This window comes from Tachyglossus aculeatus, chromosome 4, assembly GCF_015852505.1.
Source record: "Tachyglossus aculeatus isolate mTacAcu1 chromosome 4, mTacAcu1.pri, whole genome shotgun sequence".
In the NCBI taxonomy this organism is placed as follows: domain Eukaryota; kingdom Metazoa; phylum Chordata; class Mammalia; order Monotremata; family Tachyglossidae; genus Tachyglossus; species Tachyglossus aculeatus.
Genome location: NC_052069.1, coordinates 49,585,354 through 49,873,711, shown reverse-complemented (window position 1 = coordinate 49,873,711; position 288,358 = coordinate 49,585,354). Strand labels below are relative to the sequence as shown.

Below are 288,358 nucleotides of genomic sequence, written 5' to 3'. Positions count from 1 at the left end.
GCAGACACGCTCTGGGCATGTTACTCCCCTCCTCAAAAATCTCCAGTGGCTACCAAACAACCTACGCATCAGGCAAAAACTCCTCACTCTCGGCTTCAAGGCTGTCCATCCCCTCGCCCCCTCCTACCTCACCTCCCTCCTCTCCTTCTCCAGCCCAGCCCGCACCCTCCGCTCCTCTGCCACTAACCTCCTCACCGTGCCTCGCTCTTGCCTGTTCCACCGTCGACACCCTGCCCACGTCCTCCCCCTGGCCTGGAATGCCCTCCCTCTGCACATCCACCAAGCTAGCTCTCTTCCTCCCTTCAAAGCCCTATTGAGAGCTCACCTCCTCCAGGAGGCCTTCCCAGACTGAGCCCCCTCCTTCCTCTCCCCCCCCTCCTCCCCCTCCTCATCCCCCCCGCCTTACCTCCTTCCCCTCCCCACAGCACCTGTATATATGTTTGTACAGATTTATTGCTCTATTTTACTTGTACATATTTACTATTCTATTTTATTCTGTTAATATGTTTTGTTTTGTTGTCTGTCTCCCCCTTCTAGACTGTGAGCCTGCTGTTGGGTAGGGACAGTCTCTATATGTTGCCAACTTGTACTTCCCAAGCGCTTAGTACAGTGCTCTGCACACAGTAAGCGCTCAATAAATATGATTGAATGAATGAATGAATGAATGAAGTCACTTCACTTTTCTGCACCTCAGCTGTAAGAAGGGGATGGAGACTGTGAGCCCCACGTGGGACAGGGACTGGGTCCAACTCGATTTGCTTGTATCCACCCCAGTGCCTGGCACATAGTAAGCACTTAACAAATATCATTATTATTATTATTATTATACCTATCCTGAGGAGACACCCCAAGGGGTAGTCACCAGGTAGAATACTTTGTGGTTTCAGCCCCATCTTCCAGACACCCATCTTCTTCCAGACTGAAAGCTTATGGTGGGCAGGGAATGTATCAGTTTATTGTAATATTGGACTCTCCCAAGGGCTTAGTTCAGTGCTCTGCACACAGTAAATACTCATTAAATATGTTCGACTGACTGATTGACAGACATACAGGGCCCATGTTGGGTTGGGTAGGGACCGTCTCTATATGTTGCCAGCTTGTACTTCCCAAGCGCTTAGTACAGTGCTCTGCACACAGTAAGTGCTCAATAAATACGACTGAATGAATGAATGAATGAATTTGCTCCCTGATAGCTACAAAATGATAACAAGGCTAATAATAATGTTAAATTAAGCAGTGTAATAACTGCTGAGGTAGATACAAGCTAATCAGGCTGGCCCACATGGGGCTCACAGTCTAAGCAGGAGGGAGAACAGATATTGAATCATCACTGGTGCTCCTTCCCTGGTTCTGAGTATTCTTTTTTTTTTAAAAAAAAAGAGAAATGATATTTATTGAGCACTTACTATGTACAGAACTAAGTACTTGCGAGAGAACAGTGTAACAGAGTTTATAGACATGATCCCTACCCTCATGGAGCTCTCAATCTAGAATTTAGAGATTCAGTTACAGTCTGAATCGTCTTCCCAGGAGATTTAGGCTGGTCCTCCTCTCCAGACTGACAGCCTTTCAGATGCTAAAGGAAGCTCCATATTTAGGGACATCGAGCTGGGTTTTTAAGGTCTCTTTAAAAACACCACCGCTACCTAGTTCTCCATTGTGCCTTAAGACAAAGAGCTGAGTGTTTTCAGGACAAACTCACATTCTCCCAGGTCTGGGCCGCCTTTCTAAGCGAGTCCCCACAAAACGACAGATGCAGCATCTGACACCTGTCATTGATTGCCTGATTTATCCGGTGAGAGGCAGTTATTGACTCTTATCTGGTCGGCCATCTGTAACAGACCACAATTGGCTTTAGTTAAATATTGCCTCAACCAAGTCAATTCAGAGCACAGATTGTTTGATTTGTGAATCGCCCCTTTGAAATTATGATTTAAAAAGTATTCCCATCTTCTGAAAACAAAAGGAGCACACAGCAGATGAATGTACTTTCCAAGCATTTAGTACAGTGTTCTGCACACAGTAAGCACTCAATAAATACATTTGAATGAATGAAATGGATCCCATGGCCTAGAGGGCTGGGTTGTAACTGAAAGTTAGTGGTCTGAATTTTAAAGAATCATAAATTCCATAGATCAGGTAGGAATAAAGAAATTGACCCAGTTAAGGAAAGATATTTTTCTGCCCTCTAGATCGTAAACTCCTCGTCAGTAAGAACCGCGTCTACTGGCTCTATTGGATTGCATTTTCCCAAGTGCTTAGCACTGTGTTCTTCACACAGTAAGCTCTCAGTAAATAGCATTGAGAGATTGATTGATTGAAACCGCAGTCCTTTACTAATGGATGGCCTGGCCCACGGAAGCAATATGTGCCTGGGGAGATTTAATACCAAAGCAAAGAGATAAAACGGAACCTGTTCCCAAAGGTGGAATATTTCAGCAAGATGATCAGAATAATGAAGCAGTAGGGTAAACTGAGGTATTATCTTGGACAGGCCAGTACAGATTTGCCCTACTTCTTCATTATTCTTATCACCTTGCTGAAATATTCCACCTTTGGGAACAGGTCCCCTTTTATCTCTTTGCCTTGGTATTGAATCTCCCTGGGAACATATTGCTTCAGTAGGGCAGGCCTTCCATAAGTAAAGGGCTAAAGTGTCAATCAATCAATCTCTCAATGCTATTTACTGAGAGCTTACCGTGTGAAGAGCACAGTACTAAACATTAATTCACTCATTCATTCAATCGTGTTTATTGAGCGCTTACTGTGTGCAGAGCACTGTACTAAGAGCTTGGGAAGTACAAATCGGCAACAGATAGAGATGGTCCCTACCCCACAACGGGCTTGCAGTCTAGAAGGGGGAGACAGACAACAAAACAAGTAGACAGGCGTCAATACCATCAAAATAGATAAATAGGGATATATACAGATCATTAATAAAGTAAATAGAGTAATAAATATGTACAAATATACACAAGTGCTGTGGGGAGGGGAGGGGAAGTGAGTAGGGCACTTTGGAGTCTGAAAACCAATAAAGTTGGTAGACACAGATTCTTTCTAGAATAAAGTATTTTATCTGTCAAGGACTGGACTTCAGCTTTTTTTTTCCCACCTCACTGAAAAATCTCATTTTCCTGTACTTTAGTCTAGTGAAAATCTTTATTTATAAGCCTCCCTGGCTCTCCCATAAAGGTACAGGAAAGGGAAGGTAGGAACTGTGTCTACTGTTTTCACTGATACTGTCCTCTCTTGGTTCTTTTCCTATCTCTCTGGCTGCTCCTTCTTAGTTTCTTTGGCAGGCGCCTGCTCTGCCTCCCATCCTCTGACAGTGGGGGTCCCTCAAGGTTCAGTTTTGAGACCCCTCATATTCTCCATCTACAACTAATATCTTGGGGAACTTGAGAAGCAGCAGGGCACAGTGGATAGAGCATGGGCCCCGGAGTCAGAAGGTCATGAGTTCTAATCCCAGCTCTGCCACAAGTCTTCTGTGTGACCTTGGGAGAGTCACTTAACTTCTCTTTTACAGTTACCTCATTTGTAAAATGGGGATTAAGACTGTGAGCTGAGCCCCACGTGGGACAACCTGATCACCTTGTATCCTCCCCAGTGCTTAGAACGGTGCTTTGCACATAGTAAGCACTTAACAAATGCCATCATCATCATTATTATTATTATTTCACTTCTCTGCACCTCAGTTACCTCATCTGGAAAATGGGGACGGAGACTGTGAACCCTATGTGGGACAGGGACTGTGTCCAACCTGATATGCTTGTACCCACTCCAGCTCTTAGAACAGTGCCTGGCATATAGTAAGTGCTTAACAGATGCCATTGTTGTTATTATTATTATTATTTGCTCCCACAACTGCAACTACCATCTTTATGCAGATGATTCCCAAATCTGCCTCTATACCGTAAGCTACTTGAGGGCAGGGAAGGTGGTCACCAAATCTGTTGTACTCTCCCAAGTACTTAGTAAAGTGCTCTGCAAATAGTAAGAGCTCAATAAGTATCACTGACTGATCGATTGATTGACTCGTTGATCTTATCTTTTCAGCCCTAACCTCTCTCCATCTCTGCAGTCTCGTATATTTCCTTCTGCCTTCAGGACCTCTGTGCCTGGATGCCCTGCAGGCACCTCAAACAAAACTTGTCCAAAACAGAACTCTTCACCTTTCCAACCAAACCCTGTCCTCCTCCTGTCTTTCCCATTATTATAGTCAACGTCACTGTCCTCCCTGTCTCACACGCCCCTAACATTGGCATTAACCTTGACTTGTCTCCCTCACTAAACCCACACATTCAATCTGTCACCAAATCCTGTCAGTTCTACCTTCACGAAATCACTAAAATCTGCCCTTTCCTCCCCAGCCCAGCGCTTCTCCTATCCCGCCTTGAATACTGCATCAGCCTCCTTGCTGACCCCCCTGCCTCCTGTCCCTTCCCATACTTAACTCTACTGCCTGAAACATTTTCTGAAAAACATTCAGCCCACGTTTCCCCATTCTTCAGGAATCTCTAATGGTTTCCCACCCACCACCGAATCAAACAGAAACTCCTTTCCATTGGCTTAAAGCACTCCATCACCTGGCCCTCTCCTATCTTACCTCACTGATTTCCTACTATAATCCAGCACACTCATTTCACTCCTCTAGCGTCAACCTATTTGTTCTGATGACTTTGACACCTGTCTACATGGTTTGTTTTGTTGTCTGTCTCCCCCTTCTAGACTGTGAACCCATTGTTGGGTAGGGACTGTCTTTATACGTTGCCAGCTTGTACTTCCCAAGTGCTTAGTACAGTGTTCTGCACACAGTAAGCGCTCAATAAATACGATTGAATGAATGAATAAACCTACTCTCTATAGCTCAATCTCATCTATCTTGCTGCAGTTTCTTTGTTCACATCCCATCTCCCACTTCATATGTGACAGAATACCACTCTCCCCTCCTTCAAAGGCTTATTAAAACCCCATCTCCTCCAAGAGGCCTTCCTGTCTTCCTTCTCTGCCCCTGCTAATTTTTTTAATGGTATTTGTTTCCCATTTTACAGATGAGGTAACTGAAGCGCAGAGAAGTGAATTGACTTGCCTAATAGAGTCACACAGACAAATGACGGAGCTGTGATTAGAACCCAGGTCATTCTGATTCCCACGCTTGTTCTCTATCCACTGGGCTATGCTGGTTCTCCTACTTTCCCTTTCCCTTACACATCATGCCTGCACACGACTTTTTACCTTTTATTCAACCCACCTTCACCCCCATAGCACTTGTGTATGTATCTGTCTGTCTTCCCCTTTTGACTGTAAGTTCCTTGTGGGCAGGGAATATATCTACCAACTCTATTGTATTTTACTCTCCCAAGCACTTAGTTCAGTGCTGGTCACACTGTAAGCAGTCTGTAAATATCATTGATTGAATTACTGATTGATACTAATCACTGTTATACTTGCTTTTAGCCCCTTGCTCATTCATTCATTCATTCATTCATTCATTCAACCGTATTTATTGAGCGCTCATACCCTCCCTCTCCTCTGAAACTCCCTCTTCCATAAATAATCCATCAGACCACCACTCTCCCTATCTTATCTCCTCCAGGAAGTCTTCCCTGACTAATCTCACCTCTCCCCACCTTAGTCTCTCCCTCTTCAGTGTTGCCTTTGTACAAGGTTCCATATACCCTATAAGCACCCTGATACTCCCTTCACCCTGACAGCACTATGTGCAATTCTTTATTCTCTCTTTCTTTTTTTAATGGTATTTGTTAAGTGCTTACTTTATGCCAGGCACTGTACTAAGCGTGGGGGTAGATACAAGGTAATCAGGTTGGACACAGTCCCTTTCTTACACTGGATTCAGTCTTTAATCCCCATTTTACAGTTGAAGTAACTGCGGTTCCAAGAAGTGATGTGACTTGCCCAAGGTCACACAGCAGACCTAGTACTTTGATACTCAATAAAAGCTAACAAATAGCATCATCAATGACTGAAGTGTACTGATCTAAGAAATTGAACTGGAAACCAATATTGCTAGTACCAGTACAATATTAAATATTGTTACAGAAGTGATAACTGAGTATTAACTTCTCCAACCTCTTTGGATCAGAAAATCTCTTTTATTGCCTTTGCTCTCACTAACTCTCACTAAACTCACTAACAGCAACAAGATTTGAAGACAGACCAACAATACTTCCAGCTGGTAAAATAATAGTGATGATGGTATTTGTTAAGCGCTTACTATGTGCCAAGCACTGTTCTGAGCGCTGGTAAAAGAGCAAGTGATGCCAACCTCTCACTGACCCTTGCTGACTGAAGACATGGTTTAATAATCATAATAATCTTTGGATTTCTGCAGTGCTTACTGTGTGCCAAGCACTGTATTAAACACTGGGGTAGATACAAGGTAATCAGGTCAGACAGGGTCCCTGTCCCACATGGGGCTCACAATGTAAGTAAGAGGGGTGAAGAGTCAGCTGTGTGACTTTGGGCAAGTCACTTAACTTCTCTGTGCCTCAGTTACCTCACCTGTAAAATAGGAATTAAGACTGTGAGCCCCCGTGGGACAACCTGATTACCTTGTAACCTTCCCAGCACTTAGAACAGTGCTTTGCACATAGTAAGCACTTAATAAATGCCATTATTATTATTATTATTTGTTCCACATTTTACAGATGAGGAAAATGAGGCACAGAAAAGTTGCCACTTGCCCCAAGGTCACACAGCATTGAAATGGAGAATCTGGAACTAAAACCCAAATTCCCTGACCCCAAAGACCCAAGTTCTTTCCATTAGGCCATTAAAGTTCCCATGAACTTTAAGAATCTGGGCCTCATACCCTAAACCCATTGGCCACCCAAACTTTTCCAGCTCCAAATCCACGCCCGGATTCTGGCTTGATCTATGGGAATGGGGAAAAGGTCAGTAAGGGAGAACTGGGAGCTAGCAAGGGGGTAAAGATGAGGATGAGGAAGAGGAAGCTTGCGGGAAAGACTAAAGTAAAAGTATCCTAATCCCAGAAACTATGCTAAAACCAAGCAATTTCTTCTTGTCCCACCCCAGGCAGGGTAAAAATTCCACCTACCTCATCGACCTAGCACAGGATAGAATTCTCCGAGAACCTCTCTGCAGATAAACAATCAATTGTCCTACCCCTGAATTCAATCCTCGCTGGAATGGTTGCCAAAAGCAACTTCCTGGCGAGGACTAATCCTATCGCTTCGTGATCTGCTCAGCTCTGCTCACCTCACTTTCCTTCCTTCCTTCCTCATGATAGCAATCCCCGCAACCCGATGCAGTGCGTTCCTATTTTGGGGGCCGATAAGGTCATCCCTCTGCAGTGTCTCTGGGAAGGGTTGTTTCTGCAACATCCGCGCTTGCCCTGCCACCCCCTCGCGTCTGCTTTTGGTGAATCGAATCCACATGTTTGGACGCGTCTGCCGTATGACGGCTTGTCTCTTCAAATGTGGCAGTTGCCCAGTTGGAGGGAGACCGGGGAGAGCCCGGCTCAGCTGAGGCTCCCGCTGGATTCAGAACGACACTTAATTAGAAAGAAATATCACAGAGGAAGCTTCCCAAAGAAGCTAAACTCCGAATAAATCCCATAAACTGGAGGAACTTCATCAAGCGCTACCTAAAGGTTTCATAAAGGGAGAGGCACCTAGACCATAACTGAGGAATGGCTCTCTCAGGTTTTCCGCCCTGCCTGGAAACCGAGGCCTAAAAGTTCCAAGTGGGTTTAGAAAACCCCATTCGCGCTAAAGACTGGGCCAATTAAACTGTATGGTCACAGCCACTTGTCTGCTATGTGACCCTGGGTGAGTCACTTCACTTCTCTGTGCCTCAGTTGTCTGTAAAATGAGAATTAAGACTGTGAGCCCCAAATGGGACAGGGACTACATCCAACCTGATTACCTTGTATCTACCCCAGTGCTTAGAACAGTGCTTGACACATAGTAAGCACTTAACAAATACCATTATTATTAGTAGCTGTGGGGGTAGTAGGCTTATTTTGCTCCATTTAGTTTGATAAGGCTAACGAGTGTTTATAATTGGGTTTGTTTTTGTTGTTTGGGGTGTTTTTTTGTTGGTGTCGGGGGGAAGCGTGGGACAAGGTGTTTGCTGGATCGGTAAACTATTTCAAAGGTAAAGAGTGACTGCATTTCCTAAACTTGGATTTTCCTCCTGACAGATGCACTCTATTATCATATTGTCTGCCCCAGCCCTGGCATAGTGAAACAGGGTCTGAGCATGATCACTCCCTGGCAGGAAAATGGAATTTGGTTCTTCACTTCTTGAGTTGAGTGCAGTTGAGTGCAGTTGAGTGCACCAGGGACTGCTCAACTAAGAAAGAAAACAACTGAACGCTGTAATGGGGAAAATATTCACAAGATTAGAAAGTGTTGACCCAGGTATAATCCCTTAGAAAATAACATTCAGGAATACTTTGTCTCCAGCTTCACCCCGCTTTAATGCGCAGGAATTATAAAAGAAGAAAGATAGTCCCAAATAACATTCTGTCCTCATTACCTTCCCGGGAGAAACAGGGTGGCCTAGTGGAAAGAGCAGGAGCCTAGTGTCAGAGGACCTGGGTTCTAATCGCAGCTCCATCACTTGGCTGCTGTGTGACCTTGGGCAAGTCACTTTACTTCTCTGTGCCTCAGTTGCCTCATCTGTAAAATGGGGATAGAGACTGAGCCCCTTATGGGACAGGGACTGCATCCAACCTGATTTGCTTGTATCCACCCCAGGGCTTAGTACAGTGCCTGGCACATAGTAAGGGCTTAACAAATACCGTTATTGTTATTATTGTTATTAATAATAATAATAATCCCAGCTCCAGAACTTGCCTGTGCTGTGGCCTTGGGCAAATCACTTAACTTCTCTATGCCTCAGGTTCCTCATCTGAAAAATGGGGATTCAATGCCTGTTATTATTATTAATAATAATAATAATAATGGTATTTGTTAAGTGCTTACTGTGTGACAGGCACTGTACTAAGCACTGGGGTAGTTACAAGGTAATTGGATTGAAGACAGTTTCTGTTCTGCATTGGGCTCACAATCTTAATTCTCATTTTTAGAGGAGGTAACTGAGTCACAGAGAGGTAAAGTGGCTTGCCCAAGGTCACCTAGCAGACTCATGGTGGAGCCAGAATTAGAACCTAGGTCCAGCGTGGCTCAGTGGAAAGAGCCCGGGCTTTGGAGTCAGAGATCATGGGTTCAAATCCCGGCTCCGACAGTTGTCAGCTGTGGGACTTTGGGCAAGTCACCTCACTTCTCTGGGCCTCAGTTCCCTCATCTGTAAAATGAGGATTAAGACTGTGAGCCCGATTAAGACTGTGAGCCCCCCGTGGGACAACCTGCTCACCTTGTAACCTCCCCAGCGCTTAGAACAGTGCTTTGCACATAGTAAGTGCTTAATAAATGCCATTATTATTATTATTATTATTATTGTTCTGACTCTCGGGCCCATGCTCTATCCAACAGACTATGCTGCTTCCCTATTCTTCTTCTCCCTTAGACTGTGAACCCCGTGTTGGACAGGGACTGTATCTGGCCTGATTATCATGCATTTGTCCCAGCACTTAATTCAGTGCTTAGAACCTAGAAAGCACTTAGTTAACAAATACCACAATTATTATTATTATTATACTAACCTTACAATTTTGGGAAACACGCCAGCCTTACAAAAAAGTTTGAGACAAAAAATGGTGATATCATCCAGGCCTAAACCCTCTTTAAGTCATTATTTCATTAAAAATGCATCCCAAATGTATTTACTACGTTCTCCTATTCATCACCTCAACTTGCGGTAACAGGAAATGACATCTACTATAACTTTGTGAGTTAGTGGTCTCAGATTATTAAGTTGGGTGGTCTCTTTGCCTAAGTAATCAATCAATAGTATTTAGTGAGCACCTTATTCATTCATTCATTCAGTCATTCAATCGTATATATTGAGCGCTTACTGTGTGCATAGTACTGTACTAAGCGCTTGGGAAGTACAATTCGACAACATAATACCTTATCGGCACTATGTATTTGGGAGAGTAATAATAATAATAATAATAATAATGGCATTTGTTAAGCGCTTACTGACCAATCAATTGTATTTATTAAGCAACTAGGTGGTTCAGAGAGCAGTAATTACAACAACAACAACAATAATAATAGTAATAATCACAGTATTAAGCTCTTGCTATGTGCAAAGCATGGTATTAAATACTGGGTAATAGCAATAATAATTTTGGCGTTTAAGTGCTTACTATGTGCAAAGCACTGTTCTAAGCACTGGGGAGGATACAAGGTGATCAGGTTGTCCCATGTGGCTCTCACAATCTTAATCCCCATTTTACAGATGAGGTAATTGAGGCCCAGAGAAGTGAAGTGACTTGCCCAAAGTCACACAGCTGACAAGTGGGTGGAGTAGGGATTTGAACCCATGACCTCTGACTCCTAAGCCCGTGCTCTTTCCACTGACCCGATGCAAATTAATCAGGTCCCATATGGGGCTCACAGTTTGAGTGGGAAGGAGAATAGGTATTGAATCCCCATTTTACAGGTGAGGGAATGAGGCCCAGAGAAGTCAAGTGACTTGTCCAAGGTCACTTAGCGGGTAAGTGATGGAGCTTGGGTCATACGAAGGCTGTATGTTTCCTTTTCCTTCCCTTCCCCACAGCTCCTTCCCTTCCCCACAGCACCTGTATATATGTATATATGTTTGTACATATTTGTTACTCTATTTATTTATTTTACCTGTACATATCTATTCTATTTATTTTATTTTGTTAGTATGTTTGGTTTTGTTCTCTGTCTCCCCCTTTTAGACTGTGAGCCCACTGTTGGGTAGGAACTGTCTCTATATGTTGCCAACTTGTACTTCCCAAGCGCTTAGTACAGTGCTCTACACAAAGTAAACGCTCAATAAATATGATTGATTGATTGATTGATTTTGCTTGGACTCAACACCTCCTTCCAGTCCCAGATCCATGCTCTTTACAGTAGGCCATGATGTGATGATGATATTTGTCTGTTAAGCCCCAAGCACTGAACTAAAATCAAGGGTAGATACAAGAGTGTAATAGAGTTAGTAGAAAAGATTCTTGCCCTCAGTAACTTACATTCTAATGGGGGGACAAGGCAGTAGAATAAATTACAGATAGAGAGAAATAATATAAAGAAGTCTCCCAATACATATGTAAGTGCTATTAGGGGGTTGTGAAAACTTTGGTGCGTAGGGGTTATGGAGTGAGAAGCAGCGTGGCTCAGTGGAAAGAGCCCGGGCTTTGTAGTCAGAGGTCATGGGTTCAAACCCCAGCTCCGCCAATTGTCAGCTGTGTGACTTTGGGCAAGTCACTTAACTTCTCTGTGCCTCAGTTACCTCAGCTGTAAAACAGGGATTAAGACTGTGAGCCCCCCGTGGGACAACCTGATCACCTTGTAACCTCCCCAGAGCTTAGAACAGTGCTTTGCACATAGTAAGTGCTTAATAAATGCCATTATTATTATTATTAGGGGAAAGAGCACGGACTTGGGAATCAGAGGACATGGGTTCTAATGCTGCCTCTGCCATTTGTCTGCTGTGTGACCTTGGGCAAATCACTTACCTTCTCTGGGCCTCAGTTACCTCATCTGTAAGATGGGGATTAAGAGTGTGAGCACCACGTGGAACAACCTGATTACCTTGTACCTACCTCAGCACCGAGAACAGTGTTTGGCACACAGTAAGTGCTTAACAAATACCATTATTATTATTATTGTTGTTATGGGAGATATAAAGTGGGGAGAAGAGAAATCAAAAGGGCTCTGAAGATGGGGAGAGTTGTGATCTGTCACAAGTAGGAAGCAGCGTGGCTCAGTGGAAAGGGCCCGGGCTTTGGAGTCAGAGGTCAAGGGTTCAAATCCCAGCTGCGCCACTTGTCAGCTGTGTGACTTTGGGCCAGTCACTTAACTTCTCTGGGCCTCAGTTCCCTCATCTGTAAAATGGGGATGAAGACTGTGAGCCCCCCGTGGGACAACCTGATCACCTTGTAACCTCCCCAGCAGTTAGAACAGTGCTTTGCACATAGTAAGCGCTTAATAAATGCCATCATTATTAAGTAGAGGACATAGGAGTTCCAGGTGGGAGGGAGAGTGTGAGCAGGAGTTTGTTGGCAGGAGAGTTGAAACTGAGGTGCAGTGAGTAGGTCTTCTTGAGAGCACTAAAAAGTGGAGCTGGAGAAGAGAGTAGATAAGTAGGAGGCAGGGAGTGCCTTAAAGCTGTGGAAACCAACTCTTAACCAGCCTTACTCCATCTTGTTTTCAGTCTCACTTTGCATTAATCTACCTTGTTTTCCACCCTTCCCCCGTCATCAATTTCAGCCACACCCTTAAGAAAACTGGAGGCATACTTTATTGGATTCTGTCCACTTATAATAATGGCATTTATTAAGCGCTTACTATGTGCAAAGCACTGTTCTAAGCACTGGGGAGGTTACAAGGTGATCTGGTTGTCCCACGGGGGGCTCACAGTCAATCCCCATTTTACAGATGGGGGAACTGAGGCACAGAGAAGTTAAGTGACTTGCCCAAAGTCGCACAGCTGACAGTTGGCAGAGCCGGGATTTGAACCCATGATCTCTGACTCCAAAGCCCGGGCTCTTTCCACTGAGCCTCGCTGCTTCCACTTGTAGGGTAACAAACTCTGTCCTCACCCATACAGAACTGTATTTAATATTGCAATAAAAACCCTTTTTACTATGCTGCTGCGACTTGATTTTTTTTGGACGCGACAAAGCCAGTGGTCGAGAATTGCTGCTTGATGCAAAGAGGAATGGAGAGACATGTGCAGCCGAGTGAAGCATGGACTGGGGAGGGGAGAGGCTGGAGGCAGGGAGGTCAGTGAGGAGGTTGATGGGGGTGAAGCTCCTCTCTAGACTATAAACTCCTTCTGGGCAGGGAATGTGTTTACCAACACTGCTATACTGTACTCTCCCAAGTCCTTAGTACAGTGCTCTGCACGCATACAATTGATTGATTGATTGATTGATTTTTGTTGGTGAAACAGGCGAGATGGGGGCACAGTGAGAAGGTTACCACTGGAGGAGTGATGTGAGCCGGCTGGGTTGTATGTAGTAAGCGAGTAGCGAAGTGAGGTAGGAGGGGGCAAGGTGGTGGACTGCTTTAAAATCAATGGTGAGGAGTTTTTGTTTGATGTAAAGATAGATGGGCAACCACAGGAATTTTTTGAGGAGGCGGTTGACATGTCCTGAACGTTTTTGTCGAAAATGAGCGGGCTGGGTTGTATGTAGTAAGCGAGTAGCGAAGTGAGGTAGGAGGGGGTGAGGTAGTGGACTGCTTTAAAGTCAATGGTGAGGAGTTTTTGTTTGATGTAAAGATAGATGGGCAACCACAGGAATTTTTTGAGGAGGCGGTTGACATGTCCTGAACGTTTTTGTCGAAAAATTATCCAGGCACTAGAGCGAAGTATGGACTGGAGTGGGGAGAGGCAGGAGGCTAGGAGTTAGGCAAGGAGACTGATGCAGTAATCCAAGTGGGATATGATGATGATGGTATTTGTTAAGCGCTTACTATGTGCAAAGCACTGTTCTAAGCTCTGGGGAGACCATAAGGTGATCAGGTTGTCTCACAGGGGGCTCACATAGGATGAGAGATTAACGTGGTAGCAGTTTGGATGGAGAGGAATTGGTCATTTCACAATTATTATTATTAAGTAGGAAGGGGAATGAGGGAACTGAGGCACAGTGAAGTGAAGTGACTTGCCCTAGGTTATCATCATCATCGTCATCATCAATCGTATTTATTGAGCGCTTACTGTGTGCAGAGCACTGTACTAAGCGCTTGGGAAGTACAAGTTGGCAACATATAGAGACAGTCCCTACCCAGCAGTGGGCTCACAGTCTAAAAGGGGGAGACTGAGAACAAAACCGAACATACTAACAAAATAAAATAAATAGAATAGATATGTACAAGTAAAATAAATAAATGAATAAATAGAGTAATAAATCTGTACAAACATATATACATATAGAGAGGTGCTGTGGGGAAGGGAAGGAGGTAAGATGGGGGGGATGGAGAGGGGGACGAGGGGAAGAGGAAGGAAGGGGCTATAGCAGACAAGTGGGAGGGCCAGGATTAGGTCCCGGTTCCTTTGACTCAGGTCCATGCTCTTTCTTTTAGTGTAATGATGCTGATTACACTAATGTCATGAGTGTCTAGTAAGGAATTTTTTCTAGTTTCAGCACTGGTTAAAAAACCCTTTGCTCCCTTGAGCATTGTGAAATTCTGTTGGGTTAATTGAGCTCTGATGTCCATTTCTATAAGATAGTTAAATTAAATACTGTATCATGTAATGTAGCACGCAGGGCTTTTTCCATCAGCCTTTTAAAATAATGTCTTACTTTCTCGGTAATGACATTAATAAAAATTTCTAATCCAAAACTTCTACCATCTCCTTCTCACCTTGCTTATGCTGCCTCAGAACAATATGCCTTGAGGTTACTATCTTATATCCCTACTGCGGCTTTATTTCAGTTCTAGGTGTTACATAAAATATGGCTTTGAAGTGTAATCCTGTGAGATGAAAGGTCTGGCATTAATGCAGAACAGTATTTTATTACAGATCATTAACTGGGTTTTCCTGGTTTTGCTTCGTAAATATCGGTGAGTTAAACCAAGTAAGAATGTTTGGAATTGTCCCAATTTACTATAGAAAATAAAACCCCCTAAAGAGGAGCCTACACTCTCATTTAGATATGGATTTTGTGGCTATGAAAGATTTTGGAGTAACTTTCCCATCCACTCTCACCAAGTAAGGCAATGCGGCCAGAGCAGGAAGTTTTGGGGGCTGACCTTGACCTTTGGGGGGCTGTCTCCCCCTTTTAGACTGTGAGCCCACTGTTGGGTAGGGACTGTCTCTATATGTTGCCAACTTGTACTTCCCAAGCACTTAGTACAGTGTTTTGCACACAGTAAGCGCTCAATAAATACGATTGATTGATTGACCTTGGAAGAGGCGGCTTGGGGTGGGGAGGTCTGAACCTGAGCCTCATTCCACCCCTGGCCTAGTGACTAGAGCCCAGATATGAGAGTCAGAAGGACCTGGGTTCTAATCCCAGCTCTGCCGTAATAATAATAATAATAATGATAATAATAATAATAATGGCGTTTATTAAGCGCTTACTATGTGCAAAGCACTGTTCTCATGTCTGCTGGGTGACCTTGGACAAGTCATTTCACTTCTCTGGGCCTCACTGACCTCATCTGTCACATGGGGATTAAGATTGTGAGCCCCAAGTGGGACAGGGATTGGGTCCAACCCATTCACCTTGAATCTACCCCGGTGCTTAGTACAGGGCCTGGCACATAATAAGTGTTCAACAAATACCATGATTATTATTTTTAGCTGAAATTTCTTTATATTGATGTCTGCCCCACCCCCCGTTTCTAATCATCATAATCATCATCATTATGGCATTTGTTACATTCTTACTATGTTCATTCATTCATTCATTCAATCGTATTTATTGAGGGTTACTGTGTGCAGAGCACTGTACTAAGCGCTTGGGAAGTACAAGTCGGCAACATATAGAGATGGTCCCTACCCAACAAAGGGCTCACAGTCTAGAAGGGGGAGACAGACAACAAAACAAAACATGTAGACAGGTGTCAAAATCGCCAGAACAAATAGAATTAAAGCTATATGCACATAATTAACAAAATAAATAGAATAGTAGGGAGCACTTATGTATATAGCTGTCATTTTATTTTCTTACACTGATGTCTGTTTATTCATAGACGTGAGCCTGTTGTGGGCAGGGATTGACTCTACTTGTTGCTGAACTGAACTTTCCAAGTGCTTAGTACAGTGCTCTGCACACAATAATCATTCAATAAATATGATTGAATGGATGAATGAATAAAGAATGAATTGTGGTTGGATTTGAAAAAACTGATTATATATTAACTTAGCTTTGGCCAAGTTGTTACTTCTATTTAACATGTATTATTTAGACTGTGAGCTCCTTGTGGGCAGGGAATGTGTCTCTTTATTGTTGTATTGTACTCTCCCAAGCGCTTAGTACAGTGCTTTGCACACAGCAAGTAATCAATAAATTTGACAGAATGAATGGATAAATGACTGAAGAAAAGCTATTAAAAAATACTTTTGGTTGGTATGACAAAAGGGAAATATTTTAAAAGGCACACACAAGGTACTAGTAGTCATTTTCAAAGTAATAATAATAATAATAATAAAGAGTATTAATAATAGTATAAGTAATAGCTTACATCAAAAACTCTATTAAGAAAAGCTGACCTCAGTATCAATCAACTAGTCCAATTAATTGAGAGTTGTGCAGAGCATTGTACTATGCACTTGGGAGAGTACAGAATAACTGTACTAAGCACTTAGGAGACAATTCATTCATTCAATCGTATTTATTGAGCACTCACTATGTGCAGAGCACTGTACTAAGCACTTGAAAAGTACAATTCAGCAACAAATATAATATAAACAATATAAACAAAATAATGGAGTTGGTAGCCCACAGGGTGATTACATTCTAGAGGGATTTTCCCTTCTGCATCATCTATGCATTTGGATCTGTGACCTTTGGGTATTTGATATTCGCCCCACAGCACTTATGTACCTAGCTATAAATCATATATTATAAATTACTTATATTAATGTCTGTCTCCTCTTTAAACTGTACTCTTATTATTATTATTATTATGGCATTTATTAAATGTTTACTATGTGCAAAGCACTGTTCTAAGCACTGGGGAGGTTACAAGGTGATCAGGTTGTCCCATGAGGGGCTCACAGTCTTAATCCCCATTTTACAGATGAGGGTACTGAGGCACAGAGAAGTTAAGTGACTTGCCCGAAGTCACACAGCTGACAATTGGCAGGGCTGGGATTTGAACCCATGACCTCTGACTCCAAAGCCCGGGCTCTTTCCACTGAGCCACGCTGCTTCTCCTTGTTGTGGGCAGGGATAGAGACCACCAAATCTGTTGTTAGTGTACTCTCCCAACCGCTTAGTATGGCGCACTACACACGGAGAGCGCTCAATAAATAGCACTGATGTTGATGTTGGATTAAGGGGAAAGATGAAAATTATTTTCAGGATTTACCATTATCTATAGGTGCTCAGATAAACTAAAAAAAGACTAAGTTTGAAAAAAACTATACTATATTTTCAAGAAATTGCCAAAATGAGTAAAGAAATTCCTTGGAGGTTTGTTCCGATAAATTTTTGGTAGGACACTAGCAAATTTTTGCCCTTGATCTCAGCTGTTACTCCCCTTATGCATCTGTCGTGAATGGAATCTTTTGCATTCAAAATAATGCCTTCCTACTGAGGCTGAAGTTCCATCCTGGGAGTTTCCCGTTGAAAGGATTCTAAGCACTTAACAAAAGCAGCTTTCTTGCATATTGTTTAGAAGAGAGCCTTAAGTGGGGGTCAGTTGCTTTTTAATCAACGTGATCCAGGCGATTTTCAAGGCAGAGTTGGAAAAAGAAATGGAAAAGCAGCGTAATGGCCAATTCCTAAAACCCACAAAAAAGAATGGAAAAATTCTTTCCTAATATGCAGACCGCATTCCTGCTCTAAATAATAAGTAGCTCGGTTTTCACAAGCATTACTCCTAGCCCTGCTTTCACCCTGTGTGACTAAATGCTCATTTGTCAATGCCTTCATTCCAAAAGGTAAACAAATTTGCTTTTGGGAACAGGTGCAAGGAGCAGTTTCATTTGATCTGTGAACAGTCACCATAGTGCAGACTTTTCTTCCTTTTAACTAATGCCCAACACCCCATCCTAGCATTCCAAAGCCACCGCTAGCACTTGGGAATTTATTTTCATACTTATCCTCATCACTTCTGTGCACACGCGCATGTGTGCACACACAAACACACATTCATTGAACCTGTATTCTGCTTCCTGCTTAGCGCAGAGACTTGCACTCAATAGCACTCAATAAATAACATGACTATTACTACTACTATTAATGATAATAATTATGGTACTTGTTAAGAGCTCACTATGTTCCAGGCACTGTACTAAGCGCTGGGGTGGATACAAGCAAATTGGGTTGGACACAGACCATGTTCCATATGGGAATCACAGTCTCGACCCCCATTTTCCAGTTGAGGTAACTGAGGCCCAGAGAAGTGAAGTGACTTGCCCAAGGTCACACAGCAGACAAGTGGTGGAGCAGGGATTAGAACCCGTGACCTTCTGACTCCTAAACCTGTGCTCTATCTGCTACGCTGTGCTGCTTCTCTTCCTCCTTCTCCTCCTGAATTAGTCTCCTAGCAAAGGAGTTCCTAGAAGCGGCAAGGAGTTCCACCTGAATAAAGATATTTCCAACGAAGGTCAGAATAAACAAAAATATATGAAACCTAAGCTACATTGAGAGACGCAGCGTGGCTCAGTGGAAAGAGCACGGGCTTTGGAGTCAGAAGTCATGGGTTCTAATCCCGGCTCCGCCAATTGTCAGCAGTGTGACTTTAGGCAAGTCACTTGACTTCTCTGGTCCTCAGTTCCCTCATCTGTAAAATGGGAATTAAGACTGTGAGCCCCCCCATGGGACAACCTGATCACCTTGTAACCTCCCCAGTGCTTAGAACAGTGCTTTGCACATAGTAAACACTTAATAAATGCCATTATTATTATTATTATTATTACATTGGCCCTTCACTCTTGTCCTAAATGAAATGGCATTAGTTTTTGTAAGCAGAACAAGTAGATGAATATGACTTCAAAATGACTACAAAACTTGATTGTTTTGTCTCTTCTGAAACTGCCTTTTCGATAGCTATCTGACAAATGAGATAGAGAAGCAGTGTGGCTCAGTGGAAAGAGCCCGGGCTTGGGAGTCAGAGGTCATGGGTTCTAATCCCAGCTCCGCCGCTTATCAGCTGTGTGACTTTGGGCAGGTCACTTCACTTCTCTGGGCCTCAGTTACCTCATCTGTAAAATGGGGGATTAAGATTGTGAGCCCCACGTGGGACAACCTGATCACCTTGTATCCTTTCCAGCACTTAGAACAGTGCTTTGCACATAGTAAACACTTAACAAATGCCATTATTATTATTAAATGAAAATAAGAAGCAGTGTTGCCTAGTGGAAAGTGCACGGGTCTGAGAGCCAGAGGACCTGGGTTCTAATCCCGACTCTGCCACATGTCTGCTGGGTGACCTTGGGCAAGTCACTTAACTTCCCCGAGCCTCAGTTACCTCATCTGTAAAATGGGGATTAAGACTGTAAACCCCAAGTGGGACAATTTGATCACCATGTATCCCCCCAGCGCTTAGAACAGTGCTCTGCACATAGTAAGTGCTTAACAAATGCCATAAAAAAAAATCCTCATTCTGCTACATACCTGCTGTGTGACCTTGGGCAAATCACTTAGCTTTTCTGTGCCTCAGTTCTCTCATTCTCCATTGTTTCACCATTCTAGTCACTGGGGCTCTGCTATTCCATTCAACTGCAATTCTAGAGTCAGATTAGGATTTAAATCAGATTAGGATTTAAATCAGATTAGGATTTAACTAGAGTAGGACAAGAGAATATCAAAAGGAAGTCAGCATGCGATTTATTGATTATAGTAAGGCCTTTGACTGCATGGATCATGAGAAGCTGTGGAGCACATCAAGGAAAATGGGCATGCCAAACAGAAGATAGAGAAACTGATTGGTTTCCCATGAGCAAGGGTATAAAACAATCACCTTATCTTTTCATCCTTTATGTCAAATATGTAACGAGAGAAGCTGGATTGGATGAAGTTGAATGGGGAGTAGAGACTGGAGGAAGAAATATAAACAACCCTTGTTATACTGATGGTCCTGCCCTACAAACAGAAAGTGAAGAAGATTTTGAAGGGTATATTATTAAAAGTTAAGGAGCAGAGCCAAAAGATGGGCCTGCATTTGAATGTCAAAAAACAAAGCTCATGACCATTTGGAAGTTTCAACACATTTATAGTGGATGGAGACAAGATTGAAATAGTTGACAATTTTTCTCTCCTGGGATCGATAATCAATAATAAAGGAACTAATAGTTAAAAATATGCTGAAGATTAATGTTAGGAAGATTGGCTATGAAGAGCCTGGAAAAAATCATGAAATGTGCTGATGTAACGATTACCACAGAGATACAAATTGTCAATTCTATGGCGTTTCCAGTGACAATGTGTGACTCCGAAAGCTGGACAATGACGACACCAGATAGAAAGAACATCGATTCTCTTGAAATGTGGTGGTGGAGAAGGCTTTTGCGAATACCATGGACTGTCCAAAAAGCAAACAAATGGGTTTTGGAGCAGATTAAGCCTTTGTGGTCTTTGGAAAACCAAATCACTTGACTTATATTAACTTATTTTGGATACATCATCAGGAGGACTAATTCTCTGGAGAAGACACTAATCCTAGGAAAAGTCCAGGGAAAACTTGGAAGAGGCAGGCCAGCAGCTAGATGGATAGAAACCATAACAGTGGTAACCCTTACCAAAGTTAGGAATTATGGCAGAAGACAGGACGTTCTGGAGAAAATATATCCATAAAGTCACCATGAATCGAAAATGACGGCATTTGATAATAATAATAAGGGTAGCAGGAATCAATTAATCAGTGGCATTTATTGAGTGTTTACTGTGTACAGGAAACCAAACAGAATCCCTGTCGTAATAATTGGCAAGAAGAGTAAAAGAGGTCACCACAAGAAAGATCACCCAAGTACGGAGAGCAGGAATGTCCATAGAGAGTAGCAAATCAGGAGGCAAATGGAAAATCAAGAAGCTCTAAAAAGAATTTGAAGACCGCCTTGCATTGGTTGCCAAAGCTAATAATGAAGATTCTGGAAAAATATTAAAGTCCACAAACCAGCCAGGAATCAGAGAGGATACTGGAAGGTTGTGGAGTAAAGGAGCCCTCCAAGGGAAAAAGAAGGTTAGTGAGAGATTTTGGGGGTTTGGAGCAGCAGGCCGGAATTGGAGTTCCAACTTCAATACAATCACTCATCCTATCCCTCCTAGATTACTGCATCACCCTCCTTGCTGACCTCCTGACTTTCTGCCTCTCCCCAGTCCAGTCCATACTTCACTCCGCTGCCCGGCTCATCTTTCTAAAGAAACATTCAGGATGTGTCACCCCGCTCCTCTAAAATCACCAGTGGTTGCCTATTCTCCTCCCTATCAAACAAAAACTCCTCACCGTTGGCTTTAAAACACTCCATCACCTTGCCCCCTCCTACCTCACCTCACTTCTCTCCTTCTACAATCCAGCCAGCACACTTCACTCCTCTGCCGCTAACCTTCTCACTGTGCCTCCATCTCGCCTGCCTCACTGCCGACCTCTGGTCCACATCCTCAATCCCCTCCCTCCTCAAATTCACCAGACAATTACTCTCCCCAACTTCAAAGCCTCCTCTGTAAAATGAGGTTTGAGATTGTGAGCTGTCCCTGGGACAGGGACTGATTTGCTTGTATCCACCCCAGCGCTTAGTACAGTGCTGGGCACACAGTAAGCACTCAACAAATGCCACAATAATTATTATTAACAAATACCACAATTATTATCATTATTATTAGAAAGTTCGTAGAGAACTCAGAGGTGACGTCATCGTGGTACCTCTGGTGAGTTCAACAACTGTACCGGTAGTCTGGCTCCTTTCAATAAAAGCTTCCCAAGGGTGGTTCTGGGAAAAAAATCCATGGAATGATCTCACTTTGACACCTGGAAAATTAGTAGGATCACTAAATTGGTAGTTTTCAAGAAAGGGTGCATCTAACCAACTATCCTCTTTTTCTTTTTGCTCACCAGCAATACAAGGTTTTCCTCTGACTGGATATTTCACGACTGAAAACTTTAAACTGATTCATGTAGAAATTTTCTTGTGCAAGTGCCATTCAGATTTTCTCATTTTTTTTTAACCTAATATGATTTGTTGGCTTATCAGACGAGTAGCTGAAACAGTGTGGCCTAATGAGAAACAGTGTGGCCTAGTGGAAACAGTATGGGCCTAGGAGTCCGAGGATATAGGTTCTAATCCCGGCTCTTCCACATGTCTGCTGTGTGACCTTGGGCAAGTCATTTCACTTCTCTGAGCCTCAGTTACCTCATCTGTAAAGTGGGGATAAAGACGGTGAGCCCCATTTCTAGACTGTGAGCCCACTGTTGGGTAGGGACCGTCTCTATATGTTGCCAACTTGTACTTCCCAAGCACTTAGTACAGTGCTCTGCACACAGTAAGCGCTCAATAAATACGATTGATTGAATGAATGAATGAATGTGGGACTGGGACTATGTCCAACCAGATTACCTTGTATCTACCCCAGAGTTTAGAACAGTGCTTAGTACATGGTAATCACTTAACACATGCCACAATTATTATTATTATTAATAATTAAAACATGAACACAGGGAACAAATACTTAAGGACTGAATAATTGATTTTCAACTTTTGTTGGTCCAAAAATCTCACTGGGTGCTTTAAGAACCACACTAAGGATCTCCTTTTACCAAAGAACTTCACTTTCTTTGGCTGGAAAAATACCTAATTCTTGAGGTTCTCAAAACCACCATTTCAAACATCTCTCAGGGAAATTTTCAATACCAAATGGTAACCATGCACTGACCAGCTATCAAACAGATGATCTAATCTCGGAATGGTGCTTCAACTTCTAGACTGTGAGCCCGTTGTTGGGTAGGGACCGTCTTTATATGTTGCTGATTTGTACTTTCCAAGCCCTGAGTACAGTGCTCTGCACGCGGTAAGGGCTCAATAAATATGATTGAATGAAAGAATGAATGAACTGTAGTGATTTCAAAACATTGTTATCAATAGCAAACCTTTTTGGAAAGCTGACCAGAAGCGTAGAATCCTGTTAGACTGGTCTCTGCCCTCAAAAGAGCCTAGAGTCCAGTGGCTAGATAAAAATAGGCAAGCAAAAATGCAATATAAGTCAGTAAACAGAGAATCAGTTTGAACAGAATAATATCCCACAAGGGAGAAGGTTTTGGCATAGCATGAATCTGGGAGTCCGAAGGTCATGTGTTCTAATCCCAGCTCTGCCACTTGTCTTCTGTGTGACCTCGGGCAAGTCACTTCACGTCTCCGTGCCTCAGTTACCTCAACTGTAAAATGGGGATTGAGACTGCGAGCCACACGTGGGACAGGGACTGTGTCCAGCCCAATTTGCTTATATCCACCCCAGCGCTTAGTATAGTGCCTGTCCCATAGTAAGTAACAAATAATTATTGTCATTATTATTATAAATTCAATTTAAGTTAACTGAGGGTGCTAATGAAACCTGAACTTATTCCTAAAAATAAAACAAAAAAACCTCAAACATTAGTGGCTGATGCATTTTAACTTTTAAAAGACTGGCTTTTGAAACCCGAAAGCACTCGTCTCCGAAGACAACTGCTTATCAGTCAGTTTTATTTATTGAGCATCTACTGAACTAATGTAGTAGTAGTAGTAGTAGAAGTAGAAGGTGAAATATCAGTGTTCACTGAGCTTTCACTTGGTGTAGTTTACTATACTACTCACTTGAAAAATGCAGAATAAAGAAGGGACACATTCTCTGCCTACAGGAAGCTTATACTCTGACAGGGAGTTGGGGTAGGGGAACAAACAAAATGATTTTATGTGTACAGAGTATTCATTCATTCAATCGTATTTATTGAGCACCTACAGAGCACTGTACTAAGCACTTGGAAAGTACAGTACAGCAGTAAAGAGAGACAATCGCTGCAGATGGAGGTTCAGTGAGAAGGTTAGCACCAGAGGAGCAGAGTGTGAGGGCTGGGATGGAGAAGGAGAGAAGGGAGGTGAGGTAGGAGGGGGCGAGGTGATGGACAGCCTTGAAGCCGAGAGTGAGGAGTTTTTGTTTGATGCGTAGGTTGACAGGCAACCACTGGAGATTTTTGAGGAGCGGGGTGACATGCCCTGAATGTTTCTGTAGAAAGATAATCCGGGCAGCGGAGTGAAGTATGGACTGAAGTGGGGAGAGGCAGGAGGTTGGGAGATCAGAAAGGAAGCTGATGCAGTAACCTAGGCGGGATAAATGAGTGATTGTACTAACTTGTTTTGTTTTGTTGTCAGTCTCCCCGCTTCTCGACTGCGAGCCTGTTATTGGGTAGGAATTGTCTCTGTTGCCTAATTGGACTTTCCAAGAGCTTAGTACAGTGCTCTGCACACAGTAAGCGCTCAATAAATACGATTGAATGAATGAATAACGTGGTAGTGGTTTGGATGGAGACGGAAGGGTGGATCTGAGAGGGTACAATAGAATGAGAAGACAATCCCTATCTTCAGAGAATTTACAGTCTAGCAGGGGAGTCATTGTTCAGAACTTATTATTATTTCAGTGCCTTTCTTCTAGATGTATCTTCTAGATAGATGGGGTGTGACATAGTTCTCTGGGGCAGGACTACACCAAAGTGTGGGAAGCATTCTAAAATTCAGAAAAACTCACCCATCCACTCTCCCACTAACCAGCTAGCCCAACCAATTTCCTTCTCATCCTCCAATTTTTTCCCAGCTATAACCCATTCATTTTCTCTCACCCAAACTGTCTTTTACTGACAACTGCTCTCTCAAATCCTTCCATTCCCTCCTGTTCCTTGCTCTTTCTGTGGCCTCGTCCTCTCGCACTTTCTCTCAACCTTCTCCTCTCTTCCCTTTCATTTTCTCTTTTGTCCATGTGTCTAATTTTACTGGGAATTTCCCGTTGCCTTGTAACCGACTTTGTTTTTGTTGCTTTTGCCCCTCGTGAACTTTGATTTTATTTTTTCCTTTCCTTTTCCGCATTTCTCTCTCCTGCCCTTTGGTCTCCCTCTCATTTCCCCCTTTCCTAACCATTTTTTTAATCACCTCTTTCCTCTCTGTCTTTTAAAAATGTTATTTCTGTGGAACTCTTCCCTTCTTCACATCCCCCACCAAAAAACATACTTCAGCGGCAAGGTAGTTCCTATGCCCTAAACATGAGCTAGCAATAATGCTGAGGGCATTTGTTAAGCGCTTACTATGTGCCAGGCACTGTACTAGACACTGGGGTGGATACAAGCAAATCAAGTTGGACACAGTCTTTAGATAAGCAGCGTTGCTTAGTGGAAAGAGCATGGGCTTTGGAGTCAGTGGTCATGGGTTCAAATCCTGGCTCCACCAATTGTCAGCTGTGTGACTTTGGGCAAGTGACTTCACTTCTCTGTGCCTCAGTTACCTCATCTGTAAAATGGGGATTGACTGTGAGCCCTCAGTGGGACAACCTGATCACTCTGTAGCCTCCCCAGTGCTTAGAACAGTGCTTTGCACATAGTAAGTGCTTAACAAATGCCATCATTATTATTATTATTGTTATTATTACTGAGATTGTGAGCCCCATGTGGGACAGGGATTGTATCCAACCCCATTTGCTTGTATCCACCCCAGCACTTAATTCAGTGCCTGGCACAAAGTAAGCACTTAGCAAATACCATTATTATTATTATTATTATTACAATACAACAATAAACAGTGACATTCCCTGCCCACAGTATAGGGGTGGGGGGGCAGGGTCACACAGCAGACAAGTGGCAGAGCTGGGATTAGAACCCATGACCTTCAGACCTCCAGGCCTGTGCTCTATTTACTACACCATGCTGCTTCTCAATACCACCAACGTGTCAGAAACCAGCACCCAGAACATCAATCTTCTAGAAAACAAAGAAATCTTCAAGGCCCTCTCTGACAACTTCACTGCAGCCTTATTAGAACGATGCAACTGTCCGGCTACAAGTACCAACATGAACTATAAATCGGTGCTTCCCAAGACACTATTTACCAGGCAACCGTAAAAACTGTGGGAAGGCCACAGGACATCATCCGAGACAGGTCTGATGAACGTGAGTCAGAGATTAAAACACTACTTTCAACGAAGCAAGAAATGCCTTGTCAACATGTAGCAGCTCCTCGTTTTATGAGGAAAGGGAAGCCTACAAAAAATTGGGACAGGAAATGCAGGTCAAGCTAAGAAACCCCCCGACCAAGGGTGGCCTGTCAAAGCTGGAGAGATCCAGGGATCTTCTAAGTGCCACCGACTAAAAACTTTGATTTCTCACTAAAGAAAAGATGTGGCCCTATATATACCACTTAAGAATACCAATGGTATCATCCTCATCACAGACAAAGAGGGAATTTTGCCCATGTGGCAAAAAGACTACAATAATACTCCAGATGAGCTTCCTGCCACTGACAAGGAGGCCTGTTGAGGAAGAGAAAACTGCTCAAAATGTGAAGGCATTTAAATTAGACTAATTTATTTCTTAGATTCTGAGTCTCCTGAGGGACAGGCACCATGTCTAATTCCAACCTGTGTATTCTCTCCCACAGTGCTCCATGCACAGTAAGCATTTAATAAATACTATTATTATCACTACTATTTCTAATGAGAAGCAATTTTCACAGACGTCATTTTTAGGTAGTTTAGAAAGGGTTACATTTTACTGAGATATCCTTAATAATGGTATGGCAATTTAGGTTTACAGGGGCTAAATTAAAGAAACCTAACTTTTTATCTACCAATGTTTTAAAATCTTAGTTCAATTCATTATTCAAAATCACTATTTTGAAAACAGCAAGACGGTGGAAGGTGACTACTTGATTACTCCATCAGCGTCCTTGCTGATCTCCCAGCCTCCTCCCTCTCCCTAATCCAGTCCATACTTCACTCTGCTGCCTGACTCATTTTTCTAGAAAAACGTTCAGGCCTTGTTTTCCCACTCCTCAAAAAACTCCAATAACTGCCCATCCACCTCCTCATCAAAGAAAAACTCCTCACCACTGGCTTTAAAGCAGTCAGTCATGTTGCCCCCTCCTACCTCACCTCGCTACTCTCCTACTATAACCCAGCCAGCACACTTTTCTCCTCTAATGCTAAGCTTTTCACTTTATCTCTACCTCGCTGTTGACATCTGACCCACCTCCTACCTCTGGCCTGGAATGCCTTCCCTCCCGGTATCCAAAAGACAATTACTCTCTCTCCACCTTCAAATCCTTACTGAAGGCACATCTCCTCCAAGAGGCCTTCCCTGACTCAGCCCTTCTTTCCTCTTCTTCCTTTCCCTTCTGTATCAGCCTGACATGCTCACTTCATTCACCCCCCCAACCCAACAGCACTTATGTACATATCTGTGATTTATTTCTTTATAGTAATGTCTGTCTCCCCCTCTAGACTGTAAACTCATTGATGGCAGGGAATGTATCTGTTTATTGTTGCATCGTACTCTCCCAAGTTTTTAGGACTCAGTAAGGGCTCAATAAATTCGATTTAATGAATGAATGAGTCACCACAAAGAGCCCTGTTTGGCTCTCTGATGGCCCAGACTGATTTGGGAAGAGAGCTGGGATGAGGAGGAGAAGCAAGCTCTGCTTCTCTGCCTGTCTCCATCCCCTTTCTCCTGCTTCACCCCACTCTGCTCCCAGCCATTGCAGAGGTATGTATCCTGGTAGCTGGGGAATTTCCCCCACTCCACTTCTGTCCCCTGGAAGAAATAATAGTTGATGCCTTTTTTCCCCTACCCACCCAGTGTGGTTAAAAACTTCCTTCTCCCTCTCCTTTCCCCCATTATGGCTAAACTCCCACTGCCCCCTGCTTCACTCTACCCGGTAAAAATTTCCCCATCCTCTTCCCACTCTGCTGTGGCCAAAACACTCATTCTCTCTTTCTCTCTCCTAGAATGGCACAATTACCTTCATCCTCCTCTTCCACCCTCTCCCAAATGACAAAAGTTCCCCCCTCACTCACCCTGGATAATAATAATTGTGTGCCAGGCACTGTACTAAGCGCTGGGGTAGATGCACAATTCGCATAGGGCTCACAGACTTAATCCTTATTTTATAGATGAGGTAAAGTGATTTATTTATTCATTCAATCATATTTATTGAGCGCTTACTGTGTGCAGAGCACTGTACTAAGCACTTGGGAAGTACAAGTTGGCAACATATAGAGACGGTCCCTACCCAACAACGGGCTCACAGTCTAGAAAGGGGAGACAGACAACAAAACAAAACATGTGGACAGGTGACAAGTTGTCAGAACAAATAGAATTAAAGCTAAATAATAATAATGATGGCATTTATTAAGTGCTTACTATGTGCAAAGCACTGTTCTAAGTGCTGGGAAGGTTACAAGGTGATGAGGTTTTCCCACGGGGGGGCTCACAGTCTTCATCCCCATTTTACAGGTGAGATAAGTAAGGCACAGAGAAGTTAAGTGACTTGCCCAAAGTCACACAGCTGACAATTGGCAGAGCCAGGGTTTGAACCCATGACCTCTGACTCCAAAGCCCGGGCTCTTTTCACTGAGCCATGCTGCTTCTCTGAATGCTCATCATTAACAAAATAAATAGAATAGTAAATATGTACAAGTAAAATAAATAGAGTAATAAATCTGTACAAACATATTTACAGGTGCTGTGGGGAGGGGAAGAGGTAGGGCGGGGGGATGGGGAGGAGGAGAGGAAAAAGGGGGTTCAGTCTGGGAAGGCCTCTTGGAGGAGGTGAGCTTTCAGTAGGGCTTTGAAGGGAGGAAGAGGGCTAGCTTGGCGGATGTGTGGAGGGAGGGCATTCCAGGCCAGGGGGAGGACGTGGGCCGGGGGTCGATGGTGGGACAGGTGAGAACGAGGCCCAGTGAGGAGGTTAGCGGCGGCAGAGGAGCGGAGGGTGCGGGCTGGGCTGGAGTGTATGTTGCCAATTTGTACTTCCCAAGTGCTTAGTACAGTGCTCTGCACACAGTAAGTGCTCAATAAATACGATTGATGATGAGAAGGAAAGAAGGGAGGTGAGGTAGGAGGGGGCGAGGGGATGGACAGCCTTGAAGCAGAGAGTGAGGAGTTTTTGCTTGATGCATAGGTTGACAGGCAGCCACTGGAGATATACGGAGAAGCAAAGTGATTTGCCCAAGATCACACTGCTGACAAGTAGTAGAGCTGGGATTGGAACCCAGGTCCTTCTGACTCCCAGGTTTGGGCTCCCTGGGTTGAACTAGTGAGGGCAGGGCACATCCTGGCTCCAGGCGGAGAGTCTGGTGGCAGTTTGCTAAGGGCAGGGGCCCTGAACCCAGAGGCAAGCTTTCACCTCAGCTCCAGAGCTCAACAATAATAATAATAAGGATGGCATTTGTTAAGCGCTTACTATGTGTAAGGCACTGTGCTAAGTGCTGGGGAGGATACAAGGTGATCAGGTTGTCCTATGTGGGGCTCACCATCTTCATCCCCATTTTACAGATGAGGGAACTGAGGACCAGAGAAGTTAAGTGACTTGCCCAAAGTCACACAGCAGACAACTGGCAGAGTTGGGATTCGAACCCATGACCTCTGACTCCCAAGCCCAGGCTCTTTCCACTACACCATGCTGCTTCCAAAGCAAGAAGACCCACCCGCCCCCCACCATAATCATTCATTCATTCATTCAATCGTATTTATTGAGCGCTTACTGTGTGCAGAGCACTGTACTAAGCGCTTGGGAAGTACAAGTTGGCAGCATATAGAGACGGTCCCTACCCAACAACAGGCTCCCAGAGCCTGGGGTAATGTGAAAAGACCTTCCCTTCCACCCTACCCCCGAGAACCCTTGTGAAACTGATAATAATAATAATAATAATAATAATAATAATAATGGCATTTATTAAGTGCTTACCATGTGCAAAGCACTGTTCTAAGTACTGGGGGGGATACAAGGTGATAAAAATACCAGCCTAAAGTGGGGATATATGCAAGTTTATAATATAGCTCTATGTTACTGTCATGCCAAATTTGACCTTCTTTAATTACATGCTTATGCATTCTTCAAGTAAATGACCAAGTTTATTAGGGGTTATTATTTGAAAGCTCTTTACCAGCTGTTCTCCTCCACTTTGTTCAGAACAAGAGGAATTGAACTTGTACTGCTGAAGGAGGCCTGTAAGTACTGTGATTCAAATAACTTTATGGCAGTTTTAAAGGTGTTTCCAAGAGGAAACAAAGTGTTCTCGTCCCTTGAAGATCTTCAAGACACCATAGAGCCCCTTTCATGACCTGATTTGCTTGTATCTACGCTTGCACTTAGTGTCTGGCACATAGTAAACACCTAACAAATACCACAATCATTATTATTATTATTATTATTCCTTCTTTCCAAACAATTAATCAATCAATCATTCAGCTATTGAGTCCTTAGTGGGCTCAGAGCATTATACTAAGGGCTTGGGAGAGTATAATAGAAGTAGAGGATGTGCTTTTTACTCTCAAGGAGTTTACAGTCTAATCTGGGAGAGAGACACAAATACACATTTAGGCATAAGTGCTTAAATAGTAGTATATATATACATATATATAAATATAAATCTTATTTATCGAACACCTCCTGCTTAAGAGTTGTAAGCTCATTGTGGGCAGGGGTCCGTAATATTGTTATATTATACTCTCCCAAGCACTAAGTACAGTGCTCTGCACACAATAAAGGCTCATTAAATGTGACTGACTGAAAATACGATTGAATGATCATAGAGATCTGAACTAGGTGCTTGGGAGACTATAATATAAGAGATAGATATGGACAAAAGTTTTATGGGGATTTATGTAAGTGCTAAGTGGTGAAGAGTGTGGAGATGATAGTTGGAAGGAGGTGACCGAGGGAGATAAACATACATCCATGAAAGTATTCTGGAGAAGGTGGGAGTTCAGAAGGCTTTGAAGGTGGAGGAGCTGCGGTCTGCGGATTTGAAGAGGAAGGGATTTTCAGGCAAGAAAAAGGGTGTTAAAGAAGTGGTCAGATGTGGGAGAACAGGGCACCATATGAAGGTGAGGTTAGGAGGAATGGAGAACACGAGCTGGGGTGAAGTTGGAGAAGAGAGTGGATAGTGCTTAGTGCTTTGCATTCATTCATTCATTCATTCAGTTGTATTTATTGAACGCTGACTGTGTGCAGAGCACTGTACTAAGTGCTTGGGAAGTACAAGTTGGCAACATATAGAGACGGTCCCTACCCAACAACGGGCTAACAGTCTAGAAGGGGGAGACAGACAACAAAACAAAACGTGGACAGGTGTCAAGTGGTCAGAACAAATAGAAATAAAGCTAGATGCACATCATTAACAAAATAGAATAGAATAGTAAATTTGCACACAGTAAGCACTCAATACATAGGATTGAATGAATGAATGAGGCAGAGAGGTTACAAGTGCCTTGAAAACAATGGTCAGGAGTTTTTGTTTGATGTGGAAAGGAATGGGTGACTACCGAAGGTTTTCAAGGAGGGAAGAGTGGACTAGTTGACTGATACGTGCTGAATGACATTTTAGAAAACTGATCCAAGGACTCAAGTGAATTATGGCTTGGAGATGGGTGAGGCTGGAGGCAGGGAGACCAATGAGGAAGCCGATATATGCTGGAATCGAACAGTGATATAATGAGCAACTGGACCAGGTGAGTAGCCACTTGGATGGAAGGATCCAGGAATTATTCTGGAGGTGAAACCATTGGGATTTAGCAATAGACCAAACGTGAGAATTGAAAGAAAGTGCAGAGTCACAGAGGATGCCGAGGTTGTGATCTACAGACACGGAGACGGGCACTGTCAACTGTGATAGGAAAGCTAATCGGAGGACAGCATTTGGGAAGGAAGATGAGCTCCATTTTAATCATACGAAGTAAGATACTATCTGGGCATCCACGTGGAGCAGTTATGCAGAAAAGTGGTTATGTCGTAAATTTGTAAATCAGTAGACGGGGTTGAAGAAAAATATTCTGAATCTATAAATCATAAATAATAATAATAATGATGGCATTTGTTCATTCATTCATTCAATCGGATTTATTGAGCGCTTACTGTGTGCAGAGCACTGGACTAAGAGCTTGGGAAGTACAAGCTGGCAACATATAGAGACGGTCCCTACCCAACAATGGGCTTACAGTCTAGAAGGGGGAGACAGACAACAAAACAAAACATATTAACAAAATAAAATAAATAGAATAGTAAGTATGCACAAGTAAAATAGAGTAATAAATCTGTACAAACATATATACAGGTGCTGTGGGGAGGGGAAGGAGGTAGGGCAGGGGGGAGGGGGAGGGGGAGAGGGAGAGGAAGGAGGGGGCTCAGTCTGGGAAAGCCTCCTGGAGGAGGTGAGCTCTCAGTAGGGCTTTGAAGCGAAGCAGATGTGGGGAGGGAGGGCATTCCAGGCCAGGGGGAGGACGTGGGCTGGGGATCAATGGCAGGAGTGAGGAGGTTAGCGGCAGAGGAGCAGAGGGTGCGGGCTGGGCTGGAGAAGGAGAGAAGGGAGGTGAGGTAGGAGGGGGCGAGGGGATGGACAGCCTTGAAGCCGAGAGTGAGGAGTTTTTGCCTGATACGTAGGTTGATTGGTAGCCACTGGAGATTTTTGAGGAGGGGAGTAACATGCCCAGAGCGTTTCTGCACTGAGACGATCCAGGCAGTGGCGTGAAGTACAGATTGAAATGGGAAGAGACAGGAGGATGGGAGATCGGAGAGGAGGCTGATGCAGTAATCCAGTTGGGATAGGATGAGAGATTGAACGAGCAGGGTAGTGGTTTGGATGGAGAGGAAAGGGCTAATCACATCCACCAAGCTAGCTCTCTTCCTCCCTTCAAAGCCCTACTGAGAGCTCATCTCCTCCAAGAGGCCTTCCCAGACTGAGCCCCCTTTCTCCTCTCCTCCTCCGCACCTCCCCCTCCCTACCTCCTCCTCCTCCTCCCCACAGCACCTGTATATATGTATGTACAGATTTATTACTCTATTTTACTTGTACATATTTACTATTCTATTTATTTTGTTAATGATGTGCATCTAGCTTTATTTCTATTTGTTCTGACGACTTGACACCTGTCCACAAGCCTGAAGGGAGGGAGAGAGAGCAGGGGCAGAGATGTAGATTTGGGTGTCATCAGTTTAGGGATGATAGTTGAAGCTGTGGGAGTGAATGAGTTCACCAAGGGAGTGAGTGTAGATGGAGAACAGAAGGGGACCAAGAACTAACCCTTGAGAAACACCTACAGCAAGGGGGAGGAGGAGCCCGCAAAGGAGACTGAGAATAAATGGCCAGAGAGATAAGAGGAGAACCAGGAGAGGACGGCGTCTGTGAAGCCAAGGTTGGATAGCATGTTGAGCAGAAGGGGGTAGTCCACAGTGTCGAAGGCAGCTGATAGGTCGAGGAGCATTAGGATAGAGTAGGAGCCATTGGATTTGGCAAGCGGGAGGTCACTGGTGACCTTTGAGAGGGCAGTTTCCATGGAATGTAGGGGACGGAAGCCAGATTGGAGGGGATCGAGGAGAGATTGGCATTGAGGAATTCGAGGCAGCGGGTGTAGATGACTTGTTCAAGGAGTTTGGAAAGGAATGGTAGGAGGGAGATAGGGTGATAACTAGAAGGGGAGGTGGGGTCAAGAGAGGGTTTTTTTAGGATTCATTCAATTGTATTTATTGATAATAAATCATGTTTATTTAGGATGGGGGAGATGTGGGCATGTTTGAAGGCAGAGGGGAAGGAACCAGTGGAGAGTGAGCAGTTGAAGATGGAAGTTAAGGAGGGGAGGAGGGACAGGGCGAGAGATTTCATAAGATGAGAGGAAATGGGGTCAGAAGCACAGGTGGCCAGAGTAGCACTCAAGAGGAGGGAGGAGATCTCATCTGAGGATACTGTTGGGAAAGATGGGAGAGTAGCAGAGAGGGTTGATAGCAGGTGGGTTGGAGAAGGGGGAGGAGTGACTTTGGGGAGCTCAGACCTGATGGAGTTAATTTTACTAATGAAGTAGGAGGCCACATCGTTGGGGGTGAGGGAAGGAGGAGGGGGAGGAACAGGGGGCCTGAGAAGGAAGTTAAATGTACGGAAGAGCTGACGGGAATGATGGGCATGGGTGTTAATAAGGGAGGAGAAATAGTTTTGTCTGGCAGAGGAGAGGGCAGAGTTAAGGCAGGAAAGGATAAACTTGAAGTGAACGAGGTTGGCTTGGTATTCAGACTTTCTCCAGCAGAGTTCAGCAGCTCGAGCATAAGAGCAAAGGAGGCAGACAGTGGCAGTGATCCAGGGCTGTGGGTTAAGCACTTGTTAAGCGCTTACTATGTGCAAAGCACTGTTCTAAGCGCTGAGGGGATACAAGGCGATCAGGTTGTCCCACGTGGGGCTCACAGTTTTACTCCCTACTTTACAGATGAGAGAACTGAGGCAAAGAGAAGTTAAGTGACTTACCCAAAGTCACACAGCTGACAAGTGGCTGAGCTGGGATTAGAACCCATGACCTCTGGCTCACAAGCCCGGGCTCTTTCCACTGAGCCATGCTGCTTAAAATTGAGTTATTTTATTCAGAGTGAGAAGGAAAAAAAAACTCATAGTCTAGTGTCTAATCAGTGTATTTCTATTCTAGCCATCTAAGTGGGAAGAGCTTGGCGTCTGGGAGTCACAGCAGGATCTGGGCTCTAAACCTGGATCTGCCACTTGCCTTGGGCAGGTCACTTCACTTCTCTGTACCTCAGTTTCTTCAGTTGTAAAATTGGGATTAAATACCTGTTCTTCCTCCTAATTAGACTGTCAACCCCATGTAGGACAGGGACCCTGTCTGACCTGATGATGGGACCTACCCCAGCATTTAGAACAGTGTTTAGCACATGCTAAGTGCTTAAGACAAACCAATAATAATAATAATAGTAAAAACCCCTTTGGGGATTGGGCAGCCAGTTTTAATCAAAACAGAATGGAGTGAATAAGGAATATTATGAAAATGTATTTATCAAAGACTGAGATAATGGAAGCAAGTCTGTTGAGCAGGTCTTCTGTCAGGCTGAACAATGAGACTGCTGAGGCACACGTGGCTATGGGAAACCAATGGAATAGCAAAGATATTATCTTGACTAATAAGAAGGTGAGGGAAATTTTCCAACAATCGAGACAGTGGGAACCAAGTCATCAAAAGGGGGAATAAATACCTCGAAGTGACAGAACAGAGAACAAAGCACGGTGAATTTAGAAAGCCCTGGTTGCCTGCCTGTGGGACTGAGAGAGAACATTGAGGTCCAGCTACACTGAGAGTCATCAGGTTCACGGGGTCAAATGAGAAATACTAGGTTAGAGAGTTTGATGTGCTTTATTATGAAGGCTTGTTTTGTTTTTATGCATTAATGTTTTTATGGGGAGTTGAGGGGAGTAGGTTGATTGCAATAAAACATTCAGAGGTGTGTGCTTTGTCATCAATATATTCAAAGACAGACTTTTTTGTTGTTGTTCTCAATGGTACGTGTTAAGCGCTGTTCTAAGTGCTTGGGTAGATGCAAGCTAATCAGGTTGGACACAGTCCCTGTCCCACACTGGGCTCACAGTCTCAGTAGGAGAGAGAATAGGTTTTTCGTCCTACTTTTACAGTTGAGGAAACTGAGACACAGAGAAGCTAAGTACCTGGCCCAGTGTCACACAATAAGCAATTGGCACCGTGGGTCCTCTAACACCCAGGCCCATGCTCTTTTCTCTAGGCCACGCTGCTTCCTTTCCCTCAGTGGACAGCTTGTGGATGGCAACAGTCCTCTTCTGAGATATCCACAGAGAAAATAATTGAGACCATCTTGCAAACTCAGTGGTACTTATTATTACATTTACTTGGTTACAATCGTTGTTTCTGCCTCATTCTGGCAGGAATGATGCAATTTAGGGTTTGTTCTCTTTCTGTAAGATGGATCCTTAGATTGCCATTGTCTACTCTTGCAGAACAAGAATTACTGCATTAATTGGTAGCTGGAAAACCAAATATGCTTGTGAGCATGTGAGTCAGAATTTTAACATTTCCCCTCTCTGTGCTGGATGAACTGTTTGGGGCTTCTGGATTTGGTTAAGTTGGAGGAGTGGGAAGAGTGGATACAATAGAAGAAATAGAATTCTGGCAGAAATACGGTCAGATGAGTCCATTGCCAGCAGAAAGGGATCATTAAACAATCAACTACTTATAATAATAATAATCATGGTGTTTGCTAAGTGCTTACTGTGTGCCAGGCACTGTACTAGGTGCTGAGTAATTATGGTATTTAAGTGCTCACTATGTGCCAAGCACTGACCTAAGTGCTGAATAATTATGGTATTGGTTAAGTGCTTATTATGTGCCAGGCACTGGGATGGATACAAACAAATCGGGTTGGAAAACAGTCCCTTTAGGGCTCACAGTCTTAATCCACATTTTACAGATGAGGTAACTGAGGCCCAGAGAAGTGAATAGGCTTGCCCAAGGCCACACGGCAGACATGTGGCGGAGCTGGGATTAGAACCCATAACGACTCCTCTGCCGCCCGCCTTCTATCTCTCCTTGACGCTGCCAACCTCTTCCTCCACCCCACCTCACCCACTCACCAACTTGGTCATACCCTCGACCTCATCATCTCCTACCGCTGCACTGTGTCCACCCTCACCAACTCTGTGATCCCTCTCTCTGATCATAATCTTCTCACCTGCCTCCTCACTCACACACCTTTCCCCCGTAAATCCGTATTACTCCCTCACAGAGATCTCCGCTCTCTGGACCCCACCCATCTTTCGGAGCGCCTCACACCCCACCTCGCCGCCCTCTCCTCTCTACCCAGTCTTGATGATCAGATTACTGCTCTCAACTCTACCCTTTCTACTCAGCTAGACTCGCTCGCTCCCCTTTCCCTTCGCCGCTCTCGCACCACTAACCCACAGCCCTGGATCACTGCCACTGTCCGCCTCCTTCGCTCTTATGCTCGAGCTGCCGAACGCTGCTGGCGAAAGTCTAAACACCATGCCAACCTCGTTCACTTCAAGTTTATCCTTTCCTGCCTTAACTCAGCCCTCTCTTCTGCCAGACAAAACTATTTCTCCTCCCTTATTGACACCCATGCCCATCACCCCCGCCAGCTCTTCCGTACATTCAACTCCCTTCTCAGGCCCCCGGTTCCTCCCCCTCCTCCTTCCCTCACCCCCAACGATCTGGCCTCCTACTTCATTAACAAAATTAAATCCATCAGGTCCGACCTCCCCAAAGTCTCTTCCCCCCTTTCTCCAACCCCCCGGCTCTCAACATTCTCTGCTACTCTCCCATCCTTCCCAGTGGTATCCTCAGAGGAACTCTCCTCCCTCCTCTCAAGTGCTACTCCGGCCACCTGTGCTTCTGACCCCATTCCCTCTCATCTTATGAAATCTCTCGCTCCATCCCTTCTCCCCTCCTTAACTTCCATCTTCAACCGCTCACTCTCCACTGGTTCCTTCCCCTCTGCCTTCAAACATGCCCATGTCTCTCCCATCCTAAAAAAACCCTCTCTTGACCCCACCTCACCTTCTAGTTATCGTCCCATATCCCTCCTACCATTCCTTTCCAAACTCCTTGAACGAGTTGTCTACACGCGCTGCCTAGAATTCCTCAACAACAACTCTCTCCTCGACCCCCTCCAGTCTGGCTTCCGTCCCCTTCATTCCACGGAAACTGCGCTCTCAAAGGTCACCAATGACCTCCTGCTTGCCAAATCCAACGGCTCATACTCTGTCCTAATCCTCCTCGACCTCTCAGCTGCCTTTGACACTGTGGACCACCCCCTTCTCCTCAACACGTTATCTGACCTTGGCTTCACAGACTCCGTCCTCTCCTGGTTCTCCTCTTATCTCTCCGGTCGTTCTTTCTCAGTCTCTTTTGCAGGCTCCTCCTCCCCCTCCCATCCTCTTACTGTGGGAGTTCCCCAAGGTTCAGTGCTTGGTCCCCTTCTGTTCTCAATCTACACTCACTCCCTTGGTGACCTCATTCGCTCCCACGGCTTCAACTATCACCTCTACGCTGATGACACCCAGATCTACATCTCTGCCCCTGCTCTCTCCCCCTCCCTCCAGGCTCGCATCTCCTCCTGCCTTCAGGACATCTCCATCTGGATGTCCGCCCGCCACCTAAAGCTCAACATGTCGAAGACTGAGCTCCTTGTCTTCCCTCCCAAACCTTGTCCTCTCCCTGACTTTCCCATCTCTGTTGACGGCACTACCATCCTTCCCGTCTCACAAGCCCGCAACCTTGGTGTCATCCTCGACTCCGCTCTCTCATTCACCCCTCACATCCAAGCCGTCACCAAAACCTGCCGGTCTCAGCTCCGCAACATTGCCAAGATCCGCCCTTTCCTCTCCATCCAAACCGCTACCCTGCTAATTCAAGCTCTCATCCTATCCCGTCTGGACTACTGCACTAGCCTTCTCTCTGATCTCCCATCCTCGTGTCTCTCTCCACTTCAATCCATACTTCATGCTGCTGCCCGGATTATCTTTGTCCAGAAACGCTCTGGACATATCACTCCCCTCCTCAAAAACCTCCAATGGCTACCGATCAATCTGCGCATCAGGCAGAAACTCCTCACCCTGGGCTTCAAGGCTCTCCATCACCTCGCCCCCTCCTACCTCACCTCCCTTCTCTCCTTCTACTGCCCAGCCCGCACCCTCCGCTCCTCCACCACTAATCTCCTCACTGTACCTCGCTCTCGCCTGTCCCGCCATCGACCCCCCGGCCCACGTCATCCCCCGGGCCTGGAATGCCCTCCCTCTGCCCATCCGCCAAGCTAGCTCTCTTCCTCCCTTCAAGGCCCTGCTGAGAGCTCACCTCCTCCAGGAGGCCTTCCCAGATTGAGCCCCTTCTTTCCTCTCCCCCTCGTCCCCCTCTCCATCCCCCCGCCTTACCGCCTTCCCCTCCCCACAGCACCTGTATATATGTATATATGGTTGTACATATTTATTACTCTGTTTATTTATTTATTTATTTATTTTACTTGTACATTTCTATCCTACTTATTTTATTTTGTTGGTATGTTTGGTTCTGTTCTCTGTCTCCCCCTTTTAGACTGTGAGCCCACTATCGGGTAGGGACTGTCTCTATGTGATGCCAATTTGTACTTCCCAAGCGCTTAGTACAGTGCTCTGCACATAGTAAGCGCTCAATAAATACGATTGATTGATTGATTGACCTTCTGACCCTCAGGCTCATGCTCTATCCACTGTGCTGTGCTGCTATTTCTCACACTAATTTTGGGGAATTCACTAAGGAAGCTGTTATTAGCCTGTTGTTGGGTAGGGACCATCTCCATATGTTGCTGATTTGTACTTCCCAAGTGCTTAGTACAGTGCTTTGCACACAGTAAGCTCTCAATAAATACGATTGAAAGCCAACTGAATTCATGATGGGCAGGAAGCATCAAGTTCCAAAAAGATCCATCAATCAGTTAATCAAGAAATCAATAAGAAGTACAAGCAGCTACAACGTGTAGTGGACTGTACTTTATAAGCATCCAGGAGAGCACAACAGATGATTCCTACTTACAAAGGGGCTTACAACATAGTTTCGTAAATTTTAGGATGAATTCTGCTTTTGATAGAACACAGTTTACCTGTAATGTTTATTGCTTTCCAAAAAAACTTGTAGATTTGAATATTAAGATTTATTTGTATTTGTTTCAAAGTAGAAATTGTGGTTTAGCAGCAAATAAAAATTTTGCCAGAGGATTTTTCCTATTTCCTGAAAAATATTGCATTCATCTTTATTTCTTCTAGACTGTGAGCCCACTGTTGGGTAGGGACCGTCTCTATGTGTTGCCAACTTGTACTTCCCAAGCGCTTAGTACGGTGCTCGGCACACAGTAAGCACTCAATAAATACGATTGATTGATTGATTGATAGTCGGGGTTGGGCGGTGGTGGGGGAATAGACATTTAAATAAATTGCAGGTAGGAGAAAGTAGTATAGTAATATAGCTCAGGCACTTGGATTTGCTCCCTTTATTCACCCCTTTATTCACTTATGTACATATCCATAATTTATTTCTATCAATGTCCGACTCCCCCTCTAGATTGCCAGCTCGTTGTGGGCAGGGAAAGTATCTACTGACTCTGATGTATTGTATCTCCCAAGCAATTAATACAGTACTCTGCACAGAGTAAGCGCTCAATAAATGTGATCGACTGATGGATATGCAAGCAGATAGAGCACGGGACTGGGAGTCAGAAGGTCATGGGTTCTAATTCCGGCTCCACCACCTGTCTGTTGTGTGACCTTGGGCAAGTCACTTCACTTCTCTGGGCCTCAGGTACCTCATCTGTCAAATGGAGATCAAGACTCTGAGCCCCATGTGGGACAGGGATTGTGTCCAACCCGATTTGCCTGTGTCCACCCCAGCACATAGTACAGTGCCTGGCACATAGTAAGCACTTAACAAATACTATTATTATTATTATTATTACCTAGCAGTCAGGGCTCTTCTTGGATGGTACTGAAGGGCTGGAATTGCTGTTGGAGGATATCAGGTGGGGAGGTTAGAAATTAATTGTGAAAGACTTCCTACAGGAGATCACTCAATCAATCAAAGGTATTTATTGAGTGCTTACAATGTGCAGAGTACAGTACTTGTACTTCCCAAGCACTTAGTACAATGCTCTGCACACAGTAAGCGCTCAATAAATACAATTGATTGATTGATTGATTGATTGATTACTAAGTGCTTGGGAGAATACAATACAAGAGAATTAGCTTTCATTCATTGAATCATACTTATTGAGCACTTACTATCTGCAAAGTACTGTAACAATAATAATAATGATGGTATTTGTTAAATGCTTACTATATGCCAAGTATTGTTCTAAGTGCTGGGGGCGATACAGGGTAATCAGGTTGTCCCACATGGGGCTCACAGCCTTCATCCCCATTTTACAGTTGAGGTAACTGAGGCACAGAGAAGTGAAGTGACTTGCCCAAAGTCACACAGCTGACAAGCGGTGGAGCTGGGATTAGAACCCATGACCTCTGACTCCCAAGCTCTGTGCTCTTTCTATTGAGCCACAGTGCTTCTCTGTACTAAACGCTTGGGAGAGTACCATATAACAATAAACAGACATCATCCCTGTCTGAAACGAGCTTACAGCTGAGGGGGAGACAGACAATAATATAAACTGCAGATGTGTTTAGCAGACATGTTTCCTGCCCACAAGGTGTTTACAGTCCAGAGATGTAATTTCCAGATGGCTTTGAAGATGGGAGAGTGGTGGTCTGGCAGATGGGAATGGGGAGGGAGTTCTAGGAGCCCCGTTTGGGCCAGGGACTGTGTCCATCTACCCCAAGTGCTTAGAACGGTACTTTCTACCAAGTAGGTTCTTAACAAATACCATCAGAATAATAAGAGGCAGAGGGCAGAGTGCGAACAAGAGGTCACCAGAGATCTCTTTCCTGCTAAATCCAACAGCCTCTACTCCATCCTTATCTTCCTCGACCTCTCATTCATTCATTTAATCGTATTTATTGAGCGCTTACTGTGTGCAGAGCACTGTACTAAGCGCTTGGGAAGTACAAGTTGGCAACATATAGAGATGGTCCCTACCCAACAACAGGCTCACAGTCTAGAGGGGGGAGACAGACAATGAAACAAAACATGTGGACAGGTGTCAAGTCGTCAGAATAAATAGAAGTAAAGCTAGATGCACATCATTAACAAAATACATAGAATAGTAAATACGTACAAGTAAAATAAATAGAGTAATAAATCTGTACAAACATATATACAGGTGCTGTGGGGAGGGGAAGGAGGTAGGGTGGGGGATGGGGAGGGGGAGAGGAAAGAGGGGGCTCAGTCTGGGAAGGCCTCCTGGAGGAGGTGAGCTCTCAGTAGGGCTTTGAAGGGAGGAAGAGAGCTAGCTTGGCGGATGTGGGGAGGGAGGGCATTCCAGGCCGGGGGAGGACGTGGGCCGGGGGTGGACGGCGGGACAGGCGAGAACGAGGCCCAGTGAGGAGGTTAGCAGCAGAGGAGCGGAGGGTGCTGGCTGGGCTGAAGAAGGAAAGGAAGGAGGTGAGGTAGGAGGGGGCGAGGTGATGGAGAGCCTTGAAGCAGAGTGAGGAGTTTTTGCCTGATGCGTAGGTTGACTGGTAGTCACTGGAGATTTTTGAGGACCTCTCAATCGCCTTCGTCACTGTCAACCATGCCCTTCTCCTGGAAACGTTATCCAACCTCAGCTTCACTGACTCTATCCTCTCCTGGTTCTCCTCTTATCTCTCTGGCCGCTCATTCTCAGTCTCTTTCGCGGGCTCCTCCTCTGTCTCTACCCCCTCACTGTGAGGCATCCCTTGAGGTTCAGTTCTGGGTCTCCTTCCATTCTCCATCTACACCCACTCCCTTAGAGAACTCATTCGCTCCCGTGACTTCAACTACGACCTCTGTGCAGATGATTCCCAAATCTCCATCTCCAGCCCTGATCTCTCTCCCTTTCTGCAGTCTCACATTTCTTCCTGCCTTCAAGATTTCTCTACTTGGATGTCCTGTCGTCACCTCAAACTTAATATGTCCAAAACAGAACACCTTATCTTCCCAACCAAATCCTGTCCTCCCCTGACTTTCCCATCACTGTAGATGGTACCACCATCCTTCTTGACTCACAAGCCCATAACCTCAGTATTATCCTTGACTCCTCTTTCTCATTCAACCCACATCTTCAATCTATAACTAAATCCCGTTGGTTCAACCTTCATATTGCTAAAATCCGTCCTTTCCTCTCCATCCAAACTGCTGCCACGTTTATCCAGGCACTTAATTTATTTATTGATCTTAATGTCTGTCTCCCCCTCTAGACTGTAAATTTGTTGTGGGCAGGGAATGTGTCTGTTATATTGTTGTGCCGTACTCTCCCAGGCGCTTAGCATGGCATCCTACACACAGTAAGTGCTCAAGAAATACCAGATTGATTGATTAAGGTCAGTGTTGGAGGTGACGAGAAAGAGATTTCTAAAATCTCCATTTCCCCAGGTTTCTATCTTCTCTAACCACAGTTTGAGGTAGTATTAGTTGTAACTTTTTATCAAGTGCTTATGGTGTGTAGAGCACTGAAATAAATGCTGGAGAAAAATACATGGGTGAAAGTTAGACATGGGTCCTGTTGGCCATGGGGTTCACAATCTAAGAGCAAGGGATTCTGGCTCTGCTACTTGTCTGCTGGGTGACCTTGGGCATGCCCGCTTCTACCTCACCTCGCTACTCTCCTACTACAGCCCAGCCAACACACTTTGCACTTAATAATAATAATGATGGTATTTATTAAGCACTTACTATGTGCAAAGCACCGTTTTAAGCGCTGGGAAGGCTAGAAGGTGATCAGGTTGTCCCATGGGGGGCTCACAGTCAATCCCCATTTTACAGAGGAGGTAACTGAGGCTCAGAGAAGTTAAGTGACTGGTCCAAAGTTACACGGCTGACAATTGGCAGAGCCGGGATTTGAACCCATGACATCTGACTCCAAAATCCGTGCTCTTTCCACTGAGCTCGCTGCTTCTCTAACTTATCCTATTCCATCTTGATTATGGTATCAACCTCCTTGTTGACCTCGCTGCCTCCTGTCTCTCCCCACGGCAGTCCATACTTCACTCTGATGCCCAGATCATTTTTCTACAAAAGCGTTCAGTCCACGTTTCCCCACTCCTTGAGAACCTCCAGTGGCTGCCCTTCTGCCTCCACATCAAACATCTGCTTTAGGCACTCAACCGCTTTGCCCATCCCAGACTGAGCCCCCTTTTTTCCTCTCCCCCTCCCCATCCCCCCTCCCTACCTCCTTCCCCTCCCCACAGCACCTGTATATATGTTTGTACAGATTTATCACTCTATTTTACTTGTACATATTTACTATTCTACTTATTTTGTTAATGATGTGCATCTAGCTTTAATTCTGTTTGTTCTGCCGACTTGACACCTGTCCACATGTTTTATTTTGTTGCCTGTCTCCCCCTTCTAGACTGTGAGCCCACTGTTGGGTAGGGACCGTCTCTCTATGTTGCCAACTTGTACTTCCCAAGTGCTTAGTACAGTGCTCTGCACACAGTAAGCACTCAATAAATACGACTGAATTACAATCTGGGCCACACACTGTGCTCCTCTGATGCCAAACGATTCACTGTACCTCAATCTTTTCTATCTCGACCTCTCGCCCACATCCTGCCTCTGGCCTGGAGCAGACAATTGCTCTCCTCACCTTCAAAACCTTATGGATGGCACATCTCCAAGAGGCCTTGCCTGATTAAAGCCTCCTTTTCCTCTTCTACCACTCTCTTCTGCGTCACCCTGACTTGCTCCCTTTATTCATCAGCGCTTAGAACAGTGCTTTGCACATAGTAAGCACTTAAAAATGCCAATATTATTATTGTTATATACCCCACCCCCAGCCCCACAGCCCTTACATACATATCTATCATTTATTTTTTTATATTAATATCTGTCTTCACCTCTCTAGCTCATCAGGGACAGGGAATGTGTCTGTTTATTGTTGTATTGCACTCTCCCAAGCGCTTAGTACATTGCTGTGCATACAGTAAGTGCTAAATGAATACGACTGAATGAATAAATGAATTCCACCGCTTCTCCTCTCTGTAATTTATTTTAACGTCTGTCCCCACAATCCCTAGACTGTAAGCTCCTTGTGGGCAGGGAGCAGGAACTCCATTGTATTGTACTCTCCCAAGCGCTCAGTACAGTGCTCTGCACATCATAAGCACACAATAAATACCACCATAGATTGATTGATATTTTTATTCTGGGCCGGAGATGGGGAGTTGGGGGGAAGGCATTTGTATGGGTGGGGTGGAGGGGATGGCGGTCTCTCTCCCAGGCAGAAGAATAGGGCAGGGGAGATCGAAGAGTTGGAGTCTTCACAGTCTAAATACCCAGAGGAGGATGCATCTTGGTTGGAAGGATTTTAAAATAAATCTGAGGAGTGGGGGGAAAGGGTTTGGAAGTACATAGCGGGGCTTACAAATCTAATGACATCAGGAATTAGGAAAAGAAAGGCCTATCTGAGGGCAACCTAGGCTGGCATCACATCTAGAGGATGTGAGGTAAGGACAGCAGTTACTACTATTTATTCATTCATTCAATCGTGTTTATTGAGCGCTTACTGTATGCAGAGCACTGTACTAAGCGCTTGGGAAGTACAAGTCGGCAACATATAGAGACTGTCCCTACCCAACAGCGGGCTCACCGTCTAGAAGGGGGAGACAGACAACAAAACAAAACATATTAACAAAATAAAAGAAATAGAATAAATATGTACAAATAAAATATAGAGTAATAAATACGTACAAACGTATATACATATATACAGGTGCTGTGGGGAGGGGAAGGAAGTAAGGCGGGGGGGATGGGGAGGGGGAGGAGGGGGCACGGTCTACTACTGCTGGCACGGTCCATCCATTTTTTTTTCAGTGGTTTTTGTTAAGCGCTTACAGTGTGCCGGGCCCTGTACCAAGCACTGGGGTGGATTTGAGCTAATCAGGTTAGACACAGTCCATGTCCCACATGGGACTCACAGTCATTCATTCATTCAATCGTATTTATTGAGCACTTACTGTGCGGCACACTGTACTAAGCGACTGGGAGAGTTCGACAATAATTAACGGACACAGTCCCCTCCCACAATGAGTTTACAGTCTTGATCCCTATCTTAAGAGAAGCAGCGTAGCTCAGTGGAAAGAGCACGGCTTGGGAGTCAGAGGTTATGGGTTCTAATCCCGGCTCCTCCGCTTGTCAGCTGTGTGACTTTGGGCAAGTCGCTTAACTTCTCTGTGCCTCAGTTACCTCATCTGTAAAATGGGGATTAAGACTGTGAGCCCCATGTGGGACAACCTGATCACCTTGTATCCCCCAGTGCTTAGAATAGTGCTTTGCACGTAGTAAGTGCTTAACAAATACCACCATTATTAATTGGTATTATTATTATTATTACAGATGAGGTAAATGAGGCCCACCTTTCCTGGTCTCCCACTCCCTTCTGCGTCTCCCGAACTTGCTCCCTTTGCTCTTCCCCTCCTCCCAGTCCCAAAGCACTTATGTACAGGTCTGTCATTTTGTTTATCCCTTTGCTCTTCCCCACTCCCAGCCCCAAAGTACTTACGTACATATCTGTAACTGTACTTACTTGTATTGATGTCTGTCTCCCCAACTTTAATAATAATGATAATAATAATGGCATTTATTAAGTGCTTACTATGCGCAAAGCACTGTTCTAAGCACAGGGGAGGTTACAAGGTGATCAAGCTGTCCCACAGGGGGCTCACAGTCTTAATCCCCCATTTTACAGATGAGGTAACTGAGGCCCAGAGAAGTTAATAATAATAATAATAATGATGATGGTATTTGTTAAGCGCTTTCTATGTGCAAAGCACTGTTCTAAGCGCAGGGGAGGTTACAAGGTGATCAAGTTGTCCCACAGGGGGCTCACAGTCTTAATCCCCCATTTTACAGATGAGGTAACTGAGGCTCAGAGAAGTGAAGTGACTTGCCCAAAGTCACCCAGCTGACAATCGGCAGAGCCGGGATTTAGAACCCATGACCTCTGACTCCAAAGCCCGGGCTCTTTCCACTAAGCCACGCTGCTTCTCCAGACTCTAGACTGTGAGCTCTATGTAGGCAGGTAATGTCACTGTTTATTGTTGTAATGTACTTTCCCAAGTGCTTACTACAGCGTTCTGCATACAGTAAGTGCTCAATATGATTGAATGAATGAATGAATGAATGAATGAAGTGACTTTCCCAAGGTCACACAGAAGACAAGCGGCCGATGACCCAGTAATGGTGGTATGCTCAACTGCCCCTCATTACTTCTGGGGAAGGAGAGTGGTGGTCCTTGGCCTTTTGGGGCTTCCCCAAGGCCTAGTGGCAAGACCTCGGGTTTGGGAGTCAGAGGATGCGGGTTCTAATCCCAGCTCCACCACTTGTGTGCTCTGTGACCTTGAGCAAGCCACTCAACTTCTCCATGCCTCAGTTGCCTCATCTGTAAAATGGGGATGAAGACTGTGAGCCCCACGAGGGACAATCTGATCACCTTGTGCTTTGCACATAGTAAGTGCTTAACAAATGCCGTCATTATTATTATTGGGGTATTTGTTTAGCGCTTACTATGTGTCAGGCACTGTACTAGGCACTGGGGTGGATACAGGCAAATCATTCTATCATTCGTTCAATTGTATTTATTCATTCATTCGCTCATATTTATTGAGTGCTTATGGTGTGCAGAGCACTGTACTAAGCGCTTGGGAAGTAAAAGTTGGCAACATCTAGAGATGGTCCCTACCCAACAATGGGCTCACATTCATTCATTCATTCATTCAATAGTATTTATTGAGCGCTTACTGTGTGCAGAGCACTGTACTAAGCGCTTGGGAAGTCCAAGTTGACAACATCTAGAGACGGTCCCTACCCAACAGTGGGCTCACAGTCTAGAAGGGGGAGACAGAGAACAAAACAGAACATATTAACAAAATAAAATAAATAGAATAAATATGTGCAAATAAAATAAATAGAGTAATAAATACGTACAAACATATATACATACATACAGGTGCTGTGGGGAGGGGAGGGAGGTAAGGCAGGGGGATGGGGAGGGGGAAGAGGGGAAGAGGAAAGAGGGGGCTCAGTCTGGGAAGGCCTCCTGGAGGAGGTGAGCTCTCAGTAGGGCTTTGAAGGGCTCTCAGTCTAGAAGGGGGAGACAGACAAGAGACAACAAAACAAAACATGTGGATACGTGTCAAGTCATCAGAATAAATAGAAGTAAAGCTAGATGCACATCATTAACAAAATCGAGTTGGACACAGTCCCTGTCCCACGACGGGCTCACAGTCTCCATCCCCATTTTACAGATGAGGGAATTGAGGCCCAGAGAAGCGAAGCGACTTGCCCAAAGCCACACAGCTGACAAGTGGCGGAGGTGTGATTAGACCCCGTGACCTTCTTAATTATTATTATTATGGTATCTGTTAAGCGCTTCCTATATGCCAAGCGCTGTTTCAAGTGCTGGGGTAGCTACAAGGTAATGAGGCTCACAGTCTTAACCCCCATTTTACAGATGAAGTAACTGAGTCATAGGGAAGTTAAGTGACTTGCCCAAGGTCACACAGCAGCCAAGTGGCAGAGGCGGGATTAGAACCCATATCCTCAGACTCTCAAGCCTGGGCTCTTGTCACTAGTCCACGCTGCTCCCGGGCCAGTGATCATTCATTCATTCATTCATTCAGTTGTATTTATGGAGCGCTTACTGTGTGCAGAGCATTGTACTAAGTGCTTGGCACTGTAGGAATAGCCCAGGGTTGGGTCAGCAGCGCCTTGGGGGTGCCTGGGCCCCGGTGGCTTTTTCTGCAGGGAAGTCTGCTGGTTGCCCGGCATTCCAGCCTTAACAAACACCATAATAATTAATATAATAATTAAGAAGATCAAGGGTTCTAATCCTTCCTCCGCCACTTTGCTGTGTGGCCTTGGGCAAATCAATTCACTTCTAGGCAGCGTGCCTCAGTGGAAAGAGCACGGGCTTTGGAGTCAGGGGTCATGGGTTCAAATCTCGACTCCGCCACTTGTCAGCTGTGTGACTTTGGGCAAGTCACTTCACTTCTCCGGGCCTCAGTTAGCTCATCTGTAAAATGGGGATGAAGACTGTGAGCCCCCCGTGGGACAACCTGATCACCTCGTAACCTCCCCAGCGCTTAGAACAGTGCAATGCACATAGTAAGCGCTTAATAAATGCCATCATCATCATCGTCACTTCTCTGGGCCTCGGTTCCCTCATCCGTAAAATGGGAATGAAGACTGTGAGCCCCCTCCCATGGGACAACCTGATCACCTTTTATTCCACCCCCACCAGCGTTTAGAACAGTGCTTCCCACATAGTAAGCGCTTAACAAATGCCATCATTATTATTCTAACACCTTGTAATCTCCCCATTGCTTAGAACAGTGCTTTGCACACAGTAAGCACTTAACAAATGGTATTATTTGTATAGGCCTTCCCAGACTGAGCCCCCTCCTTCCTCTCTCCCTCCTCCCCCTCTCCATCCCCCCCGCCTTACCTCCTTCCCCTCCCCACAGCACCTGTATATATGTATATATGTTTGTACGTATTTATTACTCTATTTATTCTATTTATTTTATTTTGTTGATATGTTTTGTTCTCTGTTTCCCCCTTCTAGACTGTGAGCCCGCTGTTGGGTAGGGACCGTCTCTAGATGTTGCCAACTTGGACTTCCCAAGCGCTTAGTACGGTGCTCTGCGCACAGTGAGCGCTCAATAAATACGATTGAATGACTGAATGACTGAATGACTGACTGACTGAATGAATGAATGATGGACCTCCTCAGCCAATGGGCGCAGGGCGCGGGAGAGACCGGGCCGCGGGGGGCGGGGCCTAGTGTTGATTGATGGGCCTCCTCAGCCAATGGGCGCAGGGAGAGGGCGGGGCCTCATGGGGGGCGGGGCTTTGGTTTGATTGATGGGCCGCCTCAGCCAATGGGCGCAGGGCGATGGAGGGGCGGGGCCGTGGGTTGATTGATGGTCCTCCTCAGCCAATGGGCGCAGGGAGAGGGCGAGGCCGGGCCGCGGGCCAGCGAGGGGCGGGGCCTCGTGTTGATCGATGGGCCTCGCCCGCCAATGGGCGCAGGGCGCGGGCGTGTGGGAGCGCGGCGATTGGCGGGTCCGGGCGGCGGGTCCGGGGGAGCCGGGGGAGCCGGGGGGGCCTGGGGTCCGGGGGCCACCGCCCTAAGCAGTCCGCGCTCCGACGGGCCGGGGAGCGGGTCGGGGAGCGGGAGCGGGAGCAGGCGAGGCGAGACCCGCGCGCGCCGCCGCCGCCGCCGCCTCCACCTCCACCTCACACCGCCCCCTCACACCGGCCCGCACACCGCCTTCGGGGAGCGTCGGGGCTCCGGGCTTCCCGGGCTTCCCTTCCCGGGTTTCCCTTCCCTTCCCTTCCCTTCCCGGGCGGGCGGGCGTCCGGCCGTCCGGCCGGCATGACCCACTTCAACAAGGGCCCGTCCTACGGGCTGTCGGCCGAGGTGAAGAACAAGGTAGGGCCGGGGGCCGCCGGGGACGGGGGGGAGGGTTGGGGCCCTGCTTCCCGCCAGAGGGGCGGGGGAACACCACACACACACACACACACACACACACACCCACACACACACGTGGACGACGACCACCTCGTCACCTCCTCCTCCTCCTCCCCTCTTCATTCTCCTCTTCTCCTTGTCCTTGTCCCCCCTTCTCCTCCTCCTCCTCTCCTCCTTCTCCCCCCTTCTCCTCCTCCTCTTCTCCTGCTCCTCGTCCTCCCCTTCTTCCTCCTCCTCCTCCCTTCCTCCTCCTCCTCCTCCTCCCCCCTCCTCCTCTTCCTCCTCCCCCCTTCCTCCTCCTCCTCCTCCCCTTCTTCCTCCTCCTCTCCTCCTCCCCTTCCCTTCTTCTCCTCCTCCCCTTCTTCCTTCTCTCCTCCTCCCCTTCTTCCTCCCCTCCTCCTCCTCTTCTTCTCCTCCTCCCCTTCTTCCTCCTCCCCCTCCCCTTCCCCTTCTTCCTCCTCCTCCTCCCCCTCCCCTTCTTCCTCCTCCTTTCCTCCTCCTCCTCCCCTTCTTCCTCCTCCTTTCCTCCTCCTCCTCCCCTTCTCCTCCCCTTCTTCCTCGTCTCCTCCTCCTCCTCCTCCCCTTCTCCTCCTCCTCACTTTCTTCCTCCCCCTTCTTCCTCCTCTTTTCCTTCTCCTCCTCTTCTCCTCCTCCTCCCCTTCTCCTTCTCCTCCCCTTCTTCCTCCTCTCCCCTTCTCCTTCTCCTCCCCTTCTCCTCCCCTTCTTCCTCCTCTCCTCTTCTCCTCCTCCTCTCCTTCCTCCTCTTCCTCCCCTTTTCCTTCTCCTTCTCCTCCTCCCCCCCCCTCCCCCTCCCCCTTCTCCTCCCCCGCCCCCGGCCCCATTGTTCCCCGAGGGAGCAGAGCCCTGCCCGCAGCGCCCCGGGAAGACAACGGTCCGCGGGCGTCCCGGCCCGCCTATTTACTGAGCGCCTCCTGGGGCGGGGGGGGGTGAGCGGTGGGGGTCCCAGCCCTGCACTGGGCGGTCGGCACAGCCCACCGTTCATTCGGTCGCCTTGACGGACGGCTGACCGCCCGCAAAGCCCCGGACTGCTGCGGTTGGGAGAGCCCCCTCCAACACCAAACGGACACATTCCCTGCCCACGGGGAGCTCACAGTCCGGACGGCGGGGGGGGGGGGGCGGGGGCGGCGATAGACGTCGATACGAATAAATAAAACGATAGACATAAGGGCCGCGGGGCAGGAAGGGGGGGCGAGAGCAAAGGGAGCGAGAGCGGAAGAGTGGGGCTTATCAGGGAAGGCCTCTTGAAGGAGGTGAGCCTTCAATATTCATTCGTTCAATCGCATTTATTGAGCGCTTACCGGGTGCAGAACACTGTACTAAGCGCTTGGGAAGTACAGGTTGGCTACATCTAGAGACGGTCCCTACCCAGCGACGGGCTCACAGTCGTATCTATTGAGCCCTGAATGTAATAATAATAATGGTGATGGTATTTGTTAAGCGCTTACTATGTGTCAGGCACTGTACTAAACGCTGGGGTTTTAGGAGAATCCCGCCGGTGCCCCCTTTTTTTGCGTGGCTTTTCGAAGAAGCTCAATGGCTTCGAAGCCCGCGTCCCGCCCTTCCCCGTGGGGACAGATAGACGGCTTTTCGGCCGCGCTTTCCTTGTGCAGAGTGCTGTACTGAACGCCTGGGAGAGTCCAGACCAGTCCCTTGGAGTCACTGGGCCCGTGTCCTGGCCACGGCGAGCTTGCGGCCTAGAGGAGGAAAAGCCTCCCTGTTGTCTGCGGGAAAAGTTCTGCGGCCTGGCTGGAAAACTGAGCCCCCTCCTCCATCCCACATCAGCTGGGGCGTCCACAAAGTGTCCACCCAGAGTGGCGGGGATGGGATCACCGCCCAATCCCCTCCCGCCATCTCCCCCGTGTCGGTCCTGGCCAGCGGGGTGAGGGCCTGCCCTATTATTGGGTCCTTTCAGGCCTTTAGTCCTTCCTTCATTCCTTCCTTCATTCAATTGTATTGATTGAGCGCTTACTGTGTGCAGAGCACTGTACTAAGCGCTTGGAAAGTACAAGTCCGGCCACAGATAGAGACAATCCCCACCCAACAGTGGGCTCACAGTCTGGAAGGGGGGAAACACAACAAGTAGACAGGCAGCAATAGCATCAAAATAGGTAAGTTGAATTACGGCTATAGACACGTCATTAATAAAATACATAGAATAATAAATATGTACAAACATAAAGGCGGGTAGAGCAGAGGGAGGGAGTTGGGGTGATGGGGAGGAGGAGCAGAGGAAAAGAGGGGCTCAGTCTGGGAAGAGCTCTCAGGGCTTAAAAATATGGAATGTTTCACAAATTTACGTGTCACCTACCTTCCTGAGCCCTTATTTTGTGCGCAGCACTGTAATAATGATAATAATGAGGGTATTAAGCGCTTTTACTAATGTGCCAAGCACCGTTCTAAGCGTTGGGGTAGATACAAGGTAATCAGGTTGCCTCACGTGGGGCTCACAGTCTTCATCCCCATTTTACAGTTGGGGTAACTGAGACAAAGAGAAGATAAATGGCGGAGGCAGAATTAGAACCCACAACCTCTGACTCCCAAGCCTGGGCTCTTGTTACTAAGCCACGCTGTGTCTCTACTAAGCGCTTGGGACAGTATCATGTAACGATGCAGCAGGCACGCCCCCAGCCCACAAAACCAGCCCACAGCCTGGGGGGGCCGGGGGGAGATGAGACAGACATTAATAGAAATAAATTACAGATACAGGCGTAAGTCATTCATTCATTCCATCATTTATTGAGCGCTTACTGTATGCAGACCACTGTACTAAGCGTTTGGAAAGTACAATTAGGCAACAAATAGAGACAGTCCCTACCCAACAACGGGCTCACAGTCTAGAAGGGAAGTCATTGAAGTCTCCCAAGCGCTTAGTACAGTGCTCTGCACATAGTAAGCTCTCGACAAATACTGTGTGCAGCCCCACTTTTTCCTCTTCTCCCACTCCCTGCTGCATCACCCTGACTTGCTCCCTTTGCTCTCCCCCCCCCAGCCCAACACCACTTATGTACATATCAATAATTTTATTTATTTTTACTGTCTGTTTATTTGTATTGATGTCTGTCCTCCCCACCCCCCATGCCACCTATCTATAATTTTATTTATTTTTACTGATGTCCGTCGTCCCCCACCCCAGACCGTGAGCTCGCTGTGGGCAGGTATTGTCTCTCTTTGTTGATGTCTGTCGCTCCCCACCCCAGACCGTGAGCTCGTTGTGGGCAGGGATTGTCTCTCTTTGTTGCTGTACTGTACTTTCCAAGCGCCCTAGCACAGAGCTCTGCACACAGTGAGCGCTCAGTAAATACGTGGAATGAATGAATGCACAACAATACAGCAGACACATCCCCAGCCCACGACGAGCTGACAGTCTGGAGAGGGACCGGGAGGACAGGACGGATATTAATAGAAATAAATTACAGATACGGACCTAAGTTATCGTAGTCTCCCAAGCGCTTTGTACAGTGCTCTGCGCACAGTAAGTATGGCCGACGACTTTCTTGCTGTCTGATTTGCATCCCCCAGCTTGTGCTGGGAGAAGTTGGCTGGGGTCTGGGAAAAAGATGAGGCGGCGGCCCCCTCCTCTTCCCACTCCCCCTTCTTCCCGAGCCCCCTCCTTCCCTGACATTCCAAGCGGATGACATCAGGGGCTTCTGGGGGGGAGGGGAGGGATGGATGGAGGGAGGGATGGAGAAGAGGGATGGAGGGAGAGGAGGGGGCGGCGAGGACCAGCCAATCAGCCTGCTGGGCGCCGGGCACAGAATGCTCATTGTCTCCTTTTTGGCCTTCCCAGCCCAAAGACTCCACAAAGAAGGGCCGCTCCGCGCCGATCCGCCTCAGTTTCCATTAACCTCCCGGGAACCCAAGCATTTCAGGATCACCCCACCCAATTCGTCTCTCTCCGCTCCACTCGTTCATCCACCGGGGCTGAATCGTACTTTCCAAGCGCCTAACCCCCGGAGCGCTCACCAGATACGATCGATTGAAGGAATTCACTCATTCAGTCGTATTTATTGAGCGCTCACTGTGCGGAGCGCTGCCCGGATGCTTCAGCGATGTTACTCGTTGCTCCTGTGGTAGATTGGGACCGAATCTTAAAAACGCGTGGCATCGTTCGGGCTGGATCTGATCGGGTGGCGTCGGAGGAGTAATGCTATTGTCAGAGCCTTGGTCTCCGGCCACGGTTACAGGATTCTTAGTGTCGGGTAATACTCCTTGGAGCTAAAAAGATGAGTAAAGTGTTTAGATGTAAAAAGCTTTGAGGACCTTTTTCTTACCTTACGTGTGGAGAACAGAAATCCTGGCTTCCTTTTTGGGCTTCTCCGCACATGAGAAACCTCGAGGCTGAGTTCGGCAGCCACCTTTTTGATGCCTAGATATATTTTGAAGGAGCGAACCCCATAATTTTTTAGAATATGTCCACTCAAGGGCTTTGGTAATCATCATCATCATCAATCGTATTTATTGAGCGCTTACTATGTGCAGAGCACTGTACTAAGCGCTTGGGAAGTACAAATTGGCAACAGACAGTCCCTACCTGACAGTGGGCTCACAGTCTATAATACTGTCCTATCACTCTGTAATGGCTACTGCTTAGGAAATGCTTCAAAGGATATGTTTGGAAATGATTCTCAAAGTGCACTGTTACCTTTTAGCTAATTTCTGCTTTTGAATTTAGAGTAAAATTTTGCAATCTGCTTTCCGTTCCTTCTGTTCTATATCCCCCCCCCCCCCCCCCACTTTTCTTTTGGCTCATTTTTCTCTATTGGTCAGTTAGGCTTAGCTTCTGAGAGAACATATGCTGTGTGACAATGTAGAAAAATGGCTCAAGAAACTTTGATTCAAAACTTGGGTGTTTCCATCCGGATAGCTTTTGAAGATCTAGCTCAGCTTTCAGAAGACCTCTGTGACTTTGCCATGGTTTAAAAGCTAAAAAAAAAGCCCAAAATTTCATCCATTCCCAGCTAAATGACTTTAATTGCTTTGTAGAGATAATCGGCAACACACACATTTTATTTTTCCACATTCAGAAGTTACACTATCTGCCAAGTTGTCTTACCTAAATTGTAGCAGATATTTTCCGATCCCAGGGGATGGTGGCTCTCTTTGGATGACCAAGGGAAAACCTTCCTGGTTTTTTACCCAGTAAATGAGGTACTGATTTTGGCAGTCTTTTCTTGGCTCTTAACGTCTCACATCCAGTTCTGTAAAATGGAGAAGAAACTGCCAAAAATGTTTCTCATTTTGAAAAAGAAAAAAAAACACTAAGTGACACTTGTAGCGTAGTAGCCTAAAACAATATTTTTGACCTTCCAAAACCACGGGGCCAAGAGTGACACCCTAGAATGCTCCTTTTGGCTTACTCAGTCCCATCACAAGTCTGCATCTGTCTCACCTTTCAATTTTTCAAGCGGGGCAACTAGGAGAAGGGATGCCACAACCATATTTGGTAATTATTACTGTTCTGTAAAATCCTTTCGTCTAAAGAAATCCACAAGATTGTCAGCTCCTTGAAGGTGGGGGTCATATATACTCCAAACCCCTAATGCAATTCTCTGCATACAGAAGGGGTTCAGTAAAGCCTATTGGTTGACTCTCTAAATCTGATTTAGCAAAGACAAAGTCTTCTAAATTAGCCTGTTGACTGTACACTCCACCCTTTTAAGCCTTGATTTAAAACCCTCTTGGTTAGCCCATGCGTAGCCCTCATGGACTCAGTGGAAAGAGCAGGGGCTTGGGAGTCAGAGGTCATGGGTTCTAAGCCCAGCTCCGCCATATGTCAGCTGTGTGACTTTGGGTAAGTCACTTAACTTCTCTGTGCCGCAATTACCTCATCTGTAAAAATGGGAATTAAGACTGTGAGCCCCATGTGGGACAACCTGCTTACCTTGTATCCCCACCCCTCCCCAGTGCTTAGAACGGTGCTTGGCACATAATCCCATTATTATTATTCTGCCTTCTGTGATTCTTTGCTTTGCCATCAGACTTGGTTATTTATATCAGAGGGAGCAGTTTTTTTAATGAAGTAATGGGTTTGTTGGTTTTTCCCCAGTGGATTCCAGTTCAGAACATTTTAGGGTGATGATAAGGGCACAGCTATGTGCTTCCTAAAGAGAATAATAGCGTTTCATGAGAAGAATCTGGTTGTCTTCAGCCTAACCTGGAGTCCCAGCTCTATCTTGGCGAGCGGCAACAGAGCAGACTTGGTCCCAGGACTCCCATGTGCTGACATTAAATGAAGGCTCACATTTTTCTTTCCCTTCTGATTCAGTAACTGAACACGGTATTGCATCCGGGTAACTCGGTACCGGTACTGCTCTACTTCAGTGTAAAGTTAACTCTTTACATTTCACTCTTTGTACTTCTGGTAGCCCTTGAAAATGTAAAAATATCAAATGTGAAAATGAGCATAAACTAATTCCATTTTTTTTCAGTATCATTCGTATTTACTGAGCGCTTACCGTGTGCAGAGCACTGTACTAAATGCCTGGGTGAGGACAATAAAACAGAGTTGGGTAGACACATTCCCTGCCCACAGTGAGCTTGCAGTCTAGAGCCTGTTTAATAATAATAATAATGATGGTATTTGTTAAGCGCTTACTGTGTGCAAAGTACTGTTCTAAGGGCTGGGCAGGACACAAGGTGATCAGGCTGTCCCACAGGCTCACAGTCTACAGATGAGGTAACCGAGGCACAGAGAAGTTAAGTGACTTGCCCAAAGTCACACAGCTGACAAGCGGAAGAGCTGGGATTAGGACCCATGACCTCTGACTCCCAAGCCTGGGCTCTTTCCACTGAGCCACACTGCTTCTGTTTAGAAGGCTTATATTAACTCTGAGGCTTGTGACCACCTCGGATTCAGATTGGGGTGGTCGAGAGGGCTGATGGTAGTTTCTGCAGCCCCGTGAATAGCAGATGTGGGTAGAATAACTCTGTAGCCACGTGAAGTTAGATGGCACGTTCCTCCAGCTTCGGATGCCATTGTGGACCACTGACTCATTTGGGTTCATATGGACCAAAGTGTGGATGGCTCAAGGCTCCTGGAACAACCTAAGAATGTCCGCCGATTGTGGAACTGCTATTTGAAGTAGATAGAGGCAACTGGATGGACTTTGTGAAATATATGTACGCTAGCCAAAAGTCAGTCTGGAATAGGATTTAAAAAGTTCTGAAAAGGATTGCCAGGAAATCTTGATGGATTCATGGTCAAATGACTCCTAGATCAGGTGGTTCAAGCGAACACTTTTATTTTGGCTTGAGAGAAGACTTCCTGAAAGAGGAATCCTATTTTATGTAGCTCGGATCAGGTAATAATGCATATGAATGGGGGTGGGAGATGGTGACACCCAGAATAATTGACAGATGGAAGGTAGAAGAGGATGGAAATAATAATAATGATGGCATTTAAGTGCCATAAGTTGATGGCTATATGCCATCTATAAGCGCTGGGGTAGATACAAGGCACTCAAGTTGTCCCGCGTGGGGCTCACAGTCTTCATCCCCATTTTCCAGATGAGGGAACTGAATCACAGAGAAGTTAAGTGGCTTGCCCAAGGTCACATAGAGAAGTGGTGGAGGTGGGATTAGAACCCATGTCCTTTGACTCCCAAGCCCGGGCTATTTCCACTAAGCCACGCTGTTGGATATGGAGATGAGTAAATGCTTGGGTGGTGTAGCATGAAAGTCATTCTGTTCAGAAGTGGTTGCATGTGTAAGCAGAGGGGGGATATGACTTGGAGAGAAGAAAGATCAGTTGGGGAAGCCTCCTTGTTGAGGTGGAACTTCAGAAGGGCTTTGAAGATGGGGAAAACTGTGGTCTGGCAGGGTTGAAGATGAGAAGAGAGCTCCAGGAAGGAAGAAGGGCGTGAGCCAGGGGCTGGGAGTGGGAGAATCTGGAATAAGGGAAGGGGCCGGGGCTGGATCTTGGGAATGTGAGCTGGCATGTAGTGGAAGAGAAGAGTACAAGAGTAAGAAGGTGAGAACTGATCAGGCTGCCTTAAATAATAATAATAATAATGATAATGGCATTTATTAAGCGCTTACTATGTGCAAAGCACTTTTCTAAGCACTGGGGAGGTTACAAGGTGATCAGGTTGTCCCATGTGGGGCTCACAGTCTTAACCACCATTTTACAGATGAGGTAACTGAGGCACAGAGAAGTTGTGACTTGCCCAAAGTCACACAGCTGATAATTGGCGGAGCCGGGATTTGAACCCATGATCTCTGACTCCAGAGCCCGGGCTCTTTCCAGTGAGCCACGCTACTTCTCACGGCAAGCTGCTTCTCACAAGCCAGTGGCCAGTCGTTTCTGCTTGGTGTTAAGAGGAAAGTAATCATTAGAGAAGCAGCGTGGCTCAGTGGAAAGAGCCCGGGCTTTGGAGTCAGAGGTCATGGGTTCCAATCTCAGCTCTGCCAATTGTCAGCTGTGTGACTTTGGGCAAGTCACTTCACTTCTCTGTGCCTGCTACCTCATCTGTAAAATGGGGATTAAGACTGTGAGCCCCCCGTGGAACAACCTGATCACCTTGTAACCTCCCCAGCACTTAGATCAGTGCTTTGCACTTAGTAAGTGCTGAATAAATGCCATCATTATTATTATTATTTAAAGTTTTTGAGGAGTGGAGAGATGTGTGCAGAACAAGGTTTTTAGAAAGATGATTCAGGCCAGCAGACAGAAGTGTATGCTGGAGAGGGTGGAGGCCGGGAGACCACTGAGGAGGTCGCTACAGTAATTAAGTCAATCAGTCAGTGGTGTTTATTGACCACTCAATGTGCTCAGAGCACTGTACTAAGCACTTGGGAGAGTACAGTATAATAGAGTTGGTAGACATGGTCCCTGCCCACAAGGAGCTGACAGTCTAGAGATGAAGAGCATCTGGATCATGGGGGTGGTTTTTTAGATGGAGAGGACGGGCAGCTGTGCTATTTATAGGAGCTAATGCTGTATGGGAATGTTTTGTTTTTATTCCTTTTCCAGCAGTTTGTGCATTTGCATTGTAGATTTAAAGAGCGGCTACTTTCCAGTGTCCTGCTATGTCGAGTCTCTTTGTGGGTAACCCCATACTTCTTGTTTCTCCTCTCCGCCCTTTTATTGCCCCCCCCCCCTTTGATGTTTCGTGCTCAGCACACAGTAAGCGCTCAACAAATACCGTCATCATCATTAGTAATTCTATCAGTGTGGAAAGTGAAAGAGGGAAGTGAAACCTTAATAAATCAATCCATTTCACTGCTTGCTAGAATTCTGGTGAAGGATTTAGTGACGAACTCGTTTGAAAGTAGTATATTTGGTACCGAGTTGAATGGTATTTAGTCAATGATTGCCCTTGGCTGAGCTCTGGGGTAGATTCAAGAAAATCAGGTCAGACAGGCCCTTTCATATATAAAGTATCCATTAGCACAGCTAATGAGATGTAGTGTGGCCTAGTGGATAGAGCCTGCGCCTGGGAGTCAGCAGGACCTGAGTTCTAGTCCTGACTAGTCCTGACTCTGCCACTAGTCTGCTGTGTGACCTTGGGCAAGTTACTTCACTTCTGTGCCTCAGTTCCCTCATTTGTATAATGCTAAGCGCTTAGTACAGTGCTCTGCACACAGTAAGCGCTCAATAAATACCACTGATTGATTGATCAAGACTGAGCCCCATGCGAGACTTGGATCGGGTCCAATCTGATTAGCTTGTATCTACCCCGGCATTTACGACAGTGCCTGGTACATAGAATGTATGTAACAAAGACCATTAAAACAAAAAAAAACACAAATCCAGAATCAGGTGTTCATGAATGATTTTTATGTCCCCTCCCTTCTGTTATTAGCTATTGACATATTGGCAAAGAACCATATAGTCTTAGTTGTGATTAGGCGTAGCTCAGTGGAAAGAGCTCGGGCTTGGGAGTCAAAGGTCATGGGTTCTAATCCCGGCTCCGCCACTTAGCTGTGTGACCTTGGGTAAGTCACTTCACTTCTCTGTGCCTCAGTGACCTCATCTGTAAAATGGGAATTAAGACTGTGAGCCCCACGTGGGACAACCTGATTACCTTGCATCTCCTCCCCCAGTGCTTAAAACAGTGCTTGGCACATAGTAAGCGCCTAACAAATGCCATCATTATTATTAGGGTAAGAGAGGTGTACCTATAGGGTGACCGAACTTCCCAAGCAAGCGAACATCCTTCTTCCTCCCCCAACTCTTGACTTCCTTGCCTAAGTGCTGTCTGATTTTGTTGTTGTTGTTGTAGGGATAATATTTTTACTCGTGATAGGAAATGATGTGTCTAATTGTGGAGGAACAGGAAAATAGTCTTTGAATCTCATGGTCATTTTGGGCTTCCAAGGTAGGCTATCAGTCCTGGCGTTTGCAGTATCCTGTTGGCTATAGAATTCATTCCTCATGTTTGGAAGTCTTTAAAGCTTTTTAAGTTTAAGATTAATATGTAGTCCATTTATGTTTTTAGTAGTGACTGCTTTTTCCAGTGTTAAAGTTAATAATGTTCAGCCCAACTCAAGTGTTGATTACATAGGTTTGCATCTGTATTCTTGTTCATGAAAAATCTCTGAAGAAGATGCCAGCGACTCTCCTCAAACCCGCTTAGATTCTAGACCTTGTTTCTACCTGAAAATTCTTCCTTTGAGGAACTTCATTTGTTTCCTCAATTTCATTCTTTTAAATTGGAAGAACCATGAAGAAACAATGTTCAGAAAGATTTTTAAATGGGACAGTCTTGGACTTTTATTCAGTTTTAGGGAGTCGGAGAATTTCTAATGATATTGATAATTGATAACACCTTTTCTGAGGTGATCAGGCCTTCACCCGTATTACCAGTGAGATGAGTTATATTATTTGGTAAGCAAAGAACTAGATGGCCAGAGCTCCTGAGGCATCCGGTTAGATGTGTAGTAACTATTCTTAATTAACCCTTCCTGTGAATGCACTCTTCTAATTAATGTATTATCAACTAATACTTAGTGTACTGATACACATTGGTGTTGATTATATGTCTGTTTCCCTTGTTAACCTCTACCCTGAAGGAGATTAGGCTGCATATTCTCCCAAGAGTCCAAAGTAGTGCTATCCCTTTGTAAGTACTCAATAAATATTTGTGGTCTGATTATTTTAATGGGGGAAAAAATCGAAACGAAACACAAATACTCTAGATGTACTTTGCTCTGCACACAGTAAGCGCTCAATAAATACGATTGAATGAATGAATGAATGAATCTACTGACATTTCGAGGATCCCCAACTGTATTTTTAAAATAGATGAGGAGTCTTGGCTTTATTGGAATCATTACTCACATAAAAATCGCTCCACGTTATGGTGAATATCTGAAAGCCACCCCATTTGCCCCCTCTTCTTCCTTCAAGAGAAGTGCAATCTGGTCGTATATTCCCCACATTTTTTTCTCCCGATTTGAATGGGGTTGGCAAGCTTGGGTCATAAAAGAAAAGGACTGATAACAAGATATTTGAATGCATTGGTTTGGGTACAACTAGACTAACTGACTCCCCAGCTAACGCCAAGCTTAAGCAGTAGTTGGGTAGTGTTAATAAGAGGAAGAGCTAATACGAAGTAATTAGAACTTTTCGAACGTTTCTAAAGTCTTTTTGATAGTTGTGCCTTTTGGGCCTTTCTCATTCTGCATCCCAGTTGTAAATCTGTCTCAGGAACCGGGGTCAATCAATTGTTGATATTTGAGTGCACAGCACTCTTTTTGTTACATTCTCTCCCGTCCATGAGAAGTCTACTGTTGGGGCAGACCCACAGAATGGTTTGCAAATTGTGGGGGCAAGAGGAGGAACGTGGATAAAATAGGAAGTAAAGCAAACAGGACTGAATTCAATGTCAAGAATGAATCTGAGTCAGGTGAGAGATGTGTGCCGAGTGGTATTCCTTCAGGGAAGTGGTCCAGCTAGCATAGGGAGGAAGGTGGAGAGGCATGTCAACTGCACATCTTAGCTGCAGTACATTCGTTTGTGCCATAGGAGCTTGGACGCTTTTCTTGGCATTCCAAAATCCTCTCAGAACATCAGGGAGCTCTTCAAGTACTCCACTGGGCTGTGAACCATTGATTGAAAGAAAAAAGAAATCACTGTGCTAGGACGTAAAGTTTGCTGTAGGCCGGGAACATGCCTACCAACTCTGTTATGTTTTACTCTCCCAAGCACTTCGTACAGTGCTCTGCACACAGTAGGTGCTCAATAAATGCAATTGATTGATAGGTCAATGATGGAATTTGATTATGCCATCTAAAAAATGTGGTGGTGGGTTTTGCGTGTGTGTGTGTGTGAGTCTTCCCCCTTGCCCTTTGGGGAAGAGCTAAAATAATCTTGGTGACAAAAACACACCTCCACCAGGCTAAGGCCATGACTCCATTTGGTTCTTTCTGTCTCAACAGCAACTGACATTTTTCCTGAAAGTAATTCAGTCTGAGTTAAATTGGCTGTATGCGCAGTTTACCTACTTGGTGTAGTTTAACCTTCTGGAAGATGCAGAGCCAGTAGAGAGAGCACTGTGGGAAGGGATCCTAAGCCCTTCCCAGATCTGAGCCTACCAGAATGTCACAACACATCTTAATTCAGATGCTATCACCATCACATATAAGAATTTCATTTGGAATGTTCTATAGGTGTACAAATACAGCAGTCTTCCTCTAGTGCCTCCAGATGCTTTCTTAGTGTCTATGATTAATAATGGAATTTTTGCCAACTGCTGTTGATACAGACAATAAGGGAATGAATTGAAACAGCATGATGGGATGGATACAGTGTGGGCCTGAGAGTCAGAAGGTCATGGGCTTTAATCCCAGCTCCACCGCTTGTCTGCTGTGGGACTTGGGCTAGCCACTTCATTTTTCTGTGCCTCAGTTACCTCATCTGTGAAATGGGGATTAAGACTTTGAGCCCCATGTGAGACAGGGATTGTGTCCAGCCCAATTTGCTTGTATCCACCCCAGTGCTTGGTACAGCGCCTGGCACAAAGTAAGCGCTTAACTCATGCCATAATTATTATTAATTATTAAGGCATTCTAACCCAAACTTTTTGTTGCTTCCAAGCACTTTTGTAGAGTTAATGGTATTTATTGAGCGCTTATTGTGTGCAGAGCACTGTACAAAGTGCTGGGAAGGTACAGTACAAGAGGGTGGGTAGACACGTTCCCTGCTCACAACAAGCTCACAGTCTAAAGGGGGAGACTGACAGTGATAGAAATAATTTGCATTTTATTTAAGAGGTGCTACATTATGAAACATAATGTGTACTCTGTGCACTTGGTGGGAACTCAAAATTGGATATTTACTTCAATCACGAATGTTTATCAATCACCTACTGGGTATGGAGCGTTCTACTAAGTACTGGGAGATTGCCATAAATTTAGTTGACATGATCTGTACCTTCAAAGTGCTTATAATCTAGTGGAGGAAATGGGTGGGAAAATATTGCTAAAACGTATGTGAGTTAGGGTTAAGTAATAGGGTGTGTAAAGAATTTACAAAGGTGCTTCACGGGGTGGGACTAAAATGCTTAGTTGGTGTAGAATTGTTGTAGAGACAATGGGGGGAAAGAAGCAGGATAAATTAATTGGGGTGAGGCATTCTGGAGGAGGTGAGATATTTTCAAAGGACTTTTGAAAACTGGGAGAGCTGTGGTTTGTGGCACTGGGATGGGAGGGCATGGATGAGATAACGGTGGGCAGGGAACGGGTCTATCAAGTCTGTTATTATTATCATAGCTTCCCAAGCGCTTAGTATAGTGCTCTGCACACGGTAAGCACTCAGTAAATATGATTGAGTGGAGAGATGACAAGGCCTGTGAGGAGGTGGCTTGAGAGGAACTAAACGTGAGTTGGAGGGTAGTGGGATAAGTAGGAAAGAGAACACTGAAGGTTTTGAAGTCAGTGGTGGTGAGTTTCTGCTTAAGGTGGAGAGGAACAAGTAACCATTTGAGATTTTTGAGGAATGGGAAGGTATCTGCAAAATAGCATTCTTGATTGCTGAGTGAAGTCTGGGCTGGAGTCGGGGTGGTAGGGGGGAACCAGTGAAGAACCTCATTACTCAAGTTATTTTCAACATGAGTTTCAGTAGTAAAAATTCTGGGCGTACAGGCAGCAGTACGCTGGAATACTAAGTACCCAAGAGAGTACTATTGGTGTAAAATTCATTCAATCACATTTATTGAGCGCTTACTGTGTGCACAGCACTGTACTAAGCATTTGGGAAAGTACAATACAACAATAAACAGTGGCATTCCCTGCCCACAACGAGCTCACACACAGATTCTGTCTTCTAGGACCTTAGGGGAGGGGAAGATCAGGTGAACACAGAAGTATTTAAAAATCGTGGGAGCAGGGAGGAAGAAACGGTGGGTACAGCTGGCATTAGTCAGAAAATGAAACGATGCATACATGTGATGGAAAAGTAATATTTCCTAGTACACGAGTGCAGCGGCCACAGACTCCCGGTAGTCTGTCAGTGACCTGCCCCCAAATCGTTCCCCTGTACATCGACTGGATTTGCAGAGTGTTGGCGGTGAATCAATCAGATGTGAAACTCGTACTAGGAAGATCATTTTGTGGGGGATTTTAGGGAGAAATTGTGTGTATCCTTTCATTCATTCAGCCGTATTTATTGAGGGCTTACTGTGTGCAGAGCGTTGTACTAAACGCTTGGGAAGTACAAGTCGGCAACATATAGAGACGGTCCCTACCCAACAGTCTAGAAGGGGGAGACAGACAACAAAACATGTAGATAGGTGTCAAAATCGTCAGAACAAATAGAATTAAAGCTATATGCTGCACGTCATTAACAAAATAAATAGAATAGTAAATAAGTACAAGTAAAATAGAGTAATAAATCGGTACAAATATATATGCAAGTGCTGTGGGGAGGGGAAGGAGGTAGGGCGGGGGGGATGGGGAGGAGGAGAGGAAAAAGGGGACTCAGTCATGTTAGAAGTAGCATGGCCTAGTAGATAGAGCCAGGACCTGGGTTCTAATCCCGGCTCTGCCACTTGTCTGCTCTGTGACCTTGGACTAGGCACTTTTTTTTTTAATGGCATTTATTAAGCGATTACTATGTGCAAAGCACTGTTCTAAGCACTGGGGAGGTTACAAGGTGATCAGGTTGTCCCACGGGGGGCTCACAGTCTTAATCCCCATTTTAGAGATGAGGGAACTGAGGCCCAGAGAAGTTAAGTGACTTGCCCAAAGTCACACAGCTGACAAGTGGTGGAGGCGGGACTTGAACCCCTGACCTCTGACTCCAAAGCCCATGCTCTTTTCCACTGAGCCACGCTGCTTCTAGAGCCACGCTGCTTCTTCACTTCATTTCTCGGGGTCTTGGTTACCTCATCTGTGAAACCGGGATTAAGACCATGAGCCCCATGTGGGACAGGGACTGTGTCCAACCTGATTAGCTTGTCTCTACTTCAGTACTTAATACAGTGGCTGCCACATAGTAAGTACTTAACAAATAACATAAAAAGTAGAAATAATGTCAGATTTCACATGACAGAGTGGCTGAAAAAGCATTCATTTCCCACAATATATATAAGTGAAGATTGTGGGGCACACTGTTTTGAAGCTCTCCTCTAAAAGAGCAGTGGCTTTGTAAATAGGGCCGTTTAGGTACTGTGGATGTGGGCAAAGGTGCTCTGCATTTATTCAGGCAGTTATTTAGTGCTTACTGTGTGCAGAGCACTGTAGTAAGCGCTTGGGAGAGTACCTTGTCAGGAATTGAGGGCTCAGTGTTGGGCTGTGTACTCCGAGGGATTTTAGTTCAGGAGGATTGGTGGGGAGGCATAATATAATCCCTTTCTGCCACTGGTGATGGATTATATGCCGAGCACCGTCATTCTAGCCCTTCTCCTTGTGGGTAGGCGAGAGAGAAATGCCAGTTGTCTAGAAACAGGAAATCTGAGACCTTCAGCAGCAGACGTTGTTCTGTCAACTGCCATTTTAGAAGCCATTTTGAGGGAGTTAGCCACAGTTAGCCCTGAAGAGGTTGGACTTTTGCTTCTTGGATTATTTAACCAAACTAGGAGGATAGTGTGACCGGGCATGGAAATCGACACAGATGTTCTCTGTGCTTGAAGTTTGCATTAGCTGTTTTGGGAGTGAATAAAGGAAAAAGGCAAGGGAAAAATGGGGTTCATCATAAGTGGACCTTGGCCCTTCCTTACTTTCCTCTGTTCCTAGTCAATACCCATTCTCCCATCTCCCCCAAAACAAATTCACAAGGCTTTCTAAAGGGATTACTTCTGTCACCACGTTAGAAAAATTATCCCAAACACTTTCCACTCCTGAAGTCACCAACAGAAATGCCTCCTTTCTCTCTCTCCCTCCCCGCAGCCAGTTATGGATGATCATGAAAGACCTATGGAGCTATTTGCAAATTTGCCCTTCATGGCAAAAATTCAAAAATGGGCGGCACCATCCACAACTTCCCTCAACAGTAGAGCTAGGCAGTTCCTCCTCCTCCTTTTCCTCACCTTCCTCTTGGCCCCATCTCCACCCCCAAGTAATAAACTAAATCCTTAAAATGAGGAATGAATAAGATGGGAAATGCTTTAAATTCACCCTGCTTGTTTTTTCAACACTAGCATTCACTCTTTTCATTTGCTCTTGCATTATCATTTTTCCCCTTTTAAAGATGAGTAAGGTGTTTTTGTCCTGAAAGAAGCTTGCTTAAAGTAGCCCAGTGCCAACGTTTTTGCACGCAGGCGGCAAAGATTGCCAAAGAATAGAATTTCTTTAGCTTATACTTTATAAGGTAACAACTTTTATTGAGTCTTCCAAGAAACTCTTCCCTGAAAAGTTATTATGCTGGGCTAGACGTAATCAATTTAGTAAAACTCACTTTACCTCACTCAAGTTATGCTTTCAGTTCCTTGGAAATTCTTTTTTTTTTTCCCCCAAAGTCGAACCTGGAGGATTTAGGTATCGTAGAGCAATGAATATACTCTTGAAGATGTAAATGGAAGGTAATGTGGATGTAAGTTGGTTACAGAAGCAGTCCAAATTACTCTGAAAAGATTATCTAGTCCAACTCAGGAATGCACAAAAGCCACTTGAACCGCTTGAACAGAATATATAGTTGATCTCTAAGGATCACTAGGGGATCAGTCGAGTATTCTAACTATGAAATAGTATCTGTCTTCTGTACCTTTGGCATTTCTCTTGTTTCCTGTGCTGTAGGAATGGGAATGTAACTATGCAAAAATTCACCTCATTCCTTTTAGACATAATAATTTTATGTAGCCATCTCAGGCCCAGACTCTTGATGGACTGATCTGCTGGTTGGATGGGGCCATTCCTAGCCTCTAAAATCTAAGTTCCTTGAGGGTGGAGAATGCGTCTGTTTATTGTATTGTACTCTTCCAAGCGCTTAGTGCAGTGATCTGCACTCAATTCGATTGAATGAACGGGTTCAATCAGTGGTGTTTATTGAGCGCTTACTATATGCAGGGCACTGTACTAAGCACTTGGAAAAGTACGCCATAATAGAGTTGGAAGACGCGTCCCCTGCCCACACTGAATTTACAGTCTAGAACGAGCTTCCAGCACAACAAACCCTGTGGAGAAAATCAGTTCATTCAATCGTATTTATTGAGCGATTATTGCGTGCAAAGCACTGTACTAAGCACTTGGAAGAGTACAATATAATCACAAACAGGCACATTCCTGCCCACAACGAGCTCACAGTCTAGAGGGGGAGAAAGTCATTCTGACTTCAGAAATGACTGTTATCTGCAACTGATATCTTAAAGGTACCATCAGAGCCCGTACTCGCTCTCCCGCCCCTGCCCCCCAGCTCTGTGCCCAAAACCGATTCCCAAAAAATGTGCACAAAATAACTGAGCAGAGTGACTCTTCAGACGGAAGTCTTTCCTACTTGGAAGTGCAGGAGGTAATATAAATCTCTGAAGGGTTGTTATTCCTGATAAGGCGGTAGTCAGGGGTCTCTACTTGCCTTATCGTCTGGGTCTGGATGTCCTCCCCGACAGAGGAGCAGATGGCTTTCTTGACCCATGGATTGGCTGTGTCTCATCTTCAGTTTATTCTCTCTTCTAGATCTCGCCAGGAGTGAGGGCATTTTTATTTTAATTTAAGCACGTACTATGTGCCAGGTGCTGTAGTATGCACTGGGGTAGATTAGGTTAATTAGGTTAGTCCCTGTCCCAAATAGGACTCCCAGCAGACAAGTGGCTGACGTGGTATTAGAACCCAGGTCCTTCTCACTTCCAAGCCCATTCTCCATCCACTAGGCTATCCTGCTTCTCAAGAACATCCAGAACTTCAAGAACTTCCCCACTTCACACCCTTAGAGCCTACTAGAAGTGTCCAGATCCTAGATCAGTAAAGACAATTGTTTGGCTACTGCCATCCTCTTCTGTGTGCTCCAGTTCTGGAAAGCAGGGTGGCGTGGGAAAAATCTTGATGGGGAATGCTTTATTGGAGAAGCAAGTTTGCAAGGAAATGTTCATTTTCCATTGGACTAACCGATCAATTCTAACCTTAGCCCTGGATATGGGCAGCTTGGGTAGAGCATGGGCCTGGGAATTAGAAGGACCTGGTTTCAAATCCCAGCTCCGCCACTTGTCTGCTCTGTGACTTGGGGCGAGTTGCTTAACTTCTCTGTGCCTCAGTTCCCTCAATCTGTAAAAACGGGGATTAAGACCGGAAACTCCATGTTGTCCAACCTGATTAGGTGGTTATCTAGGTGGTTATCTAGTAATGATAGTGTCTGTTAAGCACTTACTAGGTGTCAAACACTGCTTTAAGCGTGGGGGTAGATACAAACTAACCAGGTTGGACAAAGTCCATGTCCCACATGGAGCTCACAGCCTTAACCCCCATTTTACAGATGAGGTAACTGAGACCCAGAGAAGTCAAGTCACAGGCTTGCCCAGATTCACGCAACAGACAAGTGGCAGAGCTGGGATTAGAACCCAGGTCCTTCTGAAAGTCTGTGCTTTATCCACCTAGTCATGCTGCTTCTACCCCAGCACTTAGTACAGTGCACGAGCACTTACCAATTACCATTTAAAACAAAAAGCACATTAAATTAATGTCTAAACAGAAAACCTATTGATGTGCCTCTACAGGGATTAGGTTATTTTCTAGAAACACTCTGGAGCCTGTTTGGGTTATGTAGACCAACCTGTCCTTGAGAGTGCTCATTAATTCCCAAATTCACTTGGCAGAATTTGTAAAGCTTTTGCTTTACCGCATTTTGGTATATCTGTAGAGTACTGATTATTTTTCTAAACTTTTTAACATTTCGTAAATACCCTGAGAAGTTACTTGGATTACAGTGTAATGTCAGGGAACTTGTCCAAGGTTATGCAACAAAGGTGTACATAGGGCACAGCTGACGTTTGCTCTGGTGGAAAAAGAAAATAAAAGAAACCTCACCTGTGCAGTCCTTAGGAGTATAAACAGAGTGAGAGAACTGCAGAGTGAGAGAACTTCATCTGATAAAATTGTGACTGAGATCGGCTGAAGGTAGCGTGTGCCCATCCGTTAGAGGGGAAGGACACCAACTGCAGCCCTTAGCGGAGGGTAGCATATTAATGGTGTCATACTCCCCAGTCTCCCCCTCTGCCCCCTGAGAATTCCCGGCTCTCTTCTTCCCGGGAAGAAGAAGGAGATGCTCTGCGTTAGTTTGATTCTTGGTTGTGGTCATTCTGAGCCTCCCTCCGTGGCTGCGCCCAGGACACCTTTAATCAATCAGTCGTATTTAACCGCTTATCCTGGGCCCTTTCCAATCCCACGTGCAGGCGGGAAGTTTTGGCAACGTGATGGGTGTTCCCCCGATCAGTCGCCTGCCACGGATTTATACTCAACAGTGTTGGGACCCTCCATTCTGTCCATAACCTACTCTGCCTAATAATAGGAATAATAATGATAATTATGGTGTTAAGCGCTCACTTTGTGCCAAGCACTGTCCTAATCTCTGGGGTCCTTACAAGGTAATCAGGTTGGACACGGGCGCTGTCCCACATGGGGCTCAGTCTAAATCCCCATTTTACAGAGGAGGGAACTGAGGCCCAGAGAAGTGAAGTGACCTGCCCCAGGTCACACAGCAGACAAGTGGAGGAGCCAAGATTAGAACCCAGGTCCTTCTGACTCTCAGGCCTCTGCTCAATCCACTAGGCCACGGTAAATGACTGTTACATATCCTCAGATCATGAGGACTGGGGGGACAGGGCTGGGTGAATTCCTTGATGTTACACTGTAATCCAAGTAACTTCTCAGGGTATTTACGAAATGTTAAAAAGTTTGGAAAAATAATCAGTACTATATAGATATACCAAAATAAGGTAAAGCAACTTAATAGGTGCTGGGGTGGGGCTCTAGAAATTTCTCTGTCTTTACATTGCCCTCTCCCATGAATGGCTCCTCCTGCCCTCTCACTTTTGTGTGCCAGATTTTTATTCGCTCCCATGTAGATTTTGATCAGAAGTTTAAACTTTATTCCTACCCCAAAAATCAACTAAAACAATGGCGACTTGTACTTCCCAAGTGCTTAGTACAGCGCTCTGCACAGAGTAAGCGTTCAATAAATACGATTGAATGAATGAATAAGCGCTCAATAAATACGATTGAATGAATGAAGGAATGAATCCAAACCGGAAGTCCACTTCTCAGCCGGGCAGCCGGTGGGATGGGTGTAAAATGTGTCATTTGCTGGTAATTTCAGGGTCAGTGCCAATGTGCTTAGTACAGTGCTGTGCACACAGTAAGTGCTCAGTAAATATGAATGAATGAATGAATGAAAGGGACCATCATCACCATCACCATTAGTATGAGCACCTGCAGTGCACTAAGGATTTGAAAGCACGCAAAATATGAAATAGTCTTGGCCTCTGAGCTTACCGTCTAGCTGACGGTGGGGATAATATATAGTGGAAACAAAGGGACATAGTTGCAACTGGCAACAGCAAAAGAAAGCAGAATTAATCCAACAGTCATATTTATTGAGCACTTACTGTGTGCAGGGCACTGTACTAAGCACTTGGGAGAGTACAAACTACAGTATAACAGATCCATTCTCCCCATCTAGACTGTAAGCTTGTTATGGGTAGAGACAGTTGTTGTACTCTTCCAAGCACTTAGTACAGTGCTCTCTACATGGTAAGCACTCAATAAATATGCTTCTTGATTCCCTGTCCACAATGAGGATGCAGTCTAGAGGAAATGGAGTAAACTAATACACATGGGTTTAGGGTAGCTCATGGGATGAAATTAGCAGGGAGGTGGAAATCAATCAGGGAATGCCTCTTGGAGGAGTTTTTAGGAGAGCTTTGAAAACGAGGAGGGATGTGGTTTGGAGAATTGGGGTGTAGTGGGAAAGAAGAGCGGAATAGGAAAAAGGAGAGCGGTGGAGAGTCTTAAAGCCAAGGGTCGTGTTTTTGATTTGGGGGTTCATCTATCTCAGTGAAAAGCTGTGGAGCAAAGAGCCACCTGTCCTTGTTGTTGACTTTCTGGGGAATGCAGGACCACGGTCTCTGTTGGCAGTGGTGTTTATTTACAACTCACTTTTATACACAGTCATCCCTCAGCCATGCTGTCTTTGGCCTGGGCTAGATCCTCGACTTCCACAACTAGGCTCCAGACCTCCAGTTTCTCCTAGTAGCAACAGCAGCGGAAGAGAGCAGGCCTTGGAAACAACCAGTGATATTTATTGAGCTCTTACTGCATGCAGAACACTGTACTGAGCTTGGGAGAGTGCAGTACAACAGAGGTGGTAGAAGCATCCCCTGCCCTTAAGGCGCTTACAGTCTAGAGGAGACAGACATTAATATAAATAAATTATAGATAAGTACATAAAGGCCGAAGGTGGGGCGAATATCAAGGGCTTAAAGGACTTAAGCACGCTGGTGATGTCAAGGGGAGAGGGAATAGAGGGAAAGAGGGCTTAAGTGGGGAAGGCCTCTTGGAAGAGATGTGACCTTCAATAAGGCTTTGAAGGTTAGATGTTACCAACTTGTACTTCCCAAGCGCTTAGTACAGTGCTCTGCACACAGTAAGCGCTCAATAAATGCGATTGATTGATTGATTGAGTGGAGGAGGAGGTCCAGGCCAGAGGGAGAACGTGGGAAACGGGTTGCTGATGAGTTAGACAGGATTAAGACCCAATGAGCAAGCCAGCACTAGAGGAGCAGAATGTGTGGGCTGGGTTGTAGTGAGAGATCAGCCAGGTCAGATAAGGGTGGGATGAGCCGATTGAGTGCTTTAAATGCAGCGGTATGGAGTTTTGGGGTTTTTTGGATGCGGAGGTAGATGGGTGAGAGAGAGAGAGAGAGGGAGTGAGAGCATGCACGCACGTGTAAGCACACATTTGTGCCTGGTCTTTCCTAACCTCGTTCTGCTCAGTGAATGCCCGTTGGACCTGGCGGGCTAGCTGCGGGCTCTCCGAGCCTGCAGGGCTCTTTTGGGATTTTTTCCCCCCCCTTACTTTCTCCCAGCAGATGAGCTGGCCTCTTAATGCAGGAAAGTAGTTGTTACCAATTGAGCATTAATCTTTTTCTTATGGGGTTTAAGGGTCAGGTCCCGTGCTAAGCACTGGGGTAGATTTCTAGACTGTGAGCCCGTTGTTGGGTAGGGACCGTCTCTATATGTTGTCGACTTGTACTTCCCAAGCGCTTAGTCCAGTGCTCTGCACACAGTAAGTGCTCAATAAAAATGATTGAATGAATGAATACAAGCTAATCAGGTTGGACACAGTCCCTGTCCCATGTGGAGTTTCCAGTCTTAATTCCCATTTTACAAATGAGGTAACTGAGGCCCAGAAAAGTGAAGTGACTTGCCCCAGGTCATACAGACGACAAGTAGCGGTACTGGGATTAGAATCCAGGGCCTTCTGACATCCACCCGGGCTCTAGCCACAAGACCACACTGCTACTTAATTATTCCAAAAAAGTTGCTTCAAAGATGAAAACAATGTAAGGGCAACTAAAGTCTGTGATGAATCACAATGCTTTTTTTCCCTTATTGTCTCATTCCCTGCTTTGTATTTTAAGTGGAACTTGAAAGACTGAAGCTAAAGAAATGTCATTTTAATACTTACACCTATCTATACAGCATGTGCCTGCCTCCTTTTAAGGAAAAAATCCTGATTGCTAGCTAGTCCCTATGGAACTAAACAGGAAAGACATCCAAAATAATAATGGGCTTGAGGCCAGGACACGGACGGCACTCTGAATCGGATTTTTTCTAGGTGAGATCATATGAAAAATCTTTTCTGTCATTCTGTTCTTTTAGTTTAGGTCCTTACGCAAGTACTGTAGTTCATTCTAAACCCTGGACACCGTTGGTGTCAGAATGAATCTCTCCTAGAGGAAAAATGGTTTTTGAGCAAATTAAGCACTTGGCGGTAAACACAAACGTGGCCTTGATAAGGCCTGTCATTTTAGTAGATAGGACATGGGCCTGGGAATTGGAGGACCTGGGTTCTAATCCCAGCTGTCACTTCTCTGCTTTGTGATCTTGGGCAAGCCACTTAATTTCTCTGTGCCTGTTACCTCATCTGTAAAACGGGGATTAAAACCATAAGCTCCATGTGGGACATGGACTGTGTCCAACCTTGTAGCTACCCTAGTGTTTAATACAGTGCCTGGCACACAGTGAGTGTTTAAGGAATTCCATTTAAAAATATGAAATTGTCCGAGGTTAGGAACAGTGAGTTAAAAATCCTCCCTCGAGCTGTCTTGGGTTGGAACCAACTGCTGATCCTTCTTCCAAATGATGAGTTGGATGTTCCAGTTTAGCTTGATTTTTATGCCAGGATAATTGAGTGAGATTATTCACCTAATTCCTTGGGTGACTGGGCCCAAAAGGTGGTTTTTAGCTCCCTGGGATTCTCCTTCAGTGTGCTGTCACTGTCCATCCTTTCTTGACATCTCAGAATATTGGAAAATACATTTTGTATAACCAAGGCATCTACTCCCATGGTTTTTTTTTTTTTTAATGACCATGACAGCATAATTTATCTTCTTTCCCGATGCCTCGTAACCATAGAGAACTCTATCCTTCTCTCCTCCCCCATCCTCTATCCGCTGGCCTTTGTCACTGTGATTTTTTTCAGGAAACTGAGGGTGGACAGGCTGTGGAGCTGGAGGTTGCTGTCTCCTTTCCTGTATTCGTTTATTTATTCAATCATATTAAGCACTTACCATGTGCAAAGCACTGTACAAAGGGCTTGGGCGAGTACAATATAACAACAGACTAGACTGTAAGCCCGTTGTGGGCAGGGATCATGGCTACCAACTCTGTTGTATTGTACTCTTACAAGCTTAGTACAGTGCTCGCCACATATTAAGTGCTTACTATATATGATTGTTTTTTTCCGATTCTCTTTCTCCTTCTCCACATGCTTCTGGCTGAGCCACAATGTCGAGGGAAGATGAATTGGGTGCAGCTCAGCTGGGCAAGAAATGGTTCAGAATTAGTTCTAAGTGCTTTGAGGACAGGATCTTTTCATTTCACTCAAAAGCAAGGAGGATGCTATAAGTGTGAAATGGGATTTTCAATCTCTGGGCAACCCAATTAGGAACTACTTACTGCTTAAGACATTTGACAGTCTTCTCTCCTACCTCACCCGGCCCCATCATCATCATCAATCGTATTTATTGAGCGCTTACTATGTGCAGAGCACTGTACTAAGCGCTTGGGAAGTACAAATTGGCAACATATAGAGACAGTCCGTACCCAACAGTGGGCTCACAGTGATTTCTGAAATGGAGAGCCATGTGGCCTTTTAAACCAGATAGCTTCCATAGCCATTAAAATTGGACTGGCTAGATAGAACCCTACCCAAAATTTGCTTCAAGGCAGGGGGACAACACTTTGGAGCATACAAGTGAAGGACTACTTTACTGCAGCTGTTTTCTCTTTTAGAAGGAGGGAATGGGAATAAGAATGAGTCCCTTTCCAGGACTGTTCCGAAGCATTTGTCTTAGACCAGTGGTGCCCAAAAAGATCTTCCTGAGAAGGTGGGGTCTATATGGAGGTCAGAGGAGCAGCCATCCCCCTGCTCCATGCTCGCTATCTAGTTTCTAGAAGGGGTTAGATTCACTCCTCACCAAGGTTTGCTGTTGTAAACCGTTCTCTGGGCAAGTCTCCCATGGCTGTGGTTCAAGAATCATGGCCAAGTCTGGTGGATTCAACTCCTTGCCTCCCCGAGGGGCTAGGTCCTCCCGTTTCCTGCGATAGTGTACTTTCATCTAACACCTGATATGACCCAGTGTGGCTTCCCACCATAACCTGGTCGCCAGGTTCCACCACCCAGGATTTGATTTTCTTTTCTTGATGGTTTAGGCCACGCTTTGCCCTCTTTCCTGCCTAAAGGTCTTGTGGGACCACCACGACAACATCGTTGTCTTACTGCCTTGCCATGAGACCATACTGCCTCCCACCCTTCTACTACTCTAGGTTTTTCCACAATGTTTTGAAATAGTAATAGTATTAAGATTTATTTATTCGGTGCTTACTGTGGGCAGATCCTGGGACTCTAAGTATTGGGAAAGAAAACAGAGGTGGGGATTAGACGGGGTTCCCGGCCCTCAAGGGGCTCACAGTCCTCTAGACTGTAAACTCATTGTGGGCAGGGAATTTGTTTACTGTTGTCATCCTCTCCCAAGCGCTTAGTAAAGTACTCAGCACACAGTAAGCGCTCAATAAATATGATTGACTGACTAAAAATATAATAATAATGGTATTAAGTGCTTACTATGTGCCAAGCACTGTTCTAAGCTCAGGGGTAGATACAGTAATAATAACGCTGGCATTTAAGCGCTTACTATGTGTAAAGCACTGTTCTAAGCGCTGGGGAGGTTACAAGGTGATCAGGTTGTCCCACGGGGGGCTCACAGTCTTAATCCCCATTTTACAGATGAGGGAACTGAGGCACAGAGAAGTGAAGTGACGTGCCCGAAGTCACACAGCTGACAAGTGGTGGAGTCGGGATTATTTTGTTAGTATGTTTGGTTTTGTTCTCTGTCTCCCCCTTTTAGACTGTGAGCCCACTGTTGGGTAGGGACTGTCTCTGTATGTTGCCAACTTGTACTTCCCAAGCGCTTAGTACAGTGCTCTGCACACAGCAAGCGCTCAATAAATACGATTGATGATTAGATCCCATGCTCTCTGACTCCCAAGCCTGTGCTTTTTCCAGTAAGCCATGCTGCTTCCCAATATGAGGGAAATATGGTAAAAAAAAAAAATTTGAAGGGGCAGAGACTATCCACAGAGACAAAAAGAGATGAAACCATAGAACAGTACAACATCCCGATAGGTAAAGTCCAGCTAGCTGAAATAAAAGGAGATCCCTAAGGGAATGTGGCTAGGAGGAGCCGAAGTGGCTCAGCACCAAGGAAAATCCTTATTTTCCACAGTGTGCCGAGGCATTGTGGAGGCTGGGCTTTTCTCTGTCCTGCCAGGTGGTGAGGGGCAGGGGTGGATTGGAGGTCTCTGATGTGGAGGAGAGACCCCACCGACAACGTGGATCCCCCCGAGAAAGCGGCCTGGCCGTCTGCTTTCGGGGGGAGGGAGGACAGCAAACCTCTCAGGCCGACAACCTGTTGGCGAAAACTTTTCCATTTCAAATGAAGGGAAAGACACTCTACTCCGGTTTCCTATCTCTTCTGAAGGCTTTTTGAAGCCAGAAGTTGTTCGGAATCAATAGTTTAAAGTGTACTTTGAGCTTTGAAAGTAGCTGAAACAATACGGCGGGAAAAGAATATGCACATTAACCATTCACAAAGAGTCTTTTGGTAAGGGATGATGTCAGTTTGAGAATAAACTGGAGAAAGGTTGCGTGAAATTTCTTAAGGAGTCTACCTGGTGTTCTGTCATTTGTGATTTCCTGGGAAGCAGCATGGTCTAGTGGCTAGAGCCCCGGCCCGGGACTCAGAACGGCCTGGGTTCCAATACTGGCTCCGCGACTTGTCTGCTGTGTGACCTTGGGTCAGTCACTTCACTTCTTTAGGCCTCAGTTCCCTCATGTGGAAAATGGGCATGAAGACTGTGAGCCCCATGTGAGACATGGACTGTGTCTAATCTGACGACCTTGTATCTACTCTTGTGCTTAGTACAGTGCCTGGCACCTAGTAAGCAATTAACAAATACTATGTAAAAGAAAAAAAAAACTATTCAAACTTAGAATTTCTAGAATATCTGACATTTTCTGTATCCCCAATCACTTCTTTTAAAATGACCGTATTTGTCCACCTAATGTCCCCCGAAAGAGAAGGCAAGTGATGTGCCCAAGGTCATAGCAGTTTAGTGACAACGCCTGCTTCTGTTTGCACTGGATTTTACGATGAACCTTTGCCATTTTTTTCCAGTAAATTTCCCCCTCAATCATCCGACTCATTTCTGTGATAGGATGGGCCCCTTCTCTTGTAAGACTTTCCAGCCTTAGCTTGTGGGGACACACGAGTAGTTAATGTCTGCCCTTGGACCCCACAGGAATATCTTTGCCTGCTGCATTCAACTGTTTTTCTGCACTAAGTCAAAATAAATATCTGCCCCAACATTACTTGAGGGAAAGAAATACTGGTTATAGCACTCAGATTTTTAAGGTTAAGGCACCTGGTTGTTTTCACAAAGCCTTCCCAGCATGGCATTCTGCACAGTTTTTGTCCAAAAGAGCTCCTAATCCAAGATGGGAAGGAGCATGGCCTAATGGCAAGAGCACGGGCTTGAGAGTCAGAGGTCATGGGTTCTAATCCCGGCCCCGCCACATGTCTGCTGTGTGACCTTGGGCAAGTCACTTCACTTCTCTGTGCCTGTTACCTCATCTGGAAAATGGGGATTGAGGCTGTGAGCCCCACGTGGGACAACCTGATTACATTGTATTTACCCCAGCGCTTAGAACAGTGCCTGGTACATAGTAAGCATTTAAGAAATACCATTATTATTATTATTATTATTGTTATGTGCATACAAAAGGATGAAAGAGGCAGACTGCATTTGGCTGTAAGGCTTAAATAGGCACTATCCTCTTTTTGCAGAGCAGCAGAAATGATCGATTGTCAGAGTGGTTTTTTAATCATTCATCTAAGTGCTGCTTTGTAGCGGATCTTATGAGAGCAGTAGCAGTGGTATTTATGGAAGGCCTAGCAAGTACCAAGCATTGTATTAAGCACTTAAATTCTGTTACAAAACCTCATTGCTAACAAATGGCATATTTTGGAAGCTGTCCAGTTCTCAGCTTCTTGTTCGGAGAGCTGTAAGTTTAAATGTAAAGTAGGGACCCTCTCTATATGTTGCCAACATGTACTTCCCAAGCACTTAGTACAGTGCTCTGCACACAGTAAGCGCTCAATAAATACGATTGAATGAATGAATGTAAAAAAAAGTGTCATGTGGAAATTGCAATGTCCTATTGATGAAGGCTTCAGGGAAGAGAAGCTAAACAAAAGCAGCCACAATTGCAGCTTGGTGGCTTCTTGGTTTGAGGTAAAAGAATATACCTACAATTTTTTCTTTTTGAAGTCTTCAGTAAAGCTTGAATTTAAGCATGAGAGCTGATGGCCTACTCTGATTTTCACCCAGAACTACGGTTCTGAGCCATGCAGATCAAGTGGGTCCTTGCAGATTGTTTTAAGTCCTATAGAGGAAATTCATTTCTTCTATCTGTAGTTTATTTTAATAATGTCTCTTTTCCCCCTGTAAACCCCTGGTCGGCAGGGATTACATTGACCAACTCTGTTATATTGTACTTTCCCAAGCACTCAGTAAAGCGTTTGGCACACAGCAGGCACTCAACTACCATTGATCTCCTCCCAGAACTTCAAATGTTATTGCTACATGGATGATTCCCAAATGAACTTCTCCAGCCCAGGCCTCGCTCATTCCGTCCAGTCTCACATTTCCACTACCCTAACTTCGATATCCTGCCAACACTTCAAATTTACCGTGTTCCAGTCTCACATTTCCACTATCCTAACTTCGATATCCTGCCAACACTTCAAATTTACCATGTTCGAAACAAAATTCCTCGCCTTCCCCACCGAAAGCCCGTCCTCCCCTCGATTTTCTCATCAAGATGGACAGCACCCCCATCCCCACCCCGTTTCACAAGCCCACGGTCTCAGCGTTCTCCTTGGCCGATCTCTCATTCAACCCACATATTTACTCTCATCAACTTCAGTCGGTCATCTTCGTAGCACCTCTAGAATCCGCCCCTTCCTTTCCACCCAAAGGCTACTACACTCATCCAAGCTCCAAGCTCTTATATCCCACTTACTGCATCAGCCTTCTCACTGACCTCCATGCCACCTATCTCTCCTCTCTCCAGTCCATACCTCACTCTGCTGCCTGGATCGGTTTTCTTACAAGGAAAAAAAAAAGTTCGGTCCATGCCTATCTACTCTTCAAAAACCTCCAATGGCTGCCCATCCATCTCCACCTTAAAAAAAAAAACTCCTCACCATCAGCTTCCCCTCTAGACTGTAAACTCATTGTGGGCAGAAAATGTCATTGTTTATCGTTGTATTTTCCCAAGTGCCCAGTACATTGCTCTGCACACAGTAAGTGCTCAATAAATACAATTGAATGAATGGATGAATGACAGGCACTCAATTGACTTCCCGCTGCAGCATGGCATAAGGGAAAGAATAAGAGCCTGAGAGTCAGAGGACCTGGGTTCTAATCCCTCCTCCTCCACTGCTGTGACCTTGGGCAAGTCACTTAACTTCTCTGTGCCTTAGTTTCCTCATCTCTCTGATTGGAATTCAGTACCTGTTCTTCCTCCCCTTTGACTGTGAGCCCCATATGGACCTCATAATCTGACCTGATTATATTGTAGGTAACCCCATACATAGTAAACACTTCACAAATACCACAGTTATTTTTATTACTCAATTTAATAAATTTTTCTACTACACCCCAGTCTGCAAATTTTGCTCCTCTAAAGCCAGCCAGCCTACTCACTGTATTTGGATCTCACCCATCTAACCGCTGACCCCTTGTTCACATCCTGCCTCTGGCCTGGAACTCCCACCCCCTTCATTTCTGACAGAGACCATCACCCTCCTCACCTTCAAAGCCATCCTAAAATCACTTTCCAAGAGGTTAATTAGGCTCCCATTCTATTTGCCCTCCCTTCGCCATCACTTATGCATGTGGTTCCATACCCCTTAAGCGCTTATTTGCCCCATGACACTTACATATCCAGGTACTCTCCCATTTCCCCTATTTGTACTTTATTTTAATGTACGTCTCCTCCCTCTAGACTATAAGATCCTTGTGGGCAGGGAACATGTCTATCAACATAACTATCAACTATAGCTATGATTCTGTTTGTTCTGACAATTTTGACACCTCTCTACATGTTTTGTTTTGTTGTCTGTCTCCCCCGTCTAGACTGTGAGCCTGTTGTTGCGTAGGTACCGTCTCTATACGTTGCCGACTTGTACTTCCCAAGCGCAGTAAGCGCTCAATAAATACAATTGAATGAATGAATCAATCAACAATTCTCTCCCAAGTGCTTAGTATAGTGTTTTACGCACAGCAAGTACTCAGTAAATACCATCAATTGATGGTTCTAGGTGCTAATCACATCCACCAAGCTAGCTCTCTTCCTCCCTTCAAAGCCCTACTGAGAGCTCATCTCCTCCAAGAGGCCTCCCCAGACTGAGCCCCCTTTTCCCTCTCCTCCTCCGCATCTCCCCCGCCCTACCTCCTCCTCCTCCCCACAGCACCTGTATATATGTATGTACAGATCTATTACTCTATTTTACTTGTACATATGTACTATTCTATTTATTTTGTTAATGATGTGCATTCAGCTTTAATTCTATTTATTCTGACGACTGGCCACCCGTCCACATGTTCTGTTTTGTTGTCTGTCTCCCCCTTCTAGACTGTGAACCTGTTGTTGGGTAGGGAGCGTCTGTGTATGTCTCCAACTTGGACTTCCCAAGCGCTTAGTACAGTGCTCTGCACACAGTAAGCGCCCAATAAATATGATTGAATGAATGAATGAATGAATGGACACCTATTTGTTCCATCCAAGGCAACCTGCGGATTGCTTGGAGCTTCCAGGTCCAGTCACGCTTCAAACCTGACAAAAACGTTTCTGCGAAAGAACACTTTGTAGCTCCGGTCTATCTATTCATCTTCATCATCAGCAGTCTTATTTATTTTGGTCACCGGCTTGTCTGCCCCCGGCTGGATACTTACACGGTGGCACTGGATAAGTGCCCGGATACCCGGCTTCCTGCTGCCAAATTCCCCATCTGGAAGTGGTGCCATGGAGGGCTTGGCTCTGGAACAAGAGGTCGGGGCGTGGGGGTTGGTCTCTCCCACAAAAGATTCCGTGGAATGTCATTATGTGAAGCTCCGTAACCCAGGAAGGTATACAAGTCTTATTCTCCCCCTTCTAGACTGTGAGCCCGCTGTTGGGTAGGGACCGTCTCCATATGTTGCCAACTTGTACTTCCCAAGCGCTTAGTACAGTGCTCTGCACACAGTAAGCGCTCAATAAATACGATTGAATGAATGAATACAATGTAATGTGTCTGCCATTCTAAGCTCGTGGTGGGCAGGGAAACGTGTCTGTTATATTGTACGCTCCCAGGCGTTTAGTGTAGTATTCAGCACACAGTAAGCGCTCCACAAGTACCATTGACTGACCGATTTCTGGGGCTCTTAATTTTCCCGGGTGCCGTCATCCTCCTGTTAGGTGAAGCCATTTGATCCAGCGTCATCAGTCGACCGGCCCAATCATTAAGTGCTATCTGAGTGCTTTCCGTTTGCAAAGCACTCTTCTAAGCGTTTGGGAGGGTACATTGCCACAGAGTTGGTAGACACTTTTCCTGCCCACAAGAATCTTATAGTCTAGAGGGGGAGGCAGCTATGAAAGTAGATTACGGCTATGTATATAAGGGCTTGTGAGCCCACTGTTGGGTAGGGACTGTCTCTATATGGTGCCAACTTGTACTTCCCAAGCGCTTAGTACAGTGCTCTGCACACAGTAAGCGCTCAATAAATACGATTGATTGATTGAAGGTGAGGTGAATCTCAGTGCTTAAAGGGTATCGATCCAAGTGATGGGTATGGCTTCTGGCCTGGAGCCAGTGCATTTCAGGAGGAAAACCTCTCTTTAGATCAACTTGATAGCATTGATTTCTCCCACCTCCCCCACCATGCAGAAACCATTTTGAGAATCACTACCCCGTGCTGCCGACTTGTACTTCCCAAGCGCTTAGTACGGTGCTCTGCACATAGGAAGCGTTCAATAAATATGATTGAATGAATGATGCACACAGTGAGCGTTCAATAAATACGATCGAAAGGATGAATGAAGAGTATTAAAAAGAACCTTTTGGGTCTTTTAGCTGCTGATGTCCTCTTAAAGCGTGAGCCACTGACTTGCGTGCTTCTGAAACAGTTCCATCCCCAGTTGCAGTGTTTCTTATAATCTCAGTAATTCCTAATGCTTTGGAACAGTGAGTCATTCTTCGGCGCATGTTTTCATTAAGCGATTTGGATTGAACACTGCCGAAAAATTAGGGAACATTTTTCCCACAAAGCAAGTCAGTCCTGGGTCTGACGGGATCCGTGTTGGGGCAGGATTGCGTGTCTGTGAGGCATTAGTCAAGGTACAAGTACTCGAATACCATTTTCAAACAACTACCATGCTAATTGCAGGGCTGACTATACTGTTTCCTCATTTTAGGCGGAGTAATAGAACTGTAAATTTTGAACAGTTTGGTCTAATCTGAGCAAACAGGCTTGATGTCAAAACATAGCTGGCAGAGTCTTATCAACGACTGAACAGTAACAGTGTGCCACTTGCTTTCTAATGAAAATTTGGTAGTGCTTGGGGGTAAAGCCTGTGTTCCATTAAGGGCTGGAAAACTAGGTTTTCATTTAGAATGCTGGAAGCAAAAAGAGTATTTTACACATTGTGCAATGTCTGCAGAAGGGAGGGCTTCCCAAAGAATATTTTTTGACTGTACTTCAAAATTTAAAAAAAAAAAGCCAGTTTTCAGCTGAGAGCTCAGCTAAAAATATAATAATGGCATTTATTAAGCGCTTACTATGTGCAAAGCACTGTTCTAAGCACTGGGAGGCTACAAGGTGATCAGGTTGTCCCACGGGGGGCTCACAATCTTAATCCCCATTTTACAGATGAGGGAACGGAGGCACAGAGAAGTGAAGTGACTTGCCCCACGTCACACAGCTGACAAGTGGCGGAGCCGGGATTTGAACCCATGACCTCTGACTCCAAAGCCCGTACACTTTCCACTGAGCCACGCTGCTTCTCAATAACACATTTACTGTTCCTGAATTCTGCTGTCCTGTTTTAGGAAGACAAGCATACCAATTCTGTTTCTGTGTGTCAGGTTTACGTGAACTGAACCCACTGCATCTAACCGCGGAGTGCTGGGGAAAATTCATGCAAAAGGGACCCCTTTTCAGAATAGGCAATTTGGACTCGTTTTGTGTAACATTTCAATCCTAATTTAATTTGTGTTGTTTTGAGTTTGGATTAGCGATCGAGTTCCTCTTCAAGCCCTGCTGGCTCCTCGGTCTCTTTCCTATCTAAATAATTCCTTTTTGGGAGCTGACTCAGATTCCGAAAAATAAAACTTTGATGATTTATAATCAGAAAATGTGTTGCATTAGATGAGCAACCATGTAGTTTGCAGTATTGTCAAGTGGAAAGCACAGGAGGCCTAGGAGGGAGCTTTGGCGGGTCTGTAACCCTGGACAAGTCACTTAACGCTTAGTACAGTGCTCTGCACACAGTAAGCGCTCAATAAATACGATTGAATGAATGAGTATGGACCCCATTATATAGATGAGAAAACTGAGGTCCATACCCATTCATTCAATCGTATTTATTGAGCTTTGGCGGGTCTGTGACCCTGGACAAGTTGGGGGAGAACATTAAGACTGTGAGCCCACTGTTGGGTAGGGACCATCTCTATATGTTGCCAACTTGTACTTCCCAAGTGCTTAGTACAGTGCTCTGCACACAGTAAGCGCTCAATAAATACGATTGATTGAATGAATGAATGAACATTAAGGGATAGTTGAGGGAAAAAAGATCATGAATAATAAGTGCTTAAGTAACAAAGTAAATCAGTCAGTACAAAATTCTCCAGATCACTGTGAATATGTGTTAAGGAGGCTTTGAGAAGCTATGCCCTGGAAGAAAATTAGCATACTAATAAAAATGCAGGGCAAATCCTTCTCCTCATCCTCCCTCTCCTTCTCAAGCATGAAAATCGTGACACTTACGCTGAAGCAAAGAACCTCACCTTAAATCTAGGGCACTGTCTGTGTTGCAGATCGCCTCAAAGTATGATCACCAGGCAGAAGAAGACCTTCGCAACTGGATAGAAGAGGTTACAGGCTTGAGCATTGGGACAAACTTCCAGTTGGGATTAAAAGATGGCATAATCCTCTGCGAGTAAGTATCCTCCCTAAAGTGTCCTTTGTCGTTGGTCTAGACTATTTTCATTTTCCCTCCTTATCAGCTGTCTCTTCTCCCGCCACTTACCCTTGCTCCTGTCCCACTGTCCCACCACCCCCCAGCTCCCATGCTCCGTTCCTCTGGAGTCAGCTGGCATTGTCAGCTTGGCTTAGCGGGAAGAGCACAGACTTGGGAGTCAGAGGTCGTGGGTTCTGACCCCAGCCCTGCCACTTGTCTGCTGGGTGACCTTGGGCAAGTCACTTCGCTTCTCTGGGCCCCAGTTACCTCATCTGCAAAATGGGGATTAAGACTATGAGCCCCACGTGGGACAACCTGATTACCTTGCAGCTCCCCCAGTCCCCTTTCAGACTGTGAGCCCACTGTTGGGTAGGGACCGTCTCTATATGTTGCCAGCTTGTACTTCCCAAGCGCTTAGTACAGTGCTCTGCACACAGTAAGTGCTCAATAAATACGATTGATTGATTGATTACAACAGTGCTTGGCACATAGTGAACGCTTAGCAAATACCATCATCATTATTATTATTATTATACTGATTCATGCCTTTCTCAACACCACCTCTTTTTTTGCCCCTTCTGCGTGGAACTCCTTTCACCGTCACATTGTGCAGACAACTGTTTGCCCAATCTTCAAAGTCCTCCCAAAATCACATTTCTTCCAGGAGGCCTTAAGCGCTTAGTACTGTGCTCTGCACAGAGTAAGCGCTCAATAAATAAGATTGATTGATTCCCTAACTACTTCAGACTTCTAGACTGTAAGTTTCCCCCTCTAGACCGTAAGCTTGTTGTAGGCAGGGAATGTGTCTGTTATAATAATAATAATATTATTATTATTATTGTGGCATTTAAGCGCTTACTATGTGCCAGGCAGTGTACTGAGTGCTGGGGTAGATACAAACAAATCGGGTTGGACACATCCCCTGTCCCACATGGGGCTCACATTCTTAATCCCCATTTTACAGATGAGGTCACTGAGGCCCAGAGAAGTGAAGGGACTTGCCCAAGGCCACACAGCACACAAGTGGCAGAGCTGGGATTAGAACCCATGACCTCACTCCCAGGCCCGTGCCCTGTCCACTATGCCATACTGCTTCCCCATATTGATATATTGTTATATTGTATTATATTGTAATATTGTATTCTCCCAAGTGCTTAATATTCACTCACTCATTGTCGCATTTGAGCACTTACTGTGTGCAGAGCACTGTAATAAACGCTTGAGAGAGTACAATACATTAATAAAAAGACACATTAGTATAGTGCTCGGCGCACAGTAAGCGCTCAATAAATACAATTAACTGACTGAGAGGGATTATGTCTTCCTACTCTGTTCTGTTGATATATTGTACTCGCCCAAGCTCTTCGTACAGTGCTCTGCACACATTAAGTGCTCAATAAATATGATTGCTGTCTTCTCCCTCTGCATCAACATTTCCCTGTCACATAAATACGTGGACGCATGTGCCTGTAATTTATTTTAGGGTCTCTCTCCAATAGATTGTAAACTCCTGGGCAGTGATCATGTCTTTTTGCCCTGTTGCTCTCTCGCAAACGTTTAAACAATGCTCTGCACAGAGTAAGCACTCAGTAAATACTATCGATTATATTTTTAAACTGTAATAGTCACTTGGCATTGACTTTTTTTTTTTTTTTGGTCCCCTTTGGTTGACTGTTGTCTGGCAGTTCCCGACTCCACCCAAAGACCCTGCATATCAGCTGCAGTCCATCAATCTGTTGTACTTATTGAGCACTTACTGTGTGCAGAGCACTGTACTAAGCGCCTGCACAGTATAATAGTAGGTAGACATGTTCCCTGCCCACAGTGAGCTTACAGTCTTTTGTCGGGAAGGGGGGACGGGAACCCCCTTCCTTCCTCTTCCCCTCCCCAACCCCCCCCATGCCTTACCTCCTTCCCCTCCCCACAGCACCTATATATACGTATATATGTTTGTACGGATTTGTTACTCTATTTATTTTACTTGTACATATTTATTCTGTTTCTTTTCTTTTGTTAATATGTTTTGTTTGGTTGTCTGTCTCCCCCTTCTAGACTGTGAGCCCGCTGTTGGGTAGGGACCAGCTATGTTATGTTGCTAACTTGTCCTTCCCAAGCGTTTAATACAGTGCTCTGCACACAGTAAGCGCTCACTAAATACGATTGAATGAATGAATGATTTCAGACATCAATATAAATAAATGTTACACACATGTACATAAGTGCTTTGGGTTTGACTGACCAGCCTCCCCCCTCTGCTTCCTCTTCACGAAAATCTGGACAACCTAAGAGAAGCAGTATGGCCTAGTGGCTACGGAGTCCCTTCTAATCCCCGCTCTACTACCTACCTGCCGTGTGACCTTGGGCCCATCACTTTCACTTCTGTGCCTCGATTTCCTCATCGCTAAAGTGGGAGTTAAATGCCAGTTCTCCCTTCTCCTTAGACGGTGAACCCAATGTGGGACAGAGACCGCGTCCGACCCGATTATCTGGTTTCTGTCCTGGTACTTAGCACAGTGCTTGGTACAGAGTGAGTACTTAATAAACACTGTTATACACCGTGGGATAAACTTTCTAGTGCTTAAAGTACAGTGGGTGTCGACTGCAGATGGTATTCCTGGATTCACCGTAATTGCAGGGTTTTTTTTTTTTTTCTAACCACTGGCCTGGACGCAGCTTGGGTCTTCTGCAGGTCTGTTGAATTCTTTCTTGTATTTATTGATGAGCTTAATTTAAAAATATCTGCCTCACCATTTGCACAGGACTTTGAATTGGATTTTTAGCTAATGTACTTAAAAGTACCATAGAAATGAGTTGTATTTGGGTATTTCCCATGTTCTTTTTTCAGACTTATAAACAAACTTCAGCCTGGTTCAGTGAAGAAAGTGAATGAGTCATCCTTAAATTGGCCTCAGGTAAAAAACAAAAAACAAACAGAAAAACAGTTGTGTGTGTCTCCTGGGACAGCTTTACACTTTTGGGTTTATCTTCTGCATAACCTTAGGGAAATGTTTAAGTTTCATATTACTTGGTTCAATATTTGTGCTGCGGTTTTAAAAGAAATGTAATTAGGGTACAAGTCTCTTAAAATCTGGTTTAGGAGAACTACTTGTTTAGAGTACCATATAGCAATTAATATTCTCAAGGATGATTTCAAGTTACTTGGTTGGATTTATGGTTTTAGAACAGCAAAAAGTACTTTGAATATTTTGGTTTAAATGACCAAATCACTTACTTTCTGGCTTTCTTTAATGTGGACCCAAGACAGTGTTCTGAAGTCTGTCTTTTTTTATGAGAAAGTTTTTTTGGTGTTTCTCCCCCACCCCCTGCTAAAGCTCTCTTCACCTCTCCCCGCCACCCCCTAAATGCTCCTTTGCTCAGACAAAAATAAACTTGTACTTCCCAAGCGCTTAGTACAGTGCTCTGCACACAGTAAGTGCTCAATAAATATGATTGATGATGAAAATCTGCACTAGCAATGGAGGAAAGCTTTGTACAGAACCTGTCTCAGCCTTTTATCCCCGCTCCAACACCATGTTTAGCTAATACTGAGTCAAGAAATCTTATTACATAGCCTTCCCGGAAATCCTCAGCTAGGCTTAATCTATATAGTAAAGCCTCTAGTATTTGACATTTTACTCACCCAGATATTTTAAGCATTAATTTGGCTCTTTCTTTTTTAGTTGGAGAACATTGGAAATTTTATTAAGGCTATTCAGGCCTATGGCATGAAGCCACATGACATTTTTGAAGCAAATGATCTCTTTGAAAATGGAAACATGACCCAAGTTCAGACTTCTCTGGTGGCTTTGGCAGGTTTGGTATGTACATCTCTAACAGCTAAAATCAAATGAAGTACGTTGGGGGGGAAAGTCGGTTGAGGTTGGCTCTCTGAATTTAATAAAGTTGAAGCATTAAGGGAAAAACAGAAACATTCATTTTCCATTCGAGGGAAAATCTTTCTCTTTTAGACTGATGTACAGTGTAACTTCTTTAATCAAGCAAAGCTTATTTAATTAATGTTTTGTATTTGAGGTAATTTGGGCCCAAAGCATAGTGCTTTTGCCAGCCTTTCTACACGCCAAGTGACTTTTAAATGTTTGAATACTCTTTTTGTTTAGGCGAAAACAAAAGGGTTCCACACAACAATTGACATTGGTGTCAAATATGCAGAAAAACAAGCCAGGCGCTTTGATGAAGGAAAACTAAAAGCTGGACAAAGTGTAATTGGCCTGCAGGTAAATTGCATGTGTTCTCAGAAAGCTTGCCAAATGAGCTATTAATTCAAATGGGTAACAGTATTGTTTACATTTCCTTAAGACTTATGTCTTGGTTTGGCAGTTTAGTTACTTTGGTTAGACTGAAATGTATTCGTAAGCAAACTTCTGTAGCATCTGGAACGAAAGTACAGCCGTTCGAATAGTGACCGCTAGCATTATTGTATGAACCGCCTTTTCTGTCAGGCAAGGGATGCTGATATTTGAAAATCCGATCCAAAGAATTGAAGTGGTGAAGCACTGCCTAAAGTGTTGCATTTTTTTTTTTCCCGGAGGAAGGAAACCCAATCAGCCCTCAATTACACCTACCCTTAATTTATGGAATGCCTTAAATTAATTAGCATTGTAACCTAGTGGAAAGAGCGGGGTTTGGAAGTCAGGAGACCTGGGTTCTAATTCCAGCTCTGCCACTTGCCTGCTGGCGGGTCACTACATTGTAAAACTTTATCTGTAACACAGGGATTAAATAACTCTTTTTTCCCCCCTCCTCCTAATTAGACTGTGAGCCCCATGTGGGACAGAGACTGTGTCTCGCCTGGGTGTTTAACCCAGTTCTTAGTACAGAACTTGGCCCATAGTAAGTGCTTAACAGATACCATCATTATGATATGGACTTGTCTCAGACACCCACTGTTGGCTTTAATTAATGAACTTCAATCACCTTAGCCAAGGATTTCCCCAAGGAAAAGTACTTTTGAAGTCCCGACACCGGAAACGAGGTCAGAAGGTTGAATCGGCAACTGGTCCTTTGCTTAAACATCCGATTTGTGGGTTTCTACTGGCTGTAAACCTGCAGTGGATCATAAATGTTATTGTTCTCCGTGGCCATACGGCCAGAGAAAGGCTCAGAATTTGGCTACCTTCAGTTTAAATTACAAAGTAATGCCACAAAACAGGCTATAGTTCTTCCTGTAGGTAGAAATAGAGCTTGCTAATGTTGCTGATAGATCTAAATCTTTCTGGATTCTTTTAGTAACTCCTTATATCCTCTCTCAGATCATTTTGGGCACAAACTGAGTGAATCAGAGAGGGCCTGAAGGCTGGCTGGGGGTTGGAATCGTAATGTAAAAGTAGAAGTGAAATGCAGTACCCACTTTCCTACGCAATCTTGGCTCTTTACAATCGTTGAGGACATTTTGTTTTTGAAAACTTCCTTAAGATGGGAACCAACAAGTGTGCAAGCCAGGCGGGAATGACTGCCTATGGAACTCGGAGGCATCTTTATGATCCCAAAATGCAAACCGACAAGCCTTTTGACCAGACAACAATTAGCCTGCAGATGGGTACCAATAAAGGAGCCAGTCAGGTAAGTAACTCTCTCATTTGGGTAATACTGCAATAAAAAACAGACCTGCAATAATAGCCCTATAACGGCTAGAAGGCCTGACTGCTGCAGTCTGCTATTTGGAATTAAGACTGTTCCCCTCAAAAATTGACTAGACAGACAAACAATGGTCGTGCGCGATATAGGAGTATCTGAAGGGTCCAAAAATGAATTCTAGAATCGGGGCTATCCACAGTCCTTTCCTGGGAACATAAAGCAAGTTTTCCCAAGAAGAGAAAAGGCATGGGTTTTCCAACAGTAATGTCACCCCATACCTGGATGAAGAGTAGATCTTCTGTAGGAACAGTCGAAATGCTGGTGACCTAGCATGTCTGAAAAAAAAAAAACCCAAGCAGCGTGGCTCAGTGGAAAGAGTCAGAGGTCATGGGTTCTAATCCCGCTCCGCCACATGTCTGCTGTGTGACCTTAGGCAAGTCACGTAACTTCTCTGAGCCTCAGTTACCTCGTCTGTAAAAGGGGGATGAAGACTGTGAGCCCCACGTGGGACAACCTGATCACCTTGTACCCCCCCCAGCGCTTAGAACAGAACATAGTAAGCGCTTAACAAATGCCATCACTATTATTAATTACTTTAACAGATATCGTTAATGCGACTTGCCAGCAAATCCGGTTGGCGTTACTTCAGCAGTCCTCTTATTGCCGTGCTCTTTTACTAGGCCGGGATGTCAGCACCAGGTACCAGAAGAGACATCTACGATCAGAAGCTAACATTACAGCCAGTGGATAACTCAACGATTTCACTACAGATGGGCACCAACAAAGTGGCTTCCCAGAAAGGAATGAGCGTGTACGGGCTCGGACGACAAGTGTATGACCCCAAGTATTGCGCTGCCCCGACAGAACCCGTAATTCATAACGGAAGCCAAGGTACGGGAACTAACGGATCGGAAATCAGCGACAGCGATTACCAGGCGGAATATCCGGATGAATATCACGGCGAGTACCAAGACGATTATCCAAGAGATTACCAATATAGCGACCAAGGCATCGATTATTAGAGTCACGCAGCAGTCTCAGTATTAGGTCATTGTGTTGTTCGATGAAAAACCAAGCTAGCCTTGTGTAATTTTTCTTGTCTTCCTAAAACACTATTATGCTGTATCGTACCTAAAAAAAATATTGCCTTACAACATTCCTTTCTCCTTTCTCTGCCTCTTCCCTAAATAGTTGCCTTTTAGTGCTGTAACATATTCTACAGCATAAACAATAATTTGCGTATGAAGTAAAAAGGAATACTGTGAAAGGGGAGTACTCTTGTACAAGAAGTTCTTTTTATTAAAGACCTATGCATTTTTACAATCTTCCTAAACTGGTATTTACGGACCCATATTGAAGCTTTTTTTTTTTACAGTTTAGCATCTGGGTTCTACATGGAAGACGACGGACTTTCATGCTTTTTGTTCAATGTGGCCTTTGCCGACTAAATCGAAAGTGCAGCATTTTAGAGATTTTTAAATATCATTGTTTCTTCAGTATTGTTTGCTAATTTTAAAATAAAGTCATATGATCCATGTGCTTAAACGTGTTTCATTCCATTACCTGAACTGAGTAGAAGTAGTCCTTCTAAAGGGAGCTTGTACGAAACAGAGCCTGCCGCAGTCTTAGGGATGGACGGTGCATTTTACTCTTCCTGTTTGTGCCAATGTATCGATGTAGAGGTGCTTTGTTTTCTTCTTTCAACTGTATTTATTGCTGCATTTCTCAGCATAAACTGATCCCATTGTATTTTTGATAATAAACTTTTTTGAACACTGCATATGAACCCCAGGCTGGCTCTTATTTTTTTTTTAGCTCCCACAACCACCAGAATAGGTGACCTTTAAGTTCTGGCCTTTCGGTTCTGCTACGTTAGGAAATAGTCTCCGCTACTGCTGAATAGACTTTTGTGTAAATTCGGCATAACTCTTTACATTCACTTTGTTAGCAATTTTTAGAGTTCTTTTTCTTTTTTTTTTAAACGGTATTTAAGCATTTACCATGTGCCAAGCACTGGGATAGATCGGGTTGGGCAAATCCCTGTCCCACATGGGGGGGGTCACAGGTGAAGTGAGAAAGTTATGCTGAAAATATGCGTATTATTGGAAGTAAGTTCTGTCACTTCTTCATAGATCACTTGAGTTTTTCCAAAACCTTAGCTATGGTGGGGTGTTGTATGTGGGACTGCCAGTCTAACTCCCTGAAAATATTTTGAGCTGATGGGACTTTTTTTTTTCCTCTTGCTTCCATTGAGTTCTATCTCAATAAAGGGGAAGTATCCCAGAACAGTGGCAATCTTCCTCCTCCTCCTCCTCTCATGGGGACTTAAGGTGAAAGACTTGGATACTAGAGACACCAGCCAGAAATCCAACTCTTCATTGCTCTGAGTCTTTTCCCTCAAAGTCTTGCTGCCTCAGCAGCAGATGAGGTTAAAAGCCCACAACAAACCCATCCTAACAGCAGGCAATTAGCGCTGTGTCTTGATGGAAGGAGTCTTTGGAAAGAAATGCCTCTTAGGGAGAGGGAAAACAAAGCTTTTATCAACTACTTCCTGTAACAACTTAGAACACGGATTCATAAAACTTGCATGGCACTTTCCTCCCAAGGAATCTAAGCTGTGGTTTAGGAAGGGATAAGACCTCTTTCTTCCCAGCTGGAAATCCTAAAACCGTCCACTCCACCTTGCCTGGAAACACGCCCCATTTTATTGAAAGGGATGCCACTCCAAAACTTGGAGCTCCACTCTGGGAATTTGCTGCTTCCTGGAAGCACTACCTCAAGGAATGACACAGGCATCTGACAGGGATAAGGCTTAAGACAGTGGGAGGGGATACCGGGGAGGTGAAAGAGGCCTGTAACTAAAATGAACACAAGCTTATTGTTCTAGCTAAGAGTTTTTGTTCATATTAAAGTCTGTCTCCCCTTAATAATAATAATGATGGTATTTGTTAGCGCTTATTATGTGCAGAGCACTGTACTAAGCGCTGGGGAGGTTACAAGGTGATCAGGTTGTCCCACAGGGGGCTCGCAATTTTAATCCCCATTTTACAGATGAGGTAACAGGCACAGAGAAGTTAAGTGGCTTGCCCAAAGTCACACAGCTGACAATTGGCAGAGCTGGGATTTGAACCCATGACCTCTGACTCCAAAGCCCGTGCTCTTTCCACTGAGCGACGCTGCGTCTCCATAAGCTCTAGACCATAAGCTTGTTATGGGCAGGGAAGTTGTCTGTTTATTCTGCTGATTTCTCCCAAGTGCTTAGTACAGTGTTCTGCATATAGTAAGCACTCAATAAATGATTATGTTAGTCCTACCTTTAAAGTAGTTTTCTTTCTCAAACTTCAACTCTGAACCCAGAAGAAAAAATGGCCTCTGCAGCTTACCTCTCTCTTTCTTGCCTCTCCCCGCTCCAGCTCTGAGAATGGGCGGGTTGCTGCCGAAAGAGGAGGCCGGGCTGGGAAATCGCAGTTGCCACCTGGAAGTCAGTCAATCGTATTTATTATTATTAATAATAATAACGATGGCCTTTGTTAAGTGCTTACTATGTGCCAAGCACTGTTCTAAGCGCTGGGAGGGATACAAGGTGATCAGGTTGTCCCACATGGGGCTCACAGTCTTAATCCCCATTTTACCGATGAGGGAACTGAGGCTCAGAGAAGTTAAGTGACTTGCCCAAGGCCACACAGCAGACATGGCGGAGCCGGAATTAGAACCCATGACCTCTGACTCCCAAGCCTGGGCTCTTTCCACTGAGCCATGCTGCTTCTCTTATTGAGCACTTACTTACTGTGTGCAGGTTGCTGTACTAAGCACTTGGGAGAATATAATACAACAATATAACAGACACGTTCGCTGCCCACAAGAAGCTTGTAGTCTAGAGGGGGGAGACATCAATACAAATAAATAAATGACAGATCCATACATAAGTTTTGTGGGGATGGGAGGGGGGATGAATAAAGGGAGCAAGTCAGGGCGATGCTGAAGGGAGTGGGAGAAGAAGAAAGGAGGGCTTAGGGAAGGCCTCTTGAAGGAGATGTGCCTTCAATAAGGCTTTGAAGTGGGGGAGAGTAATTTTTTCAGATTTTTAGGAGGGAGGGTGTTTCAGGCCAGAGGCAGGATGTCGGTGACAAGACAGATGAGAAAGAGGTACAGCGTGAAGGCTGACAGAGGAGCAAAGCGTGGGAAGAAGAGTCAAAGAGGATACACGAAATGAAAGCACTTTGAAGCAAATTGTCCTTGGCAAATGACTAAATTTGAAGGGGGCACTGTTCCAATTCCTCTACCTTTTGGTTTCCTTCCTCTCCGTCACACCGTCCCGCTCTTTATCCGATCCTTTGTCAACGACAGACCTAAAGCTGCTAGTTCTAGAACATGCTCTTATTCTTCAACAATGGAAACAGTTTGGATTCTCCGGCGTTTAAAACAATGACTACTCTCCAGCTCCGGCCTAAAACTTATTAGCTTGATTCATTCAATCGTATTTATTGAGCGCTTACTGTGTGCAGAGCACTGTACTAAGCGCTTAATCCAGTGAACCCTCCTGCAACACAACGGGGAAGACGGAGCTTAAGCCTTGGCCCCTAAACCCACCCTGGCAACCACTTTCAGCACGGAGCCAATCTGGTATCACCCCATCCCCGCCCCATCACCCAAAACCCAGGGAACGGGTAGCATAGATACTGACTTTCCCTCCCCTCCCCAGGTTTCTGCTTAAAAATTTGACCGGAATCTGGGTAATAGGAGACTATGTTGTAGTGTGACAAATATGTTCTTGAAGAACCTTATGTTTTGGGGAAAACATGTTTGGGGAATAAAGGGAGCAAGTCAGGGCGACGCTGAAGGGAGTGGGAGAAGAGGAAAGGAGGGCTTGGAAGACCTCTTGAAGGAGATGTGCCTTCAATAAGGCTTTGAAGTGGGGGAGAGTAATTTTCTCAGATTTTAGGAGGGAGGGTGTTTCAGGCCAGCGGCAGGATGTCGGTGACGAGACAGATGAGAAGGAGGTACAGCGTGAAGGCTGACAGAGGAGCAAAGCGTGGGAAGAAGAGTCAAAGAGGATACACGAAATGAAAGCACTTTGAAGCAAAGTGTCCATGGCAAATGACTAAATTTGAAGGGGGCACTGTTCCAATTCCTTTACCTTTTGGTTTCCTTCCTCTCCGTCACATCGTCCCGCACTTTATCCGATCCTTTGTCAACAACAGACCTAAAGCTGCTTATTTTAGAATATGCTCTTATTCTTCAACAATGGAAACAGTTTGGATTCTCCGGCATTTAAAACAATGACTACTCTCCAGCTCCGGCCTAAAACTTATTAGCTTGATTCATTCAATCGTATTTATTGAGCGCTTACTGTGTGCAGAGCACTGTACTAAGCGCTTAATCCAGTGAACCCTCCTGCAACACAACGGGGAAGACGGAGCTTAAGCCTTGGGCCCTAAACCCACCCTGGCAACCACTTTCAGCACGGAGCCAATCTGGTATCACCCCATCCCCGCCCCATCACCCAAAACCCAGGGAACGGGTAGCATAGATACTGACTCTCCCTCCCCTCCCCAGGTTTCTGCTTAAAAAACTGACCGGAATCTGGGTAACAGAAGACTATGTTGTAATGTGACCAATATGTTCTTGAAGAACCTTCTGTTTTGGGGAAATCGTGTCACAGTACTATCACCTCTGTGGGATTTAATGGGTTGGGAGGATAATTGGATCAAAGCTACCACCTTCCTATACTCATGGCTACCATTTTGAGAGCATTTTTTACCGCTCATTGTTTTACCGTATTAAAATGGGACGCTACAAAAACACAATTATACGGTAGAGTAAAGCAGAGGCTCGGAAATTTAGCAGCATCGTACCGAGACCAGCACATCCGCACACTCACAGCTGTTCCTCCTAATGCCGCAACGATTTGAACCAACATTTGGAATATGCAATGCCCATAACTTCCCCACTGGGGATGTTGCCAATGTTGCCAATTTGTACTTCCCAAGCGCTTAGTACAGTGCTCTGTACACAGTAAGCGCTCAATAAATACGATTGATGATGATGATGGGGAAAGAATATTTCTTAGGTATAACATTCTCTCCAAATCGTTTTGGGAAAACGTAAGCTAGAAGAGAGCCAAGGGGAATTGGCTGATCCTTTCCTAGCCTACCTCAATGATAACGATAACAACAATAATAATAATGATGGCATTTGTTAAGCGCTTACTATGTGCAGAGCACTGTTCTAAGCGCTGGGGGGATACAAGGTGATAAAGTTGTCCCACATGGGGCTCACAGTCTTAATCCCCATTTTACAGATGAGGTGGCTGAGGCTCAGAGAAGTGAAGTGACTTGCCCAAGGTCACACAGCAGACATGTGGTGGAGTCGGGATTTGAACCCATGACCTCTGACTCCAAAGCCCGGGCTCTTTCCACTGAGCCACGCTGCTTCTCATAAAAATGCTTCTCTTCTAATAATAACCACTGTGGTGTCTGTTAAGCACTTACTATGTGCCGGCCGCTGCAATAATAATAATGACGGTATTTGTTAAGAGCTTACATTGTGCCAAGCACTGTTCTAAGCACTGGGGTAGATATAAGGTAATAAGGGTGTCCCACGTGGGGCTCACGATCTTAATCCCCATTTTGCAGATGAGGTAACTGAGGCCCAGAGAACTTTAGTGACCTGCCCAAAGTCACACAGCTGACAAGTGGCAGAGCCGGGATTAGAACCCATGATCTCTGACTCCCAACCCCGGGAGTGGCTTTCCGCTAAGCCATGCTGCTTCTCTGCACTGTACTAAGTGTCGGTGTACATACAAGGTAATGGGGTTGGACACAGTCCTTATCCCATAATGGGCTCACAGTCTTAATCCCCATTTTACAGCTGCGGTGTCGAGAAGTTAAATGACTTGCCTGAGGTCACAGAGCAGACAAGTGGCGGCGTCGGGATTAGAACCCAGGCCCTGACTTCCAAGCCCATACTCTATCCACTAAGCCAAGACAATGCGGAATGTGAAATCCTAAAATGAAATTTCAGAGAGTTGGCAGTTTTATAGTAACGGAGTGTAACGTACTACGAGCCCCACTGTGGGGTCTGGTGGCTGGCGACCACTAGCCGGTATGACCACTTGAGCGTCACACCTTGGCCTCAATCCTATTCATTCACTCATTCAATTGTATTTACTGAGCGCTTACTGTGTGCAGAGCACTGTACTAAGCACTTGGGAAGTACAAGTCGGCAACATATAGAGACGGTCCCTACCCAAAACGGGCTCACGGTCTAGAAGGGGGAGACAGACAACAAAACAAAACATATGGATAGGTGAAAGCTTCCTCAAGGTTCTACTCTACCTCCCATAGTAATAGTAATAATGGCATTTATTAAGCACTTACTATGTGCAAAGCACTTTTCCAAGTGCTGGGGAAGTTACAAGGTGATCAGGTTGTCCCACGGGGTTAATCCCCATTTTACAGATGAGGTAACTGAGGCCCAGAGACGTTAAGTGACTCGCCCAAAGTCACACAGCTGACAATTGGTGGAGCCGGGATTTGAACCCATGACCTCTGACTCCAAAGCCCGGGCTCTTTCCACTGAGCCACGCTGCTTCTCTTCTCATAGGCACGCTGCTTCTCGTAGGCAAACAAGCGCTTAGTACAGTGCTCTGCACACAGTACGCGCTCAATAAATATGACTGAATGAAGAGAAGCAGCATAACCTAGTAAAAGGAGCACAGCTCAGAGAGTCAGAGGACCTGGGTTCTAATCCTGTATCTCCCGTCTGTTCTGTGACCTCAGGCAAGTTACTTAACTTTTCTGTTCCACAGGTACCTCATCTGTAAAATGGGGATTAAGACTGTGACCCCTTCGTGGGGCATACAACCTGATTAGCTTGTACCTATTCCAGTGCGTAGTACAGTGCTTAGCACATAGTAGGCACTTAACAAATACTATAAAACAAAAACACATCTGATTATAACTTTCACGGTCTCTAAGTTTCTTCCGCGGGTTCCTCCTCTTCCTCCCATCCCCTAACTGTGGGGATCCCTCAAGGTTCAGTTCATTTATTTTACTTGTACATATCTATTCTATTTATTTTATTTTGTTAGTATGTTTGGTTTTGTTCTCTGTCTCCCCCTTTTAGACTGTGAGCCCACTGTTGGGTAGGGACTGTATATGTTGCCAACTTGTACTTTCCAAGCGCTTAGTACAGTGCTCTGCACACAGTAAGCGCTCAATAAATACGATTGATTGATTGATTGATTGGGTCCCCTTCTATTCTCCACACTCATTCCCTTGGAGAACTCATTCGCTCCCACGGCTTCAACTACCATCTCTCTGTGGATGATTACCAAAACTACATCTCCAGCCCTGATCTCTCTCCCTCTCTGCAGACTCCCATTTCCTCCTGTCTTCAAGACATCTCTACATGGAGGTGCTCCTGTCCCCTCAAATTTAACATTTCCAAAATGGAACTTATCTTCCCACTCAAACCCTGTCCTTCCCGTGACTTTCCCATCACTGTAGACAGCACCACCATCCTTCCTGTCTCACAGGCCTCTAACCATCGCATTAACCTTGACTCCTTTCTCTGTCAACCTACATATTCAGTCCACCACTAAATCCTGTCCATTCCATCTTCACAACAGCGGCAAACTCTGCCCTTTCCTCTCCATCCAAACTGCTACCTCATTAATCCATTTATCCTATCCCGCCTTGATTACTGTCTCAGTCTTCTTGCTGACCTCCCTGCCTCCTGTGTCTCCCCACTCCAGTCTATATTTCACTGCTGCCCAGATAATTTTTCTACAGAAACATTCAGTCCATGTTTCCCCACTCCTCCAGGAACTCCAGGGTTGCCCACCCACCTCCAGCATCTAGGCTTTACTGTTGTACTGTTTTCTCCCAAGTGCTTAGTACGGTGCTCTGCTCACACAGTAAGTGCTCAATAAATACGACTGAATGAAGCAATGAAGAGGGGGTAATCATATAATTATTCCTAATGCCAGCTGTGACTTCCTTTCTCTTATACCTTCTGAGACAAAAGTAGGTAGTGACGTTATATTTTTAGTAATAACATTATTCCCCCCATTGATAATAATAACAATAATTTTGGTATTTGTTAAGTGCTTACCATGTGCCAAGCACCGTTCTAAGCGCTGGGGGAGATACAAGGTGATCAGGTTGTCCCACCTGGGGCTCATAATATTAACCCCCATTTTCCAGATGAGGTCACTGAGGCACAGAGAAGTTAAGTGATTTGCCCGAAGTCACACAGCTGATAAGGGGCAGAGCCGGGACTAGAACCCATGACCTCTGACTCCCAAGCCCGGGCTCTTTCCACTGAGCCACGCTGATGTACTGTGCTGTGCTTGGGGCTGAAGGTTGAGTGAATATCAAGGGCTTAAAGGGTACACCTCCAAGTGCTTGGGTGCACTTTAATACAGTACTTTGCACACAGTAAGCGCTCAATAAATACGACTAAATGTTGCAGAGGGAGTAGGGGAAATGAGGGGCTTTAGTCGGGGAAGGCCTCTCAGAGGAGGTGTGATTGATTTTAATAAGGCTTTGGTCATCTGTTTAATATAAACGGGGAGGGAGTTCCAACCCAGAGGGAGGGAGTGGGCAACGGGTTGGCCGGGAGATGGATGGGATCAAAATGTAGTGTGTAGGTTGGTGGTAGAGGAGTGAAGTGAGCGGGCTGGGCTGTAATAGGAAATTACATTTATTAAGTGCTTACTATGTGCAAAGCACTGTTCGAAGCACTGGGGAGGTTACAAGATGATCAGGTTGTCCCACGGGGGGCTCACAGTCTTAATCCCCATTTTGCAGATGAGGGAACTGAGGCCCAGAGAAGTTAAGTGACTTGCCCCGTCACACAGCTGACAGTTGGCGGAGCCGGGATTTGAACCCATGACCTCTGACTCCAAAGCCCGGGCTCTTTCCACTGGGCCACGCTCCTTCTCTAGTGAGATGAGGTAGGAGGGATCAAGCTGATTGAGTGCTTTAAAGCACTCAGAGAAGCAGAGTGGCTCAGTGGAAAGAGCATGGGCTTTGGAGTCGGAGGTCATGGGTTCAAATTCCAGCTTGGCCATTTATCAGCTGTGTGACTTTGGGCAAGTCACTTCACTTCTCTGGGCCTCAGTTCCCTCATCTGTAAAATGGGGATTAAGACTGTGAGCCCCCTGTGGGACAATCTGATCACCTTGTAACCTCCCCAGTGCTTAGAACAGTGCCTTTCACATAGTAAGTGCTTAATAAATGCCATTATTATTATTATTATTATTATTATTAAAACTGATGGTGAAGATTTTCCATTTGATGCGGAGATGGATGGGAAACCACCGGGGGTTCTTGAGAAGTGAGGCAATGAGGGCTGAGTGATGTTTAATATCAGCAGATGGGGGCAGGGAGGTAGGGTTATAAAATGGGAAGGACAAGAATTCTGGAAGTTCGAACGGTAAAAAAAAAACCCAAAACACCACAGTGTGAAATTGTAGGGAGTGCTGGGGATATGACCAGAGCGGATCAAGTTCAAAGTGTGGTTGGTGACAGGAAAGCCATTAAGAACTCAGGAGAGAAGGGACAGGGAGGGATTCAGCCCCACAGCACATATGTATATTCATTCATTCAGTCATATTTACTGAGCACTTACTGTGTGCAAAGCACTGTACTAAGCACTTGGGCTAGTACAGAGAAGCAGCATGGCTCAGTGGAAAGAGCCCGGGCTTTGGAGTCAGAGGTCATGGGGGTCCAATCTCGGCTCCGGCAATTAATAATAATAATGATAGCATTTGTTAAGCGCTTACTATGTGCAAAGCACTGTTCTAAGTGCTGGGGAGGATACAAGGTGATCAAGTTGTCCCATGTGGGGCTCACAGTCTTAATCCCCATTTTACAGATGAGGGAACTGAGGCCCAGAGAAGTGAAGTGACTTGCCCAAAGTCACACAGCTGACAAGCGGCAGAGCCAGGATTTGAACCCATGACCTCTGACTCCAAAGCCCGGGCTCTTTCCACTGAGCCATGCTGCTTCTCTATTACCAGCTGTGTCTATTGTCTATTGCAATTGTCAGCTGTGTGACTTTGGGCAAGTCATTTAACTTCTCTGTGCCTCAGTTACCTCTTGTAAAATGGGGATGAAGACTGTGAGCCCCCCGTGGGACAACCTGATCACCTTGTAGCCTCCCCAGCACTTAGAACAGTGCTTTGCACATAGTAAGCGCTTAATAAATGCCATAATTATTATTATCATTTTTACAATATAACAACAGACTCATTCCTGCCCACAGTGAGCTCATGGTCTAGACAATGAGCTCACAGTATATATCTGTAATTTATTTATGTATTTAATTATGTATATCAATGTCTGTCTCCCCCTCTAGTCTGTGAGCTCGCTGTGGACAGGGAACGGGTCTGTTTGTTGTATTGTCCTCTCCCAAGCACTTAGTACAGTGCTTTACACACAGTAAGCGCTCAATAAATACGACTGAATGAATGAATGAATGAATGATAATTTTTACTTAACTGCAGGGCTTGCCTCAAGTCAGGGCTTGTTCTGGAAGAGAAATCTATGTCACTCATTCATTCAATCATATTGAGCGCTTACTGTGTGCAGAGCACTGTACTATGCTCTTGGGAAGTACAAGCTGGCAACATATAAATAATAAATAAATAAATAATTGGCATTTGTTAAGCGCTTACTATGTGCAAGGCACTGTTCTAAGCGCTGGGGAGGATACCGGGTGATCAGGTTGTCCCACGTGGGGCTCACAGTCTTAATTCCCATTTTACAGATGAGGGAACTGAGGCCCAGAGAAGTTAAGTGACTTGCCCAAGATCACACAGCTGGCTCACAGTCTACGTCCCACAATACAGCCACATTTTAAAGGAACATGACCCGGCTGGAGCATGGGGGTATGCTTGTATATTAATAATAATAATGATGGTATTTGTTAAGCGCTTACTATGTGCCAAGCACTGTTTTACATTTAACTGTCCATTTCATGGATACGGCAATTTCATCAATCAATCATATGATATTTACTGAGCACTTACTGATTTCAGAGCACTGTACTAAGCACTTGGGAGAGTACAACCTAACAAGAGTTGGTAGTTCCTTGCCCACAGCAAGTTTTCATCCTGACAGGCTGGTGTATCTTCCTCTTCCTCCCACCACCTGCAAATGAACTGAAGTCTGTCTGCCTCTCTGATCCATCAGATTGTAACCATGTCTTCTTTCTGGACTACTTTTAAAAGTACATGGTACTGAACTCTACATACAGAAGGCATTCCACGATGGAAGTAGTAATTTGGGTCCAGTTGGTTCTCTTACCCCAATCTCTGCCGACTAAGAATTAGCATTCGAGGAGGCCCCTTGGTCAATCATATTTATTGGGCGCTTACTATGTGCACTCTTTGCCTGGGAAAATACACTATAACAACAAACGGACACAGCCCCTGCCCACAATGACCTCTTGCGAGAAGGCGGTTCTAAGAAACTTCTGCGGATTTCTAGCATTTTTGGTGAGGAGGCCCTGCGTTAAATCTACCCTACAACAATTCTCCTAGAAAAACTCAGAGCTTCTTCTAAACTCTTGTTTATTTAAAGGAGAAGACTTGAATTTTCCACAGAGAGAAATGATTTTCCTGACTCTGACGGCTATGCATTTATAATCAATTTACTTACAGATAATCTATCGGAGAGGATATCAGAGAAATTTTGAAATCATGTATGCTACAATAATCAAAAGATTGGGCAAGTTAATTCGAACACAAAAGAAGTCTTGGAGCCTCCAAAGCTGGTGCACTTACAATTTGAAAATGTTACACCGAGTTGAAGTCTATCCCCTCAACTCAAATATCCAGGTGCTTTATTTGCTTGTCTCTCTTCCTCTTCTTTTTATAACTATTTCACTACTCTCAGCATTCCCAACAGAGGGTGAACAGGAGTAGGGAAGGATGGCCAAAATTAAAAATCTATCAACGAGACTCTCCGGAAGAGAGCTCAGGGCTAAAGAAGGCTAAAACCCTGCCGAAAATGAGAGCTCCTTTCCCATATCTGGATGCAACGTGCGCCATTACCATGAGTGATTGGAAGTTGACTATCACAAAAATGGTTTTCCAAGAAATGGGTACTGGTAAATCATCTTTCAGTTTTAAAAAGAAGGGCTTCTCAAACTTTCCTCACATTAATGGGACCTCATTTAATCTATCAGAAAAAAACCTTAAAAAAGGTATGTAGAACGTAGCACTGATTGGTGCCTCACTTGGTAGGATGGCCGATTCCTTTCCAGGTAACACCACAATAAAAATCCACACCGTGACCATATCATAAATCAAAGTGTAAAAGGCAAAAAAGACCGCATTAAGGATTCTGTCTGCAAAGAATTCTATAAAGAGCACCAAAATGGCTAAAATTCTTACACACCACGGAGGAACAAACATCTGACATGCTATCTCACGATAGGCTGGAGTTCTGTACCATCTTCATTATTCAGTGTATCTTTGTTTCTCTGTTTCTTTTCATCATCAATTGATTTACTGCTCCTACAGATAAAATTCTACAAAAAAAAAAAGGGGGGGGGATAAGTCTCATTCAGGAAAGCGTAATAAATGATGGCTAATCACACTTTTGTGGCCAATTACTTGGCTAGCATATATTTTTCCAGGCTGTCTTGGACAGGTATATTTTGGAAGAATTTTCCAAAAGAACCACATTTTTCTTGTAAGGTATTTGTTAAGAGCTTACTTTTAAAGCAACTTTCTAAGTGCTGGGTAGATGCAAGTTAATCAGGATGGATACAGTCCCTATCCCACATGGGACTCAAAGTCTAATAGGAGGGACAACAGGTATTGTATCTCCATTTTGCATTTATGGAAACTGAGGCACAGAGAAGTTAAGATACTCGCCCTTGGCCACACAGCATGCAAGTGGTGGAACCGGGATTAGGATCCAGGTCCTCTGGGTCCCAGACCCTTATTCTACCCAATAGACTGCACCGCTTTCCTTCTGGTGACAATTAGATTGAGAAGGAGGGTTTAAACGTGAAAAAGCTTCTTACAGAGAAAGTTTGATTTTAAAGCGTACAGTTATTTACCATGAACTCTTGATCTGTGAAATATGGTTTTCCTGGAGATCCATCATTTGTTTCCACATCAATAGCGAAACAGAGGAAAAGAGCATCCAGCACCGTTTCAAACACGGATAAGAAACTGTGAGCTACTAAGTAGGCAAAAAATGCCACCAACAACAGCGGAGCCGCCCACACTTGCAATTCACGGTTGTAGTTAAACGCCATTAGACCGCCAAATACTGTGAAGTACGTCACAAACACCTGCCCAAAAAGAGAAATCATTCATTTTTTTCTGGTATTTGTTAAGTGCTTACTATGTGCCAGGCACTGTAACTAAGCGCTGGGGTAAATCAGGCTGATCAGGTTGAATGCAGTCCTTGATCCACATGGGGCTCATATTTTTAATGCCCATTTTACAGATGAGGTAACGGAGGCCCAGAGAAGTGAAGTGATTTGCCCAAGGTTATGCAGCAGACACGCGGCGGAGCCAGGATCAGAACTCTGGTCGGAGAAGCAGCGTGGCCTACTGGAAATTTCACAGGTGCCTTCGTAATTATGGACCCACCCGCTTCTGGAAACATTATCTAACCTTGGTTTCACTTCTAATCTAGCTAGCTCTCTTCCTCCCTTCAAGGCCCTGCTGAGAGCTCACCTCCTCCAAGAGGCCTTCCCAGACTGAGCCCCTTCCTTCCTCTCCCCCTCGTCCCCCTCTCCATCCCCCCCTTCTTACCTCCTTCCCTTCCCCACAGCACCTGTATATATGTATATATGTTTGTACATATTTATTACTCTATTTATTTATTTATTTTATTTGTACGTATCTATTCTATTTATTTTATTTTGTTAGTATGTTTTGTTTTGTTCTCTGTCTCCCCCTTTTAGACTGTGAGCCCACTGTTGGGTAGGGACTGTCTCTATACGTTGCCAATTTGTGCTTCCCAAGTGCTTAGTACAGTGCTCTGCACATAGTAAGCGCTCAATAAATACGATTGATTGATTGATTCTAATCCTCTAGACTGTGAGCCCACTGTTGGGTAGGGACTGTCTCTATATGCTGCCAACTTGTACTTCCCAAGCGCTTAGGACAGTGCTCTGCACACAGTAAGCGCTCAATAAATACGATTGAATGAATGAATGAATGAATGAATGAATGAATGAATGAATGAAAGAGCACCAGCCTAGGAATCATAGGACCTGGGTTCTAATTCCAGCTCTGCCGTGACCTTGAGCAAGTCACTTCACTCTTTGTGCCTCAGTTACCTCATCTGTAAAATGGGGAATAAGACTGTGAGCCCCATGTGGGACAGGGACCGTGTCCAACCTGATTAGCCTCAGTGCTTAACACACATCGTCATTATTATTACTAATATTTCCAACTCTTAGGCCTGTGCTCTTTCCACTATTCCACACTGCTTCTCAAAATTGACATCTGCTTTTATGATGAAGGGTTCCTATGGGGTGTCCCCCCATCTCACAGAAAAGCAGTGTGGCTTAGAGGAAAGAGCATGGGCTTGAGAGTCAGAGGATGTGGGTTCTAATCCCAGCACTGCCACTTGTCTGCTGTGTGACCTTGGGCAAGCCACTTCACTTCACCAATCAAAACAAACCCATAGCAACCCTGCCCTCCTGGGGTTACCCTTTCATTCTTTCATTCATTCATTCAATTGTATTTATTGAGAGCTTACCGTGTGCAGAGCACTGTACTAAGCACTTGGGAGTGTACAAAAGAACAGTACACAGACACATTTCCTGCCCACAACAAGCTTACAGTCTAGAGAAGCAGCATGGCATAGTAGATACAGCACAGGCCTGGGTTCTAATCTCTGCCACTTGTCTGCTGTGTGACCCTGGGCAAGTCACTTCACTCCTCCGGGCCTCAGTGACCTCCTCTGTAAAATGGGGATCGAGACTGTGAGTCCCACGTGGGACAGGGACTGTATAATAATAATGATGGCATTTATTAAGCGCTTACTACGTGCAAAGCACTGTTCTAAGCACTGGCGGGGGGGTTAACAAGGTGATCAGCCTGTCCCACAGGGGGCTCACAGTCTTAATCCCCATTTTATAGATGAGGTAACTGAGGCATAGAGAAGTGATTTGCCCAAAGTCACACAGCTGACAGTTGGCGGAGCCGGGATTTGAACCTGTAACCTCTGACTCCAAAGCCCGTGCTCTTTCCACTGAGCCACACAACCCAATTTGCTTATATTCTCCCCAGCACTTAGTACAGTGCCTGACACACAGTAAGCACTTAACACCATTATTATTATTATTATTAGTCAGGGGGAGACAGACATTAATACAAATAAATGAATTACAGATACAGACATAATTACCGATATGTACATAAATTACAGATATGTACATAAAGTCCAATCCTCTGCACTGAGCACCTGCCCTAGGCTTGGGAGGAAACAATCCCAATAGAAGAAGAGTCCCTGCCCTGCAGGAGTTTACAGTCTATGGAAATCCTGAATTGACAGGGGATGGGATGGGTGTTGTACCAGGTGGCTGAGAATCATGTCTGATACTCACCCCAGCAGGCCATCCCAGTTCCCACAAAAATTCATAAAACCCCAGCAAAATGACATCCAAGATGCCTCCCACTGTTGGGTAGGGACCGTCTCTATATGTTGCCAACTTGTACTTCCCAAGCGCTCAGTACAGTGCTCTGCACACAGTAAGCGCTCAATAAATATGACTGACTGATTGACTGGGGATGGCATTCACCCAGGAGAGTGGCACATAAAAAAAGTAAAACAGAATCAAAGGACCAGCTTCTCCTTCAAGGCCCCGCATCCCCAGGGAATTAATTAATGAATTATGGTATTTGTTAAGCACTTATTAAGTGCCAGGCACTGTTCTAAGCACTGGCCTAGATACAAGGTAATCAAGTTGGACATATCCCTGTCCTACATGGGGCTCACAGTTTCGATCCCCATTTTGCAGCTGAGGTAACTGAGGCCCAGAGAAGTCAAGTGACTTGCCCGAGGTCACAAAGCAGACATGTGGAGGAGTTCTCCAGCTTTTCCCCCTTAGACTGAAGCTCCCTGCTCAGAGCCTCGCCTAAGCCTCCTCCCCACAATCATTGTACCCTTTCCTCTCCACCCTCAACCTGTCCCCTAAATCCCAGCTCCAGCCTCAATCAATCAATCAATCGTATTTATTGAGCGCTTACTATGTGCAGAGCACTGTACTAAGCGCTTGGGAAGTACAAATTGGCAACACATAGAGACAGTCCCTACCCAACAGTGGGCTCACAGTCTAAAAGCCTCGCAACCTAAGTTTCAGCATGCACGCATACTCCCCTGCTTTCCGCTGGGCATACCCTCCTGCCGTTAGTGTCAACCGCATGTATATGAGGGTGTCAAGAATGTGAGTATAATTACCTGTGTGGGCATGAGTTCGTAAAAAAAAATTAATTCTCCCACCAATATGTTCATTTTTAATTCATGCAATCATCTAGTATCTCCCCACCACCAGACACACACACAACACAGAAGCCAATGACTATGTTCCTCTTGCGTTACTGGTTTCACCCTTTTATACACTAGATCCCAGGATTTTCTAACACGGGCACCTCACCTTTCCGAGAAAGATTATGAAGTCTCCAAAGTAGTTGATGGATGTGATGTGTCCTGAATGCTTAGATAAGATATAAAATGCATCCTTGGCTGAGGTGCAGAAATCTGTCCCATTAATTGCAGTTGTGGTGAATGCAGCCTGAAAAAAGGGGAGAGGAGAAAGTTAGCAATCAGCTGATTAGGTTGCGAACAGTTTACAGTGAGTGAATGAGGTTTCTGTAGCAACAAAGGTGAAAGTAGAACACCAGCGTGGCTCTAAACAGCTACTATTTTGCCACCAAAATGAAAATTTCCAAATAGATTATCAGTGTGCAATCCACCAACTACTCAACTGCTTACCTGTTATCTAACCCAGTGATTAGAACAGTGCTCAGCACATAGTAAGTGCTTAAAAAATACCACTATTATTATTATTTGGGCACCTACTGGGTGTTTAGCACAAAGTGCTTGGAGGAATAGAATGGACATGAAGGCATTATCACACTCTGTTATATTGGACTCTCCCTAATACTTAGTACAGTGCTCTGCACACAGTAAGGGCTCAATAAATGCGATTGACTGATTAGGTGATTAGTTAATAATAATAATAATGATGGTATTTGTTAAGCACTTACTATGTGCAAAGCACTGTTCTAAGCGCTGGGGAGGTTACAAGATCAGCAGGTTGTCCCGTGTGGGGCCCACAGTTTTAATCCCCATTTAACAGGTGAGGTAACTGAGGCCCAGAGAAGTTAAGTGACTTGCCCAAAGTCTCACAGCTGACAGTTGGCGGAGCCAGGATTTGAACCCATGACCTCTGACTCCAAAGCCCGGGCTCTTTCCACCGAGCCACGCTGCTGCTGTTTAGACTTAATGGAAGAGACGAGCCGACAAAATGATCTCACTAGGAGGAAAAATAGATACCACTGGCTATAAAAGAATTAGGGAAAGATGGATAATTGAATAAGTAAAAGCAAGATGATGATGATTACAGCATTTGCTAAGAATTTACCCTGTGTCAAGCACTGGTGTGTATCTAAGAGCTGGGATAGGTACAAGTCAATCAGGTTGGACAGATTCCCTGTCCCACATGGGGCTCACAGTCTAATAGGGAGGGAGAAATGCATAAAAAGCAGAGCATGTAAATTGACATGTACATCATCATCATCATCAATCAACATCACATAAGTGCTGAGGTGGCTGTTGGGAATAATCAATCAATGAATGGTATTTATTGAGCACTTACTGTGTGTAGAGCACTGTACTAAGTCATAATGATAACACTGATGGCATTTGTTAAGCACTTACTATGTGCCAAGCACTGTTCTAAGTGCTGGGGTCGATACAAAGTAATCAGGTTGCCCCACGTGGGGCTCAGAGTCTTAATTCCCATTTTACATATAAGGTAACTGAGGCACAGAGAATTTAAGCAACTTGCTCAAGGCCACACAGCAGACAAGTGACAGAGCCCGGATTAGAGCCCATGACCTTCTGACTCCAAGGCCCATTTGGGAGAGTACGCTATTTCTTTTATTTTGTTAATATATTTTGTTTTGTTGTCTGTCTCCCCCTTCTAGACTGTGAGCCCGCTGTTGGGTAGGGACCGTCTCTATATGTTGCCAACTTGTACTTCCCAAGCGCTTAGTACAGTGCTCTGCACACAGTAAGTGCTCAATAAATACGACTGAATGAATGAATTAATGAAACAGCAGTTGTCAACTTGTACTTCCCAAGCGCTTAGTACAGTGCTCTGCACACAGTAAGTGCTCAATAAATACGATTGAATGAATGAATGAATGAAACAACAGTCAGTAGACATGTTCCCTGAAGCAGCATGGCTTAGTGACTAGAGCATGAAACTGGGAGTCAGAAGGACCTGGGTTCGAATCCCAACTCCGCCACTTGTCTGCTGTGTCACCTCGGGCAAGTCACTTGCCTCCTCCGGGCCTCAATTCCCTCATCTGTAAAATGGGGATTAATATTCTGAGCCCCATGTAGGCCATGGACTGTGTCGAACCTGATGACCTTGTATCTATCCCAGTACTTAGTACAATGCCTGGCACATAGTAAGCGCTTAGCAAATACCACAACCCCCCCCGCCCCCAAACAGTTATTTAGGAAAAGACCTCCTGAAGAACATAGGAATTCAGGAAGCTTTGGAAGTTCATGAGAATTGTTGTCTGAGGGAGGGAGTTCCAGGTAAGGGGGAGAACAAGAGGACCGGGCCAGGTGTAGAGAGGCGAGAAAGAGGAAGTTACAGGCTCATAACCTTGGCATTATCCCTGATTCCTCTCTCTCGTTCCACCCAAGTATTCAGGATACCCAAGTATCCTTCCTCTCCCCCTCGTCCCCCTCTCCATCTCCCCCATCTTTCCTCCTTCCCTTCCCCACAGCAACTGTATATATGTATATATGTTTGTACATATTTATTACTCTATTTATTTATTTATTTATCTTACTTGTACATATCTATTCTATTTATTTTATTTTGTTAGTATGTTTGGTTTTGTTCTCTGTCTCCCCCTTCTAGACTGTGAGCCCGCTGTTGGGTAGGGACTGTCTCTATGTGTTGCTGACTTGTACTTCCCAAGCGCTTAGTACAGTGCTCTGCACACAGTAAGCGCTCAATAAATATGATTGATTGATTGATTGATTATTCAAGCCATCACTAAATCCAGTCAGTCTACCTTCACAACATCGTCAAAATCCGCCCCTTCCTCTCTGTCCAAACTGCCGCTGCCATCCTATCCCACCTTGATTATTGCATCAGCCTCCTTGCTCACCTCTCTGCCTCCTGCTTCTCCCGAAGTAGCGTGGCTCAGTGGAAAGAGCCCGGGCTTTGGAGTCAGAGGTCATGGGTTCAAATCCCGGCTCCGCCACCTGTCAGCTGTGTGACTTTGGGCAAGTCACTTCACTTCTCTGGGCCTCAGTTACCTCAACTGTAAAATGGCTGTGAGCTCCTGGTAGGACAACCTGATCACCTTGTAACCTCCCCAGCGTTTAGAACAGTGCTTTGCACATAGTAAGTGCTTAATAAATGCCATTATTATTATTATTACTCCATTCTGCTGCCTGAATCATTTTCCTTCATAAATGTTCAGACCATGTTTTCCCACCCTTCAAGAAACTCCAGTGGTTCCCCCATCCACTTCCACATCAAACAAAAACTTCTCACCAGTTGCTTTAAAGCAGTCCACCGCCTTGCCCCCTCCTCCCTCACCTTGCTACCCTCCTACAACAATCCAGCTTTCATTCAATCGTATTTATTGAGCGCTTACTGTGTGCAGCGACCTCTCGTCCACATCCTACCTCTGGCCTGGAATGCCCTCCCTCCTCATACCAGACTGATAATTACTCTCCCCAAATTCAAAACCTTATTGAAGGCACATCTCCTAAAAGAAGCCTTCCCTAAGTCCTCCTCTCTTCTCCCACTCAATCAATCAATCAATCGTATTTATTGAGCGCTTACTGTGTGCAGAGCACTGTACTTACTTGCTCCTTCATTCATCCTCCCTCCCATCCCCACAGCACATATGTCTAGATCTGTAATTTTATTTATCTATTTATTTATATTAACGCCTATCTCCCCCTCTAGACTGTGAGCTCGTTGTGAGCAGGAATATATCTGTTTGTGGTTATATTGTACTCTTCCAAGTGCTTAGTACAGTGTTTTGCACACCGTAAGCGCTCTAATACGATTGAGTGAATGAAAGAGGAACAATGAGGATTGCTTGGGAGAGAAGAAGAGCGTGATCTGGGGAGCAGGAGATGATGAGAGTTGATGTGTTCAACGGAGAGAGTTGAGGGGGAACTTTGAAGATGACGGTAAACGAGGGAGCCACTGGTGGTTGTCGAAGAGGGGAGAGTGGTGTGGTAAACAACATTTTAGGACGACCATCTGGGACTGAAGGGAAAGTTTAGGGGTAGGATAAACAGCCATCAGGCTGCTTCATTCGGCAGTCTAGTTGGGAAGAGTTTGAACCAGGGCAGTGGCTATTTCAGTGGAGAGGAAGGGGAACCAGGCATTTTAAAATTTTGTACATGCTGTATAGTTATACTGTACTCTCCCAAGCACTTAATACAGTGCTCTGCACACAGTAAGCGCGCAATAAATACGACTGAATGACCTTTTCAGCCAGGTGGATTTTAGGGAACAAAACCCAAAAGCACGGATGCTTAGATTTTGGTTATCCAAGGTTTTATTTTGAGTAGGTGAGCACCCTCACACTGCCCACCTCCCGTAGAAGTACGTCTGCAACTGACTAAAGGCATAATAATCAAACACCACCGACCCGAGGAAGAACGGCTCTTGCTTCTTACTTTCCGGCTCCTCACTGCACGTAACCACATGTACACACCTTGGTTGTTAACCCTGAGACAATGGTCACCCCTGAGCTGGCGCGTGGAGAGTGATATAATAATAATAATAATAATAATGGCATTTATTAAGCGCTTACTATGTGCAAAGCACTGTTCTAAGCACTGGGGTAGCTACAAGGTAATCAAGTTGTCCCACGTGGGGCTCACAGACTTAATCCCCATTTTACAGATGAGGTAACTGAGGCACAGAGAAGTTAAGTGACTTGCCCAAAGTCACGCAGCTAAGTGGCAGAGCCAGGATTCGAACCCATGACCTCTGACTCCAAAGCCCGGCCTCTTTCCACTGAGCCACAATGCTTCTAATATGTCTAATATGCTTTTAATATGATATGTGAAGCAGAGCCTGGGGCTGCTCGAGATTGGCTTCAACATGAGAAGCAGCATGGCGTAGTGGATAGAGCATGGGCCCGGGAATCAGAAAGTTGGGGGTTCTAATCCAAGCTCCACCACCTGTCTTCCGTGTGGCCTTGGGCAAGTCACTTCACTTCTCTGGGCCTCAGTTACCTCACCTGTAAAATGGGGATTGAGACTGTGAGCCCCATGCGGGACAGGGACTGAGTCCATCCCAATTTGTATCCATCCCAGCGCTTAATACAGTGATGATGATGATTATGGTATTTGTTAAGCACTTACTATGTGCCAAGACTGTTCTAAGTGCTGGGATAGATACAAGGTTATCAGGTTGTCCCACGTGGGGCTCACGGTCTTAATCCCCATTTAACAGATGAGGTAACTGAGGCACAGAGAAATGAAGTGACTTGCCCAAGGTCACAGAGCTGACCTGGCTTCTTTCCTCTCCCCCTCCTCCCCCTCCCCATCCCCCCCACCTTATCTCCTTCCCCTCCCCACAGCACCTGTATATATGTTTGTACGTATTTATTACTCTATTTTATTTGTACACATTTATTCTATTTATTTTGTTAATATGTTTTGTTTTGTTCTCTGTCTCCCCCTTCTAGACTGTGAGCCCACTGTTGGGTAGGGACCGTCTCGATATGTTGCCAACTTGTACTTCCCAAGCGCTTAGTACAGTGCTTTGCACACAGTAAGCGCTCAATAAATACGATTGAATGAATGACATGTAGCCAAGACAGGATTAGAACCCACGACCTCTGCCTCCAAAGCCCGTGGTCTTTCCACTGAGCCACGCTGCTTGGCACATAGGAAGGACTTTACAAATACCACAATTATTAGTGTTCAACTGGCAATATGAATGTGGGCCCAGTTAATAGTGTCTCACTGGATCCTTCCTTTGTTCACACATCTCCAAGCCTGAGCTGGTAAGGTGGGGCGGTGGGGGCTAGGCAGTGAAAAGGGGTGAGATTAGGGTTCACATGGGCGAACTGCAGCCCAGATGGCAAGGGCAGTCGTCAGGAAAGCTGGGAATTGAACCTGAGCCTTTTAAGACCCATTTTTTAAAATGGAATTTGTTAAGTGCTTACTCTGTGCTAAGCATTGCACTAAGCCATGGGGTAGATAAAAGCTAAACACTAAACTCTTAAAAGCTAAACTCCTCAAAAATCTCCAGTGGCTACCAATCAATCTGCACATCAGGCAGAAACTCCTCACCCTGGGCTTCCAGGCTGGCCATCCCCTCGCCCCCTCCTACCTCCCCTCCCTTCTCTCCTTCTCCAGCCCAGCCCGCACCCTCCGCTCCTCCGCCACTAATCTCCTCACTGTGCCTCGTTCTCGCCTGTCCCGCCATCGACCCCCAGCCCACGTCCTCCCCCGGGCCTGGAATGCCCTCCCTCTGCCCATCTGCCAAGCTAGCTCTCTTCCTCCTTCAAGGCCCTACTGAGAGCTCACCTCCTCCAGGAGGCCTTCCCAGACTGAACCCCTTCCTTCCTCTCCCCCTCGTCCCCCTCTCCATCCCCCCCACTTACCTCCTTCCCTTCCCCACAGCACCTGTATATATGTATATATGTTTGTACATATTTATTACTCTATTTATTTATTTATTTTACTTGTACCTATCTATTCTATTTATTTTATTTTGTTAGTATGTTTGGTTTTGTTGTCTGTCTCCCCCTTCTAGACTGTGAGCCCACTGTTGGGTAGGGACTGTCTCTATATGTTGCCAGCTTGTACTTCCCAAGCACTTACTACAGTGCTCTGCACACAGTAAGCACTCAATAAATATGATTGATTGATTAAACAGGTTGGATACAGTCCCTGTCCTACAGAGGGCTCACAGTCAATCCCCATTTTACAGATGAGGGAACTGAGGCACAGAGAAGTTAAGTGACTTGGCCGAGGTCGCACAGGAGACAAGTATTCTAGACTCACTCCTTGGCAAACCCTTTCCCCAGTACAACGTGCTACTGAATTTCTCCTAATTTTCCCCGATTGACTTCCTGCAGGTATCCTAGCATTCACCACGTTCTACTCCTCCTAAGCCACTTGCCATCCCAGGGTTTGAAGGTGAAGAGATAATAATAATCATCACTGGGGAGAAGCAGCGTGGCTCAGTGGAAAGAGCCTGGCCTTGGGAGTCAGAGTTCACGGGTTCTAATCCTGGCTCCACCACTTGTCAGCTGTGTGACTTTGGGCAAGTCACTTCACTTCTCTGGGCCTCAGTTACCTCATCTGTAAAATGGGGATTAAGACTGTGAGCCACCCGTGGGACACCCTGATCATCTTGTATCTACCCCAGCACTTAGAACAGTGCTTTGCACATAGTACGCACAGTAACTCTCCATCCCCCCATCTTACCTCCTTCCCTTCCCCACTGCACCTGTATATATGTTTGTACATATTTGTTACTCTATTTATTTATTTATTTTACTTGTACATATCTATTCTATTTATTTTATTTTGTTAGTATGTTTGGTTTTGTTCTCTGTCTCCCCCTTTTAGACTGTGAGCCCACTGTTTGGTAGGGACTGTCTCTATATGTTGCCAACTTGTACTTCCCAAGTGCTTAGTACAGTACTCTGCACACAGTAAGCACTCAATAAATACGACTGAATGAATGAATGAGCGCTCAATAAATACAATTGAATTAATGAATGAATGATCTTGGACAAGTTCCTTGACTTCTCTGTACCTCAGTTTCCTCATCTATAAAGTGGGGATTAAATACCTGTTCTCCCTCCTACGTAGAGTGTGAGCCCTTTGGCACAGGTACTCTGTGAATTCCAAATAATTTGTAGGTACTCCAGTGCTTAGAACAGTGCTTGACACATAATAAGCATTTAACAGATACCATAATAATTTACAGTAGTGTTATTTCTTGAGCATCCACTGAGTACAGTGCTCTGTACTAAAACTCGTGGGTAGTGCAGTACTAACACAGGGCACATTCCCTGATGACAGTAGAGTCAAATTCTTTCCTGGTTTTACCACATTTTAAAGTTGGAGTTTATGTTTTTGTTTTGTCTTTAGTGACTTTGTTTTTTCTTTTTTCTGACCTCTGCCTGCCTCTATTAATCAGCCACTTGCATGTTTCTTAGGAGTACCTATGCAGTGTTTGATTTGCCACATTGGTTTTTTTTTGAAATTTTGTTCATTTTCCTAGTCTCTGATGGTATTTTGGGTGATTTTGGACAGTAATATCGTAGGGATTAATATTGGAAGTTGTAATAGGCTTAATTGAGACTGTAAGCCCCACATGGGCCAGGGACTGTGACCAACCTGATTTGCTTGTATCCACCCCAGAGCTTAGAACAGTGTCTGGCTCACGTTAAGCGCTTAACAAACACCGTTTTAATGGAGTTAACATGAATCCAAATATCCGGAAAGAAGTGATTTTATCTTTCCCACCATAGATGTAAGTAATTGACTCTTTGCAAGTGGTCAGTATTCTTCCTGATTGCTTGAAATTGAGTCAGGTAAAGTCCTCTAACTACTTTCATGCCTTAAATGAGGACCGTCTCTATATGTTGCCGACTTGGACTTCCCAAACGCCTAGTACAGTACTCTGCATACAGTAAGCACTCAATAAATACGATTGGATGAATGAATGAATCAATTTCTCCTCCTCCAACTCCCCTCCCCATCACCCCCACTCCCTGGGTGCGTTCGTACGTATTAATTACTCCATTTATTATAATGATGGCATTACCATCATATATTACCTGTATATATGTTTGTACATATTTATTACTCTATTTATTTTACTTGTACATATTTATTCTATTTTGTTAATACGTTTTGTTTTGTTCTCTGTCTCCCCCTTCTAGACTGTGAGCCCGCTGTTGGGTAGGGACCGTCTCTATATGTTGCCAACTTGGACTTCCCAAGTGCTTAGTACAGTGCTCTGCACACAGTAAGCGCTCAATAAATACGACTGAATGAATAGTACGCGTTTAACAAATACCATCATTATTATTATTTGTTAAGTGCTTACTATGGGCCAGGTACTGTTCTAAGTGCTGGGGTGGATACAAGCAAATTGGGTTAGACACAGTCCCTGTCCCATGTGGGGCTTACAGTCTCAATCCCCATGTTACAGATGAGGTAACTGAGGCCCAGAGAAGTGAAGTGATTTGCCCAAGGTCACACAGCAGACAGGGGGTGGAGTCAGGATTAGAACCCATGACCTTCTGACTCCCAGGCTTCTCATTTCCATTATCCACTAGGCCAGGCTGCTTCTCTAGAAAGATGGGCTTTCCATTTGCCTCGACAGAGTGTGCGGGGGAAGCCAATTCCCCACCCTTCCGGGGAATCCTGGGAAAAGTGCGGCTGCGTTCGGATTGCGCTTTGGATACTATTCCATTCTCACTTTTGGAAGGCATGGAAGCAGCTTTGCTCTTTCATCGAGGCCCATTGGGTCCCAGTTTGGGTCCCAGATCCGTAATTGGCACTGCATTTGTGGTTTCTATCGCGCTCCAGCAAAACTCAACTGGGAAATCGCTTGTGTTCTTTTCTGAGCTTCTTTTTCTCTGCAGATGGTGACCTCCCTGTCAAATGTGCGGTTCCCATAGACAATAAAAATGGATTTTGTTCTTCAGAAACAAAAACTTAATTGTTACAATAGACCGCCTTACATTCTGATGGAGTCTTTGAAATCCAGGGCACTCAGAACCATTTATCCTTTCTTTACAAACTACACTCCCAGAAAAAACCCAAGAAAATTATCTATATTTGCACAGTTACTACAGTGGACTACTTATGCCAAAATGGTTTCTGCCCTGATTCATCACTCTGATCCTTGAAGGAGAGAGAGAGAATTAATGTCTGAGTGAACGACGAGGGGAAAAAAGAAATGTCTCAAGGCACAGGAAATGGAATAACCTTTCTTCTATATTTTTAGCATTAGCTTAGTTGCCAGTTATTTTGAAGAAAAGCTGCCCCTTTCTCAAGCAGCTGGAAAATGGATTATTTAATTTGTAAAATATTTTGAAAGCTTGCACGGACTACTGATATATAGAGAGATAAAACAGCAAAACGTAAGGGTAATTGTGTAAAAGGAATTTGTAATCCCAAATGTTTACTCAGGGATACTTGCTAGATTGCTTGCAAAGTTTCTCAGGAGATTCCTGATTTCGTGAGAAAGTCCAGAAATTACCTAATTTCATCTGTCCGAGAATGTCTCTCCTTGGCAGGGAACATGTCTGCTAATTCTGTTGCATTGTACCCTCCCAAGCGCTTAGTACAGTGCTCTGCACATAGTAAGTGCTCAATAAATACCAAAAAATACCTAATTTCCTATAGAGTTACAGGCATGTCAGCAAAGTTATGCCTTTCAGGATAGTAATGCACAGTGGGTACAAACTTCTGGACTCCTCCCATTTCTTACGTGCTTTCACTCCCAGGAAAATAATAATAATAATAATCCTAATCATCATCATCATAATAATAGTATATGTTAAGCGCTTAGTATGTGTCAAGTACTGTACTAAGCAGTGGGGTAGATAATAATCAGGTCCCACATGGAGCTCACAGTTTAAGTAAGAGGAAGGACAGTCATTGAATCCCCATTTTGCAGATGAGAGAACTGAGGCACAGAGAAATGCATAATAATAATTTTGGTAGTTGTTAAGCGCTTGCTATGTGCCAAGCACTGTTCTAAGCACTGAGGGAGATACAAAGTAATCAGGTTGTCCCAAATGGGGCTCACAGTCTTAATCCCCATTTTACGGATGAGGTAACTGAGGCCCAGAGAAGTGAAGTGACTTGCCCAAAGTCACACAGCTGATAAGTGGCAGAGCCGGAATTAGAACCCATGACCTCTGACTCCCAAGCCCGGGCTCTCTCCACTGAGCCACGCTGCTTCTTTAAGGAAACTTGGGCAAGTCCCATCACTTCTCTGGGCCTCAGTTACCTCATCTGTAAACAAAAAAAAAAAATGGGGATAGAGACTGTGAGCCCCACATGGGACAGAGGCCGTGTCAACCTGATTTGCTTGTATCCACCCCTGCGCTTAGTACAGTGTGTGGCACATAGTAAGTGCTTAACAAATACCATTATTATTATTATAATTCAAAAGAGTTGGCTGACGTGATCCCTGCCCACAAAGAGTTTACAGTCAGGTGGGGTCTGCCAGTCTTTTCTTCTACGGTTTGTTTTCTTTTAAAATTTTCTTTTTCTAAAAACCGAGTGGTCCCCACAGCACCACCTGTGCAGTTTCTGTCAATCCGCCGTTGCTCTGTTAGTTGCAGCACTCGGCTCGATAATAATAATAATAATAATAATAATAATGATAATAATGGCATTTGTTAAGCACTTACTATGTGCAAAGCACTGTTCTAAGCACAGGGGAGGATACAAGGTGATCAGGTTGTCCCACGTGGGGCTTACAGTCTTAATCCCCATTTTCCAGATGAGGCAATTGAGGCACAGAGAGGATTTGAACCCATGACCTCTGACTAACAAGCCCGGGCTCTTTCCACTGAGCCATGCTACTCGATGAGTACGGTTGGTAAGCGACAGGGATTGATGGGCATTTGGTGTGCTGGGAAAGCGAACAGATCCCGCATGGCACTGCAGCAGGAGAAATAATAAGCCCCAGGGGGGCAGAAAACAGAGGGCACGGGGCGGGATGAGGAGGATGGAGGAAGGAGGAAGGCGAAGATGTGTCACTCCCTGGGGTAACTAGACACTGACACAACTGCTTCCAGACCTGGGAAAACAACTAGAATCCAAAGGTAATAACAACAACAATAACCATAATAATAATAATAATAATGATGGTATTCGTTAAGTGCTTACTATGTGCCAAGCGCTGTTCTAAGTGTTGGAATAATAATGGTATTTGCTAAGTGCTTACTACTTGCCAAGCACTGTTCTACGCGCTGGGGTAAATAAAAGGTTATCAGGTTGTCCTACTTTCATCATCATCATCATCATCATCATCATCATCATCATCAATCGTATTTATTGAGCGCTTACTGTGTGCAGAGCACTGTACTAAGCGCTTGGGAAGTACAAGTTGGCAACATATAGAGACAGTTCCTACCCAACAGTGGGCTCACAGTCTAAAACGTTGGGCTCACAGTCTTCCCCATTTTGCAGATGAGGTGACTGAGGCACAGAGAAGCTAAGTGACTTGCCCCAAGTCACACAGCTGACAAGTGGCGGAGCCGGGATTAGAACACACGACCTCTGACTCCCAAGCCCGGGCTATTTCCTCTAAGCCACACTGATAGTGGTATTTATTAAGTGCTTTCAGTGTGCCAGGCACTGTACTAAGTGCTGAACTAGATCCAAGGTGATTGGGTTGGACACAGTCCCTGCCACACATGGGGCTCGCGGTCTTAATTCCCATTTTACAGATGAGGGAACCGAGGCCCAGAGAAGTGAAGTGACTTGCCCAAGGTCACAGAGCGGACAAGCGGTGGAGCCGGGATTAGAACCCAGGTCCTTCTGACTCCCAGCCCACTGGGCCACGCTCTTTCTCTGAAGGTATTTAGGAAACGGAGAGAACAAGGAATGTGTCTGCCAAGTCTGCTGTGTTGGACTCTTCCAAACGCTCAGTAGAGTGCACTGCAGATAGAAAGCCCTCAAAATATATTATTGATACTGATGACGATGAGTGCTAATTCTTCCTTTTAAAGAAATGAAAGAATTTGCTTTTAAAGAAATGAAAGAATTTAAAGAAATTAAATCAGCTGTATTAATGGGAGGCCTTGGCACCAAGAGAACATTTTTGCCCCCTGAATACAGAAAGCGGGGGGGCAGGGGCATGGTGGTACCGCTGTCATTTCAATTTGAGTGGCAATTGTTTCTCCTCCTCCCCTCTCCTCCCTGTTCATGAACATCATTTCTTCAGCCCAAGGCGACGTGGGAGCCAGAGATTCTGTGAGCGCCTTCCAAATGCATAAACAGAATTTCCATCATAAAAGTCCCCACGATTTTGCCAGTGACCCCGGCGTGAATATGCTGCTTTAATTCGGCAACGTCTTGGCTCGACTCTTTCTGATATTCATCAACTACACTAAAGCCGGCGTGTCCAGAAGTAACTTGGGAAGTTAGGGGTTTATCAGAGGGCGTGACAATTCTTTTTAGCTTCCGTTACTCAAAATTCCAGTGAAATCAGGAGTCCAACAACCCCTGAGAGTTCCTTATTCTTTGTCCAGCTACCCCCAAAACCGATTAGTCCTCAGGCCGCCTTACTCTGAGCCTGGGGAAAGCACGAGTCCATCCACAATACGAGAAGCTGGCGACTCCAAACAGCTGCCCCCCACCGACCCCTTTTCCCTGGGGACCTGCCAATCCAGCCTCAAGAACTAAGCAGTTCTAGGGCTGGAGGAAAATCAGCCGGGATGAGGGAATGGCTCACGTCCTCAGGCCTCTAGGCCTTCCCTCAACGGGAAAGAATGCAGGGATTTTCTGATCAATAGCGGGAGACACTCCAGGGCTTCCAGTACTTTCTATTTCTGGGCCTGGGGGTGGGGCGGAGGGTGTCCTGACCCACTTGCCGGGACAAAATAGGAGCCTTCATTCTTGTGAGGAAATCGCCTCCGGAAATGTTGACCTCCTAGATTTCCTGGCTTTGGATTAATGGAAGAGAAAGGGCCCAGGAGGGTAAGCCAACGCCTTTCCAATGGCTGGATGGAGGGGGATCCTGAGGCCCTTCCCTGGCCTCCCCTCCTCAACTCTGTGATCCACAGAGCCATCATCTGCTCCTGGCAGAATCATCATCATCATCATCAATCGTATTTATTGAGCGCTTACTATGTGCAGAGCACTGTACTAAGAGCTTGGGAAGTACAAGTTGGCAACATATAGAGACAGTCCCTACCCAGCAGTGGGCTCACAATCGACTGCTTGTTGTTTTCTGATGAGAAATGCTTTTGGGGTGGGGGAGAGGGAGGGATAAAGGGGGAAAGAAAGAGAGAGTCAATCATATTTAGTGAGCGGTTACTGCGTGCTGAGCACTGTGCTAAGCGCTGGGAAGAGTACAATATAACAGCATAACAGACACATTCCCTGCCCAAAATAGTCTAGAGGGGTGAGAGAGAGAGAGAGAGATGCTTTTGGGCAGGGGGGAGAAGAGAGTCAGCCAATCATATTTACTGAGCGCTTACTGCATGCAGAGGACTGTTCTAAGCACTGAGGAGAGTATAATATGATAATAATAATAATTGTTCTAAGCGCTGGAGAGGTTACAAGGTGATCAGGTTGTCCCACGAGGGGCTCACAGTCTTCATCCCCATTTTACAGATGAGGTAACTGAGGCCCAGAGAAGTTAAGTGGCTTGCCCAAGGTCACACAGCTGACATTCAGTCATTCATTCAATCATATTTACTGAGCGCTTACTGTGTGCAGAGCACTGTACTAAGAGCTTGGGAAGTACAAGTTGGGAAGTGCAAGTTGGCAGAGCCAGGATTTGAACCCATGACCTCTGACTTCAAAGCCCGGGCTCTTTCCACTGAGCCACGCTGCTTCTCAGTGATCAGGCCACTGCACCCCTCCTCCAGGCAGCCCCCCGGAATGCCCTGCCGGGGACCCTCTCCTGGGTGCGCTGGTAGGCCAAGACAACAGCCACGGTGACCAGCCCTTTGTCCCGCCCCCTCCTCCGAGCAGCCCCCCGGAATGCCCCGGGCGGTGGCAAGGTGAGCAGGCCCCTGCCTCCCCCTCGCCCTTTCCTTTCCCCGGCCCCTCCTCCGAGCAGCCCTCCAGGACTGCCTGGGCAGCGGGACAAGGGGAGCAGGCCCTTGCCCCGGGAGCCCTCCTCCTCCACGCAGCCTCCTGGGTTTCCCCATCGGACACATTCCTTGCCTGCGATGAGCTTACAGTCTACAGAAGGAGGGGGGGGGAGGGAGGGAGAGAGAAAGAGGAAAGGGAGAGAGAAATACACGAATAAGGGCAGGGTTTTTTAGTCTCTTTGAGAAGCAAAGCCCCCTAAGTCTGAAGTGCGTCCTCCTCTTTATCAATCTCTCTTTTTATATAGGACCCCCTTCTACACGCATGCACATACACACCTATAGATGGACATATTAGTGCCAGACGTTTTTCTGGCAAAGCAGAAAACAGTACCAACCAAACTCAAAGAGAGAGAAAGCTCCTTTAATGCTTCCAAGCCCAGGGATTAAACAAGTCATTCATTCATTCATTCAATCAATCGTATTTATTGAGCGCTTACTGTGTGCAGAGCACTGTACTGGGAACTTGGGAAGTACAAGTTGGCAACATATAGAGACGGTCCCTACCCAACGGTGGGCTCAAGTCAATCTCTGATCACCTGTTCCCAATGCTCACCCCTTTCCAGGTCCCATTATTTTTCCCCACTGTTTATGAACGTGACTGTGCTCTGCTCATCTCTAATCTGCAAGCTCGCTGTCTAAGCAGTGTGGCTTAGTAGCAAGAGCACAAGCTTGGAAGTCAGAGGTCGTGGGTTCTAATCTCCTCTCCGCCACTTGTCTGCTGTGTGACCTTGGGCAAGGCATTTAACTTCTCTGTGCCCGAGTTACCTCATCTGTAAAATTGGGATTATTCATTCATTAATTCAATCGTATTTATTGAGCACTTACTATGTGCAGAGCACTGTACTAAGCGCTTGGGAAGTACAAGTTGGCAACATATAGAGACGGTCCCTACCCAACAATGGGCTCACAGCCTAGAGGAGGGAGACAGACAACAAAACAAAACAATTAACAATCTCTCATCCTATCCTGACTGGATTACTGCATCAGCCTCCTCCCTGATCTCCCATCCTCCTGTCTCTCCCCACTTCAATCTATACTTCACGCTGCTGTCTGGATCGTCTTTGTGCAGAAACACTCTGGGCATGTTATTCCCCACCTCAAAAATCACCAGTGGCTACCAATCAACCTACGCATCTGGCAAAAACTCCTCACCCTGGGCTTCAAGACTCTCTATCACCTCGCCCCCTCCTACCTCAACGCCCTTCTTTCCTTCTCCAGCCCAGCCCGCACCCTCCGCTCCTCTGCCGCTAATCTCCTCACCGTTAGGCCTTGTTCTCGCCTGTCCCGCCGTCGACCCCGGCCCATGTCCTCCCCCTGGCCTGGAATGCCCTCCCTCTGCCCATCCACCAAGCTAGCCCTCTTCCTCCCTTTAAAGCCCTACTGAGAGCTCACCTCCTCCAGAAGGTCTTCCCAGACTGAGCCCCCTCCTTCCTCTCTCCCTCCTCCCCCTCCCCCGTCTTACCTCCTTCTCCTCCCCACAGCACCTGTATATATGTTTGTACATATTTATTATTCTATTTTACTTGTATATATTTATAATTATATTTATTTTATTTTGTTAATATGTTCTGTTTTGTTGTCTGTCTCCCCCTTCTAGACTGTGAGCCCGCTGCTGGGTAGGGACCGTCTCTATATGTTGCCAACTTGCACTTCCCTAGAGCTTAGTACAGTGCTCTGCACACAGTAAGCACTCAATAAATACGATTGAATGAATGAATGAAAATAGAATAGTAAATATGTGCAAGTAAAAGAAATAGAGTAATAAATCTGTACGAACATAGAGTAATAAATCTGTACGAACATATATACAGGTGCTGTGAGGAGGGAAAGGAGGCAGGGCGGGGGGGATGGGGGGGGAGAAAAGAGGGGGCTCAGTCTGGGAAGGCCTCCTGGAGGAGGTGAGCTCTCTGTAGGGCTTTGAAGGGAGGAAGAGAGCTAGCTTGGCATACGTGCAGAGGGAGGGCATCCCAGGCCAGCGGGAGGACGTGGGCCAAGGGTTGATGGCGGGATAGGCGAGAATGAGGCACAGTGAGGAGGTGAGCAGCAGAGGACCAGAGGGTGCGAGCTGGGCTGGAGAAGGAAAGAAAGGAGGTGAGGTAGGAGGGGGTGAGCTGATGGACAGCCTTGAAGCTGAGAGTGAGGAGTTTTTGCCTTATGCGTAGGTTGACTGGTAGCCACTGGAGATTTTTGAGGAGGGGAGTAACATGCCCAGAGCGTTTCTGCACAGAGATGATCCGGGCAGCGGCATGAAGTATAGATTGAAGTGGGGAGAGACAGTAGGATGGGAGATCAGTGAGGAGGCTGATACAGTAATCCAGTCGGGACAGGATGAGAGATTGAACCAGCAGGGTAGCAGTTTGGATGGAGAGGAAAGGGCGGATTTTGGCGATGTTGTGGAGCTGAGACCGGCAGGTTTGGGTGACAGACTGGATGTGAGGGGTGAACGAGAGAGCGGAGTCGAGGATGACACCAAGGTTGCGGGCCTGTGAGAAGGGAAGGATGGTAGTGCCGTCAACAGTGACGGGAAAGTCAGGGAGAGGGCAGGTGTGTATGTGTTTGGGAGGGAAGACAAGGAGTTCAGTCTTGGACATGCTGAGTTTCAGGTGGCGGGCAGACATCCAGATGGAGATGTCCTGAAGGCAGGAGAAGACACGGTGGGGGGGGGGGGGGGGGGGGGGGGAAGAGAGAGAGAGAGAGAGAGAGAGAGAGAGAGAGAGAGAGAGAGAGAGAGAGAGAGAGAGAGAGAGAGAGAGAGAGAGAGAGCAGGGGCAGAGATGTAGATTTGGGTGTCATCAGCGTAGAGATGATAGTTGAAGCCGTGGGAGTGAATGAGTTCACCAAGGGAGTGAGTGTAGACAGAGAACAGAAGAGGTCCGAGAACTGACCCTTGAGGATCCCCTACAGTAAGGGGATGGGAGGGGGAGGAGGAGCCCGCAAAGGGGACTGAGAATGAATGGCCGGAGAGATAAGAGGAGAACCAGGAGAGGACGGAGCCTGTGAAGCCAAGGCTGGATAGTGTGTTGAGGAGAAGGGGGTGGTCCACAGTGTCGAAGGCAGCTGAGAGGTAGAGGAGGATTAGGATAGAGCAGGAGCCATTGGATTTGGCAAGAAGGAGGTCATTGGTGACCTTGGAGAGGGCAGTTTCGGTGGACTGTAGGGGACGGAAGCCAGATTGGAGGGTGTCGAGGAGAGAGTTGGTGCTGAGGAATTTGAGGCAGCAGGTGTAGACGACTTGTTTAAGGAGTTTGGAAAGGAATGGTAGAAGGGAGATAGGGTGATAACTAGAAGGGGAGGTGGGGTCAAGAGAGGGTTTTTTTATGATGGGGGAGACGTGGGCATGTTTGAAGGCAGAGGGGAAGGAACCAGTGGAGAGTGAGCGGTTGAAGATGGAAGTTAAGCAGGGGATTAAGACTGTGAACCCCACGTGGGACAACCTGATTACCCTGTATTTTCCGCAATGCTTAGAACAGTAAGCACATAGTAAGTGCTCAACAAATACCATAATTATTAATTATTATTATTACATTGTATTTTCCCAACCGCTTAGTACCGTGCTCTGTACACAGTAAGTGCTTAATATATATGAATGAATGAATGCATGTTTTGGAGTACACCTAGGGATTCTGAACCCCTGTGGAAAGAACATGGAGCTAGGAAACAGGAAAGCTGGTTTCTAGTCCCAGTTCTACCTCTAACTCTTTCGCTACCATGGCTTCAACTATCATCTCTATGCTGATGACACCCAAATCTACATCTCTGCCCCTGCTCTCTCTCCCTCCCTCCAGGCTCGTATCTCCTCCTGCCTTCAGGATATCTCCACCTGGATGTCTGCTCGCTATCTAAAACTCAGTATGTCCAAGACTGAACTCCTTATCTTCCCTCCCAAACCCTGCCCTCTCCCTGACTTTCCCATCATTGTAGATGGCATTACCATCCTTCCCATCTCACAAGCCCGTAACCTTGGTGTCATCCTCGACTCCACTTTCTCGTTCACCCCTTACATCCAATCCATCACAAAACCTGCTGGTCTCACCTCCGCAACATCGCCAAGATTCGCCCTTTCCTCTCCATCCAAACCGCTACCCTGCTGGTTCAATCTGTCATCCTATCCCGACTGGATTACTGCATCAGCCTCCTCTCTGATCTCCCATCGTCCTGTCTCTCCCCACTTCAATCTATACTTCACACTGCTGCCCGGATCATCTTTGTGCAGAAACGCTCTGGGCATGTTACTCCCCTTCTCAAAAATCTCCAGTGGCTACCAATCAACCTATGCATCAGGCAAAAACTCCTCACTCTCGGCTTCAAGGCTGTCCATTGCGTCGCCCCTCCTACCTCACCTTCCTTCTCTCCTTCTCCAGCCCAGCCCGCACCCTCCACTCCTCTGCCGCTCACCTCCTCACTGGGCCTCGTTCTTGCCTGTCCCGCCATCCACCCCAGGCCCACGTCCTCCCGTTGGCCTGGAATGCCCTCCTTCCCCACATCCACCAAGCTAGCTCTCTTCCTCCCTTCAAGGCCCCACTGAGAGCTCACCTCCTCCAGGAGGCCTTCCCACACTGAGCCCCCTCCTTCCTCTCTCCCTCCTCCCCCTCCCCATCCCCCCACCTTACCTCCTTCCCCTCCCCACAGCACCTGTATATATGTATATATGTTTGTACATATTTATTGCTCTATTTATTTATTTGACTTGTACATATTTATTCTATTTATTTTATTTTGTTCATATGTTTTGTTTTGTTGTCTGTCTCCCCCTTCTAGACTGTGAGCCCGCTGTTGGGTAGGGACCGTCTCTATATGTTGCCAACTTGTACTTCCCAAGCGCTTAGTACAGTGTTCTGCACACAGTAAGTGCTCAATAAATATGATTGAATGAATGAATGAATGAATGAATGAATAATAATAATTGTAGTACTTGTTAAGCTCTTACTATGTGCCGGGCACTAGTTCTGAGCATTGGGATAGATACAATATTGGACACAGTTCCTGTCATTCATTCATTCAATTGTATTTACTGAGCGCTTACTGTGTGCAGAGCACTGTACTAAGCGCTCGGGAAGTACAAGTCAGCAACATATAGAGATGGTCCCTACCCACAGTCTTAATCCCCATTTTACAGATGAGGTATACTGAGGCCCAGAGACCTGCCCAAGGTCACACAGTAGACAAGTGGCAGAGTCAGGATTAGAACCCATGACCTTCTGATTCCTAGGCCCATGCTCCATCCACTATGCTACACTGCTTCTCACTAGCCTGCTGACTGACCTTGATCAAACTAACTGCTTGGTGCCTCAGTTTCCTCATCTGTAAATTGGAGCCTCATCTCTCGAGAAACAGCACGGCCTGTTGGAAAGAGAACGGGCCCCAGAGTCAGGGGACCTGGATTCTAATCCCGACCTTACCCTCAGCCTGCTGTGTAACCTTGGGCAAATCACTTAACGTCTCTGTACCTCGGTTTCCTCAACTGTAAAACGGGGATTCCATACCTGTTCCTCCTCCCCATTAGACTGTGAGTCCCATGTGGGATAGTAACGGGATGTGATCTGATTATCTTGTATCTCTTCCAGTGCTAGCATGTAGAAAATGCTTAACAAATGCCAGAATTATTATTATTCCCTCGCAGTGATAATGTGGAATTAAAATGAGATAACGGAGGTGAAAGCACTTGGGGGAAATGAAAGTGCTAAACAAATACAAGGCATTATTCACTTTGCTGTTGTTATGACCACATCTTAAAGAAGGATGCTAACCTTCTTTAGTTCAAAGTTTGACAAGAAAGCTGTGGGGAGGTGAGAGGGGAGAAGGGTAAGGAGGGATGGGGAGGTCTAGGTTTTTCCAAATCGCCAAGTGGCTCCACCACTTGTCGGCCGTGTGACCTTGGGCAAGTCACTTCACTTCTCTGTGCCTCAGTTACTGCATCTGTAAAATGGGGACTGAGACCGTGAGCCCCATGTGGGACAAAGACTGCGTCCAACCCGCTTTGCATGTATCCACCCCAGAGCTTAGTATAGTGCCCGGCACATAGTAAGCGCTTAACAAATACCATCATTATTATTAAATGTAACCGTTTATTCGGAGAGGCCTGTTTAGAGACACTTCCCTCTTTCATAATGCCGTCTGTTGAGGGGAGGAGAGGACGCAGAAAGGCCGATCTGTTAGGTAGCATGAGAAAAGCGGCGTGGCAAAGATCCAGGATGTAAATTCAAAGGTCCCTCTTTGCTGAGAAGAATTACTCTCTGTGCAACAGCGGAATTCAGTACTCTAGTCTAGCACTCGCTGCAGGAAAGGGAGTTTGTTGGAAAGATGATTGCTATGGCAACAGGCCTTTTCTTCAGAAGCACCAAAACAGAAAGGATCAGGCCTCCCGCTTTAGCTTCCCAGGCCAACTGGTACTTTTATGTTGGGATGGCATCTACTCTGTTTTCCTCCGGGTTGAAGTGGCGCCTCAATTACACCCTTTGTTTTGTGTTGGGAAGCCAGTACTGATTCCCCTTCTAGTCTCTCTCTGCCCTGCCGCTCTCTCTTTCTCTCTCTTTCTCATTTTCAAACTTCCTGATGGCTACAGGAATTCCACACACTTTTTAAATGGCCACTCAGCTGATCCGAGATAGGGGAATGGACCTTTCAGCCTGGGGCTAGTGCACACAGGTTGCCTTTTCACTGCAGAAAGAGATGCCACAGCTGATAACCTCCCTCCCTTAGTCTAGGACACTCCCAGCCGAGCTCAGTGGCTGGTGCAGAAATGACCTCTTGGAGCCATTTAGATTCTCCTTGTATTTCGATTTGCTCCCTTTATTCCCCCTTCCCTCAGCTCCACAGCACTTATGTTCATATCCTTTATTTATATTCACTTGTCTAGACCTTGAGCTCCTTGTGGGTAGGGAATGTGTCTAACAACTCTGCTATATTGTCCTCTCCCAGGCGCTTAATATAGTGCTCTGCACACAGTAAGCCCTCAATAAGTACCACTGATTGTTTCTCCTCTTTTAGAGTGTAAGTGCCTTGTGGGCAGGACAGTTGTCATCTGTTTATTCTGAATTTCGCAAGCATCTAGCACAGTTCACTTCCTATGTGGGCATTCAGTAAGTGCTATTACTACTACTAATATTGCCAGTCTGTGCCCTCTGAACTCTGCAGTTCGGTGACATACAATTCATTACATTTGTTAAACACCTACTATGTGTCAAGTACTCTGGTGTAATGGATAGAGCTTGGGTCTCAGAGTCATGGGTTCTAATCCCAGCTCCACCGCTTGTCTGCCATGTGACCTTTGGCAAGTCACTTCACTTATCTGTGCCTCATCCATCTTATCTGTAAAATGGGGATTCAGACAGTGAGCCCCACATGGGACAGGGACTATGTCCAAACCATTTCCTTGATTCCACCCCAGTGCTTAATACAGTGCTTGGCACATAGTAAGCATTTAACAAAAACTATTATTATTAATATTATTCTAAGTGCTGGGGTAGAGACAAGTTAGTCAAATCAGTCCCTGTCCCACATGGAGCCTCCAGTTGAGTAGGAAGCAGAAGAGGCATTGAATTCTCATTTTACAGATAAGGCAACTAGTGCTTTGCACATAGTAAGCACTTAATAAATGCCATTATTATTATTATTATAAGCACAGAGAAGTGAAGTGACTTGCTCAAGATCACACAGGAGACAAGGATTAGAACCCAAGTCTTCTAACTCTCATGCTCTCTCCATCATTCATTCATTCATATTTATTGAGTGCTTACTGTGTGCAGAGCACTGTACTAAGCACTTGGGAAGTACAAGTTGGCAACATATAGAGACAGTCCCTACTCAACAGTGGGCTCACAGTCTAGAAGGGGGAGACAGAGAATGAAACAAAACATATTAACAAAATAAAATAAATAGAATAAATATGTACAAATAAAATAGAGTAATAAATACATACAAACATATATACATATATACAGGTGCTGTGGGGAGGGGAAGGACGTAAGGCTGGGGCGGGGTGGAGAGAGGGAGGAGGGGAAGAGGAAGGAGGGGGCTCAGCCATCAGTTTATACAGCCTCTTCCAATTGCCGTAATTAAAGCGCTCTTCATTTCTGCTACATTTCCTTGACTCCACATAATGCCAACAGAGACAAAATGGAAAGAAACGAGGCTTCCAAGTAGCAATCCTAGCCCAGATCCATTCATCAGCTTCAGCAGGGACTTACTAGGGATGCCTCAGGAAGGGATAAACCAAAGGAAAGCAACTTTCCATTACTTCATCTGAACGCTCACAGGCTCATCTTAAAAAAGGGTCCCAAGGCTGGAAATGCAATTGGAAAACAAAAATCCAGTCTCTGTGAAAAGAGAAACTCCAATTTAGGGCTCAGCTGACAATCTCTTCTCTATTTGCACAGGGTCTCTGGGATTCGGGTGGTTTTGAGAAGTTGGATTTGAGTCCTAGAGGAATACTGAAGTCCCTCAATCAGTGGCATTTATTGAAAGCTTACTAGGTACGGAGCACAGCACTGTTTGGGAGAGTACTACACCACTGAATTAATCAATCAATCATATTTATTGAGCACTTACTGTGTGCAGAGCACTGTACTAAGTGCTTGGGAAGTACAAGTTGGCAACATATAGAGACAGTCCCTACCTAACAGTGGGCTCACAGTCTAAAAGAATTAGTGGACACATTCCCCGCGCATATCAAGTTTAGTGTTTTGGGGTCACCAAGTTATAGGAAAGGAGGCACTGAATAGGGGTTCTGAAGTTGGAAGCATCTTTAGAATTTAGTTTTTTTTCCAGCCACCAATCTACAGAGTAAAAATGCTTTGTGTTTTCCTCCACTATCTCTTCCTTCTTTCAACAAGCACCGATAGCCAGAGCACACGCTAAAACGCAGCACAGCAGTGGTACTGATGAACAGCTGGGACGGGAGCAGAGGAAAGGGAACCTTTCAGTCTCCTCGAATTGGTGATCTGGCCTCTTGGACAAGAAATCACTTCGCATAAGCACACCAAACAAAAATGGCAAAAACAGGTTATTCGCACCCTCTCCCTCCCCACCTTGCCAGACTGTGGGGAAATCCAAATTTGGGAACCCACATAACTTGAGTTGGCCCTTAATTCTTCAAGGTGGGGTCTTTGGGATTGGGACATTATTCCCAATTATTCCCCACCCTCTCAGAGAACACTGAAGAGGTTTAGGCCTGAAAAGTATAGAAGCCATTCATTCTTGAAACAATAATTGCACATCACGTTTATTTCCCACAGTGCAGTCAGTTCAACTCTCATTAGATTAAGAGAGGTCCCTTTTCTTGGAACAAATACACACACACACCAGACCCATACACAATTCAAATACAAAGCATTGTACCATCGCCTGCTTCCTTGTGTATAAGGAAATTGCAGCTAGCCAGCCCTAGGCTTGAGGAAGGGGTTTCCACAGATGAAAGCCTAAAAACCATGAGCCGTTTCAACAACTGCTTGCCCAGCCAATCTAGAAAATCCCACGATCCAAACATCAAAGCTTACAAAATCGCACCACACCAAAAGCTGGAAAACAGACCTCTTCCTATATTTCAAGGGAAACTAGGATTTTCTGAAAGATTATCTTTTCTCAGTTTTGGGCCAAGATCCCAATCTCCGTTCCATGCTGGTGGTAACATGCGGACGTTTTGCTGCCGAACAACATGAGCTCATTTGTTCCAGGGGTGCTGAGTAATAGGGGTGAAAGAGCAGGAATGTGAACAGCAGGTTGCAGGAGGTTGGAGGGTTTAGAGGCCAGGAATTTTCCTGTGACGTATGCACTGGGTACGGGATACTTAACCCTCGGGACACCGTCATTTTCCTCCCTGAGCCTAGGGTTCATGGGCAGTCATTCGATCATATTTATTGAGTGCTTACTGTGTGCGGAACACTGCACTAAGCGCTTGGGAGAGTATAATATAATATAATATATAATATAATATATAATATAATGCATAATAATATAATATAATGTGATTAATATAATATGATATGGTATGATATAATATATAATATAATATAATATAATAATATAATAATGTAATATAATGTAATAAAAATAATGATGGCATTTATTAAGCGTTTACTATGTGCAAAGCACTGTTCTAAGTGCTGGGGAGATTACAAGGTGATCAGATTGTCCCACGTGGGGCTCACAGTCTTTATCCCCATTTTACAGATGAGGGAACTGAGGCCTGGAGAAGTTGAGTGACTTGCCCAAAGTCACACAGCTGACAAGTGGCGGAGCCAGGATTTGAACCCATGACCTGATACTCCAAAGCCTATGCTCTTTCCACTGAGCCACGCTGCTTCTCTATTATAGAATATTATAATATTATGTAACAGCGAGCCCACTGTTGGGTAGGGATCATCTCTATATGTTGCCAACTTTTACTTCTCAAGCGCTTAGTACAGTGCTCTGCACACAGTAAGCGCTCAATAAATATGATTGAATGAATGAATGAAATAGTATAATATAATATAAATGGACACACTACCTGTCCGGAATATGTTTACAGTCTAGAGAGGGAGGCAGACATTAATATAAGGAAATACAACTACAGATACGTACCTAAGTGCTGTGGGCTGGCAGAGGTGATCATCATCATCAATCATATTTATTGAGCATTTACTGTGTGCAGAGCACTGTACTAAGCGTTTGGGAAGGGTGATGAATAAAGGGAGCAAGTCAGGATGATGCAGAAGGGAGTGGGAGAAGAGGAAAGGGGGCCTTAGTCAGGGAAGGCCTCTTGGAGGAGATGTGCCTTCAGTAAGGCTTTAAAGGCGGGGAGAGGAATTGTCTGTCAGATATGAGGAGGGAGGGCGTTCCAGGCCAGAGGCAGGACGTGGGTGAGAGGTCGGCGGTGAGATGGATGAGATGGAGGCACAGTGAGAAGGTTGGCATTAGAGGAGTGAAGTGTGAGTGTTGGGTTGAAGCAGGAGAATGGCGAGGCGAGGTAGGAGAAGCAGGGTGATTGACTACTTCAGAGGAAAGAGTAGGGCTGACCGATTCCTTCCTCACCTATGATGACACTCTCAGTCCTCCAGACGATAAGCTTGTCTCTACATTGTGAGCTCATCATGGGCGGGGAATCTATTTATCGTTATATTGTACTCTTCCAAGCACTTAGTATGGTGCTCTGCACACAGTAAGTGCTCAAGAAATATGACTGAATGAATTGAATTCATTCATTCAATTCTATTTATTGAGCACTTACTGTGTGCAGAGCACTGTACTAATCAATCAATCAATCGTATTTATTGAGCGCTTACTGTGTGCAGAGCACTCTACTAAGCGCTTGGGAAGTACAAGTTGGCAACATACAGAGACAGTCCCTACCCAACAATGGGCTCACAGTCTAGAAGGCGGAGACAGACAACAAAGAAAAACATGTGGACAGGTGTCAAGTCATCAGAATAAATAGAAGTAAAGCTAGATGGATATCATTAACAAAACATATAGAATAGTAAATATGTACTAGTAAAATAGAGTAATAAATCTGTACAAACATATATACAGGTGCTGTGGGGAAGGGAAGGAGGTAGGGTGGGGGGAATGGGGAAGGGAAGAGAAAGGATTGGGCTCAGTGTGGGAAGCCCTCCTGGAGGAGGTGAGCTCTCAGTAGGGCTTTGAAGGGAGGAAAAGGGCTAGCTTGGTGGATGAATGAATACCAGAGTTCAGTGGCAGGGAAGGTGGCTCCTTTGGAATCAATCAGTGGTATTTATTGAATAGTTATCAAGTGCAGAGCACTGTACTAAGCACTTGGGAGAGGCAGTACGGCATAGTGGATAAAGCACGGGCCTGTGAATCAGAAGGTCATGGGTTTTAATCCCAGCTCTGCCACTTGTCAGCTGTGTGACCTTGGGCAAGTCACATCACTTCTCTGGGCCTCAGTTACCTCATCTGTAAAATGGGGAGCGAGGCTGTGAGCCCCATGTGGGACAGGGACTGTGTCCAACCTGATTAGCTTGTATCCACCGCAGTGCTTAGTACAGTGCCTGGCACACAGTAAGCGCTTAACAAATATTCATTCATTCATTCATTCATATTTATTGAGCGCTTATTGTGTGCAGAGCACTGTGCTAAGGGCTTGGAAAGTACAGTTCTGCAATAAAGAGAGACAATCCCTGCCCACAACAGGTTGACAGTCTGGTACAACAGAATTAGCAGTCACATTCCCTGCCCATAACGAGCTTCTGGTCTGGAACCCTGCTGTAGCCTTTTCTGCTTTCCCCACTACCAAGAATCACAGATGTAGATGGCACAGGGAAAAGGTGGAGTAAGTAATAATAATAATAACAATAATAATAATGGCATTTGTTAAGTGCTATGTGCCAAGCACTGTGCTTACTTGCACAAGGCACTGTACTAAGCGCTGGGGTGGATACAAGGAAATCAAGTTGGACGCAGTCCCTGCCCCATGTGGGGCTCACAGACTCAATAATGATAATGATGATAATAACTGTGGTATTTGTTAAGTGCTTATTATGTGCCAGGCACTGTACTAAGCGCTGGGGAGGATACAAGCTAATCGGGTTGGATGCAGTCTCTGTCCCATATAATAATAATAATAATAATAATAATAATAATAATAATGGTATTTGTCAAGTGATTATTATATGACAAGTACTATTCTAAGCACTGGGGTAGATATAAGGTAATCAAGTTGTCCCATGTGGGGCTCACAGTCTTAATCCCCATTTTAGAGATGAGGGAACTGAGGCCTAGAGAAGTGAAGTGACTAGTCCAAGGTCACACAGCAGACAAGGGGCAGAGCCCCGATTAGAACCCACGACCTCTAGCTCCCCAGCCCATGCTCCTTCCACTAAGCCATGACTAACAGTCTTCAGATGAGGTAACTGAGGCCCAGAGAAGTGAAGTGACTTCGGCTTCAAGGCTGTCCATCACCTCGCCCCCTCCTACCTCCCCTCCTTTCTCTCCTTCTCCAGCCCAACCCGCACCCTCCGCTCCTCTGCCACCGCTAACGTCCTCACTGGGCCTCGTTCTCACCTGTCCCACCGTCGAACCCCGGCCCACGTCCTCCCCCTGGCCTGGAATGCCCTCCCTCTGCCCATCCGCCAAGCTAGCTCTCTTCCTCCCTTCAAAGCCCTACTGAGAGCTCACCTCCTCCAGGAGGCCTTCCCACACTGAGCCCCCTTTTTCCTCTCCTCCTCCCCATCCCCCCAGCCATACCTCCTTCCCCTCCCCACAGCACTTGTACAGATTTGTACAGATTTATTACTCTATTTTACTTGTACATATTTACTATTCTATTTATTTTGTTAATGATGGGCATATAGCTTTAATTCTATTTGTTTTGATTATTTTGACACCTGTCTACATGTTTTGTTTTGACGTCTGTCTCCCCCTACTAGACTGTGAGCCCGTTGTTGGGTAGGGACGCCTATATGTTGTCGACTTGTACTTCCCAAGCACTTAGTACAGTGCTCTGCACACAGTAAGCGCTCAATAACTACGATTGAATGAATGAATAAATGCCCAAGGATATGCAGCCGATGAGCAGCAGAGCTGGAAGAAACTCAGTACTCTCCTGGGGGTTGGGATGAAATGAGGAATCTACCTGTTATTAGGGTCTCCTTCTTCCATTGAAACTGGGGACGGGACTCCAGAACAGGGCCTAATGATCTCATCATTCGTGATCAACTTGTATTCTTGGGAAAAGTAATCATAATAATTGTGGTATTTGTTAAGTGCTTACTATGGGGCAATAATAATAATTGTGGTATTTGTTAAGTGCTTACTATGTGTCAAGCATTGTTCTAAGCAGTGGGGAAGATACAAGACAATCAGGTCAGATACAGTCTCTGTCCTACACAGCGCTCAGTAACTAAGTTGGAAGGCAAACAGGTATTGAATCCCCATTTTATTAATGAGGTGCCTGATATCTGTAATTTATTTATTTATTTACTTAAACTATTGTCAGTCTCCCCTTCTAGACTCTAAGTTTGTTATGGGCAGGGAATGTGTCTGTTTATTATTATATTGCACTCTCCCAAGAGCTTAGAACAGTGCTTTGCACACAGTAAGCACTCAATAAATACTGCTGAATGAGTGAATGAGGCACACAGAAGTAAAGTGACTGGTCCAAGGTCACACAGCAGGAACGTGGTGGAGCTGGGATTAGAATCCAGGCCCTCTGACTCCTAGGCCTGTGCTCTTTCCACTAAGCCACACTGCTCCTCTACCACTCTATGAAACACTGGGGCAGAGACAATATAATCAGGTTCCACATGGGCTCTCCAGTAGGAGGAAGAACAGGTACTGAATTCTCATTTACAGATGAGGGAACTGAGGCACGGAAAAGTGAAGTGAACTGCCCAAGGTCACAGCAGGTATGTGGCAGAGCCAGGATTAGAACCCAGGTCCTCTGACTCCGAGGCCCATGCTCTTTCTCTAGTGGCCCGAACCTTAAATATATTAAAATACAATCAATCAATCGTATTTATTGAGCGCTTACTGTGTGCAGAGCACTGTACTAAGCGCTTGGGAAGTACAAGTTGGCAACATGTAGAGACCGTCCCTACCCAACAGTGGGCTCACAGTCTAGAAATCAAATACAATCAAATAGTTCTATCTACCTCACTTGTATGGAAACCAAAGATCCAAGGCATGGCACATTTTTAAATAAATCAACTAAAACACATCCTGCTTTAGGTGATAAAATACATTCACAATAATAATAATAATAATGATGGCATTTATTAAGCGCTTACTATGTGCAAAACACTGTTCTAAGCGCTGGGGAGGGTACACGTTGATCAGGTTGTCCCCCCGGGGGGCTCAGAGTCTTAATCCCCATTTTACAGCTGAGGTAACGGAGGCACAGAGAAGTGAAGCGACTTGCCCGAAGTCACACAGCTGACAGGTGGCGGAGCCAGAATTTGAACCCATGACCTCTGACTCCAAAGCCCGGGCTCTTTCCACAGAGTCACGCACTAGCAACTCCTATACCCAAATGCAAACTCTTACAATATGCAGGGTATACACACTTGAATACACACACACATGCACACACACACACACAGAGTTCTGTTATAACATGCTTTGATTACAAGATTCTGATTTAACAAGGCGAAAGAATTAGGGAACGTACTTTCTGTAACACCAGTCTGTTTGGACATAGCATGATCCACAAATTGGCACAGGTAGATCCGCTACAGGAAGGAATGGTTGTGACCATAAGTGTGGCAAAAATTAGCCAAAGTGTCACGCTGCTCGCCTTTCCAGCCTCTGCCTCAGCCTTGCAGTACCGTACATACTTAGAGTTGGGCTAACTTTACAGTACCATAATAATAAATGGTGAGAATATAAAGAATTCTGTTGGAGTTAGGTACAATGAGAATTCAGGAATTTGTACCCCAAAATTTCCCAGTGCCGTCTTCAAATCACTTCCCCCAACCACTGATTTCTATCGAATCAGTGGTCACTATAACATGATTTTCCTGTAATAGGAGATTCCTGTCGAATCAATGGTCACTATAACATGCTTTTCCCGTAATGGTTCTTCAAGAACTCCCGATGTAATAGAACTTCCTTGTATTTCCAGCTTCTTCTGATATCCCATTGATAAATAAATAAATAAATATATATATATATATATAATAATAATAATGATGACATTTATTAAGTGCTTACTATGTGCAAAGCACTGTTCTAAGGGCTGAGGATTTGTTTTCATAGACCAAAAATTAAAAGTAGTGTTTGGTGGACTGCATCTAGTTCGTAACAAATACAAGTGGGTAACCCAGCACACAAACTACGGAAGGGGGGATTACCAAAACAAAGGTGACCTAGAGGAGAGAGCACATGCCTGGGAGTCATAGGATCTGGGTTCTAAATCTGCCTCCACCACTTGCCTGCTGTGTGACCGTGGGTAAGTCACCTCACTTCTCTGTGTCTCAGTTTCCTCAGCAGTAAAATGGGGATACTTGTTTTCCCTCCTACTTAGACTGTGAACTCCAAGCGGGGCAAGGACTGTGTCCAACTTAAAAAGAACAAAAAACTTGTACCTATCCCAGCATCAGAACAGTGCTTGACACATTGTAAGTGCTCAACAAATGCCAAGAAAAAAAAAGAATGGAAGGAGCTGAAGTTCTTTCAGGGCCTTGAAATAGTGTTGCTAATCTGGGCATTGAAATGACAAAATATTGAGTACTTTCTTCTGAGTTGAACAGCTGCCCTCCACAATGGCGAAACTGATCGCCTGCCAGTTGGCTTTGGATGAACCAAAACTACAAATGGCAAGTCCATACTACTGATGGATGGAAAAAAGAGGCTCATTGAAACCAAGCAAACTTGTAATAAGAGGAAAGAAAAGAGAACTTGAAATATTAAAAGTGAATAAGTTGAGCTTGGCGGATAGAGAAGAACATTAGATTAATCCATCGATCAATGGTATTTATTAAGCGCTTACCGTACACAGAACACTGTACTAAGCAGTTTAGATGCTCTGTGGAGGCAGGGAGTACTTAAGCTCATTGTCTGTTTATTGTATTATATTCTCCCAAGTGCTTAGTACAGTACTCCGCACACAGGAAGCGCTCAATAAATACGATTGAATGGCTGATTCTTTTCTTCTTTTTAAACCAGAATTAAGCATCTTGCTGAATCAGAAAGAGCCAAGATGACTCAAAGAGTTCAAGACCTTCCTGTTAAATGTTTTATGAAAGACAGAAAGATGAAATAATCATGGAATCCCAAACCGGTGCGGGCACGTAGGTAATAAATCCATGGTATTTATTGAGTGTTTACTGCGTGCAGAGCACTGTACTAAGCACTTGGGAGAGTGCAATACTGTAACAGGCTCCTTGCTGATCTCCCTGCCTCCTGTCTCTCCCCACTCCAGTCCATACTTCACTCTGCTGCCCAGATTACTTTTCTACAAAAATGTTCAGGCCATGTTTCCCCACTCCTCAAGAACCTCCATCCACCTCCGCATCCAACAGAAGCTCTTTATCATCAGCTTTAAAGCACTCAGTCCCCTTGCCCCCTCCTACCTCACCTGTATTGTTGTAATGTAAAGTAACAGCAAGCTTGACCCTTCCATCCTGGTCAGAGAGGCCTAATCATATTACCTTCTTGCCAAAGAGAGAAAAAAGCTTCTCTTGCTGTCTCCTACCTCCTCCTTCATTTGGCCCGGGGCTGATGCAACCCTGTGTTTTTTTGTTTTTTTAAATGGCATTTGTTAAGCGCTTACTATGTGCCATGCACTGTACTAAGCTCTTGGGGAGATACAAGCTAATCAGATTGGACGCCGTCCATGTTCCACGTGGGGCTCATACTCTTAATCCCCATTTTACAGTTGAGGTAACTGTGGCCCAGAGATGTTAAGGTGACTTGCCCAAGGTCACACAAGTGGCGGAGCTGGAATTAGAACCCAGGTCCTTCTAACTCCAGACTCGTGCTCTTTCCACTCCTCAGAACCCCTTCCAGAAGGAATACTCATTTGTACAGGATGTCAATTACTCACCTGGTGATCTCAGCTGGACCTGAGGGGGATGCTCTGAACAAGGAAGAAAGGACTCAGTTGCCTCATAATAATAATAATAATAATAATGATAATGGCATTTATTAAGCGCTTACTATGTGCAAAGCACTGTTCTAAGCGCTGGGGAGGTTACAAGGTGATCAGGTTGTCCCACAGGGGGCTCACAGTCTTTATCCCCATTTTACAGCTAAGGGAACTGAGGCTCAGAGAAGTGAAGTGACTTGCCCAAAGTCACACAGCTGACAGTTGGCAGAGCCGGGATTTGAACCCATGACCTCTGACTCCAAAGCCCGGGCTCTTTCCACTGAGCCACGCTGCCTCATCTGTGTGAGCTCGTTGTGGGCAGGGATTGTCACTCTTTATTGCTGTATTGTACTCTCCCAAGTGCTTAGTACAGTGCTCTGCACACAGTAAGTGCTTAATAAATACGACAGAATGATTAAGACCGTAAGCCCCATGGGGGCCATTGATAAGGTCTAACCCGATTAGCTCGTACGTACTCTCAGCACTTAGTACAGTGTCTGCAACATAAGAGCTTAACACATGCCACCAAAACAATGCTGGACACCTGTGATAAAAAGTGTTTCAGTCCTAAAACTTTAGTGCTTAAAATGTGGGACCCCAATCAGTTGGTTTTTGGCTTTCTAAAATTAGATTCCATGCTATGCCTTACGATAGACATCCATTTGGGGGAAGTTGACTGAAGGGGATTTGGTGGCGGGGTCGGGGGGTAGAGAGTTAAATGATCAAACAGTCTAATGAATTAGTGAAAAACTGATATTAGTGCAAACTTTAGGCTAGTGACATATTTCCGATATTCTTAGCCTGAAATATTTCCATTTTCAATCTATCCAAATGGCCTGGGGCAGAATACAAGTAGGCAAAGTTAAAAATATCCATTAAACATATTTGCTAGAAATAAATCTGTATCTTAACCAAACTTCATCGATGAAGTACAAATCAGCAGATCTTTTCTCTTTCTTACAAAAAAAACCCTACAGCACATTGACGAAGCACTGGAGGTTATTTCTGATAAGTATTCTTTAGCCTAGTAATTTCATCTCCGAAGTCTGCTGGCTTCTATTGAAAGAACTACATTTCTTCCAAAATCTAAAAATGCCGCCCTCAAGTTTTTTATGGTTCGGACCTTTTGTTCACTTTACAATAGTGCTTGCGGTTGAATTTGTACCTGATTTAGATAATTTAGGCATCTGTCAAGGGAACAGGAACTGCACAAACAGCATTTGAACATGCATCTTGCAAAAGCATTCTCCTCCTGCATAGGGGAAGGGGTTGGGGGGAGAGAAAAATAAATTAAGGAGGCATTGGTTAGTACACAGCAGAACCTGGAAAACGGATGCTTGTTTTTTTTTGACTGAGGCAGTTTACTCCTACTGAAAACATCAGAGATTCCCGCCTCCACATAAGAAACTTCATTTTTCTATTTGTGTCACATTGCAATAATGATGGAGGAACAGAACATTTTTTTTCCCATGGATTACAGATTCTCTCCTGGAAAGAAAACAACTGTACCATGAGCAGCTGTGGCTGCTGTTAACCGCTGACCACAGGGGAAATCAGTAACCCTTCTAGTACTGCCACAGGATCATCAGGGAACATGGATTTACCAAGAAAACAAATATTCCTATTGGATGGTTCATTTAGTCCTAGTTTTGAAAAATGAGCGAAAGAACAAAAAAAAACAAAAAGTAGTGTAACTTCTAGTTCATTCATTCATTTGTATTGATTGAGTGCTTACTGTGTGCAAAGCACTATATTAAGCACTTGGGAGAGTACAATATAACAACAGACACATTCCTGCCCACACAAGCTCATGGTCTATAGGGGGAAGCAGACATTAAAATAAATAAATAAATAAAATAGATGAATAAATAGCTAGACATATATGTAGAAAAACTCCATCTCTACTTTTATTAGAAATAGGGAAAAGATACCGGGTTAAAGTCCAAGGAAGAAAATTACGCCTTCCACAGGACCACCAGGGAACATGGATTTAACAAGGAAACAAATGTTCCTATTTAATGGCACCATTTATGGTTCATTTAGTCCTTGTTCTGAAAAATTAGGGTTCTGGAGGGAACATAAATGCAAAAAAAGTCACACAAGGTCTAGTTAGAGACATATGTAGATAAATTCCATCTCCCTTATTATTAGAAACAGGGCAAAGATATGGGGTTAAAATCCAAGGAAGAAAATTACACCTTTTAAATGCAATTGAAATGCTTAGATCTCAAGATTGAATGGTTTAACAAGACACTGAGGACTTTAGGAAAAAAAAATGTCTACTGTACTACCCACAGCCCAAAATAATAATCCCATAAAGCATTTCCACAAATATCCCCCAAATCACGAGGACCCTTGGAGTACACTACCCTTATATGGGCAATTTTATTTTTTCCCAAAAGCTGATTCCACTGGATATAACTCGGTCAGAATTCTTTGCAGCTTGGTTAGAGTTGGGATTGAGAATACTGGAGTAGAGAAACTTGAGCGGAGGTCTGGGAGGAATTTTAGGTCAGTGAGTTGCGCTGTATATGCTGATGAAAAGAATTTATAAAACATATTCCCAGCACTCATTAAAAATAATTTGGTAAAAAGTCCCCAAGGGGTCAATTTGATGGTAACATTTTACTGCCCATACTAGACACCAGGACCACTCTGTTTAAAAACTGACTGTACGAAAGAAGGGTCTTTACTTCAAAGAGTTTCCTCTTCATATCTGACAGACGATCATTCTCCCTACCTTCAAAACGCTACTGAAAACGCATCTCTTCCAAGAGACCTTCCCTGACAAAGCCCTCATTTCCTCTTCTCCCACTCCCTTCCACATTGCCCTTACACTTGGAACCGCACTCTTTATTCACCCTTCCCTCAGCCAGACAGCACTTAATAATAATAATAAATAATTATGGTATATGTTAAGTGCTTACTATGTGCCAGGCACTGTACTAAGCGCTGGGGGGGATACAAGCAAATAGGATTGGACACAGTCCCTTGTCCCACATGGGGCTCACAATCTCAATTCCCATTTTGCAGATGAGGGAACTGAGGCACATAGTAGTTAAGTGATCTCAATTCCCATTTTGCAGATGGGGGAACTGAGGCACACGGTAGTTAAGTGACTTGCCCAAAGGTCACACAGCAGGCAAGTGGCAGATCCGGGATTAGAACCCATGACCTGACTCCTGGGGCTGTGCTCTATTAACTATACCATGCTGCTTCTCTTATGTCCATATCCGTAATTTATTTATATTAATGTCCATCTCCCCGTCAAGACTGTAAGCTCGTTGTGGGCAGGGAACATGTCTACCAACTTTTTATATTGTACTCTCCCAAGCGCTTAGTACAGGGCTCTGCACACAGATTTATTGACTGAAAAAGTTGCAGCTGAACTTCTGGAGTCACAAACTCTCTTGGCTCCTAAAAATTAGAATCTCTTTTTGCTGGGGGACTTCTGACCTGGAGAGTTCAAACTGAGGAAAACAAGAAAGTAAAAAGGGGGAAAACCTTCAACTTTGCTTGACAGTGGAGAGCCTTTCTAAGGAAAATGAAAGCCACAGAAATGTGGTTACCCAAGATCACAACCAAAACGTAACCAGTTGTTCCCTCACCAATCCCATCTACTTCATTCACAGTTCAAAATCAGGAAGACAAAGATGTCTTCACTGTCTTCCAATTTCTACACTAGCCTTGTGGTTTCTCCAATGATGTTTGCACAAAAGACCAATATCCAGGAAAACTTTACTCTGCTTAGAAGAGCAGATAAAGCCCAAAGATTTCCTAACACAAGCACATGCCCCAACGGCCCCATTTATGAATGACGCGCACGTATTCCAAACTCTGAACCAGGTGGGTATCTAAAACCTTGGCAGTCACTCCAACTGCTAGGAAGAGGAAATAAAGCTGAACATTGTGTGAGAACAAGCTAACTTGGGGCATTTCCAGTCTTTTCTGGTTCTGCGGGCCAGAAATACAACAAGGACAGCTGTTTCCCTGGTGTTCTGGTTTCCACTGGCACTGCTGACCAAACGGCATATTTGTCCTCACACCCTTTAGGTTTCATTTTCAAACAAGAAAATGACCCAGGCAAAGCCCCAGCAGGAGAAATTCACACAAGGGGGTTCTAATACAGCAGTTTCTTGGGCAGTTTGATGACTCCCTATGAGAGAGTGAGGGAGAGAGAGAAGCAGAGAGACAACAATCAGTGATGATGATGATGATGGTACTTGTTAAGCACTTACTATGTGCCAAGCATTGTTCTAAGTGCTGGGGTTGATACAAGGTCATCAGGTCGCCCCTTAAGGGGCTCACAGTCTTAATCCTCGTTGTAGAGATGAGGTAACAGGCACAGAGAAGTTGAGTGACTTGCCCAAAGTCACACAGCTGACAAGTGGCGGAGTCGGGATTAGAACCCACAACCTCTGACTGCCAAGCCCGGGCTCTTTCCACTAAGCCATGCTGCAGAATGCTTGGAAAGCATCATGAGGGCAGGACTGTCTCTACTTGAAGCAACTTCTCTGCCCATATTTGAGGCCGGGCCCTGCAGGAGTGAGGCAGGTAAAATGTTCTGGCCAATGCACCGCAGGAGGCTAGCACAGGCTTGGGAATCAGAGGACCTGGGTTCTAATCCCAGCTCTGCCAACTGCTTGCTGTGCGATCTTGGATGAGTCCCTTAACTTCTCTGCACCTCAGTTTTCTCAACTGTAACATGCAGATTCAATACCCATTCAATATTCAATACCCCTTCTCTCTCCTATTTAGGCTGGGAGCCTCACGTGGCCCAGGGACTGTGATCTACCCCAGTTAGTCAGTTAATCATATTTACATATATGTTGCCAACTTGTACTTCCCAAGCACTTAGTACAGTGCTCTGCACACAGTAAGCGCTCAATAAATACGATTGATTGATTAACTGAGTACTTACTATGTGCAGAGCATTGTACTAAGCACTTGGGAGTATTAATCATATTTACTGAGTACTTACTCTGTGCAGAGCATTGTACTAAGTGCTTGGGAGTACAGCATAACAATATAACAGACACAATCCCTGTCCACAATGAGCTTACAGTCTAGTGCTTAGAACAGTGCTTGACATATAGGAAGTGATTAACAAACATCATAATTATTAGTTTTATTATTATGAGGGGCCTGATTCACATTTTCCAGGTGCAGTGGATTCAGAGTTTCATGGAGAGATTAGTTCTAGCTCTAGAACACTCTTAAATACAATTGATTGATTAAGAATTTAGATTTCTTCTAACAGGAGCAGCAGAAGACTTTAGAAGCTGAAAGCGGGGAAGGGATGGGGGGATATCCCTCCGGAGAGAGCTGGTTGATGGGCGCTCTGAACAGTCCTTACCGCTCCACTCCTGTCCCCTGGAGAAGCAGTATGGCCTAGTGGATAGACCCCAGAGCTGGGAATCAGAGGACTGGGTTCTAATTCCACCACTGCTGTGTGACCTTGGGCAAGTCACTCCATTTTTCTGGGCCTCAGTTCCTGTATCTGTAAAATGGGGATTAAGACTGTGAGTCCCACGCAGGGGGACATGGGCTGTGTCCAACCTGAATAGCTCATATCTACCCCAGCGCTTAGTACAGGGCCTGGCACTTAGTAAGCGCTTAACAAATAGCATAAAAAAAGAGTAAGGCATGTGAGAAATCGGCACGGTGCTCTGGTGTCTCAGGAAGAGGAAGAAATTAAATGATTAGAGGTCAGAGGAATAGTGACTGTACACTGTAGACTGGAAGTTTCTCCTGTGGATTGTATGCTCCTTGTGGGCCGGGATAGCATTTACAGTGTTCTTGGTACTGTGCTCTGCACAAAGGAAGCAGCATAGCCTAGTAGACAGAACACAGACCTGGAAGTAATAATAATAATAATAATGGCATTTATTAGGCGCTTACTATGTGCAAAGCACTGTTTTAAGAGCACTGGGGAGGTTACAAGGCTATCAAATTGTCCCACGGGGGGCTCACAGTCTTAATCCCCCATTTTACAGATGAAGTAACTGAGGCCCAGAGAAGTGAAGTGACTTGCCCGAAGTCACACAGCTGAAAATTGGCAGAGCCGGGATTTAGAACCCATGACCTCTGACTTCAAAGCCCGGGCTCTTTCCACTGAGCCAAGGATCTGGTTTCTAATCCTGGCTCTGCCATTTGTCTGCTGTATGACCCTGGGCGAGTCACTTCACTTCTCTGGGCCTCCGTTACCTCATCTATAAAATGGGGACGGGGACTGTATCCAATCCAATTTGCTTGTATCCACCCCAGCGCGTAGTACAGTGCCTGGGACGTAGTAAAACATTTAATCAATCAATCAATCATATTTATTGAGTGCTTACTGTGTGCAGAGCACTGTACTAAGCGCTTGGGAAGTACAAGCTGGCAACATATAGAGACAGTCCCTACCCAACTACCACAACTATTATTATCATTATTATTACCATTATTAATAATAATATTGCTGGCATTTGTTAAGCGCTTACTATGCGCGAAGCACTGTTCTAAGTGCCGGTGGGGCTACAAGGTGATCGGGTGGTCCCACGAGGGGCTCACAGTCCTAATCCCCATTTTACAGATGAGGCAACTGAGGCCCAGAGAAGTTGACTTGCCCAAGGTCACACAGCTGACAAGTGGTGGAGCCGGGATTAGAACCCATGACCCCTGGCTCCCAAGCCCACCATCATCATCAATCGTATTTATTGAGCGCTTACTATGTGCAGAGCACTGTACTAAGCGCTTGGGAAGTACAAATTGGCAACATATAGAGACAGTCCCTATAAACCCAGGCTCTTCCCACTGAGCCACGCTGCTTCTGCTTTTTATTATTACTGCGAATAAAGATAATGATGATGAACACCGTGGATTGATCGCAGAGACACAGCAGCCCGCAAGAAGGAGAGGGGGATATCGTTGGTGGTTAAGGAACTCTCTTCTAGGCGTGGATTGATCGCAGAGACGCAGCAGCCCGCAAGAAGGAGAGGGGGATATTTTTGGTGGTTAAGCAACTCTCTTCTAGGCTAGACAAAGGCCTCAATCTGCCAGCCAGATGTGGAATCTCAGAAATCGGGTCACCAGGAAGGGCCGGGTTCCAAGCCATCAGCAAGAGGAGACCGGAGAGCTGCGTCCGATCCAACCATTGCTACTCCAAGATGCTTGCTGACACGGAGACGACTGCTTGTGCTGCTCCCGCCTGCACCATATTAGGGGCTTTGGACCCCGGGGCTCCAAAGAGAAGCAGCGTGGCTCAGTGGTGAGAGCACCGACTTCGGAGTCGGTTCGAATCCCGGCTCCACCTCTTAATAATAACAACAATGATAATGTTGGTATTTGTTAAGCACTTACTACGTGCCAAGCACTGTTCTAAGTGCTGGGGTAGATACAAGGCGATCGGGTTGTCCCACGTGGGGCTCGCAGTCTTCATCCCCATTTTACAGATGAGGTCACTGAGGCCCAGAGAATAATAATAATAATAATAATAATGTTGGCATTTGTTCAGTGCTTACTATGTGCAAAGCACTGTTCTAAGCGCTGGGGGGGGGTACAAAGTGATCAGGTTGTCCCACGTGGGGCTCACAGTCTTAATCCCCATTTTACAGATGAGGGAACTGAGGCTCAGAGAAGTTAAGCGACTTGCCCAAGGTCACACAGCTGACATGTGGCAGAGCTGGGATTCGAACCCATGACCTCTGACTCCAAAGCCCGGGCTCTTTCCACTGAGCCACGCTGAGAAGTTAAGTGACTTACCCAAAGTCACACGGCTGACAAGTGGCGGAGCCGGGATTAGAACCCACGACCTCTGACTCCCAAGCCTGTGTTCTTTCCACTAAGCTATGCTGTCTGCTGTGAGACCTTGGGCAAGCCACTTAACTTCTCTGTGCCTCAGTTCCCTCATCTGTGAAAGGGGGATTAGGACTGTGAGCCCTATGTAGGACAGGGACTGTGTCCAACCTATCTTGTATCTACTCCAGCGCTTAGTACAGTGCTTGGCACATAGTAAGTGCTTCACAAATACCATGATAATAATAATTATCATTATAAGAAACCATATGATTTGTTGGGTCTTCTAGACTGTGAGCCCACTGTCAGGTAGGGACCGTCTTTATACGTTGCCAACTTGTACTTCCCAAGCGCTTAGTACAGTGCTCTGCACACAGTAAGCGCTCAATAAATATGATTGAATGAATGAATGAATGGGCCGTGATTAGAAAATGAAACCTGGAAATGAGAGGCCTGAGAGTCAGAAGGACTTGGGTTCTAAACTCAGCACCAGCGCTTGTCTTCTGTGTGAACTTGGGCAAGTCACTTCACTTCTCTGGGCCTCAGTTACCTCAACTGTATAATGGGGATTAAGACTGTGAGCCCCTTGTGGGACAGGGACTGTGTCCAACCCAATTTGCTTGTACCTACTCCAGCACTTAGAAGAGCGCACATAGTAAGTGCTTAAATACCATAAAAAAGGAGCTTATAGTGTATGGGCATACAATAAAATAAATCATGGATATGTACAAAATGCTGTGAGGCTGCGGTGGCGGGGTGAATACCAACTGCTTAAAAGCAAAAATTCCTAAGGATTGGAACAAGGTAAATATTGGGTTCATCATTATAAGACTCAATCAATCAAGGGAATTTATTGAGCACTTACTATGTGCAGAGCACTGAACTAAGCACTTGGGAGAATGCAAGCGCTTGAGAAGCAGCATGGCACAGTGGATAGAGTATGGCCTGGGAAGAAGAAGGTCATGGGTGCTAATTCTACCCTTGTCTGCTGTGTGACCTTGGGCAAATCATTTCACTCCTCTGGGCCTCGGGGACCTCATCTGTAACACGGGGATTGAGACTGTGAGCCATTCGTGGGACAGAGACTGGGTCCAACCCGATTTGCTTGTATCCACCCCAACGCTTAGTAGTGCCTGACGCATATTAAACGCTTAACAAATACCATAATTATTGCTATTAGTATTATTGTTACAACAGAGTTGGCAGACAAGTTCCCTGCCCACAAAGAGCAGATAAGAGCAGCAAAGGGATGCCCCAGCAGTTTCATCTGTTTGACATCAGTATTTGGGAAAACATTTACACACAGTAAGCGCTCAATAAATACGATTGAATGAATGCATCAAATCACTGTACAATCATTTAGAAGAATGTAAGATGGTAGAAAGCCACGCATTGTTTTGTGAAGAGCAAATCTTACAAGATAAATTTGATTGTGTATAGATCTATAATTCTATTTATCTATTTAGATGGTATTGACACCTGTCTACTTGTTTTGCTTCGTTGTCTGTCTCCCCTTCTAGACTGTGAGCCTGCTGTTGGGTAGGGACTGTCTCTGTTGCTTCCAAGCACTTAATACAGTGCTCTGCACATTGTCAGTGCTCAAAAAATACGATTGAATGAATGAAATGAATGAATGATCTCTTTTCTCTGATAGAGTGACAGACCTTGAAGATCAGGGAAGTAGCGTGGCTCAGTGAAAAGAGCACAGGCTTTGGAGCCAGAGGTCATGGGTTCAAATCCCGGCTCCGCCAACTGTCAGCTGTGTGACTTTGGGCAAGTCACTTTTAACTTCTCTGTGCCTCAGTCACCTCATCTGTAAAATGGGGATTAAAACTGTGAGCCCCTGTGGGACAACCTGATCACCTTGTAACCTCCCCAGTGCTTAGAATGGTGCTTTGCACATAGTAAGCGCTTAACAAATACCATCATTATCATTATCATTATTGTCACCAGTGGCTTTCTGTCCAATGTTATTCATTCATTCAATTGTATTTATTGAGCGCTTACTGTGTGCAGAGCATACTAAGCGCTTGGGAAGTACAAGTTGGCAACATATAGAGACGGTCCCTACCTAACAGTGGGCTCACAGTCTAGAAGAGTGGGCTCACAGTCTAGAACGTTAGAACAAATATAATGACATGCTACAAAGTGGTGCCTAGGAACTGGCAGCAGTGTGGTCTAGTGGTTAGAGCCCGGGCTCATAGGGAGTCAGAAGGACCTGGGTTCTTACCTGGCTTTGGCAACTTCTCTGGGCCTCAGTTACCTCATCTGAAAAATGGGGATTAAGACTAGGCGCCCCATCTGATTAGCCTGTATTCATTCATTCAATTGCATTTATTGAGCACTTACTGTGTGCAGAGCACTGTACTAAGCGCTTGAGAAGGACAAGTTGGCAACATACAGAGACAGTCCCTACCCTACAGCGGGCTCACAGTCTAGAAGGGGGAGACAGACAACAAAACATATTAACAAAATAAAATAAATAGAATAGTAAACATGTACAAGTAAAATAGAGTAATAAATATGTCCAAACATATATACAGGTGCTGTGGGGAGGGGAAGGAGGTAAGGCTGGGGGGGGATGGGGAGGGGGAAGAGGGGGAGAGGAAGAAGGGCTCAGTGTGGGAAGGCCTCCTGGAGGAGGTGAGCTCTCAGTGGGGCTTTGAAGGGAGGAAGAGAGCTAGCTTGGCGGATGGGCAGAGGGAGGGCATTTCAGGCCAGGGGGAGGACGTGGGCTGGGGGTCGATGGTGGGACAGGTGAGAACGAGGCCCAGTGAGGAGGTTAGCAGAGGCAGAGGAGCAAAGGGGGCGGGCAGGGCTGGAGAAGGAAAGAAGGGAGGTGAGGTAGGAGGGGGCGAGGTGATGGACAGCCTTGAAGCCGAGAGTGAGGAGTTTCTGCCTGATGAGTAGGTTGACTGGTAGCCACTGGAGATTTTTGAGGAGGGGAGTAACATGCCCAGAGCGTTTCTGCACAGAGATGATCCGGGCAGCAGCGTGAAGTATAGATTGAAGTGGGGAGAGACAGGAGGTTGGGAGATCAGAGAGGAGGCTGATGCAGTAATCCAGTCGAGATAGGATGAGAGACTGAACTGTATCTACCCCGGAGCATGGTACAGTGCCCGGCACACAGTAAGCACTTTACAACTACCATTTTAAAATATAACATCACACTCTGGGATTTGTATACGGTTTCTCTTTTAGTGGTATTTGTGAAGCACTTATCATGTGCCAGGAACTGTACTAAGCTCTAAGGTCAATTCAGAATAATCAGGTTGGACACAATCCCTGTCCCACAGGGGGCTCACAGCTTTCATCCTCATTTTACAGATGAGGTAACTGAGGCACAGAGAAGTGAAGTGATTTGCCCAAGATCGCCCAGCAGACAAGTGGCAGGGCTAGAATTAGAACTCAGGTCCTCCGACCCCCAGGCCCGTGTTCTTTCCACTGGGCCAGGCTGCTTTTCCCACAGGCAGTAATAATAATAATGATGGCATTTATTAACCACTTACTATGTGCAAAGCACTGTTCTAAGCGCTGGGGAGGTTACGAGGTGATCAGGTGGTCCCCCGGGGAGCTCACAGTCTTAATCCCCATTTTACAGATGAGGGAACTGAGGCACAGAGAAGTTAAGTGGCTTGCCCAAAGTCACACAGCTAACAATTGGCAGAGCCGGGATTTGAACCCATGACTTCTGACTCCAAAGCCCGGGCTTTTTCCACTGAGCCACGCTGCTTCTGCACTAGAGTTGGGCTCCCCTCTCGCACTCTCATCTGCCGCACTGTTCACCTGTCCATCCATCTCATCGGCTCCTCCAGCCGCATCCCCAACCCTCACGGTCCCCCGTGCAAGAATCGAGAAGCAATCACTGCACTGCAGTTTGCCCTGCTCTCGTCATCGCTCTTTACAAGGGATGTGGAGACACTGGAGAGAGTCCAAAGAAGAAAGATAAAAATGATTAAAGGGAAGTACAAGGGCCTAAGAGGAAGGGGCAGAGAGACTGGAGTTGTTTACTGATGGACAGTGAATTGATGGCTATCTTCAAGAATAGAAAGGGATTACAAGAGCTGATGTTGACCGGTTTCTCCCATTTCTCGTGAGGCAAAGGGGCGTAATCAATCAATGGTGTGTGTTCAAAACTATTTGCTTGTATTCACTCATTCACTGATTCGTTCAAGTGTATTTATTGAGTGCTTACTGTGTGCAAAGCACTGAACTAAGCATTTGAGAGAGCACAATATAGCAACACATTCCTGCCCATAACAAGCTCATAGTCTAGAAGGGGAGACAGACTGTGTGAATAAATAAATAATAGACAGGCATTATTATGAATAAATAAATAAATAAATAAATAAATAAATACATAAATAATAATAAATACATTGCATATATATATATACTGTGGGGATGGGAGGGAGGTTGAATGAAGGAGCCAATAAGAGCAGCGCAGAAGGGATGGGGGGAAGAGGAGAGGAAGGCTTAGTCAGGGAAGGCTTCTTGGAGGAGTTTGTGCCTTGCATCAGGTTTTGAAGTGCCTTGCATCCATCCCAGCACTTAGTACAGTGCCTGGCACACAGTAAGTGCTCAATAATAATAATAATTAATAATTAAAAATACCACAATTATTATTATTATTGTGTGCAGAGCACTGTACTAAAGTGCGTGGGAGAGTACAATAAAATAGAGAGCTGGTAGACATGATCCCTGCCCACAACAAGCCCACAGTCCAGAGGAGACAGATGCCTATGTAAATAAATTACGGATATGTATGCAAATGTCATGGGGCTGACGGTGGACATAAGGAAGACTTTCTTGACAGATACAGTAATAAGACCTTGGGAAGCTGGGGCATCTCTTTCCCCGGAAATCTTTACAAAGAGATTTCCTGGAAGTAGCATGGCGTAGTGGATAGAGCATAGGCTTGGAAATCAGAATGTCATGGGTTCTAATCCCGGCTCCGTCATTTATCTGCTGTGTGACCTTGGGCAAGTCACTTCACTTCTCTGGGCGTCGGTTATCTCATCTGTAAAATGGGGATTGAGACTGCGAGCCCCATGTTGGACAGGGACAGTGCCCAACCTGATTAACGTCCATCTACCGCAATGCTTAGAACAGCATTTGGCACAACGTAAGCACTTAACAAATACCATTATTATTACTATTATTCTGTTATTCTCCTGCCTGGATTCAGGCACTTGGGCCAGGTCATCTCTTGTGACTTCAGTGGAGTTTCGGCTCTCTTATCCTGTGACCCAGTTTATTGCCCATGACTTGATTTTTGGCAGGGATTTGGGTCTCTGTACCCATTCTTATATGATACACATCATCAAATCCCAATGCTGCCCTTTATGTAATGGGAAAAATCGGGAAGTGCTCCCTTGGGGAAACATAGGCCATTACAGGAGAAGATATAAAATCCACAATGTTTAGGAACAAGTAGACTGGGGATCTTGGTCCAGATTTCATCCTCCAAGTCCTCCTGCTATGGCTGGGGTGGCGGAGAAGGAAGCAGCATGGCCTAGTGGATAGAGCACAAGCTTGGGAGTCAGAAGGATTCAGCCAGCTGTGCCACTTGTCTGCTGTATATATTTATATATGTTTGTACATATTTACTACTCTATTTACTTATTTTATTTGTACATATTTATTCTATTTATTTTATTTTGTTAATACATTTTGTTTTGCTGTCTGTCTCCCCCTTCTAGACTGTGAGCCCGCTGTCACTTCAGTTCTCTGGCCTCAGTTTCCTCATCTGTACAATGGGGGTCATTGTTTTTATTACTACTATTATTATTATTGTTATTATTAATATTACTATTTTTATTGTTAATAATAATAATGATATTATTTTTAGACTGTGAGCCCACTGTTGGGTAGGGACCATCTCTATATGTTGCCAACTTGTACTTCCCAAGCACTTAGTACAGTGCTCTGCACACAGTAAGCGCTCAGTAAATACGATTTGAATGAATGAATGAATGCTGTGTGACCTTGGGCAAGTCACTTCACTTCTCTGGGCCTCAGTTGCCTCATCTGGAAAGCGGGCATTGAGACTGTGAGCCCCACGTGGGACAGGGACTGCGTCCAACCCGATTTGCTTGCATCCCCCCCAGTGCTTAGTACAGTACCTGGAACAAAGTAAGCACTTAACAAATACCACAATAATAATAATAGTTATTATTATTTATCTCAGAATTTTCACAAAGGTAGTTACTTTGTTGTCAGCAAATTTTCCATATCTTCACCCTTGGATCTACTTTTTGAGCATCTAGTATTCACCCTACCCTCATCCCCACAGCACTTATGCACCTATCCATAATTTCTGTAAATTAATGTCTGCCTCCCCCTCAAGGCTGTAAGCTTGTTGTGAGCAGGGGCTGTGTCTACCAACTCTGTTTTACTGTACTCTCCCAAGCGCTTAGTACAGTGCTCTGCGCACAGTAAACACTCAATAAATACCAGTAATTGATTGACTGATTGAGCAACTGGAGCAGTGGTGGCAATGGCAGGGAGTGAACTTACCTGTTCTTTCAGAATGTTGTAAACGTACATGAAAACAATTCTTGGAATTCTGACTAGGAAGATTAAAAGCGACCCTTTCACCACTGTTCCTTGATGGTAGCAAAAGAGAATGGATAGAGATGAGATCATCGGCTGAGTTGGAGGCTGGTTTTTATTTCTGGGAGGGTGAAAAAGACAGCGTATTAAAATATTTTAAAAATTGGGTAAAACAGATCTCCAATACTATTTCTGTTTTACAAGAGATTAGCATTTAAATGTCCAACATTCAGAGTTCCGAAATAATGACAAAATAAACACCTGCACTTAAAAAATTCCCTTTCCAAAGACTATACAATATTGAGTTGAACCTGTGGTTTAAACTCATTTCCTTCCTTAGTAATCTCTTTTGGTCGGTCCATTTGTTGACATCGATGGACGTCACAGCAGAAACAGACTTTGAAAAGTCAATAAAAAGAATTAATTCCTTCTCTTTGTAATGCCCCCAAACCACTTTTGGTTCTTCGGAAATCTAAGAACACCATGGGCTACAAATTGCTCGGGGATGGGATTTGCCCATCTGAATAGAGTTTTGATTGAATTTCAGAAAAAAAAGACTTCCACAGGTGCTTATCAAGGCTCTCGACTCACGGAGCAGATTCGAATCCTCTCAGCGTATTGGCCGACGACTGCCACGAGGCTCCTAATAAGTTTATTTTTTTGTTCGCTCTTTAAAAGGTCACTCGAATGTGAATCATTGACAGGAAATGTCATTACGCAGCTCCCAAGAATGTGAACTGGTGGTTAGCCCCGATTCGGGAAAATAAATGAAGCACTAAAGCCTCGATTAAGTCTTCGCTTATCCATATCTGCCTTACAGTGAAAACACTGGGAAGTGTGCCTCATCTCTCCATTTATACTGGGAACAGTAATGTAAGACTGGTTTCGATTACCCAAATAGCTAAGGGGAATAAATTCGAGAGCAATTCCTAAGTCCAGAGGGAGATTGTTGTCTGTCATTCGGGGGCCGTGAGGGAAGACTGACTCCTTGAGGGCTGGAGGACAGTGCTCAGTACAGTGCTCTGCACACAGTAAGCGCTCAATAAATACGATTGATTGATTGATTGAGGACGTCTATCTGAAATCCCATCATCTGCCACTTACCTGCTATTTGACTTTGGACAAGTCACTTCACTTCTCTGGGCCTCAGTTACCTCATCTGTAATCTCTGTTACCTCTCACCGCCCCCTCTTCTCCCAAGACTGTGTGCCCCACGGGGACACAGTCTGTGCTGACTGTATCTACCCCAGTGCTTAGTAGAGTGCTTGGCACATAGTAGGAGTTTAGTATGGACACAGCTTGGCCTCGTGGGTAGAGCACGGGTCTGAGAATCAGAAGCACTTGGGTTCTCACCCCGGCTCTGCCACTTGTCTACTGCATGTATGACCTTGGGCAAGTCACTTCAGTTCTCTGGCCTCAGTTTCCTCATCTGTACAATGGGGGTCATTGTTATTATCACTACTATTATATTATTGTTATTATCAATATTACTATTTTTATTGTTAATAATAATAATGATATTATTTTTAGACTGTGAGCCCACTGTTGGGTAGGGACTGTCTCTATATAATAATAATAATTGGCATTTGTTAAGCGCTTACTATGTGCAAAGCACTGTTCTAAGCGCTGAGGAGGATACAGGGTGATCAGGTTGTCCCACGTGGGGCTCACAGTCTTCATCCCCATTTTACAGATGAGGTAACTGAGGCCCAGAGAAGTTAAGTGACTTGCCCAAGATCACACAGCAGACATGTGGCGGAGTCGGATTTCGAACCCATGACCTCTGACTCCAAAGCCCGTGCTCTTTCCACTGAGCCACGCTCTATATGTTGCCAACTTGTACTTCCCAAGCGCTTAGTACAGTGCTGTGCACACAGTAAGCGCTCAATAAATACGGTTGATTGATTGATTGATAACCGTGGTATATTCCAGGCACTGTACTAAGCGCTGGGGTGGATCCAAGCAAATCGGGTTGGACACAGTCTCTGTCCCATGTGGGGCTCACAGTCTAAATCTCCACTTTACAGATGAGGTAACCCAGAGCAGAGAAATGACTTGCCCAAGGTCACACAGCAGATAAGTGGCAGAGCTGGAATTAGCACCCATGACCTTCCAACTCCCAGGCCTGTGCTCTATCCATTCATTCATCCATTCATTCAATCGTATTTATTGAGCGCTTACTGTGTGCAGAGCACTGTACTAAGCGCTTGGGAAGTACAAGTTGGCAACATATAGAGACGGTCCCTACCCAACAGCCGGCTCACAGTCCAGCTACAACATGCGGATTGAGACTGTGAACCCCATGTGAGAAACAGACTGTGTCCAGCCTGATTAGACTGTACTTACCCTAGCGTTTAGTACACTGCTTGGCACGTAGTAAACGCTTAACAAATACCATAAAAAAATACCACTATCTTTCTTATCATTATGTCTGCCAGCCTTCCCTCCTCCATCTCACCCACTTCCCCCACCAAGCTTGTCTTCCGGGTCCCGATCTGCTTTCCTCTGCTACCCGCAGATGAGGGGGTTTGAGGGGTCATCGTTCTACAGCCACATCTAAGTTGTCCCTCAATCAATCAATCAATCGTATTTATTGAGCGCTTACTGTGTGCAGAGCACTGTACCAAGCGCTTGGGAAGCACAAGCTGGCAACATATAGAGACAGTCCCTACCCAACAGTGGGCTCACAGTCTAAAAATAATATCATTATTATTATTAACAATAAAAATAGCTTTTGCTACTTTTGAATGAAGCTTTGGCACTTCAGAATGAAGTATCCGGCCACTGCACCTGCCACTAATTCGCTGAAAATTACAATGATTCAAGCTGTTCAGGTGATGAGAGAATAGAGTAGGAAAGGCCCAAGAGATTTAAGTGAAATTGTCATCCGGCTACTGGTTTAACCAACCAGTCAGTCTCGGTCAAAGTTTTCTACAAGAATATTCCTGCAGTCTATTCACTGCAGCCTGAAGATGTTAAAATGTCTGTTTATTCGAGGATTCTCCTGTTTCAATTAATCAATGGTATTTATTGAGCACTTCCTGTGTGCAGAGCACTATACTAAGTGCTTGGGAGAGTATAATACAATAGAGTTGGTAGACATGTTCTCTGCCTACAAGCAGCTTACATCTAGAGGGGGAGTCGGACATTATTATTGTTGTTATTATTATTATTAATAATAAGAGCATTTGTTAAGCACTTACTATGTGCCAGGCACTGCACTAATTGTAAATAGGAATGGTCAGGGATGCTGTTTCTGGATGTGTTCATTTAGATGCTCTAGCCAAGAAAGAAGCTTTAGGGAACTCTGACCTTTTTGGACAGGACAACTTCTTGAATTTTATGATATTGTTTAGTGCTTACTACACGCCAGGCACTGTACTAAGCACTGGGGTAAATACAAGATAGTTACATCAGACACAGTCCATGTCCCACATGGAGCTCACCGTTTTCATCCCCATATTACCCATGAGGTAACTTCTCTGAAACCTTTTTTTCCTTTTTGATTCTAGTGTTATCTCGAGATTATTTTTCTATTTAGAGAAGCAGCATGGAAGAGTGGTTAAAACATGGGCCTGGGAGTTAGAAGGTCAAGGGTTCTACTCCCGGCTCCACCGCTGGTCTGCTGTGTGACCCTGGGCACGCCACTTCACTTCTCTGTGCCTCAGTTATCTCATCTGTAAAATGGGGATCGAGAGAGTCACCAAAACCTGCCGGTCTCACCTCCACAATATCGCCAAGATCCGCCCTTTCCTCTCCATCCAAACCGCAACCTTGCCGGTTCAATCTCTCATCCTATCCCGAGTGGATTACTGCATCAGCCTCCTCTCTGATCTCCCATCCTCCTGTCTCTTCCCACTTCAGTCTATACTTCACTCTGCTGCCCGGATTATCTTTGTACAGAAACGCTCTGGGCATGTCACTCCCCGCCTCAAAAATCTCCAGTGGTTGCCTGTCAACCTACGAATCAAGCAAAAACTCCTCACACTCGACTTCAAGGCTGTCCATCCCCTCGTTGGGGATGGACAATACCTTACAATACCTTACCTTACAATACAATACCTCCTTCCCCTCCCCACAGCACTTGTATATATTTGTACAGATTTATTACTCAATTTATTTTACTTGTACATATTTACTATTCTATTTATTTTGTTAATGATGTGCATATAGCTTTAATTCCATTTGTTCTGACGACTTTGACCCCTGCCTACATGTTTTATTTTGTTGTCTGTCTCCCCCTTCTAGACTGTGAGCCTGTCGTCGTGTAGGGACCGTCTCTATACGTTGTCAACTTGCACTTCCCAAGTGCTTAGTACAGTGCTTTGCACACAGGAAGCGCTCAATGAATACAATTGAATAAATGACAGGGGCTGTGTCCAACCCAATTATCTTGTATCCGCCCCCAGCGCTTAGTACAGTGCCTGGTACATAGTAAACGCTTAACAAATACCATCATCATTATTATTATTTACCAATGTGGTAGAAAGTTTTCATGCTTGATGAGCCTTCTGCTCCTTTCCCAAGGCAAAGTAGAGTCCGTTACAAAGTTTCAGGCGTTCGTTTGCTCAAACATCACTACCTGCACATATGCTCCAAGTAGGGCTTTGCAATAGCTGGGCAGCCTCTCTGTGAGAATTTCACAGAGAAGCCACCCACTTATTGCAACTTGTATTTTCCCTGTGAACCTGGCTCTGCCCCAAACAGAGCAGGACTGGAAAAGATAATAATAATAATAATAATGGCATTTATTAAGCACTTACTATGTGCAAAGCACTGTTCTAAGCGCTGAGGAGGTTACAAGGTGATCAGGTTGTCCCACAGGGTGGGCTCATAGTCTTAATCCCCATTTTACAGTTGAGGTAACTGAGGCACAGAGAAGTTAAGTGACTTGCCCAAAGTCACACAGCTGATGATTGGTGGAGCTGGGATTTGAGCCCTTGACCTCTGACTCCAAAGCCCATGCTCTTTCCACTGAGCCATGCTGCTTCTCTGACAGATCTGGACACAATATTTTAACCAGCCCACGGGGCAGGGTCCTACTAAGTACAATCACTCTAATAATAATAATAAGCGCTTACCATGTGCCAAGTACTGTTCTAAGTGCTTGGGTAGATACAAGTTAATCAGTCCTTGTCCCAACACTGGGCTCACATTCTTAATCCCCCTTTTTTTTTTTAACAGGTGAGATCAGAGAGGTGAAATGACTTGCCGAAGGTTACACAGCAGATTCGTTTATTCACTCAGTCATATTTATTGAGCACTCACTGTGTGCTGAGCACTGTACTAAGCGCTTGGGAAGTACAAATCAGCAACATATAGAGATGATGAGTGGCGGAGTAAGGATTAGAACCCAGGTCCGCGTTCTTTACACTAATCCACACTGTTTGGATGTACTTTTGCTGAGCTCCCTGTGACCCTGGTTGGGCTACAAGTCCCTGGTCCCTATGTTGGGAGACTCTGTACAGCCCCAGGCCCTAAAGCCCTGCCTAAATTGAGCACTGGGGCTGTGTCCTTCTAATAATGATAATAATAATAGTGGTATTTGTTAAGCCCTTACTATGGGTCAAGCACTGTTCTAAGCGCTGGGAGAGATATAAGCTGATTAGGTTGGACACAGTCCTTGTCCCACATAGGGCTCACAGTCTTCATCCCCATTTTCCAGATGAGGTCACTGAGGCCCAGAGAAGGGAAATGACCTGCACAAGATCATAAAGCAGAGCCAGGATTAGGAACCAGGATCAGATTCCCAGGCCTGGGCCACACTGCTTCTCAGAACAGTTTCTTTCAGAAGAGCTTTAAAGATGGGGATAGCAGTGGTCTGCCCGATGCGAAGTGGGGGAGAGTTCCAAGCAGGGGGGAGTCAACCAGTTAATCACATTTATTGAGCGATTACTTTGTGCAGAGAGCTGAATTAAGCGCTCGGGAGAGTACAACAGAACAATATAACAGACACATTCCATGACCACAATGAGCTTAGGATGTGAGCAAGAGGTTGGCAGCGGGCAAGACAAGAATGAGGTCCAGTGAGAAGGTCGGCTTGACAGAAATGAAGAATATGAGGTGGGGTGAGGTGAGAGAAGACTGTAGGTAAGCGGGAGGGAATAAGCTTACTGAGCACCTGAAGGCGCTTTCTGCAAAATCTGAGCTGGAATGCCCAATTGGTAGTTCTCTTTGAAGGGGAATGGAGAGGGTAGGAAAGTGGGAGAAAGATGCCTTTCATGTATTTGGCAACATACCAGGCAAAGGATGTCTTTGAGCTTCATCTTATACAACTGTGAAATGAACATTAAAGATTCTATTACCAGCTATCCATTCATTCATTTTTTCAATTGTACTTATTAAGCACTTACTGTATGCATAGCACTGTACTAAGCACTTGGGAGAATACAATATAACAATAAACAGACATATTCCCTGCCCACAATGAGCTTACAGCCTAACCACAGACTGGGAGAATTAATTTGACTGTTGCAAAGCCTCTTTAAGATCCTTAGGTGAAGGATCAGTCAATCAACGGCATTTATTGAGCACCTATTGTGTGCAGAGCACTAAATTTAGGCACTTTTTTGGTATTTGATAAGCACTTACTATGTGCCAGGCACTGTTCTAAGTGCTAGAGTAGATACAAAGATACATAGAGCTCACTGTCTTAATAATAACAGTATTTCTTAAGCACTTACAATGTGCCATTCATTCATTCGTATTCATCGAGCACTTACGGTGTGCAAAACACTGTACTAAGTGCTTGGGAGCATACAATATAACAATAAACAGTGCCAAGCACTGTACTTAACACTGCAGTAGATAAGAGATAGTCAGGTCCTACTTGGGGCTCATGTTCTAAGGAGAAGGGAGAACAGGGATTGAATCCCCGTTTTGCAGATGAGGAAGGTGAGGCACAGAGAAGTTAAGTGACTTGCCCAAGGTCACACAGCAGGTAAGTGGCAGAGCTGGGATTAGAACCCTGGTCTTCTTACTCCTGGGCCCGTGGTCTAACCACTACGCCACTCTGAGAGAATACACTACAACAGGGTTGGAAGACACGTTCCCTGCACACAGTGAGTCTTCAGTTAAGAGGTGGAGATAGGTGTATATAAAGCCACAGAATTATTACTCATTATTTTGGTTTTACCAATAACTTCAGCCCTTCTATTTGTAATTTTCATCATTCATTCAATCGTATTTATTGAGCACTTACTGTGGGCAAAGCACTGTAGTAAGCGCTTGGGAGAGTACAATACAACAATAAACAGTCACATTCCCTGCTCACAATGAGCCTGGGGGAGGGAGACAGACATTAATAAAAATAAATAAATGACAGACAGCTACATAAGTGCTGTGGAGCTGGGAGCAGGGATGAATAAAGGGAGCACGTCAAAAAGGGGGTTGGGAGAAGAGGAAAGGAGGGTTTAGTCCTGGAAGGCCTCTTGGAGGAGATGTGCCTTCAATAAGGCTTTGAAGCGGGGTCAGGGGGGAAAGAGTAATTGTCTGTCAGATATAAAGGCGTTGCATTCCAGACCAGAGGCAGGATGTGGGTTAGAAGTCGGCAGCGAGATTCACCTGTCTACATGTTTTGTCACCTGTCTACAGGTTTTGTTTTGTTGTCTGTCTCCTTAAACTGTGAGCCCATTGCTGGATAGGGACCATCTCTATATGTTGCCGACTTGTACTTCCCAAGTGCTTAGTACAGAGCTCTGCACACAGTAAGCACTCAATAAATACGATTGAATGAATGAATGAATGAATGAATAGATGAGATCAAGGTACAGTGAGATGGTTAGCATTAGATGAGTGAAATATGTGGCCTGGAATTTCGTAGGAGAGTGATGAGGTGAGGTAGGAGGGAGCAAGGTGATTGATGGCTTTAAAGCCAATGGTGAGGCATTTCTGTTTGATGCAGAGGTGGATGGGCAACCACTGGGGATTCCTAAGGAGTGGGGGAACATGGACTGAATGCTTTTGTAGAAAAATGATCTGGGCAGTGGAGTGAAGTATGGACTAGAGTGGGGAGAGAGACAGGAGGCAGAGAGGTCAGCAAGGAGGCTGATACCCTAATCAAGGCAGGACAGTACTTGGATTAACATGGTAGCAGTTTGGATGGAGAGGAAAGGGTGGATTTTGGTGATGTTGTGAAGGTGGAAGCGACAGGATTTAGTGATGGACTGAATATGTGGGTTGAAAGAGGGACAGAGTCAAGGATGACTCCAAGGCTACGGGCTTGTGAGACAGAAAGGATGGTGGTGCCATCTACAGTGATGGGAAAGTCAGGGGGAGGGCAGGATTTGAGTGGGAAGAGAAGAAGTTCCGTTTTAGACATATTAAGTTGGGGTTATGGGAGAACATCCAAATAGAGATGTCTTGAAGGCAGGAGGAAGTGCCAAACTGTAGAGAGGGAAAGATATCAGGGCTAGTGATGTAGATTTGGCTGTCATCCACATAGAGAAGCAGTGTGGCTCAGTGGAAAGAACCCAGGCTTGGGAGTCAGAGGTCATGGGTTCAAATCCCAGCTCCACCGCTTGTCAGCTGTGTGACTTTGGGTAAGTCACTTAACTTCTCAGTGCTTAGAACAGTGCTCTGCCCATAGTAAGCACTTAACAAATGCCATTATTATTATTATAGAGGTGATAGTTGAAGCCATGGGAGAAAATGAGTTCTCCAAGGGAGTGGGTGTAGATGGAGAATAGAAGGGGACCCAGAACTGAAACTTAAGGGACACCCCACAGTGACGGGGTGGAGACAGAGGAGGAGCCCGTGAAAGAGACCGAGAATGAGCGGCCAGAGAGATAGGAGGAGAACCAGGAGAGGACAGAGTCAGTGAAGTCAAGGCAGGATAACGTTTCCAGGAGAAAGGGTTGGTCATCACTGCTGAAGGTAGCTGAGAGATTGCGGAGGATTAGGGTGGAGTAGAGGTCGTTGGATTTGGCAAGAAGGAGATCACTGGTGACCTTTGAGAGGGCGGTTTCTGTGGAATGAAGGGGACGGAAGCCAGACTGGAGGGGGTGGTCAGGGAGAGAATTGGAGGAGAGGAACTTGAGACGGCGGGTGTAGACAACTGGCTCAAGGAGTTTGGAGAGGAATGGTAGGAGGGAGACGGGCGATAACTGGAAGGAACCGTGAGGTCAAAGGAGGGATTTTTTTTAGGCTAGGGACGACATGGGTGTGTTTGAAAGCAGTGGGGAAGAAGCCACCGGAGAGCAAACAGTTGAAGATGGCAGTTAGGGAATGAAGAAAGGAGGGGGCAAGCATTTTGACAGGGTGCAAAGGAATGGGATTGGATGCACAGGTGAAGGGGGTGGATTTTGGGAGAAGGTAGGAGATCTCCTTTAGATAGACTGCTGGGAGAGTTGAAGATGGGGCAGGAAGCGGCAGGGGCGATTTTAGGAGGCTCATGCCTGATAGTGTCAATTTTTTAAATAAAGTAGGTGGCCAGCTCATTAGGGGCAAGAAATGGGGAAGGCAAGGTTGACAGGGGGTTTGAGGAGGGAGTTAAATGTCCGGAACAACTGGTCTCAACTAACTGAACTATATTTCCATGTCAGTTCTACAAAGTACTTATTAAACCAAGTTATTTGGAGGGCACTTAAAAAATTCCAACCATCCAGCTTCATAGAACACCATCTGGTGGATTTTTTCCACACTTGCTAATGAATAACTCAGCTCAGCTGTGTAGGCAACTGAATTACATAAATGGCATCAAGACAGGAGAAGCAAATGGTGGACTAGGGCAGAGGCATCTTAGCATTTACCGTTTGCGTGCGTTCTCCTTCGCGTAACTAAAACTTAGCTTTTGGCTATCTATTCGGCTATTACACAGGAATACCCACAAACACCATGACTGGATGGTGCACAGACAACTTTTTTTAATGGTACTTGTTCAGCCCTTTCTATGTGCCAGGCACTGTATTAAGCGCTGGGGTATATACGAGGTAATCAGGTTGGACACATTCCCTGTCCCACACGGGGCTCACAGTCTCAATCCCCATTTTTCAGATGAGGGAATTGAGGCCCAGGGAAGTGAAGTGACTTCCCCAACATCACACACCAGACAAGTGGTGGAGCTGGGATTAGACCTAAAATCCTGAAAGGATTTTAGTCCTTTTTGATTCCCAGGCCCTTGCTGCATGCACCAGGCCATGCTGCTTCTTATGGCCCTTGTAGGATCCTTAAGAATGGTTGAATAAAAAAAAGTAATTTTTACCTGGACAAATTAAACTGCCCTTCTTTATTCAACTGGAGGGGGGAAGGAGTTAGAATAGGCCCCTTGAACTCTGACATAAACCCTCAGACTATCATGGAGAAGCCTCAGTGCAGTTACCTTGGCTTGGTAGCTTGTCTCTAGACTGTAAGCTTGTTATGGGCAGGGAACATGTCTGCCAATGCTCATTGTTGGGTAATAATAATAATAATAATAATAGTGGCATTTATTAAGCACTTACTATGTGCAAAGCATTGTTCTAAGTGCTGGGGAGGTTACAAGGTGATCAGGTTGTCCCACGGGGGGCTCACAGTCTTAATCCCCATTTTACAGATGAGGTAACTGAGGCTTAGAGAAGTTAAGTGAGTTGCCCAAAGTCACATAGCTGACAACTGGCAGAGCCAGGATTTGAACCCATGACCTCTGACTCCAAAGCCCGGGCTCTTTCCACTGAGCCACGCTGGTAGGGACCATCTCTGTATGTTGCCAACTTGTACTTCCCAAGCGCTTGGTACAGTGCTCTGAACACAGCAAGCACTCAATAAATACGATTGAATGAATGAACTCTGTTGTATTGCACTCTCCCAAGAGCTTAGTACAGTGCTCTGCACACAGAAAGCACTCAATAAATCGCACTGACTGATTAGTAGCTGTTAGAGCTACTGTTTCAACCTCCTGATGGTGCCATGGGGGTCAGAGGACCTGGGTTTTAATCCTAGCTCCACCACAGGTCTGCTGTGACCTTGGGCAAGTCACTTAACTTCTCTGGGCCGCAGTGCCCTCATCTTTATAATGGGGATTAAATCCTATTCCCTTCTACTTAGACTGTGAACCCACTGTGGGGCAGAGACTGTGTCCAACCTGATTCCCTTGTATTCATTCATTCATTCAATTGTATTTATTGAGCGCTTACTGTGTGCAGAGCACTGTACTAAGCGCTTGGGAAGTACAAGTTGGCAACATATAGAGACGCTCCCTACCCAACAGCAGGCTCACAGTCTAGAAGGGGAAGACAGAGAACAAAACAAAACATATTAACAAGATAAAATAAATAGAATAAATATGTACAAGTAAAATAGAGTAATAAATATGTACAAACACATATACATATATACAGGTGCTGTGGGGAGGGGAAGGAGGTAAAGCAGGGGGGATGGGGAGGAAGGGGAGAGGAAAGAGGGGGCTCAATCTGGGATCTTACCCCAGTCTTGTATCTTACTCCAGCACTTAGAATAGCGCTCGGCACACAGTAAGCGCTTAACTAGTACAATAAAGGTATTTGGAAAGGTGGTGAATTCCTGGGTTTTGCTGTGCAGCCATGATCATATCTGATTGTACCATTATATAATAATAATAATAGCATTTGTTAAGCGCTTACTATGTGCAAAGCACTGTTCTAAGCACTGGGGGGATACAAGGTGATCAGGTTGTCCCACGTGGGGCTCACAGTCTTAATCCTCATTTTGCAGATGAGGGAACTGAGGCTCTGAGAAGTTAAGGGACTTGCCCAAGGTCACACAGCAGACATGTGGCGGAGCCGGGACTCGAACCCATGACCTCTGACTCCAAAGCCCGGGCTCTTTCTACTGAACCACGAAACTCACAGAGCGCCTGATGTACTGAATTAGGGTCTAAAGTCATAGAGCAATTTGGGGATATCTTGACAAATATGTTGCTGTTTAGTAGCTGGACCAAACACACCGAGACCAGGATTCTGTCTGCAACAGCCCATCCTCAACCTTATGACACAATTGACTCCTAAAAACCGTGCCTGATTGCCAACTCAAGAGCAGGGATCATTGTCTATTAATAATAATGATAATAATAATAATAATGGTATTTGTTAAGCACTTACTATGTGCCAAGCACTGTTCTAAGCACTGGGGTAATAATGATAATGTTGGTATTTGTTAAGCGCTTACTATGTGCCAAGCACTGTTCTCAGTGCTCAGGGGGATACAAGGTGATCAGGTTCATTCATTCATTCAATCATATTTATTGAGCGCTTACTGTGTGCAGAGCACTGTACTAAGTGCTTGGGAAGTACAAGTTGGCAACATATAGAGACGGTCCCTACCCAACAGTGGGCTCACAGTCTAGAAGGGGGAGACAGAGAACAAAACAAAACATATTAACAAAATAAAATAAATAGAATAAGTACAAATAAAATAAATAGAATAAAATAAATAAATAATATAGTAAAATAAATAAATAGAATAAAATAAATAAATAAATAGTTGTCCCCTGTGGGGCTCATGGTCTTCATCCCCATTTTACATATGAAGTAACTGAGGCACAGAGAAGTTAAGAGACTTGCCCAAGGTCACACAGCGGACAAATGGCAGAGATGGGATTAGAACCCCCATCCTCTGACTCCCAAGCCAAGCTCTTTCCACTAAGCCATGCTGCTTCTCTAACCTATTAACCTCTCACAATCTCTACTGTACTCACTCAAGTATTTGAATACTATTGATTGATGTCAGAGCAATATTATGATTTAATGATTATCGATGTATAACAATACGATGTTTCTCAGTAGAACAATAATGGAAGTGGGAAAATTGGTTCCAGAACCAACGTTGGATAGACTAATATTTTAACCAAAATGGCCCAGTATTGTGCATTTGTTCCAATTACTCTCCCCCCTTTGAAGCCTTACTGGAGGCAAATCTCCTCCAAGAGGCCTTCCCAGGCTAAGCCCCACTTTTCCTCATCTCCCACTCCCTTCCATGTCACCCTGACTCTCTCCCTTTGCTCTTACGCCTTCTCCCCGCCCCGCAACACTTATGCATATATCTGTCATTTTATTTATTTTTATTGATGTCAGTTTATTTGCAATGATGTCTGCCTCCCCCCTCTAGACTGTGAGCTCATTGTGGGCAGGAATTTTCTCTCTTTATTGCTGCATTGTACTTTCCCAAGCTTTTAGCAAAGTGCTCTGCACATAGTAAACGCTCAATAAATACGGCTGACTGAATTCATTCATTCAATCGCATTTATTGAGCGCTTACTGTGTGCAGAGCACTGTACTAAGCGCTTGGGAAGTACAAGTTGGCAACATATAGAGACGGTCCCTACCCAACAGTGGGCTCACAGTATAGAAGGGGGAGACGGAGAACAAAACAAAACATATTAACAAAATAAAATAAATAGAACCCTTCCGGACTGAATGAATGAATCATTCAATTGTGGGATTTATTGAGCGCTTCAGTTGAGAAATAGAGCTACATTAATGTATGTTTATTGAATCAGAGAGGGTCCCTGAGGTTAGCCAATTTTTACTTCATCGGAAGCCAGGTGGAAATGTTAACCCTTCCTGATTACGCCACTTGATACTCAGGAAGCCCTCTCCCTGCCCTGCCTCTTAACCTCTCTAACTCCTCCCTTTTCCTCTCCCATTGTGCTTTTTATAATTAGTTCTCCATTTCCTTGCGACTGCTGCCTGGTCTTGATGACATAAAGGATGTCAAGTCAAAGCCACTACGGGGCATACGCTGAAACAGGATGAAAGTGAAGAAAAGTGGTAATTGCCATTCATCGCAACTTGAAATGTCCTAAGTCAAGGGCTGCTGAACCTTGGGGGATGACTGAACTGATGTTGGCATCTTCAAAATCCATCATTGGTAAATATTGAGCGCTTACTCTGTGTGGGGCACTGTACCAAATGCGTGGGAGAGTACGATACAACGGAGTTGGTAGACACGATATCTGCACAGAAGGAACTCGTAGTCTAGTGAGGAACTGTGAAATTGTGGCATTTCCTCACAGTTACAGAGTTTCAGGGAAAGTTCCCACAAGTGTCCAAAGCGGCACAATCCCTCCACCTCTGCCCCCATTTATAGAGATCTCCGCACATAAGCCACCAGACTCAGGAACTTAACTTTCAGAAAAATGTGCCTTTGACAGTGGTGGAATCTTTGAAAGTTGGAATCAAGGCCACCTCTTCACATATTAGCAAGTCCTCTAGACTGTAAGCTCCTCGCAGGCAGGGACTGTCTACCAACTTTGTTGTACTGTAATAATAATAATAATAATGATAATAATAACGATGGCATTTGTTAAGCGCTTACTATGTGCAATGCACTGTTCTAAGCGCTGGGGAGGATACAAGGTGATCAGGTTGTCCCACATGGTGCTCACAGTCCTCATCCCCATTTGACAGATGAGGTACTCTCCCAAGCGCTTAGTATGGTGCTCTGCATAGAGTAAGCACTCAATACCATTGATTGATTGATTTTCTATGCTCTTAGGGCCTCATCTTGATTCTTGTATCTATCCGAGTGCTTAGAACAGCGCTTTGACACGGTAAGTGCCGAACACATACGATCATTATTATTCTCCTCAGCGAGGAAGTGGGGTATTAAGAAGATTCACCAAGTTCTGCTTCTATTTATCCTTGCCATCTGTTGGTAAGTGCTTAATAAATACCATTAATATCATGCAAGAGCCTGGGCTTGGGAGTCAGAGGACGTGGGTGCTAATCCCGCCTCCGCTACTTGTCTGCTGTGTGACCCTGGGCAAGTCTTTTCACTTCTCTGTGCCTCAGTTACCTAATCTGTAAAATGGGGATTAAGATTGCAAGCCCACTTGGGACAATCTGATTACCTTGTAACTACCCTTGTGCTTAAAACAGTGCTTGGCACATAGTAAGCACTTAAGTGCCATGATTATCATTATTATTATTAATTGATTGGATGACTGATAGGGTTCAATTATTTGCTCTGATGATTTGATTTTTAAGTATTTTTATGTCTAGCTCCCCCATTAAGAGTTCATTCATTAATTTATTTCATTCAATCGTATTTACTGAGCACTTACTGTGTGCAGAGTACTACACTAAGCACTTGGGAGAGTACAATACTACAATAAACAGACATATTCCCTGCCCACATCTAAGATGTGAGCAGTGTCTCTGGCTGCTGTTGTACTTTCCCATACGTAATAATAATAATGATGGCATTTGTTAAGCGCTTACTACGTGCAAGGCATTGTTCTAAGCGCTGGGGAGGATACAAGGTGATCAGGTTGTCCCATGGGGGGCTCACAGTATTAATCCCCTTTTACACATGAGTATAGTGCATTGCAACTGGAAAGCAACGTGGCCTACTGGATAGAGCATGGGCCTCGAAGTCAGAAGGACCTGGGTTCCAATCCCGTCTCTGCCACTTGTCTGCTGCCTGGGCAAGTCACTTCACTTCTTTGTGCCTCAGCTTCCTCAACTGTAAAATGAAGATTTGACACCTGTTTCCTTTCCTACTAAGACCGTGAGTCCCATGTGGGACAAGGACTGTCTGACCAAATGAACTCATATCTACCTCAGCACTTAAAACAGTACTTGACACATAAGTGCTTTGCAAACACCAAAATAATAAATAATAATAACAATCATAATAAATACCATTACTCTTACCACTGCTACTAGAGACCCAGTTCATTTATCCTCCTGAAGGTTATTAAGATGTTAGCTGCAGTCTGCATGGCCCTGAATCTCTTCAACATTGGCAGCTCATCACACTGTCCTTACCATGATCTACATGCAGTAAGTGAAGCTTTTACAGACATCTTTTGAGCTTTCCATTCTTCAGGAAAGTCTCTGAACACAACTGGCTTCAAACACCAATAAGAGTCCTTGAACAGATTCTCAGAGCTTCCATAGGTCATCTCTCAAAGCACACAAACATGAAGACATACAAGGGATGATACTGGTGATGGGCAGGGATCCCGCGTCTACCACCTCTGTTGTATTGTAATCTCCCAGGTGCTTAGTACAGTGCTCTGTGCACCATAAGTGCTCAATTGATATCACTGGTTGACTACGAACTATTGTGAAGAGTCAGCATAGTGCTCTGGGCTGAAAATATACTGTGAAAGACAAAGTTTTGGGCCCCTGACTTGAATAGGCTTGAATAGGCTCTGGGCCCCTTCTCCAGCTCAGCCAGCACCCTCCGCTCCTCTGCCGCTAACCTCCTCACCGTACCTCGTTCTCGCCTGTCCCACTGTCAACCCCCGGCCCACGTCCTCCCCCTGGCCCGGAATGCCCTCCCTCCACACATCTGCCAAGCTAGCTCTCTTCCTCCCTTCAAAGCCCTACTGAGAGCTCACCTCCTCCAGGAGGCCTTCCCACACTGAGCCCCCTTTTTCCTCTTCTCCTCCCCATCCCCCCGCCCTACCTCCTTCCCCTCCCCACAACACCTGTATATATGTTTGTACAGATTTGTTACTCTATTTTACTTGTACATATTTACTATTCTATTGATTTTGTTCATGATATGCATCCAGCTTTATTTCTATTTATTCTGATGACTTGACACCTGTCCACATGGTTTTTTTTTTTGTTGTCTGTCTCCCCCTTCTAGACTGTGAGCCCGTTGTTGGGTAGGGACCTTCTCTATATGTTGCCAGCTTGTACTTCCCAAGTGCTTAGTACAGTGCTCTGCACACAGTAAGCGCTCAATAAAGACGATTGAATGAATGAATTAATGAATAGGAAAACTCCACACAAAAGGAAGGCAGTTACTGTATTAGAATACCCAGACAATTCACATGGTAATAATGTCTTTATTGACGACCATTGTTAAGGTGGCCAGATTGCCTTTGAGAAGCTATTAGAGAGGCAGTGGAGAAGCATTGTGATCTAGTGGAGAGAGCGAAGGACTGGGAGTCATTCATTCATTCAATCGTATTTATTGAGCGCTTACTGTGTGCAGGGCACTGTACTAAGCGCTTGGGAAGTACAAGTTGGCAACATATAGAGACGGTCCCTACCCAACAGCAGGCTCACAGTCTAGAAGGGGGAGGCAAACAACAAAACAAAACATATTAACAAAATAAAATAAATAGAATAAATATGTACAAATAAAATAGAGTAATAAATCCATACAAGCATATATACAAGTGTTGTGGGGAGGAGAAAGAGGCAAGTCAGGGGGATGGGGAGGGGGAGGAGGGGAGTCAGAGGTCCTGGGTTCTAATTGCAGCTTTGTGGCTTGCCTGCTGTGTGACCATAGGCAAGTCACTTCACTTTTCTTTGCCTCAGTTACCTCACCTGTAAAATGGGGATTAAGACTGTAAACGCCACGTGGGACACGGACTGCGTCCAACCTGATTAGCTGTATCTACCCCAGTTTTAGTCTCAGTTCTGTCACTGACCTGCTGTGTGACCTTGGGCAAGTCACTTCACCTCTCTGTGTCTCAGTTTCCTCTTCTGTAATATGAGGATGAAATACCTGATTCGCCTTGTGGGACAGAGTCCGTGTCCAAACCAATTATCCTGTGTCTACATCCCGTGTCCACTCTGGAACTTGGCAGAGCCCTTGGCCCCTAGTAAATGTGGATTCAATCCCGTTGAGAAGCAGTATGGCCTACTGGAAAGCCAAACCGTGTGACCTTGGGCAAGTCACTTAACTTCTCTGTGCCTCAGTTCCCTCAACTGTAAAATGGGGATTCAATACCTGTTCTCCCTCCTACTTCAACTGTGAGTCCCATGAAGGACAAGGGCTGTGACTGACCTAATTAACTTGTATCTACCCCAGAGTTTAGTACAAAGATTAACAAACGGTAAGCACTTAACAAATGCCACTAAAAAAAAATGATGTAAGAGTCTACTTAGAGATGAAGAAGAGATAGCGAAGATACTGAATGAATTCTTTAGCTCAGCTTTCAGTGAACAAGAAGTTGGAGGGTCTCTAACACATAGATTGTCTTTCTAACAGGCAAGTCAGAGGAACTGGACTGAAATAATCTATCAGTAACACAAATTGAGCACTTTCTCCAGCCAGAGCACTGAACCATCTTCTTGGGAGAGTAGAACAGAGTTGGTAGACACAATCACTGCCCACAAAGAGCTTACAATCTAGAGGTGGAGACTGACATTAAAATCAGTTACAGACAGGGGAAAAGGCAGCAGAGTATACAGCTATATAAGTATAGGATATGTATATAAATGCTGGGAGACCGAGGGCAGAGTGAGCCAAGTCCCAAAGTGCTTAAGGGATATAGTAATAATAATAATAATGGTACTTGTTAAGTGCTTACTAAGTGCCAAGCACTGTTCTAAATGCTGACATAGATACAAGTTAATCAGGTTGGACACAGACCCTGCCATATATAGGGCTCACGCTCAATCCCCATTTTACAGATGAAATAACTGAGGGCCAGGGAAGTGAAGTAACTTGCCCAAGGTCACACAGCAGGCACGTGGCAGAGCTGGGATTAGAACCCATGACCTTCTGATTCCCAGGCCCATGCTCTAGTCACTAAGTCACGCTGCTTCACCATATACCCAAAAGTAAATGGATAGGGAGGGTGACTAGGGTGGGAAAAGGAGGAATTAGGGAAGGATTCCTGAAGGAGTTATGGTTTTAGTAGGGCTTTGAATATGGGGAGAGTGGAGGACTGTTCGTTATTCATTCATTCATTCATTCAATCGTATTTATTGAATGCTTACTGTGTGCAGAGCACTGTACTAGGGGTTTGGAAAGTACAGTTTAGCAACAAATGAGACAATTCCTGCCCACAACGGGCTCACAGTCTAGAAGGAGGAGGGAGTTTTAGGACAGAGGAGAAGGGGCAGATTATAGAAATTCTGTGAAGGCAGGATTTGTTGATGGAATTAATGTGCAGGCTGAGTGAGACAGATGAGTTGGGGAAAACGCCAAGGTTATGGGCTCATGAGAAAGGGAGGGTGGTGGTACTGTCGACAGTGCTGGGGAAATCTGGGGGAAGACAAGGTTTGGGTGGGAAGATGAGGAGTTCTGCTTTGGACAGTTTAAATTTGAGGTGCATTTGGGGCATCCATCTAGAGATGATCTGAAGGTAGGAGGAAATGAGAGACTGTAGCGAAGTCTCTCTCTAGACAGATTGTGAGCTCACTGTGTGCAGGGAATGTGTCGGTTATATTGTTGTGTTGTGCTCTCCCAACTGCTTAATGTACTGCTCTGAACACAGTAAGTGCTCAATAAACACCACTGACTGATTGATTGATTGAAAGGGGTCAGAGCTGGAGAAGTAGATTTGGGAACATGTGCATAGAGATGCCAGTTAAAGCTGCGTGGGAACACTTTCTAAGGCAGTGGGTGTAGATGGAAAATAGAAGGGGGCCCAGAACAGAGTCTTGAGGGGTTTCCAAAGTTAAGAGTTGTGGGGGTGGGGGGGGGGGGGGTAGAGAAGGAGCCTACAAAAGAGACAGAGAAGGAGTGGACAGAGAGATAGGAGGAGAACCAGGAGAGGACAGTGTCAGTGAAGCCAAGGCTGGACAATGTTTCCAGGAGAAGGGGGTGGTCCATAGTGTTGAAGGCAGCTGAGAGGTTGAGGAGGGTAAGGTACAGATCACTGGATTTGGCAGGGAGAATGTCATTTGTGACTGTAGAGAGGGCAGGTTCCATGGAGTAGAGGTGGTGGAAGCAAGATTACAGGGGGTCAAGGAGAGAATTAGAGAGGAAGGTGAGGCAGCAGGTGTTCACAACTTGCTCGAAGATTTTGGAGTGGAATGATAGAAGGGAGATGGAGCAATAACTGGAGGATTATGCTATGGGATCAAGGGAGGGTTGGTTGTTTTTTTTAACAGGAGATACATGGGAATGTTTGAAAGCAGTAGGAAAGGTGCCATTGGAGAAGGAGTGGTTGAAGATGGCAGTCTGGGAGGGAAGAAAGGAGGGGGAGCAAATATTTTAATAAGGTGCGAAGGGATGGGCTCAGTGTTGCAGGTAGAGTGGTCAGATACTAAGAAGAGGCAGGAGATCTTGAGATTTTGGAGAGATAATGCCTCATTTTTAAAATTTAACCGACAAAATAAGTGGAAAGGTCAATAGAGCCAGAGATGGGGGAGGTGGAGGGAGAGGGGGGTTAAGGAGGGAGTTAAAAGTCTGAAACAGCTGCCATGGGACTCAATAAAAATGAATTAGTAGAGTTGCTGGGTGGAGGAGAAGGCAGAGTTATAATAGGGGAGTTTGAGATGGATGAGGTGGACCTGGTGCCTGGATTTCCACCAGAGGAGTCCTCTGTAGTTCAAGCGCAAAAGCAGAGGAAGAGTATGGTGGAGGCGAGCCAGGGCTTCAAGTTGGTGGTGTGAGAATGACGGAGAGAAAGGTGAGCGAGGGAGCTGAATTCAGAGAAGAGGGCAGAGTTGAGGGTGTAGAGGTGAGCATCAGGGGAGGCATGTTGGGTATGGAAACCAGTGGGGTATGATGACTGGAATATTGGAGGGGGGTCAAAAGTTTGGTGATCGCTGTGAAGGAAAAGGTCAGTTTTGTGTTCACTACCCAGAATGATTTAGGATGGGAACCTATAAATTAAAGGTATTTAGTGAGTGCTTATTGTGCACAGAGAACTGTGCTAATCACTTGGGATACGCAACATCATCAATCGTGTTTTCTTTCATCATCATCAATCGTATTTATTGAGCGCTTACTGTGTGCAGAGCACTGTACTAAGCACTTGGGAAGTACAAGTTGGCAACATATAGAGACAGTCCCTACCCAACAGTGGGCTCACAGTCTAAAAGGGGGAGACAGAGAACAAAACCAAACATACTAACAAAATAAAATAAATAGAATAGATATGTACAAGTAAAATCAATCAATCAATCAATCAATTGTATTTATTGAGCGCTTACTTTGTGCAGAGCACTGTACTAAACGCTTGGGAAGTACAAGCTGGCAACATATAGAGACAGTCCCTACCCAACAGTGGGCTCACAGTCTAGAAGGGGGAGACAGAGAACAAAACCAAACATACTTACAAAATTAAATAAATAGAATAGATAGGTACAAGTAAAATAAATAAAGAAATAAATAGAGTAATAATAAATAGAGTAATATTAAATAGAGTAATAATAAATAAATAGAGTAATAAATAAATAAATAAATAAATAGAGTAACAAATATGTACAGACATATATACATATATACAGGTGCTGTGGGGAAGGGAAGGAGGTAAGATGGGGGGCAGATGGAGAGGGGGACGAGTTGGTAGGCATATCCCTGCCCTCAAGGAGTTTACAATCTAGTGGGAAATAAATGGGTGGAAATTAGACTAAATGGAAACAAATCAACAGGACCAAATAGCATCCTTACCAACTCCTGGGAATGATTATCAAGTGTGGTTGAACTATCCTACAAGAGATCGCTATACCAGAATACGAGACTGTGAGCCCACTGTTGCATAGGGACCGTCTCTATATATTGCCAACTTGTACTTCCCAAGCACTTAGTACAGTGCTCTGCACACAGTAAGCGCTCAATAAATACGATTGAATGAATGAATGAATGAATACTACTACGAGCATTTGTTAAGTACTCCATCTCACAAGCTTACCTTGGCATTATCCTCAATTCATCTTCCACTTTCAAACCACAGATTCAATCTGTCACCAAATCCTCTCAGTTCTATCTACACAACACTACTAAAATCTGTCCTTTCCTCTCTATCCAAACCGCTACTATGCTGATCCAAACACTTATCCTAACCCCCCCTTGACTGCTGCATCAGCCTCCTCACTTACCTCCCTGCCTCCTGTCTCACCCCTCTCCAGTCCATACTTCACTCTGTTGCTTGAATCAATTTTACAGAGGAGGAAGCTGAGTCACTGAGGTGACAGCAGTTACGTGACAGAGCCGGGATTAGAACCCAGGTCTGCTGATTCTCAGGCCTGTGCTTTTTCCACTAGCCCAGACCAGAGGAACTAGCAGATGGTCTGTAATTTTCATCAATAAGAAGATTCTAGAGGTGATCTTGGGAACAATAGAGATCCTCACTTGAAACTGGAAAAATTAGACTCGATAAGTAAGTTCAGGATCAGTCGACACTTAGTAAAATGCAACTTGTTCAGGTTTCTGTAAGAGGGAATGTCATCCTCACCAATCTGGGAGATTCTATGAAAGGATCAATAAGCATGTGAAGAGAAGAGGGCCAGTAGGAATCATCTATTTAGAGTTTCAGTGGGCTTCTGACCAAGCTCTACAGGAAAATTTTATTGGAGAATTGGCAGATTGGAAGATATTTTTGAAGTGAAAGAAACTGGCTGATGGTTAGGAAACATAGGGCAGAAATAAAAAGCCACTATTTAGGATCTAGAAATATAAATAGAGAATGAGTGAGAGAACAAGTTTTGTTTCGCATTTTCAGGAAAGATGTGCAAGAGGGAATTTGCAGATGACACTAAACTCTCCCAGGTAATCAAATGCCAGGCAGATAGAAGTACAGTTTAGTGGATTGAGCACAGCCCTGGGAGTCAGAAGGACCTGGGTTCTAATCTTGGCTCTGCCACAGATGTGCTGTGTGACCTTCTCTGTGCCTCAGTTACTTTATCTGTAAAATGGGGATTAAGATTGTGAGCCCTATGCAGGACAGAGATGGTGTCCAATCTGAGTAGTTTATAGCTACCCCAGTGCTTTCTACAGTACCTGTCACATAGCCTGGCATAACGCCTAACAAATACCATTAAAAAATGGGGCTAGATCTCAATAAGAACTTATAAAGCTGAGGGAGTGGGCAGAAAAATGGCAGATAAGCTTCACTGCAAAAACATGCAAATTACAACTGCGAAAGAATGAAAAATTACAACTCAATTACGATCACAACAAAGAAAAAAGATACTGGAGTCACGGTAGCTGAGTAATTGGTCCATCAGCATCACTAGGATGGGGATAGATGAACCAAAGATTTTTTTTTTATTTTGTAAAATTATGGTATACCCATATCTAGAATACTGAGGGCTGTTCTGGTCGCTTTATCTTACACTTAACTGTGGTATTTGTTAAGCGCTTACTATGTGTCAGCCACTGTATTAAGCCCTGGGATAGATACAAGATAATCGGATTGGACACAGCTTCTCTCTGCCTCAGTTCCCTCATCTATAAAATGGGAAGACTGTGAGCCCCGTGTGGGACAGCGACTAAGTGACTTGCCTATGGTCACACAGAAGACAAGTGGCAGAGCTGAGATTAGAACCCAGGTCCCCTGATTCTCAGGCCTATGCTCTTTCCATTAGGCCATGCTGCTTCTCTGTACAAGATAGTACAGTGCTCTGCACACAGTAAGCACTCAATAAATACAATGGACTGAGCTTGTTGTAGGCAGGGAATGTGACTACCAACTCTATTATAGCGTGCTTTCCCAAGCGCTTAGTTTTGTGCTCTGCACATTGTAAGTGCTCGATAAATATGATTGATTACTAGAGAAAGGCAACCAAGATAATCATTAAGACTTTGAGCCCCACGTGGGACAGGGATTGTGTTCAACCCAATTATCTTGTATCTACCCTAGTGCTTAGTACAGTGCCTGATACATAGTAAGCACTTAAATACCACAATCATTATTATCATCATCATCATCAAGGGAATGGAGACGTTTTCATAGAGAAGCAGCGTGGCTCAGTGGAAAGAGCACGGGCTTGGGAGTCAGAGGTCATGGGTTCAAATTCCGGCTCCACCAATTGTCAGCTGTGTGACTTTGGGCAAGTCACACTTCACTTCTCAGTGCCTCAGTTACCTCATCTGCATAATGGGGATTAAGACTGTGGGACAACCTGATCACCTTGTATCCTTCCCAGTGCTTAGAACAGTGCTTTGCACATAGTAAGCACTTAACAAATGCCATCATTATTATTATTATTATATGAGTAGAGCCTACATCGATAAGAAGACTCCAGGCTAGAAATGTAAAGGCTGAGATAGGTTCTGACTGAAGTCGACAAAATCATGAATGCAGTACACAGAGCAAATCTGGTACTGCTGGTCAGTATGTTCGCACAACCAGGATAAACAGCACCTATTGCAGCTTTTTAAAAAAAAAAAAAACCATAAGGAAACATTACACCCTGTGAGTACTTCTAGACCGTAAGCCCATTGTGGGCAGGGAATGTGTCTACCCACTCTGTTGTATTGCACTCTTCCAAGCGCTTAGAACAGTGCTCTGTATACAGTAAGCCCTCAACAAATACCATTGATCTCAGTGATGAGGTTGACAGATATTCAGAAAACATCATCCTAGGAAATTGTATAAACACAAATCATCAGCAGGACCGAGGAGGACTAGAATAAATTAATTGTTAAGAGGCCCCTAATGGACTCTCAGTGAGTAAATTTGAAGTGAAGTGAGGAACATAAAAGATGTTGGATAGCACATCCCTGACAATGAGGATTGCTGTCAATGAAGACAACCTAAGTTCCTCTACCAATCCCTTACCACCACAAAGGGGATGTCGGGCACATTGGAACGGCGGCCTGCACCGCTAATGGCATGACTTCCGTACTTGTGTTATTTCAACCGATAGGTCCTTTTGGGCAAGAACTGAGTCTTCGGCCTCCATTGTGTTCTCCAAGTGTTTACTACAGTGGCCTGTGCACAGTAGATGTCCAGTTGATACTACAGATGGAATAACCCTGCTTGGGTTAATCTTTAATATGCTGGTTGAACCCAGCCCTGCAGGGTTGGGTTTTGCCAGAGCTGAAGGTGGATCCAAGCATGGGAAGATTTAATGTGAACACCCTCTCCCATCAGCTCTAATCATTTTTTTCAGAATGGGCTGTCAGGAAAAGGAGGTCTGCAGTTACAGGGTGCCTATTTGAATTCAAAAAAGGGGAAGTCTCTTTCTCATTTACTCTTCTCTCTCTTTCTCTTTTCCCTCCTTTCCCCTTCCTTAGCTCATTCATTCCTCTTCCATTACCTCTTTTTTCTCTTTTCCTATTTTAACCTTTCCCCCTCCTCTTTTTCCCATTTTGTCCCTTACCTCCTTTTCCTTCTGTTTTCTCCCATTGTGTCACCTTCCTTCATCTTCTTTCCCCTCTTCTTCACTTTTCCCCTACCTTCTCTTTTCTCCACCTTTTCCCCATTTTCCTCCCCATTTTCCCCTTCCTTCTCCTTCCTCCTCTTCCCCATTTTCCTCTACCTTCTCCTTCCTCATCCTCCTCCTTTCACCATTTTTCCTGGTGAATAAAATAGGAAAATTTTTCCTATTTTTCCTTCTTCACTCTCTGTCTCTTCTCCTCCTTCCTCCTTTCCCCACTTTTCTCTCCTCTCCCTTTCTCTTTTTACCACTTTTTTCTTCCTTTTTCATTTTTCTTTTCCTCATCCTTCCCCTTCCCCATTTTTTTCTTCGGTCTCCTTCCTTTTCCTATTTTTTCTCTTCCTTCTCCTCCCTCCTCCTTTTCCCACTTTTCTCTCCTCTTCCTTTCTCTTTTTACCACTTTTTCTTCCTTTTTTATTTTTCTTTTCCTTCTCCCTCCTCTTCCCCATTTTTTTCTGTCTCCTTCCTCTTTTCCTATTTTTTCTCTTCCTTCTCCTCCCTCCTCCTTTTCCCCATCTTGTCTCCTTCTACTTTCCTTTTCCTCTTCTGTTTTCCCCATTGTGTCCCTTCCTTCTCCTTCCTTTTCGCTCACTCTTCCCTTTTCCCTCCTTTCTCCTCCCTCATCCCTTCTTCCTTTTCCCTCCTTCCTTTCCTTTTCTCCTCCCTTTCCCTCCTTTCTCCTTCATTTTTCTTTTTTCTCCTCTCATTCATCTCTCCCTTCCCTCTCTTTCCTACACATGTGTCAACATACACTTCCGCAACTAAACTATCAATTCTCCCATTCTACATACTATTCCCTTAGATCTGTTCCTCTTAAGCACTTGATATTCCCTCGGCCCTCAGCACTTATGTACACAACCTTAATACTCTCTCACTGTCAATCAATCAATCGTATTTATTGAGCGCTTACTGTGTGCAGAGCACTGTACTAAGCGCTTGGGAAGTACAAGTTGGCAACGTATAGAGACAGTCCCTACCCAACAGTGGGCTCACAGTCTAAAAGGGGGAGACAGAGAACAAAACCAAACATACTAACAAAATAAAATAAATAGAATAGATATGTACAAGTAAAATAAATAGAGTAATAAATATGTACAAACATCCTTACCTGTAATTTACCTTAATGCCTGTCTCTCCATATAGAGTGTAAATGCCTTACAGGCAGAGATTGTGCCTACCAACTCAGTTGCACTGTGCTTTCCCTAGTGCTGTAGTCAAAGGTCACCAATGACCTCCTGCTTGCCAAATCCAACGGCTCCTACTCTGTCCTAATCCTCCTCGACCTCTCAGCTGCCTTTGACACTGTGGACCACCCCCTTCTTCTCAACACGCTATCTGACCTTGGCTTCACAGACTCCGTCCTCTCCTGGTTCTCCTCTTACCTCTCCGGTCGTTCTTTCTCAGTCTCTTTTGCAGGCTCCTCCTCCCCCTCCCATTCTCTCACTGTGGGGGTTCCCCAAGGTTCAGTGCTTGGTCCCCTTCTGTTCTCGATTTACACGCACTCCCTTGGTGACCTCATTCGCTCCCACGGCTTCAACTATCATCTCTACGCTGATGACACCCAGATCTACATCTCTGCCCCTGCTCTCTCCCCCTCTCTCCAGGCTCGCATCTCCTCCTGCCTTCAGGACATCTCCATTTGGATGTCTGCCCGCCACATAAAGCTCAACATGTCGAAGACTGAACTCCTTGTCTTCCCTCCCAAACCTTGTCCTCTCCCTGACTTTCCCATCTCTGTTGACGGCACTACCATCCTTCCCGTCTCACAAGCCCGCAACCTTGGTGTCATCCTCGACTCCGCTCTCTCATTCACCCCTCACATCCAAGCCAGCACCAAAACCTGCCGGTCTCAGCTCCACAACATTGCCAAGATCTGCCCTTTCCTCTCCATCCCAACCGCTACCCTGCTCATTCAAGCTCTCATCCTATCCCGTCTGGACTACTGCATCAGCCTTCTCTCTGATCTCCCATCCTCGTGTCTCTCTCCACTTCAATCCATACTTCATGCTGCTGCCCGGATTATCTTTGTCCAGAAACGCTCTAGGCATATCACTCCCCTCCTCAAAAATCTCCAGTGGCTACCAATCAATCTGCGCATCAGGCAGAAACTCCTCACCCTGGGCTTCAAGGCTGTCCATCACCTCGCCCCCTCCTACCTCACCTCCCTTCTCTACTTCTACAGCCTAGTCCGCACCCTCCGCTCCTCCACCGCTGATCTCCTCACTGTACCTCGCTCTCGCCTGTCCCGCCATCGACCCCCGGCCCATGTCATGCCCCGGGCCTGGAATGCCCTCCCTCTGCCCATCCGCCAAGCTAGCTCTCTTCCTCCCTTCAAGGCCCTGCTGAGAGCTCACCTCCTCCAGGAGGCCTTCCCAGACTGAGCCCCTTCCTTCCTCTCCCCCTCGTCCCCCTCTCCATCCCCCCATCTTACCTCCCTCCCTTCCCCACAGCACCTGTATATATGTATATATGTTTGTACATATTTTTTTACTCTATTTATTTATTTAATTTATTTGTACATATCTATTCTATTTTATTTTGTTAGTATGTTTGGTTTTGTTCTCTGTCTCCCCCTTTTAGACTGTGGGCCCACTGTTGGGTAGGGACTGTCTCTATATGTTGCCAATTTGTACTTCCCAAGCGCTTAGTACAGTGCTCTGCACATAGTAAGCGCTCAATAAATACGATTGATGATGATGATGATGCTGTACTAAGCACTGGGGTGGATGCCAGCAAATTGGGTTGGACGCAGCTCCTGCCCCACGTGGGGCTCACAATCTCAATCCCCACTTTACAAATGAGGGAACTGCGGCATTGAAGAGTGAAGTGACTTGTCCAAGGCCACACAGACCTTCCGACTCCCAGGGCCATGTTCTACCCACTACACCACATATAATTGATTGATAACCACCCATCCGCTTACTGGGTTTTGAAGTTGCCATGATGTGGACCGTGAGTCCGCTGTTGGTTAGGGACCATCTCTATATGTTGCCAACTTGTACTTCCCAAGCACTTAGTACAGTGCTCTACACACACTAAGCACTCAATAAATATGATTGAATGAATGAATGAAGTGGAGGAAGGGAGAAAGGGGAGGACAACTGTGTGGAGCCTTGGGGTGTCCACATGATTCTCCCTGTCTGTTGTCTTCTTCACACCTTTGGAAGGAAGTGGAGTGGAAAGATGTCTACGGTGGGGAGGGGATTGTTGGGAGAGTCACTGGGGGAGGGAAGGTGGTGAAGGGAATGGGAAGGTGGGGAAAGTCGGTAGAGATCACACATACACACATTCCCCTTCGCTGAGTGATTGACTGATTTCATCCAATCAGATCACTCTGGCCACTTTCCATCAACCACTGCAGACACAGAAACCAGAATGGGAACTTTGGGGCCTGCCTATGCGGTCAGCACAATCATCATGTACAATTTCTTTTCCCACAAACAGGCTGAGTACATGTCTTTACTCCCGGCTCCTCCTCCAGTTCCTCCTCCCTTCCATTCAAGCAGGGGTATACTTAAAAATTTCCAGACAGAAATGAATCTATTCAGTAGTGCCTGCCAGAGAAGAAGGGCCCAGGGCATTATTTAGTAACCCATTTCAGCTAGTACCACCCAAACATTTTTACTACACCTAACTTCAATCTTTCATACTGCTACTTAAACCCAATTCATCTTGTTCTGTCCCCTGGGGAGGCTGAGAACAGCCAGTCAGCATTCTCTGCTAAAGAACAGTCCAGTCACAGACTGTTATTAAACTGTCCCTCATTTCTCCCCTATCCTGACTGAAAAATTCCAGCTTCTTTAGTCTCTCTTTGAAGGTCATATTTTCTAACCTAAAAGGCTGATTTTGCAAGTTTTCATCTATATCCTTAGGGATGTGGCTGCTAATTCTGTTTTATCGTTCTCTCCCAAGCCCTTAGTACAGTGCCCTGCCCTGCCCATAGCAAGCTCTCAATAAACACGACTGATTGCAGGTGAACTCTTGGGTCCTTTTAAGGCAAGGCAAATGCCTTTGATTAATGCACTTTCACTGAATTTGATCCTAGGGATCATACCTCAAACTCTTCTCAGGTAGAAAAGCAAACAAGTCAGCGATCAAATCTCCAGATAAGAAGGAATCTTGGGAAGGAGGAAAAATAAAGCAAGCAGGACATCACCGGAGGTCAAACAGCAAAATGTTCCAGAGAGCCGGCTGGGCCACAGAATAGTGACCCAATTAATCACTCCATCGGTGGTATTTACTGAGCACTTACTATGTGAAGACCACTGTACTGACCTCTTGGGAGAGTCCAATATAACAACAGAGGATGGCTGAGGCACCACCTTCCGCGAGAAGACCCGGCTCTGAGTGCGAGTGCCCGTTTGTTCGGTAAATCAGGGAGCCATGGTGGTCCTGGCACAGGTACCGCTTGATGGGTCCTGTTGCTGTCCGGGCCCTCGCTCAGACCCACACCGCGGGGTCAAAAGTCAGGCCCACCCAGGATGTTGCTGAAGAGTGACTACAAAATAGGTCACCACCTATCTGGGGCCAAACCTCTGGCTTAAACTGCAGTTTTAATGGTTTTTTTTTAATGGTATTTGTTAAGTGCTTACAGTGTGCCAGGCACTGTACTAAATGCTGTGGTAGATATCAGTTAATCAGGTTGGACACAGTCTCTGTCCCACATGGGGCTCAGGAGGATACAAGCTACTTAGGTTGGACACAGTCCCTGTCCTTGTCACGGTCTTAATCCCCATTTTCAAAAGCAAATGAGGCACAGAGAAGTGAAGAGATTTGCCCAGGGTCACACAGTCAACAAGTGACGGAGCAGGAATTAGAACCTAGATCCTTCTGACTCCCAAGCCTGGGCTCAATCCACGATGCCATGCTCCTTCTCTAAATCTTAATCCCTATCCCCTAAACAGCAATTTAACAGTTGGCCCTGAAATGGTTTGAGCAGGCAAATATTAATCAATCAACCAGTCATATTTATTGAGCACTTACTATGTGCAGAGCGTTGTACTAAGCGCTTGGGAGAATACAACAGATTTGGTAGACATATTCCCTATTAGAGAAGCAGTGTGGCTCAGTGGTAAGAGCACGGGCTTTGGAGTCAGAGGTCATGGGTTCAAATCTTGACTCTGCCAATTGTCAGCTGTGTGACTTTGGGTAAGTCACTTAACTTCTCTGTGCCTCAGTTAACCCATCTGTAAAATGGGGATTAAGACTGAGCCTCACATGGGACAACCTGATCACCTTGTATCCCCCCAGTGCTTAGAACAGTGCTTTGCACATAGTAAGTGCTTAACAAATACCATTATTATTATTATTATTACCTACCCAGATCATCTGGACGGGATAATCTTTGCTCTTTACAATTTGCTCTCCTCCTTAAGGAGAGTAAGCAGCATGGCCTAGTGGAAAGGGCACAGATCTGGGACTCAGAAGGTCACTTGCCTGCTCTGCCACTTGTCTGTTGTGTGACCTTGGGTAAGTCACTTAACTTCTCTGGGCCTCAGTTCCCTCAACTGTAAAATGGAGATTAAGACTGTGAGCCCCATGTGGGACAGTGACTGTCTCTACCCCAGTGCTTAGAACAGTGCCAGGCACACAGTAAGCACTTAAATACCATCATTATTATCATTATTATTAATAATACGGGGTAGGCATGTGGATTGTGTCAACCAATCAATGGTATTTATTGAACAAGTACCGTGTGCAGATCACTGTACTAAACTCTTAGCACTGTTCCATCTCCTGGGCTGGTTGGTGTTCCACGGAAATGGATTTGCAGGGAATCTTTACTCTATTTCCTGAGACAGTGCCCCTTCCAAGGGAAACAACCTCTCCATGGTTACCAACAAAATGTGCCAGGGGCACACACTGGGGAACCCCACCAAGCCACGCCATCATACCCGGGACCCACAATTTGTTATCACCAGGAGGAACTCTACTGCCAAGAGTCAGGCTGGCCCTTCTACTTTTATCCCCACTGTTGCTCTGGCATCCCTTCATCCTTTTAAGTGACAGATCGCCGTGAGGAGGATCATTGCTCTCCTGACCACACGCACAATCCCTCAACAATCAATCAGTGGTATTTATTGAGCGCTTGGGAGAGTACTTTTATCCTCATTGCTGCTCTGTCATCCCTTCTTCCTTTTCGGCTGATAGATCACCATGAGGGGGAATCACTGTTCTCGTGACGTGTACAAGTACAATGCCTCAATAATCAATAAAGCAACTGATGGTATTTATTGAGCGCTTGGGAGAGGACCTTTATTCCCACTGCCGTTCTGGCATCCCTTCTTTTTCGCTGACAGATCACCATGAGGTGGATCACTGCTCTACTGTCCACAAGCACAATCCCACAACAATCAATCATTTAATCGATGGCATACATTGAGCACAGCACCGTGTTACGCGCTTGGGAGAGTACGATACAAAAGCGTTGATAGACACGTTTCCTGCCCATGGCCAACTCAACACCCAAATCTCTGCCATCTCTCCTTCCTGCAGTCTTGTTTTAATTTCAGCAATCACATTACTGAGCCAGGCGATCGAAGAACCGCTAGAAGTAAGCGGTGCCAGATTCAAAGCCGCTGCGAGCCTGAGCTGCCAAGGCTGAGAATTTTAAATACACTTAATAATAGTATAATAATTATTATTATTATGGTACTTGTTAGGCACTTACTATGTGCCAAGCACTGTTCTAAGCACTGGGATAGGTACCAGTTAATCAGGTTGGACATAGTCCCTGTTCCACATGGTGCTCACACTTTTATCCCCATTTTACAGATGAGGCAACTGAGGCCCAGAGAAGTGAAGCCCATGGTCACACAGCAGATAAGTGGCAGAGCCAGGATTAGAACCCACTCCTTCTGATTCCCAGGCCCGGGCTCCACCCACTAAGTCAGGCTGTTTCTCATTATTTTGTAGAGAAGCAGTGTGGCTCAGTGGAAAGAGCCCGGGCTTTGCAGTCAGAGGTCATGGGTTCTAATCCCGGCTCTGCCAATTGTCAGCTGGGTGACTTTGGGCAAGTCACTTAACTCCTCTGTGCCTCAGTTACTTCATCTGCAAACTGGGGGTTAAGACTGTGAGTCCCCCGTGGGACAACCTGATCACTTTGTAACCTCTCCAGTGCTTAGAACAGTGTTTTGCACATAGTAAGCACTTAATAAATGCCATTATTATTATTATTTCCATAACAGCTTTTTAATTGTAGATTTTAAATTGCCTTTAGGTGCAAACACCTCCCCCTCCACCTCCTGGAGGGGCAAGCTAAAGGCTGAAGGCATGACTAATGAAGGGGTACTTGATCCAAACAAGCCTTTGAAGCCTTTAAAGTTCGTGAGAATAAAGATAGTTGGCATGATGGATGGGATAGCCACCCTTTCCATTCAGACACACCTTTTGGAGAGCTGCAAACTGGGCAGGTCGAACTGGCTTTTTCTATTTCTTTTCACTTGCAAAATGCCTACTAGAGAGAGAACGAGAGTCTGGGGGTCAGAGCACCTGGGCTCTAATCCCAGCTCTGGCATTAGAGAAGCAGCGTGGCTCAGTGGAAAAAGCACGGGCTTTGGAGTCAGAGGTCATGAGTTCAAATCCTGGCTCTGCCAATTGTCAGCTGTGTGACTCTGGGCAAGTCACTTCTCTTAGAAAAGCCCTTACTATGTGCAAAGCACTAAACAAATGTCATCATTATTATTATTATTATTCTCTGGGCCTCAGTTCCCTCATCTGTAAAATGGGGATTGAGACTGTGAGCCCCCCGTGGGACACCCTGATCATCTTGTAACCTCCCCAGTGCTTAGAACAGTGCTTTGCACATAGTAAGCACTTAACAAATGCCATTGTTATTATTATTATTATTATTAAAAAAGAAAAAGGAAGGAGAAAGGAGGGAAAGGGAGGAGGAAGGAAGGAAAAGGAAGAAGGGATAAGGGCGGAGGAAGGAGAAAGGAGGGGAAAGGGAAGAGGAAGGGAAAAGGAAGGAGAAGGAAGGGAAATATGGGAAATAGGATAAGGAGAAAGAAGGGGAAAATGGGGAAAGAGAAGAAGGAAGGGACACAATGGGGAAAAAGAGGAGGAACCTCCCCAGCACTTAGAACAGTGCTTGGCACATAGTAAACGCTTAATAAATGCCATTATTATTTGCCTGTTCTGTGACCTTGGGCAAGTCACTTAATTTCTCTGGGCCTCAATACCTATTCTCCCTCCCACTCAGTCTGTGAGCCCCACATGGGACAAAGACTGTGTCCAACCTGATTTCCTTTGTATTTACCCCAGTGCTTAGTACAGTGTTTGGCACAGAGTAAGGTAAGCATTTAACAAAAAACAAAATAATAATCATTATTATTATTTATGAAAAGTTATGAAAGTGTGAGATGACTCACCACCAAAATTTGTAGATATTCACTTCATTTATTAGACAGTCTTTATTGAGCACTATGGGCAGAGAATTATACTAAGCACTGGGGAACACTGAAGCATAAACAAGACTCAGCCCCAGCATTCAGGGGACTTACAATCTAAAATTTTCCATACACCCTTGGCATCCAATCATTCAATCAATTGATGGTATTTATTGAGTGCTTGGGAGAGTCATTTCTTCTTCCTTTGGGCTGACAGATCACCTTGAAGGGATCATTGCTTTCCTGAAATAAACAAGTATAATCCCTCTACAATGAGTCACTGGTAGGTATTATTATTATTGATATTATTATTAAGAATAATAACAATAACTGTGGTATTTCTTAAGTGCTTACTATGCCCCAGGCACTGTACTAAGATGGCACACAGTCTTCATCCTGATTTTACACACGAGGGAACTGAGGCATAGAGAAGTGAAGCGACTTACCCAAGGTCACAGGGCAGATAAGTGGTGGAGCCGGGATCAGAACCCAGATCCTTCTGACGCCAAGACCTGTGTTTTATCCACTAGGCCAAAGCACTATAAGCAGCGCGGCTTAGTGGAAAGAGCCTGGGTTTAGGAGTCCGAGGATGTGGGTTCTAATCCCACCTCCGCCACTTGTCTGCTGTTTGACCTTAAACAAGTCACAACTTCACTGGGCCTCAGTTACCTCATCTGTAAAAATGGAGATTAAGACTGTGACCTGTGACCTGTAACCTGGTTACTTTATATCTACCCCAGTGCTTAGAACAGTGCTTGGCACATTGTAAGTGCTTAACAAATACCATTATTATTATTATTATTATTATTCTCCCCCTTCTAGACTGTGAGCTCGTTGTTGCATAGGGACTGTCTCTATATGTTGCCAACTTGTACTTCCCAAGCAGTTAGTACAGTGCTCTACACACAGTAAGTGCTCAATAAATACGATTGAATGAATGAATGAAGCACTAGGGAGAGTAAATACAATGGAGGTGGTAAATACGATCCCTGCCCAAAAGGATCTTAGAGTCTAGAAGGGAAAAAAGACATTAAAATAAATTACAGACTGGAGAAATTAGAGATTATACGGAAATGTGCATAAGTGTTATGGGGCTGCGTGGCGGATGGGGGTGGGGTGGATATCAAAGTGCTAATGGGGTGTATCCCCAAGCACATAGATGAAGCAGAAGGGAGAGTGAATAGGAGAAATGAGGGGTTCGTCAGGGAAGTCCTCTTGGAAGAAAAGTGATTTTAGTAGGGATTTGAAGATAAGCAGAATGGTGGTCCGTTGGCTATGAGAAGAAAGGGCGGTCCAGACCAGAGAGGGAGGATATGGGCAAGAAGTTGACATCGAGAGAGCGAGATGAAGGAAGAGTGACCAGGTTAGCGTTACAGGGGCCAAGTGTTTCCACTGGGTTGTACTGGGAGATCAGAGAGGTAAGATAGGAGGGGGAGAACCGACTGAGTGCCTTGAAGGCAATGGTAAAGAGTCTGTTTGATGTGGAAGTGGATGAGCAGTCACTGCAGAATTCTGAGGAAGGGAGAGACCTGGACTGATTTTTTTTTTAGAAAAATGATCCGGGCCACAGAGTAGAAGAAGGGAGAGACAAGGGGCCAGGAGGCCAACAAGGAGGCTGATGCAGTAATAGAGCAGGACATGATAACTGCTTGGATTAGTGCGGTAGCAGTTTGGAAGAACAGGAAGGGGCAGATTCTGGAGATGTTGTGGAGGTAGGGCTGACAGGATCTGGTGACTGAATATACGGGCTGAATGAGAGAGACGAATCAAGGATAATGCCAAGATAAAAGGCTTGGGAAACAAGGAGGATGGCAGGGGTGGGAAAGTCTCGTGAAAGACAGAGTTTGGATGGGAAGAGGAGGAGTTCTGTTTTGGACATGTTAAGTTTGAGCGTCGGTGGGAGGAAATGCGGGACTGCAGAGAAAGAGACAGGTCCTGGCCAATGCCTAGTGATGTGGTATTGAGATTGGAATGATCTCTCTCACGGTTGCCATGTCAGCAATGGTCAGGCGAGCCTTTCTGAAAAGCACTTTGCATTAGAGGATTCCATTTTTGACCTAATTGTGTAATAGGAAGCCCTAATTTTCATCATCATGCACTCGGGATACAAGTATTTTCAAACCCCAGTTACCTCATCTGTAAAATAGGGATTGTGACTGTGCGCCCCACGTGGGACAGAGACTGTGCCCAACTCAATTTGCTTGCACCCACCCCAGTGCTTAGTACAGTGCCTGGCTCAGAGTAAGCACTTAATAAATACCCTCATTTGTCTTGCCTCCATGTCCACCCTGATGTCAGCTGGGCTGTTCCACTCTCCATGCCTGACCCTCCACCCTGGCCCGGCCCTGGCTTCGGGGCAGCATCAACAATCCCCAGGGCAAAGGACTTGGTGGGGGACTCCTGGCCCTGACAGGCTGTATGTGAGGGGATGGACCTTCCTGGAAATATACCCTGTCTGCGTTCCCTCAATCGCACCCTTTTTCACCCTTCTTGACAAACTGCATCAAAAATCACAGTTGATAGAACTGAATCCCATTAAAGCTGGCTGGCTTTAGGGTAAAGATAAAGGTCACAATCATATTGCCTTAGTTTTCTCCAAGGAAACCAGTCTGATTTCAGAATGATTATTGTGTGTGTGTGTGTGTGTGTGTGTTTGTGTGCAGTAATAATTCTACACAAGGCGAAACAGAAAACTTCCTGCACCTACCGGTTGAAGAAGCAAGTAACCACTGCTCCAGCCACAATCATCTGTTGGCAGGCAAGGATGAATTCGCTAGTCCAGATAAGGCCAATTAAATGATACCACCACATGTACTGAATGCCCAGCAGCGGTTTGTATTCCACTTGTCCTCCTGAAATAACCTGAGCGGTTCCTGAAGAAACAAAGAGACCGTGTTTTCATATATCTGATAAAGCCAGAGGGTGGAAAGTTCAAAATAAACGAAAAGGAAGCATCTAAACCCAGCAGGTAATAAGCAGACGGGGACTCTTTACAAGGCAGGCAGAAATTACAAGCACAATTCACTGATGAGGAACCATTTTGGATACAGAGGGGAAATATTAGGAATGTTCAATCAATCAGTGGTATTTATTGAGTGCTTACTATGGGCAGAGCACTGTTCTAAGTGCTTGGGAGAGAACAATACAGTAGGGTTGATAGACATGTTACCTACTCACAAGAAGCTTACAGTCTACCGGAGTGATGATGCTTCCCTAAACATTACTTAATCATTCAATCAATCTCTCTCTCTCTCTCTCAATCAGCTGAAATGGTTTAACAGGCCTAAACTCTTCGACTGGCTGACATCCAGATCCCCATTAACGTATCAACTGATACCATTTATTAAGTGCTTATAGTGTGCGGAGCACTGTACTAAGCACTTGGGAAAATATAAAATAGCAGAGCTGGTAGATGTTTTCCCTGCCATAAAGAGCTTGCAGTCTGGAGGGGGGATAGACATTAAAATAAACTATGGATATCATCATCATTAGTATTTATTGAGTGCTTACTGTGTGCAGAGTACTGTACTACGTGCTGAGGATGGGGTTAATAAAAAAATATAATGAGAAGAAATGAAGTCAAGAAAGTGTGACAATAATTCATAATCTCTTAAGGTGCATTCTATTTACCTTGAAAACCCTTAATATATTCTGGAAATTGTATGCTACAAGACTAAAAATTGAGAGGATATCAAAAACCAACTAGAGAAAAGTTTGACAATTTGTCAAAATACGAATTAACTGCCAAAGAAATCAAGGTTGCAGAGGGTGAAAAGAGTGAACCCTTTACTATATTAATGAAGGCATATTCAGCCTCAAATTTAATCAGTGATATCCTGCTATCCTATTATCCTATGAGAAGCAGTGTGGCTTAGTGGAAAAACCACGGGCTTTGGAGTCAGAAGTCATGGGTTCAAATCCTGGCTCCACCAATTTTCAGCTGTGTGACTTTGGGCAAGTCACTTAACTTCTCTGTGCCCCAGTGACCTCATCTGTAAAATGGGAATTAAGACTGTGAGCCCACCGTGGGACAACCTGATCACCTTGTAACCTCCCCAGTGCTTAGAACAGTGCTTTGCACATAGTAAGTGCTTAAGAAATACCATCATCATCATCAGTTCTAATCCCGGCTCTGCCACTTGTCAGTTGTGTGACTTTGGGCAAGTCGCTTAACTTCTCTGCGCCTCAGTTACCTCATCTGTAAAATGGAGATGAAGACTGTGAGGCCTACATGGGACAACCTGATAACCTTGTATCTATCCCAGCGCTTAGAACAGTGCGTGGCACATAGTAAGCACTTAACAAATACCGTCATTATTATTATTATCATCCTACGATACAGTGCATTATTTTTGAAAAGGACTAAATGGGATATGAGACCTTTTAAAGCCACAAACCTTGTGCAGTGGCTTTGTAACATTTTTCTCTGAACATTCACGTTAAATTATATGTTCGTTTCCAAGTCCTCAACAAGAGATCCAAGATCTTAGTCACTCGGTTTGAAGTGATTTAATTGGCTTCTCACATGGAGGTTTTTGCTTTGCTCAGCCCTCCAGGCCTGGCCAAGCATGAGGCCCGGCTTGGCCTAGAGCCTGTGAACTGAGGACATGAGGGGACCCGGGATTTGCTTCACACCTCTCTCTTTTAATTGTTTTAGTTACGTTCTCACTACATGCCAGGCACTGGACAAAGCGCTGGGTTAGCAGATAATAATAACAATTATGGTATTTGTTAAGTGCTTACTAGGTGCCAGGCACTTTACTAGACGCTGGGGTGGAAACAAGTAAAATTCATTCATTCATTCATTCAATCGTATTTATTGAGCACTTACTGTGTGCAGAGCACTGTACTAAGCACTTGGGAAGTAAAATGGGATGGACACAATCCCTGTCCCACATGGGGCTCACAGTCTCAACCTCCATTTTCCAGACGAGGTGAGGCACAGAGAAGTGAAGTGACTGGCTCAAGGTCACACAGCAGACAAATGGCAGAGCAGGGATTAGAACTCATGACCTCCTGACTCCTGCGGCCCATATGCTCTACCCACTACGCCATGCTGCTTCTCAATACAAGCTAATCAGGTTGGACACAGTCCAGGTTCCACTTGGGCTCCCAGGTCTTATCTCCATTTTACAGACGAGGAAACCGAGGCACGGAGAAGTGAAACGACTTGCCCAAAGTCACACGGCAGACGGGTGACAGAGCCGAGATTCAAACCCCGGTCCCTCTGACTCCCACGGCTGGGATCTAGACCTCAAGCCCAGTTTGTCTGCTGCCGCGGTCCTGTGGGTTTTCCGATTGAGCTCGGATAGCAACAAGACAGATTTCTGTGGAATCTTCTGGGAGAAAGGAAGGGCTTCAGCAACTGGATATTTCCTACAGTCAGTCAGTCAAATATATTTATTGAGCACTTACTGTGTGCAGAGTACTGTACTAAGCGCTTGGGAGAGAACGATACACTAAACAGATACAGTCCCTGCCCACAATGAGCTTCCACTCTAGAGACCTCCATTGATTTACCACTTGCTTATAATAATAACAATAATAATGATAGCATTTATTAAGCGCTTACACTGTGCAAGGCACTGTTCTAAGCTCTAGGGAGGCTACAAGGTGATCGGGTTGTCCCACGGGGGGCTCACAGTCTTCAACCCCATTTTACAGATGAGGTAACTGAGGTCCAGAGAAGTGAAGTGACTTGTCCAAAGTCACACAGCTGACAAGTGGTGGAGCTGGGATTTGAACCCATGACCTCTGACTCCCAAGCCCGGGCTCTTTCCACTGAGCCATGCTGCTTCTCCAATGATGAGAAGCATAATGAGGCATAATGAGGCATAACCACTCTCTTGGGGATGGGGTGTCATTTTACCCCCCTCTAGATTGTAAGCTCGTTGCAGATAGGAAACGTGTCTATCAACTCTGTTATACTATACTTTCCCAAGCACTTAGTACAGTGCTCCACAAACCACTGGTTTGATTGATTTCTTGAAGCAGCCTGGCTCAGTGGAAAGAGCACGGGCTTTGGAGTCAGAGGTCATGAGTTCAAATCCTGGCTGTGTCAATTGCCAGCTGTGTGACTTTGGGCAAGTCATTTAACTTCTCTATGCCTCAGTTACCTCGACTGTAAAATGGGGATTAAGACTGTGAGCCCCCTGTGGGACAACCTGATCACCTTGTAAGCTCCCAGCACTTAGAACAGTGCTTTGCACATAGTAAGCGCTTAATGAATGCCATTACCATTATTATTATTATTAAAGCACACCTGCCCCAGGTTTTCCTGCCTCTCTCTTGATGTCTACCCCTTTCAGTTAACAAGCACTGAGACCACACAGAGCATTTTCCGCCTCTGATCATTTCTCCTATGCTCACATGGGCTTCAAGGATGTCCTTCTACCAGGCTATGGGAAATGAAATGCTCCCCTAGACTGTGAGCTCGTTGTGGGCAGGGAATGTCACTGTTCGTTGTTGTATTGTACTTTTCCAAGCTCTTAGTACAGTGTTCTGCACATAGTAAGCGTTTAATAAATATGACAATGATGAATGAATGACTGAACCTCAGAGGCTTCTCACTCCTATGACCGGTAGTGTTGTTTTCAAGCCCATCAGCAACTCTACCCCACCTTGGCAGCATGGCCATGACTGTGGGTCTGCTCAAGGGGTTGGGCCCCTCTGTTGAATTGTAAAACCCTAATTGTGGTTTGCCTTCTGTGTGACCTGAGGCAAGTCACTTAACATCTCTGTGCCTCAGTTCCCTCATCTGCAAAATGGGGATTCAATACCCCCTCTCCTTCCTACTTAGACTGTGAGGCCCGTGTGGGACCTGATTATCTTGATTATCTGATTAGGAGGCCTTCCCAGACTGAGCCCCCTCCTTCCTCTCCCCCTCCTCCCCATTCCCCCCACCTTACCTCCTTCCCCTCCCCACAGCACCTGCATATATTGTCCGTATTTATTACTCTAACTTGTACGTATTTATTCTATTTATTTTATTTTGTTAATATGTTTTGTTGTCTGTCTCCCCCTTCTAGACTGTGAGCCCGCTGTTGGGTAGGGACCATCTCTATATGTTGCCAACTTGTACTTCCCAAGCGCTTAGTACAGTGCTCTGCACACAGAAAGCGCTCAATAAATACAATTGAATGAATGAATGAATCTTGTATCTACCCCAGCGCTTAGTACAATGCTTGGCACAGAGGAAGTGCTTAACAGATATCACGATTACTATTATAATTATTATTATTAGTTCACCCTGACCCTCCTGGGAGTCAGTTTGAGTGTAGCAGAAGGGACAGTTGCTATCGCGACTCTCCCAAGCTTCCGCCAAGGAGGGGCTGCAGGCAGAGTCTCTTGGTAGATTCAATCCTTGCCCTCAAAAGACTCTAGATTATAAATTCCTTGTGGCGGGGAACTGCCGACTCCATTATATTGTTCTGTACCGAGTGCTCAGTACAATGCTCTGCACACGGTAAGCACTCAATAAATACCAATGATTGATCAAGGAGCTTACAGTCTACAGGGGTGACGGACAATAAAATATATTACAGACAGAGGAAATAATCCAGCAGAAGAACATTCCCTAGCTGTATTCTAACCAAATTCTGGTGTGACATCACATTTTCACTCTTGACCCTTCCCTCAACCCCACAGAATTTATACACTTATTTATATTAATGTGTGGGCAGGGAATGTGTCTACCAACTGTGTTGCATTGTACTCTCCCAAGTGCTTAGTACAGTGCTCTGCACACTTTAAGCGCTCAGTGAATACTTTTGCTTGATTGACTGATCTCTCCACTGCTGCTGTTCTCTAACAGGAAGATCATCTTCCTGTTAGATGACATCTTCTAGACTGTGAGCCCACTGTTGGGTAGGGACCGTCTCTATACGTTGCCAACTTGTACTTCCCAAGCGCTTAGTACAGTGCTCTGCACACAGTAAGTGCTCAATAAATACGATTGAATGAATGAATGAATCTGGAGAAGCAGTGTGTCTCAGTGGAATGAGCACGGGCTTGGGAATCAGAGGTCATGGGTTCTAATCCCAGCTCTGCCATATGTCTGCTGTGTGCCCTTGGGCAAGTGACTTAACTTCTCTGAGCCTGTTACCTCATCTGTAAAAATAGGGATTAAGACTTTGAGCCCCACGTGGGACAATGTGACCACCTTGTATCCCCAGCGCTTAGAACAGTGCTTTGCACATAGTAAGCACTTAAATGCCAAAATAATAATAATGACATTTATCATCATCATCATCAATCGTATTTATTGAGCGCTTACTATGTGCAGAGCACTGTACTAAGCGCTTGGGAAGTACAAATTGGCAACATTTATTAAGCGCTTACTATGTGCCAAGCGCTGTTCTAAGTGCTGCATCATTATTATTATCTGGGTGAATGTATGTATGTCCAAGTGAGAGCAAGAGAGCGAGCAAAGTGTGCTTGTCTCTCTGATCTACTTCTTTCTTCCTTTTCTTATTCTCCCATCCTCCCAAAATTTAGCATTCTTCCCCGCATCTTCCTGGAAACACTTCCTAATATAATGGCATTTATTAAGCGCTTACTATGTGCAAAGCACTGTTCTAAGAGCTGGGGGGATAACACTGTCAGCTCCTGTGGGACAACCTGATCGCCTTGTATCCCTCCAGCGCTTAGAACAGTGCTTTGCACATAGTAAGGCTTAACAAATACCATCATTCATTTATTCCTGCTAGACAGAGACCACATCTCTTCTATTCTTCCAAGCACTTACTACAGTGCTCTGCACACACTAAGCACTCAGTAAATAATGATGATATTTGGTCAGTGCTTACTATGTGCCAAGCACTGCCATCAAATGATTGATTGTAAGAAAAGTGAGTTCTCTTCATTACTGAAAAATATCCTTTTTTTAAACGGTATTTGTTAAGCACTTACTACATGTCAAGTACTGTTCTAAGTACTGGGGTAGATACCAGTTAATCAGGTTGGTCACAGACCCACAGAGGGCTCGCACTCCAAGTAAGAGGGAGAGCTCTTATGTTGCCAACTTGTACGTCCCAAGCGCTTAGTACAGTGCTCTGCACACAGTAAGCACTCAATAAATATGATAGATTGATTGATTGATTGAGAACGGGTATTGAATCCCCATTTTTCCGTTGAGGGACTGAGGCCCAGAGCAGTTGAGTGACTTGTCCAAGGTCACACAGCAGGCAAGTGGCAGACCTGGGATTAGAAGCCCCTGGCTCTCAGGCCCATGCTTTAACCATGAGGCCACGCTGCTTTCTTCTGTTCTACTTAAGGCCCACTTGGGAGGATGCAGATGATTTTACAAATATTCCTTAATTTCTCTGTACCTCAGTCCCCTCATCTGGAAAATGGGGATGAAGACTGTGAGCCTCACGTGAGACATGGACCTGAATAGCTTCTATCTAACCCAGTGATTAGTACAGTGCCCGGCACACAGTAAGTGCATAAATACGATAAAAAATGGAGCAGATCAGATTTCAGAAAACAGCTAATATTCAAAATTCAAACTAGTCTCATTTGAGCCCAAGGCAATCCTTTTTCAGGCAGAGTCACTGATTCAAGTTTCTTCTTGGACAGAACAGCCTCATTTCTGAAAGGCAGTCTCTGCATGATATATGTTTGGTTTTGTTGTTTGGTTTTGTTGTCTGTCTCCCCCTTTTAGACTGTGAGCCCACTGTTGGGTAGGGACTGTCTCTATATGTTGCCAACTTGTACTTCCCAAGTGCTTAGTACTGTGCTCTGCACACAGTTAAGTGCTCAATAAATACGACTGACATGTTTGTACATATTTATTACTCTATTTATTTATTTATTTTACTTGTACCTATCTATTCTATTTATTTTATTTTGTTAGTATGTTTGGTTTTGTTCTCTGTCTCCCCCTTCTAGACTGTGAGCCCACTGTTGGGTAGGGACTCTCTCTATATGTTGCCAGCTTGTACTTCCCAAGCGCTTAGTACAGTGCTCTGCACACACTAAGCGCTCAATAAATACGATTGATTGATTGATTGATGAGCACAGGGGACAGACTTTGGACAGTTCGGACCACTGAAGACTTTATAAGCGATCCTTTTTAGGCTGTGGTCACGGATATCCTCTGGACTATCACTGCTGCTCCTCTCTCCTGCTGCACTCCGGCTCTCTGAACGGTCAAATGTCTCATGCAAGGGCCATGGGTCCTGGGACAGATTATATCTTAGCGGGAGCTATTTTAAATGAAAAGGAAGGCTTGGAAAATAATCATGATGGTATTTGTTAAGCACTTAACATGTGCCAGGCACTGTACTAAGCGCTGGGGTGGATACAAGCAAATCAGGTTGGATTAAGTCCCTGCCCCATGTGGGGCTCACAATCACAATCCCCATTTGATGGATGAGATAGCTGAGGCCCAGAGAAATGAAGTGAGTTGCCCAAGGCCACACAGCAGACAAGTTCTCTGTGCCTCAGTTACCTCATCTGGAAAATGGGGGTTAAGACTGTGAGCCCCAAGTGGGGCTGTATATATGTATATATGTTTGTACATATTTATTACTCTATTTATTTATTTTACTTGTACATATCTATTCTATTTATTTTATTTTGTTAATACGTTTTGTTTTGTTGTCTTTCTCCCCCTTCTAGACTGTGAGCCCACTGTTGGGTAGGGGCTGTCTCTATATGTTACCAACTTGTACTTCCCAAGCGCATAGTACAGTGCTCTGCACACAGTAAGTGCTCAATAAATACGATTGATTGACTGATTGACAACCCGATTACGTTGTATCTACCCCAGTGCTTAGAACAGTGCTTGGCACATAGTAGGCACTTAACAGATGCAATTATTATTATTATTACTAAAGTGGCGGAGCTGGGATTTGAACCCATGATCTCCTGACTCCCAGGACAAGCTCTCTCTGCTACGCCATGCTGAGTGTGGGCTTTCTCATATCAAGAGCCGACGCCTCAGAACCATGGCAAAAGGAACACAACTTTCAGAAGACAAAGCGTCTCTTCCCAGCACTTGGGGTAAACAATTTCCCATCCACTGGAGCAAGTTTGGCCTTGTTTGGGGAGGCTGTTTCCATAGCAACTCGCCACCAACAAAGCGATGGGCAGACTTAGCCCCTGGTCCAATTTCAGGCAGCAGCAGGTTTCAGCATTTCTTCTCAACCTATTACCTTTGTTTTGTTTCTGGTTTTTTGGTATTTGTTAAGCGCTTACTATGTGCGAGGCACTGTACTATGCACTGCGGTGGATACAAGCAAATCAGCTTGGATGCAGTCCCTGCCCCACGTGGGGCTCACAATCTTCACCCCCATTTTACAGATGATGGAACCGAGGCCCAGAGAAGCGAAGCGTCTTGCCCAAGGTCATACAGCAGACAAGAGGCGGGGCTGGGATTAGAATCCAGGTCCTTCTGACTCTCCAGCCCATGCTCTATCCACTGGACAACACTGCTTCGCCGCCCCGCAGATCGATTCCCCAAGCTTTTCCCTTTTGGCTCCTTTAGAAGCAGCAAACGTGACTGCTAATTCTGCTGCACCACACTCTCCCAACCGCTTAGTAAGGTGCTCTGCACATAGTAAGCACTCAATAAATACCATTGATTGACTGTAGTTCATTCATTCATTCATTCAATCATATTTATTGAGCGCTTACTGTGTGCAGAGCACTGTACTAAGCGCTTGGGAAGTACAAGTTGGCAACATATAGGGACGGTCCCTACCCAACAGCGGGCTCACGGTCTAGAAGGGGGAGACAGACAACAAAACAAAGCATATTAACAAAATAAAATAAATAGAATACTGAATATGTACAAGTAAAATAGAGTAATAGATCTGTACAAACATATATACAGGTGCTGTGGGGAGGGGAAGGAGGTAGGGCGGGGGGGGATGGGGAGGGGGAGAAGGGGGCTCAGTGTGGGAAGGCCTCCTGGAGGAGGTGAGCTCTCAGTAGGGCTTTGAAGGGAGGAAAGGAGCTAGCTTGGCGGATGTGCGGAGGGAGGGCATTCCAGGCCCGGGGGAGGACGTGGGCCGGGGGTCGACGGCGGGACAGGCGAGAGCGAGGTACGGTGAGGAGATCAGAGGTGGAGGAGCGGAGGGTGTGGACTGGGCTGGAGAAGGAAAGAAGGGAGGTGAGGTAGGAGGGGGCGAGGTGATGGACAGCCTGGGAGCCGAGAGTGAGGAGTTTTTCCCTGATGCGTAGGTTGATTGGTAGCCACTGGAGATTTCTGAGGAGGGGAGTAACATGCCCAGAGCGTTTCTGCACAGAGATGATCTGGGCAGTAGCATGAAGTATAGACTGAAGTGGGGAGAGACAGGAGGATGGCAGATCAGAGTAGTCTAATTTAGTAGTCTCTATTCTAATCTAGATGAGTGAGGTATATCTAGATAAGATTATTTTCTTTCTGTTTTTAAAGGGAACACGCTGTCTGAAGGATAAGGGGATGGCAGCCTGTTTCCCCATGGAACCTGAAAACAGATGTTCAGAGCGGAGAGAGTAAAAGCCTGGTGATGCGTCTGCGGGTAACATTGCCCTCTCCTGACGGAGTGTTTTCTGATGAGGGTTTGTTAGGGAAGAGGCCATTTTAGCAGGCTGCGTGAGAGAGTCAAGGACAGAAGTGAACGCCTCTCAAGTCAAACTGGCACATGCCCTTCAAGTACCCGCATATCCCATCAGTGACTTCTCGGGGCCTCAGTGTCCTCATCCCTAAAATGGGCTCTGACAAACTAGGATTGAAAGGTGCTTTGAATCAATCAATGGTATTTATTTAGCACTTACTAAATGCAGAGCAGCGTGGCTCAGTGGAAAGAGCATGGGCTTGGGAGTCAGAGGTCACGGGTTCGAATCCCAACTCTGCCACATGTCTGCTGTGTGACCTTGGGCAAGTCACTTAACTTCTCTGAGCCTCAGTTACCTCATCTGTAAAATGGGGATTATGACTGTGAGCCCCCCGCGGGACAACCTGATCACCTTGTATCCCCCCAGGCGCTTAGAACAGTGCTTTGCACATAGTAAGTGCTTAACAAATGCCATCATTATTATTAAGCTCTGAAAAGAGTATGATGCACAAATGAACAGACACATTCCCTGCCCATAGCGAGCTTACACTCTAGATGGTGTAACTAGTGTGCATTTAGCTTTAATTCTATCTGTTCTGATGACTTGACACCTGTCCACGTTTTAGGAGAAGCAGCGTGGCTCAGTGGAAAGAGCACAGGCTTTGGAGTCAGAGGTCATGGGTTCAAACCCCGGCTCTGTCAATTGTCAGCTGTGTGACTTTCGGCCAGTCACTTAACTTCTCTGTGCCTCAGTTACCTCATCTGTAAAATGGGGATGAAGACTGTGAGCCCCCTGTGGGACCACCCGATCACCTTGTAACCTCCCCAGCGCTTAGAACAGTGCTTTGCACATAGTAAGCGCTTAATAAATGCCATTATTATTATTATTATTATTATTCTAATCCTGGCTCCGCCGCTTGTCAGCTGTGTGACTTTGGGCAAGTCGCTTAACTTCTCTGAGGCTCAGTTACCTCATCTGTAAAATGGGGATTAAGACTGGGAGCCCCAGGTGGGACAACCTGATCACCTTGTATCCCCCCAGCGCTTAGAACAATGCTTTGCACATAGTAAGTGCTTAACAAATGCCAACATTATTATTATTTGTTAAGCGCTTACTATGTGCCAGGTACTGTTCTGTAAAGTGAGGATTAAATCCTCCTCCCTCCACCTTAGATTGTGAACCTGCTGTGGGGGTATTTGGACTAAGCCCCCCTTTTCCTCTGCTCCCCCTCCCCATCGCCCCAACTGGCTTCCTTTGCTCTACTCCCCTCCCCGCCCCACAGCACTTGTGTATATATGTACATATTTAATATTCTATTTATATTAATGATGTGCATATATAATTATATTTATTTATATTGCTGCTATTGATGCCTATTTACTTGTTTTGATGCCCTCTCCTCCCTTATAGACTGTGATCCTGTAGTGGGCAAGGATTGTCTCTATTTGTTGCTGAATGGTACTTTCCGAGAGCTTAGTACAGCGTTCTGCACACAGTAAGCGCTCAACACGGCTAGAGAAGCAGACTGGCTCAGTGGAAAGAGCACGGGCTTGGGAGACAGAGGTCATGGGTTCTAATCCCAGCTCCACCACTTGTCAATTGTGTGACTTTGGGCAAGTCACTTAACTTCTCTGGACCTCAGTTACCTCATCTGTCAAATGGGGATTAAGACTGTGAGCCCCACATGGGCCAACCTGATTACCCTGTATCCCCCCAGTGCTTAGAACAGTGCTTGGGACATAGTAAGCACTTAAATACCATCGTCATCATCAATAAATATGATTTAATGAATGGGGTCCACGAAATACAATTGTACTTTCCCAAACACTTAGAGTGCTCTTCACACAGTAAGCGCTCAATAAATCATCATCAATCGTATTTATTGAGCGCTAACTATGTGCAGAGCACTGTACTAAGCGCTTGGGAAGTACAAATTGGCAACATATAGAGACAGTCCCTACCCAACAGTGGGCTCACAGTCTATAAATAAGCAGATACAGGGACACAGGATGGTTAGAATCCACTTATCAGGGAATTATGACTTGGCCAGAAGTGTGTAGTTAGGTATTAGAGCAAGGCCTTGGGCAAAACCCCATATATTCATTTGAATCAGTGAGATGAAGAACATACATCTATGGAATGAGTCACAGAAAGACATTTGTTAATGGAATAGACTATGGAACAAGCATCTCTAAAATCCACCCTGTCCACTACCCTGTTGATGCACATATTTATCAAATCCCACCTTGACTATAGCATCAGCCTCTCTGCTGACTTTCTGCCTCCTGTCTCTCCCCAAGCCAGTCCTTACTTCACTCTGTTGCCTGGAGAACTTTTCTAAAAAAGAAAAAAAGAAAAATTCAGTCCACAACTCCCCACTCCTCTAGAATCTCCAGTGATTTCCTATCCACCTCCGCATCAAACCGAAACTCTTTACCATTGGCTTTAATGGGCTCTCCTGCTTCTACCTCACCTCTCTGGTTTCCTGCTACAATGCAGCACACAGACTTCACTCCTCTAACACTAACACCCACTATTCCTTGATCTTGTACAAGCACTTAATACAGTGCTCTGCACACAGTAAGCTCTCAATAAATACGATTGAATGAATGAATCTTGTCTATCTCGTGGCCGTCCCCTCGTCCACATTCATTCAATTGTATTTACTGAGTGCTTACGGTGCGCAAACCATTTTACTAAGCGCTCCTGCCTCCCCCTTCATATCCGACCACTCTCCCCACCTTCAAAGCCTTCATAAAATCATCTCTCTTCCAAGAGGCCTTCTGCAACTAAGCCCTTATTTCCCCAATCCCCCTCCCTTCTGCATCGCTCTGTGCTCTTTGAGTACTTGATATTCACCCCACCCTCAGCCCCAGAGCATTTATGTACATATCCATAATTTAGTTACTTATATTAATGTCTGTTTCCCCTTCTAGACTGTAAACTAGTCCTCTAGACTGTAACCTTGCTGTGGGAAGGGAATGTGTCTGTTTTATTGTTATAGTGGACTCTCCCAAGGGCTGAGTACAGCGCTCTGCGCACAATAGGCGCTCCATACAATTGATTAATTGCGGGCAGAGAACGTGTCTCCCAACTCTATAGTATTGTACTTTCCCAAGAACTTAGTTCAGTGCCGTGCATGCAGTAAACGCCCCAATAAATACCACTGATTGATTTGCCCAAATATCAGATCACGGTTTTTCACCCATTTCCCCTCTTTTCCTACAGCACCTCAGGTTTCCAAGTTGGGGGCCGTGAAAACAAACAACCCACCTCTCAATGTATTCTAGAGCTCCAGATGGAAGGAGAGACACACACAACCAGGCTCTGTTTCTGAGCCAGGGTTCCTGCCCCTTGGGGAGGAATATGGTTATAAATGGAGTTTAGGCATCTCCGATTTACATATCCAGACATCACAGCAAAACAAAAATACCCAACATATAGGCAAATCTGAGAGTTTCCAGGATTTGGAGTGATTATAGCTCTTTTACTTCTCAATTACTTTCTCATATATTGCCCCTAATGATCTTCACAACATTACTGTTCAGTAGGGAGAACTATTGTTTCCACGGTCAAATTACAATTCAGGAAACTGAGGCACAGATCAAATGACTTGCCACTATAGTCCCTACATTCCACACACAGGGTAGCGGCAGGCCTATTTCCTGATCCCTCCCACCAAAGAAAAAACGTTTTTCCAATAGGTTACCAAGCCCTTTTTATAATCATCCATTCTGCTGTAGGACTACAGGCACTAAAGCTGGGAAAAGTCAGAGAAGCAGCGTGGCTCAGTGGAAAAGAGCATGGGCTTTGGAGTCAGAGGTCATGGGTTCAAGTCCCTGCTCCATCAATTATCAGCTGTGTGACTTTGGGCAAGTCGCTTCACTTCTCTGTGCCTCATCTGTAAAATGGGGATTAAGACTGTGAGCCCCCAGTGGGACAACCTTGTACCCTCCCCAGCGCTTAGAACAGTGCTTTGCAAATAGTAAGTGCTTAATAAATGCCATTATAAAAAAAAAAGTCCACGAGAAGTTTATCCAGAGGGATAGAGACTCCAATTGTGGTAGATTTACAGCATCTACTGGTTCTGGTAGTTACTGCACTTTCCACTCTTTCCCTCTTCTACAACCGTGAAGTACTTGCCACTGATTTGCTGCTAACAGATAAGTGTCAACTGGATAATTAATCCGCTATATTCTTAGATTTTGATCGTTGTACGGTGACAACTTCAATACTGTACAAATAAACCTCTGTCAGCTATGTAATAGACTGACAACAGCCCATCTGTAATTAGAGAAATAAACGGCTCCATCCGGCGTGGAAACCAATCAATCCTATTTTCACACCTAGCTGGCTTTTCCCCATCTTCTTTTTAAAAACACATTTACAAATATTAACACTCTCAGCTATTTAACACTTTTGGAAAGTTCAAATATTTACCTAGGGCTTAAACATTTTTTCAGACTACTGAAAAGGAGAAATATCTTGATTGTTATACTCTTGCAGGAAAGAATTGTTGAATTCCATATTCCCTGTTCTGAAGACACTTTCTAGTCCACCTTGTGAGTTTTCATTCATTCATTCATTCATTCATTGGTATTTATTGAGCGCTCACTGTGTGCAGGGCACCGTACTAAGTACTTGGGAGAGTACAATGCAACAATAGACACATTCCCTGTCCACAATGAGCTTACAATCTAGAATGGGGAAGACAGACGTTAATATAAATATCTACCTATTTATATTTATTTATAAATATTTTATATAGTCACCATCTGGGTAAGTAGCTGACTGCCTCACTACTAATAGAAGCATTAAAGCATCCTAAAAATATCCCGATGATATAATGCAGAGAGAGATGCAGATCTCAGATATGTCAGTCTGTCAAATTCATTCATTCAATCGTATTTATTGAGCGCTTACTGTGTGCAGAGCACTGTACTAAGCTCTTGGGAAGTACAAGTCACCAACACGAAGAGACAGTCCCTACCCAACAACAGGCTCACAGTCAAGAAGGGGGAGACAGACAACAAAACAAAACATGTCAAATCAATCAATCAATCATATTTATTGAGCGCTTACTGTGAGCAGAGCAATCAATCGTATTTATTGAGCGCTTACTGTGTGCAGAGCACTGTACTAAGCGCTTGGGAAGTACAAGTTGGCAAACCAATCACACAATAGGATTTCAGTGCACGGCACATAGTAAGCGCTTAACAAATGCCATAATAATTATTGCTATTTACTAAGCACATACTGTGAGCAGAGTTCTGCTTTAAGACCTTGGAAGAGCAAAACGGTTAGCAGCGTGGCTCAGTGGAAAGAGCCCGGGCTTTGGAGTCAGAGGTCACGGGTTCAAATCCCGGCTCCCCCAACTGTCAGCTGTGTGACTTTGGGCAAGTCACTTCACTTCTCTGGGCCTCAGTTGCCTCATCTGTAAAATGGAGATTAAAACTGTGAGCCCCCAGTGGGATGACCTGATCAACTTGATTCCACTCCAGCACTTAGAACAGTGCTTTGCACATAGTAAGTGCTTAATAAATACCATTATTATTATTATTATACTTAATGCCTGTCTTCCCCTCTAGACTGTAAACTCATTGTGGGTAGGGAACATGCCTGTTTATTGTTATACTGCACTCTCCTAAGCAACTAGTACAGTGCTCTGCACACAGTAAGTGCTCAATAAATACAACTGACTGACTGATGACTAGCTCTGCCCCTTCCCTCAAGGAGTTTACAATCCAGCAGCGGGGACAAACCCTCAAATAGTTACAGATGGGAGGGAACTTGTAAAGAGGACAGAGAAGCAGCGTGGCTCAGTGGAAAGAGCACAGGCTTTGGAGTCAGAGGTCATGGGTTCAAATCCCGGCTCCGCCAATTGTCAGCTGTGTGACTTTGGGCAGGTCAATTCACTTCTCTGGGCCTGTTACCTCATCTGGAAAACAGGGATTAAGACTGTGAGCCTCCAGTGGGACAACCTGATCACCTTGTAACCTCCCCAGCGTTTAGAGCAGTGCTTTGCACATAGTAAGCACTTAATAAACGCCATTATTATTATTATTAAATTAGTGCTTAAATGTACCAAAAGGGTTTGGGGAGGGTGGGGGTATCAGTGCTTAAGTGGAAGCGCTGAGGAGTCCGGAAGGGGGATTAGAAATAGCAGGGGAGGGATTAGAAATAGGGGGGATGGCGTTGGGGGGGAAGCCAAATGGCTCTAAAAGCCCTCTCCTTTGGGCTTCTGATGGAAAGGGTCTTGAGAAGCCCTCCAGAACCACTGCTGGTCAAGCAATCAATTGTATTTATTTAGCACTTACTGTATGCAGAGCACTGTACTAAGCTCTTGGAAGAGTCTGTTGGCAGACATGTTTCATGCCCACAATGAGTTTTCAAGAGAAGCAGTGTGGCCTTGTGGAAAAAGTACGGGCTGGGAGCCATGGGACCCGGAAAATCCTCTTCTGCCATCTGTCTGCTTGGGTGACCTTGGGTAAGTCACTTCCCTGTTCGGTGCCTTAGTTTCCTCATCTGTACAATGGGGACTCAATACCTCCTCATCATCATCAATCGTATTTATTGAGCGCTTACTGTGTGCAGAGCACTGTACTAAGCGCTTGGGAAGTACAAGTTGGCAACATATAGAGACAGTCCCTACCCAACAGTGGGCTCACAGTCTAAAAGGGGGAGACAGAGAACAAAACCAAACATACTAACAAAATAAAATAAATAGAATAGATATGTACAAGTAAAATAAATAAACAAATACATAGAGTAACAAATATGTACAAACAAATATACATAAAAAAAGGTGTATATATACCTGTTCCCCCTCCTATCTATGTGATTCCCATGTGGGACAGGACCTTTACCCAGCCAGATCAACTTGTATCTATCCCAGTGCATGACACAGAGTATCAGAGCTCTTAACAGAAAGAAAAAAAGGAAATAATATCAGCAGATGAAAGAACAGCCATCACTGTGACTTTCTTTTAGCGTTTGTTGGTATATATGTTTGTACATATTTATTACTGTATTTATTTAATTTACTTGTACATACCTGTTCTTTTTTATTTTGTTAATATGTTTGGTTTTGTTCTCTGTCTCCCTCTTCTAGACTGTGAGCCCACTGTTGGGTAGGGACTGTCTCTGTATGTTGCCAACTTGGACTTCCCAAGCGCTTAGTACAGTGCTCTGCACACAGTAAGCGCTCAATAAATATGACTGATTGATTGGTTAGATTTTGTGCCAAAAACAAACAAAGGAAGTAATTTCTCCCATGGACATCTGTGTCTCCACTGCCTGGGACTCGGGGCGATCAAAATGCAGTTCATTCTCAGTAACTGCCAAACAGAGGGTTTCCATCCAAACCACGCAACTATGCACTACAGACTAATTCATTCATTCAATCCTATTTATTGACAGCTTACTGCGTGCAGAGCACTGTACTAAGCGCTTGGGAAGTACAGGTTGGCAACATATAGAGACGGTCCCTACCCAACAGCGGGCTCACAGTCTAGAAGGGGGAGACAGGCAACAAAGCAGAACATATTAACAAAATAAATAGAATAAATATGTACAACCTGGGAAGGCCTCCTGGAGGAGGTGAGCTCTCAGTATCCCCACTTCACAGATTCATTCATTCAGTCGTATATATTGAGCGCTTACTGTGTGCAGGGCACTGTACTAAGCGCTTGGGAAGTACAATTCAGCAACAGACAGAGACAATCCCTACCCAACAAGGGGCTCACAGTCTAGAAGGAGGAGACAGACAACAAAATAAACCTTTAGCTGGATCAAATACCACTTGGAGACCTGAACTTTGCTGATAAGCCACAAAAGGGAGGGAACAAAGTACAACCAAGACGCACTTCCAACTTTCAACGGCACTTTTTGAGCATTCACTGTGTGCAGAGCGCTGCATTAAGCGTTCAGGAGCGTACAATGCAATAGAGCAGACCCGAACCCCCACCCACAAGGCGCTTACAGTCTAGAGGGGGAGACGGACATTAAAAGAAGGTCCAGATGGGGGAAATTGGAGAGTAAAAGAGAGGCACGGAAGTGCTCAGGGGGTTGAGAAGGGATGAGTAGGAAACTGCTTAAAGAATTCACAGGCAACACGGAGGGAAGCAGCGTGGCTCAGTGGAAAGAGCACAGGCTTGGGAGTCAGAGGTCAGGGGTTCTAATCCCGGCTCCGCCAATTGTCAGCTGTGTGACCTTGGGCAAGTCACTTCACTTCTCTGAGCCTCAGTTCCCTCATCTGTAAAATGGGGATTAAGACCGTGAGCCCCACGTGGGACAACCTGATCATCCTGTATCCCCCCAGCGCTTAGAACAATGCTTTGCACAAAGTAAGTGCTTAACAAATATTATTATTATTATTAGAGGGGAGGGTGAAAAGTGCGGGGAAATGAGGGGTTATTCAGGGAAGACCTTAAATGGATTTCCTAAAATTACAACTCCTCCAAGAGGCCTTCCCTGACTAAATCCTCATTTCCCTCCTCTCTATAATAATAATTATAATAATAATGATGGTATTTGTTAAGCGCTTACTATGTTGCCAACTTGTACTTCCCAAGTGCTTAGTACAGTGCTCTGCACAAAGTGCTCAATAAATACGTTTGATTGATTGATTAATTGTTCTAAGTGCTGGGTTAGATACAAGCTTGTCCCATGTGGGGCTCACAGTTTCCATCCCCATTTTACAGATGAGGGAACTGAGGCCCAGGGAAGTTAAGTGACTTGTCCAAAGTCACACAGCTGATGTGGCGAATCCAGGATTAGAACCCATGACCCTATGACTCCCAGGCTGTGCTCTTTCCACTAGACCACGCTTCTCATTTGTTTATATTAACGTCTGTCTCCCCTTCTAGACTGTAAGCTCGTTGTAGGCAGGGAACATGTTTACCAGAGGAGTGAAGTGACTTGGCCAAAGTCACACAGCAGACAAGAAGAGCAGTGTGTCCCAGTGTCAGTCAATCGTTTTTAGCGCTTACTATGTGCAGAGCACTGTACTAAGCACTGGGGAGAGTACAATATAACAATAAACAGACACGTTCCCTGGCATGATGAGATTACGGTCTAGAGACTAGACCCCAGTGGAAAGAGAATCGACCTGGGAGTCAGAGGACCTGGGTTCTAATCCTGCCTCTGCCTCTGGTCCGCCGTGTGACCTTGGGCAAATTATTTCCCTTCTCTGTGCCTCTGTTTCCTCATCTGCAAAATGGGGATTAAACGCTACTCTCTTCTACTTAGACTGCGAGCCACATGCCGGAGAGGGACATTGTCCAACCTGATTGTCTTGTATCTTTCCCAGTGCTTAGTACGTAGTAAGTTATTAGTAATAAATTCCATCATGAAATACTAATAATGGTAGTAAGATTATTGGGTTCTAATCCCGGCTCCATCACTTGTCTGCCGGGTGACCTTGGGCAAGTCACAACTTCTCTGTGCCTCAATTATCCCAGTGCTTCGAACAGTGCTTTGCACATAGTAAGCGCTTAACAAATGCCATCTTTATTATTATTATTATTATTATCTCATCCATAAAATGGAGATTGAGACTGTAAGCCCCATGTGGGACAGGGACTGTGTCCAACCCAATTTGCTTTTAACCGCCCAAGCACTCAGTACAGTGCCTGGAACATAGTATGCTCTTAAATACCACAGCTATTAATGATAATAATAATATTAAGCCCCATTATGGTGCCCCTGCAGCTTTCTCCTTGAAACATAAAGCCAAGGTCCTGGGCTTGGTGGTTCGCCTCTTAACAAGAATAATTGTGGAATTTGTTAAGCACTGACTGTGTGCCAGTCCCTGGCCCACGTGGGACTCGCAGGCTCAGTCCTCATTTTCCAGATGAGGTAACTGAGGCTCAGAGAGGTGAAGTGATTTGCCCGAGGCCACACAGCAGACAAGCGGCGGACTGGGACTAGAACCCAAGACCTTCTGACGCGCTCTCTCCGCTAGGCCATCCTCTTGCGCGGCTCCGGAAATCCCGCCATCACTCACCTGCGGTCCCCAAGCTGAGCAGGACTGCGACCCACAGCACCCAGAAGCAAATGAGAATGATAAATGTCCACAGTGGCTGGAGGAACAGGAAAGGAGAGTCGCCCAGGGTTTTATTCATGACTTGGATAAGTTCTATGGCCAACGGAATCTTCTTCCTCAGAGCAAAAATCAGGAGGAGCAGAATCACCTGGTAATGATAATAATGTTGGTATTTGTTAAGCTCTTACTATGTGCCAAGCACTGTTCTAAGCGCTGGGGTAGCTACAAGGTAATCAGGTTGACCCACGTGGGGCTCACAGTCTTCATTTTACAGATGAGGTAACTGAGCCACAGAGAAGTGAAGCGACTTGCCCAAAGTCACACAGCAGACAAGTGGTGGAACTGGGATTAATAATAACAATAATAACGGCATTTATTAAGCATTTACTATGTGCAAAGCACTGTTCTAAGTGCTGGGGAGGTTACAAGGTGATCAGGTTGTCCCACGGGGGGCTCACAGTCTTAGTCCCCATTTTAGAGATGAGGTAACAGACTCAGAGAAGTGAAGTGATTTGCCCAAAGTCACACAGCGGACAATTGGCGGAGCCGGGATTAGAACCCATGACCTCTGAATCCAAAGCCCAGGCTCTTTCCACTGAGCCACGCTGCTTCTCATTTACTGAGTGCTTACTGTGTGCAGAGCACTTTAGAGAAGCAGCGTGACTCAGTGGAAAAGCATGGGCTTTAGAGTCACAGGTCAAATCCCAGCTCCCCCAATTGTCAGCTGTGTGACTTTGGGCAAGTCACTTAACTTCTCTGGGCCTCAGTGACCTCATCTGTAAAATGGGGATTAAGACCATGAGCCCCCCGTGGGACAACCTGATCAACTTGTAAACCCCCCCCCCCAGCACTTAGAACAGTGCTTTGCACATAGTAAGCTCTTAATAAATGCCATTATCATCATCATCATCATCAATCGTATTTATTGAGCGCTTACTGTGTGCAGAGCACTGTACTAAGCGCTTGGGAAGTACAAGTTGGCAACATATAGAGACAGTCCCTACCCAACAGTGGGCTCACAGTCTAAAAGGGGGAGACAGAGAACAAAACCAAACATACTAACAAAATAAAATAAATAGAATAGACATGTACAAGTAAAATAGAGTAACAAATATGTACAAACATATATATATATATATACAGATGTTGTGGGGAAGGGAAGGAGGTAAGATGGGGGGGATGGAGAGGGGGATGAGGGGGAGATGAAGGAAGGGGCTCAGTCTGGGAAGGCCTCCTGGAGGAGGTGAGCTCTCAGTAGGGCCTTGAAGGGAGGAAGAGAGCTAAGTTGGCGGGTGGGCAGAGGGAGGGCATTCCAGGCCCGGGGGATGACGTGGGCCGGGGGTCGATGGCGGGACAGGCGAGAGCGAGGTACAGTGAGGAGATTAGTGGTGGAGGAGCGGAGGGTGCGGGCTGGGATGGAGAAGGAGAGAAGGGCGGTGAGGTAGGAGGGGGCGAGGGGATGGACAGCCTTGAAGCCCAGGGTGAGGAGTTTCTGCCTGATGCGCAGATTGATTGGTAGCCACTGGAGATTTTTGAGGAGGGGAGTAACATGCCCAGAGCGTTTCTGGACAAAGACAATCCGGGTAGCAGCATGAAGTATGGATTGAAGTGGGGAGAGACAAGAGGATGGGAGATCAGAGAGAAGGCTGATGCAGTAGTCCAGACGGGATAGCATGAGAGCTTGAACGAGCAGGGTAGCGGTTTGGATGGAGAGGAAAGGGCAGATCTTGGCAATGTTGCGGAGCTGAGACCGGCAGGTTTTGGTGACGGCTTGGATGTGAGGGGTGAACGAGAGAGCGGAGTCGAGCATGACACCAAGGTTGCAGGCTTGTGAGATGGGAAGGATGGTAGTGCCGTCAACAGAGATGGGAAAGTCAGGGAGAGGGCAGGGTTTGGGAGGGAAGACAAGGAGTTCAGTCTTGGACATGTTGAGTTTGAGGTGGTGGGCAGACATCCAGATGGAGATGTCCTGAAGGCAGGAGGAGATGCGAGCCTGGAGAGAGGGGGAGAGAGCAGGGGCAGAGATGTAGATCTGGGTGTCATCAGCGTAGAGATGATAGTTGAAGTCGTGGGAGCGAATGAGGTCGCCAAGGGAGTGCGTGTAGATCGAGAACAGAAGGGGACCAAGCACTGAACCTTGGGGAACCCCCACAGTAAGAGGACGGGAGGGGGAGGAGGAGCCTGCAAAAGAGACTGAGAATGAACGACCGGAGAGATAAGAGGAGGACCAGGAGAGGACGGAGTCTGTGAAGCCAAGGTCAGATAGCGTGTTGAGGAGAAGGGGGTGGTCCACAGTGTCGAAGGCAGCTGAGAGGTCGAGGAGGATTAGGACGGAGTATGAGCCGTTGGATTTGGCAAGCAGGAGGTCATCGGTGACCTTGGAGAGGGCAGTTTCCGTGGAATGTAGGGGATGGAAGCCAGACTGGGGGGAGTCGAGGAGAGTGTTGTTGTTGAGGAATTCGAGGCAGTGCGTGTAGGCAACTCGCGTGTAGACAATAATATTATTATTATTACTAAGCGCTTGGGAGAATACAATATGGCAGAGCTAGTAGACATATTTCCTGTCCACAACACGCTTCTGGAGAAACCTGAAAGCAGTCGTGTGGAGCCTGGGTAGAGCTTAATTGGTAGGAGGAAGCCCCGTGCCTGGATTGAGGCCACCTCTAGGCTGGGGGTGGGGGAGGAGGATGTGACTGCTGGCCAGAGAAGCATTAATAATAATAACTATAATTATAATAATGGTATTTATTAAGTGTTTACTATGTGCAAAGCACTGTCTAAGAGCTGGGGGCAATACAAGGTAATCAGATTGTCCCACGTGGGGCTCACAGTCTTAATGCCCATTTTACAGATGAGGAAACTGTGGTGCAGAAGTGAAGTGACTTGCCCAAGGTCACACAGCTGACAAGCGGCAGAACTGGGATTAGAACCCATGACCTCTGATTCTCAAGCCCGGGATCTTTCCACTGAGCCACGCTGCTTCTCTACACTCCACATTGCCAAACACCAAAGTCCCCAGTGACAGGGACAGTGTTTACCTACTCTGGCTGGTACTTAAGTAATAATAATTATGGTACTTGTTAAGTGCTTACTATGTTCCAAACACTGTTCTAAGCACTGGGGTAGATACGAGGTCATCAGGTTGTCCCACATGGGGCTCACACTCTTAATCCCCATTTTACAGATGAGGTCACTGAGGCCCAGAGAAATGAAGCGACTTGCCCAGGGTCACGCAGCAGACAAGTGGTGGAGCCGTCATTAGAACCCTTCTAGACCGTGAGCCCACTGTTGGGTAAGGACCGTCTCTATATGTTGCCAACTTGTACTTCCCAAGCGCTTAGTACAGTGCTCTACACACAGTAAGTGCTCAATAAATACGACTGAATGAATGAAAAGGTCCTTTGGACTCCAAGGCCCATGCTCTATCCACTAAGCCACGCTGCTGATTACTATGTGACAAGCACTGTTCTAAGCACTCGGGTGGATATAGCATAATAAGTTTGGCCCAGTCCCTTGCCCACACGAGATTCAAAGTCTAAGTAGGAGGGAGAACAGGTACTGAATCCCCATTTTACAGACAAAGAGATTGAGGCACAGAGAAGTTTAGTGACTCTGTTGCCGAATTGTACAGTCCAAGCGCTTAGTACAGTGCTCTGCACACAATAAACGCTCAATAAATACAACTGAATGAATGAATCCTAGACTGAAAGCTTGTTGTGGGCAGGGAACATGTCTACCACCTCTGTTAAACTGAACTCTCCCAACTGCTCAGTAGAGTGCTCTGCACACAATAAGCGCTCAGTAAATACATCTGATCGATTGATTGACTTTTCCAAGCTCACCTAACAGATGAGTAGTAGAGCTAGAAGTAAAATTCAAGTCCTCTGACTCCCACACTAGTGTTCCTTCCAGGATGCCACAGTGTCTCTTTTCTCCCAAGTGCTTAGTGTGTTCATTCATTCATTCATTCAATCGTATTTATTGAGCACTTACAGTGTGCAGAGCACTGTACTAAGCGCTTGGGAAGTACAAGTTGGCAACATATAGAGACAGTCCCAACAGTGGGCTCACAGTCTAGTTCTCCGCACACAGTAAACACTCAATAAATTCCACTGATTCACGGATACAAGTTCCAGAAACCAAGAACCCGGGTCTATTAGGGCAGTCCAGCCTTGCCCCTTTCCGATGCTCTCCCGAGCACTTAGTACAGTGCTCTGCACACACTAAGCACTCAATAAATAAGACTGAGGGAGCCATCTATCAACCCAGGCTTTGGTCTGAGCTTGGGTCTTCATTCCTGGGGAGGATTTAAGGGTCCGGTCCAATGAAGCATCTCTGGGTTGTTTGCCAATCATATTTATTGAGCGTTTACTGTGTGCAGAGCAATCAATCAATCGTATTTATTGAGCGCTTACTGTGTGCACAGCACTGTACTAAGCGCTTGGGAGAGTACAATATGACAATAAACAGACACATTCCATGCCCACGAGGAGTCTAGAGGTGAGCTTTGCTTGCCCTCAGTGATTTTGGAAGCTCAGGTGAGCAGGCAGCAAGCTTGTTGAACAGAATGAAGGTGAAACAGCCCTAAACGCTGGAATTACAAGCTGCTTCTTAAGTAGCCCCAGGCCCGATAACTCCCAGAGCCAGAGGTGCAATGTTTGTACGTATTTATTACTCTATTTTACTTGTACATATCTATTCTATTTATTTTATTTTGTTAATACGTTTTGTTTTGTTCTCTGTCTCCCCCTTCTAGACTGTGAGCCCACTGTTGGGTAGGGACCGTCTCTATATGTCGCCAACTTGTACTTCCCAAGCGCTTAGTACAGTGCTCTGCACACAGTAAGCGCTCAATAAATACGATTGATTGATTGATTGCAAGGAGAGAAATGAGACCAGCCAAAGTGTTTGAGAGAAGGCACGTCACCCTCAGTTCACCATGCTCAGGACCTCATTAGGGCCGAAACGGCTCATTTGCCGACTTGTACTTCCCAAGCGCTTAGTACAGTGCTCTGCACACAGTAAGCACTCAAAAACTACGATTGAATGAATGAATGAATTTGCCAACGAGAAGCAGCACGGCCTAGTGGATAGAGCCCAGGCCTGGGAATCAGAAGGACCTGGGTTCTAATCCCGGCCTCATCACTTGTCTGCTGTGGGCCCATGGGGAAGTCACTTCACTTCTCTGTGCCTCCGTTCCCTCATCTGTAAAATGGGGATTAAGATTGTGAGCCCCCTGGGGGAGAGGGACTGTGCTCCAATCTGATTATTTTGCATCTACCCCAGTGTTTAGAACAGTGTCTGGAACATGGTAAGCACTTAACAAATATCATAAAAAAAAAAGATAGAGTAGATGGCTTGAATTAGGAGTCTGCAAACGTCCGGAGCGTGGTTAGCGACTTGTGGTTCCTACAGCAGTGACTGTGCTGCTTCTCCCACCCTACTGAGCTCTCGCTGCCATCACCACCATTTTCCCTTCTCCTCCCCTTAGTTCTCTTCATTCATTCAATCACATTTATTGAGTGCTTACTGTGTGCAGAGCCCTGTACTAATCAATCAATCATATTTATTGAGCGCTTACTGTGCACAGAGCCCTGTACTAAGCGCTTGGGAAGTACAAGTCGGCAACATATAGAGACGGTCCCTACTCAACAGTGGGCTCACAGTCTAGAAGGGGGAGACAGACAACAAAACAAAACATGTGGACAGGTGTCAAGTCGTCAGAACAAATAGAATTAAAGCTAATTGCACATCATTAACAAAGTAGAATAGTAAATATGTACAAGTAAAATAGAGTAATAAATCTGTGCAAACATATATACAGGTGCTGTGGGGAGGGGAAGGAGGTAGGGCAGGGGGGATGGGGAGGCGGAGACAAAAAGGGGGCTCAGTCTGGGAAGGCCTCTTGGAGGAGGTGAGCTCTCAGTAGAGCTTTGAAGGAGCGTGCCCTTTCCTTCCATCTGCCCCCTCCTTTGGGGGATAATAATAATAATAATAATAATAATAATAATAATAATAATAATAATAATAATAATAATGACATTTGTTAAGCACTTACTGTGTGCAAAGCACTGTTTCTAAGCACTGGGGAGGATACAAGGTGATCAGGTTGTCCCACCTGAAGCTCACAGTCTTAATCCCCATTTAACAGATGAGGTAAGAGGCACAGAGAAGTTAAGTGACTTGCCCAGGGTCACACAACTGACAAGTGGCGGAGATGGGATTTGAACCCATGACCTCTGACTCCCAAGCCCGGGCTCTTTCCATTGAGCCACGCTGCTTCTGGGCCAGTTCTGGATCTTTGGGGGTCAGAAAGAGAGAGAGCGAGAGAGAGAGAGAGAGGTGAACACAGAAGAGGTGATTCTCATGACTGAGTCAACCTGGGAGCCCAAGATCAATCGATCAATCAATCAATCGTATTTATTGAGCGCTTACTGTGTGCAGAGTACTGTACTAAGCGCTTGGGAAGTACAAGTTGGCAACATATAGAGACGGTCCCTACCCTGCAGTGGGCTCACAGTCTAGAAGATGTGCATCATTTCATTCATTCACTCATACTGATGGAGTTACTGTGTGCAGAGCACTATACTAAGGACTTGGGAGAGGACAACAATAAACTGACATATTCCCTGCCCACAATGAGCTTGCAGTTTAGAAGGGTCTATGCATCTCTCATCCATGCACCACTCAAACGAGCCAACAGTAAGCAAGAATTTTGAATGCCTAGCCCATAGTAAGCACTTAAATACCCTTTGTTTTTTAAAGCAGCTCTGGGGTAGATACAAGCCAGATTGGACACAGTCCATTTTTTTTTTAATGGTATTTGTTAAGCACTTAGTATGAGCCAGCACTTGACTAAACACTGGGGTACCTATTAATTAGCTTCCAAATTGGAACAGCTGTTGCCGACTTCTTTTATCAGAACCCAGTTCCCATCTGTTCCTGTTTCCTTTCACCCCTGACCAATAGCAGTTTCTTCTATTACAAAGGAAGGATGGGCAGTCACACGCTTCTCGGCCTTTGTTTCGATTCTCCCTCATCGTCCTCTCCTTTTTTTAGCCTTTGGGATTTCCGGGGGCCCTGTTGATCGGAGTGTTTGTCTTCTCCTTTGCCCCTTCATGTACTCATCCGCACCTCTCGGCTTCTGAGTTCATCCTCAAGTCACGACTTCTTTGGGAAACGTTTTTCTTTCCCTTTCCAGTCTCTCAGGCCTCTCCCAACAATCCCCCACTCTCCTTCACCCGCACAGTCACGGGACCAAGTGAGTCCCCAATCTGTTGGTGGCAATGAGGGGCCCTGAAGCCTGCTTTTCTTGGGGGGTTTTGGGGGTGTTAACGATCCCTTATTGGACAGTGACAAAAAAGGAGAGAAAGGGCATCGATTCTTTTGAAGTGTGGTGTTGGAGGAGGCTTTTGCGAATTCCATGGACTGCCCGAAAAACAAACAAATGGGTTTTGGAGCAAATTAAGCCAAAGTGGTCTTTGGAAGGCCAAATGGCTTGACTTGGACTAGCATATTTTTGGAAACGCCATTAGGAGGGCTAATTCTCTGGAGAAGACACTAATGCCAGGAAAAGTCCAGGGAAAACGTGGAAGAGGCAGATCAGCGGCTAGATCGATAGAGACCATAACAACGATACCAGAAGAACCGTTAGCAAGGTTATGGATTATGGCAGAAGACAGGACATCCTGGAAAACATACATCCACAGAATCATTATGAATTAGAAACGACTTGAAGGCACTTGATGATAACAACAACATTGATCTCTCTCTTTCCCCTTCCTCCAAATCCACAGAAAACATCAAAAGATCGTTTTTACTAAGCACTTACTCTGTGAACAGCACTGTACTAAGCGCTTAGAGTATAATGCAATAGAGGTGGTATATACAATTTCAGCACTCAAGGGCCTTGGGATTCATTCTGATGGTACTGACACCTATCTACTTGTTTTGTTTTTTTGTCTGTCTCCCCCACCTTCTAGACTGTGAGCCCGTTTTTGGGTAGGGACTGTCTCTATATGTTGCTGAAATGTACTTCCCAAGTGCCTAGTACAGTGCTCTGCACATAGTAAGTGCTCAATAAATACGATTGAATGAATGAAGGAATTGCTGGTCCCTGCCATTCTCCAACCTAGAGCCCGGGCGTCAGAAGGACCTGGTTCCTAACCCCGGCTCCGCCAATTGTCAGCTGCGTGACCTTGGGCAAGTCATTTCACTTCCCTGGGCCTCAGTTCCCGCATCTGCAAAATGGGGATTAAGACCTTGAGCCCTGTGTGGGACAGGGACTGTCCCCAACCCGATTATTCATTCATTCAATCGTTTGTATTGAGCACTTACTGTGTGCAGAGCGCTGTACTAAGTGCTTGGGAAGTACAATCAATCAATCGTATTTACTGAGCGCTTACCATGTGCAGAGCACTGTACTAAGCGCTTGGGAAGTACAAGTTGGCAACATATAGAGACGGTCCCTACCCAACAGTGGGCTCACAGCAACAAATAGAGACAATCCCTACCCAATGACGGAATCACAGTCTAGAAGGGGGAGACAGACAACAAAACAAAACATGTAGACGGGTGTCAAAACCGTCAGAATATATGCACATCATTAACAAAATAGAGTGGTAAATATGCAAGTAAAATAAAGAGTAATAACTCTGTACAAATAATAATAATAATAATAATAATGATGGCATTTATTAAGCACTTACTATGTGCCACGTACTCTTCTAAGCGCTGGGGAGGTTACACGGTGATCAGGCTGTCCGACAGGGGGCTCACAGTCTTCATCCCCATTTTACAGATGAGGTAACCGAGGCCCAGAGAAGTTAAGTGACTTGCTCAAAGTCACTCAGCTGACAATTGGCAAAGCTGGAATGTGAACCCATGACCTCTGACTCCAAAGCCCGGGCTCTTTTCACTGAGCCACGCTGCTTCTCTATATTATGAACAGAGGAGCATATGCCATGTGGAAGATGATCCCGCCTACCTTTGCAAATACAAGTAACTCATTTCTGTTATGAATAGCTTTGTTCCTGAAGAGAAGTAGCGTGGCCTAGGGGATAAAGCACAGGCCCGGGAGTCAGGGGACCTGGGTTCTAATTCCTGCTCTGCCACTTCTCTGTTATGTGACCTTTGGCAAGACGCTTGGCTTCTCTGGGCCTCAGTTACCTGATCTGGCCTACCCTACCCTACCTATTAGAGAAGCAGTGTGGCTCAGTGGAAGGAGCACGGACTTTGGAGTCAGAGGTCATGGGTTCGAATCCTGGCTCTGCCACTTGTCAGCTGTGTGACTTTGGGCAAGTCACTTAACTTCTCTGGGCCTCAGTTACCTCATCTGCAAAATGGGGGTGAAGACTGTGAGCCCCCTGTGGGACAACCTGATCACCTTGTATACCCCCAGCACTTAGAACAGTGCCTTGCACATAGTAAGCGCTTAATAAATGCCATTATTATTATTATTATTATTATTATTTGTTTTGTTGTCTGTCTCCCCCTTCTAGACTGTGAGCCTGCTGCTGTGTAGGGACCGTCTCTATATGTTGCCAACTTGTACTTCCCAAGCACTTAGTACAGTGCTTTGCACACAGTAAGCGCTCAATATGATTGATTGAATGAATGAATGAATATATACAAGTGTCGTGGGGAGGGGAAGGAAGTAGGGCTGCGGGAGGATGGGGAGGAGGAAAAGAAAAAGGGGGCTCAGTCTGGGAAGGCCTCCTGGAGGAGGTGAGCTCTCACCTCAGCACTTAGAACTGGCACCTAATAAGCACGTAGCAAATACCATAATGATTAAGTAGTGGGTAGGGACCGTCTCTATATGTTGCCAACCTGTACTTCCCAAGTGCTTAGTAATAATAATAATAATGATGATGATGGCATTTATTAAGCACTTACTATCTGCAAGGCACTGTTCTAAGCGCTGGAGGGGACACAAGATAATCAGGGTTGTCCCACGAGGGGCTCACAGTCTTAACCCCCATTTTACAGATGAGGGAACTGAGGCCCAGAGAAGTGAAGTGACTTGCCCAAAGTCACCTAGCTGACAATTGGCGGGGCTGGGATTTGAACCCATGACCTCTGACTCCAAAGCCCGGGCTCTATCCACTGAGCCAGGCTCAGCACAGTGCTCTGCACACAGTAAGCGCTCAATAAATGCGATTGAACGACGGAATGAATTAGTAGGCGCTCAATGGGTAGGGCAGAATGAATAAATGAACAAATACTGAGGAAAAAACAACTTGGAAATGTCCCTCAGTGGTCCCCAGCAGCAGCAGACCATGGACAGCAGGCGCCCCCTTGTGTGCAGATGGTCAAACAGCCTCAGGTCCCTCCCACTTGAATCAGGATAACAATGCAGGGGCCTGCCATTCATTCATTCATTCATTCACTCATTCACTCACTCACTCACTCATGTCATCCCCCGGGCCTGGAATGCCCTCCCTCTGCCCATCCGCCAAGCTAGCTCTCTTCCTCCCTTCAAGGCCCTGCTGAGAGCTCACCTCCTCCAGGAGGCCTTCCCAGACTGAGCCCCTTCCTTCCTCTCCCCCCTCGTCCCCCCTCTCCATCCCCCCCATCTTACCTCCTTCCCTTCCCCACAGCACCTGTATATATGTATATATGTTTGTACATATTTATTACTCTATTTATTTATTTATTTTACTTGTACAGATCTATTCTATTTATTTTATTTTGTTAGTATGTTTGGTTTTGTTCTCTGTCTCCCCCTTTTAGACTGTGAGCCCACTGTTGGGTAGGGACTGTCTCTATATGTTGCCAATTTGTACTTCCCAAGCGCTTAGTACAGTGCTCTGCACATAGTAAGCGCTCAATAAATACGATTGATGATGATGATGATGATGATGATTCACTCACTCATTCACTCATTCATTCATTCATTCACTCATTCACTCACTCATTCACTCACTCATTCACTCACTCATTCATTCATTCACTCATTCATTCACTCATTCACTCACTCATTCACTCTGTTTTATTTTATTTTATTTTGTTAGTATGATTGGTTTTGTTCTTTATCTCCCCCTTTTAGACTGTGAGCCCACTGTTGGGTAGGGACTGTCTCTATATGTTGTCAGCTTGTACTTCCCAAGTGCTTAGTACAGTGCACTGCACACAGAAAGCGCTCAATAAATACGATTGATTGACTGATTGATTCACTCATTCACTCACTCATTCACTCATTTTATTTTATTTTATTTTGTTAGTATGATTGGTTTTGTTCTCTGTCTCCCCCTTTTAGACTGTGAGCCCACTGTTGGGTAGGGACTTTCTCTATATGTTGCCAACTTGTACTTCCCAAGCACTTAGTACAGTGCTCTGCACACAGAAAGCGCTCAATAAATACGATTGATTGATTCACTCATTCACTCATTTTATTTTATTTTATTTTGTTAGTATGATTGGTTTTGTTCTCTGTCTCCCCCTTTTAGACTGAGCCCACTGTTGGGTAGGGACTGTCTCTATATGTTGCCAACTTGGACTTCCCAAGCGCTTAGTACAGTGCTCTGCACACAGTAAGCGCTCAATAAATACGATTGATTGATTGATTGATTCACTCATTCACTCACTCAATCATATTTATTGAGCGCTTACTGTGTGCAGAACACTGTATTAACCGCTTGGGAAGTACAAGTCGGCACCATCTAGAGACGTCCCTACCCAACAACAGGCTCCCAGGCTAGAAGGGGGAGACAGGCAACAAAACAAAACATGGAGACGGGTGTCAAAACTGTCAGAACAAATAGAATTATAGCTATATGCACATCATTAACAAAATAAATAAAATAGTAAATATTATTATAGAGTAATAAATCTGTACAAATATATACAAGTGCTGTGGGGAGGGGAAGGAGGTAGGGCGGGGGGGATGGGGAGGAGGAGAGGGAAAAGGGGGCTCAGTGTGGGAAGGCCTCTTGGAGGAAGTGAGCTCTCAGTAGGGCTTTGAAGGGAGGAAGAGAGCAAGCATTCGCATTTATTGAGCGCTTACTGTGTGCCAAAGCACCATCCTAAGTGCTTGGGAGAGTACAACATAACAACAAACAGCGTGGCTCAGTGGAAAGAACCCGGGCTTGGGAGTCAGAGGTCATGGATTCTAATCCCTGCTCCACTGCTTGTCAGCTGTGTGACTTTGAGCAAGTCACTTCACTTCTCAGCTCAGTGGAAAGATCACGGGCTTGGGAGTCAGAGGTTATGGGTTCTAATCCCGGCCCCGCCGCTTGCCAGCTTGTGACTTTGGGCAAGTCACTTAACTTCTCTGTGCCTCAGTTACCTCACCTGTAACATGGGGACTAAGACTGTGAGCCCCCCGTGGGACAACCTGATTACCTCGTATCTCCCCCAGAACTTAGAACAGTGCTTGGCACATAGTAAGCGTTTAACAAATACCATCAGTATTCTCTGGGCCTCAGTTCCTTCATTTGGAAAATGGGGATTAAGACTGTGAGCCCCATGTGGGACAAGATGATTACCTTGTATCTCCCCCAGCGCTTAGAACAGTGCTTGGCACATAGTAAGCGCTTAACAAATACCATCATTATTCTCTGGGCCTCAGGTCCCTCATTTGGAAAACGGGGATTAAGACTGTGAGCCCCCCGTGGGACAGGATGATTACCTTGTATTCCCTCCCCGCCCCCAGTGCTTAGAACAGTGCGTGGCACATAGTAATCACTTAATAAATGATTACTATTATCATTATTATTTATTATTATTATTATTATTTAATATTATTATTATTTAAGCACTTAGTACAGTGCTCTTCACAAGTAAGTGCTCAACAAATACTACTGAATGAATTCTTGCCCACAGCGACCTCACGGTCTAGAGGGGGGAGACAGACATTAATATAAATAGAAAAATAAAAATTATGCCATTCATTAAGCACTTACTGGACATCAGGCACTGTATTAAACACTGGGGTGGATACAAGCAAATCGGTTTGGACATAGTCCCTGTCTCATGGGGGCTCACAGTCTCAATCCCCAATTTACAGATGAGGGGACTGAGTCCTAGGGAAGTGAAGTGACTTGCCCAAGGCCACCCAGCAGATATGTGGAGGAGCCGGAATTAGAACTCATAGCCTTCTGACTCTCAGGCCTGTGCTCTATCCACTATGCCATCAATTCCAGAGATGGACAGATATATACATATGTGCTGTGGGGAACCCTGCCTGCTCCTATTAGAGGAAAAAGCGTGATTTAGTTCCTAATAATCTCTAACCTCCAAAGCCAAGCGAGCTCATTTTTCAACTGTGTGGGTTCCTGCTCCCAGGATAAATATTAACAATAATAATAATAATGATGGCATTTGTTAAGCGCTTACTATGTGCAAATCACTGTTCTAAGCGCCGGGGGGATACAAGGTGATCAGGCTGTCCCACGTGGGGTTCACAATCAATCCCCATTTTACAGATGCAGATGAGGTCACTGAGGCTCAGAGAAGTTAAGTGACTTGCCCAAGGTCACACAGCAGACACGTGGCAGAGCCGGGGTTCGAACCCACGGCCTCTGACTCCCAAGCCCGGGCTCTTTCCACTGAGCCACGCTGCTTCTCGAAATCAGGACCATTGTTGGAACTGAGCCCAATAAGAGGCAGCTGAGAGGCAGCGTGGTTCAGTGGAAAGAGCACGGGCTTTGGAGTCAGAAGGACCTGGGTTCCAATCCCGGCTCTGCCACCTGTCTGCTATGTGACCTGGGGCATGCCACTTCACTTTTCTGAGCCTCAGTGACCTCATCTGTAAAATGGGGATTAAGAGTGTGAGCCCACTTGGGACAGGGACTGTGTCCCACTTGATTAGCTTGTATCTACCCCAACATTTAGTACAGCACCAGGCACATAGTAAGTGTTTAATAAGTATCATTTAAAAAAAAGGTCTAAGTTCCCCAATGAGTTGGGGGGACTACCTTGCATAATAATAATAATAATTATGGTATTTATTAAGGTATTTATTATGGTATGTACTAAGCCAGCGCTTAGTACAGTGCTTTGCACATAATAAGAGCTTAATAAATGCCATCATTATTATTACTATTAAGTGCTTTCAGTGTGCCAGGCACTGTACTAAGCACTAGGGCAGATATAAGCAAATCAGGTTGGACACAGTCCCTGTCCCACGTGGGGCTCACACTCTCAATCCCCATTTTACAGATAATGTAACTGAAGCTCGGAGAATAATAATAATAATAATAATAATGGTATTTATTAAGTGCTTACTATGTGCAAAGCACTGTTCTAAGTGCTGGGGAGGTTACAAGGTGATCAGGTTGTCCCACGTGGGGCTCACAGTCTTCATCCCCATTTTACAGATGAGGTAACTGAGGCCCAGAGAAGTTAAATGACTTGCCCAAAGTCACATAGCTGACAGTTGGCGGTGCCTGGATTTGAACCCATGACCTCTGACTCCAAAGCCTGGGCTCTTTCCACTGAGCCACGCTGCTACCCTTCTTCACTTCTTCAGAAGTGAAGTAACTTGCCCGAAGTCACACAGCAGACAAGTGGCAGAGCCGGGATTAGAACCCATGACCTTCTGAGTCCCAGGCCCAGCCTCTATCCACTAGGCCATGCATGTAAGAGTCACTTTGGGTCTGCTGGGAAGGTTTAATAATAATAATGATGGTATTTGTTAAACACTTACTATGTGCAAAGCACTGGGGGGATACAAGGTGATCAGGTTGTCCCACGGGGGGCTCACAGTCTTAATCCCCATTTTCCAGATGAGGGAACTGAGGCCCAGAGAAGTGAAGTGACTTGCCCAAAGTCACACAGCTGACAATTGGCAGAGCTGGGATTTGAACCCATGACCTCTGACTCCAAAGCTGGGCCTCTTTCCACTGAGCCACACTGCTTCTGGTTTGTCCCAGAAGTCCAGACCCAACTACATAAGTAAAGGAAACATCCTCAGAAGGGCCCCTGCCAAAAAAGCTCCAAGCACCTCACTATGAAATGAGTCACAAAAGCAGCGTGGCCTATTACAAAGAGCACGGGGCCTGGGAACCAGAAGGACCTGGGTTCCAATCCCGACTCCGCCACTTGTCTGCTGTGTGACCTTGTGCAAGTCACTTCACTTCCCTGGGCCTCAGTTCCCTCATCTGTAAAATAATAATAATAATGACAGTATTTGTTAAGTGCTTACTATGTGCCAAGCACTGTTCTAAGCACCGGGGTAGATGCAAGGTAATCAGGTTGTCCCACGTGGGGCTCCCGGTCTTAATCCCCATTTTGCAGATGAGGTAACTGAGGCTCAGAGAAGTGAAGTGGCTTGCCCAAGGTCACACAGCAGACAAGTGGCAGAGGTGGGATTAGAACCCACACCCTCTGACTCCCAAGCCCATGCGGGACACGGACTGTGTCCATCCCGAATAGCTTGTATCTTACTCCAGCAATTAGGTTGGATCTACCTCAGCATTTAGTTCGGTGTCTGGCCCATAGTAAGCGCTTAATACTATTAAAAAAAAAATTAATCCTCAAAATGGGGGTCGGGGGCGACTCCTGTTTAAAGGATCTGGACATAGTCTGACCCATCTGGTGTTGGCTTGGAGATGATGCATCTTTAAATTATATATTATAAATTATGCATTCATATTAATGCCAGTCTCTTGCTTGGGACCCTAAGCCCACTGTGGGCAGGGAATATGTCTGCCAACTCTTTTGTATTGAACTCTGCCATGTGGCTAATATGGTGCTCTGTAATAATAACAATATTAATATTAATGGCATTTATTAAACACTTACTATGTGCAAAGTGCTGGGGAGGTTACAAGGTGATCAGGTTGTCCCACGGGGGGCTCACAGCCTTAATCCCCATTTTACAGATGAGGGAACTGAGGCCCAGAGAAGTGAAGTGACTTGCCCAAAGTCACACAGCTGACAATTGGTGGAGCCGGGATTTGAACCCATGATCTCCGACTCCAAATCCCGTGCTCTTTCCACTGAGCCACGCTGCTTCTCACTTACTGTACACAGTAAGTGCTCAATAAATGCCATTAATGATGATGATGATTGTGGTATTTCCTAAGTGCTTACTATGTGCCAGGTACTGTACTACCCGCTGGGGTAGATAGAAGCTAATCAGGTCAGATACAATCCCTGTTCCATTTAATAATAATAATAATAATAATAACAATAACAATGATGATGGTATTTGTTAAGAGCTTATTATGTGCCAGGCACTGTTCTAAGTACTGGGGTAGTGCTTTGCACATAGTAAGTGCTTAATAAATTCCATTATTATTATTATTATTATAGATACAAGGTAATTAGGTTGGATGTAGTCCCTGCCCCACATGGGGCTCACAGTCTTAATCCCCATTTTAGAGATGAGGTCACTGAGGCCCAAAGAAGTAAAGCGACCGATGATGACCATTCCAACTGGGCCAGCAGGGACACAGGCTAAGCCCCAGTATGCCTGACCCCTGCTCAGTGGAAAAAGCAAGGGATTTGGAGTCAGAGGTCAGGGGTTCAAATCCCAGCTCCGCCAATTATCAGCTGTGTGACTTTGGGCAAGCCACTTAACTTCTCTGGGCCTCAATCAATCAATCAATCATATTTATTGAGCGCTTACTGTCTGCAGAGTACTGTACTAAGCGCTTGGGAAGTACAAGTTGGCAACATACAGAGACAGTCCCTACCCAACAGTGGGCTCACAGTCTAAAAGGGGGAGACAGAGAACAAAACCAAACATACATAAGTAGAATAGATATGTACAAGTAGAATAAATAGAGTAATAAATATGTACAAACATATATACATATATACAGGTGCTGTGGGGAAGGGAAGGAGGTAAGATGGGGGGGATGGAGAGGGGGATGAGGGGGAGATGAAGGAAGGGGCTCAGTCTGGGAAGGCCTCCTGGAGGAGGTGAGCTCTCAGTAGGGCCTTGAAGGGAGGAAGAGAGCTAGCTTGGTGGATGGGCAGAGGGAGGGCATTCCAGGCCCGGGGGATGACGTGGGCCGGGGGTCGATGGCGGGACCGGCGAGAACGAGGTACGGTGAGGAGATTAGTGGCGGAGGAGCGGAGGGTGCAGGCTGGGATGGAGAAGGAGAGAAGGGCGGTGAGGTAGGAGGGGGCGAGGGGATGGACAGCCTTGAAGCCCAGGGTGAGGAGTTTCTGCCTGATGCGCAGATTGATTGGTAGCCACTGGAGATTTTTGAGGAGGGGAGTAACATGCCCAGAGCATTTCTGGACAAAGACAATCCGGGTAGCAGCATGAAGTATGGATTGAAGTGGGGAGAGACAAGAGGATGGGAGATCAGAGAGAAGGCTGATGCAGTAGTCCAGACGGGATAGCATGAGAGCTTGAACGAGCAGGGTAGCAGTTGGGATGGAGAGGAAAGGGCGGATCTTGGCAATGTTGCGGAGCTGAGACCGGCAGGTTTTGGTCACGGCTTGGATGTGAGGGGTGAATGAGAGAGCGGAGTCGAGGATGACACCAAGTTTGCGGGCTTGTGAGACTTGACGGATGGTAGTGCCGTCAACAGAGATGGGAAAGTCAGGGAGAGGGCAGGGTTTGGGAGGGAAGACAAGGAGTTCAGTCTTGGACATGTTGAGTTTTAGATGGCGGGCAGACATCCAGATGGAGATGTCCTGAAGGCAGGAGGAGATGCGAGCCTGGAGGGAGGGGGAGAGAACAGGAGCAGAGATGTAGATCTGGGTGTCATCAGCGTAGAGATGAGAGTTGAAGCCGTGGGAGCGAATGAGGTCACCAAGGGAGTGAGTGTAGATCGAGAACAGAAGGGGACCAAGCACTGAACCTTGGGGAACCCCCACAGTAAGAGGATGGGAGGGGGAGAAGGAGCCAGCAAAAGAGACTGAGAATGAACGACCGGAGAGGTAAGAGGAGAACCAGGAGAGGACGGAGTCTGTGAAGCCAAGGTCAGATAGCGTGTTGAGGAGAAGGGGGTGGTCCACAGTGTCGAAGGCAGCTGAGAGGTCGAGGAGGATTAGGACGGAGTAGGAGCCATTGGATTTGGCAAGCAGGAGGTCATTGGTGACCTTTGAGAGGGCAGTTTCCGTGGAATGTAGGGGATGGAAGCCAGACTGGAGGGGGTTGAGGGGCGAGTTGGTGTTGAGGAATTTGAGGCAGCGCGTGTAGACAACTCGTTCAAGGAGTTTGGAAAGGAATGTTCCCTCATCTGTAAAATGGGGATTAAGACCATGAGCCCCCCTTGGGACAACCTGCTCACCTTGTAACCTCCCCAGTGCTTATTATTATTATTATAACTACAAGGGCATGAACATTCTTAAGCCACTGCAAAATGCTCCCAACCCCCTTCCTCGGCATTCGCACTTCTTCATAATCATAATAATAATGATGATGGCATTTATTAAGCGCTTACTATGTGCAAAGCACTGTTGCAAGCGCTGGGGAGGTTACAAAGTGATCAGGTTGTCCCACTGGGGGCTCACAGTCTTAATCCCCATTTTACAGATGAGGGAACTGAGACCCAGAGAAATGAAGTGACTTCCCCAAAGTCACACAGCTGACAATTGACGGAGCAGGGATTTGAACCCACGACCTCTGACTCCAAAGACCAGGCTCTTTCCACTGAGCCACGCTGCTTCTCATCTGTTACCAGCTAACGAGTTCGCATGACTGTGAGCCCACTGTTGGGTAGGGACCATCTCGATATGTTGCCAACTTGTACTTCCCAAGCGCTTAGTACAGTGCTCTGCACACAGTAAGCGCTCCATAAATACGATTGATTGATTGATTGATTGACGGGGCAGCCGACTGCCTTATAATTTAAACAACCCAGCCCCGTCGAGTTAGGAAACAAAAGGGCCTCCTGTCCTGGCTACCTCGTGACTACTACAGGAAGTCTTCGACTGAAAACGTTTTGAGTTACGGAGAACGGTAGCGACAACCTCTCTGGATTTAAATCCTGTTTCGGCTTCTCAACCCGTCGGTTTCAACTTTCACAAGACCGGCGCCTTTGATGGCACTAGCTCGGCGGGTTGCGGAGAAACAAAAGCCATGAAGGAAGAAGGAGGGGAAGAGGAAAAGGTTTTAAAAAGGTGGTAGCGGGGAGGACAGACATTGGAGTAAGGGAGTGTCACCTGATTTCAAGTGGGATTCCCCGGGGGTGGCAACCTCTCTGCCTCAATATAAATACATTAAGGTAGCTATATTACTCACCTATAAATTGACCAAGTACACGATTCTGGGTAACTTTGGTTAAACAGCATATCCTACCTGGGTCCCTGTTCATTCATTCATTCATTCAATCGTATTTATTGAGCGCTTACTGTGTGCAGAGCACTGTACTAAGCCCTTGGGAAGTCCAAGTTGGCAACATATAGAGACGGTCCCTACCCAACAGTGGGCTCACAGTCTAGAAGGGGGAGACAGAGAACAAAACAAAACGTATTAACAAAATAAAAAATGTCCCATATAATAATAATAATGATGGCATTTGTTAAGCGCTTATTACGTGCCAGGCACTGTTCTAAGCACTGGGTAGATAAAAGGTAATTACGTTGGATGCAGTCCCTGCCCCACATGGGGCTCACAGTCTTAAGCCCCATTTTACAGATGAGGTCACTGAGGCCTCAGAATATTGGTCCTGACTTACATTTCAAATTACTCAATGCTATGTTTCAAGCACTTGCTGGGAGCAGAGCACTGTACCAAACGCTTGGGAAAGTCTAGTACAACAAGAGTTGGTACATGCGATCTATTCATTCAATCGTATTTATTAAATACAGAAGCAGCGTGGCTCAGTGGAAAGAGCACGGGCTTTGGAGTCAGAGGCCATGGGTTCAAATCCCGCTCCGCCACATGTCTGCTGTGTGACCTTGGGCAAGTCACTTAACTTCTCTGAGTCTCAGTTACCACATCTGTAAAATGTGGATTATGACTGTGAGCCCCACATGGGACAACCTTATCACCTTATATCCCCCCTGGCGCTTAGAACAGTGCTTTGCACATAGTAAGCGCTTAACAAATGCCATCATCATTATTATTATTATTATTGAGATCTTAATATGTGCGAAGCACTGTACTAAGTGCTTGGGAGGCTACAATACAACAACAAACGGACACATTCCCTGATCACAACGAGCTCACAGTCGTGAGGGGGAGACAGTCATTAGTATATGTCTGCACACAGTAAGCACTCAATAAATACAATTGATTGATTGATATGTTGCCAACTTGTACTTCCCAAGCACTTAGTACAGTGCTCTGCACACAGTAAGTGCTCAATAAATACGAATGAATGAATGAATATACACAAATAAATTACAGATATATATATATATATATATATATATATATACACATATGTGCTGTGGGGAAGGGAGAGAGGATAAATGAAGGGAGCAAGTCAAAGCGTCGCAGAAGGGAGTGGGAGAAGAGGAGAGAGGGGCTTAGGGAAGACTTTTTGGAGGCTTATTTAAAGCCTTCAATAAGGCTTTAAAGAGGGGAGAGTTACTGTCTGTCTCATCATCAATCGAATTTATTGAGCGCTTACTGTGTGCAGAGCACTGTACTAAGCGCTGTCTGATAGGAGAAGGGAAGAGATTTCCCGGCCGGAGGCAGAATGTGGGCAAGAGGTTGGCGGCGAGAAAAAATGAGATGGAGGAACAGTGAGAAGATTAGCATTAGAGGAAAGAAGTGTGCGGGCTCAGTTGTAGCAGGAGAGTAGCGAGGTGAGGCAGGACGGAGTGAGGTGATTGGGTGCTTTAAGATCCCTGCCCACAAGGAGCTTACAGTCTACTCGGGAGACAGACATAAATCAATTAATCAATCAATCGTATTTATTGAGCATTTACTGTGTGCAGAGCACTGTACTAAGCGCTTGGGAAGTACAAGTCGGCAACACATAGAGACAGTCCCTACCCAACAGCGGGCTCACAGTCTAGAAGGGGGAGACAGAGAACAAAACCAAACATACTAACAAAATAAAATAAATAGAATAGATATGTACAAGATAAATAAATAGAGTAATAAATATGTACAAACATATATACATATATACAGGTGCTGTGGGGAAGGGAAGGAGGTAAGATGGGGGGGGATGGAGAGGGGGATGAGGGGGATGACATTAAAATAGATTAGAGACAGGGGAACTAGCAGAGTAATTAAGATAGTTTCCAGAAGATGTGTCCTAAGTCCAAGTGCTGTCTAAACATGGAGCACACACTGATAAAGGAAAATATTAAACTTCATAACTGCATTATCAGGATGCAGGCACATTGAACCTGCTCAGTTATTAAGTTGTCTCCATTAAGTCATTAATCCATTCTCCAAGAGAATGAAAATGGCAGGGTGTAAGTATAACAGTGTGTGTCCACTGAGGCACGGACTTGAGGCCAAGAGGTCTCTTCAAAGGGTTAGTTTACTCCGTGCAAATTTCAAAGTAGCTATCGTATTTTGAGGGGAAGGAAAAATCCCTGCGTTTTGCAACAGTCAGGCACTAGAGTAACTGATAACTGTAACAGTAATAATAATAATAATAATGATGGCATTTATTAATTGCTTACTATGTGCAAAGCACTGTTCTAAGTGCTGGGGAGGTTACAAGGTGATCAGGTTGTCCCATGGTGGTTCACAGTCTTAATCCCCATTTTACAGATGAGGGAACTGAGGCCCAGAGAAGTTAAGGTACTTGCCCAAAGTCACACAGCTGACAGTTGGTGAAGCTGGGATTTGAACCCATGACCTCTGACTCCAAAGCCCGTGTAATAACTGTAGCATTTGCTAAGCACTTACTATGATGTGCCACATGCTCACCGTATTAAGTGCTGGGGTAGATACAAGATGAGAATCAATCAATCGTATTTATTGAGCGCTTACTGTGTGCAGAGCACTGTACTAAGCGCTTGGGAAGTACAAGTTGGCATGAGAAGCAGTGTGGCTCGGTGGAAAGAGTACAGGCTTTGGAGTCAGAGGTCATGGGTTCAAATCCCGGCTCCGCCAACTGCCAGCTGTGTGACTCTGGGAAAGTCACTTAACTTCTCTGTGCCTCAGTTACCTCATCTGAGAAATGGGGATTAAAACTGTGAGCCCCCCGTGGGACAACCTGATCGCCTTGTAACCTCCCCAGCGCTTAGAACAGTGCTTTGCACATAGTAAGCGCTTAACAAATGCCATCATTATTTTATTATTATTACTATTATTATGATCAGGTCCCACATGGGATTACGTAGGATTGGATCTCCATTTTGCAGATGAGGGAACTGAGGCGTGGAGAAGAAGTGACTTGACCAAGGTCATTCAGCAGGCAACTAGACTGCGAACTCGCTGTGGGTGGGGAATGTGTCTATTTATTGCTATAGTATACTCTCCCAAGCGCTTAGTACAATGCTCTAAACACCGGAAGCACTCAATCAATACGACTGAACGAACAACTGGCAGAGCTGGGAATAGAACCCAGGTAGGGGAAGCAGCGTGGCTCAGTGGAAAGAGCCCAGGCTTGGGAGTCAGAGGTCATGGGTTCGAATCCCAGCTCCACCACTTGTCAGCTGGGTGACCTTGGGCAAGCCACTTAACTTCTCTGTGCCTCAGTTACCTCATCTGTAAAATGGGGATTAAGACTGTGAGCCCCAAGTGCGACATCCTGATCACCTTGTATCCCCCCCAGCACTTAGAACAGTGCTTTGCACATAGTAAGTGCTCAACAAATACCACCGTTATTATTATTATTATTACTCTTCCCACTAGACCACGCTGCTTCTTGGCTTTCTAGAGTGAGGCAGTTCCTTACCGTGATGACTGTGGATACGATGGAAAATCCCAGTAAAAACTTCACGTTTTCCTTCTCTGTATCCAGCTCCGTGCTGATGCTGTTGACATAGTCATAGTACAGCCACCATAAGACACCAGAGACAACTGGAAAATAAACACCAATTACAGTCAGTACTTATGGAAGGAGAGAAGAATCTTCCAGGCTTAGCCTGTGGCACACTAGATAAATCAAATTACCGCATACCCTAGGTGGCCTCTCAAATACAAGGTCCCAATCCACTCACAGCTTTAATAATAATAACGTTAGTATTTGTTAAGCACTTACTATGTGCCAAGCACTGTTCTAAGCTCTGGGGAGGATACAGTGTAATCAGGTTGTCCCCTGCGGGGCTCACAGTCTTCAACCCCATTTTACAGATGAGGGAACTGAGGCCCAGAGAAGTTAAGTGACTTGCCCAAAGTCACACAGTTGACAAGTGGTGGAGGTGGGATTAGAACCTACAACCACTGACTTCCAAGCCCATGTTCTTTCCACTAAGCCACACTGCTTTTCTTTATGTACACATGTATATATACCCATCCTCCCCACCTTCCCTCCTTCCCCTCCCCACCGCACCTGTATGTATGTATATATGTTTGTACATATTTATTACTCTATTTATTTTACTTGTACATATTTATTCTATTTATTTTATTTTGTTAATATGTTTTGTTTTGTTGTCTGTCTCCCCCTTCTAGACCGTGAGCCCGCTGTTGGGTAGGGACCGTCTCTACATGCTGCCAACTTGTACTTCCCAAGCGCTTAGTCCAGTGCTCTGCACACAGTAAGCACTCAATAAATACGACTGAATGAATGAATGAATATATATGCATGTTGTATGTATACGCACACAAACCCACACGTACGCTTTCAGCAACAACTCCCTTTCAGGATGGGATTAACTGCATTTAACCCTGGGCCTCTGTGGGAGTGCTTAACAAACACCATCATTATTATTACCATTATTACACACACACACACACACACACACACACACACACACACACACACACTCTCTCATTCAATCATATTTATTGAGTGCTTACTGTGTGCAGAGTACTGGACTAAGCACTTGGAAACTACAATTCAGCAATAAAGAGAGACAACAGTCTATCTCTGGCGGGGGAGATAGACACCAAAACGAGTAAAGAGGCATCAATACAAATAAAAGAATTATAGATACATACATATATACATAAGTGCTGTGGGGTGGGGGGCAGGGGGGAAGAACAAAGGGAGCAAGTTGAGGTGATGCAGAACGGAGTGGGAGCTGAGGAAAAGGGGGCTGAGTCTGGGAAGGCCTCTTGGAGGAGGTATGCTTTCAGTAGGGCTTTGAATGGGGAAAGAGTGTTATGTGTATCTACATATGTATGTAAATATCCATACATATAATATATATGTACGAAAATATATATGTGTGTGTGTGTGTGTGTGTGTGTATTGTACTCTTCCAAGCACTTAGTATAGTGCTCTGCACACAGTAAGTGCTCAATAAATACGACTGAATGAACACACACATATATATATATATATATATATTACCTCATGTTACCATCTTACCTCCTTCCCTTCCCCACAGCACCTGTATACATGTTTGTACATATTTATTACTCTATTTATTTATTTATTTTACTTGTACATATCTATTCTATTTATTTTATTAGTATGTTTGGTGTTGTTCTCTGTCTCCCCCTTCTAGACTGTGAGCCCACTGTTGGGTAGGGACTGTCTCTATATGTTGCCAACTTGTACTTCCCAAGTGCTTAATACAGTGCTCTGCACACAGTAAGCCCTCAATAAATACGATTGATTGATTGATATAGGGGTGGTCTTAAAGGGCAGTACTCCCTCATACATCCCATAGGTGACAAGTGACTTTGACTCCGAGAATCCAAACCGTAAATCTGTTTATTGTTGTACTGTACTCTCCCAAGCACTTAGTACAGTACTCTGCACACAGTAAATGCTCAATAAATGTGATTGAATGAATGAATAAAAGGAGAGCTGGGTCATTGACTCCCTGTGGGTAGCACAAAGTCAATTCCATTATATAATAATTGTGGTACTTGTTAAGCGCTTACTATGGGCCAGGCACTGTACTAAGTGCTGGGGTGGATACAAGCAAAGTAGGTTGGACACAATCCCCGTCCCACGTGGGGCTCACAGTCTTAATCTTTATTTTACAGATGAGGTCACTGAGGCCCAGAGAAGAGAAGTGACTTGCTCAGGGTCACACAGCAGACAAGTGGCAGAGCCAGAATTAGAACCCATGACCTTCTGACTCTCAGGCCCACACTCTATCCACTACATGATGCTGCTTATTATTATTATTATTATATAATAGTATAATAGCATTATATAATAATAATAATGATGATGATGGTATTTGTTAAGCGCTTACTATGTGCAAAGAATTGTTCTAAGCACTGGGGAGGATACAAGGTGATCAGATTGTCCCATGTGGGGCTCACAGTCTTAACCCCCATTCATTTTACACATGAGGGAACGGAGGCACAGAGAAGTTAACTGACTGCCCAAAGTCACACAGCTGACAATTGGTGGAGCCGGCATTTGAACTCATGACCTCTGACTCCCAAGCCCGTGCTCTTTCCATTGAGCCACGCTGCTTCTTGATAGTATTTCTTAAGTACTTACTATATGCCTGGCCTCAATTTCCTAATCTGTAAAATTGGGATTAAATACCTCTCTTCCTCCCTACTTAGCCAGTGAGAGCCCTATATGGGATAAAAACAGTCTCCAACGTGATACAGAGCTTAGGACTGTGCTTGGCACAGGGTAAGCTCTTAACAAATACCAAAATTATCATTATTACTCTCCCTTTAAGAATGCAGATACTACCAACAGCCTACCATCGTCCCAGATCTTAAATATAATCTACACACATAAATATCAAGAGGTAACCTTAAAAAAAGACGTAAGAATACTCCCCACCCCAGCCCAAATCACCACAAGTTAGAGTTCTAGTATGTGGATTAATACTACTACTACTACTACTAATAATAATAATAATGGCATTTATTAGGTGCTTACTATGTGCAAAGCACTGTTCTAAGTGCTGGGGAGGTTACAAGGTGATCAGGTTGTCCCATGGGGGGCTCACAGTCTTAATCCCCATTTTACAGATGAAGTAACTGAGGCACAGAGAAGTTAAGTGACTTGCCCAAAGTCACACAGCTGACATTTGGTGGGCAGGGACCATCTCTATATGTTGCCAACTTGTACTTCCCAAGCACTTAGTACAGTGCTCTGCACACAGTAAGCGCTCAATAAATACTATTGAATGAATTTGGCGGAGCTTGGATTTGAACCCACGACTTCTGACTCCAAACCCTGTGCTCTTTCCATTGAGCCATGCTGCTTCTCTACTTGGGAAGAGGAGGAATTTGATGTTTTACCTATATAAAAACTTATTTTGGTTTACCACATTTATAGATAACATGATTAAACCTAAGAGTACTTACACAATAAGCCCATTATAACCAATGTAATAAAAATGTGAACCAGGAGGGTGGTGACACAGCAGAAGATCAAAACCATAGTAAAGGATAAGGCTGAAAAAAAGCAAAATAGGCAGTTAAGAATTATTCAATGATAATCTAAACTTCTGGACACAGTAGGCACTTGATAAATACTATTAAATAAATATGAGTAAAATATGATAAAAATTGGGTGCAATTAGCTAGACCAAATGCTATTTAACTTTACATAAATGACTGTGGGCATTTTATGACATTATTCGAATTTGAAATTTAAAAAAAAATTGGCGTAAAAATCTTGAGACCGGACTTTAAACATTAAGGTCTTCCACTTGTCCACAGTTTGAAATGAAACAGAGTAAGTCAACTACATTTTAGGAATTTCTTTATGGTACTTGCTAAGCCCTTACTATGTGTCAAGCACTATTCTAAGCTCTGGGATAGATAGAAGTTTATCCAGCTGGACACAGTAGGAGAAAGGAGTATTTAATCCTCATTTTTAGACTGTGAGCCCACTGTTGGGTAGGGACTGTCTCTATATGTTGCCAACTTGTACTTCCCAAGCGCTTAGTACAGTGCCCTGCACACAGTAAGCGCTCAATAAATACGATTGATTGATTTTACAGATGAGGTAACAGGCACAGAGAAGTTAAGTAACTCTCTGCCACTTGTCTGCTGGGTGACTTTGGGCAATTCACTTCACTTCTCTGTGCTTCAGTTGCCTTATCTGTAAAATCGGGATAGAGACAGTGAGCCCCAAGTGGGAAAGGGACTGTATCCCACCTGATTTGCTTATATCCATCCCAGTGTTTAGTACAGTGTCTGGCACATCATAAGTGCTTAAGAAATATCATTTTGGGTTTTTTTGCCCAAGGTCACACAACAAGCAATTGGTAGAGCTGGAATTTGAATCCAGAACCTCTGACTCTCTTTCCACTAGGCCGTGCTACATCTCCCGTGGCTAGAAAAGCAGCGTGGCTCAGTGGAAAGAGCCCGGGCTTGGGAGTCGGAGGTCATGGGTTCTAATCCCGGCTCCACCACTTGTCAGCTGTGTGAGTTTGGGCAAGTCACTTCACTTCTCTGACCCTCAGTTACCTCATCTGTAAAATGGGGATTAAGACTGTAAGACCCCCGTGGGACAACCTGATCACCTTGTAACCTCCCCAGCAGCTTAGAACAGTGCTTTGCACACAGTAAGCACTTAATAAATGCCATCATTATCATTATTATTCTCTGAGCCTCAGTTCCCTCATCTGTCAAATGGGGATTAAGACTGTGAGCCCCACGTGGGACAACCTGATCACCTTCTGTCCCCCCCAGCACTTAGAACAGTGCTTCGCACATAGTAAGTGCTTAACAAATACCATCATCATCATCATCATCATCATCTCTCAGAGGCATAAATAAGAATGGCATAAAATGCTTCTGTTCAAATTTTATTGGTAATTTTAAGATGAAAAATGTCTAAAAAATTTTCAACCAATGTCATCCAGCCCCCTCATCTGATAAAAATAAAAGTCAGATCCCCTGTAATCCCGCTGTAACCCGACTACGAATACTTTAAATGTGAAATGTAGTCTATATTCCACTGTTAAAAATGTGTTTCCGCATCCGACATTACCTACTGAAAGGACACACAGGCCAAGGACGGTTTCTCTTCCTGCCATTATTCCACCCAGGATGCGCTGCAAGGTGCCCACATCATTAATCAAAACCGCTGCAAAGACGGAGTAGCATTCAGGTGTTTGAGGGAGACATCGATTAAACAAGGGGAAGGATTTGCTGGAGAAAAATGGAAAAAAAAAGAGGGGTGAAGAGGTGTATTTTCCCCTTTCAGGGCCATACCTGGAGAGTTTTCAGTACACTGTGAGTCTCGACTTTGGGAGGGAGAGTGAAGCAGAGGCCTATCCATTCCATTCCCGGCTTGGGCAGTGGCTAGCGAGAGGAAGGGCATCTGCTACAAGTCAAAACTCACCTGTGCTGGGAGAGTCGAGGGTGGAGACTCAAGTTTATTGTGTGGAAGGAACCACTTCCATATTTTTACCAGGAAAAGTCTATGGATACACTACCAAAATGACTGCAGGATGGGGGCGGGGTGGGAGGGTGACGTTCTGGGAAAAATGCGTCCGTGGCGTTGCTATGGGTCGGAGTCGACTCAACAGCATAAGACAAGAAGAGGTATTTATCATCAGAAGTTCAGGTGTCAACTCACAGAGAAAAACTTATACACAATGTAGTGAAAGAGATTTAATCTGCTGTCCACAGGAGGCAGGGCTCAATGAAACAGTGAATTTCTCATTTCCTAATGGGAGAGGTGAATGCTGTCAAGCCACGTTTCTTTGAGTTAAAACATGGCTGGCAATATGGGATGTGGGATAGATTAGATCTATCCCATCCCCCTCCATCCCTCTCCATCCCCCCATCTTACTTCCTTCCCTTCCCCACAGCACCTGTATATATGTATATATGGTTGTACATATTTATTACTCTATTTATTTATTTATTTTACTTGTACATATCTATCCTATTTATTTTATTTTGTTGGTATGTTTGGTTTTGTTCTCTGTCTCCCCCTTTTAGACTGTGAGCCCACTGTTGGGTAGGGACTGTCTCTATGTGTTGCCAATTTGCACTTCCCAAGTGCTTAGTACAGTGCTCTGCACATAGTAAGCGCTCAATAAATACGATTGATGATGATTAGATGGGTGACTATTAACAAGGTGTCAGGCAAAAGAAAAATCTCTAACGCCAATTCAATCAATCAGTAGTATTTATTGAGTGCTCCGTGCAGAGCGCTGTACTAAGCGCTTGGGAGAGCACAAAACAACAGACTTGGCAGAAATGTTCCCTGCCCGTAAGGAGTTTACAGTCTAGAGGGAAATAACGATTTAGCTATTTAGCAACTGAGCTACACCTAAGTACAATAAATTCCCAGAAAACCCTAGGGGCGGGAAGCAGGAAAGGACAGTCACTTGGCCTTACTCTTTAGAAGCCAACTGAATATGCAGCTGCCTTCCCAAAAAGAGACAGGAGCTCCTAACTGACGCAAACTGTGAGGGTGAATAATAATAATAGCGCGCCTCAGTGGAAAGAGCCCGGGCTTTGGAGTCAGAGGTCATGGGTTCAAATCCTGACTCCGCCAATTGCCAGCTGTGTGACTTCGGGCAAGTCACTTCACTTCTCTGGGCCTCAGTTCCCTCATCTGTAAAATGGGGATGAAGACTGTGAGCCCCTCGTGGGACAACTGGATCACCTTGTAACTTCCCCAGCGCTTACAACAGTGCTTTGCACATAGTAAGTGCTTAATAAATGCTATCATTATTATTATATTAATAAGCAGCGTGGCTCTCTTGGGGCTTGGAGTCAGAAGGATCTGGGTTCTAATCTTGGCTCGACCACTTGTCTGCTGTGTGACCTAGGGCAAGTCACTTCACGTCTCCGGGTCTCAGTTACTTTATCTGTGAAATGGGAATTAAGACTGTGAGTCCCATGTAGGACAGGGACTGTGTCCAAGATGATTAACTTGGATCTACTCCAGCGCTTAGTACAGAGCCTGGAACACAGCATGTGCTACTTACTTGCTTCTCCTACTACAACCAAGCCTGCACACTTTGTTCCTGTGATACTAACCTGCTCACTGTACCTCGATCTCAACCTAGCCACCATCCTCTCACCTGCGTCCTGCCCCTCCCTCCTCATATCAGACAGATAATTGCTCTCCCCCACTTCAAGCTTTATTGAAGGCACATCTAATGATAATAATAATAATAATAATAATAATAATAACTGTGGTATTTTTAAGTGCTTACTATGTGCCAGGCACTGTAAGTGCTGGGGTGGATAGAAGCAAATCAGGTTGGATACAGTCCCTGTCCCACATGGGGCTCATAGTTTTAAACTCCATTTTACATATGAGGTAACTGATGCACAGAGAAGTGAAGTGACTCGCCCAACGTCCCACAGCAGACAGGTAGCAGAGTTGGGATTAGAACCCAGGTCCTTCTGACTCCTGGGCATGTACTCTGTCCATTAAGCCACGCTGACTAAGCCCTCTTTTCCTCTTCCTCAACTCCCTTCTGGTTTCACCCTGACTTACGCCATTTATTCATTCTCTCCTCCTAGCCCCGCAGCACTTATGTACATATATGAAATATATTTATTTATATTATCTGTCTTTCCCTATAGGCTGTAAGCTCCCAAGCACTTAGTACAGTGCTCTGCGGACAATAAACACTTGAAAAATATGACTGACTGAAGTGCTTAACAAATGCCATTAATATAATAACAAAAACAATAATAATAAGTACTTGCCACTATTCTGTCCCAAACACCATCCTAAAGACTGGGGTAGACAGAAGATAATCAGGTTGGACACAGTCCTAATCCCGAGAAGCAATGTGGCCTAGTGGGCCTGGGAGTCAAATGACCTAGCTTCTAATCCCAGCTCTGCCACTCCCAGCAGTATCTTCAGATGAGATCTCCTCCCTCCTCTCAAAGTGCTACTCCATACGCCTGTGCTTCAGACCTTCTCATTCTATGAAATCTCTCGCCCCGTCCCTCCTCCCCTCCTTAACTTCCATCTTCAACCACTCACTCTCCACTGGTTCCTTCCCCCCTGCCTTCAAACATGCCCACGTCACCCCCATCCTAAAAAAAAAATCTCTCTTGACCCCACCTCCCCTTCTAGTTATCACCCTATCTCCCTCCTATCCTTCCTTTCCAAACTCCTAGAATGAGTCGTCTACACACGCTGCCTCGAACTCCTCAACTCCAACTCTCCCCTCGACCCCCTCCAATCTGGCTTCCATCCCCTACACTCCACCAAAACTGCCCTCTCAAAGGTCACCAATGACCTCCTTCTTGCCAAATCCAATGGCTTCTACTCTATCCTAATCCTCCTCGACCTCTCAGCTGCCTTCGACACTGTAGATCACCCCCTTCTCCTCAACACGCTATCCGACCTTGGCTTCACAGACTCCGTCCTCTCCTGGTTCTCCTCATCTCTCTGGCTGTTCATTCTCAGTCTCCTTTGCGGGCTCCTCCTCCCCCTCCCATCCCCTTACTGTAGGGGTTCCTCAAGGGTCAGTTCTTGGTCCCCTTCTGTTCTCTATCTACACTCACTCCCTTGGTGAACTCATGCACTCCCACGGCTTCAACTATCATCTCTACGCTGATGACACCCAAATCTACATCTCTGCCCCTGCTCTCTCTCCCTCCCTTCAAGCTCGTGTCTCCTCCTGCCTTCAGGACATCTCCATCTGGATGTCTGCCCGCCATCTAAAACTCAATATGTCCAAGACTGAACTCCTTATCTTCCCTCCCAAACCCTGCTCTCTCCCTGACTATCCCGGCACTACCATCCTTCCCATCTCACAAGCCAACAACCTTAATGTCATCCTCGACTCCGCTCTCTCGTTCACCCCACACATCCAATGTGTCAACAAAACCTGCCGGTCTCAACTCCACAACATCGCCAAGATCCGCCCTTTCCTCTCCATCCAAACCACTCTCTTGCTGGTTCAATCTCTCATCCTATCCCGACTGGATTACTGCACTGGCCTCCTCTCTGATCTCCCATCCTCCTGTCTCTCCCCACTTCAGCCTATACTTCACTCAGCTGCCCAGATTATCTTTGTACAGAAACGCTCTGGACATGTTACTCCCCTCCTCAAAAATCTCCAGGGGCTGCCTGTCAACCAACGAATCAAGCAAAAACTCCTCACTCTTGGCTTCAAGGCTCTCCATCACCTTAATCCCCATTTCAAAAGTCTTAATCCCCATTTTGCAGATGAGGTAACTGAGGCCCAGAGAAGTTAAGTGACTTGCCCAAAGTCACACAGCTGATAAGTGGCGGAGCCGGGATTAGAACCCATGACCTCTGACTCCCAAGCCTGGGCTCTTTCCACTGAGCCACCCTGCTTCTCACGCATCTAACGTATCCACTCTATGGATACGTTACCAGAACGATTGCAGATGGAAGTGGGGTGTTCTGGGAGAGATGTGTCTATGGCGTCGCTATGGGTCGGACACGACTCGACAGCATAAAACAACAATAACAACATATTCTGCCTTTTGGTCACAGAGAAGCAGCATGGCGCAGTCTACAGAGCATGGGACTGGGAGTCGGAAGGACGTGGGTTCTACTCCCGGCCTCTGACTCCAAAGCCCATGCTCTTTTCATTGAGCCATGCTGCTCTGTATAACGGTGATATTTCTACTTGGGCATTTTAAAGCCTGATTACAAGCCACATTTTGACTTGCAGACCTAAAAAACCTAAATCTGTTCAGAGACAAAAGGAAATAGAGAAAATATGGGTTGTCCTACCTGCAATCTATTGCACTAATTTTATCACGACCTAGTATGCTTGATATTCTGCCACATGTTCCAAGATGGATCAGGAAGGGGAAACCGATGGTTTAGTCCCAGGGAGGTGGTATATTTAGACGGTGTTCTTTGGCCCTGGAGCAAAATGTCTCATGCTACAAGCTTGGCATTGCTACTTCATGATAAAACTAGATTTCTACATCTGACTCCTACTTGTTTCTGCACAGAAGGAGAGAGTAACAAAACTGCTGTTAGACTAGAACAGCATCTGCCCCATCCCAGGAAATGTCTGTCACAACCCCAAGGAGCCTGATTTGATTGGTCTGTCTTTACTGGGAAGGACAATACTCTACTGGTTGGAATTCTTGGGAATTCCAAGAAACTTTAGGAAGTATGTCAGAATGTCAGAAAGTTTGTTAAGATGTCATTCGTCTCTTCAATGTATTCTATTTTATCTGAGAGTGACTGGAGAGAACATTCTTCAAGTCAGATTAGCACGTGACTCTCTTGGCTACTTATTTATTTTGCTTATTGAAAATACAAGCTTATTACTCAAAGTCTTTTCCTCCATCAGTCAATCAATGGTATTTATTGAGTGCTTACTGTGCATAGAGTATTGCAGTAGGAGCTTGGAGAGTACAATACGACAGTTTCTAGACTGTGAGCCCATTGTTGGTTAGGGATTGTCTCTATCTGTTGCCGAATTGTACTTTAATAATAATAATAATGGCATTTATTAAGTGCTTACTACATACAAAGCACTGTTCTAAGCGCTGGGGAGGTTACAAGGTGATCAGGTTGTCTCACGTGGGGCTCACAGTCTTCATTCCCATTTTACAGATGAGGTAACAGGCACAGAGAAGTTAAGTGACTAGCCCAAAGTCACACAGCTGACAGTTGGCGGAGCCGGGATTTGAACCCATGACCTCTGACTCCAAAGCCCGTGCTCTTTCCACTGAGCCACGCTGCTTCTCTACTTTCTCAGTGCTTAGTACAGTGCTCTACACACAGTAAGTGCTCAATAAATATGATTGAATGAATGAAAGCTGGAAGACATATTCCAGCACTTAGTACAGTGCCTGGCACACAGTAAGTGCTGAACAAATACTATCATTATTATTATATTCCCTGCCCACAACAACCTTACAGTCCAGAGGAGATGCTGGGTTAAATCCCAAAGGAAATAAGGTAAGCACTTAGTACAGTGCTCTACACACGGTAAGGGTTTAATTCATTCATTCAATCGTATTTATTAAGCACTTACTGTGAGCAGAGCACTGTACTAAGTGCTTGGGAAGTACAAGTCGGCAACATCTAGAGACGGTCCCTACCCAACAACGGGCCCACAGTCTAGAAGGGGGAGACAGACAACAAAACAAAACATACAGACAGGTGTCAAGTCGTCAGAACAAAGAGAATTAAAGCTAAATGCACATCATTAACAAAATAAATAGAATAGTAAATATGTACAAGTAAAATATAGCAATAAAATGCATAATAGATAAAATAATAATAATAATAAATAAATGATAAAAGTGATTGAATGAATAACGGATATTAAAAATTTCCTGTGCCAAAATTAATAGCTGTAAAAACCAAGGCATTGATTTGGGGTGAATCAACAAGACGGCCTGGCATACGGTAAGTACGCAAATACCACAATTAATATTAGCATTATTGCTATTCTTCTTCTTCTTATTATTATTATTATTATTAAGAATTGAAAAGACAAGAAACCAAAAGCAAAGCATTATTTCTCTCTCAAACAGGCATCCTGGAGAGACATCGAGGGTGCTGATGTGTGAAACACTCAGGACTGTCCTTACCTTGGAGGAACTGGAAGGTTGGGACACAAGGAGGTTACTTGGGGATTTGGGATGCCACTGGAAAAATTCAAGCTATAGACACACAGAAGAGACCCTAAAAGTGAGGAAAGGAACATCATTACCCATTCCCAAACAGAGCTCTTCCATTCAGTCAATTGTAATAATCATGATGATAACAATAATGGTGATAATTAATAGACTGTGAGCCCACTTTTGGGTAGGGACCGTCTCTATATGTTGCCAAATTGTACTTCCCAAGCGCTTAGTACAGTGCTCTGCACACAGTAAGCACTCAATAAATACGATTGATGATGATGATGATTGATTGATTGATAACAGGGGACTGTGAGTTCGTTGTGGGCAGGAAATGTGTCTTATCAACTCTGTTGGATTGTATCTTCCAAGCGCTCAGGACAGGGCTTTGTACACAGTAAGCGCTCAGCAGATCCCACTGATTAATGCTTACTGTAGACCAAGCACTGTATTAAGCACCGGGGTTGTTACAAGATAATCAGATCAGACAAAGTCCTTGACCCACCTGTGGCTCGGAGTCTAACTAGCAGGGAAAACAGGTAGTGAATCCCCATTTCTAGACTGTGAGCCTGTTGCTGGGTAGGGACCGTCTCTATATGTTGCCAACTTGTACTTCCCAAGCGCTTAGTACAGTGCTCTGCACACAGTAAGCGCTCAATAAATACGATTGAATGAATGAATTTAGAGAAGCAGCGTGGCTCAGAGGAAGAGCCCGGGCTTGGGAGTCAGAGGTCATGGGTTCTAACCCCCACTCTGCCACTTGTCAGCTGTGTGACTTGGGACAAGTCACTTAACTTCTCTGTACCTCAGTTCCCTCATCTGGAAAACGGGGATTAAGACAGTGAGCCCCATGTGGGACAACCTGATCACCTTGTATCTTCCCCAGCGCTTAGAACAGTGCTTGGCACAAAGTAAGCGCTTAACAAATGCCATTATTATTATTATTATTATTTTACACATGAGAAAACTGAGGTTCAGAGAAGTTCAGTGACTCGCCCAACATCTCAAAGCAAGCAAGTGGCAGGGCAGGGATTAGAAACCCGATTCCCTGGCCCATGCTCTTTCCATTAGGACGCACTGCTTCTCAGCTCCGAAGGTCAGTTCTGAATCGTTATTTTTAGCTCTCCACTAGGCTCACAACCCCTTTCGGGGAGAGGAGTCTCATGATTCGGATGGGAAATAAGGCACAGTAAAGGAACTCGTGTGTTACAGCAAGTTCGTAAGAGACAAAGCACAGAGGTTGGGAGACCGATCCCAGAGTTTAGAACAGTGCTTTGCACATAGTAAGCGCTTAACAAATGCCTTCATTATTATTAATATTATTATTATCTCTGAATAGTAGTCCCTAAGCCATGCATACTCGGAATGGAAACCATCTGTGAGCAGGGGCTGTGTCTTCTTTTTTTAAAATGGTATTTGTTAAGCACTCACTGTGTGTCAAGCACTGTTCTAAGTGCTGGAGTTGAGACAAGTTAATCGCTCCCTGTCCTCCACGGGGCTCCTGCTGTAAGTAGGAGGGAGAACACGTTATTGACTCTCCACTTTCTTGTGGAAGAAACTGAGGCCCAGAGAAGTTGAGTGACTTGCCCAAGGTCACCCAGCAGTCCAGCGGGGGAGCAAGGATTAGAACTCAGGACCTCTGGCTCCTAGGCCCCTGCTTTGTCCACTTGGCCGCTCCCCTGCCTGCTTAATAATAATAATAATGCCATTTATTAAGCGCTTACTATGTGCAAAGCACTGTTCTAAGCGCTGGGGTAGACACAAGGTAATCAAGTTGTCCCACGTGGGGCTCACAGACTTAATCCCCATTTTACAGATGAGGAAACTGAGGCCCAGAGAAGTGAAGTGACTTGCCCAAACTCACACAGCTGACAAGTGGCGGAGCTGGGATTCGAACCCGTGACCTCCGACTCCAAAGCCACGCTGCTTATCGATTCTGTTAGAAGATGTGTTTTCCTCATGTGTTCCGGCTAGAATGCGATGGCAGACGGGGCGTCGCTGCGTCTGAAGAGATGTCTGTGCTGGGCAAACACGGCGAGCATTTCAGGGTGAGTTTTCCTTAAACACGGGTTCTGCGGGAACCCAGCCTAACAGAACCGGACATTCAGTAGTCAGCACACAGAAGGGGGTCAGTAAGTTCTACTGACTGATTTGTGCCTGCCCCAGATAAATTCAGGGAACTAAACAGGCACAACCAGAATTCAGGATCTGAACGGTCTGTGCTGATTAGTCTTACCACACAGTGTTGCAAAAAAGGGGAAAAAAACACCCTCGGCTTCAATAAATTGCATTTACCGATTGTCTACTTTGTGCAGAGCCTTGTACTAAGCACATGTCAGCACTAAGTCACTTCACTTCACTACAGCAGGTAACATACTGTAAAATGGGGATTAAGACTGTAAGCCCCCCGTGGGACAACCTGATCACCTTGCAACCTCCCCAGCGCTTAGAACAGTGCTTTGCACATAGTAAGCCCTTAAAAAATGCCATTATTATTATTATTGTCTAGGGACTTCCAAGAATTCTCCACTTTCCCTAAGGGGACCCACTCTCTCCTAGTAAGAAGTAAATCCGTTATCTAACCTGTGCCTGACCTCTGGCTGAATAACTTCAAGTTTGCCAGCTTTAAGGGCATGCGAGAAGCGGGTAATGTTTCATCATCATCATCAATCGTATTTATTGAGCGCTTACTATGTGCAGAGCACTGTACTAAGCGCTTGGGAAGTACAAATTGGCAACATATAGAGACGGTCCCTACCCAACAGTGGGCTCACAGTCTAAAAGGGGGAGACAGAGAACAAAACCAAACATACTACCAAAATAAAATAAACAGAATAGATATGTACAAGTAAAATAAATAAATAAATAAATAAATAAATAAATAAGTTTCAGGGAAGCTCAGATAAATCTGAAGGAAAAGGGGCAAGCCTAGGCAAAGTGTCGGCCTTCGCCAATCAGAATAAACTGCTGCAAGACAGTGGCCTTTCCCTGGGCTCGGTATTGCCTCAGAACACTCCACCTTCCATCATCATCAATCGTATTTATTGAGCGCTTACTATGTGCAGAGCACCGTACTAAGCGCTTGGGAAGTACAAATTGGCAACACATAGAGACAGTCCCTACCCAACAGTGGGCTCACAGTCTAAAAGATACGTCCGACTACCCAGGTGACAGCATTGTAGGGGAAGAAAGTAACCTGTGTTCTCTAAATCCTACCATTGTTCTTGGCAAAGCCTTGGATTTCTTCCAGAGAATTCAGTTGCTCCTGCGGACAGCTCGATACGCACAGAGCGATGGAATTGATTTTCTGGTCTTTGATTTCCAGATTGCAGGAATTCATAAAGAAAACATGCCTAGAAAAGAGAGAAATGTTTGTTTTCAATCAGTTTTCCTTCTTTTTTTTTAAAAAAAACTGGAACTTTCAGAAACCTGTACCATCAAAATCAAATAGGAAGGCAGCTGAGAAGAGTTTTTTAACCTACTGTTTCATCCCGATTAATATTTTTGGGCTCCTACAGGTTGAGTAAAACTACTGGAGGCACTTTTGAAATCAGACCCAAAGGTAAACCCTCAAAAGATGTCCTTTGCTCTCCAGCTCGTATTAAACACTTGGGAGAACACAACAGAGTCGGTAGACATGTGAGATTAAACCAAGGACACAGTGCTGAGATAAACAGCAGGTAACATACTGCATAATAATGATAATTATAATAATTATAAGTAATTGTTAAGCACTTACTATGTGCCAGGCACTGTTCTAACGGCTAGGGTAGATACAAGTTAAACAGGTTGGGCCCAGTCCCTGTCCCACATGGGGCTCAGAGTCAAAGTAGGAAGGAGCAGGATTTAATAATAATTTCAATAATTATAATTATATTTTTATATTTATTTATATTTAATAATGTTAATAATAATAAAGGAAGGAGCAGGATTTAATAATAATTTGAATAATACTAATTACAATCATATTTCATATTTATTTATATTTAATAATTTTAATAATGATGATGATAAATAATTGTTAAGCACTTACTATGTGACAGACACTGTTCTAACAGCTGGGGTAGGTACAAGTTAAACAGGTTGGGCCCAGTCCCTGTCCCACATGGGGCTCAGAGTCAAAGTAGGAAGGAGCAGGATTTAATAATAATTTCAATAATTATAATTATATTTTTATATTTATTTATATTTATATTTAATAATGCTAATAATAATAAAGGAAGTGGCAGGATTTAACAATAATTTTAATAATACTAATTACAATCATATTTCATATTTATTTATATTTAATAATTTTAAAAATAATGATGATGATAAATAATTGTTAAGCACTTACTATGTGACAGGCACTGTTCTAACAGCTGGGGCAGATACAAGTTAAACAGGTTGGGCTCAGTCCCTGTCCCACATGGGGCTCAGAGTCAAAGTAGGAAGGAGCAGGATTTAATAATAATTTTAATAATTATTATTATAATTATACTTTATTTATATTTATATTTACATTTAATAATTTTAACAATAATAAAGGAAGGAGCAGGATTTAACAATAATTTTAATACTAATTACAATCATATTTTATATTTATTTATATTTAATAATTTTAATAATAATAATGATAAATAATTGTTAAGCACTTACTATGTGCCAGGCACTGTTCTAACGGCTGGAGTAGATATAAATTAAACAGGTTGGGCCCAGTCCCTGTCCCACATGGGGCTCAGAGTCAAAGTAGGAAGGAGCAGGATTTAACCCCCATTTTACAGATGAGGTAACTGAGGCACAGAGAAGTTAAGCGATTTTCCCAAGGTCACACAGCAGACACGTTGCAGAGCCAGGATTAAGGGATTCGAACCCAAATCCTCTAAATCCCAGGTCTGTGCTCTTTCTATTCAGCCATGCTGTATGTTATATTACATGCTAAACTCCTTTTTATGGTATGTGTCAAGCACTGTTCTAAGTGCTGGGGTGGATGCAAAATTATCAGGTTGGACACAGTCCCTGAACCACATGGGGCTGACAGTCTAAATAGGGGGGAGGATGATTGAATCCCCATTTAGCAGTTGAGGAAACTAAGGCACGGAGAAGTCAAGTGACTTACCCAAGGTCACCCAGAAAGCAATCGGCAGAATCAGGATTAGAACCCAGGCCCTCTGCCTCCCAGTTCTGTACTCTTTCCACTAGGCCACACCGCTGAGTCCCTCTCAAATCCCACCATCAGTTTATTACAAATAAGGAGAAGCAGCATGGCTTGGAGAAAGACCACAAGAGGATGGGAAGTAAGGAAACTGCATTCTAATCATGGCTCTGCTACTTGCCTGCTGTGTGACCCTCGGCAAACCATCAACTTCTCTCTGCCTCAGTTTCCTCAACTGTAAAATGGGGTTTAAATTCCTATTCTCCCTCCAGTCTAGGCTGTGAGCCCCATGAGGGACAGGGATGGCGTCTCATCTCACCGCATCTACTCAGCGCTTAGAATAATAATAATAATAATAATGGCATTTATTAAGCACTTACTATGTGCAAAGCTCTGTTCTAAGCGCTGGGGAGGTCACAAGGTGATCAGGTTGTCCCATGTGGGACTCACAGTCTTAATCCCCATTGTACAGATGAGGTAACTGAGGCCCAGAGAAGTGAAGGGACTTGCCCAAAGTCACACAGCTGACAATTGGCAGAGCCGGGATTTGAACCCATGACCTCTGACTCCAACAGTGCTCAGCGCTTAGAACAGTGCTTTGCACATAGTAAGCGCTTAACAAATACCATTTTTTTAATGGTATTTATTAAGCGCTTACTATGTGCAAAGCACTGTTCTAAGCGCTGGGGAGGTTACAGGATGATCAGGTTGTCCCACGTGGGGCTCACAGTCTTAATCCCCATTTTACAGATGAGATTACTGAGGCCCAGAGAAGTTAAGTGACTTCACAAAACCACAATCATTATTGTTACGCAGCAATTCTGAATTTGCAACTGAGGTCAAGCATGTTTCTGCCCATTTTTATCTTAATTGGATAATAATAATAATTATGGCATTTGAAAGCTCTTTCTATGTGCCAGGCACTGTACAAAGCGCTGGGGTGGATACAAGCAAATCGGGTTGGACACAGTCCTTTGTCCCACGTGGGGCTCACAGTCTCGATCCCCGTTTTACAGGTGAGGTAACTGAGGCCCAGAGAAGGGAAGTGACTTGTCCAAGGTCACGCAGCAAATTGGCAGAGCTGGGATTAGAACGTATGATGCGGTATCCAAAGCATCTTTCCTGGATGTTGCCTTTGATACTGAAGGCCAAGTGTGGAGCCTTAAGGCACATGAAAAGCCCAGAAGGAAAATTAAAAATGAAATACCAAGAGATTACTTTATATTAGGCATGTCCTGCCCAGAGAGAGGAGCCCCTTCCACAGGTGAATCCTTCTTCACAGTCTCGATCCCCATTTTACAGGTGAGGTAACTGAGGGCCAGAGAAGGGAAGTGACTTGTCGAAGGTCACGAAGCAAACTGGCAGAGCTGGGATTAGAACGTATGATGCAGTATCCAAAGCATCTTTCACGGATGTTGCCTTTGATGCTGAAGGCCAAGTGTGGAGCCTTAAGGCACATGAAAAGCCCAGAAGGAAAATTCAAAATGAAATACCAAGAGATTACTTTATATTAGTCATGTCCTGCCCAGAGAGTGGAGCCCCTTCCACAGGTGAATTCTTCTTCACAGTCTCGATCCCCATTTTACAGGTGAGGTAACTGAGGCCCAGAGAAGGGAAGTGACTTGTCCAAGGTCATGCAGCAAATTGGCAGAGCTGGGATTAGAACGCATGATGCAGTATCCAAAGCATCTTTCCTGGATGTTGCCTTTGATACTGAAGGCCAAGTGCGGAGCCTTAAGGCACACGAAAAGCCCACAAGGAAAATTCAAAATGAAATACCAAGAGCTTACTTTATATTAGTCGTGTCCTGCCCAGAAAGCAGAGCCCCTTCCACAGGTGAATTCTTCTTCACAGTCTCGATCCCCATTTTACAGGTGAGGTAACTGAGGCCCAGAGAAGGGAAGTGACTTGCCCAAGGTCACGCAGCAAACCGGCAGAGCTGGGATTAGAACCCATGATGCAGTATCCAAAGCATCTTTCACGGATGTTGCCTTTGATACTGAAGGCCAAGGGTGGTGCCTTAAGGCACACGAAAAGCCCAGAAGGAAAATTCAAAATGAAATACCAAAAGCTTACTTTTTATTAGTCATGTCCTGCCCAGAGAGTGGAGCCCCTTCCACAGGCGAATTCTTCTTTCCACAGACATTGCCAAAGCTGTCGTAGCCGAACACAAGCCTTCCCGATGAGCCGGCCATAACAGCGTAGCCCATTATGAACACCTAGAGGAAATTCAGTCGGTACTTTGGATCAGTCTTAAAGTCCTGGGCGCCAAGAACATCCACCAACGTTTCCCCCCCCACAAGACACACCAAACTGGCTTAAATCAACACAACTCTTGCTTGTGAATGGCAGTTGGGCTTGAAAAATTCTCCCCCTTCCCCACATCTGCTTCTCCCCTTTAAAAACAGACCGATCGGATCAGGGAACCCTGAATACAGAGGCAGTTGTATAAAACATGCAGCGTAGACAAGAATGGTTCAAAATACGTCCCAAAAGATGAGAATCGTCTACTCCGAATAGTCAAAGATTGACTGTCGACTTTTGTATTCTACAACATACAGACTGTCAGAAATCTAATCAATCGTATTTATTGAGCGCTTACTGTGTGCAGAGCACTGTACTAAGTGCTTGGGAAGTACAAGTTGGCGACTTATAGAGACGGTCCCTACCCAACAGTGGGCTCACAGTCTAGAAGGGGGAGACAGAGAACAAAACATATTAACAAAATAAAATAAATAGAATAGATATGTACAAGTAAAATAGAGTAATAAATACATACAAAAATATATACATATATACAGGTGCTGTGGGGAAGGGAAGGAGGTAAGGCGGGGGGATGGAGAGGGGGAGGTGAGGTCTTTTCCCTCTTTTCTTGGAATATGGAATCTTTTCTTAGAACGGCTATATAACCTTAAACCAAGCTCAGGGCTCAATCCATAGAAAACTTAAATGTAAACAAACGCTGATACCTTCCTAAAACAAAGGCTGTAAGTTCCTTTTTAGGTCCATCATTTCAGAATTTCGTATCGCATCTGTAATGCAGGACAGTGTAAAAAGCAAGAGGCTGGACAGCAAAGGCATAAAGATACCTCATTCTATTTTAATGAGAGATGAGATAATGAGAGATAAAACAGTGTGAGAGAGAAAAAGCAGTTTTAGCTCTCACAGCAGAAGAGGTACAGAGAAGTAAGAATTCTTCTCATCCCAACACTGTTTTGTATGCAGTGAATACTGACATACAGAAATCTGATGTTTATTCTGCTTATAAGATTGGATAGTAAACAGTTTCCACCCCCAGCCCTTCTCCATGGTTTTGCCATTTGTCTGTGATACATCGCACTATCTTTTGAAGTTGTGAATAGAGAAGGCCTAAAAAAAATGAAAAAAGAGGGACTAAAAGCAATCTAAACATCCCTCTCCAATCAATCAATCAATCAATCGTATTTATTGAGTGCTTACTGTTTGCAGAGCACTGTACTAAGCGCTTGGGAAGTACAAGTACATTCTCCAGAGAATGTAGTTCAGAAAAGTTGTGGATTCTTAGGCAAGGAATCCTGGAGATGATGCTGTTTGTACTTGAATATTCTTTTTAGAAGGGAGTGGATCAAAAAAGATTTGTTTATAAAAGTATCACAATGTGGAACTGCTTGGTTATTAAATAACACCAACAGCACTGACCTCCATGTACAACAATTCAACCTTTCAAGGTTAACAAATCCATCTGAAAAATGTGGAGAGATAAACAAGCACTGGGGAAAATTAAACACTCGTTAAACCCACACAAGAGTGTCCTACGGCCCAAGGAAGGGAGGTTGTCCTGGAATGGTAAAAATGCAAATAGTAGATTCCCTGATGGAGACTCTTTAAAAATTTTAGTTTTCCCATTGCAACTGGAAATAAATCTCTTACAGTGCTTTTGTTTGGAAACTGTCAGTAAAGTTCCAAGTATTTTCTTTTGCACCCCTGGTGGTATATATGTTTATACAGATTTATTACCCTATTTACTTGTACATATTTACTATTCTATTTGTTTTGTTAATGATGTGCATCTAGCTTTACTTCTATTTATTCTGATGACTTGACACCTGTCCACGTTTTGTTTTGTTGTCTGTCTCCCCCCTCTAGACTGTGAGCCCATTGTTGGGTAGGGACCATCTCTACATGTTGCCAACTTGTACTTCCCAAGCACTTAGTACAGTGTTCTGCACACAGTAAGCGCTCAATAAATACGACAATGAATGAATAGGGTACTCTCGTATTATTTATTTCCTTTCTTCTAGACTGTGAGCCCGCTGTTGGGTAGGGACCGTCTCTATATGTTGCCAACTTGTACTTCCCAAGCACTTAGTACAGTGCTCTGCACCCAGTAAGGCTCAATAAATACAATTGAATGAATGAATAGGGTATTCTCATATTATTTATTATTTATTTCCTTTCTTCTAGACTGTGAGCCTGCTGTTGGGTAGGGACCGTCTCTATATGTTGCCAACTTGTACTTCCCAAGCGCTTAGTACAGTGGTCTGCACCCAGTAAGCGCTCACTAAATACGATTGAATGAATGAATATTATTAATGTAGTCACGACCCACAATGTAATTTTTTTTAGTCGGTCTGTGGATACGTGGAAAAGACATAGTATTTATTACACTGGCTTATCATTGAATCGGTAATAAAACAGCAGATTGCAGGCCAGCACTTGGATATATTAGAGTTCTTTTATTTCAGAAACAGACAGACACAGCCGACCTTTTAAAGGTGGTGGTGGGGAGGAGTTTATTTTGGGAAACTTGTAGCTCTATGCTGATACAAGGTCTGATACTGGGGCTGTAGAACCGAACTTCTCAACTGAAAAATTCCAGGAAGCCACAAATTGTGGCGAGCTAAACTTGCGCTGCCCAGCCGGCCTAGTCATCTCTTCCTACAAAGGGCATTAAAAAGCAGAAGAAATCCCATTTCCACCAAACTGAGGTCCAGGAACCCTCAGTGGAAAGAGCCTGGGCTTTGGAGTCAGAGGTCATGGGTTCGAATCCCAGCTCTGCCACGTCTGCTGTGTGACGTTGGGCAAGTCACTTAACTTCTCTGAGCCTCAGTTACCTCATCTGTAAAATGGGGAGGATGACTGTGAGCCCCACGCAGGACAACCTGATCAACTTGTATTCCCCCCCAGCACTTAGAACAGTGCTTTGCACATAGTAAGTGCTTAACAAATGCCATCATCATTATTATTATTATTCTGCAAAAAGATGTGCTCTGTCTTTGCCTCCTTTTTCTTTAATGGTATTTGTTAAGCGCTTACTACTTGCCAAACACTGCACTAAACAATGGGGTGGATACGAGCTAATCAGATTAGACACAGTCCGTGTCTCACATGGGGCTCATACTCTTAATCCTCATTTTACAGGTGGGGTAACAGGTACAGAGAAGTGAAGCGACTTGCCCAAGGCCACACAGCAGAGAAGCGGTGGAGCGGGGATTAGAAACCAGTTTCTCCTGACTCCAAGGCTCAGGCCATGCCACTTCTCCGTTCGCTCCTATCTGGGACACTTGCCAAATCACCAATTTATGCAATTAATTTTTTAAACCCCCAAAATGCAAGTAGCATCTTTGTCAAAAGATAAAGTCCACCCACAACCGCGCTGCTGGCAAACCACATTTCTTCGACAGAGAGCTCGGTTCCACTGGGGAAATGCAGAAATACGTCAAATTCCCAAGTCACTTCTATAAGCAAAGTGCATTTCGACCACTCATTCTGGAGGGGCAACTGTCATTTTTCATTATAAAAATACTTTTGATTGAACACTGATGTTTCAACCCGTCAAAATTCCAGAAATCATCCTGGCTAATCTTTCCCTTGTTTCCTTGTCCGTCTCCCCCGTTCTCGGCTGTGAGCCCGCTGCTGGGTAGGGATCGTCTCTGCTGCGGAGTTGTACTTTCCTAGCGCTTAGTACAGTGCTCTGCACACAGTAAGCGCTCGATAAATACGACTCAATGAATAAATTTCCCTCAAAAGGCCCAGATTGAGCTTTGAGGATAAAGCAGGCTTTCCGCTGGGCTGAAGAAACATACCCACCAGGCCAGTCCAAAAGAGGAAAAACATTATGAGCCACGGTACATCTGTGCATTTCCTATAAATCTGAGGCCTCCACTCTCTCTGGCTGGAAGCGCTTTCGTCGGCACAGACCTTGTGAGAAGAGATGAAAACAGTTAGAAAAGTGAGAATTAAATGCTGGAGCCCCAGATCTAACTTTGGGAAAACCGTTAAAATGCGAATGAGAAGCAAAGGAGCGCTCCGGTCTTCATTCATTCATTCAATTGTATTTATTGAGCACTTACTGTGTGCTAAGTGCTTGGGAAGTACATTTCAGCAACAGGCTCGCAGGCTAGAAGGGGGGAGATAGACATCAAAGCAAGTCAACAGGCATTAGGAGCGTCATTATAAATAGAATTATAGATATATACACAGCGTTAATAAAAATAAATAGAATTATAATTCCAAATATGTAATAATAATAATAATGATGGCATTTATTAAGCGCTTACCATGTGCAAGGCACTGTTCTAAGCGGTGGGGAGGTTACAAGGTGATCAGGTTGCCCCACGTGGGGCTCACAGTCTCAATCCCCATTTTACAGATGAGGTAACTGAGGCACAGAGAAGTGAAGTGACTTGCCCAAAGTCACACAGCTGACAATTGGCGGGGCCTGGGCTTGAACCCATGACCTCTGACTCCAAAGCCCGGGCTCTTCTCCACTGAGCCACGCTGCTTCTCTAAGCAGCGTGTACATATATATATATTATCTATATATATATATACATAGATATATATGTGTACATATATACACAAGTGCTGTGGGTCTTCACACTCTACATTTTAAAGGATAGTCTGGCTGAAAACTATCCATTCATTCAATCAATCGTATTTACAGAGCGCTTATTGAGTGCAGAGCACTGGACTAAGCGCTTGGAGAGTCCAATTCGGCCACACATAGAGACAATCCCTACTTAATAACAGGCTCACAGTCTAGAAGGGGGAAACAGACAACAAAACAGAGAAGCAGCGTGGCTCAGTGGAAAAAAGCCCGGGCTTCAGAGTCAGAGGTCATGGGTTCAAATCCCGACTCCGCCAACTGTCAGCTGTGTGACTCTGGGCAAGTCACTTCACTTCTCTGGGCCTCAGTTCCCTCATCTGTAAAATGAGGATTAAGACTGTGAGCCCCCCGTGGGATAACCTGATCAATCAATCAATCGTATTTATTGAGCGCTTACTATGTGCAGAGCACTGTACTAAGCGCTTGGGAAGTACAAATTGGCAACACATAGAGACAGTCCCTACCCAACAGTGGGCTCGCAGTCTAAAAGGGGGAGACAGAGAACAAAACCAAACATACCAACAAAATAAAATAAATAGGATAGAAATGTACAAGTAAAATAAATCACCTTGTAACCTGCCCAGCGCTTAGAATAGTGCTTTGCACATAGTAGGCACTTAATAAATGACATTATTATTATTATTATTATTAAGTAGACAGGCGTCAATAGCAGGTGGGGGGAGGAGAGGCTGCGGGGCCACGTGAGCAGGTGCGGGGCCAGGTGGACAGGCTCATTCAATCATTCAATCGTATTTATTGAGCGCTTACTATGCGCAGAGCTCTGTACTAAGCGCTTGGAAAGTCCAATTCAGCCACAGATAGAGACAATCCCTACCCAACAACGGGCTCTCATAGAGTAAGCATTCAGTAAATACCATTAATTGATCACAACTGGAAAAGACAATATTCATTCATTCATTCCATCGTATTGATTGAGCGCTTACTGTGTGCTGAGCACTGTACTAAGCGATTGGAAAGTCCAATTCGGCCACAGATAGAGACAATCCCTACCCAACAACGGGCTCTCATAGAGTAAGCATTCAATAAATACCATTAATTGATCACAACTGGAAAAGACAATATTCATTCATTCTATCGTACTGATTGAGCGCTTACTGTGTGCTGAGAACTGTACTAAGCGCTTGGAAAGTCCAATTAGGCCACAGATAGAGACAATCCCTACCCAACAACGGGCTCACAGTCTAGAAGGGGGAGACGGACGACAAAACAGAACAAACAGGTGTCAATAGCAGGTCTGTACTTCCCAAGCGCTTAGTCCAGTGCTCTGCACACAGTAAGCGCTCAATAAATACAACTGAATGAATGAATAAACAGCAGGTGCGGGAAAGGAGGAAAGGCTGCGGGGCCACGTGGGTAGGTGAGGGCGGGGCCAGTCCTCCTGTCCCATTATTCATTCATTCAATCTTATTTAGTGAGCGCTTACTGTGTGCAGAGCACTGTACTAAGCGCTTGGGAAGGACAAGTTGGCAACATATAGAGACGGTCCCGACCCAACAACGGGCTCACAGTCTAGAAGGGGGAGACAGACAACAAACCAAAACATATTCACAAAATAAAAATAAAAATGTACAAATAAAATAGAGTAATAAATCCGTACAAAAATATATACATATATACAGGTGGTGTGGGGAGGGGCAGGAGGTAAGGCAGGGGGGATGGGGAGAGGAAGGAGGGGGCTCAGTGTGGGAAGGCCTCCTGGAGGAGGTGAGCTCTCAGTAGGGCTTTGAAGGAAGAAAGCTAACTCTTACTACTCTATTTATTTTGTTAATGGTGTCCATACGACTTTAATTCTATTTATTCTGACGACTTGGACACCTGTCCACATGTTTTGTTTTGTTGTCCGTCTCCCCCTTCTAGACTGGGAGCCCGTTGTTGGATAGCGACCGTCTCTATATGTTGCCGACTTGTACTTCCCAAGCGCTTAGTACAGTGCTCTGCACCCAGTAAGCGCTCAATCAACACGATGGACTGAGTGTTTGAGTGGTCCCCCCCTGTGCCGGAGGGAAGCTCACCCGGTAGGAGGAGGAGGAGGATGCGGCGGGGGGGCTCCATGCGGAGGGCAGAGGACGGACGGACGGACGGACGGACGGAGGGAGGGAGCGGCTGTGGGCCCGTCCCGGAGGTGTCCGCTCCGGGGCCCGGCCCAGAACGGCGGGATCTGATTGGCCCGGAGGCGGGGCCGGACAGGGGCGGGGCCTGATTGGCCCGGGGGCGGGGCGGAAAGGGGCGGGGCCGTACAAAGATTGGATCTGATTGGGCCGGGGGCGGGGCCCGAGGGGCGGGGACTAGGGGGTGGGGACGGACAGGGGTGGGGTCTGATTGGCCAATGGGCGGGGCCGGACGGGGGTGGGGCCTGATTGGCCCGGGGGCGGTGCCGGAGGGGGCGGGGCCATGCAAGGATTGGATCTGATTGGCCCGGGGGCGGGGACTAGGGGGTGGGGCCGGACAGGGGCGGGATCTGGTTGGCCTGGGGGCGGGGCCAGACAGGGGCGGGGACTGATTGGCCCGGGGGCGGGGCCGGAGGGGGCGGGGCCCTGCGAGAACTGGATCTGATTGGCCCGGGGGCGGGGCCGGACAGGGGCGGGGTATGATTGCCCCGGGGGCAGGGCCGGAGGGGGCGTGGCCATACAGGACTGGATCTGATTGCCCCGGGGGCGGGGCCCGAGGGGCGGGGACTAAGGGGGCGGAGCCGGACAGGGGCGGGATCTGATTGACCCGGGGGCGGGGGCGGACAGGGGCGGGGTCTGATTGGCCCGGGGGAGGGGCCGGACAGGGGCGGGGACTGATTGGCCTGGGGGCGGGGCCGGAGGGGGCGGGGCCCTGCGAGAACTGGATCTGATTGGCCCGGGGGCGGGGCCCGAGGGTCGGGGACTAAGGGGGGGGGGGAAGCCGGAAAGGGGCGGGATCTGATAGGCCCGGGGGCGGGGCCGGAGGGGGCGGGGCCCTACAAGAACTGGATCTGATAGGCCCGGGGGCGGGGCCCGAGGTTCGAGGACTAAGGGGGCGGAGCCGGACAGGGGCGGGACCTGATTGGTCCGGGGGCGGGGCCGGACAGGGGCGGGGCCTAATCGGCCTGATTTGCCTGTGGGCGCGGCATGATGGGCGGAGTCGGACAGGGAAGGAATCTGATTGGCCGGGGGGGGGGGGGGCATACAGGGACTGGATCTGATTGGCCCGGGGGCGGGGACTAAGGGGCGGAGCCGGTGAGGGCCGGGTATGACTGGCCCGGGGCGGGGCCTGAGGGGGCGGAGCCGGTTAAGGGCGGGATCTGATTGGCCCGGGAGCGGGGGCCTGAGGGGGCGGGGCCATACAGTGTGCCAAGCACTGTTCTAAGCTCCGGGGGATATTCAATCAATCAATCAATCAATCAATCATATTTATTGAGTGCTTACTGTGTGCAGAGCACTGTACTAAGCGCTTGGGAAGTACAAGTTGGCAACATATAGAGACGGTCCCTACCCAACAGTGGGCTCACAGTCTAAAAGGGGGGAGACAGAGAACAAAAACAAACATACTAACAAAATAGATAGAATAGATATGTACAAGTAAAATAAATAAATAAATAAAGTTGGCCCACGGGGGGCTCACAGTCTTCAACCCCATTTTGCAGATGAGGGAACTGAAGCCCAGAGAAGTGAAGTGACTTGCCCAAGGTCACACAGCCGACAAGTGGCAGGGGTGGGATTAGAACCCATGACCTCTGCCTCCCAAGCCTGGGCATGTACTCTCCCGAGCACTCAATACAGTGCTCTGAGCGCAGTAAACGCCCAATAAATACCATTGATTGATGCACTGAAAGGGAAGCATTAAAAGGAACAGGAGGCCCAGCCCACCTACCAGTGGGATAAGTTTTAATGATAGTAATTATAACAACAATAGTGGTATTTGTTAAGCACTTATTATTGTGCCAGGCACTGTACTAAGCGCTGGGGTAGATACGAGGTAATTGGGTTGAATCAAATGAGCCCACTGTTGGGTAGGGACTGTCTCTATATGTTGCCAACTTGTACTCCCCAAGCGCTTAGTACAGTGCTCTGCAAACAGTAAGCGCTCAATAAATACGATTGATTGATTCAAGGAGGGCAGGAGAAGTCTTTCACAAATAAAACTTGCCTTTAATAATAATAATAATTTCTATCTTCTTTCCCACATGCCAGTATAAGGATGCTTGTATTATAATTAGCCTGTAGTTAATTTTAAAGCACTGCTAAAATGTCAGCACTTCATCCTCTAGACTGTAAGCTCATTGTGGGCAGGGAATGTGTTATAGTGTAATAATAATAATAATAATAATAATGGCATTTATTAAGCGCTTACTATGTGCAAAGCACTGTTCTAAGTACTGGAGAGGTTACAAGGTGATCACGTTGTCCCACAGGGGGCTCACAGTCTACAGATGAGGTAACTGAGGCCCAGAGAAGTTAAGTGACTTGCCCAATGTCACACAGCTGACAAGTGGCGGAGCTGGGATTTGAACCCATGACCTCTGACTCCAAACCCCAGGCTCTTTCCACTGAGCCACGCTGCTTCTCTAGTGTACTCTCCTAAGCATTTAGTGCAGTTCCTGACACATAGTAAGTGCTTAACAAATACCACTATTGTTGTTATTATTATTATTATTGTTATTCCAGTAAGTTCATTGCAGTCAATGAGCACTCAATAAATACGACTGCATGAACTTCAAGGTTGTCCCCGCTGATAAATTTGTCCCGTAACAATAGTGAAGCTTTAGTTCCCTGTTCGACTTGCTCCAATTGGCCTTGTTTTAAGTTTCTAGGATAGTTTTCACCTGGAGTTGGTGACTGGGAAGGACTAAAGAATTCCATACACATTAAAATGGATCAAAACCACCTGTCTTGATTAGATTCTGCATCGTGGCTGAATTATTGCATTCTGTCTACTTTTTCTCCTTTTCTGGCGTGACTTGCAGCTAGCTCGTCCCGATGTCTTTTCCTGCGGTGGTTATAGGTTTCTTTTTGGTTTTGGAAAGACATCATGAAAGCAAACTATATTTAACAGTCTGTCGGTGGCTACGGAAACTTTATGAGAACGTTTTCTTCATGAGGATGTTTTCTTTTCCATCCCACCACCTTAAATTTGGCTATACCCCATTCAGGTGCTTCTGTTTTCATCATCTATTTATGGAGTGTTTACGATATTTGGTATAACATGAACGATTGAATGACAACTATTTTAGATTTAAGTAAAAAGTGAACGTTTTCCTGTAGTACTGCTGCACGCTATGTATATAACCTCAAAGATCTTACGATTAGCCAGAAATCACGCACAGTAACTTGCAGTTAAGAGGAAGGAAGAACGGAAAGATGGATACGTGGATGACAAAAGTGCTTAAATGGTAGAGTATGTCGGTCGACATGTACAGAAGAGGTGTAGGTAATATTGTGGGCTGGGGAGAAGAAAGATGAACTAAGAGAACTCACCTGGAAAAGGGGATTTCAGAAGGGTTTGATGATAGGGAAAGCTATAACAATAATAATGATGGCATTTATTAAGCGCTTACTATGTGCAAAGCACCGTTCTAAGCGCTGGGGAGGCTACAAAGTGATGCGGTTGTCCCTCGGGGGGCTCCCAGTCAATCCCCGTTTTACAGATGAGGTAAATGAGGCACAGAGAAGTGAAGTGACTGGCCCAAAGTCACACAGCTGACAACGGATTTGAGTTCCACACAGGGGAGAGGGAGTGGACAAAGATTCAGAGGAGGGAAAGATGGGGCCAAGTCACGGTGAGTAGGTTAATTTTGACAGGAATGAAGAGAGCGTGATCTGGGGGATATGAGGAGAGGAGAGTGGGGAAGTAGGGGGGAGATAGCCGGTTGAGTGCCGGCTTTAGTCGGTGGTCAAGGATTTCTGTTTGATGCCGAGAGGAATGGGGAACCGCTGGAAGTTTTTGAGAAAGCGGGGGAGACCTGTGCAGAACAACCTCTTAGAAAAATGACCCTGGGCAGCAGAATGAAGTGTGGTTTGGGGAGGGGAGAGAATGGAGGCCAAGAGACCAGTGAGAAGGCGGATAGAGTAATCCCATCAGAATATGTACCTTTCCAAGTGCTTAGTCCTAGCACTCAGAGGGCACTCAATAAATGCCATTGAGTGATTCAGTCAATCGTATTTATTGATTTATTCAATCACATTTATTGAGCGCTTACTATGATGATGATAATAATAAAAATAATAATAATAATAACGGCATTTGTTAAGCGCTTACTATGTACAGAGCACTGTTCTAAGCGCTGGGGGTGGATACAAGGTGATCAAGTTGTCCCACGTGGGGCTCACAGTCTTCACCCCCATTTTACAGATGAGGGAACTGAGGCCCAGAGAAGCTAAGTGACTTGCCAAAGATCACTCAGCAGACATGTGGCGGAGCCGGGATTCGAACCCATGGCCTCTGACTCCAAAGCCCGGGCTCTTTTCCACTGAGCCACGCTGCTTCTCTAATGATGATGATGATGATGGCAGCATTTGTTAAGCGCTTACTATGTGCAAAGCACTGTTCTAAGCGCTGGGGGGATACAAGGTGATAAGGTTGTCCCACTTGGGGCTCACAGTCTTAATCCCCATTTTACAGATGAGGCAACTGAGGCTCAGAAAAGTGAAGTGACTTGCCCAAGGTCACACAGCAGGCATGTGGCGGAGCCGGGATTCGAACCCTTGACCTCTGATTCCAAAGCCCGGGCTCTTTCCACTGAGCCATGCTGCTTCTCTAATGTGCAGAGCACTGGACTAAGCACTTGGGAAGTACAATTGGAAACATATAGAGCTTTAATTCTGTTTGTTCTGACGACTTGACACCTGTCCACATGTTTTATTTTGTTGTCTGTCTCCCCCTTCTAATAATAATAATAATGATGATGGCATTTATTAAGCGCTTACTATGTGCAAAGCACCGTTCTAAGCACTGGGGAGGTTACATGATGATCAGGTTGTCCCACGGTGGGGTCACAGTCTTAATCCCCTATTTTACAGATGAGGTAACTGAGGCCCAGAGAAGTGAAGTGACTTGCCCAGAGTCACGCAGCTGACAGTTGGCGGAGCTGGGATTTGAACCCATGAACTCTGACTCCAAAGCCCGGGCTCTTTCCACTGAGCCACGCTGCTTCTATATGTCACCAACTTGTACTTCCCAAGCGCTTAATACAGTGCTCTGCACACAGTAAGCACTCAATAAATACGATTGAATGAATGAATGAATGAATATAGAGACGGTCCCTACCCAACAACGGGCTCACAGTTGTGCTGGGTTGTTGCTGATCAAAGTGTTACTTCGTCAAATTAAACAGACCACCTTATAAACTTTTCTTGGAAGGGAAAATAGTTTTCAAAAGTAGGAATATGATGTATCTCATTAAGTACGAGAGCAGAGTATCGAGGTTTCTTTTTAATATGTCATGTTTTCAGAAGTCAAAATTTAGCCAGAAGAGATCCAAATAGACTTAAGAAACAAACTGAAGTTCTTGGGAAGTCCAGAATTATTTAGTACTTTTGATAACATGGCCTAGTGGAAAGAGCATGGACCTGGGTTCTAATCCTGCTGGGTGACTGAATTGATTGATCTGCTGAAAAGTGCCTGGGCCAGGCTGGTGGTGGTTTGGATAGAGAGGAAGGGGCAGATTCGGAATATATTGTGGAGGGAAAATCAACAGGATTTAGAAGCAAACTGATTTTTCATTCAATCACATTTATTGAGAGCTTACTGAGTGCAGAGGGCTGTACTAAGCGCTTATGAGAGTTGAAAGAGAGCAAAGAATCCTGAACGAGTTTGAAGTTTTAGTTCGCAGTGCATTTTTTTCATTATTACCACAGTGCATACTTCTGCATGAAATGAACTAACTGCTCCAGCACATACTGATTTTGGAGGTCTCACTGCAATAAATGTTTCTGGATAAAAAGAAATGAAGATCTGAAAAGGGAAAAAAAACCCCATATGCACGGAGGACTTTCGAGCGGATCTTTTAGAGAAAACAGGAGCAGAGTTTGAGAACACAGTTACAATTTTAAATTCCTTAGCTGATCTTGAAATTCTAAACATCACAATTCTTAAAAACCCTAGTAAATGAAGAATCAATCAATCCATTGTGTTGTACTGAGCACTTACTATGTGCAGAACACAATACTAAGCAATTGAGTACAACAGAATTAGCAGTTAATGTTCCCTGCCCAAACCAAGCTTACAGTATAGAGGGGGAGACAGACATTAACATAAATAAACCTTTTATATACGATTTAAAAATATGTACATACCTGCTATGGAGTTGGGCGTGGAACAAAATGTCAAAGGTCACAGAATGTGTATGTTGCTTCTACATAAGAGAAGCAGCGTGGTTCAGTGGAAAGAGCATGGGCTTTGGAGTCAGAGGTTGTGGGTTCTAATCCCACCTCTGCCACTTGTCAGCTGTGTGACTTTGGGCAAGTCACTTAACTTGTCTGTGCCTCAGTTACCTCATCTGTAAAATGGGGATTAAGACTGTGAGCCCCACGTGGAACAACCTGATCACCTCGTATCCTCCCCAGTGCTTAGAACAGAGCTTTGGATATAGTAAGTGCTTAAAACAGTGCTTTGCACATAGTAAGTGCTTAACAAATGTCATTATTATTATTATTATTATTGTTCTACTGAATTTTTCAAATTGCAAATTGCATAGTAGTGCTTTGCACTTGATAAGTGTTCAGTAAATACCACTGATTGATTCACATTACATTTTATTTACATAAAGGACCCAGTGACAGATTCAATTGTTTGCACCAGGAAGATGTGATCAAAACCTAGGTACAAAGTACATAGTTTGCATGTTGAGTAGCAGCATGGCCTAGTGGAAAAAGCGTGGGCTTGGGAGCCAGGACACCTCGCTTCTAATCTTGGCTCTGCCAAACGCTTGCTGTGTGACCTTGGACAAGTCATTTAACTTCTCTGTGCCTCAGTTCTACTATTCTCTCTCCTACTTAGACTGTGAGCCCTGCACGGTACAAGGACTGCGTCCAACCTAATTAACTTGATCTACGCAGTGCTTAGAACAGTGTTTGACAGGTAGTAAGCACAAAACAAACACTATTAAAAAACTGTTCACTGAGGCTTCAGGCTATTAATTCTACCAAAATCTTTTATGTATAGTTTTGTGATACTAAGAAAAATCAATGGGGCAAATATCAAGAAACTTATACTGATACCACAGGACCAAATACTTATTTTTTAAATCTAAGCAAAATGCAAAATAGGCAGAGTATGGGTTACAATCAACCTATGATCCAACCAGTTTGATATCTTCCCTGGATATTTTGGCAATTGACACTTCCATCCCACTCCAACAAGAACCCCTTCCCTTTTCCTCTTGCTTGTGGTGAAGCAATCAACAAGAAATGGATCTAGGGAAAAGTTCAGACCCGCAGTTTGTTTCAGATTTTCAAGGCATTGAGAAGATTCTTCAGCAGGTAGCTAGAGAAGCAGCATGGCTCAGTGGAAAGAGCACGGGCTTTGGAGTCAGAAGTCATGGGTTCAAACCCCACTCCGGCAGTTGTCAGCTGTGTGACTTTGGGCAAGTGACTTAACTTCTCTGGGCCTGAGTTACCTCATCTGTAAAATGGGGATTAAGACTGTGAGCCCCCCGTGGGACAACCTGATCACCTTGTAACCTGAACAGTGCTTTGCACATAGTAAGTGCTTAATAAATGTCATCATCATTATTATTATTAAAGAAGCTGTTGAACAGATGAGCAGCCAGCTAAATTTAGCATTGGAAACTGCTGCTGCTGCTGAGCTGTTTTTTCGCTTTTTTAAAAAAATGGTATTTGTTAAGCACTTTCTGTGTGCCAGACACTGTACTAAGCGCTGTGTAGATACAAACTAATCTGGTTGGTCACAGATGGGGCTCACAGTCTTAATCCCCATTTTACAGGTGAGGTAACTGAGGCACAGAGAAGTGAAGTGATCTGCCTGAGGTCACACAGCAGACAAGTGGTGGAGCCAGGATTATTGTCAATTGTATTTATTGAACGCTTACTATGTGCAGAGCACACTGTGTAGAACCCAGCTTCTTCTGACTCTTAGGCCTGGGCTCTATCCATTAAACCTCGCTGCTTCAGTTCATTGTTAATTGCATCTCATTCCAAGAAATCCTTGGCAATCCAATGTATAATCACAAAATGTCACAATAGTTGAAGAAATTATGGTTTCTCTATACCCATCTAAAATGTGGAGAGTCAAAAGCCTCGCCTTAGTTTTCCAGAAAGTTGGTGAATTTTTAAGACTGAAGAAGACTCTAATGGAGAGAGATTTGCTCAGAGTGAGTTTGCCTGCTACAAGATACTTTAGGTAGGAATGAGGAAGAAGGACATTCAACCTTAATCAATTGATAGAATTTATTGAGCACCTACTCCGTGCAGTTCACTAAAATCAATCAATGTCATTTACTGAGCACTAATTTTGTGAAGAGCACTGTACTAAGTATTTGGAGAGTAGAATGAAGTAGACAGATGACATGATCCCAGCCCACAGAGATCTTAAGGACTGGTATATTTATCAATCAATCAATAAATCAGTGGTATTTAATAAGCGCTTATTGTGTGCAGAGCACTATACTAAGTGCTTTGGAGAGTACAATACAATAGAGCTGGTAGACAAAATACCTGCCCACAAATGATCTTTCCAGGTGAAATTCAAACTTGAGACTCTTTAATAGCTTATTGAGTTCTGTGCTAGGTGAGCAATAAGAATACCCTATCAAGATCTTTACTAGGGAAAGGGAAAATGACCAGGGTCTATATGATTAAAATCTATTTGATTAAAGTCTGTTTTATGTTATTTTGGATGTAAACTTCTTAAGGTCGAAATCCGTATTTCCTCAACGTTTTGCAAAGTACCTCCTTTGGCTCTCCGCAGACATTCTTGAGGTAACTGATATTAACTCCCCAAATCCAGAGTGTTTCCCAACGGAAATACGGGGACCCCAGAACTTCTTCCTGCTTTGATCCAGAGCCATTGAATTCCCTTCCTGGGTTCTGCTAACACCAAAGTTGCTTCTGTCCTGGACTGGGGAATTTAAATTTTTAATCATCTTAATTGAGGTATTTGTTAAGTGCACACTACGTGCCCCACACTCTTCAATACAAGATAGGCTCAGTAAATGGCACTGATGGATTTTAGTGAACTGCACAGAGTAGAAGCTCAATAAATTCTATTAATTGATTAAGGTTGAATGTCCTTCTTCCTCATTCCTTCCTAAAGTCATGTCACCTGTCTACTTTATTGTACTCTCCAAACAGTACAGTGCTCTGCACACAATTAGCGCTCAGTAAATGGCATTGATTGATTTTAGTGAACTGCACAGAATAGATGCTCAATAAATTCTATTAATTGATTAAGGTTGAATGTCCTTCTTCCTTTTTCCTTCCTAAAGTCATGTCACTTGTCTACTTTATTGTACTCTCCAAACAGTACAGTGCTCTGCACACAATTAGCGCTCAGTAAATGGCATTGATTGATTTTAGTGAACTGCACAGAGTAGATAATAATAATAATAATAATGGCATTTGTTAAGCACTTACTATGTGCAGAGCACTGTTCTAAGCACTGGGGGGGGATACAAAGTGATCAAGTTGTCCCACGTGGGGCTCACAGTCTTAATCCCCATTTTACAGATGAGGTAACTGAGGCTCAGGGAAGTTAAGTGACTTGCCCAATGTCACACGGCAGACGTGGCAGAGCGGGATGCTCAATAAATTCTATTAATTGATTAAGGTTGAATGTCCTTCTTCCTCTTTCCTTCCTAATGTCACCTGTCTACTTTATTGTACTCTCCAAACAATAAAGTGCTCTGCACACAATTAGTGCTCAGTAAATGGCATTGATTGATTTTAGTGAACTGCACAGAGTAGATGCTCAATAAATTCTATTAATTGATTAAGGTTGAATGTCTTTCTTCCTCTTTCCTTCCTAAAGTCATGTCACCTGTCTACTTTATTGTACTCTCCAAACAGTACAGTGCTCTGCACACAATTAGCGCTCAGTAAATGGCATTGATTGATTGTAGTGAACTGCACAGAGTAGATGCTCAATAAATTCTATTAATTGATTAAGGTTGAATGTCCTTCTTCCTCTTTCCTTCCTATAGTCATATCACCTGTCTATTGTACTCTCCAAACAGTACAGTGATCTGCACACAATTAGCTCTAAGTAAATGGCATTGATTGATTTTAGTGAACTGCACAGAGTCGATGCTCAATAAATTCTATTAATTGATTAAAGTTGAATGTCCTTCTTCCTCAGTCCTTCCTAGTGCAGTCCCTGTCACATGGGGCTTACGGTGTAAGTTGAGGGGGGAACAGGAATTGAATCCCCGTTCAGATAAGGAAACAGAGGGCTGGGGAAGTTAAATTGATTGTCCAAGTTCAGGCAGGTGGAAGAGGCGGAATAAGAACTCAGGTCTTTGGCCACCCAGGCCCCAGCTCTTTCCACTAGCCACCCTCCTGCACCAGACCACACTACGTTTAACCAGCAGCTTGCCACCTCTGTCCCACAGCTTGCCCACATGCCACATCCTGAGGAAATTGCCTCACTCTCTCACCTCCCACAGATAAACCCACTCCCACAGGGAAAGAACTTGCCAGAGAACCCAAAAGTGGCAGCAAGAAAGGAGCTGGGAAGTGGGGAGGAGGGAAATAGTAATCATTGTGGTATTTCTTAAGTGTTACCATGTACCAGGCACTGCACTAAATTGCTCAAGTGGATAATAATGTTGGTATTTGTTAAGCGCTTACACGTCGGTGTTCGCAATCACAGTAACAAATGTGGATAAAATGAAGTACCAGCAGTGTTATCTTCAAAGACATTTCAGGGGTATTATGCAATTTATCACCTTTGTATAGGAAGGACAGCTCTATATATACTCTACACAAATCAACAGATAAGGAATTTCACTCATTTTTAATAATCCCAGTTCTTTTCCAAGTCTCAGTTTAGTCTGAAATGTTTTCAAAATACTAGAAATAATCCAAAGAGCAAAATCCAGGTCAAATTTTAATGGGATTTACTTGAATCAGCCGTTTCACATGAAAGCTCTTAAATGGTTTGCACCAAGCCCTTCACTAAAGGGTATGAAGATGTTTTAGGGTCAGCATGCATGGAAACCATCTCTGTTTATGCAGACTCCAGTGTGGTGGCCCAACAATTATTTCAGATTATGGGGTTGCAGTTCAGTAAATCTCTATCGCATGTTCACTGTACATGTTTGGGAGGATGGATTTTCGACTTTTAACTATTGCATAGAGACATTTTCTTCTGCTTACTATGATGCTTCCCGAGATACATATAAAAGTGATGATGATGTTCAGGTAAACAAGGGTGAAATAACCGATGGAAACTTGATTAGGATTTTTATAAAATGCCAGAACAGATTCAGCAGAGGCAATTTTTGAATGAGACAGTTGTTTTCAGATGTAAGGGAATGACTACCTTTTATTCATTCAATAGTATATATTGAGTGCTTACCGTATGAAGAGCACTATACAAAGTGCTTGGGAGAGTTCAGTATAACAATAAACAGACACATACCCTGCTCACAACAAGCTTACAGCTTAGAGGGACAGACGGACATTAATATAAATTAATAAATTACAGATAGGGACATAAGTACTGAGGGGCTGAGAGGGGGGATAAATAAAGGAAGTAAGGCAGGGTGACAGAATGGAGTGGGAGAAGAGGAAAGGAGGGCTTAGTCAGGGAAGGCTTCTTGAGGGAGGTGTGACAGCACTGTTCTGGAGTGAGAAACATTTCAGCCATGACAATGGGGGGTGCACATATGTAGAAGTTGGGGGACAAGTTGGGGGGTGAGCTTTGGCCCGGGGACACACTGAGCTTCCACCACTCAGGACCCACAAGAACTCAAATCTTGAAGATTTTGGATGTGCCCCCTAATTCTGTTGGATTGAGCTCTCCCAAGCGATTAGTACGGTTCTCTGCACGGAATAAACACTCAATAAATATCATGGATTGATTGATTGATTAACTCAGACGTTCCAACAAAAATGTTCTCACTTATTTAGTTGGTAACGTTCTTTTTCTGCTGGCCTTCTTGATCCCTGGATAGCCTCTCGGTGGTCTGTGCCGTGAGCAGAGCAGTGCTGAGTTTCATTTCTGTGGGAGTTTATTGTAGCCCCCATCACATTGCTCAGGTTTAATATTTTATCCCCTCTCGTCGTTGCTATCACCCTCTAAATCTCTCAGCCGATTTTGTCAGCTAGTGGATCATGTAACCTCTTTATTACCTTGAACAGCTATTGCATTTAACTGGGTAACAGTTCAGGTGCCTGGCTTTAATCTGGGCCAGGGTTAAGAGGTAATTGATAAAGGACAATGCAGAAACATCCTCACAGGTAGCTTCCCCACTATATTCCCACAATCTTTGATGGCTAAAGTGAGAGCCCAGGTAGAAGACTGCGGCTTTAGAGAAAAGAAATTGGTTCATTTCAGCTAGAAAGTCGCAGATGAGCCGTGAACATTTCTTCCTTTCTATTTTTTCCACCCCATTCCCATCTGAATATATTTCAGATCCCAGGATGAAAATAAAAAGTCCATTGTTTCCCACTGGTGGAGAAATTCTGCCTTGATGGTTTAGGAGGAAAGAGTCTGTGTTCGACAGGTTGCCTCATGGAAATGTCTTTGTTTTTTTAATATAGTATTTTTTTATGGTATTAAACACTATGTTCCAGGCACTGTTCTAAAGGCTGGGGTAGATACAAGCTAATCAGGTTGGACACAGTCCGTGTCCCACATGGGGTTCCCATTCTTGATCCCCATTTTCCAGATGAGGCCACTGAGGCACAGAGAAGGAAAGTGACTTGCCCAGGATCATTCAGCAGACAAGTTTTGTCTGCTTGTTTTGTTATGTTTTGTTTTGTTGTCTGTCTCCCCCTTCTAGACTGTGAGCCCGTTGTTGGGTAGGGACCGTCTCTATATGTTGCCGACTTGTACTTCCCAAGCGCTTAGTACAGTGCTCTGCACACAGTAAGCACTCAATAAATACGATTGAATGAATGAATAAAAGTGGCGGAGCTGGGATTAGAACCCAGATATTTGATACAGTGCAGCCAGGCTAAGACTGTTACACAGCTTGGAGGTTGACGGATCCTACATCATTTATGGTTGTGATTTTTAATAATGAATCAGAAGTCTGTGTGTGCTTACAGAACCTTGCAAGGCAGGTAAATAGTATTTCTGGAGTGCACAGGAAATGCTCCACCCATAGGAAGAGGTAGAATGTGAAACCCAAACAGAAAAGCTGCCGATTTCCAAATGAAACTGTTAGTTTATTGCATGTTTCAGGGTATTGTCATTGGTTTTTAGCAGATTTCACCCAGGTGGAGTCTGGCATTCATCCAATCATTCATTCAATCATATCTATTAAGCACTTACTGTATGCAGAGCACTGTACTAAGTGCTTAATCATTTCTTTCCCTGACTGGGCATTGAACCGGGGCCATGGTGGTGAGAGTGTCAAGTCCTAACCAGTAGACCATCCAGAAACCGGTAGTGGTGAGGGCTGTGGGCCCCACATACTGTTCACATGGGTTCGAATCCCGGCTCCGCCACTTGTCAGCTGTGTGACTTAGGGTAAGTCACTTCACTTCTCTGGGCCTCAGTTCCCTTATCTGGAAAATGGGGATGAAGACAGTGAGGCCCCCCATGGGACAACCTCATCACCTTGTAAGCTCCCCAATGCTTAGAACAGTGCTTTGCACACAGTAAGCGCTTAATAAATGCCATTATTATTATTATTATTATTATTGTATTGATTTCAGAGAAGGACCTAGCCAATTCTGATGAGTTCTACTATAGCCATTCAAGACTAATAGAGAAATTCTGCCTTGCCGGTTTAGGAGGAAAGAGTCTGTGGTCATTCTCCACTAGCCATTCAAGACTAGTGGAGAAGCAATGTGGCTCAGTGGAAAGAGCACGGGCTTTGGAGTCAGAGGTCATGGGTTCAAATCCGGGCTCTGCCAATTCATTCATTCATTCATTCAATCATATTTATTGAGCGCTTACTGTGTGCAGAGCACTGTACTAAGTGCTTGGGAAGTACAAGTTGGTAACATATAGAGACGGTCCCTACCCAATAGCGGGCTCACAGTCTAGAAGGGGGAGACAGACAACAAAACAACACATATTAACAAAATAAAATAAATAGAATAGTAAATATGTACAAGTAAAATAAATAGAGTAATAAATCTGTACAAACATGTATACAGGTGCTGTGGGGAGGAGAAGGAGGTAGGGTGGGGGGGAGGGGGGAGGAGGGGGAGAGGAAGGAGGGGGCTCAGTCTGGGAGGAGGGGTCAGCTGTGTGACTTTGGGAAAGTCACTTGACTTCTCTGGGCCTTAGTTACCTCATCTGTAAAATGGGAATTAAGACGGTGAGCCCCAAGTGGGACAACCTGATCATCTTGTATCCCCCCAGCACTTAGAACAGTGCTTTGCATATAGTAAGCACTTAATAAATGCCATTATTATTATTAGTAGTAGTAGTAGTAGAAAGAGCAAATAAGTGGGAATCAGGATCCTGCTCTGCGTTTGGGGAGGGGTGGGGGGGAATTTGCACAATAATAACATGGTGATCCCTGTGTGGGATATAGAAGCAGTGTGGCTCAGTGGAAAAAGCACGGGCTTGGGAGCCAGAGGTAATGGGTTCTAATCCCAGCTCCGCCACTTGTCAGCTATGTGACTTTGGGCAAGTCCCTTAATCTCTCTGGGCCTCAGTTACCTCATCTGTAAAATGGGAATTAAGACTGTGAGCCCTACGTGGGACAACCTAATCACCTTGTATTCCCCACCCCAGTACTTAGAACAGTGCTTGGCACATAGTAAGCACTTAACAAATGCCATTATTGTTATTATTATTATTATTATTATTATTATTATTATTATTGTTATTGTTATTATTATATAGACTGTGTCCAACCTGATTACCTTGTGTCTACCCCAGCACTTGGGATAGTGCCTGGCTCATGGTAAGTACTTAATAAATACCATAAAAAAAGAATGGTGTTTCACAGAGCAAAATGTGCCAACCTGTCATTGAAGCCTTACAGTCTAGAGAGGAGCTTTCAGTCTAGAGATATTGTAGTTCTAGGTTTTAATCTTTTATGTCCCCCAGAGAAATGCCAGAGTCATTATCAGTCAAATTTCTGTTCTCTCACGTCAAGGCCATTCTACTGGTTGAATCTATTTTCCTGGCTAATATTTTTCTTCTCATGAATTGTTATCACAGATTTTCTCATAAATCCTCGCCTGTGTTCTGATATTCCTCTGAAAATGCAGACTAAAACTGGATACAATATTTAAATAAGGGGCCTTAGCATTGCTGAATGTAGCAAAAAGCTCACTACTCAGCAATGTGCTTGCTGTTTTTACTAATAAATCCCAGTATCATTTGTTCTTTAGCTTCCTTGGCAGCACTTTATCACTGATTCATATTCAGCTTGTGGTCTACCATGACCCTCAGGTCATTCCTTCTCTATACTAGCGCCCAGACTAAAATTCCTTGGTATTTGTCTCTTGTTCTGTGGGTGCTTCTTTGAATGCATCTTTAACATGGGTCATTCCTGTCTACATGTTTTGTTTTGTTTTGTTGTCTGTCTCCCCCTTCTAGACTGTGAGCCCACTGTTGGGTAGGGACTGTCTCTGTAAGTTGCCGACTTGTCCTTCCCAAGTGCTTAGTACAGTGCTCTGCACACAGTAAGCGCTCAATAAATATGATTGAATCAATGAATGAATGAATTCCCAGGTGAGAGATCCGTATTAGAATTTCAAAGGGAAAAAAATCAGGCTGTTGCTAGGCATATTCCTTTTCATTCATTCATTCAATTCATTCAATCGTATTTATTGAGCACGTACTGTGTGCAGAGCACTGGACTAAGCACTTGGGAAGTACAAGTCGGCAACATGTAGAGACGGTCCCTACCCAACAACGGGCTAACAGTCTAGAAGGGGGAGACAGACAACAAAACAAGACATGTAGACAGGTGTCAAAATCGTCAGAACAATTGCCAACTGGTTGGATGTAAGTAGAACAGCCAAGACACTAGTTCTCTAATGATCCATCATGCCGCTGTTGGAGATGGAACTTCAGACTGGTAGAACCCATTGGTCAGAGAAATATGGTATCTTTTTCAGTTAGGAAGGACAAAAAGTGTTACCAGAGGAGCAGCATGGCTTAATGGAAAGAGCCCTGGCTTGGGAGTAAGAGGACATGGGTTCTAATCCCGGCTCTGCCACTTTTCAGCTGTGCGACTTTGGGCAAGTCACTTTACTTCTCTGTGCTTCAGTCACCTCATCTGTAAAATGGAGATTAAGACTGTAAGGCACATGTGGGAAAACCTGATTACCTTGTATCTATCCCAGTGCTTAGAACAATGCTTGGCACATAGCGCTTAACAAATACCATTATTATTATTATTATTATGCTACTGGACTTTTCCCGTCACTATCAGTCTCTCCAAGAGGCTCAAAGCAGGTATAGGCCTTGGAAGCCTCAGTCCCGTTTCCTTTTCTTTACAATTTACCAGAATTGTAATCTGGTCTTTCAGGTAGGAAAATTAAGAAAATTTCCCTCTAGCATACTTCCTTATGTTATATCAGTGAGAATAAGTGCCTATAGGTATTCGTTCATTCAATTCAATTGTAGTAATTGAGTGCTTATTGTGAGTGCTTTTCTTTACATGGGGAGCCTTCCAAGGAGACAAGGTTGGATAATGAACTCTGTGTGGTTTGGAGGAATGGGGAACCTGAGGAAATTACTCTCTTTTTGATCATTTGAGCTCCATCACCCCGTTCTGAAATTGACAGCCATGGGATTACTGCTTATGTCACAAATTACCATGTGTCCTGCACCTATAGATCAATAAGCCTGCTGAATTTATTTTTATTCCCCACAAATCTCCAATGTTTGATTACTAAAATCCTGAAAAAAGACCCCTGATGTGATTTTCCTGGGTGGACCAGGATCGGGTTTGTGAAAGGAAAATGCACTGCTTGCTTTCGAAGAATTGTAATCTGGTCTTTCAGGTAGGAAAATTAAGAAAACTTCCCTCTAGTATACTTCCCTATGTTATGCTATATCAGTGAGAATAAGTGCCTATAGGTATTCGTTCATTCAATTCAATTGTAGTAATTGAGTGCTTATTGTGTGCAGAGCATTGTACTAAGTGCTTGGGAGAGTACAGTGTAACAATAAACAGACACATTCCCTGCCCACAGTGAGCTTTCGGTCTAAATAATAATAATTATGGTATTTGTTAAGTGCTTACTATGTGCCTAGTACATAAGCACTGGGGTAGGTACAAGGTAAGCAGGTTGTTCCACATGGGGCTGACAGTCTTAATCCCCGTTTTACAGATGGTGTAAACTGAGGCACAGAGAAGTGAAGCGGCTTGGCCGAGGTCACACAGTAGACAAGTGGCTGAGTCGAGATTAGAACCCATGCACATTCTTTCCACTAAACCACGCTACTTCTCCTAAAGTCTGTTTGTCTCTAGAGGACTACTGCCAATTTATTTACTGTACCTTGAGCTCATCTTTCTCACTGCCGACCCCTCGCCCAAGTCCTGCCTCTTGTCTGGAATTTCCTCCCTCTTCATAGTCATTCATTCATTCGATCGTATTTATTGAGCACTTACTGTATGCAGAACACTGTACTGAGCGCTTGGGAAGTACAAGTCGGCAACATATAGAGACGGTCCCTACCCAATAGTGGGCTCACAGTCTAGAAGGGAGAGACAGACAACAAAACAAAACATGTGGACAGATGTCATATCTGACAGACCACCCCCTCCTTACCTTCAAAGCCCTCCTAAAATCCCTTCTCAGGGAGGCCTCCCCTGGCTAAAGTCTTCATTTCCCTTACTCCCTCTCCCCTCTTTGTTTTCTACAAACTTGGATCTTTAAGTCCTTGAAATTCACCCCACCCTCATCTCCACAGCATTTCCGTACACGCTTCATTTCTCTGGGCCTCAGTTTCCTCATCTGTAAAATGGCATTTAAATCTTACTCACGCCTACTTAGAACTGAGGGACTGTGTTTTATTTTGTTAATATGTTTTGTTTTGTTGTCTGTCTCCCCCTTCTAGACTGTGAGCCCGCTGTTGGGTAGGGACCGTCTCTATATGTTCCCAACTTGTACTTCCCAAGCGCTTAGCACAGTGCTCTGCACACAGTAAGTGCTCAATAAATACGATTGAATGAATGAATAAATGAATCCCCCCGCCTTACCTCCTTCCCCTCCCCACAGCACCTGTATATATGTATATATGTTTGTAAGTATTTATTCCTGTATTTTACTTGTACATATTTACTATTCTATTTATTTTATTTTGTTAATATGTGTTTTGTTGTCTGTCTCCCCCTTCTAGACTGTGAGCCCGTTGTTGGGTAGGGACCGTCTCTATATGTTGCCAACTTGTACTTCCCAAGTGCTTAGTACAGTGCTCTGCACACAGTAAGCGTTCAATAAATACGATTGAATGAATGAATGAATGAATGAACAAACCTGGTTATCTTCTATCTATCCCAGCACTTTGTAAAGTGCTTGGCACATTGTAAGAACTTGAAAAATACCGCAATTATATTATTATTATTGTTATCTTTATACCTGCCTTTTCTCTTATCTGTAACTTATCTCAAAATCTGTTCCCCCTCTAGAATGAAAGGTCCTTGTGGACAAGGCATCCTGCCAATTCATATTGCATTCGCCCAATCGTTTCATACGCTACTCTTCACAAGGGATGTGCTCAATAAATAGCATTGAGAGATTAACTAATGCATGGTTTTTGTGGGCCCCAAAGCTGCTACCAATTTTGCAGCAACTATATAAAATATACTTAATCCAAAGAAACATGCATCAGCCATTCTATGATTCATGCATCAGTGCCCAAGGGGACTGGGTGAAAGAGTGTGAATGGTTAGGGACAAACCATCACCACTTCTGCATCTACTCTTCAATTATGTGCCCTATTGGTGAAAGGACACATCTGACCTGAGTTCTAATCCCAGCTCTGTCACTTGTCTGCTGTACGACCTTGGGTAAGTCACTTCACTTTTCCGGGCCTCAGTTACCTCTGCTGTGAAATGGGGATTAAGACTGTGAGCCCCGTTTGGGACAGGGACTTTGTCCAACTCCATTACCTTGTGTCTACCCCAGTGCTTAGGACAATGCCCGGCACATAGTAAGCACTTAGCAAATACCAACTAAGAAAAAAATGCTTACCTGAATGGCAAGGGGCCCAAAAAAGGTTCATTACCCTATTTTCTTGGGTACAGGATTTAGGAGATTTTCTCTGTGACACTCATGGACTCCTGTCAGAAGTACTGTTGTCTTTTTTAAAAAAAATTGATATTTGTTAAGTGCTTACGGTGAGCCCGACACTATACTTATCACTGGGGTAGATAAAAGCTAATGAGGTTGGAATCAGTCCGTGTCCCACAAAGGGCCCTTGGTTTTACATTTTCCCTATTTTACAATTGAGGTAACTGAGGCACAGAAAAGTTATATTAATGTCTGTCTCCCCCTCTAGACTGTAAGCTCGTTGTGGGCATGGAATGTGTCTGTTTGTTGTTGATTTGCAATAATAATAATAATGATGATGGCGGCATTTGTTAAGCATTTACTATGTGCAAAGCACTGTTCTAAGAGATCAGGTTGTCCCACGTGGGGCTCACAGTCTTAATCCCCATTTTACAGATGAGGTCACTGAGGAAAAGAGAAGTTAAGTGACTTGCCCAAAGTCACACAGCTGACAGGTGACAGAGCTGGGATTCAAACCCATTACCTCTGACTCCCAAGCCTGTGCTCTTTCCACTGAGCCATGTATCTATAATTCTATTTATTCACATTGATGCAATTGATGCCTGTTTGTTTTGAGCCCACTGTGAGCATGGATCTTCTCTATTTGTTGCAAACTATTTCTCCTCCCTTACTGACACCCATGCCCATCATCCCTGTCAGATCTTCTGTACATTTAACTCCCTTCTCAGGCCCCCTGTTCCTCCCCCTCCTCCTTCCCTCACCCCCAACGATCTGGCCTCCTACTTCATTAATACAATTAAATCCATCAGGTCTGAGCTCCCCGAAGTCACTCCCCCCGCTTCTCCAACCCCCCGGCTCTCAACGCTCTCCGCTACTCTCCCATCCTTCCCAGCGGTATCCTCAGATGAGATCTCCTCCCTCCTCTCAAGTGCCACTCTGGCCACCTGTGCTTCTGACCCCATTCCCTCTCATTTTATGAAATCTCTCGCTCCGTCCCTCCTTAACTTCCATCTTCAACCACTCACTCTTCACTGGTTCCTTCCCCTCGCCTTCAAACATGCCCACATCTCTCCCATCCTAAAAATACCCTCTCTTGATCACACCTCACCTTCAATTTATCGCCCTATCTACCTCCTAGCATTCCTTTCCAAACTCCTTGAACGAGTCATCTACACGCGCTGCCTCAAATTCCTCAACACCTACTCTCTCCTCGACCCCCTCCAGTCTGGCTTCCGTCCCCTACATTCCACGGAAACCGCCCTCTCCAAGGTCACCAGTGACCTCCTGCTTGCCAAATCCAACGGCTCCTACTCTATCCTAATCCTCCTCGACCTCTCAGCTGCCTTCAACACTGTGGACCACCCCCTTCTCCTTAACACGCTATCCAACCTTGGCTTCACAGACTCTGTCCTCTCCTGGTTCTCCTGTTGGGTAAGGACCGTCTCTATATGTTGCCAACTTGTACTTCCCAAGCGCTTAGTACAGTGCTCTGCACACAGTAAGCGCTCAATGAATACGATTGATTGATTGATTCTCTGAGCCGCAGTTACCTCATCTGTAAAATGGGGATTACGACTGTGAGCCCCACGTGGGACAACCTGATCACCTTGTATCCCCCCCAGCGCTTAGAACAGTGCTTTGCACATAGCGCTTAACAGATGCCATCATTATTATTATTATGATTACCTCAGCACTTAGAACAGTGCCTGGCACATAGTAAGTGCTTAACAAATATAATAATAATAATTATTATTAGTGGACGTAATAACAGAGGAATTTTTTTAAGAATGTCTGTCACTGTAGCATCTTCGCCTACCCCACAGTTCATTATTTCCCACGACTCAGTGGTTACTATAGTATGATTTTCCAATAACAAAAGTTTCTTCAAGAACACAACACACTGCATTCCAGGAGAACTCCCTGAACACAATATCAAAGGTAGAGAAGTCATTTTCTCCCCTTTCTTTCCTCCCCCGCATAGCGAAGAGCTGAAATGGCTAAGCTAAGCATATTCCTTCACCTATGACACTCACGTTCTCGTGATCTAGGCCGTACCCCTCTAGACTGTAAGCTCCCTGTGGGTGGGGAACGCATCTACCCACTCTATGTTATACTCTCCCAAGCACTTAGTACAGTGCTCTGCACGCGTTCAATAAATACCATTGACTGATTGATTTAGATTCAGGATACGTGGTAAAAAATCCCAAGACGTTTCACCCTTCTAGGCTGTAAACTCGTTGTGGGCAGGGAATGTGTCTGTTTATTATTGTATTGTGTTCTCCCAAGCGCTTAGTACAGTGCTGTGCACACGTTCAACAAATACCATTGACTGATTGATTTAGATTCAGGATACGTGGTAAAAAATCCCAAGACGTTTCACCCTTCTAGACTGTAAACTCGTTGTGGGCAGGGAATGTGTCTGTTTATTATTGTATTGTGTTCTCCCAAGCGCTTAGTACAGTGCTGTGCACGCGTTCAATAAATACCATTGACTGATTGATTTAGATTCAGGATACGTGGTAAAAAATCCCAAAATGTTTCACCCTTCTAGACTGTAAACTCTTTGTGGGCAGGGAATGTGTCTGTTTATTATTGTATTGTGTTCTCCCAAGCGCTTAGTACAGTGCTGTGCACACAGGAAGCACTCAATAAATAGAGAAGCAGCGTGGCTCAGTGGAAAGAGCCCGGGCTTGGGAGTCAGGGGTTCTAATCCCGGCTCCACCAGTTATCGGCTGTGTGACTTTGGGCAAGTCACTTAACAGCGCTTAGAACAGTGCTTTGCACATAGTAAGCGCTTAATAAATGCCATTAAAAAAACACAAAAGAACTTGTACTTCCCAAGCGCTTAGTACAGTGCTCTGCACACAGTAAGCACTCAATAAATACGATTGATTGATTGATTCTCTCCCGGCTCTGCCTATTGTCAGCTGTGTGACTTTGGGCAAGTCACTTCACTTCTCTGTGCCTCAGTTCCCTCATCTGTAAAATGGGGATTAAGACTGTGAGCCCCCCGTGGGACAACCTGATCACCTCGTAACCTCCCCAGTGCTTAGAACAGTGCTTTGCACATAGTACACGCTTAATAAATGCCATCATTATTATTAGGATTATTATTCTCTGTGCCTCAGTTCCCTCATCTGTAAAATGGGAATTAAGAGTGTGAGCCCCACGTGGGACAACCTGATCACCTTGTATCCGCCCAGCGCTTAGAACAGTGCTTGGCACATAGTAAGCACTTAACAAATACTATTATTATTATTATTATTAATTATTATTATTATTATTATTATTATTATTATAAATACGACTGACTGGTGAAAGCTCAATTATTCAGGATCATTGCAGGAGTCAGTGCTTTCCAGGAGATGTCACTCCAAGGCAGGCGAATCACCAAACCATCATAACCTGCTCTCCAGAAAAATAACGAATGCACTTAATAATAATAATAATAATGATGGCATTTGTTAAGCGCTTACTATGTGCAAAGCACTGTTCTAAGCGCTGGGAGGGGGGATACAAGGTGATCAGGTTGTCCCACGTGGGGCTCACAATCTTAATCCCCATTTGACAGATGAGGTAACTGAGGCCCAGAGAAGTTAAGTGACTTGCCCAAGTTCACACAGCAGACATGTGGTGGAGCCGGGATTCGCACCCATGACCTCTGACTCCCAAGCCCGGGCTCTTTCCATTGAGCCACGCTCACTTCACCGCTTGGGAGAACATTTTCCACCCCAGCTACACGTACTGTGCTAGGGGATCTAGAAAGCACATTTAAATAACTTGCTGCTAGGTTTCATGACAAACTATTTTTTTTTCCCCAGCGCCAGCACAGGATGTGGGACTTAAAGGCAGGGTAGCCTAGTGGAAATATTATTATATTGATGGCATTTATTAAGCGCTTACTGTTCTAAGCGCTGGGGAGATTACAAAGTGATCAGGTTTTCCCACGGGGGGCTCACAGTCTTAATCCTCATTTTACAGATGAGGGAACTGAGGCCCAGAGAAGTGAAGTGACTTGCCCAAAGTCACCCAGCTGACAATTGGCGGAGCTGGGATTCGAACCCATGACCTCTGACTCCAAAGCCCGGGCTCTTTCCACTGAGCCACGCTGCTTTGCTTGAAAGAGCAAAGGCGTGGAAGTCAGAAGGCCCGGGTTCTGTCCTGCTCTGCCACTCGCCTGCTGTGTGACCTTGGACAAGTCACTTCACTTTTCTGGGCTTCGGTTTCCTCATCTGTAAAATGGGGATTCGGTACGTGAATTCCCTTTCCTTTAGATGGTGAGCCTCTTTAGGACGGGTACTGTACAGTCCAGGGGATGACTGTAAGCTTGTGGGCGGGGAATAGGTCCATTATATTGTTATATTATACTCTCCTAAACTCTTAGTACTGTGCTCTGCACACAGTAAATGCTCAATAAATATGACTGATTGATTGGTTGATTGATACAAGCTAATCAGGTTGGATGCAGATCATGTCCCACAGAGGGCTCACAGTCTTAATTTGCATTTTCCCCCCACCTTACCTCCTTCCCTTCCCCACAGCACCTGTATACATGTATATATGTTTGTACATATTTATTACTCTATTTATTTATTTATTTCACTTGTACATATCTATTCTATTTATTTTATTTTGTTAATATGTTTGGTTTTGTTCTCTGTCTCCCCCTTCTATCAATCAATCAATCAATCAATCATATTTATTGAGCGCTTACTGTGTGCAGAGCACTGTACTAAGGGGTAGGGACTGTCTCTATATGTTGCCAACTTGTACTTCCCAAGCGCTTAGTACAGTGCTCTGCACACAGTAAGCGCTCAATAAATATGATTGATTGATTGACTTTACAGATGAGGTAATTGAGGCACAGAGAAGTTTAGAGACTTGCCCAAGATCACACAGCAGACAAGTGGCAGAGCTGGGGTTAGAACCCAGGTCCTTCTGACTCCTTGGCTGGAGTAAGCTCTTAATCAACTCCACAGTTATTATCATTATTGTTCAGTCATTCATTTAGCCGTATTTATTGAGCACTTACTGATGCAGAGCACTGTACTAAGTCCTTGGGAGAGTAGAGAAGCAGCGTGGCGCAGTGGAAAGAGCCCAGGCTTGGAAGTCAGAGGTCATGGGTTCTAATCCTGGCTCCACCACATGTCTGCTGTGTGACCTTGGCCAAGTCACTTAACTTCTCTGAGGCTCAGTTCCCTCATCTATAAAATGCAAATTAAGATTGTGAGCCCCATGCGGGACAACCTGATCACCTCGCATCCCCCCCCAGCACATAGAACAGTGCTTCGCGCATAGTAAGCGCTTAACGAATGCCATTATTATTATTATTATTATTATTATTATTATTATTATTACAAATTAACAATAAACAGGCACATTCCCTGCCCACAATGAGCTTACAGTCTAGAGGGGGACATTAATATAAATAGGAAAATTATAGATATGTACGTAAGTGCTGTGGGGCTGGGAACGGGGAGAGGGGCAGAATAAAGAGATCAAGTCAGGGTGATCCAGAAGGGAGTGGGAGACGAGGAAAAGGGGACTTAATCAAGGAAGGCCTCTTGGAGGAGATGTGCCTTCAATAAGGCTTTGAAGCGGGGGAGAGTAATTGTCTGTCAATTGGAGGAGGGAGGGTGTTCGAGGCCAGAGGCAGGTCGTGGGCGAAGGGTTGGCGGCAAGATAGAGGGACAGAGGCCCAGGGAGAAGGAGCGAAATGTGTGGGCTGTAGAAGGAAAGAGGTGAGGAGAGGTAGGAGGAGGCAAGGTGATTGAGTGCTTTAAAGCCGATGGTGAGGAATTTTTGTTTGATGTGGAGGTGGATGGACAACCACTGGAGTTTTTTGTTATTATTTAGTGGAGCAGAACTTTAAACCCCGGGGCAGTAAGGGCCGAGAAGCTTGCACCACCCCATGATTCTCATTCCTTTATTTCTAACCTCTTCTGCTCTACCCGCTCAATCAGATCCCTCCCATCACCTCTCCCTCTCCACTCCAGCTTGGCCGTGGTTCAGGCGGTTTAAGCCAACCTCTTTCCTGCGCCTCTTACTCGTCTCTCTCGCCGCTGCTGACCTCTTTCCCATGCCCTCCCTCCTGCCTGGAAATCCCCTTTCACATCTGGCTGTCCCCTTCTTCCAGCCCCATCTGAAATCCCATCTCTTTTAGGTGCTTTCTCTGGTACTTCCCACCGCGTTTCCGACCTTCCTGCCTCTTCAGGGGAGAGAACAGCTTGGCCTGGTGGCTGGACCCCCGGCCTGGGAGCCTGAGGGACCTGAGTTCTATTCCCAGCTCTGCTACTTATCTGCTGGGTGACCTCGAACAAGTCACTTCACTCCTCTGGCCCTCAGTTACCTCATCTGTAAAATGGGGATGAAGACTGTGAGCCCCAGGTGGTTCAGTCACTGTGACCAACCCGATTTACCTGTAGGTACCCCAGCACTTAGAACAGTGCTTGACACCTAGTAAGGGCTTAACAAATACCATCATTATTATTATTATTATTACTTCACCTAATCACTTAGGAACTCACCCATTCATTAATTCATTCAATCCTATTTATTGAGCACTTACTACTACCAATAATAATACTGGCATTTGTTAAGCGCTTACTATTCGAAAAGCACTCTTCTAAGCACTGGGGTAGATACGAGGCAATCAGGTTGTCCCACGTGGGGCTCACAGTCTTAATCCCCATTTTACAGATGAGAGAACTGAGGCACAGAGAATCAATCAATCAATATTGAGTGCTTATTGTGTGCAGAGCACTGTACTAAGCGCTTGGGAAGTACAAGTTGGCAACATATAGAGACAGTCCCTACCCAACAGTGGGCTCACAGTCTAAAAATAATAATAATAATAATGATGGTATTTGTTAAGCGCTTACTATGTGCAAAGCACTGTTCTAAGCACTGAGCACTGTTCTAAGCGCTGATCACTGTTCTAAGAGAAGTGAAATGACTTGCCCAAGGTCACACAGCAGACAAGTGGTGGAGCCGGGACTAGAACCCATGACGTCTGACTCCCAAACCCGTGCTCTTATCACTAAGCCATGCCGCTTCTTGATGATGGCATTTATTAAGCGCTTACTATGTGCAAAGCACTGTTCTAAGCACTGGGGAGTAACAGGGTGATCAGGTTGTCCCACGGGAGGCTCACAGTCTTCATCCCCATTTTACAGATGAGGGAACTGAGGCACAGAGAAGTTAAGTGACTCGCCCAAAGTCACACAGCGGGCAATTGGCGGCGTGGGAATTTGAACCCATGACCTCTGACTCCAAATCCCGTGCTCTTTCCACTGAGCCACGCTGCTTCTCTATTATATTAGCTTTATCTATTATAACTCTACTATATTGTTGTAGTAAGTCTTCCAAGTACAGTGCTCTGCACACAGTAAGCGCCCAATAAATACCTTTGATGGACCGATTGATCACCAGCTCCAAAGGGTGGTGGCTGTTACTGCCAGGGATCGATGGCCCCTTCTTCCTAGCGCAGGCAGCTGTGAGCTGGGAGCAGGTCCACCCACTTTATTAGAAGCAGCGTGGCTCAGTGGAAAGAGCCCGGGCTTGGGAGTTAGAGGTCATGGGTTCGAATCCCAGCTCCGTCACTTGTCAGCCGTGTGACCTTGGACAAGTCACTTCACTTCTCTGGGCCTCAGTGACCTCACCTGGAAAATGGGCGCCATTTTCTGGAAGACTGTGGAAGACTCTGGACCTCATCTGGAAGACTGTGAGCGCCACATGGGACAACCTGATCACCTTGTATCCCCCCCAGTGCTTAGAACAGTGCTTGGCACATAGTAAGTGCTTAATAAATGTCATTATTATTATTATTATTATTATTATATGGAGCCTGGCATGGTGGTGGCAGAGGGGCCTAGGGATTGCACAGCGTAGTGCATAGATCACGGGCCTGAGTCAGGAAGTCGTGGGTTCTAATCCCGGCTCTGTCACTTGTCTGCTGTGTGACCTTGGGCAAGTCGGTTCCCTACTCTGGGCCTCTGTACCCGGGGGGACTGGGCGGGAGGAATGAGGAGGGGAGGCGATCCGACAGCCAGCTCCTGATGGCAGCGTGGCTCAGTGCAAAGAGCCCGGGCTTTGGAGTCAGAGGTCGTGGGTTCAAATCCCGGCTCCGCCAATTGCCAGCCGGGTGACTTTGGGCAAGTCCCTTCACTTCTCTCGGCCTCAGTTCCCTCATCTGAAAAATGGGGGTGAAGACTGGGAGCCCCCCGTGGGACAGCCCGATCACCTTGCACCCTCCGCAGAGCTTAGAACAGTGCTTTGCACATAGTAAGCGCTTAATACGTGCCATTATTATTAAGTCACTTTAGAGAAGCAGCGTTGTTCAATGGAAAGAGCCCAGGCTTGAGAGTCAGGGGTCATGGGTTCAAATCCCGGCTCCGCCAGTTGTCAGCTGTGTGACTTTGGGCAAGTCACTTCACTTCTCTGGGCCTCAGTTACCTCATCTGTAAAATGGGGATTAAGAATGCGAGTCCCCCGTGGGACAACCTGATCACCTTGTATCCTCCCCAGCGCTTAGAACAGTGCTTTGCACATAGTAAGCGCTCAACAAATGCCATTATTGTTATTATTATTATCTGGAAAATGGGGATTGAGACTGTGAGCCCCACATGGGACAGGGACTGTGCCCAACCTGATTTGCTTGTGTATACCCCAGTGCTCAGTACAGTGCCTAGCACACAGTAAGAACTTAATGAATACCGCAATTATTTGGAGTTAGCTGGGGGAAGGAGAGCTGGGCTGGAAGTTTGAGGCATGCTACACTCTTATAACTCAACCCCTCTAGGCAATAAGTTCATTATGCTTTATGTACATTATGTACATTATGTACAGTGTTCTGCAATCAATCAATCAATCATATTTATTGAGCGCTTACTGTGTGCAGAGCACTGTACTAAGCGCTTGGGAAGTACAAGCTGGCAACATATGGAGACAGTCCCTACCCAACAGTGGGCTCACAGTCTAGAAGGGGGAGACAGAGAACAAAACCAAACATATTAACAAAATAAAATAAATAGAATAGATAGGTACAAGTAAAAGAAATAAATGAATAAATAGAGTAATAAATATGTACAAACATATATACATATACACAGGTGCTGTGGGGAGGGGAAGGAGGTAAGACGGGGGGATGGAGAGGGGGACGAGGGGGAGAGGAAGAACAGTAAGCGCTCAATAAATACGGTTGAATGAATTATGGGCAGGGAATGCGTCTGTTATAATGTCCTCTCCCGAGAGCTTAGTACAGTGCTCTGCCCACAGTAAGCGCTCAATAAATACGATTGACTGACTGATTTCTATGTGGATTTGAATAAGGCTTCAGCCGATGTAAGCTGTAAATCACTGCATGAAAATATGTTGATCCACCCATGGTTCCATTCATTCGTTCATTCGTTCAATCGTATTTATTGAGCGCTTACTGTATGCAGAGCACTGGACTAAGCGCTTGGGAAGTCCAAGTTGGCAACGTATAGAGACGGTCCCTACCCAACGGTGGGCTCACAGTCTAGAAGGGGGAGACAGACAACAAAACAAAACATATTAACAAGACACTAAGTGCCCAGGGCTTTGGGCAGAGTGAGTTTGAGATTTGGTCCGAGTTCTGTCACGGAGCAGCAAGCAGGATCCTGTTTGTCCCTCCCAACCCCACAGCACTTATGAACATATTAATAATAATGATGATGGCATTTGTTAAGCGCTTACTATGTGCGAAGCACTGTTCTAGGCGCTGGGGGAGATACAAGGTGATCAGGTTGTCCCACATGGGGCTCACAGTCTTCATCCCCATTTTACAGATGAGGGAACTGAGGCCCAGAGAAATCAAGTGACTTGCCCAAGATCACACAGCAGACGTGGCGAAGCCGGGATTAGAACCCATGACCTCTGACTCCCAAACCTGGGCTCTTTCCACTGAGCCACGCTGCTTCTCATGCCATTGTTGGGTAGGGACTGTCTCTATCTGTTGCCGAATTGTACTTTCCCAGCGCTTAATACAGTGCTCTGCACACAGTAAGCGCTCCATAAACACCACCGAATGAATCATCATCAATCGTATTTATTGAGCGCTTATTGTGTGCAGAGCACTGTACTAAGCGCTTATAATAATAATGATGGCATTTATTAAGTGCTTACTATGTGCAAAGCACTGTTCCTAGCGCTGGGGAGGTTACAAGGTGATCAGGTTGTCCCACAGGGGGGGCTCACAGTCTTCATCCCCATTTCACAGATGAGGTAACTGAGGCCCAGAGAAGTTAAGTGACTTGCCCAAGGTCACACAGCTGACATGAATGAATGAATGAATATCTTTAACGTCTGTTAATGTCTCTTTCATTCAATCGTATTTATTGAGCGCTTACTGTGTGCAGAGCACTGGACTATGTCTTTCCCTCTATAGACTGGGGCAGGGAATGTGACTGTTTAGAGAAGCAGAATGGGACTGTTTAGTGGCTAGAGCACAGGCCTGGGAATCAGAAGGACCTGGGGTTTAGTCCTGGCTCCACCACACATGATGATGATGATGATGATGGCATTTATTAAGCGCTTACTATGTGCAAAGCACCGTTGTAAGCGCTGGGGAGGTTCCAAGGTGATCAGGTTGTCCCACATGGGGCTCACAGTCTTCATCCCCATTTTCCAGATGAGGGAACTGAGGCCCAGAGAAGTGAAGTAACTTGCCCAAAGTCACACAGCTGACAATTGGTGGAGCCGGGATTTGACCCCATGACCTCTGACTCCAAAGCAACGGTGTGGCTCAGTGGAAAG

The 288,358-nt window shown here is 45.0% G+C and overlaps 2 protein-coding genes and 2 long non-coding RNA genes across 8 annotated transcripts; 1 reads left to right on the top strand and 3 right to left on the bottom strand.

The window, feature by feature from the left end:
• Positions 1-49,668: 49,668 nt before the first annotated feature.
• On the top strand, positions 49,669-91,707 carry CNN3 (calponin 3). The gene is made up of 8 exons (XM_038745002.1): positions 49,669-49,728; positions 49,778-49,842; positions 84,192-84,313; positions 87,180-87,246; positions 88,015-88,152; positions 88,453-88,569; positions 89,768-89,914; positions 90,610-91,707. The coding sequence occupies exons 2-8, from the start codon at positions 49,786-49,788 to the stop codon at positions 90,949-90,951; spliced, it is 990 nt and encodes a 329-aa protein (XP_038600930.1). The 5' UTR covers positions 49,669-49,728; positions 49,778-49,785; the 3' UTR covers positions 90,952-91,707.
• LOC119926702 lies at positions 53,906-56,203 on the bottom strand. Its single transcript, XR_005450361.1, has 3 exons — positions 56,057-56,203; positions 54,956-55,100; positions 53,906-54,117 (listed from the first exon to the last, which is right to left on the bottom strand). It is a non-coding gene; the product is annotated as an uncharacterized LOC119926702 (long non-coding RNA).
• On the bottom strand, positions 89,226-95,105 carry LOC119926701. The gene is made up of 4 exons (XR_005450360.1): positions 95,067-95,105; positions 93,313-93,404; positions 90,208-90,264; positions 89,226-89,398 (listed from the first exon to the last, which is right to left on the bottom strand). It is a non-coding gene; the product is annotated as an uncharacterized LOC119926701 (long non-coding RNA).
• A 7,193-nt stretch (positions 95,106-102,298) lies between these two features.
• Positions 102,299-258,318, bottom strand: SLC44A3 (solute carrier family 44 member 3). 5 transcript variants are annotated; one of them, XM_038745896.1, is made up of 15 exons: positions 258,293-258,318; positions 255,461-255,571; positions 251,468-251,610; positions 247,474-247,610; positions 244,225-244,318; positions 237,695-237,855; positions 236,059-236,148; positions 232,556-232,680; positions 209,799-209,985; positions 189,954-190,119; positions 153,838-153,994; positions 140,708-140,794; positions 107,573-107,710; positions 104,012-104,248; positions 102,299-103,474 (listed from the first exon to the last, which is right to left on the bottom strand). In XM_038745896.1, the coding sequence occupies exons 2-15, from the start codon at positions 255,485-255,487 to the stop codon at positions 103,367-103,369; spliced, it is 1,857 nt and encodes a 618-aa protein (XP_038601824.1). In that variant the 5' UTR covers positions 255,488-255,571; positions 258,293-258,318; the 3' UTR covers positions 102,299-103,366. The 5 variants fall into 5 exon arrangements, 4 of the variants coding, with proteins under 4 accessions (XP_038601824.1, XP_038601821.1, XP_038601822.1 ...); XR_005450399.1 differs by lacking the exon at positions 258,293-258,318 and adding an exon at positions 103,824-103,923 and having other exon boundaries at positions 103,394-103,474; positions 255,461-255,562; XM_038745893.1 differs by lacking the exon at positions 255,461-255,571 and having other exon boundaries at positions 258,293-258,306.
• Between the last annotated feature and the right edge of the window lie 30,040 nt (positions 258,319-288,358).

Excerpts from the sequence above, each read along its gene's own strand:
- CNN3 (XM_038745002.1), top strand. The coding sequence starts at position 49,786 with ATGACCCACTTCAACAAGGGCCCGTCCTACGGGCTGTCGGCCGAGGTG. Across the intron at positions 84,314-87,179 it reads GATGGCATAATCCTCTGCGA|ACTTATAAACAAACTTCAGC; the intron begins GTAAGTATCCTC and ends TTCTTTTTTCAG. Across the intron at positions 87,247-88,014 it reads CATCCTTAAATTGGCCTCAG|TTGGAGAACATTGGAAATTT; the intron begins GTAAAAAACAAA and ends TTTCTTTTTTAG.
- SLC44A3 (XM_038745896.1), bottom strand. The coding sequence starts at position 255,487 with ATGTTTTTCCTCTTTTGGACTGGCCTG. Across the intron at positions 107,711-140,707 it reads GCCTAAATTATCTAAATCAG|GCTGCATTCACCACAACTGC; the intron begins GTACAAATTCAA and ends CCCTTTTTTCAG. Across the intron at positions 103,475-104,011 it reads TCACAGATCAAGAGTTCATG|AATTTTATCTGTAGGAGCAG; the intron begins GTAAATAACTGT and ends TTTTTTTTGTAG.